General features: G+C 37.8%; 4 protein-coding genes across 7 annotated transcripts; 1 reads left to right on the top strand and 3 right to left on the bottom strand.

Annotated features, from left to right (window-relative positions):
* Positions 1–45,475: 45,475 nt before the first annotated feature.
* LOC149791236 (uncharacterized) lies at positions 45,476–97,529 on the bottom strand. Of its 3 annotated transcripts, XM_089969722.1 has the most exons (11): positions 97,415–97,529; positions 92,145–92,217; positions 91,474–91,683; positions 90,019–90,140; positions 59,056–59,203; positions 56,114–56,242; positions 55,318–55,506; positions 54,778–54,900; positions 53,259–53,390; positions 47,614–47,698; positions 45,476–46,820 (listed from the first exon to the last, which is right to left on the bottom strand). In XM_089969722.1, exons 3-11 carry the CDS (start codon positions 91,655–91,657, stop codon positions 46,301–46,303), a joined length of 1,632 nt encoding a protein of 543 aa, XP_089825848.1. In that variant the 5' UTR covers positions 91,658–91,683; positions 92,145–92,217; positions 97,415–97,529; the 3' UTR covers positions 45,476–46,300. The 3 variants fall into 3 exon arrangements, with proteins under 3 accessions (XP_089825848.1, XP_089825847.1, XP_089825849.1); XM_089969721.1 differs by lacking the exons at positions 92,145–92,217; positions 97,415–97,529 and adding an exon at positions 92,253–92,376; XM_089969723.1 differs by lacking the exons at positions 92,145–92,217; positions 97,415–97,529 and adding an exon at positions 92,253–92,376 and having other exon boundaries at positions 54,778–54,816.
* Positions 97,530–114,997: 17,468 nt separating this feature from the next.
* Positions 114,998–208,523, top strand: LOC149791235 (uncharacterized). Its single transcript, XM_089969720.1, has 3 exons — positions 114,998–115,737; positions 200,311–200,381; positions 206,766–208,523. Exons 1-3 carry the CDS (start codon positions 115,600–115,602, stop codon positions 206,866–206,868), a joined length of 312 nt encoding a protein of 103 aa, XP_089825846.1. The 5' UTR covers positions 114,998–115,599; the 3' UTR covers positions 206,869–208,523.
* Positions 195,843–227,339, bottom strand: LOC149791234 (uncharacterized). Its single transcript, XM_089969719.1, has 12 exons — positions 226,981–227,339; positions 224,126–224,315; positions 222,446–222,567; positions 217,373–217,520; positions 213,183–213,313; positions 212,367–212,555; positions 211,778–211,900; positions 207,610–207,715; positions 205,644–205,772; positions 204,845–205,033; positions 204,261–204,383; positions 195,843–196,489 (listed from the first exon to the last, which is right to left on the bottom strand). The coding sequence occupies exons 7-12, from the start codon at positions 211,820–211,822 to the stop codon at positions 196,356–196,358; spliced, it is 726 nt and encodes a 241-aa protein (XP_089825845.1). The 5' UTR covers positions 211,823–211,900; positions 212,367–212,555; positions 213,183–213,313; positions 217,373–217,520; positions 222,446–222,567; positions 224,126–224,315; positions 226,981–227,339; the 3' UTR covers positions 195,843–196,355.
* An 18,803-nt stretch (positions 227,340–246,142) lies between these two features.
* LOC149791233 (uncharacterized) lies at positions 246,143–271,414 on the bottom strand. Of its 2 annotated transcripts, none has more exons than XM_089969717.1 (9): positions 271,343–271,414; positions 267,412–267,600; positions 267,081–267,202; positions 261,543–261,690; positions 257,305–257,433; positions 256,499–256,687; positions 250,513–250,587; positions 247,893–247,974; positions 246,143–247,018 (listed from the first exon to the last, which is right to left on the bottom strand). In XM_089969717.1, exons 2-9 carry the CDS (start codon positions 267,521–267,523, stop codon positions 246,568–246,570), a joined length of 1,308 nt encoding a protein of 435 aa, XP_089825843.1. In that variant the 5' UTR covers positions 267,524–267,600; positions 271,343–271,414; the 3' UTR covers positions 246,143–246,567. The 2 variants fall into 2 exon arrangements, with proteins under 2 accessions (XP_089825843.1, XP_089825842.1); XM_089969716.1 differs by lacking the exon at positions 271,343–271,414 and adding an exon at positions 271,173–271,320.
* Between the last annotated feature and the right edge of the window lie 16,944 nt (positions 271,415–288,358).

The following is a 288,358-nucleotide window of genomic DNA, read 5'->3' as shown; positions in this document are numbered from 1 at the left end:
AGTAGAAAGGATTTTTTTCGGCAGCTCCGTTGAAGGCTGTATTCTCGACGATACCAACGATCAAACGTTTGGGTAACTGTCCTTGGAACAGATGATCTTCGATCATGGATCGCTGTCCCTTGGGAATGGTGAAGGTTTTCACTTCCACGCGTCGTATGGGATACTTGGCAGTCGTTCTACTCAACGTCTGACTGATGTCGTTTCCCACTTTAGGTAACACTTCCACACGGCGTACGTAGAGTCTGGCTTCTAGGATTTTGGTTTTGTAACCGTCACTATCAGCCATCAAATGTAAAGCGGCACTGTTACGATTCAGTCTCAGGCGGACATCCACCCCGTTCAGCAAATACTTTTCTTGCAACCACATGTCCAAATGCAAACGATCCATCAGTTCTAAACTTGTGTCGGCTCCAGTGATTCTCTTTCTTCGTTCTACAAATCCATCATTGTTGTCTTTCTTTTCATCAGTTTCCAATATTTCAAACTTGGTAGGTTCGTCAGCTTCCCATACCACACAGGCATTGAGATGAGTGTTCTTGGCATCTATTCCGTACGTCAAGAGATTTTCCAGGTAGGCACGATAAGGGTTAGTATCCGTGCTGCTACTGACCAGTTTGTTATTCAAGTACAAGTCCACTCCACTGAACAAGGAATGCATGAAATTGTTGACGGGAGCTACTGCTTCATCGTCTATAGCACTTCCAGTCTTATCTAGAATTTTGACTTTCAGGTACAAGTAACTGCTATTCAGATCGATGTAATCTTCGGGCTGTCCTTTGATTTCAAACTCGATGGGAGCGGAATCGGTCAGTGAGGAGACGGGGTGAAATTCCACCCACTGGGTATCTTGCATCGTCATCATCGTGGGGGGCTTGGCAAACAGATCCAGTTCCGTCTTGGAACAAGCGCAAGATTCTCGGTGCATCATTTTTTTGTCTCTTTTTTCTCAATAATCGAAAACGTCTAAGTCTCGAACGGTTCTTCTTTTCTTGGCCTTTCTCGCTTGAAGTCTGGTGAAAGGGTGTTTTCTTCGTCGTCTCTTTCTGCCTTGTCCTTGCTGAATGCCTGACTCGGTAGCGTGCAGGGCATTTATAGGTGTTTCTCGTTGGCCTAAAATGTCTTTGCCCGTTTGCAGCAAGACATTTTTGCCTGCCCTCATGAACGCTTCTTTAGGGTTTTGTTTGTCGATCATGACATTTTGGAGAAATTCTTTGCCTTGCGTCAGTGCCGCATCTTTCAAGGCGTGCAATCCGCGTGTCACCATCGGTTTCAACACCGGGGCCACCGAACGAAAGGCCGATTTTAACATGTCTCCTAAACCGTGTCCTCGCTGTCGAGCAACCCCTCGGTACACTGGATACATGACTTAAGAGTCGTGAGAGAACCGTTTTCGAAAATGGAGTTTCACCGTGACTTTCCCTTTGGTGAATGGAATATTTTGTCCCAGATCTCCTTTTATAGCAATGTTGACCGTGTCCAAATACGACTTACTGACAGGCAAATAGTGAGGATGGACAAATTCGCGGTGGACGTGGTAAGTGTTTCCACCTTCCTCGTCAGCGTTCGTGACAGAATCTACTTTGAAAGGAATGACACGCAGTAACGGTACGGAGGTGTGTCCCACCACGTTGTACTCCACCACATCGGAATACACGAACATCAAATTCAGTCCTTGGTTCAGTTCTACCGGGGCACGAAATAACTTGCTAAAAGACTCGTTGTCGTAAACGATGGGTAATTCGTTTTTCTTCAGCATGGCCTTTCTCATGTCCATGTCTCCGCCCAACATGTCAAACAATTCAGGACAAAATAAAATGGACATGAATTTACTTCGTCCAAATTTCATCAAGAAGCGACGAGCTGCTTTGTAGTACTCCATGGTGACACTTTTGTTGACATGCTCCAAAGCTTTCAGAAACACGACATTAAACCTGGAGGCTATGGTGCTGACCAAATGTTGACCACTAAAATAATAGCCTGGGGGAATGAACAAGTGATAGGTGGTGTACTTTTGTGTACGGGTTTTCTTGTCATATTTGACATTGCTATCCATCCACTGTTGCATTTGCTCGTCATGAACTTCCACATCAAAAAAATTTTGATTGGGAAGGACATTGAGGACTTGGGTCGGGTGAATCATTTCTACTAAAGCCACTTCCCAATGGGCTTCGTGATCTAAGGGGATGGCCTGAGGTAATTTGGCCGTGTAACAGCACAACGTGTTCTTGGGAAACACCTCCATGGAACTGTCACTGGGTAAAGTTAAGTAAAATTGGCTTTGGTGATTCATAATTCCAGAGTTCTGTGGCTGTCCGAGGGGTTACTGGACGTCAGAGGCGTGTCTCCGTCTAAAATGGGGTTCTGGTTGTGATTGAAGTGGTGACTGGCACTGGCACTGGACACAAGGTTCCCGGGGTTCCCGTTCGAGGTGAATTTCAGGGAGGGATTAGGAAGCAGGTAACCGATGCAACTGCTCAATAAAATGGTCCACAATTGTTTGTCTCCTTGTTGCAAACTCAAATTGGCGATGGCTGCCCCGATGACACAATACACCACGAAGATTTGGCAGAAAAAGACGATTTGCGTTTTAGGCACACGTTCTCCACACCACACCCACAAGGGTTGTTTTTGTAAATCTTGCACAGAAGAACTAGGGGAAGGAGGAGTGGTCGACGTAGCTGCGTCTGCTGTGTGAAAAGGCATGATGGTCACTTCTTTTTATAGTCGATGACTTGCGAAGCGTCGATCCAAGAATCAAAACTGGGCGGATATCCTTTCCAACGTACTTTGACTTCTTTGACACGTCGTTTGCCCACTTTACGGGTTCTGCGTTCTAGAATGCTTTCGATGTCGTACACGTCGTCTTCTTTTTTGGTCACACGTTGTAACTCGGGCAAATAAAACGTTCCTTTGAGCACTTGTCCGTTCATGTCTTCCAATTTATAGACGGCAGGATGACGGCCATGCACTCGTCCAGTGACGCGAAACAATTCGGTCGTCCAGTTAGGTAAGTAACCTTTGTCGAAAGTGCGTTTGGTTTTGCCAATGCGCACCCAATCTCCTACGGCCAACTCTCCACTTTTCTTGGGGACAGCCCTCGTCGGGGACATACCAAACAGGCGCTCAAACACCAACACTTCGTTCTCGGGAGTCACGTCTTGCGGGGCACGTCCGATGTTTCGATGGTAAGATTGGTTGTACGCTTGCACCAGGTGCGGTAAGATGTCGATGTACTTCAGAGTGTGGTGATGCGTAAAATATTTCCACATGCCTTCTTTCAAAGTGCGTTGAAAACGTTCCACGATGCTGGCTTTGGTTTCGGGATTCTCGGTGGTAAAAAAATGAATGTCACGTTTCTTTAATTCTTTTTGGAAAGCTTGGTTCAGAAATTCGGTACCTTTGTCCGTTTGCCATCGAAGAGGGTGACGACCGCTTTGTTTCAACACTCGTTGCAGGGCTCGCACTAACTCGCTGCTCGATTTGGAAGTCAAGGGCACGACCCAGGCAAATTTGGAAAAGACGTCGATGACACAAAACAAATATTTGTAGCCACGATTGTAGCTGGCCAAATGAGAGACATCGGCTAAATCGGCTTGCCATTGATGATCGATGCCTTCCACTCGGGTGCGACTTCTGGCAAACTTGCGTCGAATGGGTTTGTGTAAAGTGTAGGTAGCTTGTTCTTGTAACCATCGTTGCACTTGAGGTAAACGGAGACTTTTCAGTCGAGTTTTGGCAGCACGATACAATTTTTGAACTCCTGCGTAACCTGCAGGATGCGAGGGATCGTAGTAAATGCTGGCTGAGACTTTTTTCCATTTTTTGTGTTGGTTGGTGTGTTAATAAGACACCCACTCTTGGAGGATGCTACTCTTTTTCTCGTGGAGTATTTTCTTGGATTGCAATGCTTTGCGTGTGCGGCCAGCAATAGGCGTCGAAGAGGAGAAGGATGTCTGAGCGGGGGATATCGGTTCTTGTTTCACTTCTGTCTTCACTTCTGTCTTCACTTTCTTTTTCTCTTGTGAGGAAGAAGGGGTGGCCATCATCTTTTTAATCCATCCAATTCTGGAGGTAGGTGGTGTTGTTAACTTGCGTACTTTTTCTGGTGGAGTTTGAAACCCTTCCTCTTCTTCTCCTTTTTCTGTCTTGGTCACGGGTACTGGTGGTACTGGTACTGGTACTGGTCATGGTGCTGGACGTTTCATCAAGGTCTTAAAATCTTTCAGAGTGGGTAGAGCTGTTTCGTCTAAAGCTTTCTGGTGAAAGAGTTGCAGTCGTTGCAAGAGTTGACCGTACTTTTGCGATTTTTCTGTTTCGGACAAATCTTGGCGATCCATCAAGGACTGCAATTCGTGTTGTAACTGGGACATCTCGCTCAAATGGGGATTGGGAGGTAAATGCGGGGTGCGTTGTTCTTGCCACCGATGGTATTCCATCCATCGTTTGTAAGGCACAAAAGATAGTTTTCGTCCTTCCATGGGGTTGTCAGGGGTCGATTCTGAGATCTTGGGACTTCCGAGGGCCTTTTTATCTTGCTCCCACCAGTCCTCCCAACATGGTTCCCAAGACTCCTTTCAGTATGGGGCCTAACAAGAGAGGTAAAATACCTCCACGTTGCACTAACATCTTCTTGTTTTGACGAATGGGAATTTTCTTTCGAACCATTTGGCGAAGAACGTGACGATGTTTGCTTAAGCATTGTTTCTGGTGTTTGGACAAAGGGATCGTGCCTTTCAAAACGTTCAAACAACATTCGCACACGGTATCGATGACCTCTTTGGAGGCCGTTTGAATGAGTTTTTTTCGTAGGGGTGGATAAGCTTTGGACAGGACAGATAACATGTCCCCATGTTTGGCTAAACGTGGTGGCAGTCCTTTCATTTCCTTTCCTTGGAGTTTTCTGGAGGGTGACATCTTTGAGTCTTCAGGAGCACCGAAAAAACACTGATACCCGACTTGGTCACAGGCCTTTTTTATACTGGAACGCGTCGCCACTGATTGTCTTGACGTCGTATCAGTTTGAGGACAGGCATGACACGTCGTGCAGGGGTACGCAACGGACTAAATCGAGCCAGTTCTTGCTTGGACAAATCCAGTAAACTTTGTAACATGCCCGATCTTTCTTGAACTTTGATTTTGGGAGAAGGTACTTTGTGAGCAGCAGCCACTGCCACTAAATTGGAAGGTCCTGCCACTGGGGAAGTTCTTTTGGGGGTCATCAACGGAGAAGTTCTTGGTGTGATCAACGTCTCCAAGTACTCTTCAGTTCTGGGTGTCATTAACGGAGAAGTGGACAAACGTGAAGCTGCCGGAGACGCAGTCACCGCCGTGGCAGGTCGTGGTTTGCGAGTGTAAGGTTGCGTCCTGGCCGAAGTGCCTCTCTTGCGACTAGTTTTCTGTGGAGTTTTCTTTTTCTGGGGGCTTCTTTTCATTTTCCGGGGTGGTGTCTGGTCAGAGGAGGGTCCTGCCTCTGGAGAAGTTCTCCTTGGGGACCTGGTCTTTTTCTTCTTGGGGCTTCGTTGGACTTTTGTCTTGGGTATAACTTTGGGGGCATTAGGATCCCATCTTAAGAGTGAGCGAATGATGACCCCTCCTAGAGTACCGCTCCCTCCAGGTTTCAAAATGATTTGTTTTTTGGTTTGAGTGTCGATGCGGGGATCGGCCAGTTGGATCAAAGCGACTTTGTTTCGATCGAAAAAGCGTTTGGTTTGATGAGGAATCTGAATGATTCCTTGGAGTAATTGACGTGCCGTCACCGTGAACCATCGTAAGACTTCTTTGAGACTAGCTTCTAAGACACGAGCTCGTGTTTGTGGATCTTTTTCTCGACTGATGCCATACAAGGCACGAATCAATTTGACGGGAAGATGCGACTGAAGGGACGTCATGTTCGCACTGAGAGTGAGACAGACGAAAAAGGTCTGAGGTTTTTATAGATTTTTTTATGGGGAGTGAAATGAAGTCGAGGACGGAGACGTGTACAGGACAGGCCCTCCGTCTTGGCACCAGTGGTGAAACAAGTGGGTACGAAATCGCAAATCCTCGGGAGTCGTAGGTTTCAAATCGACGAGTAAATAGGCGTGTGGAGTTTGAGTGGCATCGTCGTACGCCTGAGTCAGCCAAGGCGTTCCTAACTGTTTGGCTAACACTTGCACTTGCGATTTATCTCGAGGGCTTTTAAACAAGACCACGTAATGCGCATTGAGACTGATGGTGCGATGGGCTTTACTTTGTTGAAACAAATTTTGGGTGATGTAAACGACACTGGCATTACGGTGATGCCCTTTGCGCGTGAACCACAGTTTAATTTCTTCTTCGTCTTCTCCTAACATGTCGTCGAAAATGACCAAATGGGTTTGACGGGAGTCAGAGACGATGCCGTCGTCTTCTTTAGGAATGCCTTCCACAAACACGATGGAATCGCCTTGACGTTCTCGCAAGAGGCTGTACGCCGATTGCCACTCTTTGTAACACCACACGATTCGTTGAGGGGGTCGATCGATCAAATGATGTTTATGTTCGATCAAACGTTTGACAAATTCGGTTTTGCCTGAACCGCTAGGTCCAGCAATGAGCATGTTAAAGGGATGGCGAAGATACAAAGCCTCCCAACTGGCACGATCTAAGTGTTCGTCGATGACTTTGACAGTAGAGGAAGAGGGAGCAGAGACAGCAGAGGTAGCCATGGTGTGAGAAATGTCACTTGTGACACGAAAAAACAAACAAGACAAGAGTTTATATACTTTTTCAGAACACGTTTATTGAATGTTTCAAACATGAATACGAAAGACAAAAATGCATAAAAGCCAAAGGCTTAAGTACAAGAATACAAGGCACATGATAACCATGAACGTGGAATAAACACAAGTGTCTGTACAACATGTTTTGGGTAAAGTTCTAACCAGTTCTATAGTAGGGGTAAGGTCACACAAGTGTCCTCCCGAAAGGGTCTTTCAGGCCTGTCCACGACAGTCCTGTCCTGGGTGACGGGGTTCTTCTGGCACCGTCACTAACACAGGTTGAAAAGTAACTTTTTCCTTGAATAACTCTCGTGCATACTGGGCCACCTCTTGTGTCCAAGCCTCAAAACCCTGGTCTCGGTGATGTCCAACATTTGACTCCTAACCAATCTGGTTTCTTCTTCGTCAACGACATGGTAAGTTACTTCAATGAACAATGAACTATCGATCTTGCCTAGGGTTCCTTTTCATATACAGACCAATACCGACGTGACCGTACGGTAAGGTGAAATGATCGGGAAGTCGCACTCGCTTCTGGTATACAATTTGATAGACTTTTTCCAAGGGTCGACTGACGATGTGGTGAGTGGGTAAACGTACAATCTTGTTCGGTTGATAGGTGGTCACTTTAAAGTTTCCATCCTCTCCCGATTGCAAGGCTTCTTTCAATACCCCAAAGTTGACCACTCGACTGGTACGATGATTCAGAGTCAGTCCTTTCACTTTGCACGTCGTGTGCACTTCTCCTTGTTTGTCCCGGTATTCGTAGCCGTAATTTTTGGGACCACCACTGACGAAACTTAGAATCTTGTCGTCGGGATGCTCGTCTGTCCAGGCTCCTAAACGGTCTCCTTCGATGTCAGGGTGCTGTTGACTCGGGTGATGGATGTAAATGCAACTGTCCGTGTCAAAGTACAGGACGCGTTCTTCTAACAGTTCTAAAACTTCGTACAATTTTAAGCGAGCATGAGCTGGCACGTAAGCCGCAATGATGACATTTCCAAAAGGGTCGTCTTGTACAAGGTCCAGATCTTCTTCGTAATTGACCAAGATCAAATCCTCTCGAACGACGTCCACGTGTTTCATGTATTTGGTTTTGTCGTGAATCATCTGGAAGTAGCGGGAAGGTTCTGTCAAATATTCCGTCTTGGGTAAACAAGGTCGTTGTGCCATTTTACCCCACAAGCAATTTAACATCACTTTGGCAAACGATCGCCTGCCTTCGTTTTTTTCGATGTGGTCTAAAGAGATGCCTTCTTGTGCGTAGTATTTCTCTTTGAATTGTATTTGGTCTTCGGGAGTGTGACACCAGGAAGGATAGTCGCTGGCTTCTTGTTTCAGTTTCAAAAAGGCATCCACGTAGTCGGCGAAAATGCCTTTCTGAGTAGGGTCACCCTTGTGGTACTGTTGTGTCTTGGGAAAGTGGCAAATTTCGTACACTTCTAACAGTTGGTATCCCATGTCCTGAGCTTTGAACAATTCCACGCTGACCCAGGTTCCCGTCAAGGCACGTTCTTCCTGGCTGTGATGGCAAGGTTGGTCCTGGTTGCACGTTTCGGCACAAGTACGGCACAAGGGAAACATCAGTTTGCCTTGACAATGGTGAGGTAAGACGGGATGGTATAGGTTCGTGGGAGGCAAAACTTTACACTTGATCAAGCCTTCGTATTGTCGAATGTTTTTCAGGTCGATGTGTTCCGTGAACAATTGCGGGTGCCCTACAGGAAAGCGACAATATTTGCACACGTAGGGATACAGCGAACACACGTCCAAGTATTTGATTTCTTCTCCTTTCTCTTCGTCGGCTTGGTACAGCAAACAGGTGGCATTGGTCCTTCCTCCGTACAAACTATCCCTCGGGTTCAGCGGGTCCATGAACTGGTAACTTTCCACGAGGCGTTTAAACTCGGGATCGGTTTTCAAACGGTGATCGTACTCGTGTTCCCACATTTCCACCACTTGGTATCCTTCCTGTTCTAACTTTAGGCGTCGCTGACAAGTGTCCTGGTACAAGTCTTCCATGGTTCGTTGCAAAAAACTGATTTTTAGTGTCACGGTCAGGGTAACAGACGGGACATCCGTGAAATAAGCAACCGTTAAACTCGTACACAATCTTGGGGTTTTCTAAGTCTCAGCCATCTACCGAATACGTTCCGATGGTCTTTTCGCCTCCTCCGTTGCGGGCATGCTGAATCCATTTGTCTTCCTTGTCGCACAAGTAATGTAACCAACGTAGGGCTTTGACCGAGTATTGACGCTTGACATAGTGGGTCGTTTGAGGACTGATGACAGCCACGGTGTTTTCAGGCATGAATCGTTGGCGGTACACTAAGGAACACGCTTTGGCAATGGTGCAAGCTTCTTTCAAAGGATCGACCCCTCCGTGTTCCATGAACAGTTCTCGAAATTTTCCACAGCAACGCCGTAAAAGGTCCACGTCGGAAGGACAATACTTTAACATTTCTTCCTGAAAGTCGAAAGGGTCCGAGGCGTGAGCCTGGTGCCAAGCGTGGAAAGCTTCTCGTTGTTCGGTACGCATGTTGTCTGGGTCGTAATAGTGAGCCTCATACAAATGGGGTAGAACGGCGTGTTGATTGGCTTCCGTATTGAAAAAGTGTGGAAAGTACCGTTTAGCCATTTCTGTCATTCCAAACGTTTTAGGCATTCGGCTCAAAGGCATGGCCAAGTAACTCATCGAATCTTTAAACTGTACTTGTCCCACTTGCATGAAAATGATTTTGGCTCCGTTCAAAATCACTTTAGGACGTTCGGTGCCATGTTCCGTATAGTACCTCAAAAGAAACTGTCCATCGTATCCGGAGAAATTGTGAGCCATCACCGTGGCATGACGATGACAATCTCCGTAACGTTCGATGTCCTCTTGGCTCCACGTCTTGTCGATGGGGTCTAAGACCCATTGGGCAAAATCGGCTAACGTGTTTGGTCCTCGAAAGATTTTTTCACGTCCTCCAGGAATCTTGCTGCAGTGAGGGCAATGACTGAAGATAGGTTCTTGAATGCACTTCTCGCACGCTCGATGAGCCACGCAGAAATTAGGAATGTGAATGCCAGTCTGTTGCATGCATTCGAAATCGAAAAAGATGAAATTGCCTTTCTTCTTGTGACCGTCCTCTTTCTCTGGTGGGGGTTGGTATTTTTGCACGTAACATTGGTGTTCCAAGTCCACGATGTGGTGACAAATGTGACATTTTTTCTTTCCTCGACATACGTGTGCCTTGGCATTGTTGGTACGTATGCCTTGTCTACACGTAGGGCACAATCTCAGGAGTTGACAAGCACATTTCTTCTGTGAACCTTGTGTTTTCAAATGTTGTTGGTAACAGGTAGGGCTGACAAACGTGCGCAGACAAGTCGAACAAGGCACTGGTTCTTCGCTCAGACAGGGTGGAGAGACCAAACATCCTGGGCATTTCCATCCACAATGCTTGTGTTGCTCTCGATTATTATAACCATAGTCACATTTCTCACAGTAATATCTGTATCCCAGGAATCCGGTGATACTGGTAATGGTATCGAAATGGTCATCGTGATGACAAAGGTGAATGTATTTTCCGTCCTTAAAGTCTTGGCCTCGAAACAACAGAGACCCGCGCATTTCTTGAGGGTGCACTTTCAAGGTGTAGCGTGGAGCTAGGACATCTTGCAATTTTTGCATCTCAGGAGTGCCACAGGATGTGTCTTTGCACAGGCCAGCTTGTTGCAACAGGAGTTCTGCTTCATTTCGTTGTTTGGCTCGGTCGGATTGTTGAATAGTGTTCCAGGTTCTTTTCCATTCTACCGTGTCGTTCTTATTGGCATAGGTTCGTCCCACCACGATGGCCCTGGCTAAACACATCTGGTCTTGAGGGTTGTTAATTCGGACGAGACTCTTTTTGGTGTTGCGAAGGTCGTCCACCAATAACATCTTTTTGCGTCCTGTCCCTTGAGGAGGAGAGACGTGGGCCATTTTCAGTGTGGCTTTACCATCGGTGATGTCAAACTGGTCATTAGATTGTTGTACGTGTTGTATCTTGTCCATGACTTTGGAAGGGGTGAGTTCTGCGGGTCTGCAAAACTCGATCCAAACAGGGGATTTCAAACCGTCGTGATCTATGGATAGTGTCAAGCGATCGTCTTCTTTGGCTTGACATTGTCGCTTGAGTGCGGTGAGCAAAGAATCCCACATCTCGGTGATAAACCCTTCTGCTTTCTCCAAGGGTACGTCGGCCTTGAAATCTTTAAACTTCACCGTGTAGGTGTAAGCCGTGGTTCTAAATTTTCTAGAGGAGCGCTTTTCCGTCTCTCGAATGGAATAGTACTTTTCAGGGTTGACTAAGGGTGGTGAACTTGGTTTAGAGGGTTCGGATTCTGGTTCACTCATGTCCTCTTCAAAATCACTGGCATGAATTTGTGCCAAGATTTCAGCCCTGGTACGAGGCGATAGATCACGTTTCTGCCTCTTACTTTCTTCTTCTTCTTTCTTCTCGAATGAATGGGATCGTTTCATCTTGAGTGAAAAACGTCAAATGACTCAAGTTTAAACACGATAGACTAATTTATAGTCTTGGCAAACCAGCGTATATAAAAAGGGTGTGTGTCTTGTCCTTTCACTATTCATTTCACTCTCAAGCTGAGCACAACGATGGAAGAGACTACCCAGATGGAACGTTTCGTCAGAGCTTTGCGAGGGGTCATTAGAAAATTCTCTTCAGACCAGCCGACAGACTACTCTCCTTCCTTTCGAGATAAAAGTCAAGATGCTTGCTATATCTGTCAGAAGAAAGGGCATTGGTCTTCAGAGTGTCCAGACCGTCAAAAAAGAACAAAAACAGGGGCTAAAAAAGACAAAAGTCAAGATACCTGTTATTATTGTAAAGAAAAAGGACATTGGTCTCCAGATTGCCCAAAAAAGAAACAAGAGGAGTCAGAAGAAAAGAAGGATTCTTCAAAAGAAGAGAGGGATTCTTCGGAAGAAGAGAGGGATTCTTCAGAGGAAGAAGAGGAAGAAAGAAGACAATTCTATTTAAAAGAGGCAAAGAAACAGGAGAAGAAAAGAAGAAGGGAAGAAAATGAGGAAAAAACGGTGAAGAAATTCAGAAAACAGAGAGACTAAATAATGAAAAAGAAGAAGTGTACGAACTTTTTAAAGTGTTCTGTGGTGAATTGTGAATTGGATTGAAAAAAATGGATAAAAGAATACATGAATGATATAAGGTAAGTGTCTTTGAGTTTTGATTTTAAAATAAGAAGCTACACTCACGCACTCATACACAGACACGTACTATAAGGGTAAAATGGGTGGGTTTATTTTTGAGTTATTGGCAAATTGAAATTGTATTTCTTTTCGAGAAATATGGCTGGCCCTGAAAAGGGCCTTTTTCTTTATGGTGTAGGAGTGAGTTTAACCAATCAACTTTAACTGCCTTAAGCCTTTGCCACGGCCAAGGCCTACTTCTGATGATTGGGTTGAAATCACTAAGGGTGGTACGACAGGCTTAGTCACAGGGTTGGCGTGTTTAGCTCGGGAAGGTCGTATTCTCTTCGGTCGTGATAAAGAAGTCTGATACATTTGTTTCAGACTTCTTAACTCCGCTAAAATGTCCAACAGTACCGTAGCCGTTTGATTTTCACCCTCTTGTTTCTTTGCTGCTACTTCTTCTTGCTGTTGTTGCTGTTGTTTTTTTTTCTTACCTCTTCTTGTTGCTGTTGCTGTTGCTGTAGGAGAAAAGCTTGTTCCGCTTCCTGTTGTCGTTGCATAAATTTCTCCAATTCTTCTTTCTGTCTCTGTCTAAAATTCTCCACTTGCGGTAATGAAGAAGGTAACGAAGGTTCCGGAACAAATTCTTGCGAGGTAAGAAAATCCACAAAATCCCAATGTACCTCTTCTGAAAGTAAGTCCGGGTTCCCTTGGGCAGTCTCCCCTGCTGGTGCACCCCAATGGATCGTTTTCTGAGTTTCCGTCATGTTGAATCACTGTCGCATAGATTGACTGCACACAAGCGCTAGCGAATCTATATAGACCAACTGACGTCACAGACTACTCTCTTCCGATTGGATGTGGGCTGACTGAATTTTGTAACGCGTGTTCGGATTGGTGAATGAACTCAATCCGTTTCAATCCTGCCTCTACCTATAAATAAGCGCAGTTCAGTGCATTGATTCACCTGTTCTCGTCGCTTCAAGATGTGGACCGATGTGCAATCTTCTACGCTTGTGTCTTCAATGATGTTCCGGACGGACATACCCATGTATGTCCGATCCAAGTGGGCCGTTGTCCACAGGACAAACACCAGCCTGTGGATACGTAGGATCTACGTAGAAAGACAAGGATGCCTGAAAAGAGTGCTGATTTACGGACCAACAGTGAGACGTAGCCTAAGGACAAGAAGAAGACCAATGCGGTACCATTTATGTTAATGAATACATTAACATAAACCCAAAGGCCCTTTTCAGGGCCAGCCATATTTCTCGAAAAGAGATAGCCTTTCCATTGCCTACCCCTTTTTTTAAATTTAAATTTAAATTTAAATTTAAAAAAACTTTAAAAAAAAAAAAAAAAAAAAAAATCCCAAAAGCCCAAACTCTATTCCCCATGTTAATTTCCCTTGTCCCTAGACAGACCCAAACTCTATGTTAAATTCCCATTGTCCCTAGAGTTGCCCACGATTTTTCCCCATGTTAAATTTCCCTTGACGCTAGAGTTGCCCAAGGGGTCTTGTAATGCTAATTCCCATTGACGGTAAAGTGGCCCACTTAACTACTGGTAGGTCTTCAATCAATGGATGAGAGGAAACAACCCGCATCTTTTTGTACATCTACAACAACGTGACGACTATTGTATATAGTTTGAATATAGTTCTCAACAGCGGCGGTTGTGCATACACGAAGGCGAATTTTATTGGCATTTGTAGAAAAATTGTGAACAAATCTAAATGTTTATGTGAAATCTACACCAGCCACGTATCTAGCTTTCATCATATAAACAAAGTGCACCAAGTCTAGAAGAGATAGAGGCCAATGTGGTGTATTGCATCGGAAAGCCTCTGCTCAACTACCAGTATCCTTTCGTCCCCCGACACGGGACGCAGCCTACGGCAAACAGTTAACCTCTACTTAGTCCCCTCTTACGACACGTAGTGAGGACACGTTAGACCAAATATACAACCCTGGAGCCGCAGGGGGGGGGGGGGGGCGTGACGAATGTAGTTTACAGAAAACGTTTTATATTTCCATTCTGGTCTATGCCGGGGTAAAACACCTCTTTTCCATCTTATAGAGAGACATTTGAAAATGCATTCCTTAAACGACTCTTCAGCTTCACTGCTTGAAAAAATAAATTAAATATGTGCAATAGCATACTTCCCTTGTCCTCTGGGTCATTTCTGAACGATGTTGTTTCCTTCACTCCGTTTGTGGAATTCTTTTGAAGGTTTTGATGGAAGTTATATGGTTATTGAAGATGCTAACAAGTTCTTATTTTCTTGCATGGCCATTTGGAAAATTGTTTGAAAAAGGTACATACGGGATATATGAAGGTTGAATTCGTTGCATTTTCACTACCTATCCCGACCGAGTATACCACCTGTGTATCCCTGACACTTCAAAAGTGACCGCTTGTTGGTCTCCGTGGATGGTGGGGAACACCGATGAAATAACAAAACAAAATAATGGAAAATCATAAAAAAGGCAATACAAGAGAACGAAAACATGTTTCAGACTCTGTCGATGAGCCATGTGGCTTGGAATTTTTTCCTTGGTTTATAGTTGAAAAGACTATTTGGATTAGTCGGCCAACTCAAAAGCGTTAAAAACTTACATCAGGTGCTCTGCTTTGGAGTGCGAACATAAAGCACATACTGAGAACATCCAAAAAATTAAGACCTTACATGACACTCCAGTAACGTGTTTCGCACACACATCACTTAATACATATAAAGGCGTCATTCGTTGCCGTGACTTAGTTGGAGTCAGCGACAATGAAATCCTCGAAGGGATGAAAAATGAAGGTGTCACTGCAGTCCGTCGAATTCGTATCAATTCGTATTATACTCACCTTTAACAAACCGACAGTACCTAAAGTAGTCAAGGTTGTGTTTTTACAGGTAAAGGCTGAGATATACATACCAAATCCCCTTCGATACTTCAAATGTCAGAAATATGGCCACCATACAGACTGGTACTCAAGAAGCCAATTATGTGGCTGACGCGGAGACCTTTCTCATCGGGAATCCGAATGCAGAGCCACTCCGCTTTGCTGATGACCTTCACAACAGTTATCACTTTTTAATCTCCCTTACAAATATTAACTCTACAATTGATGACGCAATTCCACAATTAAATATTAAGAAGGCCGACTGGGCTAAATTTGAAACACTCTGTCAAACTGTTGAATGAGGAAACATTTTTCAACGTTAATGAACCTATTCAGGATTTTACTTCTATTTTAATCAAGATTGCAGAAGAATGCACTCCCAAGTCCTCAACGAGCTGTTAAAGAATCCCCAAACCTTTGTTCACTAAGGAATGCAAGGAAGCCATTAGACAACGTCGAGAAGCATTGCAAACATTTAACAATCGTCCTACGCCCGAAAACTTTGGTATATATCGTATTGTCTGGCCAAAGCTCGCAGCACAATCAAAGAAAGTAAACGTGCATCATGGAAGAAATATGTTTCTTCTTTAAACTCTCGCTCCTCTATTAAGAAAATTAGGAATACTATACGCAAAATAAACAGATAGAGAAAAAAACGCATCTCTGCGACATTTGAAACTGAACAATAACAATTTAATTCAAAACGTCACATATCACATCTTCCTGCTGACAGTTTCTCTAAACATTCTTCATCATCTAATTATTCAAAACCTTGCGAAGATTACAAACTCAAAAGGTCATGTTTAAAATTCACATCCAACAACTCGGAAAGTTATATCCAACTGTTCTAACTACTGGAGCTTATGGAGGCTATTGGAGCTTATGTAATCTTTATAAAAGACCCATGATACATCCGCTGGGCCGGACGAAAAACATTAAAAGTTTTTGAAGCACCTCCAGAATCATCTTTTTTTATGGATTACTGGTAATGTACCTAACATTTGGAAGAAAAGCAGATGCAATACCAGTTCCCAAACTAGGTAAAACTTGAAACCGTTAGTAGTGGCACAATTTTGAATCTACAACTACAGCAAAATGTAAACTACTAACGGTTTCAAGTTATCGAAATAAGAAAAGGTATTTATGTATTTATGTCAGTTACAAAGACACAGCGATGCACTTAATCTCACTCAGGACGGAAACACAGTTTTGGGGTATTATCTTCGACTGAAAACTGACTTTTATTCCACACCTAAAGAACTTGAAAGCTAAATGCTTAAACTCTCTATATCTACTTAAAGTAGTAGCGCACACTGACTGGGGTGCTGATAGAAACGTCATCCTTAATTTATATAGAACGTTTATTCGCTCCAAACTGGACTATGTTGCGTTGATTATGGTTCAGCCAGAAGTTTAATTTATAGACATTTACAACTTGGAAACAATGTGACTTTGATCAAGGGAAATGTTGAAAGATAACACGTATTTCAGTCTGGCTGATGAATTCGATATCCGCGATGTTATGATAATACATCGTTACTCTAGCATATAACAATACCAGATGCCAACAACGGCATGCTAGTAGCAAAGGGAGATACTATATGGTCCATGGGACTTCTATTTTAAAACTTGGTGTTTGTGCTATAGAGTATATGAGAATTTAACATGGGTGGGATACTCTAGAGTCAATGGAAATTTAGCATAGGAATATCGCGTATTCAGGTCAGCCCCTTACAATAATGTTCCGCCCGACTGAGATCAATACATTGCAACAGTGTTGCCTTTGTTTCCCCAGTGTCAAGTATCGTGACGTCACACCTGTTCAATTCCACTTGACCCAATGCAGTCCCAATTTAATGTCGTAATACATTCCTATTTTAATTTCCCATTGCCCTAGAGAATTCCACCTATGTTAAACTCCCATAGACCCGATAGTGCAAACACCCATATAATACAATGAAGTCCCATATACTCCATTGTATCCCCCTTCACTACTCATGTTGTTGACAAGAACAGCTTCTCTACAGTTTCCAACTGGTTGTCTTCTGTAGAAGCACAGACGGTAGATTATGGTTTCCGATTATTGACTCCAGTGAAAAGTCGATAAAAACGACAACGGCGCCAGCACAAGGGATTACTAACAGGACGACATAGTTATATCCTTTATATCGGTGGACCAATTTGATTTTCTGCACCTTTATATCTGTTCAACTTGGGGTCCTAAAAACAAATTGCTTTACGTTTTGTAAATGTAGAATGTAAATAGAGCTGCAACAATTTTAGAAACACAATAACGAATGAACAAAGATATAGTTAAGGAAATGCATATACTCGTACTGTAATCAGAAATTATATTGTACAAATAAAGAAACATATTTTGACGTTATATAGATATATACTAAGATATGAGCTCAAAGGAAAGAAATAACATTAAATACATTGCTACAAAAAGAACTTAATTATCAAACAAAATGCTGGAAAGATCGGAAGGTTAACTAAAAGGGAACATCCACATCAAAGAGAACTTTTTTTCTGCCAATATGGATACACATATATCTAAATAAAAAAAAAATGTATATTCTTTCACTGACGGAACCTCAAGTGTTGTTGTGGTAGGTAGATGTTAGAGTAAACGTGTAGGGAACATGTCTGTGTGACAGAAACTCCGCAGGGGCCATGTGGATAAAATTCCTTGAGACCCCTGCATTTTCAGAGTTTCCAGGATATACGTTTAACCATTTAAATGTAAAGCAATTTTCTGTTGGTTGTTACCCGTTCAACTTATTTGTTGGGTTGGAAGAGCACCCGCCCCGTCTATACCTGTACGTATATTTGCTACACGCATGTATTTAGGCTAAATACTAAGTAACAATACAATCCTACCGGATTTGACGGAGAAATATGGATGGCAATTTTTTCGATCACTAAAAGACGATAAATATATCAAAACGACATAAGCTCTCTTAAGTGTTATTACAGCTTCCCCAATTGTCGTTGAAATGTAAATATAATAAATAGATTACTATTTGTGAGAAAGCTATCTATATATGTAACATATCAGATAAACTGGTTTTACCGTTAAATGTACTTTTCACATTAACACACAAAAAGCTGAAACTAATGTTTTCTGTGCTTTATGATTGAATTAATTATATAACATTTTCCGACAACAACATGCATTCCACAAAACACGATATAAAGTGAAATTAAATATAGATCATTCTCGTAAAACTACGAGAGACAAAGGAAAATATGTGCAAATGAATTCGAAGGAAGTATTGCATGAGCATATTACAAGCATATTACAGTATTTCAGTCGTTTAGCATTTTCACAATCGCTCAAATATAATTAGTGAATAGGGGCACTTTCGCGTCAAGGGGAATTAGCATTACAGACCCCACCCCTGGGCAACTTTAGCGTCAAGGGAAATTTAACATGGGAAAAAAATCATGGGCAACTTTAGCGTCAAGGGAAATTGAACATGGAAAAAATCATGGGCAACTTTAGCGTCAAGGGGAATTGAACATGGGAAGAAAACATGGGCAACTCTAGCGTCAAGGGAAATTGAACATGGAAAAAATCATGGGTCACTCTAGCCTCAAGGGGAATTGAAAATGGAACAGGGTCGGGACCCTGTTTTAATAGGGTCCCGACCTGATGGGTCTATGGAAAGGGAACAGGCGAGAATTGAAACAGGGAGGGGTCTCTATTTTTTTTATACAAAAATAAAAAAATAAAAAAAGGGTAGGCAATGGAAAGTCATTCTCTTTTCGAGACCTATGAGTGGCCCTGAATAGGGCCTTTGGATTTATGTTAATATACATAAAGGGCATCTGTGGCATCTTCTTGTCATCAAGCTGCGTCTTACTGCAGGGCCATAAATCAGAGTCCTCTTGATGCATCCTTGTCTTTCCAGACACACTCTTCGTATCCACAGACTGGTGTCTGACTTGTGGACAACTGTCCACTTGGATCGGACATGCATTAGCATGTCCGTCCTGAACATCATTGAAGAAACAAGGGTGGATGATTCGACTGTGGTCCACATCTTGAGGCAACGAGAACAGGTGAATCAATGCAGTGAACTGCGCTTATTTATAGGTAGAGGAAGGATTGAAACGGATTGAGTTCATTGACCAATCCAAACACGCGTTACAAAATTCAGTCAGCTCGCATCCAATCCGAAGAGAACAGTCTGTGACGTCATGTGGTCTATATAGATTCGCTAGCGCCTGTGTGTAGTCAATCTATGCGACGGTTATTCAACATGACGGAAACTCAGAAAACGATCCATTGGGGTGCACCAGCAGTGGAGACCACCCAAAGGAACCCGGACTTAGTTTCAGAAGAGGTAAATTGGGATTTTGTGAATTTTCTTACCTCGCAAGAATTTGTTCCGGAACCTTCGTCACCTTCTTCATTACCGGACGTGGAGAATTTTAGACAGAGACAGAAAGAAGAATTGGAGAAATTTATACAACGACAAAAGGAAGCGGAACAAGATTTCCTCCTACAGCAAAAGCAGCAAGAAGAAGAGGTAAGAAAAAAACAACAACAAGAAGAATTAGCAGCAAAGAAACAAGAGGGTGAAAATCAAACGGTCACGGTACTGTTGGACATTTTAGCGGAGTTAAGAAGTCTGAAACAAATGTATCAGACTTCTTTATTACGACCGAAGAGAATACGACCTTCCCGAGCTAAACACGCCAACCCTGTGACTAAGCCTACCGTACCACCCTTAGTGATTTCAACCAAGTCATCATCATCATCAACAGTACGTAGTCCAGAAGTAGGCCTTGGCCGTGGCAAAGGCTTAAGGCAGTTAAAGTTGATTGCTTAAACTCACCCCTACACCAAAAAAGGCCCTTTTCAGGGCCACCCACGTCTCTCGAAAAGAGATAGACTTTCAATTGCCAATAACTGAAAAAAAAAAAAAATAAAGAACCATTTTACCCCTGTAGTACGTGTCTGTGTATGAGTGCGTGAGTGTACGTTCTTATTTTAAAATCAAAACCCAAAGACACTTACCTTCTTATACCTAATTTATTCTTTTATCAATATTTACAATCCAATTCACAATTCACAATTCACAACAGAGCACTTTAAAAAGTTCGTACACTCCTGCTGTCTCATTGTTTAGTCTCTCTGTTTTTTAAATTTCTTCACCGTCACATTCTTTTCTTCCTCTTCCTCCTCACTTTCTTCCCTTCTTCTTTTCTTCTCCTGTTTATTTTTATTTACCTGGCTGCTTTCTTTTCCTCTGAAGATTCACTCTCTTCTTCTGAAGAATCCCTCTTTTCTTCTGACTCCCCTTGTTTCTTTTTTGGGCAATCTGGAGACCAATGTCCTTTTTCTTGACAATAATAACAGGTATCTTGACTTTTGTCATTTTTAGCCCCTGTTTTTTTTTTTTTTTGACGGTCTGGACACTCTGAAGACCAATGCCCTTTCTTCTGACAGATATAGCATGTATCTTGACTTTTATCTCGAAAGGAAGGAAAGTAGTCCGTCGGCTGGTCTGAAGAGAATTTTCTAATGACCCCTCGCAAAGCTCTGATGAAACGTTCGATTTGGCTAGTCTCTTCCATCATTGTGCTCGGTTTGAGAGTGAAATGAATAGTGAAAGGACAAGACACACACCCTTTTATATACGCTGGTCTGCCATGACTATAAGTTAGTCCATGCTGCTTAAACTTGAGTCATTTGACGTTTTTCACTCAAGATGAAACGATCCAATTCATTTGAGGAGAAAGAAGAAGAAAGTAAGAGGCAGAAACGTGATCTATCGCCTCGTACCAGAGCTGAAGTCTTGGCACAAATTCATGCCAGTGATTTTGAAGAGGACATGAGTGAACCAGAATCCGAACCCTCTAAACAAAATTCACCACCCTTAGTCAACCCTGACAAATACTATTCCATTCGAGAGACCGAAAAGCGCTCCTCTAGAAAATTTAGAACCACGGCTTACAAATACAAAGTGAAGTTTAAAGATTTCAAGGCTGAAGTACCGTTAGAGAAAGCAGAAGGGTTCATCACCGGGGTGTGGGATTCTTTGCTCACCACACTCAAGCGACAATGTCAACCCAAAGAAGACGATCGCTTGAGACTTTCCATACAACACGACGGTTTGAAATCCCCTGTTTGGATCGAGTTTAGCTTCCCTACTTAATTGACTACTTCCAAAGGCATGGACAAGATTCAACACGACAACAAATCCAATGACCAGTTTGACATCACCGATGGAAAAGCCACACTGGACATGACCCACGTCTCTCCTCCTCAAGGGACTGGCCGCAAAAAAGTCTTATTGGTGAACGACCTTCGCAGCACCAAAAAGAGTCTCGTCCGAATTCACAACCCTCAAGACCAGATGTGTTTAGCCAGGGCCATCGTGGTGGGACGAACCTATGTCAACAAGAACGACACGGTAGAATGGAAAAGAGCCTGGAAAACTATTCAACAATCCGACCGAGCCAAACAACGAAACGAAGCAGAACTCCTGTTACGACAAGCTGGCTTACCCAAAGACAAACCCTGTGGCATTCCTGAAATGCAAAAATTGCAAGATGCCCTAGCTCCACGCTACACCTTGAAAGTGCATCCTCAAGAAATGCGTGGGCCTCTGTTGTTTCGAGGGAAAGACTTTAAGGACGGAAAATACATTCACGTCTATCATCACGATGACCATTTCGATACTATTACCACTGTCACTGGATTCCTGGGATACAGTTATTACTGTGATAAATGTGACTATGGCTATAACAAGCATTGTGGATCGAAATGCTCAGGATGTTTGGCCTCTCCACGCTATCAAAGCGAAGGACAAAAACCAGTGCATTGTTTCACTTGCCTGCGCACGTTTGTCAGCACTGCCTGTTACCAACAGCATCTGAAGACGCAAGGTTCACAGAAGAAATGCGCTTGTCAACTGCTGAGATTGTGCCCCACGTGTGGACAAGGCCTATGTACCAATAGTGCCAAGGGACACGTATGTTCAGGAAAGAAAAAATGTCACATTTGTCACGACATCGTGGACTTGGAACACGAATGCTACGTGCAAAAATACCAGCCCCCACCAGAGAAAGAGGATGGACACAAGAAGAAAGGCAATTTCATCTTTTTCGATTTCGAATGCATGCAAGAGACCGGCATTCACATTCCTAATTTATGCGTGGCTCATCGAGCGTGCGAGAAGTGCATTCAAGAACCTATCTTCAGTCATTGCCCTCACTGCAGCAAGATTCCTGGAGGGCGTGAAAAAATCTTTCGAGGACCGAACACGCTAGCCGATTTCGCCCGATGGGTCTTAGACTCCATCGACAAGACGTGGAGCCAAGAGGACATCGAACGTTACGGAGATTGTCATCGTCATGCCACGATGATGGCTCACAATTTCTCCGGATACGATGGACAGTTTCTTTTGAGGTACTATACGGAACATGGCACCGAACGTCCTAAAGTCACTTTGAACGGAGCCAAAATCATTTTCATGCAAGTGGGACAAGTGCAGTTTAAAGATTCGATGAGATACTTAGCTATGCCTTTGAGTCGAATGCCTAAAACGTTTGGAATGACAGAAATGGCTAAACGGTACTTTCCACACTTTTTCAATACGGAAGCCAATCAACACGCCGTTCTACCCCATTTGCCTGAGGCTCACTATTACGACCCCGACAACATGCGTACCGAACAACGAGAAGCTTTCTACGCTTGGTACCAGGCTCACGCCTCCGACCCTTTCGACTTTCAGGAAGAAATGCTAAAGTATTGTCGTTCCGACGTGGACATTTTAGGGCGATGCTGTGGAAAATTTCGAGAACTGTTCATGGAACACGGAGGGGTCGATACTTTGAAAGAAACTTGCACCATTGCCAAAGCGTGTTCCTTAGTGTACCGGCAACGATTCATGCCTGAAAAGACCGTGGCTGTCATCAGTCCTCAAACGACCAACTATGTCAAGCATCAATACTCGGTCAAAGCCCTACGCTGATTACATTACTTGTGCGATAAGGAAGACAAATGGATTCAGCATGCCCGCAACGGAGGAGGTGAAAAGACCATCGGAACGCATTCGGTCGATGGCTGGGACTCAGAAAACCCCAAGGTCGTGTACGAGTTTAACGGTTGCTTATTTCACGGATGTCCCGTCTGTTACCCTGACCACGACACTAAAAATCAGTTTTTACAATGAACCATGGAAGACTTGCACCAGGCCACTTGTCAGCGACGCCTAAAGTTAGAACAGGAAGGATACCAAGTGGTGGAAATGTGGGAACACGAATACGATCACCGTTTGAAAACCGATCCCGAATTTAAACGCGTCGTGGAAAACTACCAGTTCATGGACCCGCTGAACCCGAGGGATAGTTTGTACGGAGGAAGGACCAATGCCACCTGTTTGCTGTACCAAGCCGACGAAGAGAAAGGAGAAGAAATCAAATACTTGGACGTGTGTTCGCTGTATCCCTGCATGTGCAAATATTGTTGCTTTCCTGTAGGCACCCACACTTGTTCACGGAACACAACGACCTGAAAAACATTCGACAATACGAAGGCTTGATCAAGTGTAAAGTTTTGCCTCCCAAGGACTTGTACCATCCCGTCTTACCTCACCATTGTCAAGGCAAACTGATGTTTCCTTTGTGCCGTACTTGTGAAGAAACGTGCAACCAAGATCAGCCTTGTCAGCACACCGAGGAAGAACGGACTTTGATGGGAACCTGGGTCAGCGTAGAATTGTTCAAAGCTCTGGACATGGGATACGAACTGTTAGAAGTGTACGAAATTTGTCACTTTCCCAAGACACAACAATATCACAAGGGTGACCCCACTCAAAATGGCATTTTTGCCGACTACGTGGATGCCTTTTTGCTACTGAAGCAAGAAGCCAGCGGCTGTCCTTCCTGGTGTCACACTCCCGAAGACCAAATAAAATTCAAAGAGAAATACTATGAACAAGAAGGTATTCCTTTAGACCACATCGAGAAAGACGAAGGCAGGCGATCGTTTGTCAAAGTGATGTTAAATTGCTTGTGGGGTAAAATGGCACAACGACCGTGTTTACCCAAGACGGAATATTTGACAGAACCTTCCCGCCACTTCCAGATGATTCACGACAAAACCAAATTCATGAAACACGTGGAAGTCGTTCGCGAGGATTTGATCTTGGTCAATTACGAAGAAGATCTGGACTTTGTAGAAGACGAGCCTTTTGGACATGTCATCATTGCAGCTTACGTGACAGCCCATGCTCGCTTAAAATTGTACGAAGCTTTAGAACTGTTAGGGGAACGCGTCATGTACTTTGACAAGGACAGTTGCATTTACATCCATCACCCGAGTCAACAGCACCATGACATCGAAGGAGATAGTTTAGGAGCCTGGACAGACGATGATCCCGACGACAAGATTCTAAGTTTCGTCAGTGGCGGTCCAAAAAATTACGGCTACGAATACCGGGACAAACAAGGAGAAGTGCACACGAAGTGTAAAGTGAAAGGATTGACTCTGAATTATCGTACCAGTCGAGTGGTGACCTTTGGGGTATTGAAAGAAGCCTTGCAATCTGGAGAGGATGAACACTTTAAAGTGACCACCTATCAACCCAACAAAATTGTACGTTTACCCACTCACCACATCGTCAGTCGACCCTTGGAAAAAGTCTATCAAATCGTGTACCAGAAGCGAGTGCGACTTCCCAATCATTTCACCTTACCGTATGGACACGTCGGTATTGGTCTGTATATAAAAAGGAACCCTAGGCAAGATCGATAGTTCATTGTGACTACCAAGACCAAGCGAACAAGATGAATACTTTCAGAGAAACACAAAACAAGTTTAGAAAGGCACAATTCAAGTGTGGGGCTTCTGAAGTGGAATGCGATTGTGAGCCTTGCGATGGGAACGACGCTGTAAAGGTGGATGTTCACCTTCACGTCTACCCCCCTACGGATGTCATCCAGTTCTGAGCAAACTCCTGTCCATGTCACCCAACCCTCATCGAAACGAACCTGTGAAAGACGAATATTCGTTTGCTGTGCGTTTGTCGGAATACTGCGACTTTGAAAATCGTCTTCAATCGTTCAAAGGAAAATGGCCTAAGTATCTGGGAGGACCGACCCCCGAAGAATTAGAAAGAGCCGGATTGTTCTACTTGGGCGAAGGAGATAAAGTCAAGTGCTTCAGTTGCGGTGTGTCACTTCACCACTGGGAACCACAATATTCGGCCTACGTAGAACATGATCGATGGTCACCGAATTGTCATTACTTACCCTTAGTGGGACCGAGACATTGAAGTAACTTACCATAATCTGTTTATGGATACTTTACAAGAGAACATTCGTGCTTTGCCTGCGGAGTTGAGAAAATGCATTTACCGAGAGCTGGTCAAAATGCAAGTCAAAAGTAAAGAACATTTGCATCCGTTACGTCACCGGTGTTTGAACCACTGGTACCTGAATGATATAAAAGGACTGATTCAGTTGAAAGTGTTCCATTGGACAGACATTGATCAACGATCCCCTAGTTTTAAAAAGGATTGGTTTGCTATGGATGATTCTATCTACTACATTGTAAACTTACTGCATCGAATTCCAGAGGAAGAGTTAACGAATTACCAACATCTTTTATGCAATGTCAACTTAGTGAAAGAGGAAACTTCTGAACGAATTGTAATGTGTAAATTAGTGATGAAACGATTTAAATTCGACACTGAAGTAAAACCATGTCTGTGCAAACGGTACATTTCTTGTGTCAGACAAAAGAGGACTTAGTATGACCTATTCATGGATACTTTACAAGAGAACATTCGTGCTTTGCCTGTGGAGTTGAGAGAACGCATTTACCGAGAGCTGGTCAAAATACAAGTCAAACGTAAAGAACAGTTGCATCCGTTACGTCACCAGATCTTTAACCACTGGTACCTGAATGGTATAAGAGAACTGATTCGTCAGAAATTGTTTCAGTGGTCAGACCTTGTTCAATACTTCCAGGGCCCCGATGATTCACGTGTTGATCATTTTGGTTACTTCGAGATTCACCTAGTACAACGCATTGAGGAAGACAAGTTAAAGGATTACAAACATGTTTTACGTGGAATCTACTTAGCGGAAGAGGAAACTTCTAAACAAACTCTGACGTTTAGGTTACAGTATGCAACATTTAGATTCCCCACTGGAGAACGAAGATGTCTGGCTAGAAAGTACGTGTATTGCATCCGAAAAAAAGAGAATATAAAAACAGGCTTATATGCCACGATTTATGTCATATGTAATTGAACAGATTCCGTGGAAGGAACTCAATGACCATATTCAAACCGTGGATCATTACCATCAATTATTACAAGAACTGTATCCAATCAATTTGGGACGACGCATAGTGTGTGTCTTAGTGACTTGTTTTCTGGGATTTCCTTTACCAGCCGATTCCTTGTGGACTCTTTACGAACAGTATTTACCACCCCATTCAACATGAAAGCAGTGCCTTTAAATGTTCACGAGAGACTCCTTTTGCTCAAAGCCTTACGTTTTCATCTGGATACTTATCGACCTCTATGGGAAAAAAAGATTCGTCAACTGTTAGCTAGTACCCAAGACGTGTATGACGATGTGTGTGTAGCTTGTGACTTACACCCCCATTGGACAGATGTCCTTGCCTGGAAAACATGGGATTTTGAGGCTTGCACCCAAGAAGTGGCCCACTATGCTCGAGAGTTGTGATCCTTCCTTTCAACGTCCAAAGAAAAAAGTTACTTTTCAACCTGTGTTAGTAACAGTACCAGAAGAACCCGTCACCCAGGACAGGACTGTCGTGGACAGGCCTGAAAGACCCTTCCGGGAGGACACTTATGTGACCTTACCCAATATAGAACTGGCCAGAACATTACCCAAAACATGTTGTACAGACACTTGTGTTTATTCCACGTTGATGGTTATTATGTGCCTGTTATCGTTGTACTTAAGCCTTTGGCATTTATGTATTTTTGTCTTTCGTGTTCATGTTTAAAACATTCAATAAACTTGTCCTGAAAAAAGTATACAAACTCTTGTCTGGTCTGTTTTCGTGTCACAAGTGACATTCCTAACACTATGGCTACCTCTGCTGTCTCTGCTCCCTCTTCCTCCACTGTCAAAGTCATCGACGAACACTTAGATCGTGCCAGTTGGGAGGCTTTGTGTCTTAGCCATCCCTTTAACATGCTCATTGCTGGACCTAGCGGTTCAGGCAAAACCGAATTCGTCAAACGTTTGATCGAACATAAACATCATTTGATCGATCGACCACCTCAGCGGATCGTGTGGTGTTACAAAGAGTGGCAATCGGCGTACAGCCTCCTGCGAGAAAGTCCAGGCGATTCCATCGTGTTTGTGGAAGGCATTCCTAAAGAAGACGACGGCATCGTCTCTGACTCCCGTCAAACCCATTTGGTCATTTTCGACGACATGTTAGGAGAAGACGAAGAAGAAATTAAACTGTGGTTCACGCGCAAAGGGCATCATCGTAATGCCAGTGTCGTTTACATCACCCAAAATTTGTTTCAACAAAGTAAAGCCCATCGCACCATCAGTCTCAATGCGCATTACGTGGTCTTGTTTAAAAGCCCTCGAGATAAATCGCAAGTGCAAGTCTTAGCCAAACAGTTAGGAACGCCTTGGCTGACTCAGGCGTACGACGATGCCACTCAAACTCCACACGCCTATTTACTCGTCGATTTGAAACCTACGACCGCCGATGATTTGCGATTTCGTACCCACTTGTTTCACCACTGGGGCCAAGACGGAGGGCCTGTCCTGTACACGTCTCCGTCCTCGACTTAACTTCACTCCACATAAAAATCTATAAAAACCTCAGACACTTCTCGTCTGTCTCACACACATTTTGAACATGATGTCCCTTCAGTCGCATCTTCCCGTCAAATTGATTAGTGCCTTGTATGGCATCAGTCGAGAAAAAAATCCACAAACACGAGCTCGTGTCTTAGATGCCAGTCTCAAAGAAGTCTTACGATGGTTCACGGTGACAGCACGTCAATTACTACAAGGGATCTTTCAGATTCCTCATCAAACCAAACGCTTTTTCAATCGAAACAAAGTCGCCTTGACCCAACTGGCCGATCCCCGCATCGACACTCAAGCCAAAAAACAAATCATTTTGAAACCTGGAGGGAGCGGTACCCTAGGAGGGGTCATCATTCGCTCTCTCTTAAGATGGGATCCTAATGCCCCCAAACTTCTCCCCAAGAAAAAAGTCAAACGAAGCTCCAAAAAGAAGAAAAAGACCAGGTCCCCAAGGAGAACTTCTCCAGTGGCGGGACCCTCCTCTTACCAGACACCACCCCGGAAAAAGAAAAGAAGCCCCCAGATAAAAGAAACAGATAAAAAGTCGCCAGAAAAAGAAAAGTCCACAAAAAACTAGTCGCAAGAGAGGCACTTCGGCCAGGACGCAACCTTACACTCGCAAGCCACGACCTGCCACGGCGGTGACTGCGTCTCCGGCATCCTCACGCTCATCCACTTCTCCGTTGATGACACCAATAACTGAAGAGTACTTGGAGACGTTGATCACACAAAGAACTTCTCCGTTGATGACTCCAAGAACTTCCCCAGTGGTAGGACCCTCCAATTTAGTGACAGTGGCCGCTGCTCACAAAGTACCATCTCCCAAAATCAAAGTCCAAGAAAGATCTGGCATGTTACGAAGTTTACTGGATTTGTCCAAGCAAGAACTGGCTCGATTTAGTCCGTTGCGTACCCCTGCACGACGTGTCATGCCTGTCCTGAAGTTGATACGACGTAAAGACAATCAGTGGCGACGCGTTCCAGTATAAAAAAGGTGTGTGACCAAGTCGGGGTATCAGTGTTTTTGGTGCTGAAGACTCAAAGATGTCACCCTCCAGAAAACATCCCTCTTCTAAACAACCCCAAGGAAAGAAAAGAAAAGGACTGCCTCCTCGTTTAGTCAAACATGGGGACATGTTATCTGTCCTGTCCAAAGCTTCTCCACCTCTACGAAAAAAACTCATTCAATCAGCCTCCAAAGAGGTCATCGATACCGTGTGCGAATGCTGTTTGAACGTCTTGAAAGGCACGATCCCTTTGTCCAAACACCAGAAACAATGCTTAGGCAAACATCGTCACGTTCTTCGCCAAATGGTTCAAAAGAAAATTCCCATTCGTCAAAAGAAGAAGATGTTGGTCCAACGTGGAGGCATTTTACCCCTCTTATAAGGCCCCTTACTGAAAGGAGTCATGGGAATCATGTTGGGAGGACTGGTGGGAGCAAGATGAAAAGGCCCTCTGAAGTCCCAAGATCTCAGAATCGACCCCTGACAACCCCATGGAAGGACGAAAACTAGCTTTTGTGCCTTACAAACGATGGATGGAATACCATCGTTGGCAAGAACAATGCACCCCGCATTTACCTCCCAATCCCAATATGAGCGAGATGTCCCAGTTACAACACGAAGTGCAGTCCTTGATGGATCGCCAAGATTTGTCCGAAACAGAAAAATCGCAAAAGCACGGTCAACTCTTGCAACGACTGCAACTCTTTCACCAGAAAGCTTTAGACGAAACAGTTCTTCCCACTCTGAAAGATTTTAAGACCTTGATGAAAAGTCCAGCACCATCATCACTACCACCACCACCACTACTACCATCCCCAGGGGTCACCAGAGATGCTACCCCACGAAGACCTGAGGAAGAAGAGATGCGAAAAGTGTTTCAATCACCGTCAGCAGCTCCCATTTCGAGTAAGATTGCAGCATCCTTGTTGACCCCTGAAAGCTTGGGTTAAAAAGATGATGTCCACTCATCCTTCGACAGAAGTGAAAAAGAAAGAAGGGAAAGAAGAAAGAATGGAAACCAGAAATGAAAAAAGAAAAGAAGACCAAAGCCATTCCATTGCCACCTCCACTACCACTACCTTCGACTTCTACTCCCGTAGCCCATCGGACACGTAAATCCGTTTCTAAACCACCCTTTCGACCCACCCAAAGTAGCATCACCGAAGAGTGGGTGAGTTATTAACACACAAACAAACACAAGAAATGGAAAAAGTCTTAGGCAGCATTTACAACGATCGCTCCCATCCTGCAGGTCAGGCAGGAGTTCAAAAATTGTATCGTGCTGCCAAAACTCGACTGAAAAGTCTCCGTTTACCTCAAGTGCAACGATGGTTACAAGAACAAGCTACCTACACTTTACACAAACCCATTCGACGCAAGTTTTCCAAAAGTCGCACCTGAGTGGAAGGCATCGATCATCAATGGCAAGCCGATTTAGCCGATGTCTCTCATTTGGCCAGCTACAATCGTGGCTACAAATATTTGTTTTGTGTCATCGACGTCTTTTCCAAACTTGCCTGGGTCGTGCCCTTGACTTCCAAATCCAGCATCGAGTTAGTGCGAGCCCTGCAACGAGTGTTGAAACAAAGCGGTCGTCACCCTCTTCGATGGCAAACGGACAAAGGTACCGAATTTCTGAACCAAGCTTTCCAAAAAGAATTAAAGAAACGTGACATTCATTTTTTTACCACCGAGAATCCTGAAACCAAAGCCAGCATCGTGGAACGTTTTCAGCGCACTTTGAAAGAACGCATGTGGAAATATTTTACGCATCACCACACTCTGAAGTACATCGACATCTTATTTCACCTGGTGCAAGCGTACAACCAATCTTACCATCAAAGCATTGGACGTGCCCCGCAAGAAGTGACTCCCGACAACGAAGTGCTGGTGTTTGAGCGTCTGTTTGGTACGTCCCCGACGAGGGCTGTCCCCAAGAAAAGTGGAGTGTTGGCCGTAGGAGATTGGGTGCGCATTGGCAAAACCAAACGCACTTTCGACAAAGGTTACTTGCCTAACTGGACGACCGAATTGTTTCGTGTCACTGAACGAGTGCATGGCCGTCATCCTGCCGTCTATAAATTGGAAGACATGAACGGAGAAGTGCTCAAAGGAACGTTTTATTTGCTGGAGTTACAACGTGTCACCAAACAAGAAGACGACGTGTACAACATCGAAAGCATTCTCGAATGCAGAACCCGTAAAGTGGGCAAACGACGTGTCAAAGAAGTCAAAGTACGTTGGAAAGGATATCCACCCAGTTTTGATTCTTGGATCGACGCTTCGCAAGTCATCGACTATAAAAAGAAGTAACCATCATGCCCTTTCACACAGACGCAGCTACGTCGACCACTCCTTCACCTAGTTCTTCTCTGCAAGATTTACAAAAACAACCCTTGTGGGTGTGGTGTGGAGAACGTGTGCCTAAAACGCAAATCATCTTTTTCTGCCAAATCTTCGTGGTGTATTGTGTCATCGGGGCAGCCATTGCCAATTTGAGTTTGCAACAAGGAGACAAACAATTGTGGACCATTTTATTGAGCAGTTGCATCGGTTACCTGCTTCCCAATCCCTCCCTGAAATTATCCTCGAACGGGAACCTTGTGTCCAGTGCCAGTGCCAGTGCCAGTGCCAGTCACCACTCCAACCACAACCAGAACCCCATTTTGAGCGGAGACACGCCTCTGACGTCCAGTAACCCCTCGGACAGCCACAGAACTCTGGAATTATGAGTCACCAAAACCAATTTTATTTAACCATACCCAGTGACAGTTCCATGGAGGTGTTTCCCCACAACACGTTGTGCTGTTACACGGCCAAATTACCTCAGGCCATCCCATTAGATCACGAAGCCCATTGGGAAGTGGCTTTGGTGGAAATGATTTACCCAACACAAATCAAAAACATCAATGAAACTCAAAACACTTTTGACGTCGAAATTCTGGACCCAACAGTGCAGCAAACCATGACGAACACTCCTCAACATAAATCATTTCTTGCGAAGACCCCAATACCCCGTAGCAGCAGTGACACTTCTCCTCCTTTTTACCTTTATCACTTTAAAATTAACTCAGGCCATTATTTTAGTGGTCAACATCTGGTGGAGGCCATCGCTGACCAATTCAATGTAACATTTGACAAAGTTCTGACCGGACTAAGAAAACGTGTCACCATTGAGTATCACAAACTGTCTCATCGTCTACTCATCAAATTTGAAAGTGAGGAAAAAAGTATACGTATTAAATTTTGCCCTGAATTGTATGACATTTTGGGTGGAGACCTCAATATGGTCACGGATAAGCAAACCAAAAAGATTCACATGGCAGACATTGAGAACAACGGGCATTTTGCAAGGTATTTTCTTTTCCCGGTAGAACTGAACCAGGGACTGAATTTGATGTGTGTGTACTCCGATGTGGTGGAGTACAATGTGCTGGGACACACCTCCGTGCTGTTACTGCGTGTGATTCCTTTGAAAGTGTATTCTGCCACGGTCACTGACGAGGAAGGTAGAAACACTTATTACGTCCACAGCGAATTTGTACATCCTCATTATTTGCCTGTCAGCAAGTCGTATTTGGACACGGTCAACATTGCTATAAAAGGAGATTTGGGACAAAATATTCCATTCACCAAAGGGAAAGTCACGGTGAAACTCCACTTTCGAAAACGGTTCTCTCACGACTCGTAAGTCATGTATCCAGTGTACCGAGGGGTTGCTCGACAGCGAGGACACGGTTTAGGAGATATGCTAAAATCGGCCTTTCGTTCGGTGGCTCCGGTGTTGAAACCGATGGTGACACGCGGATTGCACGCCTTGAAAGATGCGGCATTGACACAAGGCAAAGAATTTCTCCAAAATGTCATCATCGATAAACAAAACCCCAAAGAAGCCTTCATGAGGGCAGGCAAAAATGTCTTGCTGCAAACGGTCTAAGACCTTTCGGGTCGACGAGAAACACCTATAAATGCCCTGCACGCTACCGAGTCAAGCATTCAGCAAGGACAAGGCGGAAAGAGACGACGAAGAAAACACCCTTTCACCAGACTTCACACGTCTAAAGCTAGAAAGACTAAGAAAAGAAGAACCGTTCGAGACTTAGATATTGAGAAAGAGAAAAAAATGATGCACCGAGAGTCATGCGCCTGTTCCAAGTCGGAACTGGATCTGTTTGCCATGCCCCCCACCATGATGACGATGCAAGAATCCCAGTGGGTGGAATTTCATCCCGTCTCCTCTTTGACGGATTCCGCTCCCATCGAGTTTGAAATCAACGGACAGCCCGAAGATTACATCGATCTGAACAGCAGTTACTTGTACTTGAAAGTCAAAGTTCTAGATAAGGGAGGAGATTCTATAAGCGGCGAAGAGAAAGTAGCTCCCGTCAACAATTTCATGCATTCCTTGTTCAGCTCAGTGGACTTGTACTTGAATAACAAACTGGTCAGTAGCAGCATGGATACTTACCCTTACCGCGCCTACCTGGAAAATCTCTTGACGTACGGAATAGATGCCATGAACACCCATCTCAATGCTTGCGTGCTATGGGAACCTGACGAAGCCGGCGATTTTGATAAAACAGGTATTAGTGATGACCCCAAAAACAAAGCAGACACCAATGAGGGATTTGTTGAACGAAGAAACAAAATATTAAATGGAAAGAGTTTAGAATTGATGGATCGTTTGCATTTGGACATGTGGTTGCAAGAGAAATATTTGCTGAACGGTGTAAATGTTCGCTTGAGACTGAATCGTAGCAGTACTTCTTTCCATTTGTTGGCTGATGCTGATGCTACTACTGGTGGCAATCCTAAAAGCAAAATCGAGGGCGTCAAACTCTACGTACGACGCGTGGAAGTGTTACCTAAAGTGGGAAATGACATCAGTAACACTTTGAGCAGAACGACCGCCAAGTATCCCATACGACGCGTGGAAGTGAAAACGTTCACCATTCCCGCTGACCATCATTCCATGATCGAAGATCATCTGTTTCAAGGACAGTTACCCAAGCCTTTAATCCTTGGTATGTTCAAGAATTCAGCCTTCAACAGAGCCTTCAGTGAAAATCCTTTTAAGTTTAAACACTTTAAGGTGAAGAAAATCGAAGTCAGTCGCGATGGCAAGACCTTGTGTACCAGACCTTTCGAACCGGACTTTATCCAGAACAATTACTTGAGATCGTACTTGTCCCTGTACGAAGCCACCGGTCAGTTGGGGACCAACACCAGTCGCGGCATTACGTAGGAAGATTACGCAGGAGGCTATGCTTTGTGGGCTTTCGATTTCACTCCAGACCAAGGCAGCGACGAGGGACATTTCCACCCTATAAAATCTGGCCAGATTCGTGTGGAACTTCAGTTTGCAGAACCAGTGGACAAGACAGTGAACGTCATCCTGTATGCAGAATTCGATAATACCATAGAAATCAACAGTTTGAGAGAAGTCATTCTCGACTATTAGAAGCTATGGAAGACTGTTATCCCTCTTTACCTAGTGGAGAAACTTTGGAGATGGAATGTGAGGAGACCTTGGAAAAAGAATCTCAGGACAAAGACGACGAAGTTATGATGAAGTCAAGATGGCCAGAACAAGGAGCGCATTTAGTCTCCTGTTTTGCCAAACACTTGGTCGAAAAAATGACGGAATTGATCAAGAAAGATTGCTATGGATGTCTAAACGATCATCCCAGTCAAATTCAACACGATAAATGCCTGATGCTGAGTCAAGAAGAAAAATTGGACGAATATCTGGACGAAGCTTGGAGTCTCATCTCGGACGGAGTCGTGTTGCATCAGTGGTATAAAGACTTGCGTGAACATTCTTGTCCACCATTAACCACTCAAGAGATCCATCGTATCGAAGCTCTCCTGAATCAGTGTGGGGAAACGAAATGAAGAAACGGTTATTTGTCGGACATTTTCAAGCAAAAAGTCAGGATCGAATTGATGACTTATTATTACCTGTGAAGAAGAAGAAAACCACACAAATCAATGGATACCTGGGAACTTTATTACCTTTTGAACCACAGTTCGTACACGGCTTCTTGGAATCCTGTCGTCTGTGCTAAAGATGAACTCCCTCATCGCAAACCTCAACACCATCTAGCTTATGTGATCAACAAGGACGACAGTCATCTCCCAGGAACCCACTGGGTAGCCGTCTACTTTCCTCAAGAAGGATGTGTGGAATATTTCGATTCGTACGGATTACCCCTTTTGGAAGACGATATCATTGACTTTATGAGAAGAAATGCTCAGACTACCCGATTCAATAATGTGAAATTACAAGGCACAGATTCTTTGGTGTATGGACAATATTGTGTGTATTTTCTGCATCATCGCAGCCTGGGCTATTCCTAAGAACATTTAGTGACTCATTTTGATCCTCATTCTTCTTCTAGAAACGATGTGAAAGTCTGTGACTATTATGCTTATATTTTGTCTCAAGCTAGGAAACGTAGTGTCCATCAATGGCCTAATGACTTCCAACAGTGGAAATCACAATTTCATTCACAACGTTGTCAGCCCTGTTTAAAGTAGAGTGTGAATTGAAAAAAATGTTTGAGATTTGAAAAAAAAAAATGTTTGTTATTATATTGTTGGATTATTGTTAAAAATGTTAGAGTTGTTTGTTAGTGTTAAGTGATTTTGAATAAAAAAATGTGTTTTGAAAAAATGCCTTTGTCTTTTGTTTGGCTATAGGTATCCTGATTCATGCTCTTTGACTTCTTACTATCCCTCTCATGACACTCATTGAACGTTCCGGCTCGAAAACCGTGTAGGGATGTTTTCCTTCGCGTCCGCGCTTTGACTTTAAAGCCGGGGTAGCCTCCAGTCTAACCATCCATTGTCGACTCATCCTCCTACGAAGATGTGCTCCAAACTAGCTAAGCTAAACGAAGCCTACGTGAATATGCATAGGGTCAGACACAGCCTGATACCGAACGCTGAAGAGATAGAGAATATGAGAATGTTAAAAGTCACTGAAGACCTGATAGAAGAGCTCTTCAGAGAAGAAGTGAACAGGGAGAAAGAAGAATGGACAGAGAAGTACAGACTTCAGAGACAGCAGCAACAGCAACAACAGCAGCAGCAGCAGCCGCAGCAGCAGCAACCTGAACCTGACAGAGGCTTTGTCGATTGTCGTATCGACACCAAAGAGTTCTTCTTCTCTTTCCGAAGAAGCAGACCTATCGTCAGAAAGTCTATCCTCAGAGGACTTCGCATTCTTAGAAACTAAAAGATCGCCCTAGCTTCAACCTCGCACACAAAAAAACAGCCCTTTTCAGGGCTACCGAATACTCTAGAAAAGAAATAACAATCGATTTGCCAATGTGTGTATGTAGAGTAGTGTGAATATAAACACTGACTCTTTTGTGATGTGAGTGTATGTGTTTGTGTGGATAGTAGATCATGATCATGGTTTTTTTTGCTGTTTGACGTGCGTGGAGAGTAGATTTGGGGTTTGATTGGATTGCTTTGCGTATGTGAATAGTATATTAAAGTGATTGATGAAAATTTTTAAATTAGTAATGGGTAGTATAAAAAAGTGAGTGAGTGTTTCTTTTAGGTCCGCGCCTTGTTTGGTCATGATCTAGATAATATCAATTTTGTTTTAGGGGATGTTTTCCTTCACGTCCGCGCTTTTAGTATAAATTGAAACTCGCTTGGCAATCTAGCTACCCTGTTCATTCGTTAACAAGACAATGAATACCAGAATAAGCAAACTTCTTGAACTCCAGATACATCTGGAATATGTCAGGAGCCTGTTAAATGAACTGGCCGCGGAGGCCATAGTAGAAGAGGAAAGAATAAAGAAGGAAGAGGAGGAGAGAAGACAGAGGGAAGAGGAGGAAAAGAAAATAGGCGAGAGGATGGTTTACAAGATACCAGAGACAGAGGATTGGGGTGCTGAAGCCAATCAGTCTCCCTCTGCGCTCTCAAGAAAAAATGTAAAAGGAGACTGGGGAAGAAGATATGTGTGTGTGGTGCCAGGCCTGGAAGGTGCCATCATTAACCAGGTGTCACTGTAGTTAAAAAAAACAAACAGCCCTTTTCAGGGCTTCCCAATACTCTAGAAAAGAAATAGTAATTGATTTGCCAATGTGTGTATGTAGAGTAGTGTAAATATAAACACTGACTCTTTTTCCTAGTGTGAGTGTATTAGTTTATGTATATGATTGTGTGTTAATAAGCGCTAGCATAGGTTAGTGTGGATAATAGATTATTGGGATTTGATTTTAATGATTTGGGTGTGTAGATGGTAGATTTTGGGTTAGTGTATTGTTGGTTAGCGTATGTGAATAGTAGATCATATGAAATGAGAAAAGTAGGGGATGTTTTCCTTCACGTCCGCGCGTTTTAGGCAATGCTCTAGGTAAGATCAATTTTGTTTTAGGGGATGTTTTCCATCACGTCCGCGCTGTAACTATAAGAACCCACAAAGTTCGTCGTTCGCACCATTCTAAGGAATAAAAAAAAGAAGATGGAAGTGTCCCAACTGTTTAATGATTTAAGGCATGTTTATGTTTGGATGGTGGATGGTGAATATGGAGTTGAAAGGATTGAATGAGATTGGAGGTTAAGAACCTGTGTGCACTACGTGAACGAACTAAAATTAGCCAGGGAGATGATAGAAGGATTAATTGAAGAAGAAGTGAAGAGACTGAGAGGGCTAAAAAATCGCCCTTATGTCAGAGTGGGGACATTAAAAAAGGCCCTGGAGAAGGTAGAAGAAGTAAGAAGGGTTTTGGAAGAGATAGAAAAAAGGTCAGAGTGGCCCTTTGTCAAAAGGAGTGTAGAAATATTGAAAAAAGGGGAAGAAAAGATGAGAAAGGTGATAGATGAAGTGGAGAAAATAAAGGACAGGTGGGCAAACGATAGAAAAGAAGAAGAAAATAGAAAGAAAAAGTAAGAACTAGAGAAACTGAACGGTAACTGTATAAAAATCCAACAGAAGTTCCGAGCCATGGGTCACCCGGACTGGATACCGGAAAATGAAAAGAAGAAGAAGAAAGGAATGATGGAAAAAATAAGAGGATGGATAAAGAAGTGGAGGAGTTAGAAGAAGAAGAAGAAGAAACCCAAAGACCCTTTTCAGGGCCACTCATAGGTCTCGAAAAGAGATTGACTTTCAATTGCCTACCCTTTTTTTATTTTTGTATTTTTGTTATAAAAAATATAGAGACCCCTCCCTGTTTCAATTTTCGCCTGTTCCCTTTCCATAGACCCATCAGGTCGGGACCCTATTAAAATAGGGTCCCGACCCTGTTCCATTTTCAATTCCCCTTGAGGCTAAAGTGACCCATGATTTTTTCCATGTTCAATTTCCCTTGACGCTAGAGTTGCCCATGATTTTTTCCCATGTTCAATTCCCCTTGACGCTAAAGTTGCCCATGATTTTTTCCATGTTCAATTTCCCTTGACGCTAAAGTTGCCCATGATTTTTTCCCATGTTAAATTTCCCTTGACGCTAAATTTGCCCGTGGGTGTGTGTCTGTAATGCCAATTCCCCTTGACGCTGAAGTGCCCCTATTCACTACTAATATAATATATGCATTCAGAATCACATTGATCTGCATAAAACTGCAGTTCTATTTCGTTAATTAATTAATTAAAGAACTGATCACGTTCAACATTGACTTGATTAAAATATACAAACAAAAACTAATCAATTAATGCTACTGAAATGATATGTTCCGAAGAAGGCGAATGTTTGTGGTTGATTATGTCAAATATTTCAACCAACATCCCGATAAAAAGGTATCGAAACAAGGCTGCAAAATAGTGTGCTGACAAAGTGTAACATGTATTTACATCGCACATCTCTCCCATATACAATTGTATATCTGTGAAACTCAAATCGTTATGAGATTAACACTAACTATAAGTATTTTAATGTGATTATATTTGCTCCGAGGCGATATATAAACTGACATTAATTCCAGTCATGTCAGGTATCGATCGAATAATTCGTTCTTTCAAAGCGGCAGACACATTCGTGGCTGTATCATGCAGAAGAATGGGAGCTAAACGTCATTCTCTAGCTCACGCCATGGCAGACTAACCAGTGCTCTATATACAGTTATCTTCTCTTGTAATACGTGTTAACGTGCTATATGGTATAACGGTGCCAATTGCGCAAGTCCAGGTGGGCGGAGCTTAAGGTGTATGGAACATTGTATTCAGAATTAAAGAACAACACTAGCTGTGATTGGTGCATTATGTAAGAGTTGTACTTTCTGTTTGGCTTTAAAAAATGTTGAGCCTCTTGGCAACATGTGAGTTTGCGTTAATTTCTATCTAGATCATATTTTGTATTTTTTATGATTTTTTTAAAATATGGTACACATGGCTGAAAATGTGCTTGTTGTGACTAGATAACTCTTACCCCTGTCTAGTTCCAGTAGAGTTATCTCTCTTAAATGCAATGGAGTACCTGGTTATGTCATTGTCAAATTGACAATCTAGCATTGTTCTATATGACAGTGTGTGACATGTATGCCCAAGTAGGACAGAAAGTATATTTATTTCACAAAACATTAGCATTGAGGTATATGGAAAAACAATTGGTACCGTGATACCTAAAGGAAAGAATAGCCTCACAGTGTATCCATAGAAACGCATACATGTGGGCGGCATTTATGAAATATACTAGTTTGATGTAGGAAAACAAATGTGTACTGAACAGTTTTGGTCAAATATTGAAAGTTCTTTAAGAATAAAATGTATGAAATCTTCAGAAAATAGCACAAGTTGGCTTTGGATGGGGACGTTTGATAACTATAGCTATGATAGATATAGGCTTGTGTTACCTGATGCCTTTATGTATGTGCTGTTACCTCCTAGATTGGAATGCATGCAACAAAATAAGTTATGTAAACATAATATAATTGATTTTGGCCAAATATTGGCTATTTTACCTGCAAAAGATGAAAAATCATGTGTACAAAAACAGCTATCTTGTTCTTGTAAGGCATGCCATAAACCAGGATAGAGAACACTCTAAGTACACTTGTAGATATATCACTTGTACCATGTGGGATGTTCTGGCATGAATAATTTTTAGGTAATTTATTAAGGATATGGTATTTCTTCCCACTTTGATTTGAATTGTCCTGCTCTAATTGTTCTTTTTTTTTACACTTTCCTGCTTTGAAATTGTTCATGTAGTTAGTTCAGTTCTCTTGCATTCCCTTTTGTTGAAGTTTTGTTGAAGTAGCAGTGAATACCAACAAACAAGAACAGTTTCCTTAAGTCAGCATTTCCCATTGGCACTTGTATAAGCCCAATTATAATCTACTATTGACTTTCAATTAATCCTATTTCTTTGTGTCAAGCTGCTCTTGTGGAATTTCCATGTTTGGTCCAACATTACAGAATGATAACCATTTTAGTCACACAGTGCGTATTCATTCCATTCAAATCCACACTGTTCTTGAAACTTTGCATCTCATCGCAAGAATCCAAATTGGCATGAGATGATATCTGCATGGTTATGGAAGGCTGCACTCTACATGCTGGCATTGTAGAAAATATGAACTATGTGATATGAAAGAGCTGCGTCATCTTAGAAATTAAAATTACATGACTCTTGAGGTCTCCACTAAATATAGGAGTCTAAATGTTAGGTTCTCACTTTATCAGTAATGTATTTAGAGATAATTTAATTGCAATGAAGTTAATACAGGTTGTTGATGAACTCATCTATATTACATGGATACTGTATTAGAGGTTACCACACCTTATGTATATCATTCAGTTATCTCCCTTACACTAGTCATAACATTTCAAGGAAATAAAATCTCACATGTTCAGTAACTGGTTATGAAAATAAAGAGAAGATTTGTGAAGTATTATATTAGCCCTCTATCTTGATGCAAATGTAAGTAGAAGCAATTTAATAATTTCTCACAGTAAAGTTTACAAGTTTGAAAACTGATAAGGTATGTTCTGTTTGGATCTGAGATAAGTTTCTCTCTATCTTATGCCAATTATTATTAAATTCTTATGTAGAAGAAATATACTTCATATGTATCTATATTATCTAAATTATTCACCCTTTCATATTAGATGGAAATGAACACAACTTCACTTGAAATTTGGGTACCTGTAAGGGATGTTATAGCACAGTTGCCATTGGGCCGTCCTTGGACCTGTTGGGCCCTGCCCCATATATTTGTCCAAGGTAAGGTCATCAAACTTTCACTTCTCATTTTCAGCATTGCTGATTTTGCCTCCTTTAATTCCTTTATCATAAGCTACCTCTCCCTTTTAGATAAACACTTTCCTCCTGTTTTTAACTCCATTTGATGTGCTATACTTAGTGTTTATATTTGGCATTTTTCTGTATTTTATTCCCCTACGTTCACCCCCCAATCCAACATAACCACTTAGAAGCTGTGATTTACTATATTTGGTGACTGATTGGCTTATTGAAACAATTTTATTCACATTACAAAGGAGGAAAGCTTACTATTTGTGTTACAAAGAGGATGGGTGGGTGGACCTTTGTGTGAGGACTGGTGGTTAGTGACTTATTGTATCTGCAGATAGTGTAATGTGGTCAAAGCTTATACTTTATAATAAGATTGGGTCATGTCCACCTGTCTCTGATGTTAAGTTCTGCATCTACCAAACAAATATAAATTCCTTTCTTTTAGGTGAATTGTACATTTTGAAATAGGACAGGTACATACTATTTGGTACATTGACCTTTGACCTAGTTATTACATAATATGACATAATGTGATTTATCCCATATCACCTATGTGAAGTTCAATAAGTGCTGATAGGAATAAGATATAAGTCATAGTTGAAAGAATTCATTTTATTTCAAAAGATGATTTTGATGTTGAAGCAAAAGTATGAAAACAATAGTTCAAACAGCTCAATGACATTTCTATACACATTCATATAAGACATAGGTTAGTACCTCATCAAATTGTTTTTCACAAGTGAGACTAAGTATATTTGTTACTTATACAGTCCCGAACTATTTCACAAATTATTGGAAAAATTAAGGTTTGCTATAGGTATAACGGTACCAATTGCGCAAGTCCAGGTGGGCGGAGCTTAAGGTGTATGGAACATTGTATTCAGAATTAAAGAACAACACTAGCTGTGATTGGTGCATTATGTAAGAGTTGTACTTTCTGTTTGGCTTAAAAAAATGTTGAGCCTCTTGGCAACATGTGAGTTTGCGTTAATTTCTATCTAGATCATATTTTGTATTTTTTATGATTTTTTTAAAATATGGTACACATGGCTGAAATGTGCTTGTTGTGACTAGATAACTCTTACCCCTGTCTAGTTCCAGTAGAGTTATCTCTCTTAAATGCAATGGAGTACCTGGTTATGTCATTGTCAAATTGACAATCTAGCATTGTTCTATATGACAGTGTGTGACATGCATGCCCAAGTAGGACAGAAAGTATATTTATTTCACAAAACATTAGCATTGAGGTATATGGAAAAACAATTGGTACCGTGATACCATATCAACTGAGCAACCGCTGATCCCATGATCTGCTACCTTATCACACTCTTAACATGGAATGATCGAGATGAGTTTGTTTGATATATTATGGATTATGCCTTACCGTAAACATTCGATATTATGGATTGAACATTTAGATTGCAGTGAACATATATCCAGACCTACATTATGTTATATTCAATGATATACACATTTCCTTTGTATGTCCATCAGGTGTTGATATATCTATCTTCAGCGTGGTCGGTTATTAAGACATGTGTAATTTCAATATGTCATTACAAGATGTATTTTTTAATTGATTTATTGGGATATGTCGTCTTCATTTTCTTACTTAATCTTGAGAATTGCTCCGGTGGCCTAGTGGCAAGAGCGTCCGCCGCTTCGGATGTGGGAGGTGGCGGATTCGAACACTAACCGAGTCAGACAAAAGACCTATACAAATGATACTAGCAGCTGTTTCGCTAGGCGCTAAGTACTAAGAGGTTACTGTTAGGACTTGTTGGCCTGGTGTCAGGAAAATGTGAATGGGTGAGACATCATGCTACATATCTGCAGCATGATGCCCCAGTGCCTGGCATCACTTTAAACTGCCACACTGCAGACATCGCAGCGATATGTCTGAAAAATTGTAAAAGACTATATAAACCGAAATCACACACACTTAACCTTGAGTCCATTGTATTACCCCCTCGCAATTAGTCTTTGAAAGAGAGGTAACTCCTCAGGTCAAACTCAGTTTTGGTATACAATAGTTTTGGACGCTATTGTTTTATTTGGAAGGGAAATATTGTCTAACACCCAATTGTATGATCGTGCATGGAACGTCCATACCTTACATGGTGTGCCTGGCACAGAACAAACATAAATGACCAAGTAAATTCGTATGTAAGACAAAATACAAGGAAGCAAATGGGATGATTAATATTTTACATTTTAAAGAGATTTAAATAAAAACCAAGAAAACAAATATAATACTACATATTAGTACTGTATTTAATGTGTAGCAGTTCTTTGCTTGAAAAATGTATTTTCAAAATAAAAATAAAAAACGTATATAGAATCTGAGACATACACGACAAAACTAATTCATGAACGCACACAATGATCAAAATTAAATTACAATTACGAGCAATCCCATTTCCATCAATAAATAAGTTTTGAGAGGGTTCCAGATTTATACATGACCCTATCTCTCTTTAACTGGATGGATTGTTGGATTGGTAGGTTGGCAGATAGGCCGGTGGATAGTTAAATACATGGGTAGTTACTTGTCTCAGTTATGATTATGTTCCATATAAATGTTTACATATATGCTAGCTCCACATATTGACGGTCAGAGACTAATGTGTTCTGCAAAAGATTTGTGTCCGTCTTGTGTTAGGTCTACACATTAAATACAGTACTAAATCAAAAATACATGCTGGATGTCAATTTAATTGATGACAAATTGGGCAACTATGGATTATCGTTGTTACCCAGGTGTCATATATCCCATACTTGTATCCCTTAAGTAATCCCTATTATGAACACAAATATTTAAGAAAAAACAATTAATGTAGTTATGCTTTACATGATATTTGATCAATATCTGTTCCACAAGAGACATTTAAATAGATAACAAGATTTACAATAGGGTAATTGATTTCATTCCAAGAGACCTATACGTATGAATCAAAGTGTCTTGGCCAATTTTCTAACAGTTACAAATTGTCCGTCCCCGAAAAATCATAAATCCACCTATTGAATTCAAGAAGCTATAAAACAAACATAGCAAATCACGATGCGGAAGCAATTGCATATAAATGGGATAGCAAACATAAGGAAATACAAATTTAGTAGTAACTAGATGTCTCCACAATATGCAGCAAGAATATACAGATACTTACATTTATTGATATGTACATAAATATAAATGGTATAACGTAATACTTGCTCAATTCATAAATGCTACAATCTTATAAATCTCTTGACATAAACTAGTAAAGAGCATGTGATATTGGGCGAAGCGATTTATCGATGAAATTAAATAGATATACGGAAATGGAAATTTCTCAGGAGTATTTTGATGGTAACATTTAATTTCTTTAAATTAATTTTTTTTTGAAATGCCAGTAAATTAAGTTTGCTTCGGCCCTAGAAACGCCCATAGCGTCTATTATATTCTACAGCAGCATATACATAAAGGAGTTAAGTTTCAGTAAAATCCTAAGCATAGATCAAACACAAAATCTGAAAAACCAGTAGTATATACTCTGTAGGTGTGGTGCCCATAACCCATTTATGTGATTTTTCTTTACAAATACAAAGGTGTTCTTATAACATCCTTGATAATGTAGACTTAGATGTATCAGGTGGCAGTCTATATGCTATCAGCTAGTCAATTATGATTTTTCTCGTTAAGAAACATAAAAATGAAAGAAGAAAAACAAAACGTGACCGACTTACTTCAATTCAGTTTCATATATCTTCTTGACGGATTTTCAATAATAAGCCTCAATGGCATTTTCAATGTCAAACTCTAGAGCAGGGCAACAGCGCATGTCATATTTCATAATTGCTTTAAATATGGAAACATGATTTCAAAATTAATTCGTAAAAATGTATTCAAATCTCCAAATGTCAAGGACAAAAGAAATAAAACGGAATTGTCACGAACCTGATAGTTACACTTATGAATCGTCACAAGAATATAACAAAAGGTTTAAAAAATAAATAGAATAGATTCGCTAACAATGAATAAATGATACAAATCGATTATATGCAACTTCAAGCCAAATCCACGTTAAAAAGAAATATAATTGCATAAACTTTAAGGCATACCTTAAACATAGAAATTGTGATGTGTTATATGCCACAGATTGCACAATTTCATTAAATCTGAATGATTACTGAAGATGATTAAGCTATTGAGCACCTCGAACAGTGTTCATTGCTTGACCTACTAAATTCAAAATAAAACAAGTCAGGGAAAATGTTTCGTTATGTGAATATATAAATAAGCTGTATAAAGAAACTTAATTAGCAACACAATATAGGTACTGCAATTATATATATATAGTTATGTGAATATATAAATAAGCTGTATAAAGAAACTTAATTAGCAACACAATATAGGTACTGCAATTATATATATATATATATATATATATATATATATATATATATATATATATATATATATATAGAGAGAGAGAGAGAGAGAGAGAGAGAGAGATAGATGGATATATATATATAGAGAGAGATAGATGGATATATATATATATATATATATATATATATATATATATATATATATATATATATATATATGTAGATAGATATATAGATGTGTTTGTATGTGTGTGTTTGTATTTATCGGATTCATTTCTCTATCTATATAAAACATGTTAAAATGTTTAGATTCATATGCAACATTTAGTAGTGACCCACTAGGATGTGATCACGTCTTTAAGACGAGGTAAAAGCTTGAACAAATATTGGTAATTATGTCCTTGAATAAGTGAAAAGTAACAATAAAAAAAAACGCTTGGGGAAGCTTGCCGAGCCTGTCTTACCTATCTGATCACTTTGTATTATTTACTTTGCCTAGTGTAGGTTTGTTGCTAACATTTGCAATAAACGGTATCGACACGCCAACAAATATGATCTAGAAACGCATACCTATTGAAAGATAAGATGTCTTTCTTCACAAATATACCCATAACCGAAGACGAAGTTTCCTGAGATAGAAACATTGTAGGGGATTATCGGAAGCATTTTAGAAACAAATATAACCGTTTTAACCATATATATTCGATTAAACAAGTGTATATTTATTTTGCGAGAATTATTCCATTTGATATTCTTACTTGGAGTATGTAAACATTTTGTGATTAAAATGTGTCATCCAAAATGATAATTTATTATCGTAGTGCTATTTTGTTTTGCATAATATTTATTTTTCCCCTTTGGTTTAGTCCTGTATATTCTCATTTCGTAATACCATTTATTATTCGGCTGCCTTTCTGAATCAGTTGGTGTATCAGCAATAATAATTAATTTGATCTGCGATCAAAGTGAGTTTTGGATTCTTTAAACTTTGTGTTATCCACAATGAGACTAGCCACTTTGATGGTCTCTTTACTAGCTACTTTGTCGGGTAGAAATTTGTCGCATCATATACATTTTCCTCGAATTGATGATGCATCTCGAAATTCTCTTGGAAGGTGTCATAATACGCATTGTCTAAAGCCTGCGCATTCTCTTGGTCATATGTGTCTATCTCATGCACTATATTTCTTTGGTATTGAAGATCGAGATGGTCATACATTCCATCATTAGTTTTCTTTAGCCTCACATGGTCATAACAATTCGCTTGGACTGCTTGTCTCTGATTGTTTTGTGAAAATGCAAACTCATATGTTCCATCTCCACTGTTGAAATTGGCTGCATCATACCGGTTCCCCGTCACAGCAGAAAAAGGTGCATTATTTTCTTTAACAGTGTCGTGCTCAGAAGAATTATGACCTTGATCGCTTTCTTTGTGTTGATTTAGTGTTTCTTTATCATGTTCATAGTACGTTTGACGGCTTTCTGCGTTATGTGGGACAGCTTCACTAGTCGTCTGATTTGGGGCTTCCACATGGATAGTTGCCTTCTCTTTACGCCTGAAAATAGGAATTATAACCTATCTGATTAGTAGGCCTATTAAAACTAAAATAAACTATGTATGTGTTGATTCAATTAATAGTTTTAATGTCTTTAAAGGTGTTCATTAACATGTATTTATTAAAAACCTTTGATTAAAGGAAAATGTAATTATTATATCTGTTGTGTGTTTTATAATACACTGCTGTCGAAATAAATATGGAATGTATGTGTTATCTCCTTTCATTGTGTCATTTTTAATACGATTGTGAAACTTCGGCTTGTGGCTAACTACCTGTTTCATGAACCGTGAAAATGCATTAATTATTTTAATATAACGACACTAGGACTGCACTAGTACGTTGTAAACCCGTTGATGACTGCAACTGTATCATTCAGCGATATTCAAAACCTCCTGTCTGGCAGTGTAGTAATTGTGTTGGTATATACTACTCCCTTCCTCAAGGTTAATGACTTTCGTCTACTTGAGTATTATATGTTCACAGTACAGTTTGCATGCGAAAATTATACTCTTTTGTACAATGTGTTCGATATCTACTTGAAGCTGACCCATTCATCAAAATTGGGTAAAAGCAGCTTATATATAGGATCCTGCAGTAACAGTTTTATTACAATTCGGCAAATACACAGGCATTGTAAACCTTTTTGTCGGAAAGATTTTGTGTCGATATGGAGTATTTCAGAACTATGTTTCCTTATCTGATGAAAGAATCACCATCGGTATAAGCAAATACAATTTCTATTTTGAATCTATCGTATTCGTTAAGTCAATGTAAGTATGTATATTGTTACCTTCTGCAACACACAATAATCAGAGCAGTAACCACTGAAATCGATGCCAGTGCAGCCAATCCTACAGGCAGTACAAATGTTGATACTAGAGAACAAAGAAGTAATAAAGTATTAGTTTACAGCCAGTATATGGTACACACCGCTCCACTTACTATTCACACGTTACATCATAATCCTAGCCTACATCAACTAATAATCAAATAAGTAACAGCTCTTGATAAATACCATCTGACTGTCCGTCTCAAAATTGTATAGCTTATTTATATGATTTACATAAACGAATTGTAATACTATTCTGAAAATATGCCATCATATTAGATGAATTAATCTGCAAGAGAAGAGTATTTAAAACCGTTAAATATCAGCAACTCAGTACGTTTTACTATCGGAGAATCAGTCCATCTTATCGCACACAGTTGATATATATGTTATGTTATTTTCTGCCATGAAATAGTGTGTGCGTATGTGTGTGTGAGAGAGAGAGAGAGAGAGAGAGAGAGAGAGAGAGACAGAGATAGATATTATGTTTTATTAATGTAGCTTCGATAATTTAAGTCATATCGTTACGATGTCTGCATTATGGCATGCTATTTTGATGTCAAGCACTCGGGTATCATAACGCAGAGGTATAGTATTATCTCCCACCCGGTCACATTATCCTGACACGAGGACGACTAGTCTTAATACTAAACTCGTAATGCAGAGAGCCAATCGTATGATTCGGCCGTGATTCAAACCCACGCCCTCCCGCATCCGATGCGGACGTTCTAACCACTTTACAGCACCGATGCGGTACATATATTTTTAACCTTTCTGTAAAGAGAAACACCTAACCCAGTTTTGTTAGATTTCATTGTAGCTTATTCAGGATATAAGTCTATAATATATAAACGATATGCAACTGAAAGTTTGCAAAATTGTTAAGATGGTATATCTCTCAGTATAGAAGCATACACGTGCCAGTTCGTCTCTTCAGTGTGGGATGCCTGGCAGTAGCGAGTTAGCTTTCAAAATTGCTATGCTAATATTTCAAAATTACTAGAAAAATCGTCACGGGAAGCTAGTAACTTTGAAGTATGTCAGCTAGAGGAAAAGAGAACGATATAACATCTATACAGTATTTAATACGGTTTTACTAATAAGTGATTATTTATTTCATAGAATAATCTTTCTCACATATTTTATAAGCAATGAGTATAGAACATACATGTATTTGTATAGTCATTGTTCAATTTCGCTTATGTCTCCATTCATCCAACCTGCATTGGTTTCCTTTGTAAACTGCAGCAACCATGATAATTACGTTGAAGAGCAGATGTGCCATGCTCCAGAAGTTAGACAGTGATGGAATTTGACACATCAAATCCACCACATTGTGAAGTAGGGTAAATGTAATCAAAATCGATATAATCATTTTTGGCAATTATGTAGTACATTTAAGAAAGTCATGTACAGAGTCGATATGTATATGTAATGTACATTAAGATTGTTGTTAATATTAGTAGTAATAGCCGTCCAAGCAGTTCATTTCGATTACTACTTAAAAGAAGAAGATCGTGGTGTGGAGTTTAAGAGTTTAAGTGAACAGTTTACGTGAACAGTTTAAGAGAACTGTTTAAGTGAAGAGTTTAAGCAGTAAATTAAACAATATGCATACATATCTACGTTTTCTACTTTGACAAGAAGTTCTTGTTATAGCCGTCTAACACAATTTCCCTGGTGTAATAATGGTTCTCTATATGCAAGTAAATTTGATTTTCAATACAACATTTTTGTCCACCTGATCGCTTTTGTTCTTTTGAGGAATGTGTCAACGGATAATAATTACAGCCTTACTTTGTAATATCACAAGTATTTCACTGATTGTATTAAGTTATAGATCATCCATGAGAGTCTTGTGAGGGGCTATCACAAATTATTCCATTTAATACTGATTATATGTGCAATATGCAATATGTTCCGAATGTGAGATTGTTAAATTTATAACAAAAGCCTGAAACTATAAATAAGTATAGTGTGGTGATATTGATGCCAGGTAAGATAATAATTATCAAGCGAGAGAAAAAAAATTATTCCAATTTGTTTAATTGAATACGTTTTCTACAATTTGATTGAATGCTATTTGTTACGTGATATCGATCTGGATTTTTACATATCGATAGATTCTGCGGACTATGTTTGGTCATAGTTTCCAGATCATTTGATGAGAAGTTGTACTTTTATCAATGTTTTACACACTAAAATTAACAACAACAGGCACCTACCCACTCCTGATTTTTCCGATCAAAATTAAAAAACCAAAAATTAAAATCAAGCTATAGAAGTTCGCACAGTATAATTCCAAAGACGTCCATGCGCTCCAACCCTCGCCCACTTTGCCGAAGAAGGCATGTGGGAGGCTTTACAATCCAATCTTCAGAAGATACTGCATTTCGCTTTGACACCATGTTCAATCAGCTGTTATTAAAGTCAGGGTCATATGTTATTTCACACAATTTAGACACTACTTTGCTTTTGAAAGATAGGAATGAATAGAAAGTAACAACATCGAATGCTAAAAAAAAAAAAGAAAAAAACACATGCCATATGCTAGCTTAGTTTTAGAAAAAAGAACAGCTCGGTTGATGTAGTCCCAGCCATTATTATATATATGAAAATAATGATCATAACAATATATCACTGGCATGACAAACTATCATAATCTATCGTATATTACCGTATAAATAATCGACAACTCTTGCCTAGCAAATATCGGGGTATGTATTCTCTTACATTTAAGAGACTAATATATCAAAACTTCGATTTGGATGAAAGTTAATGGCTTACTTATGAAATCTGCAGATCGGATAACAGAACGGAAGTAAATTGGAATTATAAGGATTAAAAATGATCATGGTTAGGTATTTCCTGACGTGGAATTTTTTACATAATCATTCACGTAATAATTATTTTTCATTTTGTCCAATATAACTGCTAACGAATGATCTGAAAAGCGTATTTAACCTAAATTATATGTTTATTCGCAGACCAAATATATTATAGTAACCTATATTAACAAAGATTTTCCGATTCACATCAAACCTACTTATTACCGTTAAAAGTAATGGACAAACGGTTTATATCCGCCCTTACTCACCGACAATACTAACAATTAGATAATTTCCTTTAGTATGATATGCTGTTTTATATTGTCAGATAAATATTATATTCATAATATAATATGTTGTATTATCATCTGTGTAAAGTCCGTCCTTTTTGATAACTGCAATTTGTTAAACAACTGCTGAAGAAACGATTTAAAGAACTGCCCATCAGGTTCTTACCTCTCTTTCATGTTAAGAATCGTAGAAAAATGTTGTTGTATGCCAGCTTGCATCTCACTGAGTTCAATTAGTATTATTAGCAATAGAACCTCAGCATATCACCATCGCACATTGCTAAATTTACCTTTCTGAGAATAGTTAATGATATTATTTTTACTTCATTGATTTTGCTGCATCTGACACATTAGATAACGATATATTACTTCTTAGTCATGTATTTTATAATCACTTTCATAGCCTTACTATGGGTCAAGTCCTACTTAGTCAATAGGACACAAACTGTGCTAGATTTTGTTGACTAGATCCAGTCCAATATATATAGCTGACCGCAGCTATGCGTGCCCTACATCTTGAAACATACGCTTTCTCTCGATACCCACATTATATTTGTTCCCAATGTTAAAATGAATAGTTACTGGTAAGATTCTTTTGATAACCAAGGCACATATATCTTACATGCTAGGAAACTGCTTTGATTTAAGAGCGCTTTTAAAACTCAATTATCACACTACAAGAACAGACTTAAGGACTTAGTAATGCGTATATCTTTATTCATTGTGAGCATGTTTTTATTTTGTAATTTCATGGTGTTTGTTTGCTTTTATGTGTCATCTAATATCGTCAAGTGCTTAGAGCTTCTAAAGATTATACACTGTACTACGTCAACATCGTTATTATTATTATTATTATTACAGAGTACTTTTACCCTTATTGCCTTCTAAAACACACATAATTTAGTGAACCCTAAATAATGTTTTGTTGCAGGGGTACTAAAGATACATTGTCTATATAATATGATACCTGACATACAAAAACATGGACTATATTTAACATCTTCTGAAAGAATTTGGCTCAAAATCGAAAACACATACAAGCAAAATACTGTTGTCGTTATACCAATATATGGCATAGTTAACTTTAACTTGCCACTAGATATCAATGCCATTGTGTGGATGCGTTCTTAACCCTGAAATACAAATAATGTGACTTGCACAATGTTGATGGGCAAACATTCCTATCAAACTGTATATATTCCTATACTAAAATTATATATATATATATGTAATAGCCCGAAATTAAATTAAAAACCAACGACTTCCCTTGTTAAAATGTCCGTACACATGCAGCCTAATAAATCTGTTGCAACTATTGTAAATGTGCTTGGAGAACAATATGTCTGTAAAATGAAAAGTTTTGAAAACTACCCAATAGCTGAAGAATGTTGCTGAAGTCCATAAACACTAAAATGAATAGATGCTGAGTGTGTGTATTCATAAATACGTAATTATCTGTCAACTGATAAATTAGAGACAATATTTTATCCACATGTTAAGAAGAACGAATTATGCATTATTTAGTATTGCATGAAGTGTACTGAGGTAAATTGAGTTCCAATTAAATACATTAAGATTTTTGCATTCTCCCAATTTTCATACCGGAATTGTTGTTTTGTAACGTGTTTTGTTAACTTCGCTTCAAAAGTTTATATTGCAAACCTTTCGTCCGTTTTATGTTTCGCATTCTTTCTATGAAAGCGTAAAATGTCCCCCTTTTGTATCTTGACTATACAAATACACCTGAGCATGTCGTCGGATATCTAAATTTTCTCGTATAATGTTTCCTAATACTTTCTGAAGAATATCGATGTGTCGCTTTTGATACATTCAGGTGCATATACAAAATATATTATTTTTTATATAGCAATATGCAATGACCTTAATGGTTTGGAATGCATTTTTTCATTATCAGTCGTGTGGTTTATACTAATAATACTATTAATAATACTAATAATGTTTAATTTATGAATCACCATCACCTTTGACGCATTCACCCTATCATCGGATTAAGAAGACAATATGTATCCATCCACCTCGGGCCAAACGTTTCATCAGATGATGGGATGGTTCCAGCTAGGATCCAACGAGTAAAGCAGTTACATTCCTCGTGTGCTAATATGGGATGATATCTTTACTCTGCAGCGGCGACTTATTATATGTTTTAACATGGCTGAGCACCAGGTTGAGCTGTTTTAAACGATGTTGATATGTGATTTGCTTGCTTCGATGTTCATTACGGGGTTTGAACACGTAGTAATTACATCTTCACAAAGCAAACTGCAGAAATAATCCTTCTCCAAGGACATACCACTTCAGTATGATCAGGCATATACAAAAGTGGGATTCGAACCCGAATAATACCATCGTATAAGAATGAATTAATGAATATATATATATATATATATATATATATATATATATATATATATATATATATATATATATATATATATATATATATATATATATATATATATATTATTACCTGATCCGGATACAAATGATGTAATTGTTGGCTGAGGTGTTGTAGGTGTCCACATAGTTTTTGCTGGCCCTGATGAAATCATTTCTTCTGCCCGATCCTTCATCTTTGATGTACAGTTCTCCATAGTCTCCCCTGTGGCAGATCAAATTCAAAACTAATTTGTTTGCATGTGATGCAACTGAATTGTATGAATCAAGTGAATACATTCTGCGAGAAATTTGCATTATGGACGATATGGTTTCAAATATTGCAAGCGTAGTATGTTGTATGCAGGATTTTGTAGATGCAGGTTGTATGTCGTTATAGAATGTAAGAGTTAGAGATAAACCAGCGCTTTTCTGGGGAGTGTGAACCTTATATATCTCAGCAGTGTGTAAATTAGTCAGATTTGAATAAGTTCTAATTTATATTTGCAAATGCTTGAATTGACCTCGTGTAAAGATTGAAATTATGACATATACGGAACGCATGTCTGCCTGAGAAAGGGAAATGGTTTGATAATCAACGGCATATTGCATACAGTGAGTATTACTAAACATGCTAGTTGTTAGCGCATGTTATGCATTTATCTAGGGCGGTTTGCTGCTGTAAATAAACAAAATAATTCATTGCTATCTATCATCATTGCATGTCTAGTAAGGGTCTATATAAACTGTTGTCACGCCAAATGGTTAACATATATCTTTCATTACAAGTTTTATTATTCATTTCAGAGAACATTATAGCGTTGTGCATGTGCCGTGCATTATTCACATATGCACGATAGCTATTCACTAGAGACAATATAAACTACAGCTGGACAAGATATGTTATGCCCCGTATCTATTTATAATTGAAAAGGACGTTCTCAGTGGTCGGGTGAAAAGAAAGTTCTCATTGGTCGGGTGCGTAGTAAACTCTAAGGCTTTCTTGAATAATAGGATCGTGTTACAGTTTCTGTTAATTATGAAATATATCAGCAACAAGATTTAGAAAATATGTACCATAAATGAACATTTCTTTCACATTCAGCAAATACACGTTACATAAATAATTGATGTTAGTAATTGAACTAGATAGGGAATTTTGTATCACTTGCATTTTAGTGTCACCCAGCATGCATTATTCACGCATAATAGTAGGTAACGGTCATGTCCGCTGCACATTATCCACTTTTGACTGAAAATATATTAAGCTAGATGTTTCCATCTGAGCATAAGTATAAACAATGCTTGATTTAATTGTTTTCGGTCTCAGTAAATAGAAACTGTAAAGACAGCACAAATCCCTCGTAGACCACGAAAGTCGTGTAAACCGTGCACTTGTGATAAAATAGGTTAAACAACCTTTCCCAGGGTTCTTCTTCGTCTTATTGTTGTTGTTGTTCTTCTTCGTAGAGACACACAATACGAATTCGCATAGCAAAAACCTTTGTCATTTTACTTTGTCGAAAGTGAGTTCATTAAGTAGCGTCATATAGGTATTCTATTTTCATCTCTCTAACGAAACGTGACTGATTCAGGTTTCCATGTGTACTTACCAGACATACACGCTACGGTTTTCTTCATTGACTTCCTCGCTGAATCGATAAATTCCAGTTTTATTCCATCATTACTCTTTTTCAAGAAGCCTTCATATAAAAGTGTTCCTATTTTTGTCCTACCTAAACAACAAAAATGTATGTTCATCCCAAGTTTGTATAAGTTTCCTTATGATCTAAAAAAATGTTGAACATGTCCATATAACGAATTGCTTTACTTTTATGTAATGAATCCAATATCTTTAACCGAAGATAACTTTATATTCTGAAATAAGTATCTGTAATATTTCATCCTCTGCCAAAGTACGCCATTACATTGGGCAAGGCAATTGCCATAATGCACCTCATTGAAACTCTAATTACTTCAGTACATAAGTAAAATACTAAATAATGCTTAAGTCGTTCTTCTTATCATTTGGCGAATACATTCTTTATAATTTATCAGATGTGATATTATATCATAATTACAAGTTGTTGTTTTATATATGTTAATGTAAGATTACTATTCTTGTCATATAATGAGAGAAAGTGTATACCCACACTCTGAGCAATTCCGAATGACGAGATCTCGTACAACACTAGTCCACCACGGTCCAGAAATGTTTGGAAATATAAACTGTGTTGCGTCTCCAATAAAAGTTGTAGGTCTCTTGCCTGTCTCTGCACAATCTTTGATTGAATGAACCCATTGCTTTTTCTCTTTACTCTCCTCAAGATGAAGAGTTTGACCTACACTTTGAAATTTGAAGGCAATGCGTTGAGTGGAAGGAAGATTGCGGGTTCCATAACATAAAGTCATGTATATTGAGGATGCTTCATTAGTCTGATAGATACAATTCTCTGTCTCACCAATATCCACCAATTGTGATATAATTGATGTAGCATATTTTTTCCTGATGCATGGTTTTGATCGTATATAAAATAAATATTGATACTGTTTAGTCTAATTTCAGGATTTTCAAATCAGTAGTCGTCATTCACTCAATATTTTTTCTCCTGATATTTTAAATAGTGTGATAGTTTTGGCTCCAAGGCGCAATGCAAGTTTGAAAATCTACAGCAGATTTTGTCAAAACGAACAATATAGTGTGATCATTATTAAAACAAAATTGTTTAAAATCTGAAAAAGTATGTACTATCATCGTCAAAAAAGATTATTAGGAACAACAAACTTGCATACATTGATTTTTGTTAATTATACTCCATGAATACAATTGACGCCGCACAATAACGTGTGAAACACTAGATGAAAGAGACGACATCAAGATAAAAATGTATCTTCTCTACTACCATCGCAAATTAACTCGTATGTAACTTCATTATGCGGGAAACTTACCAGTTTGAGCTTGGCATAGATGTTTATAGCTTTGTATGCAGTTCACTGCAGACATTTGATATTCTTTGTCATTTTTAACTATCAAGCAGCCACTGCCAGTGCCTTTGATATCACTTGATGATAAGGAAACTACAAATATATGGATAAATATCATCGATATTATTAGTAGTAGTATTGTCAGTTTTATTATTTCACATGTACATTTAGTATTGTTATCGATAGCAGTGTGCTACCAAGATACATAAATTTAGTTCAGATATTTAGCAGAATGGAAAAAAACAATTTAAATACACCCCATTAAGTTAAGAAAACTACAACTATGTATGAGTGTACTAGATCACTGCCATCTCACCTTTGTCTGCGTGGGTTCGAGTATTGAATTCGGCCAACGTTGGTTTGCGAGAAAGCTTGCTAGTAGCTTCTCATGGGTCGGTGGTTCTATCCGGTTTTCCAGGGTTCTTTTTCCACCATTAATACTGCTCGCCATGTATAACCTATTGTGCGCTGAAAAATGGCGTTAAACGCCACAACAACAACAATTAGCATTCATATATACATCTCTTTCCATATCTCTCTCTTTCACACAGACATTCATACACAAACACAGGCACACTCAAACAGACACAAACAATTTTATTTAGTTATCGTTAGATATGGTTTCTAGTTGTTAGAGCCTCCGCTTAGGGTGCGGGAGGTCGCGTGCTCGAAAACCGGCCAAGTCAAACAAGGAGTTATAAAAATGGTACTAGCACTTGGCTCGCTTGGCGTTCATCATATGTAGTTTAGTGGTTTTTATTACTCGTTTAGGCTCTTACAAAACGTAACAAGACAAAAGTGAAGACAACAAGCTTTCATCCTTTATCGCTGCTCATTGGTCTGTGGTTGAGACGTATATATATATATATATATATATATATATATATATATATATATATATATATATATATATATATATATATATACATATATATATACATATATACATATATATATACATATATACATATATATATACATATATACATATATATATACATATATACATATATATATACATATATACATATATATATACATATATACATATATATATACATATATACATATATATATACATATATACATATATATATATACACATATATACATATATACATATATACATATATACATATATATATACATATATACATATATATATATACATATATACATATATACATATATACATATACACATATATATATACATATATACATATATACATATATACATACATATATATATACATATATACATATATACATATATACACATATACATATATACACATATACATATATACACATATACATATATACACATATACACATATTCACATATACACATATTCACATATACATATATACACATATACACATATTCACATATACATATATACACATATACACATATTCACATATACATATATACACATATAGACATATACACATATACATATATACATACACATATACATACACATGTACACACACATACATGTACACACACATACATGTACACACACATACATATACACACATATATATACACACATATCTATCTATCTATCTATCTATCTATCTATCTATCTATCTACATGAATTAATATTTATGACATGACTTGTACCGAGCTATGTTTTTTTTTGGTTGAAATTATATTTAGAAATGATCTCGGCGAAATAAATGATTGCTACGTATTGTTCTTATTTAATTACTGACATGGTAAATTATGTGGTATTACAAAATTGTGTGGTAAAAATAAGGATAATTAAACGATTGAGTGAATATTTATCAAAGAATAAAGACGAAAGTTTGAATAAATATGGGCTCCTCAAAAACATAAGAAAGAAAGCTGTGAAATTGGATTGAAACGCACACTATCTTATGATGTAAGACATTTTTTAAAATAATGAACCAGCAGATGTAATCAAGAACCCCAATGATATGTTAAGAATGAAAAGGAGTGATTTAAAAAAAGGCAACATCGAGTAGAATTTATAAAGCAAACTCAAACAGTGTATGCCGTTTCCGAAAAGTAATTTCAGTTTTATAGCCAAATGGAAACGAGATATAAAAATATAATTACAAAGGGGTAAACCTCACTTCACTAGAAATATTTTTAGTGTCTATTGTGCATGACTGTTTTTCACTCCTTCGTTTTTTAACTGGTGATAACAGTGCATCCATTACTGCGATTCGATTATATAAGAATAATAAGTACCCTAAGGAAAGTTATGCTGGCAAATTTTAAAAGAAGAAATAAAAAATAAGTTTTAAACACACGCACAGCCATGACAAATTTAGTTTACTGAATACTTCCATTCAAACACTATTTGAAAATTAATCAATGCGATGATGAACATTTCTTATCCAATGAAAGTAATACTATCTAAACTGTGAACATTTACTATGTATATGATACCTTCAAACAATTTTTTGAAATGGTAAGTGCTTTATTCAGGATAACATAATAGTACCCTTTATGTGGGCCCTAATTCTTCCGTTCCAAATGTTGGTAAAACACAATGTGCTGATCACTGCCGAAAGTATATATATGTATATAACATATACGTATCATCAAATGCGAGTTCAACGATCAATGTAAAGTCGGTCACCGTCATGAAATTTTGTATTCAACTATTGAAACGAGAATCAGACTGTTATTCATTTCACCGTCAAATACAATGACACTGGACTCATCTCTGCAACCCTAAAATACAGTACTGGCTGAAAGACGAACACCTCCACTCGCTATCTCTGTATGTATGTTTATATATATATATATATATATATATATATATATATATATATATATATATATATATATATATATATATATATATATATATATAATTTGCTTATTTCTTCAGCAAGGCAATAATATTTTCAACCCTACTTACCTTTCTTATAAACTGATACATCTCTGAGATTTAAATCTCCACAAAGCATTCCATTCTCACAATGGATTGGTGACTTACAGCTCCTATTGATGAGTATAGTGTCTGTGGCGGAATCGATCCTTGTATCAATGCAATAGCAAACGTCATCCTGCAATACATCATAACACATCAAGTACTCTGTTTTAAACGTTAATATAATAACGCATATGCATGTCTTATTAGAAGACTTTGAACATTGTAAATACAAGTGATACTTCGCAAGTGGATGATGTATCAAGATGTACCTTCTAAATAGCAAATTAATGTATTCTTAATGTATACTGCAAACAATGAGGAATATTTTACGAAACGGATACGACAGGCATACTAAAATTCGTGCTAAATATTTATTCTCACCTCAAACAATATTCAAGACATAATGATCGCAATTTTAAAAAGCTAATATTTCAATAATCGGAAAGGTAACAAGCACGTCTAAAGTAGACTCTGAGTTGTATTCAATGACAAATCAAGTCCTATAGAACATGTATGTTAAAGACGTATTAAAACCATTTCATATGCAAAGTATCGGACACATAACTATTTCTCGCGTTCCTGAAAGAGTATGATCGTTTTATCCAGCGTGGACCACCAATGCGAAATAGTTTCATCCTACCTCACACGTGATCTGTTTTTGACTCATGACATATTTCGTCTACTGTGAGTATGATACACAAAATTTGGGCAAACCGTCCCGATTTTCCTCATAATTTTAAAATTATTCCACAATAATCAAGATAAATATTACTTTCAACAAATGCACGTACTGATGCAAGCCGGGACAATCCGATGCAAACCGGGGCTTCAATCAAGTTTTTCGTAAACAGGCGGTTTTGCAATGTTGGAACTTGCCACATGTACTGCATAGTATGTATGTACAATTTCGAGTCGATAAAACCGTTGATTTATTTTCAAAAGTTTTATTTTCGTTAATCTTTCTGAAGTCTGATCAGTTCTATGCCAAAGTTAAGTTAACATGTTAAGCTCTATTGTTAGACATGGAAAATAAAAAAAAAACATTTCTCATTTACAATACACAATTTTACTTTAAGCGTCATTTTACTTTCCGAAATGCAAGACAAAATATATTGTTTACCATTGCATACACCGATGCATACCAAGAATTCCATTGATACCAATTCCTTTATAGTTGATGGTAAATATCTTGCAAACAGAAAAGCGCAAGGTCATTTATTTGCCTGCGACATTTGATTCTTTTCGTATTCAATGTTATTGAAACACAACATCACGCCTTATCGGTTCTAGTATATAGATCATTTTCAGATACTATTTGTAGCTGGACAAAGCTATCCCATCGCCGCATCCGGTATGGTCATGCACATTTGACGTAAGGCAACTCGAGTGACCTACACTTTTTACATGAATATAACATTTGTCATTACAGATCGCCGCATATATTATTATATAGTAATATGCCAGCCCACAATTATAAGAGTTGAACTGTACTTTTTCGAAGCGTCTCTTTAAAAATATTGATTTATGTTTCTGCAGAATGACTCATTTTACCACCAGAACCCACTTATGACAGCATGGTACAGAATAATCCAAAAATAAACAAGTTAAATTGTGTGTGTGTGTGTGTGTGTGTGTGTGTGTGTGATTTGGAACGTAGCATTAAGATGTTTGTCAGTCATATCGCTACGATGTCTGTAGTGTGACAGTTTATAGTGCTGTCTAGCACAGGGGCATCATGCCGCAGACATGTGTCATGCAGTTCCAACCAGTCACATTATCCTGGCACCAGGTTGACTAGTCATAACACTTATCTCTTAATGCTGAGCGCCGAGCGAGGCATCTGTTAGTACCATTTTTTTAAGTCTTTGGTATGACTTTACCAGGATCGAACCCACAATCCTCTCGCATGCGAGGCGGACGTTCTAACCACTATACAACCCGAGCTGTCAACATGTCTAATTAGCAGCAAACAATGAACACCAAAGGCGGCACATCAACATTTAGCATATTCCTCCAAGATTTGTTAATAAATTAAATGGGAATGAATGTGAATCCCAAAACTGCTTATCATACATTGGTTTGGATAAGGAATTTACTCTCTCTCTCTCTATCTCTCTCTTTCTCTTCCGTTTGCTAACTCCTTGAACAAATATGGATAATAATGATGAGTTAACTCATCTTGCGATACATTTGCAACAGTACTATTAATTATGTGTAAATCGTGTGGCTTCTTGCATTCAGCTTGGGATCTGATTACGTTGACATTGATAATGCTGTGTTTACCTGTATGCATCCATCCACTATGAAATTAATCATTTGCAAAAAGAGATGTGTAAGTCCGTATGTTTTCAAGAGTATATAGTCTTGAAGAGTCATCTCAATACACGTAGATTTGAACAAATTGTAATTCTGGTCACATATTAAAGTCGTCCACCCATCCCATTCTTTTCAAAAATGGATCATCCAAGTTTGTAAGTCTTATCCATGACCACAGACAGGGTGGAACAAATTACGGGATACCACAACGATCAGGGGGTCCACCGTTGTTTCAATGTGTGATTCATTGTGGCCTACGGGATACTTTTTCTTAGGGCTCACAGATCCTATTCTAGCATCGCTGATGCTTTATGTGTTCATATATACTTTTCTAGTTGAGGAAGATTACTGAAATATTCTTTTATGATTTTTTTGAACACACTATTTCTGTGAAGGGTGTAAAGATATAACAACTATACAAATTATTTTGAAACTTTCTTCACAAACATACACTATGTTAACGACAATTGCATACAACGTTGCCCTTGGAATAGAAAAACCCAAATTCGACTTCCTGAAAGAGGTCTATATACCTTGAGATCATGACTTTGAAATGAACTGTACTCGGTCAATCGAGTTTACTGTATACATGGTGCCTCCAGCTTATAAATATACTAACAGTAAATGCAAGAAACATGTGTGATACTGCCAAAGGGATGTTAAAGTAATGCGTGCACTGAAAAGCTTTGCTTGACAGGTGTTAGAAATCGACCAGTTGAAATGGGTTTCAAGAACCTGCTTTACTCTGTGGGGTATAATAGAACCAATTCCATTTTAAATGAAAGGTAAATATAATGTCAACGAATCTCGCGACCTCGCTATTTGTCCTCTAACTGGTAGCAGCTGGGAAGGCGAACCCACCTCTTTGTAGGAACGTCCAAACGTCGAAAATAAGCCTTCCTACAAATGAACGAAAAAAGAAAAGCGTCGACAGATTTTAAAAAGCATCGACACTTTACTGAGAGAGTCTTAATAGAATTTCTAATTAATATTACTTTATTGTCGTTGGTGATTTTTTTTCTTGTTCATTATGCACGTTGTTTACGCAATTACGTCAACTTGAGGTGGCGCCTTCCCTGCTTCTATTAATTAAAAAAATTATTGTTATAACAAAAAAGTTCACTCTGATGAATGTCATACAGCAATAATAGCACGAGAACGATTAGAAGCAATTAAGAAATTTCTTCCTGTTAGAGAGACTCATTTAGAGAAAACTTACGAACAAACCAACAATCCCAAGTTGAGTACTAGAAAGACACTAAAAAAATATTTAAACCCGTCACTACAGCTACTGAAAAAGCTTCAGCGGCTGCTGAAAAAACTATATGGGGAGATATTAAGGAGGACGAGGAGGAGAGGAAATAGGGTATTTGCCCAGTATTAAAACAATCCGTAGAACAAACAGCAAAAATAGCAGGAAGAACTAAACAGCCAAAGAAGATTTTACGAGATCTTCCAACTTATATAGCTACGGCTCAACCTCCACCCTTCGATGAAGAAATACTTGAAGGTATTGGAAAACTTCGTACTGAAGTGGCTGACGTGAAAGAAAAAAAAACTTGCACATAAACAAAACCAGTAAAAGAAAACCTAGAATCGATTGCAAGATTTGAGGAAGGTTTTGTCGAAGATATTAGAAATACTAAAAGAGAAAAAGTACCCGAAACAATTATTTGGTATAGATAATAAATCTGATATTTTAAAACCCGGTTATGAAAAAACAAACGAAGAAAATTGTATTAAGTGGGTATATCGTATATATTACAACAAAAAAATAAGCTAGAGGTCCAGAATACAAAAATCTTGATAAAGAAGTAAAAAGACTTTATAGAGAGAAAATAAAACAACTAGAACAACAACAACAACTCTCATAGAAAGAGCCTTCATATGAGCTTCCTCCACCTTTGCAACAAATAGAACAACAACAATCTTCTTCACCGCAGCAAAAGTTGATGTCGGAACTTAAAGGGTGTGAAAAGATACTTAAAAAAAGAAGAAAGATCACCCTTAAGACTATTTAAGAAAACAACAGAAGAAGGAGCAAGCGGAAGTGGTTTGGGAAATAATCGTGATTGTCCTGATAATATACTCAATGACGTGTCGCGGTTAGAAGTTCTCATAGGGTGAAAACGTGCCGGAAATAATTCACCAGAAATAATTAATGAAGCAGCTGATATTTGTCAACGGCGGCATCATGGATATAGGTGTTTACCGCGAACTTATTTATGAGCTCGTTGATGATTAGTCACCGCGATTAGATAATTGATAAATAACATAAGATGATCATACACAATAATTATCGTAGACCTGTACCGGTCAGAGTAGTAAACTCACGACTACCAGTCTACGGAGCAATTTACGGAAATGGACTTGATGATGTTATTCAGGGATTATTTAGAAGGATGTCCCCAAAAGCAGCACCTGTTGCAAAACAATTATCGATGAAAGCTATCGATGCTGTTCGTGTAAAAGCTCCTGGTGCAATTATCAATGTTGCTGGCAAGGCGTTCTCGGCGATCAAAGATAGACTAGCACGAGTAATACGACGAAAACGACAACCAGTAAAATTACCAAGTACTGAAGTGATGACCGCAGATGTCAGTAAAATAATAAATCAAGCTGCAAATCAAAAACTAGCAGAACTAGCAGATCATGGACTCGGTGAATCGGAAACCATTATCTCAAGTTTAATATCCGAAAGTGGAATTTCCCGAATGCGGTAATCAACGTGTTAAACGAAAAATAATTACAATAAAATGTTCAGGCGCATGTCCGACACAGTATTTGACATGGAAGCACCTGTTCTTAAAGATGAGTCTGTACGCGATTATCAGTTTTATTATAATGACGCACGATTACCAGATTAAGGTGGAAGAATTGAACTGCAAGTTCATGACACAAGTGTATACTTTTACCCGCTGAAGCTTTTATTGAGGTAGAAGATACAATAGTAAAAACGAATAATGATGATTATGAAGATGTAGTAAAAGTTGGTTTTGTCAACAATAGTATTATGGCACTGTTTGATAACGCCACATACATGATTGATGGAAAAAATATTGAATCGATTCAGAAAGATGTCGACGTTGCTACAACAATAACAGGATTAGCAAGATATTCTGATGATTATAGAAGATCATCAGGTCACAAGATGATGTTTGTAAAAGACAATTCTGATGACCCCGATGATAGTCCGAATAATATATGACGACCGAAAAAACACTGCCGCTGATGCTGATGCTGATTTCGCGCCATTGGTTCATGGTTCTAATCCAGATTTTAACTTGGGATTTGCAACGCGTAAAAATATGTTGCTACGCACCAAGAGTTTTTCATGTACAATTCCACAATCGCATAGTTTTGGATTTTGTAGGAAAGTTAGAAAGGTTATCTTTGGAGCTAGACACACAGTTGTGTTTGTAAGAAAAGGTGATGATAACGATGCTCTGTGGAGACCTGCTGGTGATGCTGGTAAAGTAGTATTAACAAAAGTTACCTTGTGAATGCCAGTAATGACTCCAACGATCGCAGAAGAACAAAAATTACTTTATTTCATGGACACTGGTGGTAAATCCCTGTTGTCATGGTTGACAACAAGCACGGATAGTATACAAACTGACGTTAACGGTCGGTTTACATGGCATATAGCATCACACCAAGGTGTTTCTGCACCGCGGCATATTTGCGTTTCAGAACCACAATCGTATAAATAATCAAGAACGTACTCATATGATATTTGACCAACTAGGTATCACAGCTATTTCTTTACGGATAAATGGACAACAATGACGAACAGAGAATATACAACTTAATTATGGACAAAATCATATAGGACGTGTATTTCATCGTTGAATGTCATTCATGGGACGTGATCAAAATGTGGATACCGGTTTGCAAATATCACAACATGATTTCAGAACTTTGTATCGTATCTATTATTTTTCGCTGGAACATCTTTATCTATCAAAACAATCTGTCGTTGCTATACATCTTAAAGCAACATTAAATACAGGTGGTGTTAATTATAAAGCAATCGCGGTCATACTCAGCGATAAATCCAGGTCACTTGAAGGTGGTAGCGTCGAATGAGAGTCATTGATGAACCAGTGGACAATCTTTAATCGTGCTATTTAGAAATAGATATTTATCATAAAATGTCGTACAGTCATATTAATGTCACCTTGACTCCCGGTCAGGTAAAGAAATTACAATAAAAAAACGCCAACAAATGCGGAACAAAATAACTAAAGCAAGATCAGATTTCTAGTGGCGGCCCAAACAAATTATCGTTGACAAATAATCCGATTAAACATCTCAATAAAGCCATATAATCAAAAACCGGAGTTCAATTTCATCTTTCTTTGAGGGCCCTCAAACACATGGTTAAAACTGGTGTCATTTTTCCACTTCTCGCGGCCATTCCGGCATTAATAGCTGCTGCTGCTCCAGCCATAGCAAAAGCAGCCGCGTTAGGTGCTGTTGGAACCGCTGCTGGAATGGCTCTAAAGAAAGCAGCAGGAAAGGGAGGGATACAAACAAAAAGGGACGCGGCCTAAGATTACCAGGATCTCGTTGGGGAAGAGGTCTGAGGCTTCCAGGAACAATCCGTTAGACGTTCCAGCATCAAACTTTGATTTACTTAATGCTGCTAAACAACTCAAAATATCTGCCTCTAGATGTGTTTTTATGCGAGATCAAAATTGCCGAAACAACCGAATGAACTCGAAACGGGTATTATTAATCTTGACTCGAATTCAGGATCCGGTACTCATTGGATATCATACGCAATTGATCCACGTGGAATCGTTTATTTTGATTCGTACGGGTTAGCTGCAACCGTTGAATGTATCAAGTATGTTGGGCCACTGCATACAAAAGTTTGGTATTCAACGCTACCAACACAAACAATGACAGATCTACCAATATGCGACCGTGAAGCAATTAATAAGCTTAACGCCATGTCAAAATCATCGAAACCGCCACATAAAGTTGTGTATGATTATACAAGTAACCGCTTCTTTGCGCGCAAGGTGTTTTAAACAGATCAAGGATCTTATATAATGGTTGAAATTTACGGAAGATCTTCCTCTACAAGTAAAAACAGTAAGAAAATATCCGATGACATCGATTTGTCAAAATACGCGACTAAAGATGAACTCGCTGATATTATGAATCTTGCAGGAGTTGACCCAGATGAGGTTGTTATTTTTCAGGGTCGATATGGTAAACTAAAAACCAGCAATATCAAATGGAATGACATAGTCCGAAGAGTACTCGGTGTGGTCACGAATAACATCCCACATTCCTGCGTTTACTGACAGCGGCAAAATCAGGGATTCAAGTATGTCGTTTGCAACCATCAGAGATGAAATTGCACGAAGCGTTGCTAATCGTTTGAAAAAAACCGGTGACACAATGATGGGAGAACTCAGTATGAACGGGAATAAGATAATATTGTTGAAGGATACAACATCCGACGAAGACGCAGCAACGAAAAAATACGTAGACACCAACTATAACACCGTAGATGGTAAATTATCCACGTTGCGGGCCGAGTATGACATTCACGTAAACGCGTTCACAAATCTCCGTAGAAATTTTAAAAAACTTAACGAAACGGCAGATGAATTGTTTGGTGATCCGTTGACCGTTGACGCAAAACTATCTGATATCAAAACTAACATCGTCACGATCAAACGAACACTCGAAGACATCGTAGCTGGGATTCCTGAGATCGTTCACAAAATCAGTTTGATTAAAATTTCACCTGGAATAACTCCCGGGCATATTACCAACATCGTATGCACGGTATCATCTAGATTTGCAACATGGTCAAAGCAGAATAAAACTATTAAATATACCGCAACAGTCACTGTCGTGTACAGGCTATATGTGTTCAGTGCTGCAAAATTCGAGATATTTGCAACGTATCCATGGCGTCATTCCACCGATAGATTTTGTGGGTTTGTGTCTGTTGTATTAAACAAGGGAACCGAAGAAACATTTATTCTGGAAGCAGCTGATAAGAAATTAAACGCAATATCTTACTGGTGGTGTTTGGAATTTGTATCTGATTTTGAGTTTTCGTGTTAAGGAAACAGATAATTGGATTATCAATGATAAATATGATCGTGTCCACAATAATAAAAAGCTGTCATACTGAGTAGAAATTCCAAACCAGGAGCGCTGACTGGTATTGACCAACCGTATTATGCGCGAGTGTATGTTAGAGCGAGGATGTTAGAAAAATGTATTCCGAAGATCATCATTTGGGATGAAATATGTACAGTACCGTTAGAATCATTTAAAACATTTCTTGATTGGTTATTAACAAGAAATACTGCTGCGATAATGTGTGGCGATCACGGTCAGCCACCACCTCTTGTTGGACCACCTCCACATAATTGGTTAAAAAAATTATTTGATTATTACGAAGAAATAAATGATGATCATAGAGCAATTGACGAAGAATCACAACAGTTAATAAAATTAATCAGACTACAGCCGAATACAATTCAATGTGAAGTAATGCGTGGAATAATTCCAGAATCACCCATGACCAACTTTCCGCAGACGTCGAAACCGAATGATCTGATAGTTGCAAGTGGAAAAAATAGTTCGTGTTACACTTCAACGGGAATTGTTTCACTTACATAAAGAACATTTTTCAACATTGCCGGTTACGTTATGTTATCGACCAGCTGATACACGGCGGCAGAATATTAATGTTGATATACCGGGGCTGACCGAGAAACAGAATTTAATATTAAATGATATTATCACAGTTGATATCAACGTTGTTGAAGACGCATTATCGTTGAACAAATCTCCGTGGACACTAGGATATGCAATGACAATTCACTCATCTCAGGAATTAACTATTTCTGATACAGTTGTTTGGATGATAGATGATCGTATCGAGTGGTCAAACGTAGTTCATCTCTCAGCGTCTCGAGTCAGAAGAATATCTAAGTTGCAGAGAATTGTCTTGGACAAGTCAGTGAGTAGTGATGACAATGATATAATAAGAAAAAATTAGCTGATTATAAACAATCTGATCAAAAGAATAATCGCGAATTTGATCTCGACGTTGAATTTATCAAAGCTCTGAAACAACAACAGAATAATCACTGTGAAAGTTGTAATTGTGTGATGTTATGGAGATATTCGAGTAATAATCCAAGACAATTTACCGTAGATAGAAATGATAGTAGTCACGGTCATACACGATAAAATACCATGTTGACCTGTCTTGAGTGTAATCGACGTAGAGGAGCTAGTTAAGTGATCGCGGTGGTAATTGCGTATCCTCAGGAATTACTTGTAATTGTTCACGTGTAAATCCACGCTGAGGAGCTGTTAAATCCAGCCTGTAGATTGCAGGTCTACCTGAGGATCTTGCCACGGTGGATATCTTATGCTTGGTAACACTCCAAATAGGATCAGTGTTTCTTTTTTTGCAATCTTCAAGTTCACCAGGTTCATATAAATACCTTAAAGTGGTATTACATAATACTAGTTGCGTTAACAAATCATGTCGTTTTACGGGCATATTTGTTTGTGTGATTGCATTAATAGATTTCATGTTGGTCGTTCGTGTTACTTCATTATTTATCGCAGTTATCACACTTGGTAATCTTTCAACCCATTCACGAGATATCTTGTCCTGAATAAATTCCTTCGCGCATTGATATCCGAAAAACCGCTCAGCGAGTGTTCGATTAAATCGTTCAAGAATTGCCTGATCACGATGGATAATGGTATGTCCTCGTCGTATGTTGACATTATATTGCTCCATCAACGATGATACTGGACCAAGAAATTCCTTGCCACGATCAGCCTGTAGCAGTTGTGGCCATTGCAAGGGTCTTCGTTGATAAATTCGTTTAAACGCAGAATCTACTTCAGCAGCTGTCTTTGTCAATAATGGTTCTGTTTCCTTATATCTACTTGCAACGTCAACGACGGTTAGCGCGTATTCGTATGTTTTTCTACGTACAGTATCATGTGGTTAAAACAAAATATCAGCTTGATGAACTTTATTGGGGTCGCTGATATCGAAATACGCGTACTGAATTTGTTTCGGTGGTGATAGGTAAATTTGCCCTATTGCCTAATTAGATAATCATTTTTAAGCGGTAACGCGTGTAATTTTTGCTGCATCGGCGAGTTTACTAATTGCTGCGTTACCTTTCTGATATCCTCTTCGGGAATAATAAATCGATTCCATTTATAATTAATTTCTAGCACCTAGCGCTAATTTTCCTTTCATCGCTGATCTTATTAATCAATTAGCTAATGATTGTCTTTTGTTTTCATTTTTTAAACAATTTAACGCATGAATTAATTTCATATCTGTAATATATCTGTCTTGTAGATTTTTGCATTTATATCCAACATCATGAACATGACACACTTTATCAATCGCCTGGGTTTGATTGATCCTGATTGTCAAGTCTGACAACAAGTCAAGTACCAGGACCTCAATAATTATATCCTGGTAGATATTTTTCTCCTTGGTATTTAGCCCACGGAGTTCCTGGGAAATATGACACTAATGTAGCAATATCACCACTAATTTGTATTGGTAAAATTTTTTTTTTTTCCTGTTACTTACTGCACATCTTCCACCATATGATATTCGCGCATTTTTTGCTGTAACCGTGGATAGATCATTAGTTGGGGTTTTAGTTCTACAGCGTAAACAATATAGATTCAAGTATTTATATAATATGGATATAATTGATTTCGCAGCGACTCGAAAACAAGAGCCAGTTAAACACCATCCTACCTTGCCAAATTCGATCAGAATGACAATAATATGACCATCTGGATCGGGTAAGACACAGTTATTACTTAATCTTATATTGAGATGTTTGAAATGGGATAAGTTGTATTTAGTAGCACTATCAGTTGATGATCAACGATGCTACGATGTGCCTAAAGATCTTAATGAAAACGCGCGACTACTGGATGAGATGTCATTAAATTTATAACCGATATCGATGTAGCACCATCTGTTGATGATCTAGATGGATTTATTAAATACTTAGTTGTATACGATGATGTGACGCTAGACAAACAATCAAATCCAGCTAGAATATTTTCTCGAGGTAAACATAGAAACACTGATGTGAAATATGTTATTCATCGATACATACATATTCCGAAAGTAATCAGGGATAACTGTAATGTTTTAGATGTGTTTAATGGAGTTGATACATACACGTTGCGAAATATTCATCAAACTTGGTGTAGCGTAGATATGGATATAATTAAATTTAGAAATTTCTTTTTACAAGCGCAGGCGACTCCGCATGATTTATAACAATACATTTATATGATCCTAGATCCCGATATCGTGAAGGTCTTGATAAGATATTTGAATAATTAGTAGCAGCAGGGAAGGCGTGACCTCAAGTTGACGTAATTGCGTAAACAACGTGCATAAAAACTAGAAAATAAAGTAATATTAAATAAAAATTCCATAGAGACTCTCAGTAAAGTGTCGAAGCTTTTTCAACCTGTCTACACTTTTCTTTTTTTCGATCATTTGTAGGAAGGCTTTTTTTCGACGTTTGGACATTCCTACCAAAAGGTGGGTTCTCCTTCCCTGCTGCTCCGGTGGTATACATTTAAAAACGAGGTGGCTAATATTAGCAAAATATTGATGATGGGAGTTGCTATGTATATATATGATTTTTGTAACTCTTGGTCAATTATTTCATCTATTTTATGTGTTGATGCGTTTGCATTCATCTTTAGTCAATAGATTAGGTAGTTAAGTGTGTACACGTTTATACAATTCTTGGTTATTATATTCAGAGTGAAGGTTGCTTATGATCTATAAATATTTGTTGACGTAGGTGTTTACGACGATTCGTAAAGATATTAATAATAAACCTTGTTTACTAGTTGTGGTTTTCTCCCGACTGAAATATTTATGTATGTTGTATAACCCGAATAATTTAGTTCCTGGGACTGGTAACTCGGGAAATATTTCAAATGACTAAACTCTGGTGAAACACCTTCATAGTACAGTACCTGATAACAGTACCAACTACAGTTCCATATGATGGGTTTGCACTCTTTCTGGTGAATATTACACTATGTATTGTTGTAGCTACACATATAAAATTAAGTTCTGCTTTGTCCATAGTTAACAATGTACAACGACGCTTGTTGTCAGATTTGGCTCCGCGTATAATTTGCCAATCAGTATTCCGCTCATATCTGTTCTATCCATGCTTTCTTGATTTTGCAGCCAGACATTTTTGTGGCCTAAATGAAATTATTACTGTCAGTGATGTCAATATCGCCGTATCAAGCATGAATCTCAATAATACTGTAGGAATCAAACAGCGTTTATGGTTTGCACAGCAGTCGCAATATTTTTTATTAAAATGACAACCAAACCAAACCGGAATAATAGGATGAATATTTTTTTTGTGAACTCATATGATTTAATCTAGGCAATTCCATTTAAAGCAATGTGATTTCACTGCTTCTATGAAAGCTAGCAGAAAGTACCATATCGATAGACATTGCATCATCGCGGTTACAGTTGGTGTTCCAGAGACCTCCATTTTGCTAATATTAGCCACCTCGTGTTTCAATGTACACCACCAGTTAGAGGAAAAATAATGAGGTCATTCGAGATTTTAATGAAATATTTCCAGAGTTACCCGTCCCACTGTGTTATCTTCTAGCGGATACGCGGTAACCAACGTCGTTGAGTTAGTTCACTGGTTTGCTAGCGAATACATGCTGGTGGTAATTGTGTATTTTCAGAATTATTTGTAATTGCTCCCGGACAAATTCACGCCTGGATACCGCCGAATGTAGACTGTAAATTTCAGACCGCCACGTATATTTTACCACCCTGAAAATAGCATGTGTAGTTACACTCCAGCTAGGATCCATCCTTTTTGCCAAGTTAAGACATTAATGTTGTTTCTTCTGACTATATGGAAGTATAAACTGTAATTTGCCGAATTACACAGCAAATAACGCCCAAAAGGCATTATGTGAGCTGGATGAGTCAGTAACTGGTAGTTTATACGACGATAAAGTCAGAAAATAAAATTAAGCTCTTTTAATTACAATTATTTATAATTGTATCTATTTGTTATTTGTTATTTTAGTTTCTTTAAAATATATTTCCAATCAGTTTTAGAACCTGTTTAAGCGCGTTAAGTCTTTGTTGCGGAGCCTGCAACGTAGCTATTTATAGAACAGGGAATACTCCATTTTCAACGTAATAGCTCTTTCAATATCAAACAAAACATTATGCCAATGGTATGCGATCTAAGGTTTTGAACATTCCACAGCATGGTCTTAATATTGCATCTAAATTGGGCTATGTAATCTAAGTACATGTTCAATATTTAAAGCAAAGGATTGAGTTGTTTTGTTTGACATAGGAATGACTCCTGGATCTGATGTTTACATGAGATCATTGTGACTTGACAAACGTTATTGTTAAGACTCAGAGTAACCAGTTGTCTAGTCTTAACATCTTTTTTGTGCTGATTAAAAGTTTAGGTTACCTACAGAGGATACTTACAAATGAAATTAAGGATATCGGTTAATGGTTATATTAATGGGAGTTCAATAATCAAAAAGTGCAAGACATCGACACTATAAGTTACGAAGGGGGTGGTGTGGTTGTGTAGCGGATCTCTCACCCACCCCAATTTGATCCAATTGTTTTAATGTTAGTCTTTGGACCCCCACCCCTACCAATCCCTATATCCATTTACTTATAGATTTACTTTAATTTGTAACCAGCTGCAGTCAAAATGCTGTAGTCCCAATGAGCAGCGGGGGGGCGAATCCGACATTTTGTCCAATCGTCATTTGGCTTAATTGATACCTTCTGCACTCAGCGGATCCGGTGTCGTCAGCGTCCGGTAAAAAAAAGACGACGTCGTCGTCGGGGGATCGTCCAATCGTCATTTGGTTTAATTAATACCTTCTGCGCGCCGATCCCAGCGTCGTCAGCGTCCGGTAAACACAGCGACGACCGCGTCGATGTCATCGCCCCCCCCTGCTGCTAAGTGGTTACTTCCAATTTAACCGAATATTTGGTCATGTCCGATACGATATCGTGTCCGAGGGTCATGTAAATTTATCGTTACAAATCCATGTGGGGTCGACTGAGCATGACTAAAAAAGTTTCGAAAAACATTAAAGTCCATGTCACCGCCGCACCATGTCTGCCAAATATTTCGTAGCGTGTGTGTATCAACGCCGTTGAATACAGCAAGAATATTACAGTTGTCTCTGATTACTTTTGGAATCTGAGTGTATCGTTGAGTGACATATATCACGTCAGTGTTTTTATGCCTGCCTCTGGAAGATATCCTAGCTGGGTTTTTTTGATTGTCTAACATAACATCATCGTACACGACTAAATTGTTAACGTCGCCATCAATATCATCGATACCCGGTGCATCATTGATATCCGTAATAAACTCAATAACATTTTTTTTAGCAATCGCTGATGCATTCTCGTTGAAATCTTTTAACACCTCGTAGCATCGTTGATCATCTACGCTAGGAGCAACCAAATACAACTTATCCCACTTCATCCATCTCATTATTAAATTGAGTAACAATTGCGTCTTGCCGGATCCAGATGGTCCGATGATAATCATCCGGATCGAGTTTGGTAACGCTGCAACATGCTTAACTGGTTCTCTTGTTTTAGTCGCTGAAAAGTCAATTATATTCATGTCTCTATACATAAATTATGGATCTATATTGTGTGAAGTGTAGAGTGCGTACTGGCACAAATGATATGACAATCGTTACAACAAGAAATAATAGATCGACGCTTACTGGTAGGTGTGTACAATGCGGTATAAAGAAATTTAGATTTATTTCTATTAGACCCGGAGATGTTTTAAAAAAAAGCGAGGAGGTGATATTGCAGCCAAGTTATCAAAACTCCCCGGAACCCCGTGGCCAAAGTATCCAGGAGAAAAGCACCTCCCAGGATATAGCTACTGTGGCCCCGGAACACGATTAGATATCAGACTCGATGATCAAAATCAGCCCAAACCCGGTGAGTATCCAATAAACGCTATCGATAAGGCGTGTCATGCTCATGATGTTGCTTACAAAAGTAGCGATTTGCAACAGCGTCATATCGCGGACGTAAAATTAATTCACGCGTTAAATGCTATTCCTGATAAATCCGTCAAAGAAAAATTGGCCTCATGGTTGGTAAAATCGGCTATGAAAGGTAAATTAATGATTGGAAGCGGGGCTTCTCGCGCTGGTAATTGAATACGCTAGCGTTTATAATAACAACATGGAATCCATCTATTATTCTCCGAGAGGATACTGGAAAGGGAAGGCCGCAATTGGTAAGCTTGCAAGCGCTGCAAAGGTAACAAAGGCCACTGCGGCTAATTGGTTATCCAAACAGGCTATATGGCAAATCTATCTACCACCGCCTAAACAAATCAACTTTTCGCGCTTTGATGTCATCGTACCTAATGAAGTTCATCAGGCTGATATACTATTTCTGCCGCATGACAAAGGTTACAAATACGCGCTAACCGTAGTTGATGTTGCGAGTCGATACAAACAAGCGGAGCCGTTGAAAACAAAGTCAGCAACTGAAGTGGCCAATGCGTTTGAGCGGATTTATCGAAGAGGTCCTCTGCGCTGGCCAAATCTATTACAAGTTGATCCTGGTAGTGAATTTCGCGGCGCTGTTTTATCAACGCTGAAACATCATAGCGTCGCCGTACGACGAGGTCATACTGCGCTACATCGTGATCAGGCAATTGTTGAACGATTCAATCGGACTCTTGCTGAACGGTTATTTGGGTATCAATACGCGAAGGAATTCATCCAAGAAAAACGATCTCGTGAATGGGTCAAAAGGTTGCCAGGCGTAATTGCAGCGTTAAATAACGAGATTACCCGAGCAATCAACATGAAGCCCAGCGACGCGATTAAATACGAGTATATACCCGGAAGATCAAAAATAGATAGCGTTTCCAAGCCGATTCTCGGCGATGTTACCGTGAGATATCTATATGAACCAGGAGAGCTTGAAGGCGGTAAAAAAAGAGCTACTGATCCTATCTGGAGTGTTACCACACATAACATATCAACGATAACACGATCAACTGGTAGACCACCGATCTATAGACTGGATTCAACTGCCCCACAGCGAGGGTTTACACGCGAGCAACTACAAGTGATACCTGACGATACTCAATTACCCCCGCGTGGTCTTAACTAGCGCCGTTGCGTCTATTGCACTCAAGACAGGTCAATCTCACATTGTTTTTGACATGACCAAGACTGTTATCGATCCTGTCCACGGTAAATTGGCGAGCGTCTTTATCCGAATAGCGCCAACTCATTATACAATTACAACTCGCGCAGTGATTATTCTGTTGTTGTCGTAACGCAATTATTAATTCGGCATCAATATCAAAACGCCGCTGTTTTCTTTATCATGTTGGCGGTAACCCGAGAGTTTTCTATCAATGACGCTTGCATCGATGATGTCGTTGTCGTTGGTGACTCCGTCACTGACTCCGTCAATAACAATTCTTCGAAGCTGATTTATCCTCCGTACTCGGGACACTGCAAGATAGACTAGATTCGACCATTCGATGCGATTATCAACCATCCAAACAATTGTGTCCGTGATGGTTAGTCCCTGCGAGGAATGTATTGTTGTTGCGTATCCTAGCGTCCACGGGGATTTATCAGCACGTAGCGCGTCCTCGACGACGCTGATATCAACGAGCACAATATCATTCAGCACGAGAATTTGTTTTTCTGTCCGGCCTGGAATTTAAACTTCAATGTTCTGCCGCCGTGTATCCGCGGATCTATAACATAACGGCACTGGACGCGTTGGAAACTTTTCCTTATGCAACGTAAACAACTTCCGCTGAAGTGTGTCTCTGACTATCTTTCTACTCGCTACAATCAAATCGTTTGGTCTCCATGTTTCCCAGAATTCATTTAACGGCGTTTCCGGAATCACTTCGCGGATTATTTCACACTGAATTCTATCCGGCTGTAATCTGATTAATTTTTTAACCTCGCGCAGTTGTTCATCAAGTGCACGGTAATCAGTATCGGTTTCTTCATAATAGTCCACAAAACCCTTTAACCAATCATGTGGGCCCTCGTCGACAAATGGTGGTGGTTGACCATGGTCGCCACACATGATCACCGCTGTATTCGCGAGCAGCAACCAATCAAGAAACATTTGTAAAACATCTAACGAAACAGTACATATTTCATCCCAGATGATAACCTCAGGAATAAATTTTTCCCCCATTCGATCAGGAGTCCACTCACCGCCGCTGTATCGAAAAAAGCTGTGATAAGTAATGGCGTCAACATTTCGGTGTTTTATCTCTCGCGCTAGTCTATGGGTCGGTGTAAGCACGATTATACTTGCCCGCGTTCGAAATAATTCAATTGCCCGAGTCGTCTTTCCTGACCCGCCACAGCCGCTTAAATAAACTGTTTTGTGTCTACAAATTGGATCAGAACACGGTGGTGCATTAGACCATTCTGACAATTTATCACCGCGCAGGTAATTGTTTTCAACGGTGACATCTGCTGACGGGGAATAATCGCGTCGTATTTCATTTTTAATTCTCCATGTACCCCAACTCTCGTCCGGACTAGTAAACCCGGCTACGTTTTCCTTGTACTTTACGTCAATATAAAATGAATCAACGGCTACTCTAACCGCGGTGTCGCGAAATCTATTTATCATCGAGAATAAATTGATAGCGGCGTAACCCAGCATAGACGCCCTCAAATGCGGGTATGCTGGGCTGTCTCCATCGCTGTAGGTAACAACTGTACCCAACCTTGTTCCATTGGACAAGAAAGCTGTTTCGCAGTTCACGTATCTATTTTTTGCCACTGCGTCCTTGATTACGAAATCATATTCTGCGTCATCTATAATCAGCCGTGAGCAATATCGTTTGTAGTCGCAGTTTTTTCCACCTTGTGTGAACTTACCGATTATTTTTCTACCGAGATCTTTTGCCTCGCGGTTTCGTTGGTTGAATATCCTCCTGGACCATTCGACGATATATTCCTCGTCGGCATCGATGTGTTTTCTGGACTCGTCAATTATGCTATCTAGACGCTCCGGTTCTGGTAACCAGACTTCAGTCTGCGCTCGGTATGATATAATCGCGTCACTGACAATGAACGAAACTAGCATTTTACAATCAATCATATACCGTAGCAGCGCTATTGGCAGCCACTTCTTTTCAGTCATGTGTCTACCGATCCAAATATAGCAACAGCGATGAAGTCCTGCCGCGAACTCAAATAATACTATGCGAGCGAATCCGGTTAAATCAAAATCAGGCAGTGGTCCATTAATAGCAACACGAGTCATTTCATGTCTGGGGTGTCCAAATCGTTTGAAATACTCAGCGGCGGATCCATACCCGAGAAAACTCGCTGGATAACAGGCAACCATATCAACGGAAATCATAGCGTCGCGGTTGTATTTAGTGTTCCATAGTCCACCGTGATAGTATTCCAAACAACTGGATTGTACATCCGGTAGAAATTCCTTGCGTGTTGGACTCCACGCATTTTTCCTTGCTGCAACATGAGCCGCAACCGATGGAATCGTAAAACAATTTGTTAGCAGTTGTTCATCATGTTCCTCAAATTCCATGGCGGTTTTTTTCATCTTGTTGTGAAACGCTTCAGTGCGATATAATTCACTGTTTGGTCTTACAAACTGATCAAAGGTATCCGCATCGTTTTCAGCGCTGCGAAGTAACCACACTGATACAGGGTCGTTTTTACACAAACAAGCAATAGCATCAAATAGTTTCCTCTCCGCGAGAAAACTATCCTGTATAAATTCTTCGGGTATATACTTTACTGTTCTATCCCGTGGAAATATTGTGATCGCGGGCGTCCATGCGTGTTCGTTATGATCAATAATTTTGATTGGGGCCCCATTTGATTTGTACTTTGATTCGTATAATACTTCACCGGTTATCGTTGTAACGGTTATTGGAAATCTCAACGACGTTTCTAATCTCGCTATGTCGCTGATGGTTGCTCCACGCTCTTTTACGGTTAGTTCCCACTGGTTGATTTTGCTACGTCGTAAATCAGTCAATTTGTTTCCTCGACATGCATTTGTAAAATGCTCTATTATTCGTTCTGCTACACAATTTATCCCCGTTGACTGTTTCATTGGTTTCAGTTTTCCGATATCAGGTTTCTTATTTAACGGGTATATTCCATAAACAACTGCTGTTTCAGGATACGCTCGTTCATAGTATGGTTTGTCAATTCCGGTTAACAACCCCGGCTTGGAGTCGCGGCTAACAATGACTGTTTTCTTGTCGCTGAGAACTGGTTCAAATTTATCACGTATGATCCAATCACCTGATTCCACCCGGACAATGAATTTTACTCTGAAGAAATACTCGCTGGAGCCAAGTTGTGATATTATCGTTGCTGCGCGGTTGTCGTTCATGGTAGCATCAACAACGCCATCAATTCGAAATGTTGACCAACTATGAGATGCACCATCACGCTTGAATTCATTGATACAATCGCGTATTTTACTCAACAGGGTTCTATCGTTTATTAACGCTTTTGGTGCGTCCTTGAGGACTCTATCGAGATTGAACTTAATATTTTTCCAGGGCTTAATTGCTGCTAATCTCTCGAACTCATCCATATAATTAAAACAAGTATTTAAATGAAAGAATATAGTATAATGAATAAATGTAAATGGTTGATGATTGGGTCGACAACCCCGTGCAATAAATCATGTAGAGGTGAATTCTGCGGGTATCATTTACAAAGCGTTCGTAATGGTTCTCTTGGCCCCCTCCCGTGCTTGGTTTGCCACGTTGGTGTAAGAGGAAAATCGCAGTTGTGTATTAATTGTGGCGGAAAGCGATACAGGGAACTAAAACGCTATTATGACAAGCGAATTAAAAACGCTGTCATTGACCCCACCGCTGACTCCGTCATCAAAACCCCCCAAGACTACGTTGAAAGATTTATAATTAAACCAAATAATAAATTAGACAAGTAGTATTATTATATAAATGGACCAAGAGTTCAGACCTCACCCTGTGCTCGCTAATTACGAGGCATCTCGCGACGGCATTGTCAGAAACCGCAGAGTGAAGAAGCCGGTTGGTACCGTAAATAATCAGGGGTATTTGATGTTTGGTGCCGGAAAGAAGAAGTACTATGTTCATAGGGCGGTATTTGAGGTATTCAACGGATTAATCGAGAATGGACTTGTGATTGATCATATTAATAATAATAAGACTGATAATTCTCTTATAAACTTGCAAGCTATCTTGCAAAGTCAGAATACCAAAAAAGGCGAAACTGGTAAATACCCAAAGAAAGCAAAACCCATAAAGTCATTTGATACAACAACTCACGAGGAAAAAATATTTCAGTCGATGAATGAGGCAGAAAAATATTTTGACATTTGTATCGCCTCAATACGATTTGTTGCAGAAGGAATACAGAATTCAGCGATCTCAAAAAAGACCGGACGCAAAATTCGATTTTCATATGTAAATAAGGCCACCGGCGCCTATGGCGCTGACGAATTGTCTGTAATACCTCTTTTATGTTTAAATACTATCAATAGTAATAAATAACACACCGCGCGGGTTCATTTTGTAAAATAATTTTTGTTTTATTTAAAAACAAGATGTTTTATAAGAATAATGAATATCGAAGACATCAATAATATATTAGCCGAGATTTCAAAATTAAAAAATCAAGGAATTGAATTATCTGATGGTCTTGACAGCGAAAAAATATTATCCGATTATGAGATTATTAACGAACAATCGAAACGGGGGCGTTTTACCCTGGCCCGCGAGTACTTTTTTATAAAACGATTACAACATACGATTAATGAAAACTTGTACCACAATGACGCAAATGCATTCATTGGACTATTCACTGCCGTTGAAATAATACGAAAAAAACTCGGACGTGTTTATGAACGACGCCGGGAGATTTCTAGTAAGATCAAAAACATTAGAAGGATTATAGACGAAAACTCCGTGGAGCCCCCGATGGTACACTCGGCGGGAAATTAGAAATTGCGGAGCAATTTGCAATAATGGTAGGCGAATCACTTACTACTCGGCTAGCCAGAGAGCGGCTAGCGGCGCTTAAAAAGTTCATACCGTTACGAGACAGGGTTCGAGAACAACTTCAAACGCGGCAGCAACTACAAACTGATTTTACCGTTGGAAGCGAACAACTCTTCGCTCCGATAACGAGTGCAACCAAAGACGTGAAAACAGCGATATACGGGGATATTCCCGACGAAGAAAGAAAGAAAAAGGCGTCACTGCTTGGCGTACTTGAAAACATAGCGGCTCAGACCGAACAAACAAAAAGGTCTTTGAGGCAACCACCACTCGCTATAATGGACCCACAAGAACCTTATGTTACAATGGCCGACGAAGAAGAACTAGGTGCTACCGCAAGAGAACCAGAAGAAGAAATACCGGAAGAAATACCGGAAGAAAAAGAGAAAAGGGGGAATATACCCCGTAATGTACTCAAGAAGAGCACAATAGATCAAATTAGAGGCTTCAGCAGCAGGGAAGAATTAGTTGATTTTACTGCCTCTAATTTTGCTAAGAGCATACGAGATAAGGAGCATATCAATAGCGATTACGAGAAAAATATAAAGACGTTAAAGGATTGGACAAGAATAGTGTATTTAGCGAGTAAACACGAGAATGCATTACCACATCGTGGTGATACCGATTACGACGCATTCCACAAGGAAGTTGAAAAAAGGGTAAAACTAAAAAAAGGAAAAGGACACTCTGTTGGTAAAGAATCCTACGGCGTTACCTGTCCTAACAGTGTTCTCAGTGATATATCACGGCTAGAGGTACTAATCGGAGGAAAACGAGCCGGAAATAACTCTCCGGAAATAATCAATGAGGCCGCTGATATTTGCAAGCGGTTATTTACGGGCGGTATCATGGACATTAGTGCGTATCGAACGCTCATAGACGAGTTAGTGGATGATTAAAAAAATTATAAAATTGTCGTTTTTTTTAATTTTTGGTCGTTTTTGGTCGTTTTTGGTCGTTTTCTTGTCGTTTTTGGTCGTTTTTGGTCCTTTTTTTGTCGTTTTTGGTCGGTTTTTACGGGTGAAAACCCCAGGAAATCATTTAGAGAAAATCGATGTTTTTGCTGAAAAAATCGAAAAAAACGACTATAGGCAACAAAAAACGACCAAAAATGACCAAAAATCAAGAAAAAACCAGAAAAAAACCGGATTTTGATCGAGGGCAAAAACCCAAGGAAATTTTGACAAAATTTATTCCGGTTTTCCACACGGCGGTGGGAAAGGGGGGGGGGTCAATCACTAATTGAAAAACCGGTGTTTTTATAATAAAGATGATCATACACTACAACCACGATAAACCAGTACTCGTCTACGTGGTAAACTCGCGATTGCCTGTTTACCGCGTGTACTATGGAGATGGTCTCGGTAGCACCATTGCGGGGTTATTTACAAGAATGGCTCCAAAAGTAGCGCCGTTAGCCAAACAATTAGGAATGAAGGCTATTGATGTTATTCGTGATAAGGGAATCAGCGCTATTGGAGATGTTGCCGGAAAGGCGCTTTCAGCCGCGCGGGACAAACTAATGTCGTTGGTGAAATCCAGGGGATTTTCAAAAAGAAAACAGATGCCATCAACTACGGTGATGCCTGCAAATGTCAGTAAAGTAATAAATAACGCCGTGGAAGAAAAACTAGAGTCGTTGGCGGCTCAGTCATCCACCAACGCGCCCATGAACACAATAGTGGGGGGGTGGTCTTAAACAGAATTCAAAGAATTTACGACGAAAAAATCGCAATTGAAAACATCAACATGATAAATAATAAAATGTTTGCGCGAACCGCTGATCCCGCGTTTGATATAGATGCCCCAGTGCGCAGGGACGATTCTGTCCGCGATTATCAATTTTATTCCTATCAACCACCACAAGCCGACCTACGATCGCGAATTGAACTTCAAGTCCAAGATACCAGTAAATATTTTTTGCCGTGTGAAGCGTTTATCGAAATTGAGGGAGAACTCGTGACAAATGCTGCCGATAATGCACCATACGCAGATGACAATCGTGTTCGAGTTGGTTTCGTCAACAACGGTTTCATGGCGTTATTTGAGAGTGCCAGATATCTTATTGACGGGCGAGAAATTGAATCAATAGAACGCGAGGTTGATGTTGCAACAACGATAATTGGGTTACCGAGATACTCGGATGATTATACAAGATCGGCGGGCCCATCTATGATGTTCGCAAAGGACTCGACCGATAACGCTGATCATCTTCAGTACGTTAACGTGCTGACGAAGGAAAATACCGCAGCTGACCAGGCTGAAGCAGCCAATCCAGATCGCAGAGCAAAACCAGGCGCTGATTTCACTGTTATAAAAAGTCTTAACGATAATTACAATATGGGATTCGCAGCACGAGTAGAGATGTTGCAAAGACCACGCCGAAAGTTTTCATGCGCGATTCCACTCCATCACATATTTGGATTCTGCAGAAATGTCAGAAAAGTTATCTATGGGGCTAAGCATACAATCGCGCTAACGCGAAGGGGCGATGATAACAATGCAATATGGCGTGCTGCTGGCGTTGCTGCCGGTAAAGTCGTTTTAACTAAAATGGCATTGTGGATGCCGGTGCTGACTCCATCAGTTACCACGGAGCACGATTGTTATCATTTATGGAACAGGGGGGAAAATCGTTGTTGAGTTGGCTAGCGGTAACAACTGATGCTAAAGAGGATAACGTCGCCGATACGTTTACATGGCACTTGGCATCAAAACAGGGTGTTTCAGCCCCGCGTCATATATTTGTTGCGTTACAGAATAGGGAACGATTGGGTAATCAAGAACGCAGCCATATGATATTTGATCAATTAGGAGTCAGGGATGTTTCGCTGAGAATAAACGGACAACAGGAACCATCCGAGGATATACAGCTTAATTACGGCGACAACCATGTCGCACGTGTGTACCATCGATTGCTGTCATATATGGGTCGTGATCAAAACGTCGACACTGGTTTGCAAATATCACAACTTGATTTTAAAAAGCTGTATCCGATTTATTATTTTTCGTTGGAACATCTTGATTTAACGAGACAATCCGTCGTTGATATACACTTTAGAGCTCGTATAGCCCCGGGTGGTGTTAATTATAGAGCGGTTGCTGTCATTCTCAGCGATAAATCAATGCTGTTGGAAGGTGTTGGTGGACGAATGAGAATCGTTGATGCGCCAGTAGAAAACATGTAATTGAAAGCACAAACGCGTTTACAATAAATGTCGTATAGTGTCGTCAGTGTAGAGTTGACTGATGGTCAAGTCAAGAAATTACGATCAAAGTCGGCTAAACAATGCGGAACCACAATAACGCTGAAGCCGTCACAGATGGCAGGTGGTAATCATAAGATATCGTTGACGGCGCGTCAAATAAAACATTTCAATAATGCGATGAAGAATAAAAAGGGTGTTCAAATAGATTTTTCAGCCGCAGCGATTAAAAACATGGAAAAGACCGGTGGGATATTTCCGCTGTTAGCTGCGATTCCAGCGTTGATTGCCGCGGCCGCACCAGCAGTGGCTAAGGCGGCGGCGTTAGGAGCCGTTGGTACCGCGGCGGGGATGGCATTGAAGAAGGCAACCGGGAAAGGCTATAAAAAAAAAACGATCCGTGGCCGGAAAGGGTCTAAGACTACCGGGAACCCCGTATTCATGGTACTCGGGAAAGGGTCTAAGACTACCGGGAACCCCGTATTCATGGTACTCGGGAAAGGGTCTAAGACTACCGGGAACCGTTTAATGACTCCTATGTCTAATTTTGATTTAATAGACGCCGCCGACTCGTTAGCGATAAAAAACTTCAGAGGTGTTTTTATGAGGGATCAATTACCGGCGGCACCAAGGAATATTGAAACCGGCATAATTAACCTCGATGGGTCCTCCGGAGCGGGAACTCATTGGGTTGCATACGCGATTGATCCGCGTGCGATCGTCTATTTTGATTCATACGGGTTAGCTCCGCCGACCGAGTTTATGCGGTATATCCGGGCGTGTTCAGCCCGGGTTTTTTATTCCACGCTGCCAACACAGCAGTTAAGCGACCCGCCGATATGCGGCCGTGAGGTATTGAACGTACCCGCGGCGATTTCATCATCGCGGAAACCACCTCATGTGGTTGTAAACGAATACACTAGTGGGGTCGTAGAGGCCCGGCGGGTTAATTAGAAACGCCGTTTTTTTTTACAATAACGATGATTGATATTTGGGGACGACCGGTTTCGGCGCTGAAAAAATCCACGGAAACACCCGCCACCGATGACATAAAAAAACTAATCGAGGATGAAATCGCTGATACGTTGAATTTAACCAGTGTTGACCCAGGTGAAATAGTCGTATTTCAGGACCGCCAGGGTAAATTGAAATCCAGTAATGTGTCGCTGGATGACGTTTTAATACGACAGCGTGACGCCGCCGAGGGCACTATCGCGTTGTATACCGGCGACGGACGACTTAAACCGGGTGAACATATATCGGCGGTAACATTAGTCAAAGACGGTTTTATAAGGTTGGATAAATCGGTGACGGAACTTGACGCGCAGGTGAAAAAATCTGCCACCGAGGTGAAAAAATCTATCACCGATATACAACTCACTACCGCTAGTTTTTTCGGGACCCCGACGGTAACCGAACCGAATCTTGCAACAATAAAAAATACTATTTCGGAGTTTACAGCGCTGTCGGGCCAATTTTACACGTTACGAAAAAATGTTAACAGGATCGATGACAACTTTGATAAATTTTTTGGTAAAAAAAATACCAAGCTGGATGAGATTACAACAACTATAAATGATATCACTGCGTATGGACAGGAAATAGGAACAATCAAACTTGATGTTGCAACGAACAGAAATGGTGTAGTAGTACATGAGCGGGAAATAGAAATAATCGGCGCTAATGTTGCAACGATCATAAATAATGTAGACTCGCATGGACGGAAAATAGAAACAATTAAAACTGATGTTACAACGATCATAAATAATGTAGACTCGCATACACAAGAAATAAGAACAATCAAAACTGATATTGAAGCGAACAAAAAGGGTGTAGACGCGCATACACAGGAAATAGGAACAATCAAAACTGATATTGAAGCGAACAAAAAAAATATAGACGCGTATTGGCGGGGAATAGGAATAATCAAAACTGATGTTGCAGCGAACAAAAAAGGTATAGACGTGCATACATATGAAATAGGAACAATCAAACTTGATGTTGCAGCGAACAAAAAAAGTATGACCGAGAATACACGGGAAATAGAAACAATCAAACTTGATGTTGCAGCGAGCAAGAATAATATGGACGCGAATTTGCTGAGAATAGAAATAATTAGAACTGATGTTGAAGCGATTAAAGACGGACTACCGAGAGTAGCAGAGCAATTCGAAAAAATAAAAACCCCTCATGAGAACATCATCAACACAGTATACACAATTCGGCATGGATCATTCGATTGGACTCCTACACAGAATACAGTAAATATTACCGCAACTGTTAAGGGCATTTATCGATTGACACTGGTTTCAATGATGCAGTTTAATATATTATCGTCGAGTTCATCCGGGTTTAACAATACAATATCAACAATTATAGACAGGAACGCAACTGAACAGTTTACAATTTATGCCGTTGATGGAAATTTAGCCGGGGCAAACATCACATGGTATGTGGAATTTGTAGCGAATCTAATTAATTAAAAACACTAGCTCTTTTAAAATAAAAATGACCACCAGGGTAATTGAATCAGAGGTATCACCGACGTCACATCAATATCGATTCGATACCGCAAAAGAATTCGCCGCGAACTTGAAAACGCTTTCCGAACAATACCGCGCAAAAATAAAAAAATACCGCCGAAAAATAACCGCCATCGACGCGGTCGTGTACTCGGTGTCGGGTATAGTAGCCGGTACCGGTGTTATTTTATCCACGGTGACCACGATAGCCCCGATCGCTGTTCCAATCGCTATCTCCGCGATGACAACAATTGCTGGAGTCGCCAACGCAATCACTAAAAAGATATCATCGTGTTTTCAGAAAAAACTCGACGAGTATACAGTAAAACATCAAATAGTATCCGACGCGTACTCGAAATTATCCGGGTTGATCTTGTTGTCGATTGATAATTTGTTCATATCCGATGTTGAATTCTCCACGATGGTCCAGTTGTATAGCTCCGCGATGTCAAAAATCGATGATTTTCAACTGGAAGCCGGAACCACTTCAATGGGCTCTGGTTGTTGAAATTAGACACTAAAAAAACAACGAATAATAATAATGTCGCTGAACCCCGAAGGGTTTCAGTTGCTTCAACGGATCGCGGAGAACACCACTCCGGTACAAACAAATATGATATCGATAACGTCAACAAAACCCGAATTCAGTGTGAACTTCCCATCACCGGTTCCAGTGAAGGAAATAGCGCTGGCAAAATTGCGAATATATCACAGTTGGCCTAATATCCGAGCGGACGCATTTAACGGACAACAACCTAATAACTCGCTGGTTTTTGCATGGACAAATAAACCCGATGGGGCCCCAGACTGGAAGGAGGTTACAATACCAACTGGGTCATACCAAATAGAACAAATCAATAAAGAATTTCAACGCAGGATAAAATCGATCACAGGAAAAGAGTCAAAAATCGCTATTACGGTTCATGAACCGACGTTATCGTCGACGATTGAAATAAGCACACCGGGGTATATGGTTGATATTTATAACAGTTCAATAAGAACCATACTAGGATGGCCTAAGAATCCACCTCATGAAATCCCCGCGGACTTGCACACGAATGCGCAATCGTATCATGAGATTACCCCCCGGTATCGACCTGATTGGTCTATTATAAAAGGCGCGTTATTACCCAGCAAGTTTATATTTCGAGACAGGAATACATGCAATGGGAGTTTCCGTATAAGAAAACTCCTAAATTGTTCGCGTCGACCACAGTTGGTTTAAATGATATCACTGATGGGTTTGCCGAGATTAATCGTATTTACCAATCACAACTAGAACAGCTACGGAAAACAAAAGCACAAAAACACGCTGAGGTGTTAAATCAACTTATATCAGACATGGAATATATCAATGAACGAATCGTTAAAACAATATACGATAGCAGCGATGATAATAAACAAAAATTCCTAACCGAGTATAATATCACAGAAGCCAATTTACCCGATTTCAAGTTTCCAGGATACAACGCACCAGAACTAAGAAAGTCTCTTAATGATTTTCTGGCCCCATCAACTATCCTCAGACACGATAACGGAGAGGATGGTAGGCATATTGCCCCGTACAACGTAAATATCGCATCGGTGATAGCAATCAATCTAGTGTGTGATGTTATCGAAGGGAGTTACCAGGTGGATACCAATCAATCAAATCAAGCTCAACAGGGATATATCCTTTATTCATTTTCACCAACAGCCCCTCCGGGATTTTTAATCGTTGAGAGTCCAATTAATCCGGTCTATATGCGATGCCATAATCGGTTTTTAACGAGAATTAATTTTAGACTTACCGATCAGTCAAATAACCTAATTGATCTACAAGAGGAGGAGTTAGTGATCACTCTCTTTGTAAGATCATAGCAGCAGGGGGGGGGGGGGCGATGACATCGACGCGGTCGTCGCTGTGTTTACCGGACGCTGACGACGCTGGGATCGGCGCGCAGAAGGTATTAATTAAACCAAATGACGATTGGACGATCCCCCGACGACGACGTCGTCTTTTTTTTTTACCGGGCGCTGACGACACCGGATCCGCTGAGTGCAGAAGGTATCAATTAAGCCAAATGACGATTGGACAAAATGTCGGATTCGCCCCCCCCCCCCCCCCCCCGCTGCTCAATGTTCTTGGCATATTTTGAGTTAGTCAGCTTTCCTTTTTCGAATCTAATCAAAGAATTATTATTTATTCCTAAAACCTGCAAAGATGTGTTATTTGATTATGTCTAATCAATGTATTCAGTTCTCCAAATAATAAATAACACCACCGCTTTTATTTCCTTTTAAAAGCCTGCATTGACTATGCCTTTCACGCCAGTGTTTACGTTAGTTACTTTGCACTGGACTCCCTTTGTATAGATTTTGATAAAGGAGTTCTCAGTACAGTTTTTTACATTAATTAACTCAATTTAGTCTGATTCCAAGACTATGTTCTGACCAATCGAAATATCCCCTTCATTTATCAACTGATGCAACTGCAATTATGCTAGAATAAATACCTGACAAGCACTGAAATGGCTTAGCCTGGATATGGTTCATCGCGATTGCTTCGACGGATTTCATAACAACTTCACGCTCGACTTCGTATTTTAACGAGGCTTTTAAATTTGTTTTAGTCTTGCAGTCCATTCGCGAGATCTGTCTTTCAACAGTAAGCCTTGGGCGTACTAATGTACAACAATCTAACGTGTTTCCTGATCACGATACATTGCGGCGTCATAATGTGATGGCTCAAACGGAACAACTATGTACACATGTGTTTGAATTTGCCAGTGACATCAGTGACACACCATCATGCGAAAATCTTGATGATGTTATTAATATTATTGTAGTTTACGACGATATCATGCATGATAAACGAACACATCCAACCAGAATATGTTCAAAATCTGACACAAAACATAGATGTAGGTTACGTTACAAAGCCGTACATTCAAATCCCCAATGTGATCAAAAACACGATATTGTATTGGTCTGGCTATAATCTATGGTTGAGCAACCCGTCTGCACTAAAATGCACATCAAACACTCTAATACCTAGCGAGTGCGCGACCCATATATTTTTTGCACCTCCGAATCGGAGCGTACTGTGCCTTATTTTAACGCTGTAATATGTTGTCGTGGGTCATTGGTACCTTTTTGATACAGGTTTTGTTTAAAACGGGTTGGATAGTAACCGACCAAGAGGTCGGTCCCACTTTTGTCACCGTGTCAATCATACCGTTCATGCGTCTGAGACGGATAGAAAAATGGGATGTGCGCTTTTTTAAAAGTAAAACTTTAGTCAGTTTTACAAGGCCCAGATTCTAGAAACGGACCCTTAAAAAGCCCACGTAGGACGGTCCTAAAATAGGTCGATTCCCCCACCCACCCACCCACCCACACAAACACTGCTGCTAGGTATACTTAGAAGAACATAAATCAGTAAATGAATTTCATAATTTTGAACGGGCCCAACAATCCATTCAGAGATCTAAGACATATATATGTGTGTGTGTGTGTGTGTGTGTGTGTGTGTGTGTCAAATTTGATCATCATACACGCAATCGAAATTCACTAAATCATTTATACTTTCTGAACAAGATTTGTATTATCTGACCAAAGCTTCCTCTTTCTTAAATGATTTTAAGGTCAATGATTTTTAATGTACCCTACATGTGTATTTTAGCTTTAGAATCCGTCTAAACCTTGATACACATATTATAATAAATCTTATGTCATGAATAGTACCTGTAAACCGATATGCCCCTGTAATCCACAAAGTGAATAGCACACCCCTGGTCGGTTTGCTGTTCTTCCAATGCTGTAGTGGGCAGATACGTAGGATTCTATTTCACCTAGTGGAACACAAGCTGAAAAATAAAATATTTGTTATATCTATTCGGTTGATTTTCTGTTCAGGAAACAATCTCAATCGACAAAATAGGCAATGTCCACCTTGTTTTTTATATAATGTGATAGAATATGTGCATGCGGCATTCGTCTTTTTAGACACGTTAGTTCTTGATGGATTAATATTGTGATTTTTACTAGCATATGTATGGTTTGTGTATATACCGAAATTAAAAATTAGATTGAAAGCGCATTCCAGAACTTCAGGTAAGATAAAAGTATATGCTGTTACACACCCTATTATATGGGAGGTTACGTATGCTACTGAAAACTAATCTACATGATAAGCTTTTAAAAATCACTTTAAAATGTTGGTCTCCTTACTATACACTAGCCTCCCGGACCGAACTATCCACGGACGAGATGAGTCGCGTCTATTTCTATGCATTTCGGTGCCCTTAGACTGCTTAAAACTTTTTTTTAGGATAGGCTAGACTTAGATAACATAGAAAACTATATTGTTCCATCCATTTTAATTACTAGAAAGTGCACCAGAAAATACAAGCTTTCCAGGAACCCTTAAAACTAAATTCACAAATGATTCGAAAAAGTTAATGCAACCCAAGTATTATGCTTTTAGGGGCGTGTGCTATATTATATGTCCCACCACTTGCTAACATATTATAAGTATCATCAAACACCGTGCATGTTTATATACATTCATTTCTTTGATTAAAGATCGTACTATCTCGTTATTTGCACAAAGAGAAAGCTTCCCAATAAGATAAAACCACGATATATGAGATATTGCAATCAATAATGCATACAACATAGAAGTCTTAGAGTAATTTAACTCAGAAAGCATACGATTCGATAGTTGGTATAAACAAATCTTACATAAATTCGAATATGTATTAGAGCTCATGACCAGTTTAGATGACTCAACGCGGAAGTAAGACATATTGACTATATTATTATTATACCACCCTACAGATTTTAAAAATATAAAGCATCAAGGATATACCATATGCACAAAACAGGCATTTCACGAATTGATTTATAAGTCGTATACTGATTGTCGCCAAGGTGTTCCATACGATTACAACATTTCTATGTAAATTAAATATATTTCAAATTGACACTGTCCATCCTCAGATGCAAAACCGTATTTTAGAGTTAGATTTTAATAGAGGACATTATTAGATATACTGAAGACGAATGTAATACAAATCTTTAGCTGATATTGAAAAGTTTGTTCCTTGATTAAATGGACACAAGGTCAACAAATACTCAGTACTTGACATGATGGCCTCTTTTATAAAATGGTTCATTCTAGTTAAAATAGCATCTTACCTATGAATACAAAATGTTCATATGACTGGAAGTAGCCAACCCAAGCTTCTCCTTTCAACGCGATTTCGTCTTTCACTGCCATTGTTTCTAAATCTATATTAGGGACTGCAAAGGTCAAATTGCGGCTGCAATTATAACAATGTTGCGATGCCGTCTCCCAACGGAATGGGTTTGGGGACTCCATAACTTCAAATAGTGAGTGAACTTCATCTGTAATATATATAATGACAAACTAATACTTATCTTTACTCATTTTTATGGCGCATTACTCTGTCCTAGCAGCTATTGTACATGAGTGTGTCCTCATAGAACCCACGTATGAAGTAGGGTATTTTTTCTTTCTCAATATTGATTCAATACAATTACTAGATCTGAATAGTATGTGATCCACGAAGAATGCGTGGCGTGCGTCCATTGAAATGATGTTATTTGTAACTTTAAAGTTTGTACAAACTGCAAAGAAAAACATAGAAATTTGTTTACTGGTACTGTCTCTTGCACGTGAATTATAGTAATACAAAAGCTCACTAAAATGATGGCCAGTGCCCCAAAAAACATAGTGGCCCAAAAAAAAAAAAGACAAACACACACACACACACACACACACACACACACACACAGAGCTAGAAGACAACAGTGGGATAAATTGATAGATATTTAACAACTTTTACCATCGACGCACTGAGGTAGCCTTCATCAACATGGTGTTGTGATCCATATTTACAACTTACAATCACTCTGTACCTGTGAAAGATGAAATTGTATATGTTAATACGTACCATTCAAAAGAACACTAATTATGATGTATAATAATTCCATGTTCCTTTTTGACGTCCTATATTTTGTACCAAACGACTGCCATAACCCTATGTACTTAACAGCAGTGCATATGTATGTCGTACTATTCTGAACAGTTACCGGTAGTACTTACATGTATCCTTTCCGGTTGTGCTATTGCGCATATTTAAACAGGAACAAATTACCGCATAATTGTATGGTGTTCTCTTCTGTGTTATAAGTAGAAATGTATATCATTACGATGTAAAGCTTGCCCTTTTATATGTGACATTCATTAGCCACTTTCCGATGAGGATTGTGTTCATGAAAATGTTGTAAATAGTTTCATATGTTCATGCTCAGATTTGCTCCTGAGAATAATGATACAAATCATGATATTGTTAGTGTTGACGAAGATGATGGTGATGAGGACGATAATAAATGCGACGACGCAGATGATTACGAAAAAAAGTAAATGACATACCTCAAAATGCCCGATATATATTAACCAAAGTTATCATTTCTCTTTACAAAGTTGATAATAATAGCTAAATACAGATCGAATGTAAGTATGGCTGTGTTTGTATGTATCTTTATATATGTATGTCGTGAACGCACTGCCACCAGGTGGTGGTCATGAACAACTAGATCCAGATACGGAAACTAGATTCAAGTGAGTCGTCAAATAAAGTATTATTATTTGCGTGTGAGATATTGGCCCAACGAATATTAGTATTATCGTAATTCACTGCCTTATTTCTCTGAATGTTTCTATTAATATGTACAAATTTAACGTTTTTCCTAGTTTTGACCCATTAATGCTCATGTAGAAATTACATTAGGAGCTCTTATCTCAGCGCATCAAAAGATTGCAATGTTTCGCTCGCCTTTAATTAATGACATGGGGAAGTACAACGAAATTATCTGAAGAAAATAAGGGTAAATCAACAAGTGGGTGGATCTTTTGAAACGAATCTAGAGACAACTACTATCGATATGTTACACTATTTACACCGGTAATACCGCAATCTGGATTTTCTATATAAAAAAATTATCCAAATTTTCAGTCATGCCCTACTCAAGTAGTCTGCCCCTATATTCTCAACCCCTCTTATTGCCTCTACACGGAAGCGATATGGTTGTAGTGTCAGCGCCCAACGCATCAATCGAGCGTTAGCAACCTTGGCCTTGTTTAAATACAATAGGGGTTGGTGATCAGTTTCGAGAACAAACTCTCTCCCAAAAAGATTTGCATGATACTTCCCAATTCCCCACACTACGGCCAAGCACTCTTTTTCAATAACTGAATAGTTTTTCTCCCTGGGTAGCAATTTTCTACTCGAGTAAGCTACGGGTAACTTATTGTTATCTTGCTCTTGCAGCAAAACTGCTCCCAACCCAGTTTCAGAGGCATCTGTTCTTAAAATGAAGGGTTTGCTAATATCTGGCAATATTAATATAGGTGCACTGATGAGTTTTTCTTTCAGCGTGCGAAAAGCTATATCCTGTGGTGGTCCCCACTCTGCTTTATTGTTGTCGAATGATTGCCGTACAAACGACATTCAAGACTCCTTTTTCTACTTTATCGCTCCTGTCTCTTGATGTACAACTTAAGCATGTTAGTATGGAATGTCTTTAAATTGCCGTCTATGTCAATTTTGTAGTCCATGTCATTCTTGACCTCCTTAACTTCGTAGGGACCTTTCCACTGGACTAGTAATTTATGTGTGCTGGTAGGAAGAAGCAATAAAACCTGATCTCCTGCAAGAAATTTCCTATTTCTCGCTCTGCGGTTATAATACTTGGCATATCTACGTCCCGATTTCATTAATTCGTCGCGTGCCATCTGGCATGTACTTTCCAGTTTCCCTCGCAGATCTAGCACGTACTGGTATGTAGTTTTTATTTCCTCGCTCGCGACGTCACCTGTCCACAGTTCGCGTAGAATCCACATCGGGCCTCGAACTGTTCTTCCGTACAGCAATTCGAAGGGTGAAAACCCTAAACTTTCCTGCGGTACTTCACGGTACGCGAACAGAACTGCGTTCAAATAACGGCCCCAGTCTTGAGGACGTTCCGCGCACATCTTTCGTAGCATAATTTTAAGGGATCCATTAAATTCGTCTACCAGTCCATTGCACATCGGATGGTATAGGGTAGTGTTTAGCTGTTTGATTGATAACAGTCTACTTGTTTCACCCATGAGGTCGGAGGAGAATTGGGCACCACAATCCGTAAGGATTTCTTCTGTCACCCCTATCCTACTGAAGATGTCAACCAATGCTTCAGCCACCCTTTCTGTTTCAATAGTTGGTAACGCTACAGCTTCAGGGTATCTGGTTGCGTAATCCACAAGAGTAAGAATATACCGGTTCTTCCTTTCGGTAACTGGTTGTATTGGGCCTACAATATCCACCGCTACTCTTTTAAACGGTGTATCTATTAATGCCATCTGTCCCAAGGGTACCCTTGTAACCCTTCCCTTGCATACGGTTTTCTGGCATACGTCACAAGACCTACAGAACCTTGTGACATCGCCATTAACACCAGGCCAGTAGAATTCAGCGACTACTCTACTGGTGGTCTTCTCCTTACCTAGGTGTTCTGCCATGCTAGACTCATGGGCCACCCTAAGTATTTGGAATCTGTATCTCTGGGGTACGACCACTTGCCAATACCTCTTACCCTCCGGAGTGATAAACTCCCTATGACTTAGCCCGTTCCTACGAACGAATCTCTAGCTGCCCCCACCCTTGCAGTGTCTAATTGCGCCGGACGCGATTTTCTCAATGACAACCTTGATGGATTCGTCACGTTCTTGTTCTCGTTTGAATTCATCACGCGAAATTCCGGAGATCGATTCAGGGACTATTAATTTCTGAATCGCGGTTTTCTCTCGCCTGGTTGGCGCTCGCGTTTCGACTGCCTGGGCCAAAGGTATCCTGAAATCTGCCATGGTTGGAAGACGGGAACCTTCAACATTACCGATCGTCAGATCGTAAATGGGTTTTCCATACAAAGGTTATCTACAGTTCCGGTTAAGAAAGGTGTTTGTACCGTGATCCTTGCTACGGGGATGCGACCGATCGTTTGATCGAGTAGCATGCATGGGGACTCCCACACGAACATTTGGTTATCATGCACGAGACTGCGTTTGATCACTACAGCCGTGCAACCAGTGTCACGTAATGCTACGATTTCTCGACCGTTCACGAAACCTCTCGCGGTTGGTACTCGCGCTTCGGGAAAAAGACACGTACCAAGTGTATGAATACCTGGTTCTACCTGCACCATATTACCAGATACACTTTTATTCTGTATAGCCACGGCTACCTTATGCGTAAATCCCTTTCTTTTAGGACATTTTACTTGAATATGACCCCATTCCTTACACAAGAAACATTGTACACCCTGACGACCTGTGCTCCTAACTGACCTACTTGCCTCAGCTGATTTCACCTCAGCTGATTTCACAAGCTCCCTAGGCATCGGTCTCTCAGCTCCCCTTTCCCATTATATCCTTTCCTTTTCGGCCTGTTTTTCTAGTTCTATCTTTTCCCTTTCGAACTGTTTTTCTAATTCTGCCCGCCTTTCCTCTGTTTCCCTTTTTTCTCTTTCAAGTTGTTTGGTCATTTCCATCTCCTTTACCTTTCCATCCCTCTCCCGGGCTTGTTCTTCCCTTTATAATTCCCTCACCCTAACCCTTTCATCCCTCTCGCTGGCTTGTTCTTCCTTAATAAATTCCTTAAACTTTCTCCCTCATACCCAAGTTCTTTGCCTAAGGCGACCAAGTCTTTAAGTGATGACATGATTAATAGTAACAAAAAAAAAATAATTTACCAAAAGAAACTATTTTCTAGTGAAGGCAACCCAAAATAAAAATGAAGTATTTATACTAGACCCACAGACCTAGAACTACTAAACAAAATAAACACCTACTTGATTGTCTTCTCAAGAAGGTCACACACGAATATAAACAATGAGAGTTTACTTTCACAAACACTGATGACGGTTCACTTAATCCAAATATCCCACTTCTGACACCATTGTCGCAGAATTGTAACCGAGTGGGTTTTTGGACGAAATGAACAAGCCAAACACAATGTAAGAAAGATGGAAATTTATGAATGAGTTATAAATGATAAATATATGATGTAAAAATACAATTGAAAATAAACAAAACAAATATTGAATAAAATGAAGTGCAGATCCAAGAACTCTCATGAGCTGCACATACCCCTTAGACAGTATGTTGTTCAACAAGAACAAAATTATAAAGATTCAAAAATAGTCTTTGAAACAACTTAAGATTCACAATAATCTTTGACACAACTAAAGATTCAAAATAATCTTTGACACACCTAAAGATTCACAATAATCTTTGACACAACTAAAGATTCACAATAATCTTTGACACAACTAAAGATTCACAATAATCTTTGACACAACTAAAGATTCACAATAATCTTTGACACAACTAAAGATTCACAATAATCTTATCACGACTAAGATTCACAATAATCTTATCACGACTAAGATTCACAATAATCTTATCACGACTAAGATTCACAATAATCTTATCACGACTAAGATTCACAATAATCTTATCACGACTAAGATTCACAATAATCTTATCACGACTAAGATTGACAATAATCTTATCACGACTAAGATTCACAATAATCTTATCACAACAGACAGCGTTGTTCTGGAAGCTCCTGATGACTCCAAGAAACTTTAGACTGCTTCGTACAGCTTCGGACCGCTCTAGTTATATTCACAATAACATTTCATATACATTCACGGCTACAGACACGGTCAGCTACCATAATAGTCAGCTACTATAACGGTCAGATAATAACACAGTCAGAATCATCTTCCAATACAGAAACAGCTTCCAACACAGACACAGCTACTGCCAACACAGACACAGCTGCCAACACAGACGCACAGACGCAGCTACAGATTCACAGACGCAGCTACAGATTCACATACGCAGCTATAATAAGAATCCAAATGGGACATAGTAGTTTATGCATCATTTCTATATATATGATAGTACCTTTAAAAATCTGCGTTGTAATAAACATTATTACGCGATAACACAGTACAAACCGAATAAGCTTCACCTATCAAATAAATAGAATGTAAATTTAATACTTACCCCTATGGGTGGAGAATAAGGAGAGTGTATACTCCTTGACGTGATCCAAAAAATGACCAGTGTGATTTTTCGGGATTCGTCTTACTTAAATCCATAGGAGAGTGAGTACAAGTCGGGGTAGAATACCTGTGCACCTCATGTTAGTCATGATACCCGACACAAGTAATCTGTGGCTAGGTAAATGTTAATACAGTCGCTTACCTGGAAAAACACATTCACCCTATATAACGTTGTACGCATGTACAACGAGAAATAGTCTAATTGTTTTCAGGCAAAACCAAGTTATTTCTTTGCCTAAGTCTGTGACAGATCTAAAACTTAAAAATAACTAACAAATATGCTGAATCAGTCAAAGATACCGAAGCTACAATAAAACATGTTGATAGGTTAGAACAAAACACTTTGTTTACTTCATGTCAGTTTTGTTGAGAGCGCGTTAAGGATGGACAAAACTCCGTGGACACTAGGATATGCTATAACAATTATTTCGTCACAAGGGTTAACTATTTCTGAAACAAACTTTGTTGTTGTTGTTGTGGGGTTTAACGCCATTTTGCAGCACACGATAGGCTATACATGGCGGCCAGTATTAATGGTGGAGGAAGAACCCGAGAAAACCCCGGAAAGAACCACCGACCCACGAGAAGCTAGTGGCAAGCTTTCTCACATACCCACGTTGGCTGAATCTTAGACTCGAACCGCCGCAGACAGAGGTGAGATGGCAGTGATCCGTAACGAAGAGCGCTTTAGACCACTCGGCCACTCGGGGCCCCTCTAAACAAATTTTTGGATTGCTGATGATCTTATCGAATGGTCAGATTTGGTTTATCTAGAAGTGTCTCGAGTCAGAATAATATTTAAGCTGCGGAGGGTTACCATTTTCACAGAAAATACTATTCGAACTCAGGAAATCATTGCTGGCAATTGCGATGATGTAGTAAGAACAAAACATAGTTACAAACAGTGTGATAAAAAGCGTGACTTTGATCAAGATGCTAAATTTATCATGACATTAAAGGAACGACAAAATAGTCTTTGTGCGAGCCCTAACACAATAATGTTGTGGCAATATTCAAATTATAATCTCAGACAGTTTACCGTAGATATACTTAATAGCAGTCTTGGTCACACACGCGAAAATATAATTCTGACTTGTCTGGAATGTAATCTACATAGAGTAGCCAGTTCACAAAAATGAATGCCGTGGCAAGTAGGTGTCTTTAGGAATGACTTGTACGTATTCACATGAAAATCAACATTGAGGAGCATTTTAACCTAATCTGTAATTTGCAGGTCTACTCGTAGATGTAACACCGTTGCAAATTGTATTCGTCTTCACACTCCAAATATGAACAGTCACTCGTTTTTACCACCTTCAAGCTCACCTGGTTGATATAAATATATAACAGCCACACTACCTAGTACTTGTTGTTTTGAAAAGTTATGCAGTTGTATTGTTAAATGTTTGTGTATGTGGTGTGTGTGTGTGTATGTGTGTGTGTGTGCGTGTGTGTGTGTGTGTGTGTGTGACTGCAATGATAGGTTTTATAAAAATTTCAAAAGTAATTTCATTTGTTAACGCAGTTATCACACTTGGTAGTATGGCAATGCATTCACGATATCGCTTGTCTTTCTGAATTATTTCCGTCGCATATTCATATCCAAGAAACCGCTCAGTTGTGTTTAAATCGTTCAACAATTGCATGATCAAGACGAATTGCGGTATGTCTTCGTCTGGTTGTGACGTTAGGTATGTTTCATCAGAGATTATACTGCACCAATAAATTCCTTGCCAGGATCAACCAATTATAGAAGTTATAGTTCCCCAGGTTGATAAATTCTTTCAAACGCATATGCAACGTCAGCCTTTCTTTAAATTGTGGTTCTGTTTCTTTATATCTACTTGTAACCTTAACGAGAGTTAATTCATATTTGTATGTACGCAATTTACGCAATTGACACCTGCCAATTTTAACGGCATCGTGTGGTAAAAACAAAATATCTGCTTGATGAACTTCATCTGGAGTGCTGACAGCAAAATGTGAGTACTCAATTTGTGTAGGTGGTGGCAGTTAAATTGGCCATATTTCCTGTCGTAATTACCAAATATCAGCAAAACTACGTGTAAAATGCGCTGCATCACCAAGTTTACTAATCGCTGCTCTAACTTTCCAATATCATATGGGGCTATAATATATCGAACCCATTATACTAATAATCGGTTGATTACTTACCGGCCCCTAATACTAGTTTACCTTGCATCGCTGATTTTACTAGATAGCTTGCAAATTTTTGTCTTATATATTTTTATATAATGAAATTTAACGAGTGAGTCAATTTCACATCTGCAGTATGTCTTTTTTGTAGATTTAGATTTTTATACACTACATCATGAAAGTGACATGCTTGGTCAACATCATTTATTGGACACTCTCCAGGTCTTGCCTGATCTTATTTATCATGTCAAATATCTAGTCGGGTTCCAGAACCACAATAATTATATCCAGGAAGAGGTATTTCTCTAGGGTTTAACCCCATTTTTCAACACAAAATAGGCTATACATGGCGGCCAGTATAACTGGTGGAGGAAGAACACTAGAAAACCCTGGGAACAACCACCGACCCATGAGAAGGGACTGGCAGGCTTACCCACGCACAGCAGCAGGGGGGGGCGAATCGGACATTTTGTCCAATCGTTATTTTGCTTAATTATTACTTTCTGCACTCAACGATCTAGTGTCGTCAGCGCCTGGTAAAAAAAAAACGACGTCGTCGTCGTTGTCATCGTCGAGGGGCCAAATCGACAATTGTCCGGACGTCATTTGGTTTAATTAATACCTTCTGCGCGCCGATCCCCAGCGTCGTCAGCGTCCGGTAAGCACAGCGACGACCGCGTCGATGTCATCGCCCCCCCTGCTGCTATGATCTTACAAACAGAGTGATCACTAACTCCTCCTCTTGCAGATCAATTAGGTTATTTGACTGATCGGTAAGTCTGAAATTAATTCTCGTTAAAAACCGATTATGGCATCGCATATAGACCGGATTAATCGGACTCTCAACGATTAAAAACCCCGGAGGGGCTGTTGGTGAAAATGAATAAAGGATATACCCCTGTTGGGCCTGATTTGATTGCTTGGTATCCACCTGGTAACTTCCTTCGATAGCGTCACACACTAGATTAATCGCTATCACCGATGCAATATTTACGTTGTATGGAGCAATATGCCTACCACCATCTCCGTTATCGTATCTGAGGATAGTTGATGGGGGGGGGGGCGTCCGCGGGTGGATTCTTAGGCCATCCTAGTATGGTTCTTATTGAACTGTTATAAATATCAACCATATACCCCGGTGTGCTTATTTCAATCGTCGACGATAACGTCGGTTCATGAACCGTAATAGCGATTTTTGATTCCTTTCCTGTGATCGATTTTATCCTGCGTTGAAATTCCTTATTGATTTGTTCTATTTGGTATGACCCAGTTGGTATTGTAACCTCCTCCCAGTCTGGGGTCCCATCGGGTTTATTTGTCCGTGCAAAAACCAGCGAGTTATTAGGTTGTTGTCCGTTAAATGCTTCCGCTCGGATATTAGGCCAACTGTGATATATTCGCAATTTTGCCAGCGCTATTTCCTTCACTGGAACCGGCGATGGGAAGTTCACACTGAATTCGGGTTTCGTTGACGTTATCGATATCATATTTGTTTGTACCGGAGTGGTGTTCTCCGCGATCCGTTGAAGCAACTGAAACCCTTCGGGGTTCAGCGACATTATTATTATTCGTTGTTTTTAGTGTCTAATTTCAACAACCAGGTGGTTCCGGCTTCCAGTTGAAAATCCTCGATTTTTGACATCGCGGAGCTATACAACTGGACCATCGTGGAGAATTCAACATCGGATACGAACAAATTATCAATCGATAATGAGATCAACCCGGATAATTTCGAGTACGCGTCGGATACTATTTGATGTTTTACTGTATACTCGTTGAGTTTTTTCTGAAAACACGATGATATCTTCCTAGTGATTGCGTTGGCGACTCCAGCAATTGTTGTCATCGCGGAGATAGCGATTGGAACAGCGATCGGGGCTATCGTGGTCACCGTGGATAAAATAACACCGGCGCCAGCTACTATACCCGACACCGAGTACACGACCGCGTCGATGGTGGTTATTTTTCTGCGGTATTTTTTTATTTTTGCGCGGTATTGTTCGGAAAGCGTTTTCAAATTCGCGGAGAATTCTTTTGCGGTATCGAATCGATATTGATGTGACGTCGGTGATACCTCTGATTCAATTACCCTGGTGGTCATTTTTATTTTAAAAGAGCTAGTGTTTTTAATTAATTAGATTCGCTACAAATTCCACATACCATGTGATGTTTGTCCTAAATAGACTGCTATCAACGGCCTTAATTATAAACCGTTCAATTGTATCCTTGTCAATGATTGTTGACACTGTATTGTTAAACCCAGATGAACTCGACGATGATATACTAAACTGCATCGCCGAAATCAATGTAAATCGATAAATGCCCTTAACAGTTGCGGTGATATCTACTGTATTCTGTGTAGGAGTCCAATCGAATGATCCATGCCGAATTGTGTATACTGTGTTGATGATGTTCTCATGAGGGATTTTTATTTTTTTGAATTGCTCTGCTACTCTCGGTAGTCCGTCTTTAATCGCTTCAACATCAGTTCTGATTGTTCCTATTTCCTGTGTATGCCCGTCTATACTTTTTTTGTTCGCTGCAACCCTAGTAACGAGTATATCTATTTCCTGTATATGCGCGTCCACATCTTTTTTGTTCGCTGCAACCTTAGTAATGACTGTATCTATTTCCTGTGTATGCGCGTCTATATTCCTTTTGTTCGCTGCAACCTTAGTAATGATTGTTTCTATTTCCCCTGTATGCGCGTCCACATCTTTTTTGTTCGCTGCAACCTTAGTAATGATTGTTTCTATTTCCCCTGTATGCGCGTCCACATCTTTTTTGTTCGCTGCAACATCAGTTTTGACTGTTTCTATTTCCCCTGTATGCGCGTCTATATTCCTTTTGTTCGCTGCAACATCAGTTTTGATTGTTTCTATTTCCCCTGTATGCGCGTCTATATTTCTTTTGTTCGCTGCAACATCAGTTTTGACTGTTTCTATTCTCCATCCATGCGCGTCTATATTATTCTTGTTCGCCACAATATCAGTTTTGATCGTTCCTATTCTCTGTTCATGCACGTCTATACTTTTTTTGTTCGCTACAATATCAGTTTTGATCGTTCCTATTTCCCCTCCATACGCGTCTATATTCCTCTTGTTCGCTGCAACATCAGTTTTGATCGTTCCTATTTCCCCTGTATGCGCGTCTATATTTCTTTTGTTCGCTGCAACATCAGTTTTGATCGTTCCTATTTCCCCTCCATACGCGTCTATATTCCTCTTGTTCGTTGCAACATCATCTTTGACTGTTTTTATTTCCTGTCCATTCGCGTCTATATTCCTCTTGTTCGCTGCAACATCATCTTTGACTGTTTTTATTTCCTGTCCATACGCAGTGATATCATTTATAGTTGTTGTAATCTCATCCAGCTTGGTATTTTTTTTACCAAAGAATTTATCAAAGTTGTTATCGATCCTGTTAACATTTTTTCGTAACGTGTAAAATTGGCCCGACAGCGTTGTAAACTCCGAAATAGTAGTTTTTATCCCCGCAAGATTCGGTTCGGTTACCGTCGGGGTCCCGAAAAAACTAGCGGTAGTGAGCTGTATATCGGTGATAGATTTTTTCACCTGCGCGTCAAGTTCGGTCACCGATTTATCCAACCTTGTAAAACCGTCTCGGATTAATGTTATCGTCGATAGATGTTCACCCGGTTTGAGTCGTCCGTCGCCGGTATACAACGCGATAGTGTCTTCGGCGACATCACGCTGTCGTATTAAAACGTCATCCAGCGACACATTACTGGATTTCAATTTACCCTGGCGGTCTTGAAATACAACTATTTCACCTGGGTCAACACTGGTTAAATTCAACGTATCAGCGATTTCATCCTCGATTAGTTTTTTTATGTCATCGGTGGCGGGTGTTTCCGTGGGCTTTTTCAGCGCCGAAACCGGTCGTCCCCAAATATCAATCATCGTTATTGTAAAAAAAAACGGCGTTTCTAATTAACCCGCCGGGCCTCTACGACCCCACTAGTGTATTCGTTTACAACCACATGAGGTGGTTTTCGCGATGATGAAATCGCCGCGAGTACGTTCAATACCTCACGGCCGCATATCGGCGGGTCGCTTAACTGCTGTGTTGGCAGCGTGGAATAAAAAACCCGGGCTGAACACGCCCGGGCTGAACACGTCCGGATATACCGCATAAACTCGTTCGGCGGGGCTAACCCGTATGAATCAAAATAGACGATCGCACGCGGATCAATCGCGTACGCAACCCAATGAGTTCCCGCTCCGGAGGACCCATCGAGGTTAATTATGCCGGTTTCAATATTCCTTGGTGCCGCCGGTAATTGATCCCTCATAAAAACACCCCTGAAGTTTTTTATCGCTAGCGCGTTTGCGGCGTCTATTAAATCAAAATTGGACATTGGAGTCATTGACTCCCGAGTTAATAAACGGTCCCGGGTAGTCTTAGACCCTTTCCCGAGTACCATGAATACGGGGTTCCCGGTAGTCTTAGACCCTTTCCGGCCACGGGTCGTTTTTTTTTGTAGCCTTTCCCGGTTGCCTTCTTCAATGCCATTCCCGCCGCGGTTCCAACGGCCCCTAACGCCGCCGCCTTAGCCACTGCTGGTGCGGCCGCGGCAATCAACGCTGGAATCGCAGCTAACAGCGGAAATATCCCACCGGTCTTTTCCATGTCTTTGATCGCTGCGGCCGAGAAATCTATTTGAACACCCTTTTTATTCTTCATCGCATTATTGAAATGTTTTATTTGACGCGCCGTCAACGATATCTTATGATTACCACCTGCTATCTGTGACGGCTTCAGCGTTATTGTGGTCCCGCATTGTTTAGCCGACTTTGATCGTAATTTCTTGACTTGACCATCAGTCAACTCTACACTGACGACATTATACGACATTTTATTGTAAACGCGTTTGTGCTTTCAATTACATGTTTTCCACTGGTGCATCAATGATTCTCATTCGTCCACCAACACCTTCCAACAGCATTGATTTATCGCTGAGAATGACAGCAACCGCTCTATATTCGGCAATACCACCAGGACGTTGCACACGAGCTCGGAAGTGTATATCAACGACGGATTGTCTCGTTAAATCGAGATGTTCCAACGAAAAATAATAAATCGGATACAGGTTTTTAAAATCAAGTTGTGATATTTGCAAACCAGTGTCGACGTTTTGATCACGACCCATATATGACAGCAATCGATGATATACACGTGCGATATGGTTGTCACCGTAATTGAGTTGTATATCCTCGGATGGTTCCTGCTGTCCGTTTATTCTCAACGAGACCTCATTGACACCGATTTGATCAAATATCATATGGCTGCGTTCTTGGGAGCCTAATCGCGCCTTATTCTGTAGCGCTACAAATATATGACGCGGGGCTGAAACACCCTGTTTGGATGCCAGGTGCCATGTAAATATACCATCCATATTATCCTCTTTAGCATCAGTGGCTACTGTAAGCCAACTCAACAGTGATTTACCACCTGTCTCCATGAATGAGAGTAATCGTTGTTCTGCGGTGATTGATGGGGTCATTACTGGCATCCACAATACTATATTCTTTATATTGACCTTACCGTCGGCAACACCAGCATCATGCCAGATTGCATCATTATCATTGCCCTTTCGCACGAGTACTACTGTATGCTTAGCCCCATAGATGACTTTTCTGACGTTTCTGCAGAATCCGAATATATGATGCAGTGGAATCGCGCATGAAAACTGTCGGCGTTGTCCTTGCAACATCCCTACTCGTGTTGCAAACCCTAGATTGTAATTAGTAATAACATTTATGACATCAAAATTCCCAGCTGGTCTTACATACCCGGCCGGTGCTGGATCAACCGCGGTGGCATGTGTTGCCTTTACCCTAGAAAACTGATTGTGTTCAGCGTTATCGGTAGTATCCTTCGCAAACATCATAGACGGACCAGCCGACCTTGTATAATCATCTGAGTATCTCGCTAGCCCGATTATCGTCGTTGCAACATCAACATCGCGTTCTATTGATTCAATTTCTCGCCCGTCAATGAGATATTTTGCGCTCTCAAATAACGCCATTACGCCGTTGTTGACAAAACCAACTCGGATAGCTGGGTTGTTGTCGTATGGTGCATTATCGGCAGCATTTGTCACGAGTTCCCCCTCAATTTCGATAAACGCTTCACATGGCAGAAAGTATCTACTGGTATCTTGGACTTGAAGTTCAATTCGCGATCGTAGATTCGGTTGCGTTGCATAATAAGAATAATATTGATAATCACGGACAGAATCATCCCTGCGCACTGGGGCATCCATATCAAACGCGGGATCAGCGGTACGCTCAAACATTCTATTATTTATCATGTTGATGTTTTCAATTGCGATTTTTTCGTCGTAAATTCTATGAATTTAAACCACTTCCCGCTATCGCGTTCATGAGCGCGTTGGTTGCCGCATCGGCGGATGGCGAAGTCGCCAACGACGGAGTCGTCGCCAACGACTCTAATTTTTCTTCCACGGCGTTATTTATTACTTTACTGACATTTGCAGGCATCACTGTCGTTGATGGCATTACCGGTGGTTTCTGTTTTTTTCTCCTGGATTTCACCAACGACATTAGTTTGTCTCGCGCGGCAGAAAACGCCCTTCCGGCAACATCTCCAATGGCACTAATACCCTTATCACGAATAACATCAATAGCCTTCATTCCTAATTGTTTGGCTAACGGCGCTACTTTTGGAGCCATTCTTGTAAATAACCCCGCAATGGTGCTACCGAGACCATCTCCATAGTACGCGCGGTAAACAGGCAATCGCGAGTTTACCACGTAGACGAGTACTGGTTTATCATGGTTGTAGTGTATGATCATCCTTATTAAAAACACCAGTTTTCCAATTAATCATCCACGAGTTCGTCTATGAGCGTTCGATATGCATTAATGTCCATAATACCGCCTGCAAATAACCGCTTGCAAATATCAGCGGCCTCATTGATTATTTCCGTAGAGTTATTTCCGGCTCGTTTTCCTCCAATTAATACCTCTAGCCGTGATATATCACTGAGAACACTGTTAGGACAAGCGTTTTCAACTAGACCACTACCACTTGGATACCCCTCTCCGCTTGTTTTTTTAGAACCAGCTTTTTTTTGACGTTTTTCTTTTCGCTGTTCTTGTTGTTGTATATCATAATCATCAATTCCTTTTTTAAATTCTTTATATCCCAATTCTTTTGTATCCAAGCGATCAACCCCTTTATTCGTTTTATACAACCAATTAACCCAGTCATCTCGTTTTATATTACTGTTTTTATACTCGTCTTTTAAAAAGTCTTTTCTTGAATGATAGCTTTGAGCGGCAAAATTACCAAAAACCCTATAATCGTCGATTTTCAGTAATTGAGGTCGTTTTATTTGTGCTATAGCCCCTTCAGTGAGTTTATCTATAAAGGGGACTCCTTTTTGAGTGGAAATTTTTTGAAGTTCACCAACATCACCCTGTTCAGAATCATCAATATCAGCTAATCGTTCATACTCTCGTTGGGTTTTTATATCACTGGAAAGTTGTTTTATCCGTTGCTGTGTTTGTTCTGTCTCTGCTGCTATCTTTTCAAGTACAGGAAGAAGAGGCGCCTCTTTCCGTTCGCCCTCCTTAGGAATATCCCCGTATATTGCTCGTTCTGTTGCAGCTGTAACATCCTTAGTCGCTTTAGTTACCGGGGCAAACAGTTGTTCGCTTCCAACAGTAAAATCGGTTTGTAGTTGCTGCCGCGTTTGAAGTTGTTCTCGGACCCTGTCTCGTAACGGTATGAACTTTTTAAGCGCCGCTAGCCGCTCTCTGGCTAGCCGAGTAGTGAGTGATTCGCCTACCATTATTGCAATTGCGAAGCAATTTCTAATTTCTCGCCGGAGGCTCCGTCTATAATCCTTCTAATGTTTTTGATCTTACTAGAAATCTCCCGGCGTCGTTCATAAACACGTCCAAGTTTTTTTCGTATTATTTCAACGGCGGTAAATAGTCCAATGAATGCATTTGCGTCATTGTGGTACAAGTTTTCATTGATCGTATGTTGTAATCGTTTTATAAAAAAATACTCGCGGGCCAGGGTAAAACGTCCCCGTTTCGACTGTTCGTTAATAATCTCATAATCGGATAATATTTTTTCACTGTCGAGACCATCAGATAATTCAATTCCTTGATTTTTTAATTTTGAAATCTCGGCTAATATATTATTGATGTCTTCGATATTCATTATTCTTATAAAACATCTTGTTTTTAAATAAAAAAAAATGAAAAACCCGTGTATCAATTCCGAGGTGTTCATACTTTGTTTTCTTCCGAAGCAGACAATAACGTTTCACACTGTCATGGTGACTTCGTCACTCGCTAATTTCTGTTATATATGAAAATCGAATTCTATACCCGGTCTTTTTTGAGATCGCTGTTTGATATACTCGTTCTGCAACAAATTGTATTGAGGCTCTACAAATATCGAAATATTTTCCTGCCTCATTCATCGACTGAAATATTTTTTCCTCGTGAGTTGTTGTATCAAATGATTTTACGCTTTTTGCTTTTTTTGAGCATTTACCAGTTTGGCCTTTTTTACTATTTTCACTCTGAGAGATGGCTTGCAAGTTTGTAAGAGAATTATCAGTCTTATTATTATTAATATGATCAATAACAAACCCATTCTCGATTAATCCGTTAAATGCTTCAAATACCACCCTATGAACATAATACTTCTTCTTTCCGGCACCAAACATCAAGTATCCGTGATTATTTTTCCATCCAACCGGCTTCTTCAGTCTACGATTTCTAACAATGCCGTCGCGAGACGCCTCGTAATTGACGAGCAGGGGATGCGGCTGAAATTCTCGGTCCATTTGTATAATAATACTACTTGTCTAATTTATTATTTGGTTTAATTATAAATCTTTCAACGTAGTCCTGGGGGGTTTTGATGACGAAGTCTGCGGTGGGGTCAATGACGGCGTTTTTAATTCGCTTGTCATAATAGCGTTTTAGTTCCCTGTATCGCTTTCCGCCACAATTGATACACAACTGCGATTTTCCTCTTACACCGACGTGACAAACCAAGCACGGGAGGGGGCCAAGAGAACCATTACGAACGCTTTGTAAATGGTACCCGCAGAATTCACCTCTACATGATTTATTGCACGGGGTTGTCGACCCAATCATCAACCATTTGCAGTGATTCATTATACTATATTCTTTCATTTAAATACTTGTTTTAATTATATGGATGAGTTCGAGAGATTAGCAGCAATTAAGCCCTGGAAAAATATTAAGTTCAATCTTGATAGAGTCCTCAAGGACGCACCAAAAGCGTTAATAAACGATAGAACCCTGTTGAGTAAAATACGCGATTGTATCGATGAATTCAAGCGTGATGGTGCATCTCATAGTTGGTCAACATTTCGAATTGATGGCATCGTTGATGCTGCCATGAACAACAACCGCGCAGCAACGATAATATCACAACTTGACGGTAAAAAGTATTTCTTCAGAGTAAAATTCATTGTCCGGGTGGAATCAGGTGATTGGATCATACGTGATAAATTTGAACCAGTTCTCAGCGATAAGAAAACAGTCATTGTTAGCCGCGACTCCAAGCCGGGGCTGTTAATCGGAATTGACAGACCATACTATGAACGAGCGTATCCTGAAACAGCAGTTGTTTATGGAATATACCCGTTAAATAAGAAACCTGATATCGGAAAACTGAAACCAATGAAACAGTCAACGGGGATAAATTGTGTAGCAGAACGAGTAATAGAGCATTTTACAAATGCATGTCGAGGAAACAAATTGACTGATTTACGACGTAGCAAAATCAACCAGTGGGAGGAGACAGTGCGCGAGCGTGGAGCAACCATCAGCGACATAGCGAGATTAGAAACATCGCTGAGATTTCCAATAACCATTACAACGATAACCGGTGAAGTATTATACGAATCGAAGTACAAATCGAAGGGAGCCCCAATCAAAATTATTGATCATAACGAACACGCATGGACGCCCGCGATCACAATATTTCCACGGGATAGAACAGTAAAGTATATCCCGGGGGAATTCCTGGAAGAGAACGGTTTTCTCGCGGAGAGGAAACTATTTGATGCTATTGCCTACTTGTGTAAAAACGACCCTGTATCAGTGTGGTTACTTCGCAGCGCTGATACTTTTGATCAGTTTGTAAGACCAAACGGTGAATTATACCGCACTGAAGCATTTCACAGCAGGATGAAAAAAACCGCCATAGAATTTGAGGAGCATGATGAACAACTGCTAACAAATTGTTTTACGATTCCATCGGTTGCGGCTCATGTTGCAGCGAGGAAAAATGCGTGGAGCCCAACGCGCAAGGAATTTCTACCGGATGTACAATCCAGTTGTTTGGAGTATTATCACGGTGGACTATGGAACACTGAATACAACCGCGACGCTATGATTTCCGTTGATATGGTTGCCTGTTATCCAGCGAGTTTTCTCGGGTATGGATCCGCCGCTGAGTATTTCAAACGATTTGGACACCCCAGTCATGAAATGACTCGTGTTGCTATTAATGGACCACTGCCTGATTTTGATTTAACCGGATTCGCTCGCATAGTATCATTTGAATTCGCGGCAGGGCTCCATCGCTGTTGCTATATTTGGATCGGTAGACACATGGCTGAAAAGAAGTGGCTGCCAATAGCGCTGCTACGGTATATGATTGATTGTAGCATGCTAGTTTCGTTGATTGTCAGTGACGCGATTATATCATACCGGGCGCAGACTGAAGTCTGGTTACCAGAACCAGAGCGTCTAGATAGCATAATTGACGAATCCAGAAAACACATCGATGCCGACGAGGAATATATCGTCGAATGGTCCAGGAGGATATTTAACCAACGAAACCACGAGGCAAAAGATCTCGGTAGAAGAATAATCGGTAAGTTCACACAAGGTGGAAAAAACTACGACTACAAACGATATTGCTCACGGCTGATTATAGATGACGCAGAATATGATTTCGTAATCAAGGACGCAGTGGCAAAAAATAGATACGTGAACTGCGAAACAGCTTTCTTGTCCAATGGAACGAGGTTGGGTACAGTTGTTACCTACAGCGATGGAGACAGCCCGGCGTATCCACATTTGAGGGCGTCTATGCTGGGTTATGCCGCTATCAATTTATTCTCGATGATAAATAGATTCCCCGATACCGCGGTTAGAGTAGCCGTTGATTCATTTTATATTGACGTAACGTATAAGGAAAACGTAGCCGAGTTTACTAGTCCGGACGAGAGTTGGGGTACATGGAGAATTAAAAATGAAATACGACGCGATTATTCCCCGTCAGCAGATGTCACCGTTGAGAACAACTACTTACGCGGTGATAAATTGTCAGAATGGTCTAATGCACCACCGTGTTCTGATCCAATTTGTAGACACAAAACAGTTTATTTAAGCGGCTGTGGCGGGTCGGGAAAGACGACTCGGGCAATTGAATTATTTCGAACGCGGGCAAGTATGATCGTGCTTACACCGACCCATAGACTAGCGCGAGAAATAAAACAACGAAATGTTGACGCCGTTACTTATCACAGCTTTTTTCGATACAGCGGCGGTGAGTGGACTCCTGATCGAATGGGGGAAAATTTATTCCTGGGGTTATCATTTGGGATGAGATATGTACTGTTTCGTTAGATGTTTTACAAATGTTTCTTGATTGGTTGCTGCTCGCGAATACAGCGGTAATCATGTGTGGCGACCATGGTCAACCACCACCATTTGTCGGCGAGGGTCCACATGATTGGTTAAAGGGGTTTGTGGACTATTATGAAGAAACCGATACTGATTACCGAGCACTTGATGAACAACTGCGCGAGGTTAAAAAACTAATCAGATTACAGCCGGATAGAGTTCAGTGTGAAATAATCCGCGAGGTGATTCCGGAAACGCCGCTAAATGAATTCTGGGAAACATGGAGACCAAACGATTTGATTGTAGCGAGTAGAAAGATAGTCAGAGACACACTTCAGCGGAAGTTGTTTACGTTGCATAAGGAAAAGTTTCCAACGCGTCCAGTGCCGTTATGTTATAGACCCTAGGACACACGGCGGCAGAACATTGAAGTTGAAATTCCAGCCCCGACAGCGTCGGGGACAAAAAAACAAATTCTCGTGCTGAATGATATCGTGCTCGTTGATATCGGTGTCGTCGAGGACGCGCTACGTGCTGATAAATCCCCGTGGACGCTAGGATACGCAACAACAATACATTCCTCGCAGGGACTAACCATCACGGACACAATTGTTTGGATAGTTGATAATCGCATCGAATGGTCGAATCTAGTCTATCTTGCAGTGTCCAGAGTACGAAGGATAAATCAGCTTCGAAGAATTGTTGTTGACGGAGTCACTGACGAAGCCGGCGACAAAGTCACCATCGATGCAAGCGTCATTGATAGAAAACTCTCGGGTTACCGCCAACAGGATAAAAAAAAACAGCGGCGTTTTGATATTGATGCCGAATTAATAATCTCGCTACGACAACAACAGAATAATCACTGCGCGAGTTGTAATTGTGTAATGCGCTGGCGTTATTCGGATAAAGACGCTCGCCAATTTACCGTGGACAGGATCGATAACAGTCTCGGTCATGTCAAAAACAATGTGAGGTTGACCTGTCTTGAGTGCAATAGACGCAACGGCGCTAGTTAAGACCACGTGGGGGTAATTGAGTATCGTTAGGTATCACTTGTAGTTGCTCGCGTGTAAATCCGCGCTGAGGAGCAGTTGAATCCAGTCTATAGATCGGTGGTCTACCAGTTGATCGTGTTATCGTTGATATGTTATGTGTGGTAACACTCCAAATAGGATCAGTAGCTCTTTTTTTACCGCCTTCAAGCTCTCCTGGTTCATACAGATATCTCACGGTAACATCGCCGAGAATCGGCTTGGAAACGCTATCTATTTTTGATCTTCCGGGTATATACTCGTATTTAATCGCGTCGTTGGGCTTCATGTTGATTGCTCGGGTAATCTCGTTATTTAACGCTGCAATTACGCCTGGCAACCTTTTGACCCATTCACGAGATCGTTTTTCTTGGATGAATTCCTTCGCGTATTGATATCCAAATAATCGTTCAGCGAGAGTCCGATTGAATCGTTCAACAATTGCCTGATCACGATGTAGCGCAGTATGACCTCGTCGTACCGCGACGCTATGATGTTTCAGCGTTGATAAAACAGCGCCGCGAAATTCACTACCAGGATCAACTTGTAATAGATTTGGCCAGCGCAGAGGACCTCTTCGATAAATTCTTTCAAACGCAGCGGCTACTTCAGTTGCTGACTTTGTTTTTAACGGCTCCGCTTGTTTGTATCGACTCGCAACATCAACTACGGTTAGCGCGTATTTGTAACCGTTGTCATGCGGCAAAAATAGTATATCAGCCTGATGAACTTCATTAGGTACGCTGACATCAAAGCGCGAGAAGTTGATTTGTTTAGGCGGTGGTAGATAGATTTGCCATATAGCCTGTTTGGATAACCAATTAGCCGCAGTGGTCTTTGTTACCTTTGCAGCGCTTGCAAGCTTACCAATTGCGGCCTTCCCCTTCCAGTATCCTCTCGGAGAATAATAGATGGATTCCATGTTGTTATTATAAACGCTATCGTTTTCAATTACCAGCGCCAGAAGCTCCGCTTCCAATCATTAATTTACCTTTCATAGCCGATTTTACCAACCATGAGGCCAATTTTTCTTTGACGGATTTATCAGGAATAGCATTTAATGCGTGAATTAATTTTACATCCGCGATATGACGCTGTTGCAGATCGCTACTTTTGTAAGCAACATCATGAGCATGACACGCCTTATCGATAGCGTTTATTGGATACTCACCGGGTTTGGGCTGATTTTGATCATCGAGTCTAATATCTAATCGTGTTCCGGGGCCACAGTAGTTATATCCTGGGAGGTGTTTTTCTCCTGGATACTTAGCCCACGGTGTTCCGGGGAGTTTTGCCAATTTGGCTGCGATGTCACCTCCTCGCTTTTTTTTAAAACATCTCCGGGTCTAATAGAAATAAATCTAAATTTCTTTGTACCGCATTGTACACACTTGCCAGTAAGAGCCGATCTGTTATTTCTTGTTGTAACGGTTGTCATATCATTTGTGCCAGTACGTACTCTACACTTCACACAATATAGATCCATAATTTATGTATAGAGATATGAATATAATTGATTTTTCGGCGACTAAAACAAGAGAACCAGTTAAGCATGTTGCAGCGTTACCAAACTCGATCCGAATGATTATCATCGGACCATCTGGATCCGGCAAGACGCAATTGTTACTCAATTTAATAATGAGATGGATGAAGTGGGATAAGTTGTATTTGGTTGCTCCTAGCGTAGATGATCAACGATGCTACGAGGTGTTGAAAGATTTCAACGAGAATGCATCAGCGATCGCTAAAAAAAATGTTATTGAGTTTATTACGGATATCAATGATGCACCGGGTATTGATGATATTGATGGCGACGTTAACAATCTAGTCGTGTACGATGATGTTATGTTAGACAATCAAAAAAACCCAGCTAGGATATTTTCCAGAGGCAGGCATAAAAACACTGACATGATATATGTCACTCAACGATACACTCAGATTCCAAAAGTAATTAGAGACAACTGTAATATTCTTGCTGTGTTCAACGGCGTTGATACACACACGCTACGAAATATTTGGCAGACATGGTGCGGCGGTGACATGGACTTTAATGTTTTTCGAAACTTTTTTAGTCATGCTCAGTCGACCCCACATGGATTCGTAACGATAAATTTACATGATCCTCGGACACGATATCGTATCGGACTTGACCAAATATTCGGTTAGTTGTAAATAATTTTCATTGTAAATAACCACTTAGCAGCAGGGGGGGCGATGACATCGACGCGGTCGTCGCTGTGCTTACCGGACGCTGACGACGCTGGGGATCGACGCGCAGAAGGTATTAATTAAACCAAATGACGTCCGGACAATTGTCGATTTGGCCCCTCGACGATGACAACGACGACGACGTCGTTTTTTTTTTACCAGGCGCTGACGACACTAGATCGTTGAGTGCAGAAAGTAATAATTAAGCAAAATAACGATTGGACAAAATGTCCGATTCGCCCCCCCTGCTGCTCGCACATATGATTCCCAGTGCATAAAATATACTATTGACTCGAATATACATTAGTATATCTTTCTATCACAATGCAAAACGTCTATAAATACAATCTACATAGCTGACAGTCTTCATGATTAAGTGCGAAAAAAAATAAAACCATAACATTTATTTGTATGATAAAATATTTTGAATGCATTTGACCGGTTCGTATCAAGTAACGTATTACAGCAAGTAATGACTGACACTAAGACAGTACCGTGTAATGAATTTAACCAAGTACTGACTGACTCTAATAGAGAATCATACAATGTATTACAACAAGTACTGACTGACAAGAAGAGAGTACCATGTAATGTACTACTGCAAGCACTGAATGACACTATATGAAGATCTGCTCACTACTGTAAAGAAACGCAAATTAAGTTGGTATGTCACGTGTCGCGCTATTCTCATATATCCCAGTACTACAGGCCACAATAAGAGGAATGAGAACAACAAGGCAGACATAATAAGAGATGGGAATATAAAATCAAAGAGGGGATGTACATCATATTGTTGTTATGATGAAATGATTTAACATGCAGATACAAAGTTCATGTGCGCTCATGTAATATGTATTAGTGTATTCGTGCTTAACCGTGTGGCATGTGTTTCACGGCACATTCGTTATATTTTAAATGTTATGATGGTCGATGGTGACTTGGCTACATGACGTCAGGAGTGTAATCGCATTGAGGAGCAAAGTTTCTGGGACAACGGGATTATAAAATAAATACAAGAGGCTCTCAAAAGCTCTCTTTCAGCAGTCATGAGGGGATGGACCATTCGTGGTAGATATTTGATTATTCGACGAGCAGATTGTGACAGGAAATGCATCGTGATCGTTGAATGGATGCCACAAAATACAAATGTTCCATTATTGAATCAAGATCAATATGACTATCAGGTAAATCAACAGTCAAATGTCGCTTTATGGATGAAACTTCTAATAGTCTTATATTTTATCCCCGTAGGAGATACAATCATACTTTGTTGATAATTATTTATCAATTTGGTACATATATCGTTCATGGCGATAGTTCCATGTATACATAATATTACTTAAGAGCATCCATATATTGTTCTAGTTTGATCATGTGTTGAAGTTGCATTCACTGGTGTGCCCAATTTAGGAAAGATATCAATTAGTTGCAACAACTGTTGAACTCAGTGTGCATCTGTGTGGTAAACATATTTGTTCTTGCACTTTATGCTCAAGAATATGGTGTAAGATTCATTCAAGTTTCACTTCCATTAGAGAGTAACAATTCCTTACGAAATTGTTTTAAACAACTTATATAGGTGCAATCCTTAACCGGCTATAAGCTGTTACGTTTAGTACATCTGAGCGCTAGTGCAATTGAATTACTCATGCTATATATATAAATCTCAAACCATCTAACTAAAATGATTTGTATTTGTCATTGTAATGTTGGAATACAATTTATCGTATGCTAATACTTGATGATCAAATGAGAATCATTACGACACAGATTGTCTAACATAACTTGGATAAAATCCTGATGAATCGTGTTAATTTCGCTCAGCAACGCGTCGATACATGTGGCAACACAATCATTCCCTCAAAAGGGCACCAACGGCTTGGACAGCAACCGGTTGGGGTGAATGACCTTTTAAGCAAAACCACGTGGAACATGTTCCTGTGACTTTATTCTTGATGATCAATATCAGGAACGTTTTCAGCGCCGGGTATCGGGATCAACTTTGACTCAAATTCAGCTTAAATCAGACGGATTGGTCGATGATTGAATGTATTATTCTAAACGATTGAAATAATGTATGGTTTAGTGCGACCGCGTCGGGGTGCTAAAGGAGAGGTGCAGTGGGCGATAGGAATATCGCCTCAACCAAGTGGCGTTTGGATATTAGCAGCCGACAAATACATATGACCGTTAATTCTTACTAGGACCCTGAAGTTGAACGACGGAAATAATGCACTTGGACAACTGCATCCTCAATCTCGTCGATGTTGAGCACATCACTATGGCACACGTAGACGATTTCGTCGTTCATTTTGCCCTTACTATAATCATTAAGCTACAAAGCAAGTAAGAGTATGCTTGAAAATTTTGAACCACTTAAGGATTAGAGACATCAGGTGGAACAGAGATACACGTAATAATACCATTTCTGAAATAAATTCGGCAAAGTTCACTTGTACTTTAAGGTCCTAGCGAGATTCGACAATAGGTTTCGAATTTTCTAAGGGACATCTATTATTGGCAGATAAAATGTTATTAAATTTGATTTTATATTAAACAAAATACGCATTTTGTTTTTATGGTGTACAAATCGGTGGCTAGTAAGTGAGAATTAGCAGAATACTAACAGATCTACAAAGAAATTGTTCCTGAATATCAACTGTATGAATCCGCGAATTAAATATATATGACCTGTGAATGTTTACCACAGTGTTCTAAACCCCTTTCCATTATGTAAATGTACTGAGTAGTCTTTGATAACTTCTGTTCGTAAAATGATCAAAGCAGAGGTTCTTAGCGCTGATATGTGATCGAATATGTCATCGGGATAGTGTTTAAGACTGTATTGACTTTGAAAATCTACTTGGTCCAATTCGGTGTAAATCCGTTTTCAATCGTTCGTATAATTTTAGAAATCCTAACACGATCCCCTACTCGCAATGTCCTTCAATAGTGGAGGCCTAGGTGTCTGAACGCATCTGCTACAGCATCGCTGCATTTTGTCGGTGTTAAAGCACTATGCTCGCTTGATTAATATTCATTTTAATTTGATTGCTATTTTATATTCTGTACAAAGCCCATGCAATACGTATTATGTTCCTTGTTGGGACACTTGCAGTAAAGTGTTTCCACATTTTCGTGTCAGCGTTCATTTAAATCTCTCGACAACCACATATTTACCTTGAGTCTGCTTCGAGTACTTATGCACTCCTCGCGAGAAGATCTTTCGCGAAAAGTGTCATTCTTCGAATGTTTTATTGTATGAATCCCGGCCGTTTTCCACCAAGAGTTTATCCGGTTTAATCACCATTAACTCAAACACTTTCATGCTGGCTGGTTTCATTTAGAGATGAATACTCTATGACGTTCACCAATTATTTATATCCGTTATTTTCCTTCTAGAACTGCCTCATGTCTGCAAGATCATCGATGTTAATATAATCGACTACTAAGATTCGCTCTGTGCCCTATGGAGCATTTGGTAATCATCCACAGTCACGGGTGCTTACTTTATCGCACATGGCATAAACGATGATTTATTATTAGCTTGTTCCGTGCAGTTCGCTTTGTTGATAACCAATATTCCGCGATTTGTAAGTTGTTCACCAGCGATTTTACAACACAGGCATTATATTTATTTCATTTTTCTTGCTCTGCTACAGTTTACCTAACATTGGTTGTAGGCATTGTATTGAATTATACGCAAGCCCTATTCTACCAGCAAGCTGGCCACCGCCATATGTGTACTCACGTGCTTGGTTTCCCATGGCAGTGCACATGAGTCACAATATTCTGTATTATTTGAGTCCCAGTCGTGATAAAACGCAGACCAATTATTTTCCTGATCTAACATACATGTTTTCGATTTTGATGACATTACACTGTAATGCAAGTTACTTGACAATGTTCGACATGGTAATAGATCCTTGGAAAATATGATATCTCATCCTGGGAAACCCGAAAAGCACTTTTTCGAAATCAGCATTGCGTAGCAGCGTAAGTTACCAGGAATACAAATCCTCGGCAGCTGTTTTTCTTCCCTTTACGTCCTCGACTGTTGGTACCTGTGCCAAATATTTGTTCAGTAAACAAGTTAGCATCCTGCCAGCTGCACCAGCCAACAATAGAGAGAGCCGAATAATAAAACCAACCTGTTTGTTTGCCTGCATCGCCGATATGTGTAATGTGATACCAGTAAAAGCCTCACTATGTTTCGTAATTGTATTATGATGCTGCGCAATGGCTATGATGATATCGTTTCTATCAAACATTTTCTTCAAAAATTGCATTATGACTGGGCATCCTCGTTTATCCGCGAAAACCACATAAGCTCGTTGATCTTTACTCAGCGCAAGTTCTTTTCTGCTGATATGATACTTTTACTGTATTATTCTGGTTAGATAAGCTAATCCCTCACATGAAGAATGTACTACGTTCGCAAAATCTTAGAACCACTTTTCTGATGGCTCTTAAAATCTAATCCTTGCTTTGCACCGTTAGATTTTCACGGGCTGCTAGCAACCCAAGTTGTTGCGATGGTCGCTCTAGATGATCTGCCGAAACAGTATCCCGCTGTCACACGATAAGTCGCTTGTATCGGACATTTATGCGGGACCTCTGCGAATTATAGCGATCCTAGCCTTAGTAAACTTTTGGCGCCAGTTACGTTAGCAATGGTCAGATCGTGGCATAAAACCCTCCTTGTTTCTCTATTTGAGAGTGAGACATTTTAATGTTCAGTCCAGTGCGTGTTTTTCTAGCCGAATATAGCATATTATCCTGCTTCCATGTTAGATTACCTTTTTCAGGATCATCACTGGTTGCATTATTATTCAATACAAAAATATGAGTTTAATCAACAATCAAATATGAGCGAAAATTAATAATGCATAAATATTTAGGGTGAAATTTGTAATAGTCTTGGTGATAAAATCATACGTTGTTTATAATATTTAGAAACAATATCAGTGACTTGTATCAACTTTTGAACTCAGGTCAAAATAATTGTGTTAAATACATTGTTTGACTTTATGCGCACGAGTGTAGTGTCATATACATTTATCACTCCTGTGAATTGTAAATGAATGTGTCATTTACAGAATTGCTTTGAATTTCTTCTCTCGATACAATTTAAACCCGGCTTCATTATTTTACAACATTTACACCTGACAAACAGTGTAATTAAAATACTCATGTTGCGTCGGGAGGAGAGAATAAATTCAATCAATGCTCTTAATATCCACGCACTGAAATCTGTATTATTCAAGTTAACTAGGGCCTAAAATCCAACAAGCATGATATACACATGAAACTTTGGCGGTACAGTATGCCTTTCTTGTACTTTTCACGATGGATACAACGTTTATATTTCTTACAACTTACCATAGCCTCTTTTCTGATAAGGTAGATTTTCCAGAGAACACTGATGACAAGTACACTCGTTAATGACACGACAACAGCAAGGACAAGGGTAATGTTTACAGTCGATTCTGACAAAGTTAATATAGATAACACCAGTTAAATTGGCATTTGAGTATAGTAATAATTATGGTAATACTACTACTACTCATAATAATAATACTAATAATAATGAGGACTTTGTATGTAAAGCGACTAATTTTTAGAAGCTTTAATCGCTATACACCATTGGAAAACACTTATATTGATATTATTAAATAAAACACAACATGAAATTAGAAAACAGATAACGTGCTGAAACTATTTAACACCGTATTAGGTCCTTTAGTCTGTTCATGCAATCGAAATAGATGTGTTTTATGAAATCACTCTGTGTGTGTGTGTGTGTGTGTGTGTGTGTGTGTAATTCAGTTGGCTATATATTCGTTCTACACTGATTAGCCCTGGTTTCAAAAGAACGTTGTTAATATGACATTTTCATAGCGGTAATAATTAAAATACAAGTGTCAGAAGAGGAGTGTATGTATATTGATGGTGTGTACACATAGGCAGGTCGGATTGGTATGTTGGACTGGAGACCGTGAGTAAAACTTGGCACAGAGAACACATTTTGTGTATGATTATACATCGAATGGATATAAAGTGCAGGTACATAGTAGGGGTACGTGTGCTCTGATTGTGGGACTCTAACGATGATCCGAGCAGCTGTGCTTTAAATGGTGTGAAGTTTCTTGAGTAGATATTGAGATGAACAAGATACAATTGACATTAGTCAAGCCTAGAAAGTACTAAGGAACACTAAAGCTTTCTGATGCATCAGCTGAAAGATAAATGCGAATGGAGCAGATGCGTCTCAGCTCAAGGTAATCAGCCTTGTATATGTTCATGTTATGTTGGTGCAATGAGAGAATAATGTCGAGAAGATCTCGAATTTAATGCCAGTGTTTCGGATATTCATTGTTTGATGCAAAGGATGTGAATGAGAAATTATTAACTTTGTAATCAGAATGGGTTCAGTTTTATCATTATTGATATTGAGCTTGTCTAATGTCATCCATGATGTCACATATTTAATTTATTTCTCTACACCTTGGAAGGTAGCTTCAACTTCAGTTGAATGGCTAGATTTGAATATTTGGGTGTGATCATCGTACAATTAATTATACATTGGATGATGATCTATAACAATTGAGACGGCCTGATAGTCTAGCACGAAGAGAACATGTCCAATAACAGACCCATTTGGAACACCAAAATATAAACGACTGGGCTAGAATGCATTTTATTTATGAACAAACTGGGCGATAGTTCTTCAAATTGTTCTGGTCGAGTGTTGGTTTCATCAGCAGAAGTTTTACAGTGGCAGTCTCCCTGGATGAGAGAGAGGTGTTAATTGCATCAGTTCGTGAAGGCATACTGGATGCAAGCACTCAAGCAGCAGTGAAGTCGGGATCGGATAAAGTGCACATAACTTTGGTGTACTCTTTATCACGATTGTAAGTACTAAATCCACGCAGAGAGGTTTAAATGCTGCTAACGGTTACTGCTGAAATTCTGTATCGCAAGTGTAATGTGACGACTAGTCAATTTAAATTTTGTCGCCAAGCTTTTTTTTCATGGTTTGTACTTTGTCAAGGAAGAAATCTGCAAACAGGCCCATATCGACTGTAGAGAAGGAGGTTGCAAATGGTGTAATACGTTCCTTGACATTAGCTTGTTAGTACTCTCGAAGAGCTCATTGCAGTTGGAAAGTTTTGTAATCTTGGCACTGTAGTGGGATGATTTCGCAGCATGGATTATATTTATGACATTGTTCTTAGCGGCTTCATAGATTTGCTCATGAATAGTGTCGGTTCTAATGCCAAAATCTCTCAGCTGTGAGAAGCTGGTCCCTAACACTGCTATCTCACGGAGATTACGTATTGTATTGATACTGTACACTTTGTTGCTGGTGCATGTTTGTCAAACAATGCACTCAGGCAGTTATCAAGTTGGTTTACTGTAAGAAGTAATTATGTTGTTAGGTTTGCTTCGATGTCATGCATTAGTTTGGTTCACCTTATCATTCGGAGGTTTCTCTTAGAAGCAAATCAAGGTGGTGTGTTAGGGACTGACTTGTTACGATGGTACACAGTGTAGAGATGATCTGATGCAAGTTCGTGGGACTCCAGGTAGGTCTGTAGAATGTTATCATCAGGTATATGAAAAATCCAGTCTAACATGTGCCCAAACTATAATAATAAACCATAGCTACATGTAGACACCTGCTTACATTAGGGGCGTCAGGCGATAATGTATCTTGTGTTTAGGTACATTGGTATATATAGACCTATAATTCAAACGATAAGAAACGTTATGCAAGCCATGGGCTTTTCCGGTATAGATTTGGTCTAGTGCACCATTGGAATATGTGGGTAATGCGCGTTGGACATATACTCTTTTTATGCAGACACACTAATTCACAACTGCCCAGTAATTGATATGTTATGCTGTAATCCATACAAATTAAATCTCAACGAGTATTAATGTGGGACTGTCATTGCCACATTACTGATTCCAATCGCTCAGTTTTGAAATTGGTAAGGTGCTGGTAAAGCATAAGTAATTTATCAAGATTCAGAGAGTAACGAGTGGGGCGATACTTGCTAGATTGTGAATAAAGTTTCCCTCAGTGCCAGCAATACTTATAGCTATCAGTTTCTCTCCACTTTTAAAACTTATATTTGTCAATGTAGTCTTCACGCGCATCATGATGTGTTATGTATATCTGTATTTCTTTAAACCTTGGTACAAAATGTTATTTTATTTTGTTATTTATATTCATGGTTGTAATTGGTACGTGTTATCCTTAGTTCTCTTTTGCCTACATATGGTCTGACAATAGCGTACAATTACATACGATCTCTAAATAGAGGATTACATATATGTTGATGACTACTAAAAATAATCGTAATAGTAAGACTTAATTGCAACTTTGGATTCATTTATCAATGCCTGGTGGGGATTTTATGGTACTAGGATAATTCAGTAATTTTCCATTGTTTGGGCTACGTCAAATGAATTGGCAAATGAGTAATAAGATGCATCATAAGGGTTATATTGAGAAATAGTTTAGATGAGGATGTAATTGAACAACATGTTTCATTTCAATTTTGGATTCAATCTCCTCTTGTAAGTCCACAAACGTGTTTAATGGTGTACTTGGGCATTGTTGGAAAGGAAAAAGTATGTGCACGGTCTGTCCAGTGGAATTAGAAAGTGTTCATTATTAGAACTAAACTATTATTTTAAAACTGTTGTGTATTATACAAATTATATCTGAAAGACGCCATTTTAACAATGCCACGATTATTGGAGGACCAGTACATTTTCAGTTTTGAATTTATTCAGACCTTTTCTTTAGGTGGGGCTTTCATTGAAGTTTATTTTGATTAATTAAATTCATTTCATTATAACTTCCACTCACATTTTAATGTATAGCTGTGTCAGCTGAATGATTTAAGATTTACAAAACTATTTGGCGTCGCTTCTGTCCGTTTCTAACTTGATGAAATAGAGTCGTAACATGCGGAAATATAATTTCCTACAGTGAGCATGAATCGAAACAAGAAAAGTTAAATCACAAACTCATCACTTTTTTCAGATGTCGAGGAGATTTAAGCAAGGATGAAAAGCAAGTGATGTCTCCTGTTATATGTGAACTTCTATGCGATGTCAAACTCCAGATATGAACTATAGCGTTTTTTGTTCCTCTATCAACTTATTAAGGCTCGTATAAATATCTGCGTAAAGGGCTTACATAACCGCCATATACAGGTTCAATATGACCAGTTAATGTTGAGGTACACACTAGTCATAGTTATATATCTGATTGCTCAACGGTTTTCATTGTGGTCTGCGCAATCGCAGGAAGTTTTGCTACCCATTCACGTGATCGTGCACATTTTCCCCAATAATAGCAGTGCTTTTGAGCATCTATTGCGAATGTTAATGTCCAAATTTAATCGTTCTGAGACGTTTCAATCGTTCACCGCTAGATTGGTCGATATTAATTTCAAAATATCCATGGCGATGTTAAGTCAATTACGCTTCGCCAACCCGCCTACTTTTCGGAGAAATGTTTGACCTGGATTAACCTGCAAAACATTGGTCCATCTTTTTTTCCACGAGTGTATAGGGACCCGAGTGAACTTGCCTCCTTGGTTGCTCTTTTGTATGTCAATTATAAAGCTTTTCCCTATAGACTGACTATACCGACAACGTTCATCGCCTAGAAGTATATGCGATAATCAGGCGCTTGCACTTGAGGTTGTTTGCTAGTGTCGTATGAAAGAAACAAAATATCAAATTGTGAATAAATCTCCTACAAAGCCTGTCGCGCAAGCGGATCTTAGTCAACTTATTGATTATTGGCTAATCGCTATTGTGCCCTTCCAATAACAAATGGGAATATAATGCACTGATTCCGTCAATACAATTCAAGCATTTAAATAACTTGTTTCAAGTTTTAGTATGTCAATACCAGTGTTACCTGAATTATATTGTCAGACACTCTAATGTCCCACTAAATAATGTGTCATCATTGATGCTCTTATTAAGTCGCTCTCGCAGCCATCTTCTTCCCAGGGTGAATTGATGATATGTTTCCTGAGCGAGCGAGAGATCGATACTATAACAAATGGCGTCTATTCCGTTGTTTAAATTCTCGCGCGATATCTGATAAAAACTATAATAATAATAACAATAATAATAATAATAAGAAGAAGAAGAAGAAGAAGAAGAAGAAAAGACTTTGTATAGCGCCTAATCTTTAGAAGCTCTAAGCACTTTGCAACATTAGACAACACCTAGCAGCAGGGGGGGCGAATCGGACATTTTGTCCAATCGTTATTTTGCTTAATTATTACTTTCTGCACTCAACGATCTAGTGTCGTCAGCGCCTGGTAAAAAAAAAAAACGACGACGTCGTTGGGGGATCGTCGCGTCGTCATTTGGTTTAATTAACACCTTCTGCGCGTCGATCCCCAGCGTCGTCAGCGTCCGGTAAGCACGTCGACGACCGCGTCGATGTCATTGCCCCCCCTGCTGCTAAGTGGTTATTTACAATGAAAATTATTTACAACTAACCGAATATTTGGTCAAGTCCGATACGATATCGTGTCCGAGGATCATGTAAATTTATCGTTACGAATCCATGTGGGGTCGACTGAGCATGACTAAAAAAGTTTCGAAAAACATTAAAGTCCATGTCACCGCCGCACCATGTCTGCCAAATATTTCGTAGCGTGTGTGTATCAACGCCGTTGAACACAGCAAGAATATTACAGTTGTCTCTAATTAGTTTTGGAATCTGAGTGTATCGTTGAGTGACATATATCACGTCAGTGTTTTTATGCCTGCCTCTGGAAAATATCCTAGCTGGGTTTTTTTGATTGTCTAACATAACATCATCGTACACGACTAGATTGTTAACGTCGCCATCAATAGCATCAATACCCGGTGCATCATTGATATCCGTAATAAACTCAATAACATTTTTTTTAGCGATCGCTGATGCATTCTCGTTGAAATCTTTCAACACCTCGTAGCATCGTTGATCATCTACGCTAGGAGCAACCAAATACAACTTATCCCACTTCATCCATCTCATTATTAAATTGAGTAACAATTGCATCTTGCCGGATCCAGATGGTCCGATGATAATCATCCGGATCGAGTTTGGTAACGCTGCAACATGCTTAACTGGTTCTCTTGTTTTAGTCGCCGAAAAATCAATTATATTCATATCTCTATACATAAATTATGGATCTATATTGTGTGAAGTGTAGAGTACGTACTGGCACAAATGATATGACAACCGTTACGACAAGAAATAACAGATCGGCGCTTACTGGCAAGTGTGTACAATGCGGTACAAAGAAATTTAGATTTATTTCTATTAGACCCGGAGATGTTTTAAAAAAAAGCGAGGAGGTGACATCGCAGCCAAATTGGCAAAACTCCCCGGAACACCGTGGGCAAAGTATCCAGGAGAAAAACACCTCCCAGGATATAACTACTGTGGCCCCGGAACACGATTAGATATTAGACTCGATGATCAAAATCAGCCCAAACCCGGTGAGTATCCAATAAACGCTATCGATAAGGCGTGTCATGCTCATGATGTTGCTTACAAAAGTAGCGATCTGCAACAGCGTCATATCGCGGATGTAAAATTAATTCACGCATTAAATGCTATTCCTGATAAATCCGTCAAAGAAAAATTAGCCTCATGGTTGGTAAAATCGGCTATGAAAGGTAAATTAATGATTGGAAGCGGAGCTTCTCGCGCTGGTAATTGAAAACGATAGCGTTTATAATAACAACATGGAATCCATCTATTATTCTCCGAGAGGATACTGGAAGGGGAAGGCCGCAATTGGTAAGCTTGCAAGCGCTGCAAAGGTAACAAAGGCCACTGCGGCTAATTGGTTATCCAAACAGGCTATATGGCAAATCTATCTACCACCGCCTAAACAAATCAACTTCTCGCGCTTTGATGTCAGCGTACCTAATGAAGTTCATCAGGCTGATATACTATTTTTGCCGCATGACAACGGTTACAAATACGCGCTAACCGTAGTTGATGTTGCGAGTCGATACAAACAAGCGGAACCGTTGAAAACAAAGTCAGCAACTGAAGTAGCCGATGCGTTTGAGCGGATTTATCGAAGAGGTCCTCTGCGCTGGCTAAATCTATTACAAGTTGATCCTGGTAGTGAATTTCGCGGCGCTGTTTTATCAACGCTGAAACATCATAGCGTCGCGATACGACGAGGTCATACTGCGCTACATCGTGATCAGGCAATTGTTGAACGATTCAATCGGACTCTCGCTGAACGGTTATTTGGATATCAATACGCGAAGGAATTCATCCAAGAAAAACGATCTCGTGAATGGGTTAAAAGGTTGCCAGGTGTAATTGCAGCGTTAAATAACGAGATTACCCGAGTAATCAACATGAAGCCCAGCGACGCGATTAAATACGAGTATATACCCGGAAAATTAAAAGTAAATAGCGTTTCTAAGCCGATTCTTGGCGATGTCACTGTTAGATATCTATATGAACCAGGAGAGCTTGAAGGCGGTAAAAAAAGGGCTACCGATCATATTTGGAGTGTTACCACACATAACATATCAACGATAACACGATCAACTGGTAGACCACCGATCTATAGACTGGATTCAACTGCTCCTCAGCGCGGATTTACACGCGAGCAACTACAAGTGATACCTAACGATACTCAATTACCCCCGCGTGGTCTTAACTAGCGCCGTTGCGTCTATTACACTCAAGACAGGTCAACCTCACATTGGTTTTGACATGACCGAGACTGTTATCGATCCTGTCCACGGTAAATTGGTGAGCGTCTTTATCCGAATAACGCCAGCGCATTACACAATTACAACTCGCGCAGTGATTATTCTGTTGTTGTCGTAACGCAATTATTAATTCGGCATCAATATCAAAACGCCGCTGTTTTTTTTTATCCTGTTGGCGGTAACCCGAGAGTTTTCTATCAATGACGCTTGCATCGATGGCGACTCCGTCAGTGACTCCGTCGGTGACTCCGTCAATAACAATTCTTCGAAGCTGATTTATCCTTCGTACTCTGGACACTGCAAGATAGACTAGATTTGACCATTCGATGCGATTATCAACCATCCAAACAATTGTGTCCGTGATGGTTAGTCCCTGCGAGGAATGTATTGTCGTTGCGTATCCTAGCGTCCACGGGGATTTATCAGCACGTAGCGCGTCCTCGACGACGCTGATATCAACGAGCACGATATCATTCAGCACGAGAATTTGTTTTTTTGTCCCTGACGCTGTCGGGCCTGGGATTTCAACTTCAATGTTCTGCCGCCGTGTGTCCGCGGGTCTATAACATAACGGCACTGGGCGCGTTGGAAACTTTTCCTTATGCAACGCAAACAACTTCCGCTGAAGTGTGTCTCTGACTATCTTTCTACTCGCTACAATCAAATCGTTTGGTCTCCATGTTCCCCAGAATTCATTTAACGGCGTTTCCGGAATCACCTCGCGAATTATTTCACACTGAATTCTATCCGGCTGTAATCTGATTAATTTTTTAACCCCGCGCAGTTGTTCATCAAGTGCTCGGTAATCAGTATCGGTTTCTTCATAATAGTCCACAAAACCCCTTAACCAATCATGTGGACCCTCGCCGACAAATGGTGGTGGTTGGCCATGGTCCCCACACATGATTACCGCTGTATTCGCGCGCAGCAACCACTCAAGAAACATTTGTAAAGTATCTAACGAAACAGTACATATCTCATCCCAGATGATAATGTCGGGAATAAATTTTTCACCCATTCGATCAGGAGTCCACTCACCGCCGCTGTATCGAAAGAAGCTGTGATAAGTAACGGCGTCAACATTTCGTTGTTTTATCTCTCGCGCTAGTCTATGGGTCGGTGTAAGCACGATTATACTTGCCCGCGTACGAAATAATTCAATTGCCCGAGTCGTCTTTCCTGACCCGCCACAGCCGCTTAAATAAACCGTCTTGTGTCTACAAATTGGATCAGAACACGATGGTGCATTAGACCATTCTGACAATTTATCACCGCGTAAGTAGTTGTTCTCAACGGTGACATCTGCTGACGGGGAATAATCGCGTCGTATTTCATTTTTAATTCTCCATGTACCCCAACTCTCGTCCGGACTAGTAAACTCGGCTACGTTTTCCTTATACGTTACGTCAATATAAAATGAATCAACGGCTACTCTAACCGCGGTGTTAGGAAATCTATTTATCATCGAGAATAAATTGATAGCGGCGTAACCCAGCATAGACGCCCTCAAATGCGGGTATGCCGGGCTGTCTCCATCGCTGTAGGTAACAACTCTACCCAACTTTGTTCCATTGGACAAGAAAGCTGTTTCGCAGTTCACGTATCTATTTTTCGCCACTGCGTCCTTGATTACGAAATCATATTCTGCATCATCTATAATCAGCCGTGAGCAATATCGTTTGTAGTCGCAGTTTTTTCCACCTTGTGTGAACTTACCAATTATTCTTCTACCGAGATCTTTTGCCTCGTGGTTTCGTTGGTTAAATATTCTCCTGGACCATTCGATGATATATTCCTCGTCGGCATCAATGTTTTTTCTGGACTCGTCAATTATACTATCTAGACGCTCCGGTTCTGGTAACCAGACTTCAGTCTGCGCCCGATATGATATAATTGCGTCACTGACAATCAACGAAACAAGCATTTTACAATCAATCATATACCGTAGCAGCGCTATTGGCAGCCACTTCTTTTCAGTCATGTGTCTACCGATCCAAATATAACAACAGCGATGAAGTCCTGCTGCGAATTCAAATGATACTATGCGAGCGAATCCGGTTAAATCAAAATCAGGCAGTGGTCCATTAATAGCAACACGAGTCATTTCATGTCTGGGGTGTCCAAATCGTTTGAAATACTCAGCGGCGGATCCATACCCGAGAAAACTCGCTGGATAACAGGCAACCATATCAACGGAAATCATAGCGTCGCGGTTGTATTCAGTGTTCCATAGTCCACCGTGATAGTATTCCAAACAACTGGATTGTACATCCGGTAGAAATTCCTTGCGCGTTGGGCTCCACGCATTTTTCCTCGCTGCAACATGAGCTGCAACCGATGGAATCGTGAAACAATTTGTTAGCAGTTGTTCATCATGCTCTTCAAATTCCATGGCGGTTTTTTTCATCTTGTTGTGAAATGCTTCAGTGCGATATAATTCACCGTTTGGTCTTACAAACTGATCAAAGGTATCAGCGCTGCGAAGTAACCACACTGATACAGGGTCGTTTTTACACAAATAAGCAATAGCATCAAATAGTTTCCTCTCCGCGAGAAAACCATCCCGGGAGAATTCTTCTCCCAAAAATTCCCCCGGGATATACTTTACCGTTCTATCCCGTGGAAACACTGTGATCGCGGGCGTCCATGCGTGTTCGTTATGATCAATAATTTTGATTGGGGCTCCCTTCGATTTGTACTTTGATTCGTGTAATACTTCACCGGTTATCGTTGTAACGGTTATTGGAAATCTCAGCGATGTTTCTAATCTCGCTATGTCGCTGATGGTTGCTCCTCGCTCGCGCACTGTCTCCTCCCACTGGTTGATTTTGCTACGTCGTAAATCAGTCAATTTGTTTCCTCGACATGCATTTGTAAAATGCTCTATTATTCGTTCTGCTACACAATTTATCCCCGTTGACTGTTTCATCGGCGCTAGTTTTCCGATATCAGGTTTCTTATTTAACGGGTATATTCCATAGACAACTGCTGTTTCAGGATACGCTCGTTCATAGTATGGTCTGTCAATTCCGGTTAACAACCCCGGCTTGGAGTCGCGGCTAACAATGACTGTTTTCTTGTCGCTGAGAACTGGTTCAAATTTATCACGTATGATCCAATCACCTGATTCCACCCGGACAATGAATTTTACTCTGAAGAAATACTTTTTACCGTCAAGTTGTGATATTATCGTTGCTGCGCGGTTGTCGTTCATGGTAGCATCAACAACGCCATCAATTCGAAATGTTGACCAACTATGAGATGCACCATCACGCTTGAATTCATCGATACAATCGCGTATTTTACTCAACAGGGTTCTATCGTTTATTAACGCTTTTGGTGCGTCCTTGAGGACTCTATCGAGATTGAACTTAATATTTTTCCGGGGCTTAATTGCTGCTAATCTCTCGAACTCATCCATATAATTAAAACAAGTATTTAAATAAAAGAATATAGTATAATGAATCACTGCAAATGGTTGATGATTGGGTCGACAACCCCGTGCAATAAATCATGTAGAGGTGAATTCTGCGGGTATCATTTACAAAGCGTTCGTAATGGTTCTCTTGGCCCCCTCCCGTGCTTGGTTTGTCACGTCGGTGTAAGAGGAAAATCGCAGTTGTGTATCAATTGTGGCGGAAAGCGATACAGGGAACTAAAACGCTATTATGACAAGCGAATTAAAAACGCCGTCATTGACCCTACCGCCGACTTCGTCATCAAAACCCCCCAGGACTACGTTGAAAGATTCATAATTAAACCAAATAATAAATTAGACAAGTAGTATTATTATACAAATGGACCGAGAATTTCAGTCGCATCCCCTGCTCGTCAATTACGAGGCGTCTCGCGACGGCATTGTTAGAAATCGTAGACTGAAGAAGCCGGTTGGTACCGTAAATAATCAGGGGTATTTGACATTTGGTTCCGGAAAGAAGAAGTATTATGTTCATAGGATGGTATTTGAAGTATTTAACGGATTAATCGAGAATGGGCTTGTGATTGATCATATTAATAATAATAAGACTGATAATTCTCTTACAAACCTGCAAGCCATCTCTCAGAGTCAGAATGTCAAAAAAGGCCAAACTGGTAAATACTCAAACAAAGCAAAACCCGTAAAGTCATTTGATACAACAACTCACGAAGAAAAAATATTTCAGTCGATGAATGAAGCCAGTAGATACTTTGACATTTGTGGAGCCTCGATACGATTTGTTGCAGAAGGAATACAGAATTCAGCGATCTCAAAAAAGACCGGGCATAGAATTCGATTTTCATATATAACAGAAATCAGCGAGTGATGAAGTCACCGGCGCCTATGGCGCTGACGAGGTCACGTCTAACGAATTATTAAACACCTTCGGAATTGATACACGGGGTTTCATTTTTTTTTATTTAAAAACAAGATGTTCTATAAGAATAATGAATATCGAAGACATCAATAATATATTAGCCGAGATTTCAAAATTAAAAAATCAAGGAATTGAATTATCTGATGGTCTCGACAGTGAAAAAATATTATCCGATTATGAAATTATTAACGAACAATCAAAACGGGGGCGTTTTACCCTGGCCCGCGAGTATTTTTTTATAAAACGATTACAACATACGATCAATGAAAACTTGTACCACAATGACGCAAATGCATTCATTGGACTATTTACTGCCGTTGAAATAATACGAAAAAAACTCGGACGTGTTTATGAACGACGCCGGGAGATTTCTAGCAAGATCAAAAACATTAGAAGGATTATAGACGAAAACTCCGTGGAGCCCCCGATGGTACACTCGGCGGGAAATTAGAAATTGCTTCGCAATTGCAATAATGGTAGGCGAATCACTTACTACTCGGCTAGCCAGAGAGCGGCTAGCGGCGCTTAAAAAGTTCATACCGTTACGAGACAGGGTCCGAGAACAACTTCAAACGCGGCAGCAACTACAAACCGATTTTACTGTTGGAAGCGAACAACTGTTTGCCCCGGTAACTAAAGCGACTAGGGATGTTACAGCGGCAACAGAACGGGCAATATATGGAGATATTCCTAAGGAAGGCGAACGGAAAGAGGCGCCTCTTCTTCCTGTACTTGAAAAGATAGCAGCAGAGACAGAACAAACACAGCAACGGATAAAACAACTTTCCAGTGATATAAAAACCCAACGAGAGTATGAACGATTAGCTGATATTGATGTTGGTGAATCTCAAAAAATTTCCACTCAAAGAGGGATTTCCTTTATGGATAAACTCACTGAAGGGGCTATAGAGGAAATAAAACGACCTCAATTACTGAAATCCGACGATTATAGGGTTTTTGGTAATTTTGCCGCTCAAAGCTATCATTCAAGAAAAGACTTTTTAAAAGACGAGTATAAAAACAGTAATATAAAACGAGATGACTGGGTTAATTGGTTGTATAAAACGAATAAAGGGGTTGATCGCTTGGATACAAAAGAATTGGGATATAAAGAATTTAAAAAAGGAATTGATGATTATGATATACAACAACAACAAGAACAGCGAAAAGAAAAACGTCCAAAAAAAGCTGGTTCTAAAAAAACAAGCGGAGAGGGGTATCCAAGTAGTAGTGGTCTAGTTGAAAACGCTTGTCCTAACAGTGTTCTCAGTGATATATCACGGCTAGAGGTACTAATCGGAGGAAAACGAGCCGGAAATAACTCTCCGGAAATAATCAATGAGGCCGCTGATATTTGCAAGCGGTTATTTGCAGGCGGTATCATGGACATTAATGCATATCGAACGCTCATAGACGAACTCGTGGATGATTAAAAAAATTGTCAGTTTTTTGGTCGATTTTGGCAATTTTTTGAGGGCAAAAACCCCAGGAAATCATTTAGAGAAAATCGATGTTTTTGCTGAAAAATCGAAAAAAAACGACTATAGGCAACAAAAAATGACCAAAAATGACTAGAAATCAAGAAAAAACCGGAAAAAAACCGGATTTTTATCGAGGGCAAAAACCCCAGGAAATTTTGATAAAATTTATTCCGGTTTTCCACAGGAGGAAATGTCAGAATAATTATCTACAAGAACTATGACAGTTCTCCCATCGATGGAAACTGGTCAGAGTAAAAAATGTTTTACAAAACTAACCCGCCACACATGTCAACCGTTTGCAAAATTATATAATATTGTAAATCCGCGTCAATTTTGACCGTTTTTGAGGGCAAAAACCCCAGGAAATCATTTAGAGAAAATCGATGTTTTTGCTGAAAAATCGAAAAAAAACGACTATAGGCAACAAAAAACGACCAAAAATGACCAAAAATCAGGAAAAAACCGGAAAAAAACCGGATTTTTATCGAGGGCAAAAACCCCAGGAAATTTTCATAAAATTTATTCCGGTTTTCCACACGGCGGTGGGGGAGGGGTGATGATCACAATCACTAATTGAAAAACCGGTGTTTTTATAATAAAGATGATTATACATTACAACCACGATAAACCAGTACTCGTCTACGTGGTAAACTCGCGATTGCCTGTTTACCGCGCGTACTATGGAGATGGTCTCGGTAGCACCATTGCGGGGTTATTTACAAGAATGGCTCCAAAAGTAGCGCCGTTAGCCAAACAATTAGGAATGAAGGCTATTGATGTTATTCGTGATAAGGGTATTAGTGCTATTGGAGATGTTGCCGGAAAGGCGCTTTCTGCTGCAAAGGACAAACTAATGTCGTTGGTGAGGAGAAAAAAACAGAAACCACCGGTGATGCCATCAACGACAGTGATGCCTGCGAATGTCAGTAAAGTAATAAATAACGCCGTGGAAGAAAAACTAGCGTCGTTGGTAAACAATAATCAAGATGACATCGCAAACATAATAGCGGGAAGTGGTTTAAAACGACGACGATGATTTAGATGCATCAGCGTATTATTAAATAAAATGTTTAAACGAACAGCTGACCCGGCGTTTGATATGGACGCACCAGTGCACAAGGATGATTCTGTCCGTAATTATCAATTTTATTCCTATTATGCAGTACAACCCGACATACGATCGCGAATTGAACTTCAAGTCCATGATACCAGTAAATATTTTTTACCGTGTGAAGCGTTTATTGAAATCGAAGGAGAACTTGTAACAGAGGCCGATACTCCTGCTGTACCAGCACCGTATCCAGATGGTACCAAAGTTGGCTTAGTCAATAACGGCGTAATGGCGCTATTTGAGAGCGCAAAATATCTCATTGACGGGCGAGAGATCGAGTCTATAGAACGCGATGTTGATGTTGCTACAACAATAATCGGGCTAGCAAGATATTCCGACGATTATACAAGATCAGCGGGTCCATCTATGATGTTTGCAAAGGATACTAAAAACACTGCTGGAAACTCGCAATTTGTGGTAAGACGACCAAGAAATAATGCTAATAACGCTGATGCTGATGTTGAGAATATGATTATAAACAACGATCCTAATTTTAACATCGGAGCTGCAACACGCATATCAATGTTAACAGGGGCGCGTAGATCTTTCTCATGCGCGATTCCACTGCATCATATATTTGGATTTTGTAGGAACGTGCGAAAAGTTATCTACGGAGCAAAGCATACCGTGGTGCTTGTGCGAAAAGGTGATGATAGAAATGCAATTTGGAGAATTCCAGCGGATCTTGCAAATCCAAATAATGACCCTGGTAAAGTCGTTTTAACTAAAATGTCATTGTGGATGCCAGTAATGACTCCATCCATTACCACAGAGGCACGATTGCTATCCTTTATGGAGCAGGGAGGAAAATCATTACTAAGTTGGCTAACAACAACAACAGATACTAAGCAATCAAATATCAATGGTATATTCACATGGAACCTGGCATCACAACAAGGCATTTCGGCTCCGCGTCATATATTTGTTGCGTTGCAGGATATGACGAGAGTTGATAATCAGTTATTCAGCCATATGATATTTGATCGATTAGGCGTTACTGACGTCTCGCTGAGAATAAACGGCCAGCAGGAACCATCTGAGGATATACAACTTAATTACGGTCAAAACCATGTCGCACGTGTGTACCATCGGTTGCTGTCATATATGAGTCGTGATCAAAACGTCGACACTGGTTTGCAAATATCACAACATGATTTCAAAGAACTATATCCGATCTATTACTTTTCGCTGGAACATCTTGATTTAACAAGACAGTCCGTCGTTGATATACACTTCCGAGCTAATGTAACTCGCGGCGCTATTGCTAATTATAGAGCTATTGCTGTCATCCTCAGCGATAAATCAATGCTGCTAGAAGGTGTTGGCGGACGAATGAGAATCGTTGATGCGCCAGTGGAAAACATGTAATTGAAAGCACAAAACGCGTTTACAATAAAATGTCGTATAGTGTCGTCAGTGTAGAGTTGACTGATGGTCAAGTCAAGAAATTACGATCAAAGTCGGCTAAACAATGCGGAACCACAATAACGCTGAAGCCGTCACAGATGGCAGGTGGTAATCATAAGATATCGTTGACGGCGCGTCAAATAAAACATTTCAATAATGCGATGAAGAATAGAAAGGGTGTTCAAATAGATTTCTCGGCCGCAGCGATTAAAAACATGGAAAAGACCGGTGGGATATTTCCGCTGTTAGCCGCAATTCCAGCGTTGATTGCCGCGGCGGCCCCAGCAGTGGCTAAGGCGGCTGCGTTGGGGGCCGTTGGTACCGCGGCGGGAATGGCACTGAAAAAGGCAACCGGGAAAGGCTATAAAAAAAACGACCCGTAGCCGGAAAGGGTCTAAGACTACCGGGAACCCCGTATTCATGGTACTCGGGAAAGGGTCTAAGACTACCGGGGACCGTTTATTAACGCAGGAGTCAATGACTCCCATGTCTAATTTTGATTTAATAGACGCCGCAAACGCGTTAGCGATAAAAAACTTCAGAGGTGTTTTTATGAGGGATCAATTACCGGCGGCACCAAGGAATATTGAAACCGGCATAATTAACCTGGATGGGTCCTCCGGAGCGGGAACTCATTGGGTTGCGTACGCGATTGATCCGCGTGCGATCGTCTATTTTGATTCATACGGGTTAGCCCCGCCAAACGAGTTCATGCGGTATATCCGGGCGTGTTCAGCCCGGGTTTTTTATTCCACGCTGCCAACACAACAATTAAGTGACCCACCGATATGCGGCCGTGAAGTATTGAACGTACTCGCGGCGATTTCATCATCGCGAAAACCACCTCATGTGGTTGTAAACGAATACACTAGTGGGGTCGTAGAGGCCCGGCGGGTTAATTAAAAACACCGTTTTTTTTTACAATAACGATGATTGATATTTGGGGACGACCTATTTCGGCGCTGAAAGGATCCACGGAAACGCCCGCCACCGATGACATAAAAAAACTAATCGAGGATGAAATCGCTGATACGTTAAACTTAACCAGTGTTGACCCAGGTGAAATAGTTGTATTTCAAGACCGCCAGGGTAAATTGAAATCCAGTAATGTGTCGCTGGATGACGTTTTAACACGACGGCGTGATGCCGCCGAGGACACTATCGCGCTGTATACCAGCGACGGACGACTCAAGCCGGGTGAACATCTGTCGACGATAACATTAGTCAAAGACGGTTTTATAAGGTTGAATAGATCGGTGACCGAACTTGACGCGCAGGTGAAAAAATCTGTCACCGAGGTGAAAAAATCTGTCACCGATATACAACTCACTACCGCTAGTTTTTTCGGGACCCCGACGGTAACCGAACCGAATCTTGCAACAATAAAAAATACTATTTCGGAGTTTACAACGCTGTCGGGCCAATTTTACACGTTACGAAAAAATGTTAACAGGATCGATGACAACTTTGATAAATTCTTTGGTAAAAAAAATACCAAGCTGGATGAAATCACAACAACTATAAATGATATCACTGCGTATGGACGGGAAATAAAAACAATCAAAATTGATGTTGCAGCGAACAAAGGGAGTGTAGACGTGCATGAACGGGAAATAGAAATAATCGGCGCTAATGTTGCAACGATCATAAATAATGTAGACTCGCATACAGGGGAAATAGGAACGATCAAAACTGATATTGTAGCGAACAAAAGGAATATAGACGCGCATACACAGGACATAATGACAATCAGAGCTGATATTGAAGCGAACAAAAAGGGTGTAGACGTGTATAGAGGGGAAATAGGAACGATCAAAACTGATGTTGCAACGAGCAAAAGAAATATAGACGTGTATGGACAGGAAATAAAAACAATCAAAACTGATGTTGCAGCGAACAAAAGGAATATAGACGCGCATACAGGGGAAATAGAAACAATCGAACTTGATGTTGCAGCGAACAAAAGAAATATAGACGCGCATACAGGGGAAATAGAAACGATCAAAACTGATATTGTAGCGAATAAAAAAGGTATAGACGTGCATGAACAGAGAATAGGAACGATCAAAACTGATATTGTGGCGAACAAGAATAATATAGACGCGCATGAATGGAGAATAGAAACAGTCAAAACTGATGTTGCAGCGAACAAAAAAGATGTGGACGCGCATACACGGGAAATAGATACACTCATTACTAAGGTTGCAGCGAACAAAAAAGATGTGGACGCGCATACACGGGAAATAGATACACTCATTACTAAGGTTGCAGCGAACAAAAAAAATGTGGACGCGCATATACAGGAAATAGATATACTCATTACTAGGGTTGCAGCGAACAAGAATAATATAGACGCGAATTTGCGGAGAATAGAAATAATCGGAACTGATGTTGAAGCAATTAAAGACGGACTACCGAGAATAGCAGAGCAATTCGAAAAAATAAAAATCCCTCATGAGAACATCATCAACACAGTATACACAATTCGGCATGGATCATTCGATTGGACTCCTACACAGAATACAGTAAATACTACCGCAACTGTTAAGGGCATTTATCGATTGACACTGGTTTCAATGATGCAGTTTAATATATTATCGTCGAGTTCATCCGGGTTTAACAATACAATATCAACAATTATAGACAAGAACGCAACTGAACAGTTTACAATTTATGCCGTTGATGGAAATTTAGCCCGGGCAAACATCACATGGTATGTGGAATTTGTAGCGAATCTAAGTAATTAAAAACACTAGCTCTTTTAGAATAAAATGACCACCAGGGTAATTGAATCAGAGGTATCACCGACGTCACATCAATATCGATTCGATACCGCAAAAGAATTCTCCGCGAATTTGAAAACGCTTTCCGAACAATACCGCGCAAAAATAAAAAAATACCGCAGAAAAATAACCACCATCGACGCGGTCGTGTACTCGGTGTCGGGTATAGTAGCTGGCGCCGGTGTTATTTTATCCACGGTGACCACGATAGCCCCGATCGCTGTTCCAATCGCTATCTCCGCGATGACAACAATTGCTGGAGTCGCCAACGCAATCACTAGGAAGATATCATCGTGTTTTCAGAAAAAACTCAACGAGTATACAGTAAAACATCAAATAGTATCCGACGCGTACTCGAAATTATCCGGGTTGATCTCATTATCGATTGATAATTTGTTCGTATCCGATGTTGAATTCTCCACGATGGTCCAGTTGTATAGCTCCGCGATGTCAAAAATCGAGGATTTTCAACTGGAAGCCGGAACCACCTGGTTGTTGAAATTAGACACTAAAAACAACGAATAATAATAATGTCGCTGAACCCCGAAGGGTTTCAGTTGCTTCAACGGATCGCGGAGAACACCACTCCGGTACAAACAAATATGATATCGATAACGTCAACAAAACCCGAATTCAGTGTGAACTTCCCATCGCCGGTTCCAGTGAAGGAAATAGCGCTGGCAAAATTGCGAATATATCACAGTTGGCCTAATATCCGAGCGGAAGCATTTAACGGACAACAACCTAATAACTCGCTGGTTTTTGCACGGACAAATAAACCCGATGGGACCCCAGACTGGGAGGAGGTTACAATACCAACTGGGTCATACCAAATAGAACAAATCAATAAAGAATTTCAACGCAGGATAAAATCGATCACAGGAAAGGAATCAAAAATCGCTATTACGGTTCATGAACCGACGTTATCGTCGACGATTGAAATAAGCACACCGGGGTATATGGTTGATATTTATAACAGTTCAATAAGAACCATACTAGGATGGCCTAAGAATCCACCCGCGGACGCCCCCCCATCAACTATCCTCAGATACGATAACGGAGATGGTGGTAGGCATATTGCTCCATACAACGTAAATATTGCATCGGTGATAGCGATTAATCTAGTGTGCGATGTTATCGAAGGGAGTTACCAGGTGGATACCAAGCAATCAAATCAGGCCCAACAGGGGTATATCCTTTATTCATTTTCACCAACAGCCCCTCCGGGATTTTTAATCGTTGAGAGTCCGATTAATCCGGTCTATATGCGATGCCATAATCGGTTTTTAACGAGAATTAATTTCAGACTTACCGATCAGTCAAATAACCTAATTGACCTACAAGAGGAGGAGTTAGTGATCACTCTGTTTGTAAGATCATAGCAGCAGGGGGGGCGATGACATCGACGCGGTCGTCGCTGTGCTTACCGGACGCTGACGACGCTGGGGATCGGCGCGCAGAAGGTATTAATTAAACCAAATGACGTCCGGATGATCCCCTCGACGACGACGTCGTTTTTTTTTTACCAGGCGCTGACGACACCGGATCCGCTGAGTGCAGAAAGTATTAATTAAGCCAAATGACGATTGGACAAAATGTCCGATTCGCCCCCCCTGCTGCTCACCTATAAGACAAAAAACGTATACTAACATTATAACAAAAACAAACACAACGAAATTAGAAAAACATTATATAAAAAATGCTTAGAATATATCAGGCAGGAAACATTATAAGGTCTTTAAGTTTGTTCTTGCAGTCGAAATAAGTGAGTTTTGAGAGCACTCTTGAATGTGACCACTATGTCTTTGTGTGTAAGTTTAGTGGGTAATTCATTTCACGTCCCTGAGCCCTGGTATGCCGAATAACGCTGTCCATATGACTTTGTTTTCATAGTGGGAATAATGAGTATACAATTGTCAAAAGAGGAGCTCAGGTATCTTGCTAGTGTGTACAAATTTGTGAAGTGAGATAAGTATGTTGGACTAGAGTCCGACAGTGAAACGTAGCACAGAGAACAAATTTTGTGTTTAATTCTGGATCGAATGGATAGCCAGTGTAGAATACAGAGCAGCGGGGAGGTGTACTGTGATCGTGGTACTCTAAGTATGATCTGAGCAGCTGTGTTTTTGAAATTTCTGGAGTAGATATTGAGATAAACTAGACGGAATTGAGTTACAATAGTCCAGTCTTGAAAGTACTAATGAACACACGAGTGTTTTAGTGGCATCAACTGAAATATATTTGCGAATTGAGCTGATGCGTCTCAGCTCAAGATATGCAGCCTTGCATATGTTCATGACACATTGGTGCAATGTGAGAGTACTGTCCAGAGTAACACCTAGGTTTCATACTGATTGTATGAATTTAATCTTAGCTTTGCTGATATTTATTGTTTGAAGTAATGGATGTGGATGAGAAAGTATTTATGTTGTACTCAGAATGGCCTAGTATTATTATCATTCGTCTGAATAATGTTACATTTCATCCATGATTTCACATCAGAAATACACCTCTCTACACCTTGTATGGCAATATCAATTTCAGAAAGGTGACTAGATTTGTATATTTGGGTGTCATCAGCGTACAAATGGTGAGACACTGAAAGGTGATTTATGCCACTTGAGAGCAACTGAGCGTACAAAATGAAGAGAACAGATCCAAGAACAGACCCCTGTAGAACGCAACAACATGGATCAACTGGGCTGGAGTGTATTACATTTGAAGATACAATATATCTCATGTTGACCATGTAGGACTTGAACCACAATAAGGCTGCATCATGCATGCCAAATACGTGCTGGAGACGGTGAAGTAATATAGCATGGTGTATTGTGTCAAATGCTGCAGACAAATCAAAAAAGATGGGGACTGTAATCTTTCCGCTATCCAATGCGGAGATGATGTCATTAACTACTTTTACAAGAGTAGTTTCAGTAATGTGGCAAGAGCGATGTGCAGATTGTACATTGCTAAAAAGACTGTTTGAATTCAGATGAGATACAAGCTGGGATAGAACAACCTTTTCTAAGATTTTTTATATGAATGGTAGATTAGAAACTGGGCGGTAGTTCTTTAAATCGTTATGGTCAATTGTTGGTTTCTTCAGCAGAGGCTTTACACTGGCAGTTTTGAAAATGGATAGGAATACCCCGGATGAGAGAGATGGACATTAATAACATCAGTTAGTGACGGAACCACTGGATCTAAGCGCTCAAGCAGCAGTGATGCTGCAATTAGATCACGTTCACATGACTTTGGTGCACTATTCATCACAATTGTGCGTACGAAATCCATAGAGACCGGTTTAAATACTGGGAACCGTTGCAACTCAAATGTTGTGTCCTCATTGTATGGTGACGACGTATCAATTAAAATTGTGGTGGCAAACATATCTCTAACAGTTTGTACTTTGTCATGGAAGAACTTTGCAAACATGTCCGGAAGTCGACTGGAGAGAAAGTAGTTGGAAGTGTTGTTGATTTGTTCCTTGATATTAGCTTGTTATTAATCTCGAATAGCTCTTTGCAGCTGGGAATTTCCATTATCTTAGTAGTGTAATGGGCTGATTTTGCTGCATGGACTATATTTGTGACATTCTTCTTAGCGACTTCATAGATTTGCTTATGAATAGCGAGTCTGATGGAAAGCCAGAGCCTCTCAGCTTTACAGCGGTCTCTTTTAGCAGTGCGAAGCTGGTCCCTAACACAGCTAAACCATGGAGAACACTTTTAAATTGACACTCTGCACTTGGTAGCTGAGGAATGTTTGTCAAGTAATGAACGCAGACAGTTATCGAGTTGTTATGCGGTAGAAGGTAAGCAGCTTGGATGTCGTGCATTAGTTTGCTCATATTTATCATACGGAGGTTTCACTTAGTAGCAGATAAAGGTGGATATGTCAAGATGGCACATAACGCAGACGTGATCTGATGCAAGGTCACGGGATACCAGGGAGGACCGTAGAATGTTAGAATCAGGTCTATGAATAATCCAGTCTAAAATGTGACCATGTTTATGGGAGGGTTGGTTAACTGACTGTTTGAGGTTGAAAACATTAATGGAATCTATGGGTCTTGATGTATTTGAGTTTCCGGGACAGTCAAAATGAAAGTTGAAATCTCCAAGAATAATCAGGTTCCCACCTATCGAATTTCCATAGTCAAGGAGATTCGGAAACTGCTCCGAAGAGAGAGAGAGAGAGTGAGCCAGCTTGTTTTTCTACTAGGAGGATGGCGGTATAGGTATAAAAAATGGATCGACCTTTGATCCAGTGTGAGTCTGGTTTATACTAGTTGAAACAATGTGTGGTCGACATTGAATGTTGTGGTGTGGTTAAGACGTTTTATTATGGAGTTCTTTGTGATGACCGCAATTCCACCTCCGCAAGAATTACGGGGTAACGACTTGATTGAGTAAACGGTGGGTGTTAGATCCGCACAGTTGGGCTCATCAGCTGATTTTTAGCCATGTTTCTGTCAATAAAAACATGTCAACGTTCTGGTCGTTGATAACATTAACTGTTTATGTGCGCTTTACCGGTGATACTACTGACTGGGCATTGAATAATGGAATGCGCATATTTTTTGGATAGTTGACACAACAGTTGACAATTTTTTAGGGATTTGAATTACGTTATCTAAATTAACGGTCAGAAAGTGTTTTAATGGTTGTGCCGAAATAATAGAGATAACAGGAATTCTTCGTCCTGTTCTACACCGGACAGCTTTGAAACAACGTTTCTTTTTTCGCTTCTGTTTATATTTAGGTAATGATGAATGTAGTACCAGTACGTTTAGTCTAAAGCACAAAGTAGTGTGCCGAGCCAAGGAGTGATCATTTAATGCAATTAATGAGGGTCAATCGTATCGTAAACGGGTTGACTGGCGGGTATCACGTGATGGTGGTTTCTTCAAAAACATTGGCACAGGACAGCTAAGAAAAAGTCTAAATATGCTCGTTTCAAAAACAAGGAGATGAATAAACACATACGAATTTAACAGCTACTTCCAACCGATTAAGCGATAGCGGCCATCTTGTTACATGTTAAATCTAATCGAATGCCCCGTCGACTCCCATGGCCACATTAATTATACCGCAGTAAACAATTATCTCTATTGTATATTTCCAGTGGTGTTCATGGTAAATCCCACAAACCTGATGTGATATCACAGCCGTAGCTAATTTAATTTCCGGTTGCAGTTTTATAGCTGTATATCCTTTTAGCCCGGGACCATGATAGTCAATATTGTAAAGTCCTTCTAGACTACCACCAAAACAATAACACACGAAGACGTTGATATTTTCGACGTCACAGTTGATGACACGCTTCCAATCGAGCAGATCGGTGAGGGAATTAATACTCGCTTGGTGTAAAACTGTTGTATTGAAGCGACAATCTACCCCAACAATTTATTTCTTCATCGCGACCTACATGTAAACTACAATGTTTTCTGTCTGACACAACGGTACACGTAGATTCCCAAAGGGATCATTAGGTGAACTCAGCACTCTTAGACATCTTTATACCTCACGTCTTTCAGGCGGCATGGGTTCTGAAAATAGCTTCCAAAACTTAATTTAACATGCGAAAGCAGGAAAATCGGGTTTGTAACCATGTCGATGTCGGGTTAAAGCTCTGTAAGATATATTCGACGAGATTAATTAAGTGAGCGCATTGAGCCGATAACTACAGTCTGTTTGGCGACGACGGCCGCTCTGTCCCGCCGTAAGTGTTTCAGATTTGGGCCGACGTATTATGCTCTGTGCAAACAGGTGTATCGCGCACAATGTCAGATATGTTTACATTTTCTTCTGGATAAGATCGTCAAAATCCTTTGCATTTCTCCATCTTTCCTATAAAACACTGCTGATAGATACAACTCTCAGTCAAAAAATTTATTTTACTTCGGTGACAATTGGGGATTTGATAATGACTGACAACGAACAGTGCGAAACTAGTGTCTAACTAACCTGAGCGATTTCGACTCTAATGAGATTTTTTCAAAGCCAAATACAAAACATAGATAAGACAGACAACTAAAACGGAAAAGGTCATGTTTGCAAAACTTGGCATGTCTGTTTCTACAGGAAATAAACCTTTCAGCTTTGTTATATTTAAACCGGTTTATTTCAGCTTGTTGCTATATTTGGAAAATATTTGTAATATCCTAGAAAGTGATGAATCATAATGACATTTGCTCTTTCACGTAAATGTGTGAAAGCACAAATTATATCCCGGATCTCTCATTGGTATAGTAGATATAGGGTATCAAGCGAATGTAGAGAATTGTTTAAAAGAAAATCTGTCAGCTGCAAAAAGATAATTTTATTTGTGCATGGTTGTCTTTTTCTATTCTTCTTGGTTTAAACTGCTTTAGTTCAATGTTCTAAGGTGGCATATCCAGTAAGATTCATCTTCTGCCCTGGTTTGGGAACTCTAGTTGGGATTGTGAGGAATTACAATGAGTATTGCTCATTGAAAGTGTGGCATGGGGAGAAGAAGTGTTCTGCAACCTGGCTTCTATACAGCTTTTTTGCCATCTAATCAGATCTATGAAGGGTGATCCTTTTGTGTAGTTTTCAGTTTATCCGACTTACTGAAGGCTACAGATCTTATATTTGATGAGATAAATCAAATTCACTGTCTTGCTCGTTTTGTTTGGACCATGTATGTTTAGTTATGGTCCAAACAACGTGAAATACAAATCGTATTATTATTATGATTATTATTATTATTCTTAGTAATAGTAGTGGTAGTAGTAGTAGTATTATAACATTTGAACATGTTCGGATTATATCATGCCGAAGCAAGAGGAGTAATGATCCTTGTCCAAGGACATACCACTACAGCGTGTTCAGGCTGATAGGATAGTAGGATTCGAACCCGAAATATACTATCGTTAAGAATTTTCCTGTATATATATATATATATATATATATATATATATATATATATATATATATATATATATATATATATATATATTGATTTATTTTCATGTATATATATATATATATACCTATCGGATGCAAATGATGTAGTTATTGCTTTAGATGGTAAACGGGTCAACGTAGCCTTTGCTGGATCTGGTGAAGTTAATGTAGGTGACGTACCCTTCTTCTCTGATGTAGTGTTCTTCATATTCTCTCCTACAGCAATACAAATCATATCGAACCAATTTGTATATATGCAGTATATGAAATGTATGAATCATGTGAATACATTTTATGAGAAGTCTACATTATTTGGGATTTATAAGCGTATTCTTATCTATACAGGAATTTCGTGCTTGAGGTTGCATCACGCTATATATTTGTGTGGAAGATTGTAAGATATACCAGTAATTATATGGGGAGTGTGAAACATATATAACTCTGAGTTGTGTATATTATGTAATTTGACTAAGTTTTACCTTATACTTGTCCATGTTTGAAGTGATCTTACGTGAAGAGTATTATTCGTAAATGCACCGATAACATGTCTGCTTGCACAAGTGTTATATGCTTGTAATCAACAGCATATTGTGAATATTTAGTGTTTGCTGCACAGGTTATTTTGTTTTTAGTGCATGCTATTTCTTTACAATTTCTTGTACAGTTTGGTGCAGCATCAAATCGCATACTTGTGTTATTTTTGGGGGTAGGGCATTTGTTAGTGCAAGTCTAGTAAGGATGTATATAAATTGTTGCAAAGCAAAGATATCAGGTAAAACCCCTAAATGGTCAACATTTACATTCTATTAAAACTGTTATTATTCGCTGTAGACAAAGTTTAAATGGTGTACATATCTCGTGCATTACTGGTATGTGCACGATGGCTTGTTCACGAAAGCACGAGGTACAATATATAATACTTGAACTGGAAACTCCAAGATTGACTAGATGTATACCGTATCGTTTTAATTGCAAAGGAGGTTCCCAGATGATCAAATGATATGGCTTTCGCGATTAAAATGACAATCATATACTCTATGTTAATTATGAACCGAATAAAAGTAGTTTAGAAAATATGTACCATAAATTAACTTATCTTGCACATTCAACAAATACACGTTATGGCTTTATGATGCACTGAGGACCTCAGTTGCATGACAAAATCCGCACGTGGATAGGCTAGGAGTTTCTAGTCACTTGTACTTTATTTTCATCCAGCATGCATGATGTACGCATAACACTAGCTAACACTCATTTACACTGGTCATCGTCCCCTTTTGACTGAATGGATATTAGGCTAGGTCTCTCCATCTGAGTACACATATAAACGGTGCTTTATTTTATTTATCTTTGGTCTCAGTAAATAGAAACTGTACAGGTACAGCACGAAAAAGATGTAATTGTCATACAATGGGTTATAAATGTTATTATATTTTGAAAAACTTGATTTGCTGTTGTAACGACCAGTTTATGTATCACTTTGAAAATAAAACTAGAAGTATGCATTTTGGGTCATTTGTTATGTGCCACTAGTTACAAGCAATTTATGTGCAGCATTCAATGTACCTTGGTAAAATAATAATGTGTGTTGAAAAACAATAACAAACCCTAAGATATCCTTCGTCAGAAACACACGAGTCATCGATTTCTTTATTTCATGCTGACCCGAGTTATCACGAAATCGATATCTCGTGTGTTTCCGACATTATGAAATCGTTAGCGAGGGTGACATTCCTGCAACTAACATTTTCACAAGAATGAATATATTATCCATCTATACTTCTATTGAAGATGACTTCTATTGATGTTCTGTGAGCGATACCAACCAGTGTATTGTTTATCTTGTTGAAACGAAACATTTGTTTCAGATTTCATGATGACGAAATTTATAAAACTGGCAGACAAAATAGATCTTACACAAGACAAAAAAAGAAAAAAGGAAAAAAGGTTATGTTTGCAATACTTCACAAGGCTCTTTCTGCAGGAATTAAACCTGGTAAGTCGAGATACAAAGTGAGACATTTCATACGTGCATGGGATAATGCGAAAAATTAAAAGAACTAAACCATTGTAAAATGTACACTTGAAAACGAAGTTAATCTTGTTCATTTGTGGTTTGTTGGTTTCGACGTTTTTGACGGCATGTTTCGTTGTTATATATAAGGATGCATACACTTAGTTTTTGCGCAGAAATTGTGTTTGAGATCTTTGAATTGGTTCCTTAGTATGATTGTCAGGTAGATATCCTCAAAATGTACATCACTAAGCACATTTACCACACAGTAGCCACATTACAGATGAATACATGCTAGGGTAAAATTAATGTGTAATTAAGAACAGAAGTATCCTGTACCGGTGCCTTGCCCTGGAAAACACGATCATACAAATACATGAATGTGAAAAAAGTTATATTGTTGAACTGTAAAGTACAGCGAAGAGGAAAACAACTTTCAATAGATTATAGGCGAAACACATGCATTCACATTTTCACAAAAACAAATATTTAGAATTAAGAATGATAATACATGAGGGATTATATTTTGTGATATTGAAAATGATCTCTATGTGTGACTCATATCTTCTATTAATTGGTGATCGGCGATATATATATATATATATATATATATATATATATATATATATATGGCTTTTTAAGAACATGCAATGTTTTTTCCACAAATATAAAATCTCATTCAAAAGATTAATTTTCATAATTTTGAAGCCTAATAGATGATGACGTTATACCATAACTTTCATTATTCGTACTGATGGATATTTAATTTATACTGTTTGCTTACGTTTGTGTTCACTTTTATGTTCTCAACGTAATGTTTACTTAGCTAGATTTGGTCCATGATTGTAATAGTTAAATATAAACTGTATGTAACGTTTGAGTTCTAGAACAGTCATGTCTTCAGTTAGAATAGTATTTTCAATAAGAATTCTTCATATAATTGACGAAGTCGATCAAGTGAAAATATGTATCAAAGGGGATTAGGAAAGCAAATTATTTAATCTGGTTTAGATTAACCGGAGTATGCAGTTGTGTTGTTGAAATCAGATGTAGTTTAAGAGGAATTATTTATTTTAAATATTTTGGGAAATTAAAAAAGCGCTCATTGACTCTTCGATTTGTACCCACTACCTCGGTTAATTGCGTGTTCTTTCATAATCACATAATTGTGTTATATCTGGATATTTAATGATTTTAGAACACAGGCTGAATGTTCTATAATTTTGGATATCTCAAGGGAAATTCCGGGTCATTTCGAATCCAATTTACAAAATCTGTAAATGTCTTTCGAAGTTTATTTGAATTTTAGAGAAATAAACAAAGGGCTGATTCGAATTCAATTACTGGTCTCACATTTCTGTTACATATGTTTATGCCTTGGAATCATAACGTTATCCTGTGTATGTAATCAAGACATTCATTCCAACATGTTCAATTAGTGACCATTATCTTATTTGTGGTACACGAATCAAGTTCTAGAAAACCGTAAAATGAAACAACATATTTATTTTCATCAAGAAATGCACTATGCCTGATAACTACATCGAAATACAACTGAAGCGAACGGTGTATTGTTTTATTTTTCTCAAATTCACCTCACAGTTTGTTTTATATTTTTCAGTCTTGATAATTGTAGAGATGGAGAATAAATGTTTTACCACAACGTGGCCCAGAGTTGAAAAATGAATCGTGTTTGGTAAACTATATCACCCGCCACGTAACTAGTCAGGAAAGATATATCTGACTCCTCATAACTGTATAGGAAGGATAGAAATCTCAATCTCGATTAATAATATACCTTATTTTTAACAACTAAGACAATGTGTTCCCCAATATACCTGGAGAGGAGTGGATTTAATCCATACATATAACATAGCTAGCACAATCAATTCGAGTCATACAATCAGACTGGATGGATTAATAAAGTCAATATATTAGTCTATACATCACATGTCTACATAATATAAATATATTTAATGGTCGCAATGTGTAGACTAAAACGAATTAAAACATAATTATCCACAAAACACGTAGTCTAATATATTTCAGAAATATATATATTAAGATGAGACCTACATGGCATCTACACCAATCTCTTTTCCATCTTGAAAATTCCGAATAAAAATACACAGGTTGCATGGAAGGAGTATTGACAAGGAACCTATTTCCTAACTACTTAAAACCATCAAACAACGCTTTCTACACAACTGGGAGAGTGAACATAATCAAAACCTTAATGAGCATCGAAGCAGTTAATACGATACATATCATTATAATCGTCCAAACAGTGTTGGGGAAGGACATCATCAGTTTTTTTTTTTTTTTTTTTTTTTTTTTTTTTTTTTTTTTTTTTTTATAGAGAAGGACTGTAAGCCAAATTTACGCGCGTAGGCAAGTATAATATTTCCACTCTTCATAAATGTCTTTCAAGAATTAAAAAATGAAGTGCGCTCGTGTGCAATGCATTTTTTTTCAATTTATTAATCACAATCTCACTCCACAGATGATGATGGTTTAACTATATGATTAATTATTTGCTCAGATTTATCGCTCCATATGTTGCAAATTTGTGTCGGAAAAGATAAATAGCGTGTATTCAGAAAATTATAACAAAACGCCTTTGTAATTATGGAATATACAGACTATCTCCGTACCGATATATAATGCATTCAATATCACACACTGTTTATTATCAGATCAAAATTAATTCTTTACAGGTAGTTAGAAAACTAAACAGCGAAATAACATGCCAGCAATGACGAAACAATCACCACAATTATTCAATTAGGCAATTTTTAATATTCTGTTTGCACATGGTTTGGTGAGTAATAATATAAACGATGGATACATTTTAATGGTAATTAGTTAAAAACAAAATTAAATGTAGAACAATTAGAAGAAGAAAAAAAATCCCGGTTTCCATATGCATTCCTTTCGATTTTGTGCGCATTATACATTTACGACATCAAGTTATATTCCCATTCGATAAGTATAGTACCAATACAACGTTATCAGGATCTTGTAGAATGTTATGTGCAATATGTTATTATTTTGAAAACATTAATTATCAATAAGTTTAGACCAACAACAACTCCATCAAAATAAACTCATCACAGTTGTATAATTTAACAATATGATAATTGTACAAACATGGCATTAATAATGTATTCATCATCAGTCTGACGTGTCACCATTTGTATTAGTGGCGAAAAATAGCAATACTAAAAAATAAAACGTTATCTAGCATACATCACCATAATTAATGTTAACCCCACTGATAGAACTACAGAACATATTGTGATTTGTTGACAATTTTTATTCAGCACCGAGACGTATATACATACCAAGTTCGCCTGGTCCAGAAAACTTGGAAACAATGAAATGTTAAACTCAACGATCAAGAATAAGATTAAATCTCCCTACACGGATTTTCATTAAGGCAAACTCTCTCTATATCTATGTTTGGACTCATTCAACATAATCGTATGCAACATTAGCTCCACATGTAATGGCTGTTAAGTATCCATTCTGGTCTTGGCCCGATGATATGTACGCTGCTTTGGAGGTGGAGATAATACAATGTGTCTCTGGTATTCTTCTGATTTCAGTGCTGAGCGCCACGGATATAGTGTTATATCTCTCTTCCTCAACTTCGTCTGTTATACGACTTATATATATATATATATATATATATATATATATATATATATATATATATATATATATATATATATATATATATATATATATATATATATATATATATATATCGGTATTTGTGCCTATACATTCCAGTGAATAAATTTATATTTTCTCCAAAGATCTCCAAATATCTTGTCTTTATCAATAATCTATTAGAAACAAATATTAAATAGGAGGACAATATGAAATATAAAAAAAACGAGCGCTTTGAAAGATGCCTGGGCTAGCTTAAAGAATGCGTTGTTCTACCCTATGAAGCAAAATTAAACCGATAGTAACTTAGAGGTCATATTCTAGAAACTTAATAGCATTTTACAAGTTTTATACAAGTGAAACTCTGGATCAACAAAATAGTTTCAGTCTAGTTATAGAGTAAATAAACTTGGTGTTATCACACTGCAATGGGTTGTGTCAGGAAGATAATCTGGTTTTGAGCAGTTCTCATTAGTAGAGTACTATCAAATTCCTTTAATTTCGCTGACCATTTTATGTGGAAACCTCAATAAACAGTCTCATCTAGGTATATGATGGAGGTCAGCACTAAAAAGACCAGGTACTTGACCAACAACCCGAGTGGCATCTAAAAGAAACTAAGAGTGAATGTACCGAAGCTGAGTACATTGATGATATTCAAAAACATAGGTGCTAAGACCTAAAATGAAGATTCAAAACCTTAAGTTAGTTCTAGGATTGTACAGACAGCAAATGCACCAAGTAGGTTGAAGCCTGTTTCACAGGACATCAACATTAGACATGGGTCTAAGATCAAAAGTGTGCGTTCTATCGTCATGTTCGTATTCCTGTGCGCATGTGGGACATGGACTTTGGCAGCAAACTAGACGAAATAGTTCAAGTTTCAGATATGCGATGTTACCGAATGATCCTGAAAATCTCATACTCAGCCGCGTATATCATGATTAATGTTGCATTAGATACCAGTGTGTAAATAGGGTTTGCAACGTCCTAAATGACTGTGGAGAACAGGGTGTTATGGAGAGAGAGAGAGAGAGAGAGAGAGAGAGAGAGAGTATCACAATGACATGAGCATTACATCTGCTGCCAGAAAGGTTACATAAGAAATGAATGAAATAAATACAATTTTAAACATGCTAAAAAACGACATACGTCATGCCATCTAATATAATATAATTTGGTTCAAGTTAGCTTGTTATTAATGCACATACAAATTTAATTTAAAAACACATTACATGCTTTAAAGGACGAGGAGTGTTCGAATTCTTATACTTCAGTTAGATTATTCTTGTCGGACGCGGATTTACGCACGTATGTGATTATAATAATAATTGTTGTTCGCATGAAATGAATTAAAGCGGAAGGAAGAAAGTTCACGTGAGTGCATGTAATGTGTATTAATATGTTCATGCTTAACTGTGGGGCGCGTACGTCACGGTACAGTCATGGTATTTTAGCTGTTTTAGCTGTTTTGATGGGGAATCATATAAATCGGTGCGATGTCGTGTTGTTGACCATTCTACGAGCAGTGTAACCGGAAAGTCATCGTGTCCTTCAAATGTACGCCACAAGATACACATGTTCCATTATTGAATCAAGATTATTCAATATCACAATATGTGTTAAATCAGCAATCAAATATCGCTTTATGGGGGAAAATTAATAATACACAAATCTTGTGGTTGAAACTTCTAATATTCTTCTTACCTATATCACCGTTGGTGATATAACCATATGTTGTTTACAATGTTTATCAGCTATGTACATTTGTCATCCATGGTAATATATACATATATTAATTATGTTAGTTTATAACTTCCATACGTTGGTCTCGTCGGATTACTTGTTGATGTTATACACAATGATTTGTCAAATATAGGAACAATATCAGTGACTTGTATTAACTGTTGAACTCAGGTCAAATCATTATCTTAAATCAATTGTGGGATTTTATGTGCACGAGTGTTCTGTCAGATACAGTTATCAACCGAGTACATTGTAAATGAACATCTCATTTACTGAACTGCTTTGAATGTCTTATCTAGATACAACTGAAAACCGGCTTCAATATTTAACTATGGCCTAAAAGTCAAAAAGCATGATATACGTGTCAAATATGGCCTACACGTCAACAATCATGATATACATGTGAACCTCTGGCGGTACAGCCTTCCTTTCCTGTACTTTGTATGATAGATAAAACGTTTATGTTTCTTAATCTTACCATAACATCTTCCTGATCAAGTAGATATTCAAGAGTACACTGACGACAAGTATGCTTGTTGATGACACGACAACGGCAAGGACAAGGATAATAATACAGTCGATTCTGAACAAGTTAATATAAATAACATCAGTAAAATTGGCAGTTGAGCATCACAATAATGATAATAATAATAATAATAATAATAATAATAATATGCTGACTTTGTATATCGTTTGATATTTAGAAGCTCTTAGAGCTATACTTCATTGAACAACGCCTATATAGTGATCTGATTAAAAACAACACACCATGAAATTAAAAAACGGGCTGAAAATATATAAGGTAAAAATACATTATTAGGTCTTTAATTACATTCTTGCAATCGAAATAGGTGAGTTTTAAGAGCGCTCTTGAATTAAATCACTGTGTCTTTGTGTATACGTTCAGTGGGCTGTATGTTTGTTCCACATTGCTGGGCCCTGGTATGCAAAAGAACTTTGTTCATATGAATATCTTCATTTTCGTAGTAGGAATATTGAGAATACAAGTGTCAAAAGACGAATGTAAGTATCGTGCAGGTTTATACACATGGATGAGGTCGTATATATATTTTGGACTGGAGCCCGTGAGTGAAACGTTGGACTGAGAACACCTTTTATGTATGATTATGATTCCAATGGATATAAAGTGTGGGGTGCAGAGCAGGGGACGTGTGCTCTGATAGTTGTACTCTAAGGATGTTTAGAGCAGCTGTCTTTTAAATTTTGTGAAGGTTCTTGAGTAGATATTGAGATGAACCGGATACAATTGAGTTACAATAGTCCAGCAATGACATTACTATGAAATACAAATGGTTTTAGTGGCATCAACTGAAAGATATATGGAAACAGAGCTGCTGCGTCTCAGCTCAAGAGAAGCAGCCTTGCATATGTTCATGACATGTTGGTGCAATGTGAGAATACTGTCCAAAGTAACACGTAGGTTTCATACTGATTGTATGCATTTAATGTTGGTGTTGCTGATATATATTGTTTGAGGTAAAGGATGTAAATGAGAATGTCTTTGTGCTGTAATCGGAATGGCCTCAGGTTTGCCATCATTTATCTGCAGTTTTGTCATGTCATCCATGATTTGATAGAGTTAATCCACCTATCTACACCTTGGATGGTAGCATCAACTTCAGTTGGGTAGCTATATTTGTAACTTTGGTTGTGATCAGCGTACAGTTATTGAGATATTGGATAATGATCTATGACACTTGAGAGCGACTGAGTGTACAGAATGAAGAGAACAGGTCCAAGAGCAGACCCCTCTGGAACACCACAACATACATCAACTGGGTTGGAGTGTATTCCATTTGCAGATACAATTTGTGTCATGTTGACCAAGTAGGACTTCAACCACAGTAAGGCTGTATCGTGAATGCCAAATACATGCTGGAGACGGTGAAGTAATAGGTCATGGTCTATTGTGTCAAATGCTGCAGAGAAATCAAGGAGGGTAAGGACTGTAATCTTTCCACTATCCAATGCAGATATAATGTCATTTACTACTTTTAAAAGAGTAGTTACAGTACTGTGGCAAGGGCGATATGCATATTGTACATTGCTAACGAGACTGTTTGAATTTAGATGAGATACAAGCTGGGATAGAACAACCTTTTCTAATATTTTTTATATGAATGGTCGATTACAAACTGGGCGGTAGTTCTTCAAATCGTCATGCTGGTTTCTTCAGCAGAGGCTATACAATGGCAGTTTCCCCACATGAGAGAGAGAGAGTTGTTAATAACACAAGTTAATGAAGGCAATATTGGATCCAAGCACTCAATCAACAGTGATGTCGGAATAGGATAATGTTGACTTTGGTGTACTCTTCATCACGATTGCACGTTCTAAATCCATAGAGAGAGGTTCAAATGCTGCTAATGGTTACTGTTGCAATTCTGTATCACCAATGTTAGGTGACGAAGGGCAAATTTAAATTTTGTTGTCAAGCTTATCTCTAATGGTATGTACTTTGTCAAGCAATTAATTTGCAAACAGGTCAGGATGATCGACTGAAGAGAAGTAAGTCGGTAATGGTGTGCATACGTTCCTTGACATTAGCGTGTTAGTAATCTCTAAGAGATCTTAGCAGCTGGAACTTTCCGTAATATTAGCACTGTAGTGGGCTGATTTCGCTGCATGGACTATGTCCATGCCATTGTTCATAGCGGCTTTATAGATTTGCTCATGTATAGAGTGTCGGTTAGAATGCCAAAGCATCTCAGCTTTACGGCGGTCTATTGTAGAAGTGAGAAGCTGGTCCCTAGCACTGTTATACCACGGATAGTACTTTTTATTGATACTCTGCACTTTGTTGCTGGGGTATGTTTGTCAAGCAATGAATGCAGGCAGCTATCAAGTTGTTATACTGTAGGAAGTAACTAAGTTGTTAGGTTTGCTTGGATGTCATGCATTGGTTGGGTTCAATTTATCATACGGAGGTTTCTCTTAGTAGCACATACAGGTGGAGGGTAAGGGACTGATATGTAATTATGGCATACAATGCAGAGGTGATCTAATGCAATTTCGTGGGACACCACGGAGGTCTGAAGAATGTTATCATCAGGTATATGAAGAATCCAGTCTAACATGTGATCAAAATATAACAAGAAACCAGAACTACATTTCGACACTTGCTTACAATCGGGGCATCATGTGATACTGTATATCATGTAAGAACATTAATAGTAAGACTTAATTACAACTTTGGATTAATTTCTCAATGATTTATTGGGTTTGGAGGATAATATGAGAATTCAGTAATTTCCCATGGGTTGGACTACGTCAAATAAATTGGCTAAAGAATATTAAGATGCGTCATGTGGATCATATTGAGAAATATAGCTGTACTAGTGCTGATAAGGATGTAATTGAACAATCTGATTTAATCCGATTTTGGATTCGTTCTCATGTTGTACTGGGACTTTTTTCAGTGGATGTAGAAAATGCTCATAATTTTAACTATACTGTTATTCTAAAACTTTTGTGAATTATATGGGGATTCATGTGATACTGTATCTGACGTAAGAACCTTAATAGTTGACAATTGAAACTTGGATTAATTTCTCAATGGCTGATTGGGTTTGGACGATCATAGAACAATTCAATAATTTCTTATGGGTTGGGGTACGTCAAATAAATTGGCAAAGGAATAGTATGATGCGTCATGAGGGTTATATTGAGAACTATAGCTGTACAAGTTTAGATGGGGGTGTAATTTAACAATCTGATTCATTCCGATTTTGGATTAATTCTCTGTTTTGTGCAGTACTTCTAAGCCCAAAAACGTGCTTTTGTTGAACTTGGACTTTATTCGAGAAGCAAAACATTTGTTTGGACTGTTCAGTGGAAGTAGAAAGTGCTCATTATTTTGACTATAATATTATCCTAAAACTATTGCGAATTATACTATTATTGGCTGACCAGTACATTTTCAATTTTTAATGTATTCAGACCTTTTAAATAGGTTGGACTTTCAATGAAGTTTATCTTGATTTTTTGGATTCAGTTCACAATACTGTAAGTGCCTAATGTATTTTAATTTATAACTGTGACAGCTGAATTGTTTACGTTTAACAAAATATGTTAGTTTTGCTTCTTGTTATTTCTTATTTGATGAAAATAGAGTCGTAACATGCGGAAATAAAATTTCCTGCACTGAGCACAAATGCAATCATTTAAGAACGTCAACGATTGCATATTCATTTATTAGCTTGTTATCGACAAAAAACAAAATTCCCATCACGCGGATTCAGTTGCCACGGATTTATTTTATAAAAAAGCAAATTCTTGCCAAATCTTGATATACTTCCTGTGTAAGCGCTAACTAAATATTCACGCGGACACATAGCAAAAGAGAGTGAACTTGTTCATTGGAAAATTAGAAAAGAAAAGATCTATATATTTGCTATAGATGATGCACCAGAAAATTATTCTTGCAACGTTAAACTTGCTGCGGTATCAATGCATTCACCGGTAAAAGACCTAATAGTGATTCACAACCCTTTTGTTTGTGAATAGTAGAGGGGTTTTGTACGAAAACAATAACCTGTTTATAATTTCACTGTTGAGATAATATACCCACATAACATCCTCAGAGGTTTGAGCGAAACCAGATACGTTAAATCACAAACGTATTGCTGTTTGCTTTGATGTCGAGGTTATTCAAGCTTGGATCCAGCGAGGATGAAAAGCATATGATGTGACCGGTTACATGTGAACATATATGCGTTGTCGAACTCCATATATGATCAGTAGTTCTTTTTTTTTTCCTCTTCAAGGTCTTAAGGCGCATATTAATATCTGAGTAAAGGGCTTACATACCTGCCCAATATAGGTTCAAGAAGACCAGTCAATGGGGCAACACACGCGGGACATACTTATGTTTTCGATTGATCAGCGGTTTTAATTTTGGTCAACGCAGTCGCAGGAAGTCTTGCTACCAATTTTCGTGATCGTGCACATTTCCGAGAGTGCTTGCACTCCTTGTCAGCATTTTCTGTGCATTTTAATGTTAAAAACAAAACGTTCTGCGGCGGTTCAATCGTTCGCTGCTGGATTGGTTAACATTAATTCCATCATGTTCATGGCGATTTTAAGCCAATTACATTTAGTTAACCCGCTTACTTCTCGTCGAAATGTTTGACCTGGATCAACCTGCTAAACAATACGGCGAACTTTATATTCCATATGCATCCGAATGAAATTGCCACCTCAGTCTCTCTATCGCATGTCAATTATACAGCTTTTTTTCTATAGACTGGTTCTATCGACAATGTTCAGAGCGTAGTTCTATGTGAGAGGATGAGGCGCTAGCACATTTGGTTTGTATGCAGGTGTTGTAAGAAAGAAACAAAATATCAACTTGTGAATAAATCTACTTCGAAGCCTGTCGCGCCAGCCGATCTCTGGCAACTTTTTAATAATTGGCTGATCGCACTTGTACGCTTTGGGTCAACGCAGTCGCAGGATGTCTTGGTACTAATTCACGTGATCGTGCCCATTTCCCAAAGTGCTTGCACACCTTGTCAGCATGTGCTGTGCATTTTAATGTCCAAAACTAATAGTTCTGTGACGGTTCAATCGTTCCCCTCTGGATTGGTCGACATTAACTTCATGATGATTTTATGCAAATTACGTTTAGTCAACCCGCTTACTTCTTGGCGAAAAGTTTGACCTGAATCATCCTGCAAAACAATACGGCCAACTTTATATTCCAACTTTATGATTTTGCCACATCCGTCGCTCTAATGTGTGTAAATTATATAACTTCTTCCTATAGACTGCCTATATCGACAACGTTCGGCGCGTAGTTCTGTGTTCGAGGATGAGGCGCTAGCACCTTGGGTTTGTATGCAGGTGTTGTATGAAAGAAACAAAATTGCAACTTGTGAATCATCTGCTACAATGCTTGTCGCTCCAGCCGTTCTCGGGCAACTTTTTGATCATTGGCTGATCGCTTTTGTACCCTTCCAATAACCTCTGAGACTATAAAGCACTGATTCCGTATTGACAATGCAAGCATTTAAATTATTTTATTCAAATGTTAGCATGTCAATGCTGGTGTTACCTTAATTGCATTGTCAGACACTTTACTGTCCAACTAAATACTGTTCAGTCATTGCGTCTGTAATTAAGTCGCTCTCGCAACCAGCTTTCCTTTCCCGGTGAACTGGTGACATTTTCGAGTCAGTCATGTTTCGTGAGCGAGCGATCGTTACTGTAATAATCGGCTTCTATTCCGTTGTCTCAGTGCTAAAGATGACTGCCAAAAACTACTATCTAATCGAATGTCCCGTCGAGTCCCATGGTCACAGTAATTATACGCCAGTACATTCTTCTCTCTCTTGTATTTTCCCAGCGGAGTCCATGGTAAATCAAACACAAATGATTTGATATTAGAGCCGTAGATAATATAATTTCCGGCCGCAGTTTTGTAGCTGGCCGACATAAATGTAAATCCTTGTAGCCACCTACGATGCATAACGCCCTTTGTTTCGCGCGAAGTTTTTTTCGAGGTGACTACAATCTCGTGTACGGTTTAGTAGTAGTCATTACATCGCCGACAATGTAAAATTACTTGAAGGCTAGTAATCCAATAAGACAACATATTAACCACTGACAATGAGTTCAACATAGTTGACTATTCAGAGAAAAAGCACCCACATAGGTAAATTATCATAGGACCGAGCCAAAAAGTATTCGCGAAGTATTCACAAGTTTTGATAAAACGTTACTTAAAATTGTGATTTTAATGCTCAAATGGAACAAGTTTTATATGGTAGAGCCCACTGCTGATGATCGTCAATATTATAATGTCCTTCGAGACTACAACGAGGCTGCCAAGAAAATAACACACCAAGACGTTGCTAATTTCATCATAACATTTGATGACACGCTGCCCATCGAGTAGATAGGTGGGGAATGAATAATCGTTTGGTGTAAGACGATGTTGAATTGATGCGACAATCTAACCCAGCAATTTATTTCCTCATCGCGACATACATTTAACATACAACGTTTTATATCTGACCCAACGGTACAAGTAGATTCCCAAAGTGATCATAGTCAACGCTGATATATTAGTTGTACTCAACGGGTTGGACTCAACACTCTCAGACATATTTATACCTCATGGTGTTCAGGGTTCTGAAAATAGTTTCAAAAGTTTTATTTAACATGCGAAGGTAGGAATAATGGGTTGCGACCATGTCGATGTCGGGTTCAAGCTCTGTAAGATGTATTCGACGAGATTAGTTATGAGAGCGCGTTGAGCCGATAAATGCATTATTTTCGGCGACAACGGCCGCTCTGTCCCGCTGTGCGTTTATCAGACTTTTTTTTGGGGGGACGTATTGCGCTCTGTCACAACATGTGTATAATGCGCAACGTCAGATAGTTTTCTATTTCTGTCTGGATAAGATCGTCAAAATCCTTTGCATTTCTATACTTTTCCTCTAGAAACCTGCTGGTAGATAAAACTATCAGTCACTATTTCAATTTACCTTGAGAACTATTGGAGATTTGATAATGCCTCACCATATCTTCGGATAATTTATCCTCAGTTTACAAAGTCCTCGTTGACGTATCCTAGCTATCTCTTTAAATTTATATTTAATATGTTTCACATTTACATATAGTTTGTATTCATTTGTTATAATACTGTGATTTCTTGAAAAGCAAAACACGCAGCGTCTTGAATTGAATATTGGGAAGCGCGATGCTAATAATGTCATGAAGAGAGCGGCTAACGCAGGAGCACTTGGAAATATTACAACGATATTTGCTAACTAGTGAAGTCTAACATTGATATCATTCCCGTTCAAACTCCCGCGAAAATAAGATTTTCTGTTATCGTTGGTTAAACCCACGAAACAACTTATTGAAATCTCACATATCAAAAATTGAATTTCAACGAGGTAAACATATTTTCATAAGACGATATTTCCAAGATCAAAATCATTGTCAATGAGCCAACTCTAAGTTCGGCCATTGGAATAACCACGGCGAGGTATGCATAGATATTGTGGCATTTTCGATCCAGACCATGACTCTGCGTGGACCCGGCGAAGCCGACATGTTAACTTTAGACAGTACTCAATAACGCGATGGGCGTCATGCGACCGCATGCACCGTTAGCAGTACATCGACGATCGGGGTAAATCTTACAGGTGGTGCCATTCCTGGTACTTACAGATATGCGCGGAGTGCTGCGTATTTGGGAAATATCCGGAAATGTGTCTCCAGACGATCTGTTTACTGAGGCAGGAACGTAGCTGATATATATGCGATCCCACAATACTATTTAGTCTAATATGCAATTTACACTAACAGATCAAGTTTGAAATCTACTTAATTTACGCAGAGGAAATGTTGGCAATTGAGCAACAGTGAATAAATTTACCACCAGGAAGAAATAGCATTGGCAATTAATTGCTACCTTATTTGAATAAATATCTCGACCATTTATCGATATACTGTTACAACGGTACTAGTTGTACTAGTTGTACATTCATGAGTGTCTGTGTACAACGCGTAATGCCGAAATTGGCTAGGCCATTTGTCCAGGGTTTTATGTTTTGTGCAGTTTTCTCAGTGGTACGTGAATGTGGTTTTTCGTTCCTAAAAGGCAGAGGCGGTTATAATTTTTCAAGATGTTGGTCTGGTCGATATTCTTGGCTTGAGCAAGTTGGCTAGCATATTTTATGCGGTTAAATATAGATGAATTAGATTAGTTTCTTAAAATTTTTGTAATCAGACCACTAACAGTCTACCATTGTCGCTGTCAAGTACCGAATAAAAGGATGCAGATGTCAGCAAAATAATATATGCAGTTGCAACAACTGAAATAAATAATTTGGTACGAGACCAACTTTGGCGCGGTAACAACAAAAATATAACCCATACTCTTAGTTTGGGAGGTGGTGTGAGACTGGCACAGGCCGCTATCAGTCCAAGTTGGTAAGTCACCGCTCATTTAATCAATTGCAATTCTAGCATTCTAGTAATATAATATGTTAAAATTTGCATCAGATCATACATTTGACATGAAATCTCCTGCGCTTAAAGATGAAGCCGTTCGCGATTATTAAAATTATTCATACGACGCACGTGTGCCAAACAAACAAGGACGTTTAAAACTACAAGATCGAAATACAAGCAGATATGTTATGCAAGCAGAGACATTTGTATAATTCGAGGGTACACTTGCAAAAGCTGATAGAACTCCTCATGGTCCTTCCGATTCAAGCAATTTAGGACCACATCACTGTATTCGGAAGCCATTGATAGCGCTGCTATTACGCAAATGAATGCAGCGTCGTGTTGGCCAATCTGGTGATAAACGGACACTCTATTACCCAAGACTATTTTGCATGTCCTGATTTAATGATATATGCTTAGAAGAAGATGACCGTCTTCAACACCTGTAGATAGATCAACAAAGCCTTAAATAATCAAGAACAGCGAGACCATAGTAAATAAATGACCCACAATACCAATCTAGATAATAATGTAACCTTTACTGGATAATACTAACTTTTGGGTCAAAGAGAATTTCATGTAAGCTTTTCCTAGAGGTAATATCACGAAGTTATTAATTGCTGTTGATGATATCTTTGAAATCTTCGTGGCTGTTATTTGGTGTGTAACGAAGGCAGATATAGGCAGTTGGGAAGATATTTTGTCCAGACTTTCCTTCGTATTTACCCTCCCCATATGCACATTGCACAGTGCACAACCCCATATAGGTTACGTGGAAGAGAACTTAAACCTAGTCATACACGGTGGGCACATATCGAAGAATATGACAGGACACATTGTTGAACAAAGCGCGTTGGTTCTCTATGTGGAACCATTTGCGTAGAGTCCTTAAAAATCTCATGTATTCATATTACAGCCTTTTCAATTTTTGTAATGTGTAGATGTCAGTACACCTCAGTGGACGCTTTTACAGTTTCATTAATCTAGTTACGGTGTATGCTGGGAAAGATTTATCTCGGATCGCGAATATTTCTATTATAACTCGATGTATAATAATTTTCGGCTGGAGGGGAAATACATTGTTTTCATCTAAGCATTTACTGTCCTAGTACATACTCTGCCATTTTTAAAGTGCAAAAGGGAACAAATACTTCTGAAGTTATTATAATGCATTATACGTAAATAGTTCTTTATAAACTGTGAGTTGCAGGTGAATTTGCTGTGTCAAATGACAAAAGTGAGATATTTGACACATGGACTTGGAGAATGCTAGTATTCAAGCCCCACAAATATACAACTATACCATATCGAACCATAATATTGATCCCATCGGTGCAATATGTACATAGGAAACAGATGTAAATATGTGGTTTGCTTGTTTCTTTGTCCAAGGCACACTATTGCTTTATGGTCAGGATGATACCCAAATTATTGCATAGCGCTTAACTTTACCCACTGATCGCTTCGGAAAATAAATGAGGTGCAATTAATGTTTATCTTAATTACTTTTTGCTATTGATTATCAATGTTCAACTGATAATATAATTTGGGAGGTTTATTTCACTTCCGAGTAGATATATTTGATGATAATGACGCTATGTTACTTTGGACTATATATACCGGATGACAAAGACGCTATCGTTGTTCCAGGTGTTGTAGAGGACATCACGGTACTTGCTGTTTCTCTTGAAATAGTCGATGTTTCCGCGCCTTTTTTTTCTGGTGTAAAGGCCTCATTATATTTTCCTATTGCATAAAAAAACATCAAATCGAATTAAAATTGTGTACATTGAATGCAGTTGAATGGTATTAGGAAAGTAAATAATTGCTTCCTAAATATTTAGTTCTATCTATTTAGCTTGAAAGCCTTTAAGTATAGTATAGCTCTGTAGTGATAAAAAGAGTTAGAGGGACAACGTTTGGGTTTTCATGTAATGACTCCTATTACATTCTTAGTCTCAAAATGATGAAACGTTTGAAAATACATACATAAATACATGTATATATATATATATATATATATATATATATATATATATATATATATATATATATATATATATATATATATATATATTCTTAATCCACTTCCTGGAGCGTGTCTTAAAACTAAAATTAATGAAACCGCAATTGGTACAAGAATGACCCATTCGTATGCTTTTAGGTTTATGGGAAAACTGGAGGGTCAGCTTTTAGCATAGGTTGTACTTACACCGTATCAGTTGGTACGCTTTAACTTTAATATATAAATGAAGTGGCTACATGGAAGAGAAAGTTTGGATGATTTCATATCAAAGGCAAACAACTTCCATCCCTCAACAAATTTCAAAGCCGAAGTCTTTACCTGAAACCACGTCTTCCTGGACACAACAACCAGACTGATAGAAAACAATCTCCATACAGACATATAATCGAAACCAACGAACAAATACCATTATATCCTACCAAGCAACTGTCATCAACGCATATGATAGAGACATGGACATTTCCTTCCACAGTGACTATATAAAACTAAGCATACAAGGTCCTAACAAAACGTGCAAAATAGAGAATGTCTCTTATCTCATTACATGTAAAATATGTTCTTCCAGTATGTCAAAGAACCTGATAGCAACAAATAAAGACCAACCTTCATAGATATGATTGCATGGCAAATAAGCTGTACAGAAGCCAGGTGGCATAACACTTCTCCCCTAACCACACTTTCATTGACATAGCACGTATTGCAATTGCTCATAACCCCAATTGGAGTTCCCAAACCAGAAAAGGAAAGGAATCTTACTGGATACACCGAATTGGAACATTGAAACAAATTCATTTTAAAGCAAGAAGACTACAAAACGAGAACCATTAACAAATACAATTATATTTTGCAGCCGACATATTTGCTTATAAATAATTCTCTAAAAGTCCTCAATATCATGTAACTACTATAACAATGAAATATCCGGGATATAATTTGCGCTCACATTAATTTAGATAAAATAACAGACGTCTTTCTGGCTCATGAATTTCTAGGTCAATACAAACGTCTTCTAGTATCCGCTACAAGCTGAAATAAACTAGCTGAAACATAATAAAGTTGAAATGTTTAATTCCTGTAGAAATAACCATGTACATTTTCGCAAACATTACGTTTTTATGTTATATTTGTTTGTCTTGTCTATGTTTGGTATTTACCATTGAAAAAGACACATTAGAAATTCGAGTTTATTGAATATATATAATCAATCCCTGACATACGTCCTCCTTGCTGGATCCAATGCACTTGAAAGGATTGTCAGTTATATATATATATATATATATATATATATATATATATATATATATATATATATATATAGATAGATAGATAGATAGATAGATAGATAGATAGATATAATGCTACCGAAATTAACCTTGTTTACTACCTACACACATGTGACGGAACACAATTGCTGCAAATATTGTTAAAATGACATTGGGAACAAATTGAATTTTGCAAAGCAAAATTTATCCAAACTACCCAGTCCATAAGTTCTAACCTGCAATGATCTTGAGTGTGGGTATTTATAATGGTATTAATTGTTATGTTGCTCAATTCAGGAATTTGCCATGATCTAGTGCCATCATAGGTGCTTATCACTTATCATGATTCAGAGAGTGAAGAGTGGTTGATATCAAATAAAGGTTTCCGCCTTTTATACGTACTCAGTTGTTCTAGTCAATTGTTTACAAAAACAATCAAATCGAGCGAGGTTTCTCGCGACTTTCAATATAGTCTTGAAATGCATCATCATACAAAGACACGTTGGGCAATTTTATAAATCTTTCCTTTTGTTTTAAGTACGGTTTCAAATGTAATTATCATATCATGCGCATTACAAGATCGCGGGCGCTGATACATCATCAATGTACCACAACCACTGTACTATTTCGCTAGATGTGATTAGTTGATAATTGCTGGATAATATTATAGAATAAGAAATCTGTATATCGTATGAAAGCTGTCTTTACCTTTCTCCGGTTTTTATTTGAACTAAATTGCAGACATGACATTGAAGAAAAACATATTCCGAAAATGTCGATGTTATACTTTACTCTTCAAATTGTAATTGAGGATCAATACCAGTTATCAAGATATTCTTTGCTAACACGAACATTTAAAAGCAAGAAGAATGAAATAAAATATAAAAAAACAAGCAAAGGGATGCCAAATCCAAAATTGTTATTTTATGATGCGATTGACCAAAGAACGTATCCTACATGAACATGTTTATCCCCCACTTCAGTTACCGTTACTACACGTCGAGTTATCAACACAGTAGCCGCAAACCGGGATAAATCTTTTTTCAGCATGATTTGTCTCTCAATCAAAGGATAAAGCAACCAATCAGGTGTACCAACTCTCCCACATTGAAATTAATGCAAAATATTAGAATAGCTGGTGTAAATGAACGGCATTTACTAATATGTATGTGTCATTATTCTATGACAAAAAGATACTCATTGGATACGGTGTATATTACCTGAGAGCTAGCATGACGTTTATCGATCGGATCTAACTTGAGATAGGTTATGTAAGCTAGTTTCACAGAGTACATGATGGATCTCGCATATCGATTATGTGATCTTTTAAATCTCAAGGAGGATTCAAGATCTGTTAGATTCTCTTTGTCTTTATGTCTTCAGGAATGCCAGCAAGGACGGAGTCGATCTCTAAAATTGTATAGCCCGACTGACCAAAGAACGAATCCTAATGGAAAAAGTTTATCCACCTGATAAACTGCTGACCATTAATTTGTGTCCAAGGTATAATAACCCTAGTTCGGACCCGATTTTCCTACAGCAGGATCAGCACCCTGACCAAGCAAAAGATACAATAAAAAATGAGAACATCCCCCACGCTGATTCTAATTAGAAACATCAAACATTGTTTGATCAGAAAGAATAGCTTCTTATGAAGACTAGCCCTAAATATTGTCAGTGAGTCAATGGATAATTTTGATTACATCACGTGTACGATTATGTGGCGGTGCAGTCCAATGTTCTATGCTGCCCATGATGGGTTGTTGTGCGCAGAAAAAGTGCATTTTGAAAGATGAATGAAAAACGCAAATTACATTGGAAACACTTGAATGGATCCTTTAGATTGCATCGTGTGAGACATATCAACGTACACACACACACACACACACACACACACATATATATATATATATATATATATATATATATATGTGTGTGTGTATATATATATATATATATATATATATATATATATATATATATATATATATATATATATATATATATTTATATAAACTGTCTCGCCTCAATATATTTATTTTGCAATGGACGAGTTTACAGTTGATTCTTACTACTCGTACTCGACGTAGTACATTAAATATGAGTGACCATGTCTAATTTGTTATACTCTTATCAAAGATAAATGGGTTCACGAATTATCGATTTGCTGTCCCCCCCATAGATTCTTTTTCAGACTTATACGTATCACTTGCATTAATTATGAATGGCTCACAAGAGTCAGTATTGATCTAGCAAGCAAACATGGTCAATCTAGTACGATCAAGGCGTATTATATTACATTTACGTGATATGAACGAAATAACGATTTACTAGTTGATCCTGCGGAAATTGTATTTGTAGAAATATCCGTGTTTTCATATTTTGCACCTAAAAATAATGCATATAAACCCCAAAACATTTCTAGACTAGTTTCAACAATACTGCATGGAATAAGGTCATGATGGTCTTTGAGCTAACGATTATTGCCCCGCTGACATGTTTTCCGTCGACAATGTCGCGTGCTGCCCTGCCAGTGTTCTTGGACGTGGTTGATGGCTGTCTGTTGTTGAACGTGTAGGTCATCCATACATGAATATAAGAATGTATCAATCAGGATTATCGTTGAAATTGAATTGAATGGATTTGCAGGTATCAAAAGTTTTGAAGGAATTATCACATATAAGCCACACAACCAAATATGGCTTCCCGAGGCATGACAAGGTGCAAATATTATGGAAGTTTCAGACGCTAGGGACTTAGGGCGAAGAACCATAGGTAAACTGACCACAAGTGTATATGGGCTCTGCAAACCTTGAATACCACGCTTGTTGTAACACGAGGCTGAACGTTTCTCATCAAGGATAATATTTGTGTTGGTAAATTTATTTCGCAAGCCTCATTTAACACTAAAGTGATAGCCGGTCATATAATGTCCTACAGCGAACAAGAATCTACACAACAACATCATTGGTCGCATATAAAAAATGAACTTGGTATCGATGAGTAAAAGACTTTCCGCCACTGTCGATAGAATAGCCATGGCTTTATTTTATTTTGATAAAGATCTTTAACCAGATCAATACAAACTTACTGTGTTAGCCCTACCTGAATATGCATGCCAAGAAATAACAACCACGCCAAGAGAAAATTCCCATACGGTCCTTGGAGTTTTAAGACAAAAACAATCATATTTCCGAATATATTTCTTAGTATAAAAGCACGCAAAACAATTTCATAATCATGCTACAATATCCTTGCCTTAACCGATAAGTTGATTTAGCATTGCGTCACAAACATGGTCATCTAAGCGGTGGAGGGGTGTATAGTAAAGCATTACTGGTTATTGATCTGTATATAAATTGTACTGATATGTTAATGCCCACACATAACTTCGTTACCGACATGAGAAAAAACAGCCAGGTTAAATCACAAACTTATCACAGGTTCTATAGATAATGAGATTACTCCAGCTTGGATCCAGTAGGATGAGAAACAAGTACTCCTCAAGTGATCAAGAGACGAAATCTTTCCTGAGACAACGGCGACATTTATGAATATTTGGGCATGACTGAGAACCAGGCCGTGATGAGTTACTAGGTGTAGAGAATCATAAATTTATTTAATTTGAGATGTGACCAAGGACGGAGTGGAGAAATGCATGTGGTGATCCCATGATCATATTGGTCAAACGTTTCCGCCACGTACTCACCCTGTGATTTAATCATGGATTCTCGAAAACTAATTCGTGATAAGCTTCATTAACAATTATTTTAACTTCACCATGCAAAATTTCCAAATTAACTTCTCGCGTCGATGCGTTGAATAACCGGTTTTCATCGTCAACATATCCATGTAAAAATATCGGGAAGGATTGATGGCGAACCATTTAAGATACATATCGAAATTGATGTAACAATAAAACAATCATTGCAAACTGTATTACGTCGAAATGTTGTGGGATTAGCCCAATAGTGATTATATTGTATTTACGTATGATCGTAATACTAACAAACAAAGTCGTCTACGTGGTTTCGTTGTCCCAACACGTCTCGAGTGTAACCGACGTAGGGGTGGAGGCCTACCGCCACATGACCCGCGTGTGTGGTAACAGCGTATCCGCTGGTATCAATTGTAGCTCCACAAATCCATGTTCAGACACTAACGCCCGATGCTCGGGCTCTTCAGCGTAATACATCGCCGGTGCATTGCTGTGACGGGCAGCATGTGAAATTGTAAGCGTTGTCGAAGTCCAGATATGATCATTAACTATACTTTTTGCACTTCTACTTCTCCAAGCTCATACAAATATATGATAAAAGAGTATGCAGGGCCTCGCAAGATCGGTTCATGGCGACCATTTATAGTGGCGACGCGCTCTGCTTTTAGCATTTGTTTTTCTATTACCTACCAGGGTTTCATGACTATCATCCGTGTGATTTCATTGTTCAACGCGAAAGCAGGAAGTCTTCCTACGCATTCGCTTGAAAGGGCACTGTCCTCGGAATGCATGCAATCCGCATTAAAATTCCTTGTGATGTCCAAGTAATCGTTTTGCGAGTGTACACCGTTCAAAGATAGCATGATTGCGATAAATTTTAATATGTATTCGTATAATTATAAACCCGTTATATTTCATCTGCCGGTTACGACTCAGAAAGTCTTCTCGTGGATGAAGTTACAAAAGATTTGGACAACTTAATGGTCCCTGCACGTATATGTGTTTGCAACTTCAGTGGCTGTTTTGATGAAAACAGTTAAACCTCTTAATACCGATCGTTGGCAACACTTTTTTTATGTCAACATGAGCGACACCCGCTAAATTAGTGATCGCTTTGACGCCCTTCCGATATAAACCGGGCCTATACTAATCGGGTTCCAGTATGATAATGCTAACACTTTAAAAAATATCCAACCAATAATTTTGCCCTCATAGCGGCTGTTATTTCAGTTGTCCTAGCAGTTGGATTACCTGCTCTGATGAATTGATATTTTGCGCGTCAATCACCAAGAGTTTGCACCTCAGGGTAAATTTTCTAGTGCAAGAGAACATTACAATACAATTTAGCATCTATTTAGTTGTCTGGGTTTTCGTCCGATCGTGAACGTTCGCCAGGATCCCATCGAATAAACTATCTAGATTACCTGGGCAGAACAGGTGATTAAGGTTCATCCAAGCTGGGCTAGTTTTATGTGAGCTGTAAACCACCCACACACGCACATCGGATACACGCTGACCCAAGTACCAGCCGAAGCAAAAACTGGCATCACAACATAGTTACAGGCAGTAAAACCGTCAGCGAGAAAGCTCGCAAGGCTATGTGTTTCCACGGCGTGTTAGATAATACTCTTCGTCAGAATTGTCATTTAGAAATCCTCATGCGCGCCTGCAACAAATCGAATGAGGTAATCAGCGAATTAAATGTAGTTTGTCAGTGGTTGTACACACTATGAATTCAGCCCCTGGAGTCATTACTTGACATCATAATAACAAATACAATCCGAGCACGACCGCGATGGTATCAGTGTCTACGACGAGACCGGAATTTGATCTTATATTTCCCTAGTGCAGCTCCGTGTGTGTTATAGTTGGTCTACAATTCTAACGGCACCATTGGGTGGTTTCTCACCTAATAATTGAACTTTTGTAAATATAGTGCAGTTGAGCGGTATTAGTTAAATTAATAAGTGCCTGCTAAATAGGTAGTTATGTCTATTTTCGCTTGAAAGATTGTAAGTGTGCTTTGCTAATAAACGGTTTATATCATATAAAAATGCATGAATTGCTTATTTGTTCAGGCAGTATGTCTATTGTGAAAAGAAGACTTATAGGGGATAAGATTGTTTTTTATTCATGTGTTATGATTCTTATTAATTGAGAGTCTGGTAAATGTTATATAATTCAAAAAATATCGTATATATATATATATATATATATATATATATATATATATATATATATATATATATATATACCAAGAAATGGAAATTCAAAATGTATTGATAACCGACGATTACCTACGTTCACATGTGACCTACTAACATTTTTGCAAATATGATTAATATGACCATAGAACAAATTGAATTTCCCAATTGAAAAGTTATTCAAACTGCCCATTAAATGGGGAAATGTTGCTGAAGCCCATAAACAGTAAATTGCAATGATGTTGAGTGTGGGTATTCAAAGTCGTATTATTTAATATGTGGATTTGTTCAGGAACTGGCCAAGATCTAGTGCCAAAATGAGTGTTATCCTTTATTATGAATGAAGAGTTGGGATATATACTGTTTTGTGGGAATATCAAACTACTGTAGTTAATATACTTGTATGCTTATCAGCAGTTGAACTGTGCCCACACTCCCACATTGAAATTAATTAGGAATATTATAATATCAGGTTTACATGACAGACAGCTTTTACTCGGTCTGTGTCATTCTCCAATGACAATGAAAATGATCAATGTATATAGGATATATTACCCAACAGCTGGCCTCATGTTTCTCGATTGGGTCTACCTTGAAATACAGTGGAATAGAGCTTATTAGTTAGGTTCACAAAGTATATGATGAATCTCGCATGTCGTTTAAGTGTTCCTTTAAATATCAAGTTGAAATCAATATTTATCAGATTATGTCTGTCTTTAAATCTTCAGATGAAGAAGCAATGGTGGGGTAGGTCTACAAAAAATGTATTGTACAGTCCGACTGGAAACGATGTATCCTACTGATAATATGTTTACCGTTAATATTCGTCCAAGATAAAATAACACTAACCGTTACCAAATCCGCCCTGTCCAATAAAATAATAAAATAATAATATTGTTGAACATACCACACACCGAAATTAATTATGAACATTACATACGTATAATCGGAAAGAATAATTTCAAATGGATTCTCCTGGAGAATATCACATAATACGGTCAGCAGAGAGTCAATGAATATTGTTGGTTACATGCTATGTACGACGGGGTGCCTGTATTATTCCTTGTAACCCATGCTTAGTTCGTGTGCGTGGAAAAGCTCCTTTCTACAAGCTTCTGGCGGGAATATATTTTGTGGGTTTAATGAAAGGTCACATTTCAAACGCATTCTAGACTTTAGGTGTCGAAGCGTCTCGTAGTTGGCACGATGATCATCAAAATAACCAACGTGTTCGCAGAGCCAGTTATGAGGAGATTCTACAGCAATCAGAGGTTGTTAACCTTGATCCAAACACATAATCACACAGCTCATTTAGGTGCTCAGCCATCTCAAAACATAAATAACGTCACCTCAAGCACAGTAAATATTCCATCCCATATTATCACACGAGAATATACTTGTTTCACTTCCTCCTTGGATTCCAGCTGAAACCACCCCATCAGCTATAGAAACTTTAGGTTTGGGGGCTGGTGAATACATGTTTTACGCTAAATCCGATCCTAAGGCAATGCTCCAACGTTGAAGGTGATTCGTCCATTGAACATTCAGTATGCTAACATTAAATAAAACAATACGCATATGCTGCTAAAACAGACTTTAAAGCCTACAACATAATAGGACAATTTTGTATCAAGGTTCACGCATTCACAAACAGACATCTGATGTTAGATATGTTGATATTACCTTAAGTGACTATGTGTATTCTGATCGCACGCAAGAATTACTAACGACCAGTAATGCAATTATTATTATTATTATTATTATTATTATTATTTTTATTATTATTATTACTATTATTATTATTACCGCCTCCGATGCGGGAGGTGGTGGGTTCAATCCCCTGCTGAGTCATACCAGAGACTTAAAAAATGGTGCTAAAAGCTGCATCGCTCGGCTTTCAGCACTAAGGGTTTAGTGTTAGGTCTGATCGGCCTGGTGTCAGGAAAATGTGGCTGGTTGGGACATCAACATCACATCACTTGTTATTATTATTATTATTATTATTATTATTCATATAAACCACACGATCAATAATGACATATGACATTTCGACCCATCAAGATCAATAACATATTCGATATATGTAACTGAGTGTACGAAAAGCATTGACAACAATATTAAACATCGACCCGTGTATATTATTCAGAAAATTTTAGAGTACATTACGAGAATAGTTAGATATAAACTGCAATGTTCAGGTATATTTGTCTATTCGATAGACAAAAGTGAAAGATTTGATACTTGCTTTGGGAGAATGTGATACATGAAAAGAACTAAAGCATTGTAGTAGATACAGTTGAAAAGATGTTAGTCTTGCGAATATGTGGTTAGCTTGTTTCAATCTTATTTGACGGCGTTTGAACATGTCAAGATTATTTCATGCCAAAGCACCTGGAGTAAAGATACTTGTCGTAGGACATACCGTTTCAAATATGCCAGGCTGATCTGATTGTATGGTTCGAACCCGTATTATACTATCGTATAAGAATGAGTGAATGAATGAATCTATATATATATATATATATATATATATATATATATATATATATATATATATATATATATATATATATATATACATACATATATATATATATATATATATATATATATATATATATATATATATATATATATATATATATATATATATATATATATATATATATGATCTAGCTTTTGCGTTAGATGTTTTATGGATGGACATAGTCTTTGCTGGATTTGACCAAGTAGTTTTAGGTTACTTACCCTTTTTCTTTGATATAGAGTTCCCCATGTTATATCATGCTGCAGAAACAAACACAGATCGAACTAATTTGTCTGCATACAATACAACTGAACTATATGAATCAAGTGCATGCATTCCATGAGAAATCTGCATCATGTGGGAGTTTATTTCTTCAGTTTGCATCTTGCTATATATTGTGGATGATTTCGAGATATACAAGTTATGCTAATTTGAATAATTTATATTATATATGTTACCAATGCTTGAAATGACCTTTAATATACAGATAACATGAATGCCTGCGCAAGTGGAATCTGCTTGTCATCAACGGCATATGGTGAACAAACAATACGTGTTTTCTACACAGGTTAGTGTGTTTTTAGTGCATGCTGTTTCTTTAGTACATCTTGTGCAGTTTGATTCAGCATCTATAAGTAGCAAATGGGGGGCACTTTACCGTCAATGGGAATTAGCATTACAGAGACCCCTGGGTCAGATTAGCGTCAAGGGAAATTTAACATGGAGAAAAATCGTGGGTCAGATTAGCGTCAAGGGAAATTAACATGGAGAAAAATCGTGGGACGGTTTAGCGTCAAAGGAATTTAAACAGGGTGGGACTTTATAGCGTCAAGGGAAATTGAACATGGGATTTTTTTTTTTTTTAAATTTTTTTAAAAAAGGGGTAGGCAATGGAAAGGCTATCTCTTTTCGAGAAATATGGCTGGCCCTGAAAAGGGCCTTTGGGTTTATGTTAATATTAATATTAACATAGATGGCGTCTGTCACATCTTCTTCTTCTTCTTCTTAAACTCCTTCTAACTGCCGGTCCATACACAAGTACCCTATTGAGACATCCTTGTCTTTCTATGTAAACTCTCCTCATCCATTGACTAGTATCTGTCCTATCAACAACAGTCCACTTGGACCTGACATACATGAGCATGTCCGTCCTAAACATCATGGAAGACACAAGGGTGGATGACTCAACTGTGGTCCACATCTTGAAGCGACGAGAATAGGTGAATCAATGCAGTGAACTGCGCTTATTTATAGGTACAGGAAGGATTGAAACAGATTGAATTCATTCACCAATCCGAACACGCGTTACAAAATTCAGTCAGCTCGCATCCAATCCGAAGAGAGCAGTCTGTGACGTCACGTGGTCTATATAGATTCGTTAGCGCTTGTGTGCAGTCAATCTATGCGACAGTGATTCAACATGACGGAAACTCAGAAAACGATCCATTGGGGTGCACCAGCAGGGGAGACTGCCCAAGGGAACCCGGACTTACTTTCAGAAGAGGTACATTGGGATTTTGTGGATTTTCTTACCTCGCAAGAATTTGTTCCGGAACCTTCGTTACCTTCTTCATTACCGCAAATGGAGAATTTTAGACAGAGACAGAAAGAAGAATTGGAGAAATTTATGCAACGACAAAAGGAAGCGGAACAAGCTTTTCTCCTACAGCAACAGCAACAAGAAGAGGTAAGAAAGAAACAACAGCAACAACAGCAAGAAGAAGTAGCAGCAAAGAAACAAGAGGGTGAAAATCAAACGGCTACGGTACTGTTGGACATTTTAGCGGAGTTAAGAAGTCTGAAACAAATGTATCAGACTTCTTTATCACGACCGAAGAGAATACGACCTTCCCAAGCTAAACACGCCAACCCTGTGACTAAGCCTGTCCTACCACCCTTAGTGATTTCAACCCAATCATCAGAAGTAGGCCTTGGCCGTGGCAAAGGCTTAAGGCAGTTAAAGTTGATTGGTTAAACTCACTCCTACACCATAAAGAACAAAGGCCCTTTTCAGGGCCACCCACATTTCTCGAAAAGAAATACAATTTTAATTTGCCAATAACTCAAAAATAAACCCCACCCATTTTATCCTTATAGTACGTGTCTGTGTATGAGTGCTTGAGTGTAACTTCTTATTTTAAAATCAAAACTCAAAGACACTTACCTTATATCATTCATGTATTCTTTTATCCATTTTTTACAATCCAATTCACAATTCACCACAGAACACTTTAAAAAGTTCGTACACTTCTTCTTTCTCATTATTTAGTCTCTCTGTTTTTTGAATTTCTTCACCGTTTTTTCCTCATTTTCTTCCCTTCTTCTTTTCTTCTCCTGTTTCTTTGCCTCTTTTAAATAGAATTGTCTTCTTTCTTCCTCTTCTTCCTCTGAAGAATCCCTCTCTCCTTTCGAAGAATCCCTCTCTTCTTCTGAAGAATCCTTCTTTTCTTCTGACTCCTCTTGTTTCTTTTTTGGGCAATCTGGAGACCAATGTCCTTTTTCTTTACAATAATAACAGGTATCTTGACTTTTGTCTTTTTTAGCCCCTGTTTTTTTTCTTTTTTGACGGTCTGGACACTCTGAAGACCAATGCCCTTTCTTCTGACAGTTATAGCAAGTATCTTGACTTTTATGTCGAAAGGAAGGAGAGTAGTCCGTCGGCTGGTCTGAAGAGAATTTTCTAATGACCCCTCGCAAAGCTCTGGCGAAACGTTCCATCTGGGTAGTCTCTTCCATCGTTGTGCTCGGCTTGAGAGTGAAATGAATAGTGAAAGGACAAGACACACACCCTTTTTATATACGCTGGTTTGCCAAGACTATAAATTAGTCTATGGTGTTTAAACTTGAGTCATTTGACGTTTTGCACTCAAGATGAAACGATCCTATTCATTCGAGAAGAAAGAAGAAGAAGAAGAAAGTAAGAGGCAGAAACGTGATCTATCGCCTCGTACCAGGGCTGAAATCTTGGCACAAATTCATGCCAGTGATTTTGAAGAGGACATGAGTGAACCAGAATCCGAACCCTCTAAACCAAGTTCACCACCCTTAGTCAACCCTGAAAAGTACTATTCCATTCGAGAGACGGAAAAGCGCTCCTCTAGAAAATTTAGAACCACGGCTTACACCTACACGGTGAAGTTTAAAGATTTCAAGGCCGACGTACCCTTGGAGAAAGCAGAAGGGTTTATCACCGAGATGTGGGATTCTTTGCTTACCGCACTCAAGCGACAATGTCAAACCAAAGAAGACGATCGCTTGACACTATCCATAGATTACGACGGTTTGAAATCCCCTGTTTGGATCGAGTTTAGCAGACCCGCAGAACTGACCCCTTCCAAAGTCATGGACAAGATACAACAGGTGCAACAATCTAATGACCAGTTTGACATCACCGATGGTAAAGCCACACTGAAAATGGCCCACGTCTCTCCTCCTCAAGGGACAGGACGCAAAAAGATGTTATTGGTGGACGACCTTCGCAACACCAAAAAGAGTCTCGTCCGAATTAACAACCCTCAAGACTAGATGTGTTTAGCCCGTGCCATCGTGGTGGGACGAACCTATGCCAACAAGAACGACACGGTAGATTGGAAAAGAACCTGGAACACTATTCAACAATTAGACCGAGCCAAACAACGAAATGAAGCAGAACTCCTGTTACAACAAGCCGGACTGTCCAAAGACACACCCTGTGGCATTCCTGAGATGCAAAAATTGCAAGATGCCCTAGCTCCACGCTACACCTTGAAAGTGCACCCTCAAGAAATGCGTGGAACTCTGTTGTTTCGAGGCCAAGATTTTAAGGACGGAAAATACATTCATGTCTATCATCACGATGACCATTTCGATACCATTACCAGTATCACTGGATTCCTGGGATACAGTTATTATTGTGAGAAATGTGACTATGGTTATAAGAATCGAGAGCAACACAAGCATTGTGGAATGAAATGCCCACGATGTTTGGCCTCTCCACCCTGTCTGAGCGAAGAACCAGTGCCTTGTTCGACTTGTTTGCGCACGTTTGTCAGTCCTACCTGTTACCAACAACATCTGAAGACGCAAGGTTCACAGCAGAAATGTGCTTGTCAACTCTTGAGATTGTGCCCAACGTGTAGACAATCCATACGTACCAATAGTACCAAGGCACACGTATGTTCAGGAAAAAAAAAATGTCACATTTGTCACCGCATCGTGGACTTGGAACACCAATGCTACGTGCAAAATACCAACCCCCACTAGAGAAAGAGGACGGTCACAAGAAGAAAGGCAATTTCATCTTTTTCGATTTCGAATGCATGCAAGAGACCGGCATTCACATTCCTAATTTCTGCGTGGCTCATCGAGCGTGCGAGAAGTGCATTCAAGAACCTATCTTCAGTCATTGCCCTCACTGCAGCAAGATTCCCGGAAGGCGTGAAAAAATCTTTCGGGGACAAAACACGTTAGCCGATTTTGCCCAATGGGTCTTAGACCCCATCGACAAGACGTGGAGCCAAGAGGACATCGAACGTTACGGAGATTGTCATCGTCATGCCACGGTGATGGCTCACAATTTCTCCGGATACGATGGACAGTTTCTTCTCAGATACTATACGGAACAAGGCACCGAACGTCCTAAAGTCACTTTGAACGGAGCCAAAATCATTTTCATGCAAGTGGGACAAGTACAGTTTAAAGATTCGATGAGTTACTTGGCCATGCCTTTGAGTCGAATGCCTAAAACGTTTGGAATGACAGAAATGGCTAAAGGGTACTTTCTACACTTATTCAATACGGAAGCCAATCAACACGCCGTTCTACCCCATTTACCTGAGGCTCACTATTACGACCCCGACAACATGCGTACCGAACAACGAGAAGCTTTCTACGCTTGGTACCAGGCTCATGCCTCTGACCCCTTCGACTTTCAGGAAGAAATGTTAAAGTATTGTCGTTCCGACGTGGACATTTTACGACGTTGCTGTGGAAAATTTCGAGAACTGTTCATGGAACACGGAGGGGTCGATCCTTTGAAAGAAGCTTGCACCATTGCCAAAGCGTGTTCCTTAGTGTACCGCCAACGATTCATGCCTGAAAACACCGTGGCTGTCATCAGTCCTCAAACGACCCACTATGTCAAGCGTCAATACTCGGTCAAAGCCCTACGTTGGTTACATTACTTGTGCGACAAGGAAGACAAATGGATTCAGCATGCCCGCAACGGAGGAGGCGAAAAGACCATCGGAACGTATTCGGTAGATGGCTGGGACTTAGAAAACCCCAAGATCGTGTACGAGTTTAACGGTTGCTTATTTCACGGATGTCCCGTCTGTTACCCTGACCGTGACACTAAAAATCAGTTTTTGCAACGAACCATGGAAGACTTGTACCATGACACTTGTCAGCGACGCCTAAAGTTAGAACAGCAAGGATACCAAGTGGTGGAAATGTGGGAACACGAGTACGATCACCGTTTGAAAACCGATCCCGAGTTTAAACGCCTCGTGGAAAGTTACCAGTTCATGGACCCGCTGAACCCGAGGGATAGTTTGTACGGAGGAAGGACCAATGCCACCTGTTTGCTGTACCAAGCCGACGAAGAGAAAGGAGAAGAAATCAAATACTTGGACGTGTGTTCGCTGTATCCCTACGTGTGCAAATATTGTCGCTTTCCTGTAGGGCACCCGCAATTGTTCACGGAACACATCGACCTGAAAAACATTCGACAATACGAAGGCTTGATCAAGTGTAAAGTTTTGCCTCCCACGAACCTATACCATCCCGTCTTACCTCACCATTGTCAAGGCAAAATGATGTTTCCCTTGTGCCGTACTTGTGCCGAAACGTGCAACCAGGACCAACCTTGCCATCACAGCCACGAAGAACGTGCCTTGACGGGAACCTGGGTCAGCGTGGAATTGTTCAAAGCTCTGGACATGGGATACCAACTGTTAGAAGTGTACGAAATTTGCCACTTTCCCAAGACACAACAATACCACAAGGGTGACCCTACTCAGAAAGGCATTTTCGCCGACTACGTGGATGCCTTTTTGAAACTGAAGCAAGAAGCCAGCGGCTATCCTTCCTGGTGTCACACTCCCGAAGACCAAATACAATTCAAAGAGAAATACTACGCACAAGAAGGCATCTCTTTAGACCACATCGAAAAAAACGAAGGCAGGCGATCGTTTGCCAAAGTGATGTTAAATTGCTTGTGGGATAAAATGGCACAACGACCGTGTTTACCCAAGACGGAATATTTGACAGAACCTTCCCGCTACTTCCAGATGATTCACGACAAAACCAAATACATGAAACACGTGGACGTCGTTCGAGAGGATTTGATCTTGGTCAATTACGAAGAAGATCTGGACTTTGTACAAGACGACCCTTTTGGAAATGTCATCATTGCGGCTTACGTGACAGCTCATGCTCGCTTAAAATTGTACGAAGCTTTAGAACTGTTAGAAGAACGCGTCCTGTACTTTGACACGAACAGTTGCATTTACATCCATCACCCGATTCAACAGCACCCTGACATCGAAGGAGACTGTTTAGGAGCCTGGACAGACGAGCATCCCGACGACAAGATTCTAAGTTTCGTCAGTGGTGGTCCCAAAAATTACGGCTACGAATACCGGGACAAACAAGGAGAAGTGCACACGACGTGCAAAGTGAAAGGACTAACTCTGAATCATCGTACCAGTCGAGTGGTCAACTTTGGGGTATTGAAAGAAGCCTTGCAATCGGGAGAGGATGGAAACTTTAAAGTGACCACTTATCAACCGAACAAGATTGTACGTTTACCCACTCACCACATCGTCAGTCGGCCCCTGGAAAAAATCTATCAAATCGTGTACCAGAAGCGAGTGAGACTTCCCAATCACTTTACGTTGCCGTACGGTCACATCGATATTGGTCAGCATATAAAAGGGACAACGTCCAAGACCAATAGTTCATTGTTCAATGAAGTAACTTACCATGTCGTTGACGAAGAAGAAACCAGATTGGTTAGGAGTCAAATGTTGGACATCACCGAGACCAGGGTTTTGAGGCTTGGACACAAGAGGTGGCCCAGTATGCACGAGAGTTATTCAATCAAAAAAGTTACTTTTCAACCTGTGTTAGTGACGGTGCCAGTAGAACCCGTCACCCAGGACAGGACTGTCGTGGACAGGCCTGAAAGACCCTTTCGGGAGGACACTTGTGTGACCTTACCCCCTACTATAGAACTGGTTAGAACTTTACCCAAAACATGTTGTACAGACACTTGTGTTTATTCCACGTTCATGGTTATCATGTGCCTTTTATTCTTGTACTTAAGCCTTTGGCTTTTATGTATTTTTGTCTTTCGTATTCATGTTTGAAAAAAACATTCAATAAACGTGTTCTGAAAAAGTATATAAACTCTTGTCTTGTTTGTTTTCCGTGTCACAAGTGACATTTCTCACACCATGGCTACCTCTACTGTCTCTGCTCCCTCTTCCTCTACTGTCAAAGTCATCGACGAACACTTAGATCGTGCCAGTTGGGAGGCTTTGCATCTTCGCCATCCATTTAACATGCTCATTGCTGGACCTAGCGGTTCAGGCAAAACCGAATTCGTCAAACGTTTGATCGAACATAAACATCATTTGATCGATCGACCGCCTCAGCGCATCGTCTGGTGTTACAAAGAGTGGCAATCGGCGTACAGCCTCTTGCGAGAAAGTCAAGGCGATTCCATCGTGTTTGTGGAAGGCATTCCTAAAGAAGACGACGGCATCGTCTCTGACTCTCGTCAAACCCATTTGGTCAATTTCGACGACATGTTAGGAGAAGACGAAGAAGAAATTAAACTGTGGTTTACGCGCAAAGGGCATCACCGTAACGCCAGTGTCGTTTACATCACCCAAAATTTGTTTCAACAAAGTAAAGCCCATCGCACCATCAGTCTTAATGCGCATTACGTGGTCTTGTTTAAAAGCCCTCGAGATAAATCGCAAGTGCAAGTCTTAGCCAAACAGTTAGGAACGCCTTGGCTGACTCAGGCGTACGACGATGCCACTCAAACTCCACACGCCTATTTACTCGTCGATTTGAAACCTACGACTCCCGAGGATTTGCGATTTCGTACCCACTTGTTTCACCACTGGTGCCAAGACGGAGGGCCTGTCCTGTACACGTCTCCGTCCTCGACTTCATTTCACTCCCCATAAAAAAATCTATAAAAACCTCAGACCCTTTTTCGTCTGTCTCACACAGTGTGAACATGACATCCCTTCAGTCGCATCTTCCCGTCAAATTGATTCGTGCCTTGTATGGCATCAGTCGAGAAAAAGATCCACAAACACGAGGTCGTGTCTTAGAAGCTAGTCTCAAAGAAGTCTTACGATGGTTCACGGTGACGGCACGTCAATTACTCCAAGGAATCATTCAGATTCCTCATCAAACCAAACGCTTTTTCGATCGAAACAAAGTCGCTTTGGTCCAACTGGCCGATCCCCGCATCGACACTCAAACCAAAAAACAAATCATTTTGAAACCTGGAGGGAGCGGTACTCTAGGAGGGGTCATCATTCGCTCACTCTTAAGATGGGATCCTAATGCCCCCAAAGTTATACCCAAGACAAAAGTCCAACGAAGCCCCAAGAAGAAAAAGACCAGGTCCCCAAGTAGAACTTCTCCAGTGGCAGGGCCCTCCTCTGACCAGACACCACCACCCCGGAAAAAGAAAAGAAGCCCCCAGAAAAAGAAACAGAGAAAAAGTCCCGAGAAAAAGAAAAGTCCACAGAAAACTAGTCGCAAGAGAGGCACTTCGACCAGGACGCAACCTTACACTCGCAAACCACGACCTGCCACGGCGGTGACTGCGTCTCCGGCAGCCTCACGTTTGTCCACTTCTCCGTTAATGACACCCAGAACTGAAGAGTACTTGGAGACGTTGATCACACCAAGAACTTCTCCGTTGATGACCCCCAAAAGAACTTCCCCAGTGGCAGGACCTTCCAATTTAGTGGCAGTGGCTGCTGCTCACAAAGTACCTTCTCCCAAAATCAAAGTTCAAGAAAGATCGGGCATGTTACAAGGTTTACTGGATTTGTCCAAGCAAGAACTGGCTCGATTTAGTCCGTTACGTACCCCTGCACGACGTGTCATGCCTGTCCTCAAATTAATACGACGTCAAGACAATCAGTGGCGACGCGTTCCAGTATAAAAAAGGCCTGTGACCAAGTCGGGGTATCAGTGTTTTTTGGTGCTCCTGAAGACTCAAAGATGTCACCCTCCAGAAAACCCCAAGGAAAGAAAAGGAAAGGACTGCCACCACGTTTAGCCAAACATGGGGACATGTTATCTGTCCTGTCCAAAGCTTCTCCACCTCTACGAAAAAAACTCATTCAAACGGCCTCCAAAGAGGTCATCGATACCGTCTGCGAATGTTGTTTGAACGTTTTGAAAGGCACGATCCCTTTGTCCAAACACCAGAAACAATGCTTAGGCAAACATCATCACGTTCTTCGCCAAATGGTTCGAAAGAAAATTCCCATTCGTCAAAACAAGAAGATGTTAGTGCAACGTGGAGGTATTTTACCTCTCTTGTTAGGCCCCATACTGAAAGGAGTCTTGGGAACCATGTTGGGAGGACTGGTGGGAGCAAGATAAAAAGGCCTCGGAAGTTCCAAGATCTCAGAATCGACCCCTGACAACCCCATGGAAGGACGAAAACTAGCTTTAGTGCCTTACAAACGATGGATGGAATACCATCGGTGGCAAGAACAACACACCTCGCATTTACCTCCCAATCCCCATTTGAGCGAGATGTCCCAGTTACAACACGAATTGCAGTCCTTGATGGATCGCCAAGATTTGTCCGAAACAGAAAAATCGCAAAAGTACGGTCAACTCTTGCAACGACTGCAACTCTTTCACCAGAAAGCTTTAGACGAAACAGCTCTACCCACTCTGAAAGATTTTAAGACCTTGATGAAAAGTCCAGCACCATCACCAGTACCAGTACCAGTACCAGTACCACCAGTACCCGTGACCAAGACAGAAAAAGGAGAAGAAGAGGAAGGGTTTCAAACTCCACCAGAAAAAGTACGCAAGTTAACAACACCACCTACCTCCAGAATTGGATGGATTAAAAAGATGATGGCCACCCCTTCTTCCTCACAAGAGAAAAGAAAGTGAAGACAGAAGTGAAGACAGAAGTGAAACAAGAACCGATATCCCCCGCTCAGACATCCTCCTCCTCTTCGACACCTATTGCTGGCCGCACACGCAAAGCATTGCAATCCAAGAAAATACCCCAAGAGAAAAAGAGTAGCATCCTCCAAGAGTGGGTGTCTTATTAACACACCAACCAACACAAAAAAATGGAAAAAGTCTTAGCCAGCATTTACTACGATCCCTCCCATCCTGCAGGTTACGCAGGAGTTCAAAAATTGTATCGTGCTGCCAAAACGCGACTGAAAAGTCTCCGTTTACCTCAAGTGCAACGATGGTTACAAGAACAAGCTACCTACACTTTACACAAACCCATTCGACGCAAGTTTGCCAGAAGTCGCACCCGAGTGGAAGGCATCGATCATCAATGGCAAGCCGATTTAGCCGATGTCTCTCATTTGGCCAGCTACAATCGTGGCTACAAATACTTGTTTTGTGTCATCGACGTCTTTTCCAAATTTGCCTGGGTCGTACCCTTGACTTCCAAATCGAGCAGCGAGTTAGTGCGAGCCCTGCAACGGGTGTTGAAACAAAGCGGTCGTCACCCTCTCCGATGGCAAACGGACAAAGGCACCGAATTTCTGAACCAAGCTTTCCAAAAAGAATTAAAGAAACGTGACATTCATTTTTTTACCACCGAGAATCCCGAAACCAAAGCCAGCATCATGGAACGTTTTCAACGCACTTTGAAAGAACGCATGTGGAAATATTTTACGCATCACCACACTCTGAAGTACATCGACATCTTACCGCACCTGGTGCAAGCGTACAACCAATCTTACAATCGAAGCATCGGACGTGCCCCGCAAGACGTGACTCCCGACAACGAAGTGTTGGTGTTTGAGCGTCTGTTTGGTACGTCCCCGACGAGGGCTGTCCCCGAGAAAAGTGGAATGTTGGCCGTAGGAGATTGGGTGCGCATTGGCAAAACCAAACGCACTTTCGACAAAGGTTACTTACCTAACTGGACGACCGAATTGTTTCGCGTCACTGGACGAGTGCATAGCCGTCATCCTGCCGTCTATAAATTGGAAGACATGAACGGAGAAGTGCTCAAAGGAACGTTTTATTTGCCCGAGTTACAACGTGTCACCAAAAAAGAAGACGACGTGTACGACATCGAAAGCATTCTCGAACGCAGAACCCGTAAAGTGGGCAAACGACGTGTCAAAGAAGTCAAAGTACGTTGGAAAGGATATCCACCCAGTTTTGATTCTTGGATCGACGCTTCGCAAGTCATCGACTATAAAAAGAAGTGACCATCATGCCTTTTCACACAGACGCAGCTACGTCGACCACTCGTCCTTCACCCAGTTCTTCTGTGCAAGATTTACAAAAACAACCTTTGTGGGTGTGGTGTGGAGAACGTGTGCCTAAAACGCAAATCGTCTTTTTCTGCCAAATCTTCGTGGTGTATTGTGTCATCGGGGCAGCCATCGCCAATTTGAGTTTGCAACAAGGAGACAAACAATTGTGGAAGATTTTATTGAGCAGTTGCATCGGTTACCTGCTTCCTAATCCCTCCCTGAAATTCACCTCCAACGGGAACCACGGGAACCTTGTGTCCAGTGCCAGTGCCAGTCACCACTCCAACCACAACCAGAACCCCATTTTGGGCGGAGACACGCCTCTGACGTCCACTAACCCCTCGGACAGCCATGGAACTCTGGAATTATGAGTCACCAAAACCAATTTTACTTAACCTTACCCAGTGACAGTTCCATGGAGGTGTTTCCCAAGAACACGTTGTGCTGTTACACGGCCAAATTACCTCAAGCCATCCCCTTAGATCACGAAGCCCATTGGGAAGTGGCTTTAGTAGAAATGATTCACCCGACCCAAGTCCTCGATGTCCTTCCCAATCAAAATTTTTTTGATGTGGAAGTTCATGACGAACAATTGCAACAGTGGATGGATAGCAATGTTAAATATGACAAGAAAACCCGTACAAAAAAGTACACCACCTATCACTTGTTCATTTCCCCAGGCTATTATTTTAGTGGTCAACATTTGGTCAGCACCATAGCCTCCAGGTTTAATGCCGTGTTTCTGAAAGCTTTGGAGCATATTAACAAAAGTGTCACCATGGAGTACCACAAAACAGCTCGTCGCTTCTTGATGAAATTTGAACGGAGTAAAATCCTGTCCATTTTATTTTGTCCTGAATTGTATGACATGTTGGGCGGAGACATGAACCTGAGAATGAGCATGATGAAGAAAAGCGAATTACCCATCGTTTACGACAACGAGTCTTTTAGCAAGTTATTTCGTGCCCCGGTAGAACTGAACCAAGGACTGAATTTGATGTTTGCGTACTCCGATGTGGTGGAGTATAACGTGGTGGGACACACCTCCGTACCGTTACTGCGTGTCATTCCTTTCAAAGTGGATTCTGCCACGAACACTGACGAGGAAGGTGGAAACACCTACCACGTCCACCGCGAATTTGTACATCCTCACTATTTGCCTGTCAGTAAGTCGTATTTGGACACGGTCAACATTACTATAAAAGGAGATTTGGGACAAAATATTCCATTCACCAAAGGAAAAGTCACGGTGAAACTCCATTTTCGAAAACGGTTTTCTCACGATTCGTAAGTCATGTATCCAGTGTACCGAGGGGTTGCTCGACAGCGAGGACACGGTTTAGGAGATATGTTAAAATCGGCCTTTCGTTCGGTGGCCCCGGTGTTCAAACCAATGGTGACACGCGGATTGCACGCCTTGAAAGATGCGGCACTGACGCAAGGCAAAGAATTTCTCCAAAATGTCATCATCGACAAACAAAACCCTAAAGAAGCCTTCATGAGGGCAGGCAAAAATGTCTTGCTGCAAACGGGCAAAGACATTTTGGGTCACCGAGAAACACCTATAAATGCCCTGCACGCTACCGAGTCAGGCATTCAGCAAGGACAAGGCAGAAAGAGACGACGAAGAAAACACCCTTTCACCAGACTTCAAGCGAGAAAGGCCAAGAAAAGAAGAACCGTTCGAGACTTAGACGTTTTCGATTATTGAGAAAAGAGACAAAAAAATGATGCACCGAGAATCTTGCGCTTGTTCCAAGACGGAACTGGATCTGTTTGCCATGCCCCCCACGATGATGACGATGCAAGAATCCCAGTGGGTGGAATTTCACCCCGTCTCCTCAATGACCGATTCCGCTCCCATCGAGTTTGAAATCAAAGGACAGCCCGAAGATTACATCGATCTGAATAGCAGTTACTTGTACCTGAAAGTCAAAATTCTAGATAAGACTGGAGGTGCTATAGACGATGAAGCAGTAGCTCCCGTCAACAATTTCATGCATTCCTTGTTCAGTGGAGTGGACGTGTACTTGAATAACAAACTGGTCAGCAGCAGCATGGATACTTACCCTTATCGTGACTACCTGGAAAATCTCTTGACGTACGGAATAGATGCCAAGAACACTCATCTCAATGCCTGTGTGGTATGGGAAGCTGACGAACCTACCAAGTTTGAAATATTGGAAACTGATGAAAAGAAAGACAACAATGATGGATTTCTAGAACGAAGAAAGAGAATCACGGGAGCCGACACAAGTTTAGAACCGATGGATCGTTTGCATTTGGACATGTGGTTGCAAGAAAAGTATTTGCTGAACGGGGTGGATGTCCGCCTGAGACTGAATCGTAGCAGTGCCGCTTTCCATTTGATGGCTGATAGTGACGGTTACAAAACCAAAATCCTAGAAGCCAGACTCTACGTGCGCCGTGTGGAAGTGTTACCTAAAGTGGGAAACGACATCAGTCAGACGTTGAGCAGAACGACTGCCAAGTATCCCATACGACGCGTGGAAGTGAAAACCTTCACCATTCCCAAGGGACAGCGATCCATGATCGAAGATCATCTGTTCCAAGGACAGTTACCCAAACGTTTGATCGTTGGTATCGTCGAGAATACAGCTTTCAACGGAGCTGCCGAAAAAAATCCTTTCTACTTTCAATACTTTGGTGTGTCCAAAATCGAAGTCAGTCGCGATGGCAAGACCTTGTGTACCCGACCTTTCGAACCTGACTTTACCAAGAAGAATTACTTGAGATCGTACTTGTCCCTGTACGAAGCCACCGGACAGTTAGGAACCAATACCAGTCACGGTATTACGTACGAGGATTATGCAGGAGGCTACGCTTTGTGGGCTTTCGATTTCACTCCAGACCAAGGCAGCGACGAGGGACATTTCCACCCTATAAAATCCGGCCAGATTCGTGTGGAAATTCAGTTTAAAGACCGAGACCCTGATGAAACGGTGAACGTCATCCTGTATGCAGAATTCGATAATACCATAGAAATCAACAGTTTGAGAGAAGTCATCCTAGATTACTAGAAACCATGGAAGACTTTTATCCCTCTTTACCTAGTGGAGAAACTTTTAGTGTTGGATTATTGTTAAAAAATGTTAGAGTTGTTGTTGTTTAGTGTTAAGTGATTTTTGAATAAAAAATGTTGTGTTTTGAAAAAATTGTTTGATGTTATATTGTTGGATTATTGTTAAAAATGTTAGAGTTGTTGTTTAGTGTTAAGTGATTTTTGAATAAAAAAAGTTGTGTTTTGAAAAAAATGCCTTTGTCTTTTGTTTAGCTATAAGAATGTTGGATTCATGCTCTTTCATTTCTTACTATCCCTCTCATGACACTCACTAAACGTTGCGACTAAAAAACCGTGTGGGGGATGTTTTCCTTCACGTCCGCGCTTTGACTTTAAGAACCGGGTTGTTTCCAGTCTAACCATCCATTGTCGACTCATCCTCCTAAGAAGATGTGCTCCAAACTAGCTAAACTCAACGAAGCCTACGTGAATTTGCATAGGGTCAGACACAGTCTGATACCGAAGCCAGAAGAAATAGAGAATGTGAGAATGTTAAAAATCACTGAAGACCTGATAGAAGAGCTCTTCAGAGAAGAAATTAACAGATTTTGTTTATTGTTTCTTAGCGTATGTGAAGAGTATAGTTAGGGTTCTGTAAGCGCTCACGTACGATTGTGTGGATATTAGATTATGGATTTTGTTTATTGTTTCTTAGCGTATGTGTTTGTGTGTTTGTGTTTGTGTGTTTGTGTTTGTACCCGCTCACGTACGATTGTGTGGATAGTAGATTATGGATTTGTTTATTGTTTCTTAGCGTATGTGTTTGTGTGTTTGTGTTTGTGTGTTTGTGTTTGTACCCGCTCACGTACGATTGTGTGAATATTAGATTATGGGTTTGTTTATTGTTTCTTAGCGTATGTGGAGAGTATAGTTTGGGTTTTGTAACCGCTCACGTACGATTGTGTGGATAGTAGATTATGGATTTTGTTTATTGTTTCTTAGCGTATGTGTTTGTTTGTTTGTGTTTGTGTGTTTGTGTTTGTGTGTTTGTGTTTGTACCCGCTCATTGAGTCATCCACCCTTGTGTCTTCGATGATGTTTAGGACGGACATGCTCATGTATGTCAGGTCCAAGTGGACTGTTGTTGATAGGACAGATACTAGTCAATGGATGAGGAGAGTTTACATAGAAAGACAATGATGTCTCAAGAGGGTACTTGTGTATGGACCGGCAGTTAGAAGGAGTTTAAGAAGAAGAAGAAGAAGATGTGACAGATGCCATCTATGTTAATATTAATATTAACATAAACCCAAAGGCCCTTTTCAGGGCCAGCCATATTTCTCGAAAAGAGATAGCCTTTCCATTGCCTACCCCTTTTTTAAAAAAATTTAAAAAAAAAAATCCCATGTTCAATTTCCCTTGACGCTATAAAGTCCCACCCTGTTTAAATTCCTTTGACGCTAAACCGTCCCACGATTTTTCTCCATGTTAATTTCCCTTGACGCTAATCTGACCCACGATTTTTCTCCATGTTAAATTTCCCTTGACGCTAATCTGACCCAGGGGTCTCTGTAATGCTAATTCCCATTGACGGTAAAGTGCCCCCATTTACTACTTCTATACACAAAATTTCATTGTTATCTGGAGGGGCATTTATTATTGCAGGTCAAGTAAGGGTCTTTATAAATTGTCGTAAAGCCAATATATCAGGTAAAATGCCGAAATGGTCAACATTTCCCTTCTATTAAAACACTTATTATTCACTGTAGACAGTGTTTAAAAGTTGTTTTTTTAGGTACATTATTGTTATATGCACGAAAGCTTGTTCACGAAAGAACCAGTGACAATATACAATACAGAAACTGGAAACTCCAAGATTTAATAAATATCTCCTGTACCTTTTTAATTACAAAGGCGGTTCCCAGAAAGGTGAACTATATGGTATTTTCGAATAAAAGGACAATCTTATAATTTATGTTAATTATGAAATGTGTAAGCAAAAGAGTTTAGAAAATATGTACAATAAATTAACTTCTCTTGCACATTCATCCAATACACGTTATGGCTGTGTAGTTCACCGTTGACATCAATTACAAAAAATGGCAAGTACACTAACTAGAAGATTATTATGACTTGTATTATAGTGTCATCCACAATGCACGGTGCACGCATAACAGTAGCTATCGCTCATATACACTGGATATCGTCCCTTTTTGATGGAATATATATTGGGTTAGGGCTCTCTGTCTGAATATACATGTAAACAATGCTTTAATTTTATTCATCTTTGGCCCCAGTAAATATAAACTGCAAACGGTTCAGCACAAAAATCGTGTAAACCGTGCAATTGTGATACAATGGGCTATAAATGGCCTTCGCAGACTTAATGCTGCAGGTCATATTTGAATGTTGTTGTTGTTGTTGTTGTTGTGGGGTTCAACGCCATATTTCAGCGCACGATAGGCAATGCATGGCGGCCAGTATTAATGGTGGAGGAAGAACCCGGGAAAACCCTGTGAAGAGCCACTGACCCACGAGAAGCTACTCTAAAGCTTTCTCACATACCCACATCAGCCGAATCCGAGTTTCGAACCCACACAGACAGGGGTGAGGTGGCAGGATATTCAAAGTGCCCATTATTTTAACAATACTATTACGCTAAAACTCTTGTGAATTATACGAATGATGTATGAATTCCGCCATTTTGACAACGCCACAATTCTTGACTGGCCAGCACATTTTCAGTTTTGAATTTATTCAGACCTTTTCTTTAGGTTGGAATTTCAATGAAGTTTATCTTGATTATTCGCTTGATAATACTCTCATATTTTAATTTATAACTTTGATGGCTGAATTGTTTACGTTTAAAAAAAAAACATGTTGGTTTTGCTTCGTTTTATTTATTACTTGATGGAAATAGATTCGTAACATGCGGAAATAAAACGTCCTACAGTGAGCACGAATGCAATCATTTAAGAACGTCAACGATTGCATATTCAGCTATTAGCTTGTTATCGACGAAAAACAAAATTCCCATCACGCGGATTCGGTTGCAACAGATTCATGTTTAAAAACAATGGTTTTCAAAAAAAGTAAATTATTGTCAAATCTTGATAAACTTCCTGTGTAAGCGCTGGCTTATACAGAGTGAACTTGTCCTATATATTCATTAGATAATTATAAAAGAAAAAGTAAGATCTATATATTTGTTAAGAATTATGCACCAGAAAATTTCTCTTGCAAAGACTGACTTGATGAGGTATCAATGCTTCCACCGGTAAAAATACATTGTAGTGCTTCACAATATATGTGGTTGTGAATGACAGAGAGGATTGAAGTAAAACAAGAACCGGTTTATAATTTCAATGTTGTGTTAATGTCCACACATAAAATCTTCAGTGGCTTGAGCGAAACCAGAGACGTTAAATCACAAAATTATCACTGTTTGCTCAGATGTCGAGGTGATTCAATTTTGGATCCAGCGGGGATGAAAAGCAAGTGATGTAACCGGTTACATGTGAGCTTCTTTGCCTTGTCGAACTCCAGATAGGATCAGTAGTTGTTTTTGTTCCTCGTCAATGTCTTAAGTCGCATATAAATATCTGAGTAAAGGGCTTACATAACCGCCCGATATAGGTTCTAGATGACCAGTCAATGGGGCGACCCACACTGGTCATATTTATGTTTTCGATTGACCAGCGGTTTTCATTTTGGTCAAAGCAATCGCAGGAAGTCTTGCTACAAATTCACATGATCGTGCTCATTTCCCAGTTTGCTTGCACTTATTGTCCGTGTTTTCTATGCATTTTAATGTCAAACAATAATCGTTCTGCGACGGTTCAATCGTGCCCGCTGGATTTATCGACATTAATTTCAGCATGTACATGTCGATTTTAAGCTGATAACTTTTAGTCAACCCGAATAAGTCTCGGCGAATTGTTTAACCGGAATCAACCTGCAAAACAATACGGCCAACTTTATATTCCACGAGCGTATATGCATCCGAATGATTTTGCCACCTCAGTCGCTCTATTGTATGTCAATTATACAGCTTCTTCATTTAGACTGGCTATATCGACAACAAATTATATCTGGTCGGGCCCACTGCCGATGATCGTCATTATTATAACGTCATTCGGGACCACAACGAGGCTGCCAAGAAAATGGCACACGAATACGTTGCTAATTTCATCGTCACAGTTGATGACACGCTGCCCATCGAGTAAATCAGTGAGGGAATTAATAATTGATTGATGTAAGATGATGCTGTATTGAAGTAACAATCTAACCCATTAATTTACTGTTTCGTCGCCACCTACATATAATATACAACGTTTTCTATCTGACCCAACGGTACACGTAGATTCACAAAGTGATCATAGTCAACGCAAATATGTTATTTGTGCTCAACTGGGTGGACGCAACGCTCTCTGACATATTTATACCACATGGTGTTCATGCGACATGGGTTCTGAACATAGTTTGAAAATTTGATTTAACATGCGAAGGTAGGAATAACGGGTTGTGACCATGTCGACGCCAGGTTCTAGCTGTATAAGATGTATTAGACGAGATTAATTATGAGAGCGCGTTGAGCCGATAAATGCACCATGTTCTGCAACGACGGCCGCTCTGTCCCGCCGTACATTTATCAGATATGGGCCGAGGTCTAGCGCTCCTTCACAACAGGTGTATAATGCGCAATGTCAGATATTTTTCCATTTCTGTCTTGATAAGACCGTCAAAATCCTTTGCATTTCTCTATTTTCCTATAGAACCCTAATAATAGATAAAACTGTCAATCACTATTTAAATTTTACCTTTGAGAACAATTGGGGATTTGATAATGTCTGTCCTTATCTTCGGATAATTTATACTCAGTTTACAAAGTCCTCGTTCACGTATCATATCTATCTCTTAAAATGTATATTTAGCATGTTTCACATTTACATATTTTTATATTGTTTTATAATATTTTGCTTCCAGTAATATTCAAATCCATATAGTTTGTATTCATGTGTTATTATAATGTGATTTCTTTAAAAGTAATAATAAGAGCGTCTTGAATTCAATATTGAGAAGAGCGATGCCAATAATGTCATCAAGAGATTGGCTAACGCAGGTGCACTTGACAACATTACAGCGATACTTACTAACGAGTGAAGTCAAACATAAATCGCAATCTCGTTCGAGAACCGCTAAATTATGATTTTCTGTTATCGATGACTAAACCCGTGAAATAACTTGTTGAAATCTCAGAGCTCGCTCGCAAAATCGAGGCAATCATAACATGAATTTCAACGACGGAAACATATCTTCATAAGACAATATTTCTAAGATAAAAATTATTGTCAAGTAGTCATCGTTATGTTTGGCCATGGAATAACCACGGCGAGGTATACATTGACATTGGTGCATTATCGATCAAGACCGCGACTATGCGTGGCCCCGGCGACGCCGACGTGTTAACTTTAGACAATGCTCAAGAACGCGACGAACATCATACGACCGCATGCGCCGTTAGCATTACATCGACTATCGGGGTAAATCTTAGATGTGGTGCCATTCCTGGCACTTATATAAGTGCGCCGAGCGCTGCCTATCTGGGATATATCCTGAACAGCTTTTCACCAAATGCGCCTCCAGACGATCTGTTGTCTGAGGCAGCTACGCAGCTGGTATATTTGCGATCCCACAATACTATTTGTTCACATATGCGATTTACACTAACAAAGCAGAATTGATATCTACCTAATTTACGCAGAAGAACTGTTGGAAATAGAGCGACGGTTAATAATTTTACCACTAGAGAAGAAATAGGTGTGGCAATTTATTGCTACCTTATTTTAATAAATATCTCGACCGTTTATCGTTGCACTCTTACAATGGTACATTCATGAGTGCCGGTGCACAACGCATACTACGGTAATTGGCTGGGCGATTTGTCCAGGGTGGTAGGTTTTGTGCAGTTCTCTCCGTGGTAAGTGAATGTGGTTTTTCGTTCGCTAAAAAGCAATCGAGGTTATAAAAGTTTAAGATCTTGGGCTGATCGATATTCTTGGCGTGAGCAAGCTGGCTAGCAGATTTTCTGCGGTATGAAATAGCTAATCTAGGTTAGTTTCTTAATATCTTAGCGGCCAGACAACTAACAGTCTACCCGTTGTCACTGCCATGTACCCAGTAAATGTCTGCCGCTGTCAGCAAATTAGCATATGCTGTCGCAGCAACACAAATAAATAATTTGGCATGAGACCAACGTTGGTGCGGTAACAACGACAATATCACCCCTACTTATCGTTTGGGAGGTGGAGTGAGACTGGCACAGCCTGCTAGCAATCCATGTTGGTAAGTCACCGCTAATTTAATCAACTGCAACATTCTATTATTATAATATGTTAAAATATGCATTAGATCATACATTTGACATGGACGCTCCCGTGCTCAAAGACGAAGCCGTTCGCGATTATCAAAAGTAGTCATAAAACGCACGTGTGCCACACAAACGAGGACGTTTAAAACTACAAGATCGAAATGCAAGCAGATATTTTATGCAAGCAGAACCATTTGTTGAAGTCGCTGGTAAGCTTGTAAAAGCTGATAGAACACATAATGGTCCTGCAGATATATGGATCGCTACACTGTATTCGGAACCACTGATAGCGCTGCTATTACGCAAATGAATGCAGCGCCGTGTTGACCAATCTGGACATGAACGGACACTCTATTGCCCAAGAATATTTACTTGTCCTGATTTAATGATATATGCCTAGAATAAGATGACCGTCTTCCACACCTGTAGATAGATCAACAAAGCCTTAAATAATCAGGTACAGCGAGGCCATAGTGAATAAATGACCCGTAACACTAATTTAGATAATAATGTAACATTTACTGGAGAATATTAACATTTGAGTCAACGAGAATTTGATGTAGTTCCCTAGATAAATTATCTCGAAGTTAGTAATTCCCTTTGATGATATCTTTGAAATCTTCGTGGCTGTTATTTGGTGAGTAACGAAGGCAGATATAGGCAGTTGGGAAGGTTGTTTCCAGACATTCCATCGTATTTACCCACCCCGTATGCGCATTGCACAATGCACAATCCCATATAGGTTACGTGGAAGAGGACCGAAACCTGGTCATACACGATCGGCACGCATCCATAAATATGACAGAATACATTGTTTACGAAAGTGCGTTGGTTCTCCATGTGGAACCATTTGCGTAGATTCTTTAAGAATCGTATGTATTCATATTACAGCCTTTACAATTATTTTTTTATGTGCAGATGTCAGCGCACCTCAATGGACCCTTTCATTGTTTCACGAATGCTGGGAAAGATTTATCTCGGGTCGCGAATAATTATATTATACCTCGATGTATATTAATTATAGGCTGGATGGGGAAATAAATTGTTTCCATCGAATCATGTGCTATAGTGATTGTTTCAATATTAATCGTGATTTATGAAAATGTAACAATATACAATATCCTACAAGATAATAAAAGCACTTAAATCAAGATATACGCACGCACAGACTCGCAGCTGATATCAGATAGGTGGGTTTTATTATTAATGCATATATGCACTTTATTTCTAGAAGTAGTGTTAATAACTACAGTACTACAACCATTAGTATCATTATTATTATTATTATTATTATTATTATAAATGCACGGTTAATAATGATAATAGGCATACGGAAACTTTAAGATCAATCCACATTGCTATATAAATACAATATTTCATGTCTGCACTAGAATGTACCAAAAGCTTTGGCAACTATATTAATCATTTATTGTCCCACTAAATACTCTGCCATTTTTAAAGTTTAAAAGGGATTTAACGAATACATACTTCGGAAGATATTACAATGCATTATACGTAAATAGTTGCATATAAGCTGTGATATGCGGGTTAATTAGCGGTGTCAATTGACAAAAGTGAGATATTTGACACATGGTTTTGGAGAATGATATTATTCAAGTCCCACAACTATGCCACATCGAATCATAATCTTGATCCCATCGGTGCAATTTGTACATAGGAAACAGGTGTAAATAAGTGGTTTGCTTGTTTCTGTGCCCAAGGGACACTTTTGCATTATGGTAAGGATGATACCCGAATTACCACATAGCACTTAACTTTACCCACTGATCGCTTCTGAAAATAATTGAGTTGCAATTGATGTTTATCTTAATTATTCATTTTTATTCATGAGCAATGTTCAACTGATGATACAGTTTGGAAGGTTTATTTAGATGTATTGATGACGCTATGTTACTTTGGAATATATATATATACCATACGTCAAACACACTATCTTTGTTATTGGTGTCGTAGAGGACATCAGGGTACTTGCTGTTTCACTTGAAATAGTCGTTGTAGAGGCCTCGTTATATTTACCTACTGCATAAAAAAACATCAAATCGAATTAGCATTTTGTACATTGAATGCAGTTGAATGACACTAGTAAAGTCAACATTTGCTTTCTAAATATGTAGTTCTATATATATCGTTTCAAAGCTTTTAAGTAGGTTCTGCTAATAAACAGTGTATATTATAGATGTGTAGAACTAAGAAGAGTTAGAGGGAACAACTTTGTTTTTTTATGTTATGTTATATTAAATTCTGAGTATCAAAATGTTACATATATATATATATATATATATATATATATATATATATATATATATATATATATATATATATATATATATATATATATATATATATATTTCTAGTCCACATCCCGGAGCGTGTCCTAAAACTCAATAACTTTGAATGCAATGAAAAAATCTACCTCCACATTAATGAAACCGAAATCAGTAACAAAATGACAGATTCGTATACTAATAGTTTCATGGGAAAAGGGGATGGTCAACTTTTAGCATAGGTTGAACATACACCATACCATTTGGTACACTTTAATTTTGATATATAAATGATGTGGCTACATAGAAAGAAAATGTCTGTATGATTTCATATCAACGGCAAACAACTTCCATCCCTCAACAAAATTCAGGGCATAAGTCTTTACCTCATACCAATTAATCATGGACACAAAAAACAAGACTGGTAAAAAACAAACTCCATACAGACATATACTTGAAACCAACCAACAAACACCAGTATCTCCTGCCAAGCATCTGTCATCTAAAATGCTGCATGTGATACAGACCTGGACATTTCTTTCCACAGTGACTATATATAAACTAAACAAATATGGTCCAAACAAAACGTGCAAGAACAGAGAATGTCTCTTATATCATCACATGTAAATTCTGTGCCCTTCAGTATGTCAAAGAACCTGATAGCAACAAATAAAGACCAACCTTCATATATCTGATTGCATGGCAAAGAAGCTGTACAGAAGCCAGGTCGCATAACACTTCTCCCCTAACCACACTTTCATTGACATAACACGTATTGCTTTTGATCATAACCCCAACTGGAGTTCCCAAACCATGAAAGGAATGAAATTTTACTGGATACGCCGAATTAGAACATTGAACCTAATCGGTTTAAAGCAAGAATACTACAAAAAGACAACCATGCGGAAATAGAATTATATTTTGCAGCCGACATACTTACTTTTAAATAATTCTCTAAATTTCCTTAATATCATGTAACTACTATAGTAATGAAGTATCCGTAATATAATTCGCGCTCACATAAATTTACATAAAATAACATAAAATAACAGATGACTCATGAATTTCTGGGTCAATACAAACATTTTACGGTATCCGCAACATGCTGAAATAAACTAGTTGAAACATAATAAAGTTAAAAAATGTAATTCCTGTAGAAATAGCCATGTAAATTTTCACAAAACATTACCGTTTTTCTATTTTGTTTGTTTGTCTTGTCTATGTTTGGTATTTACCTCTGAAAAGAGACTCATTAGATAATCGAGAGCGCTCAGCTCCTGTTTCGATACATAGCTGTCAGTTAGTGCAATTTCATATGACTTATATGGTTATAGTTGTAATTGGACATTTGTATATTCCGTGAATCCAGTATCTTGCGCATAATTTAAAACGATACTAAGAGTAAACAACCCGTGCTTTATGTACAATAGTACGTTGTGGCATAGTGAGTAATTTTTTGTGTGTCACTGTATGGTTAAAAATACGCGTTACATAAGAAATTTATTCAATAGTTTCAACAATGATCCAGAACATTCTAAAATTGTATTGTTTCACAATATTCGCATTGATAATGATGCAGTTGGTATGACCGAAATCATTACATTAGCTCCATGTATATATTCCCTGAGACAAGAACGAGTGTTGCATATAAATCATTCTTCTCATTCGGATTTTGCTTTCTCAGGCAAGATTTAAAATATCACTTGGTCAGTAATATTGGTGTTATCTCTGACAGCAACCCACCATCACCAAACACGGGTAGAAACTTGTCGAAACAACTTTGAAAAGGAAACAGCCTTTAATACATATGTCCCTGTTCCAGCATGTTGTTAAAGTTTATGTTTAAATTTATATGATAAGGAAGAGAAAACGCAGTCGGTCGTCAGCTCTGTGATAATGTTTATACAAGTAAATACATACGTAACGTGCCAATGTTATGTTTCTGCTTAAAAGGCCTTAAACTTTTGTTTTACGAAATAATCAACGTTCACTTCAACAAACATTAACATTTCTGCTCTCATTCTTTTCCTCCCAATCCCCACCCCTTTTCTCATTCTCTCTCTCTATCCTCTTTCTCTCTTATTATTTGTTGTGCACCACACTGAAAAAATACATGCAATGATCCAACATAAAAATGCGTGAAAAGATAAAAAGGTTGAACGATTTATATGGTACCTCGGCTAAGTTTCGAGTCCTTTTGTTACGGCTCCCATCGCCCTGCTAGCACTCACTAATACAGTTATCTACAAAACCAAGCACCCGTTGGTAGCCGAAATGCCTACACAGTCATTAACTCTTCTCAAAATGTGTTTCATTCCAACGTCCTCTTACTTCAACCATATGATACTTATTTTAAACAAAATGCCTTTAAAGTGTTGGTATCAAACAATTTGATATACCAATAATGTTGGTGCATCAAAATATGATCAGCCCATAGCGCATTCAAAATCCAATACCGCCCTTACGTACAAAAGGTAGTATATAGCAAATCGTCTGAATAATACTGCATTTTGACAGATATCGGTCCTACACATAGCCGTGTTCCATGAAAACCAGACATTGTCACATTGTCAGCCGAGAAGTGTCTCATCGAACAGAGATTCTCAGCCATTTTCAACGTGGGCACGAATTAAACCAATTTATCGAATCGTCTGCATCACATGTTCACCCTTCGGTACATATTCTAGTTCAGCAGCTCGTTGCTAATTGTATTATGTGTCTTAATTTTATCTAATGCATGTTTTACGCCTCATATATGCTTAAGTAAAACTGGCGTGCCTGTCTTAATTCCACCTCGAATCAATCTGTGCAAATGTTGATATTCACTAACAGAATTTATTGAACTTACTAGACTAACTACATATGGGTCACTGCTGAAAAATAGCGGAATGAACAGAAATTCCGATGTCTGAATAAAGGGATGCCTCTTTTTAATTCTAAACTGAAATACAAACGTCGTTTAAACCTTCCATATCAATTACTTAAAACACTTTACGTTTCAACAAATAATTTCCTTCCGAACAAACCTTAGATAAATGGAATCAATGTGGCTTTAATACACATATATACATATTGTTTATAATGTTGGGCATTATCAAGAGTAGGCTATTGTTTCTATACTCTCTAAATGAGTGACGAATTTCTACTGAATAATCATTAGCGACCCAAGAAAAAAAGGGAAAATAATAATACATCCCTTTTGTAAACGAAATAAACACGGTACACCATTTCATCGAAATCCGATCTACTGTCCTAGCGAGATGTCTCTTTAATGAATAACGACAAAATACTGGAAAACATATGGAGTGAGAGGGAAAGAGAGAACAAAGTAACCTACAAGAACATTGGTCTACATAACAGTTAGGTGCACACATCAGTCTGTTCATGACACCACTGTTTCAAAGTTGCAATGGCCAGATATTCCTTGGTTAGAAGGAACAAATATACTATACAATTTAATACCTATTTGTTTATCTTCTTTTTTATCAAATCACGTTGATATTATTCTAAACACATTATTTATTTTAAAATATCCACAGTAATATCACCCCATTCGCCTTTCTCTCCCATTATTAGGTACGGCAGCAGACTAATCGACACACAAAGAAACGTATTGATGGGGTGAGAAATAGATACATACCTTTATGGTAAGTCTCTTATACTCCACCCCCACCCCACCCCATCCCACATTTCCCCATCCAAACCCACCCCACCTGAACCCACCCCACCCAACCCCACCTGACCGGACCCGACCCAATCCTACCCCAACCCGTCTCTCTGTTCCTCTCTCTCTCTCTCTCTCTCTCTCTCTCTCTCTCTCTCTTCCTCTCTCTCTCTCCCTCTCTCTCTCTCTCTCTCTCTCTCTCTCTCTCTCTCTCTCTCTCGCTTTGTATCTCCCTCTCAATATGTGGGTCTGTCAGTATAACCGTTGTACCACTGTGCTAGACTGAGGTTGAGGGATGGTAGAGAGGATATCCGAAATTTTAATATGATAAAATATGCATTTAGACCTATATTAAAGTTTTCGTAAACATGAAGCAAGACACACAAACAAACAAATCATTAAAACGAGTATAATACGTGTATTTCTCCTTACATGAACACACAGACACACACACACACACACACACACACACACACACACATATATATATATATATATATATATATATATATATATATATATATATATATATATATATATATATATATATATATATATATATATATATATATTCTTACCTGATTTCCGGTTTCAAAATATTGAGTTTGCTATACTATCAATGGCCAGACTGTTTAATTTTGTTTAGGTTTACCTTCAGCTTAAACCTTTATTTAAATTATGTATTGAAAGTACAAATATTCATATTACTTGAGAAAAGCAACATTTACATTAATTTGCCTTGAATAATGCCATTGTGATGGAACATTTGATTATATTTCCAAATAATGAGGGTACATTCTCAGATTCATGCTCTTGAATTAATTTAGAATATTCTATTAAATCGGACTTGTGATAAAAATATTCGGATACATGTGTCTTTAGTTCACAAAACTGTAATTGCGCTTAAATATTATTGTTGTAAGTTATATATATATATATATATATATATATATATATATATATATATATATATATATATATATATATATATACATATATTATGTGTTAATGTTTACAAAACCTATTGGTTTTCTTTTCTATTACTTGTTTGAGACCATAGATTCGAATTGACATGCACCGTTTAAATCGTCCAGCACCATGCAGGCTTCGTATTTATATCCAGTGTGAAATTTCGAATAACAATGAGGAATTTCCTGCAAGGTGCACATTTGACAACCACAAGGCAGGAATTGAATGATTACAAGACAAAGCTCAATCTTAAATATATTAAAGCATGGATACTCAGCTCACTTCTCTACAGCAGCGAAACATGGACCACCTATGCAAGACATTAGAGGAAACTCAACAGCTTCCACCTGAGATGTCTGCGGCGCATTCTGTACATCCAGCGGCAGGAGAAAGTATCCAACACAGAGGTTCTAGAACTCGCCAACATGAACAACATGTTCTCCATTCTCAGCGAGAGGCGCCGTCGCTGTCTTGGCCATGTCAAGAGAATGGACCAAGGTCGCATTCCCAAGGACCTGTTATATGGGGAGTTAGCAGAATGTGCACGACCAACTGGAAGGCCACATCTGCGATACAAAGATAATTGCAAGAACGATATGGATACGGAAAACATCAATGTCAACGACTGGGAGAGCTGTGCAAAAAACCGTTCCAGCTGGCGTCTAGCTGTCAGGCTTGGATTTTATTACGCAGAGGAAGAGAGAAGAATAAAACAAGCTGAAAATAGAGCTAGAAAGAAGGATAGGCAAAAGCGTACTTTGGAGCTATGCCATCGTCTCCCGTAGACGGACGGATGCCAAGTCAAAGTCTTATATCATTCATTTCACGGCCCTGTATTATACGTATTACTACATGGGATTATGCAAGGGTGACAATAACGCAACATACTCAAAATGCGTTATCTGGATTATAAGATAGTTTTGTTTTGTGTAGTATGCCATTTAACAGAAATTATTCATATATGAAAGCATGATAAAACATAATGCACATATTTTAAAGTTAATTCATTCGGCGAATGCAAATGACATCCTATCACTGTATTTGTCTCTTCTTTAATCTCTTTTTTTACTTCTCCATTATTTCCTCAGCAGGTTCATGATGTACTCGATACAAATTGAACTCTAAAGCATTAACATGTGTTCGCATTCAACACACACACATACACACACACATACACAAACAAACACACGCACACTATGCTTAAATGGTATTGTCTATGAATTGGTAGTTTTGGATTGAGTTGTGATGACCAAGGAGGTGAATCATATTTGTCAAAGCTTTGCTTTGTAACTCATTATACCGACACTTTTTCTCTATTCACAGACTTGGATGCATACATACATACATACATACATACATGCATTCATACATACATACATGCATATATACATACATACATACATACATACATATAAAAATACATACATACATGCATACATACATACATACATACATACATACATACATACATACATACATGCATCCATACATACATCCATACATGCATCCATACATACATACATTCATACATACATACATACATACATACATACATACATACATGCATGCATGCAAACATAAATACATACATACATACTGACAGGCAGAGAGAGAGGGAGATGCTGCTTGTTACTTTTTCAGGTCAAGACCACATCATGGCAGCCGATTTGACTTGCTCATGGTATTCACAAACCAGACTGGTAGACACATTTAACCAAGAAGGGTCGCAGTAATAAAATACGTTATACACTTACATGCGTATATATGCTTTAATCCACGTATGCAAACAAAAAGAAATCAATAAATATGTACCATTTAACGGAAGACCAATAATGCTCTTAAAAGTACTCCCCTAGTACTTTTCGTTCGATAATGTTCTGTAACAATCAGGTCATACTGACTCAAGTAAAGTTAATGTGCTAAAGAAAGGAGCGTGTGTATGACGCAGTTTATTGGACAATAACGGTTATCACTTACATTTAACATTTCCGCCGAGAAATGGAAGGTCACAATGTATTGATAACCGACGACTACCTGCGTCCACACGTGACCTAATAACATTTTTGCAAATATGATGTGACCATAGTACAAATTGAATTTCGCAAATGAAAGCGTATCTAAACTGCCCATTAACTGGGGAAATGTTGCTGAAGCCCATACACACTAAACTGCAATAATGTTGAGTGTGGGTATTCAACGTCGTATTATTTAATATGTGGCCTTGTTTCCGAGTGTTATAATTTATTATGATTCAGGGAGTGAAGACTTGGGTGATATAATGTTTTCTGGGAATATCAAACTACTCTAGTAAATAAGGTTGTATCCGTAGCAAAACAAGGTTTGGGACATGTCTAAGCATTCAGTTGTTCTATAAAATTGCTTACCAGCAATTGAACAGAGATATGTTTCTCCCGAATTACAATTGTTAAGTAGGTCAATGTAGTCTTGATGTGCATGATCAGAAACATACACCATGGGCATTTTTATAAATCGTTCCTTCTGTTTTAAGAAATATGCCTTAAAAGTCATTCATACGTCATACAGATACAAAACTGAGTGTCGATGCATCAGCAATGTTTAATAACTCCTGCGCCAGTTGACTCGTTGTTAGCAACTGATAAATGCTTCATAACATCATATATTACTTATTATGTAGTGGAATATCGTGCTCTGCTTTATATATATATATATATATATATATATATATATATATATATATATATATATATATATATATATGACAACAAGATATAAATTCTCACAGCAGCATTTAAATTCAATTCATTTATGTCATTCGTTGTCAAATAAGAATTCATTTCTTAGCCTCATAAAGCTATTGTATTTTCATCTCTCTTGCTAAACGTGACTGAGACAGTATTCCAGGAGAACCTACCAGACATACACACAACGGACTTCTTCCCTGGTTCATTTCCTGCATGGACAAATTCTAGTCGTATTACGGTACCAGTGTTTTTCAAGAAGCCTTCGTATGAATGTGTTCCATTTGTTGTACAAGCTAGAAAATAAAAATACATATTCAACCAAAATTTGTACAACTGTATGTTATGATGCACATAAATGTGGAACATGTTCATATAACGAGGTTGTGTGTAATTAATCAGACATCTTTTTCAAAGATCGTGTTATACCACTAATAAGAACCAGATAACTAATCCCAAGGCGTTTGAAACATTAACCATTTTTCAACGAATCCCTACAATTGTTATCTTCCATCTCCTTTCGAACCACGGCATTTTAATAGATAATGCATTTGGCCTTATTTACCTGATTGAAGATCAGTTTACCTCAGCTTTCTGCGTGAAACACTAAATAATGATCAAGTCTTTGTTATCAAGTGGCTATTATGTCCTCTCTAATTTCTCATTTGTATCATACCGTAGTTACACATTGTTGTTTTTTATATGTTAATTTAATATGAACAATAGTGTCATGTAATCAGTGAAAACGTATACCCACTATCTGAACAATTCCGAATAACGAGATCGCGTACAACGGAAGTCCACCAGGAACTAGAAGCCTTTGGGAATTTGTAATTTGTTATGTTTCCAATAAATGTTGTAGGTCTCTTGCCAGTCTCTGCACAATCGTTGATTGAATACACCCACTGGTCGTCCTTTTTACTCTCCTCCAGATTCAGATATTGCCCTAAAATATGGAAAATTTGAAAGCAATACGGATGCCATCAGGTGGAAGCATTTTGCGAGCTACATAAATTACAGCTATGCAATTAGTAAATACTTAATTAATTTAATAATTAATGTCTTATGTCTTACAAATATCCACCGATTGTGATATAATGAGAAATAGTTTGTGTGATGCATTTATGGAATAAATTATGGTACAGTTATGTTTAAATTCAAGAGCATCAAATCACTCACCTTCACTCACCCGATGATTTCTTTCCAAAATATTAAAATGTGAATTAAATAATGTCATTGTTTTTCACGTCATTAAGAATAAACGGTATATGTAAAGTTTTATTGGATTAAGAGCAGATTTCGGCTAAATGAACAACAGTATGGGGTTGTTTTTCATACAAAACCAATTACAGATAAAACAAATGTTTACAACTGATCTTAAAAAATATAGTTAGTAGCAAGAAAATTGCTCACATTCATTTTGTTAAATGCTACTGCTCGAATATAATTAACACAATAATAAAATCTAACACGAAAAAGCAGACGAACGAGGTGACATCATGACTGTAATGTATTGCAAATTAAGTCCTTTCAAATTCAGTATGCAGGCAACCTACCATTTTGAGTTTCGCACAGGTGTCGATAGTTTCTACTGCAATTCACTACTGACATTTTGTATGTTTTGCCATTTGTAACTCTCAAGCAACCACTGTCATCGCCTTTCATATCATGTGATGAAATGGTAACTGTAATCAATATATATGCAACTTTATGTGTTATGAACCAAACAACAATATCAGTATTAGCATTAGTACTATCATTATTATTATTATTATTATTATTATTATTATTATTATTATTATAAATGCATTATTTTTAGCAACATGGCACGAAGATAAACGTCTTTGTTGAGCTTTTTTGCAGAAAGGAATATAGCAATATTTAATAAACTAAGTTCGATTCCACGCAAGGATATCTATCTTCACATGATGCTCGACTTATCAATACCAGGAGGTGTTATGGCCTCTAATGTACAAATAACACTGTTCATTTATCAGTATTTATCTCATCTTGTCATGCAATTTCTCATAAAACCAACTTGATAATTTAAAAACACCACCGTCGTCATGAAACATCCTAGGACAACATATGTATAACCTTGTATATGCACTTTTTTATACATATCCTTACCAATTACCTATCTCACATACATACGCACACAGACACACACGTCTTTCTCATTATCAGTAGATACGGTTCCTTAAGCAAATTACTATGTAACAGAGCATATGTAATTGTGATGCACACGAATGACTATTTGGCAGGGCAGTTTGTGTAATTATGCATGAAAACATTTTCCAAACTATAAACAGTTAATGTAGTACACAGTTGCATAGCTCAATGAGATCAGAAGAAGGTCTTCTTTTCTAGATGATTAGGTACTAAAATGAAGCTACCTGAGGCTATTGTTAGTGGCAATTACACCGTCAGTCAGGGATTCCACAGGCCCTTTCCATCCCAGTTTTGATATGTTTTCATTTTTATTGGTTTGTGGGGAAAACTTCAAATGTCACTTAAAACAAATCAAATCAAAACCACCGCACAGGTAACCGCTTACCAACATTCCTAGATAACTTAACCGATGTTATATCGAGTCATACTTGCATGACATCGATAAGAAAACGATTCATTTTTTTTAAGGAATGGTGATTATTATAATCATTGTGTTTTTATTCCAGTGACAGACGAGGCGAACCTACATCGTTCATGAAATGTGATCTGGTACTAACTGTATGCAGTTCTAGTCAAATGACAATACAAATGTCGCAACCTACATGTTAATGACAGCAGATGTCCATTAGTCACGTGATATCAATAATACCCCCATTTCAATGATGTTGTACAAAAATATGAAAGTATTAACTTAAAGTCACTGCTGTTTGTAAAAGAACGAAAGAACATAATTCACGACATATTCTGAGAACGACTTCTAGAAACATGTTGTAGTCGCCTCAGCTCGGATAACGTCGGATTCGTCAATAATGGAGCAAGTGTCAACATTTCTTTTGTATTATCATGTGACCGCCGTGCTGACATGCGCCCACTGTTTGATGACTCTAGCGTTTCAAAACCCTCTACGTTTCAATGGATCATGGTAAATACTTGCAATATGATACGTTTGAACATTGATTCACTTAATATACTTCATATTTACCATTCCCTTATCATTTCCTTCTCATCAAATAACAAAAGTTTAATTGGCATTGTTGGAGCAGTCCAATATCTGCAGAAGGCAGGGTGATACCAATGTTTGGTTAAGAACAAACTCCCCACTGGTTTCGGAAAAACAATTGACCGCTGATTACATGAAATTGCCAGAATGAAATTATAGTGGCCGGTATGAATAGGTGGCCGATGAACGCAAGTGACGGATAGGACAGGTTCAACTGCATATATTTGCATATGTTGAGTTTATAACAAAAAAGTTTTGAACAGAGATATATATTTATATATTTATGAAACACTTCATAAACCACCACATACTTAACATTCTACGTAGCTGAATGCATACTTCATACATACCTATACACATATATACGCACTTGCCAAACTCCCGACCTAACTGCTTATCTATTTGGATGTCATTATTAACTTCCAGATCAGTTGATTGTTGACCTGATGGTTTAAACTGCAAAGTAAGGTTAAATAGTGCTATATGAAAAAGTTATAGTCATTAAAATGTATGTTTTAAATGATTTGTGATTTGTGATTTTGATTTTTAACATAGCTTTAACAATTTTTCAGTCATATCGCTACGATGTCTGCAATGTGGCAGTTTATAGTGATATCTAGCACTGGGACATCATGCCGCAGACATGTAGCATGATGTCCCACCCAGTCACATTATCCTGACACCAGGCCGACCAGTCCTAACACTAACCTCTTAATGCTGAACGCCAAGCGAGGCAGCTCTTAGTACCATTTTTAAGTCTGTGGTATGACTTGGCCGGGGATCGAACCCACGACCTCCCGCATCCGAGGCGGACGCTCTAACCACTAGGCCACCGAAGCGGTGTTTTTTAAATGATAATTAAATTTGCAATGATATGGTAGGACTAAATGAGGGATCAAGAGCAAAGAGAAATGTAAATGTTCTCTGTAAAGAGTAATAAGATCTAACATAAACGGTTATGTTTGTTAAAAAATAATCCAAATAAATAGTGCTGTAGAACACTACCAACACAACTCTTACTTTTTAAGTTGTCGAATATATGGTCTGCGTGGCGTATTGATCTACCTGCTCGTACGTTTTGCATTAGAAATATAAATCGTTCCTCAAATTTGGTATCATGTATCAAATAATGCAAATTAATATGTACTAATTAGTCTGCATGGAAAACGTGACTTCATATTCCTACTCGTTATCTAGTTTGATAAATGATATTATTTTTGCATGAGCTTTATATTTAAATAAAGGAAATTCACCTGCTGATTTATTATGACTTTGCATTTCTGTTTCCTTTATACGTTATTATTGCCAGCTCAATCGCGTGTTGTAAATGTATTGTACACCCACCACCTGCACAGGTAAATTGATCGAGCTTACATGCCGTTTCTATGAGGGCATTGAAGACACAAATAAAATTGTCAGAAGGTGATTTGCATAACGGTTGCTTATTATATTGATTATTATAAGATATATAGGAGCCCGGTTATGAGTGATTCATTCAACGTACTTGTAAAATGTATAAAGTTGTAAATATGTTGAACCAAGCTGCATTGGCTATCTTTTTTCTATTATCATTTTTTATATTTTATTATATTTTCTGTAAAGATTATGTCCGAAGCATTTTATGATAACTTTCTCAATAATTAGGTAAAATGTACACATTGAGGAATACCCAGCCATGATCATTTACTCCATATAATCTTAACGAACTTCCATTATATCATCAGATCAGCATATTACATCATCAAAACATTCACTTTTATGTAGATCGAAATTTTCTTTCATTAGCCAGAAGTTGTCGATTCTTTATACAGTAATAGAGGGTAGAGTGTCATAGCGGGCTAAACCGGCGATAAATGCTGATGAACATTAGTTCAATAAATATAAATTGGTTCATGCTGTTTAAACCAAGGTATTGTTGTCTTAGATATCATTATGCAGGCGTATGGCACGTGTTGTTATAGCGTCCGTTGTTAATTTCTCCGCATTTCGATCTTTCAAAAAAATCGTGTTCATTTTTAGTGAACAGCCTTGCTTGATATATAATATATAACCCTGACCTTGCATAATAGCTGCTTTAATATGTTGTCGATGCGATTTTCCAAAGAATGACCTAGAAGCAGGAAAACAAATGTAGTCCGCATAATTTATCGATGTACTAAAAGTTCCAGATCAGTATCACGTGACCGTTAATATTCAATCACAATGTAGAATACGCGGTCAATTGAGAAAAACATATTTCAATTTAAATTAGATTAAATTATTATAAGTCTATCATCTGATATCTATCACAATAACGTTTGAGGGTGAAGTGCAATGCAAAGATCAATTGTAGGAATTTGTTGATTCCGAGCTTTTGGTAACTGGTGTAGAGGACTCGTTATATTTACCTATTGCATAAAAAAAAATCAAATCGAATTAACATTTTGTACATTGAATGCATTTGAATGGTACTAGTAAAGTCAGTAGCTGCTTGCTAAATATATACTTCTATCTATTTTGCATGAAAGATTTTAAGTTGGTTTTGCTAATAAACAGTGTATATTGTAGATGTATAGTGCCAAGACGAGTTAGAGGGAACAACTTTGTTTTTTATATGTTATGACTCATATTAAATTCTGAGTATCAAAATGTCGACACCTATATATATATATATATATATATATATATATATATATATATATATATATATATATATATATATATATATATATATTCCTAGTCCACTTCCTGGAGCGTGTCCTAAAACTCAATACCGTTGAATTTAATGAAAAGATCTACCTCCATATTAATGAAACCGCAATGGGTACAAACATGACAAATTCGTATGCTAATATTTTTATTGGAAAACGGGAGGGTCAACTTTTAGCATAGGTTGAACTTACACCATACCAGTTGGTACGTTTTAACGTTGATATAAAATGAAGTGGCTACATGGTAGAGAAAGTCTGGATGATTTCATATCATTGGCAAAAAACTTCCATCCCTCAACCAAATTCATGGCAGAAGACTTTACGTCATACGACGTCTTACTGGACACAACATCCAGACTGGTATAAAACAAACTCCATACAGACATATACTCGAAACCAACCAACAATCACTAGTATCTCCTGCCAAGCATCTGTCATCCAAAATGCTGCATGTGATACAGACCTGGACATTTTTTCCACAGTGACTATATATAAACTAAACAACTATGGTCCAAACAAAACGTGCAAAAACAGAGAATGTCTCTTATATCATCACATGTAAATTCTGTGCCCTTCAGTATGTCAAAGAAACTGAAGAGCTACAAAAAGGATCAACCTTCATAGATCTGATTGTATGGCAAAGAAGCTGTACAGAAGCCCGGTCGCATAACACTTCTCCCCTAACCACACTTTCATTGACATAACACGTATTGCAATTGCTCATAACCCCAACTGGAGTTCCCAAACCATGAAAGGAATGGAACCTTACTGGATACGCTGAATTAGAACATTGAAACCAACCGGTTTAATGCAAAAAGACTACAAAAAGACAACCATGCAGAAATACAAATATATTGTGCAGCCGAGAAACATACTTTTAAATAATGCTCTAAATTTCCTTAATAGCATGTAACTACTATAATAATGAAGTATCCGGGATATAATTTGCGCTCACATAAATTTACGGAAAATAACATATGTCGTTTTGGCTCAATGTGACCATGGTACAAATTGAATTTCGCAAATGAAAGGGTATCTCAACTGCCCATTAACTGGGGAAATGTTGCTGAAGCCCATAAACACTAAACTGCAATGATGTTGAGTGTGGGTATTCAAAGTCGTATTATTTAATATGTGGTTTTGTTCAGGAACTGGAAAACATCTAGTGTCAAAATGAGTGTTAGCATTTATTATGATTCAGGGCGTGAAGAGTGGGGTGATATAATATTTTGTGGGAATATCAAACTACTCTAGCAAATAAGGTTGTATCCGTAGCAAAACAAGGTTTCGGACATGTCTAAGCAGAGAGTTGTTCTATAAAATTGCTTACCAGCAATTGAACAGGGATATGTTTCTCCCGACTTACAATTGTTAAGTAGGTCAATGCAGTCTTAATGTGCATGATCAGAAACATACACTATGGGCATTTTTATAAATCTTTCCTTCTGTTTTAAGTAATTTGTTTTAAAAGTAATTCATACGTCATACAGATACAAAACTGAGTGCCGATGCATCAGCAATGTTTAATAACTCCTGCGCCAGTTGACTCGTTGTTAGCAACTGATAACTGCTACATAACATCATATATTATATTAATTATTCTGTAGTCGAATATCGTGCTCTGCTTTATATATATATATATATATATATATATATATATATATATATATATATGAAAACAAGATATACATTTTCACAGCAGCATCTTAATTCAATTTACTTTTGTCATTCGTTGTCAAATATGAATTCATTTCTTAGCCTCATATAGCTATTGTATTTTCATCTCTCTTGCTAAACGTGACTGAGACAGCTTTCCTGGAGAACCTACCAGACATACACACAACGGACTTCTTCCGTGGTTGATTTCCTGCATGGACAAATTCTAGTTGTATTACGCCACCATTGTTTTTCAAGAAGCCTTCAAATGAATGTGTTCCATTTGTTGTACAAGCTAGAAAATAGAAATACATATTCAGCCAAAATTCGTACAACTGTATCTTATGATGCACATAAATGTGGAACATGCACATATAGGTTGTTTAATTGTGTGTAATTAATGAGACATATTTTTCAAAAGATAGTGTTATACCTCTAATAAGAACCAGATAACTAATCCCAAGACGTTTGAAATATTAACGATTTTTCAACGTGTCCCTACAATTGTTATATTCCATCTCCTTCCGAACCACGGCATTTCCATAGATAATGCATTTGGCCTAATTTACCTGATTGAAGATCAGTTTACCTCAGTTTTCTGCGTGAGACACTAAATAATGATCAAGTCTTTGTTATCAAGTGGCTAATATGCCCTCTCTAATTTCTCAGCTGTGTCATACCGTGGTTACACATTGTTGTTTTTTATATGCTAATTTAATATGAACAATAGTGTCATGTAATCAGTGAAAACGTATACCCACTCTCTGAACAATTCCGAATAACGAGATCTCGTACAACGGAAGTCCACCGCCACTTAGGAACGTTTGGGAAATTGTAATTTGTTATGTTTCCAATAAATGTTGTAGGTCTCTTGCCAGTCTCTGCACAATCGTTGATTGAATACACCCACTGGTCCTCCTTTTTACTCTCCTCCAGATCCAGATACTGCCCTAAAATGTGGAAAATTTGAAGGCAATATGGATGCCATCAAGTGAAAGTATTTTGCGAGCTACATAAATTACAGCTATGCAATTAGTAAATACTTCATTAATTTAATAATTAATGTATTATGTCTTACAAATATCCAGCGATTGTGATATAATAAGAAATAGTATGTGTTCGTGATGCATGGATCTGATGCGTTTATGAAATAAATTATGGCACAGTTATGTTTAAATTCAAGAGTTTCAAATCACTCACCTTCATTCACCCGATGATTTGTATCCAAAATATTAAAATGTGAATTAAATAATGTCATTGTTTTTCACGTCATTAAGAATAAACGGTATATGCAAAGTGTTATTTAAATAAGAGCAGATTTCGGCTAAATGAACAACAGTATGGGGTTGTTTTTCATACAAAACCAATTAGAAACAAAACAAATGTTTACAACTCATCTTAAAAAATATAGTTAGTAGCAAGAATATTACTCACACTCATTTTGTTAAATTCTACTGCATGAATATAATTAACGAACTAATACAATCAAACACGAAAAAGCAGATGAACGAGGTGAAATCATGACTGTAATGTGTCGCAAATTAATTCCTTTCAAATTCAGTATGCAGGCAACTTACCATTTTGAGTTTCGCACAGGTGTCGATAGTTTATACTGCAATTTACTACTGACATTTTGTATTTTTTTTGTCTTTTTTAACTCTCAAGCAACCACTGTCATCGTCTTTGATATCATGTGATGAAATAGCAACTGTAATCAATATATATGCAAATTTATGTATTATGAACCAAACAATAGTATCATTATTATTATTAGTACTATTATTATTATTATTATTATTGTTATTATTATTATTATTATAAATGCTTTATTTGTAGCGGCATGGTACGAAGATATTCGTCTTTGTTGAGCTATTCTGCAGAAAGGAAAATAACAATATTTAATAAACTAAGTCCCATTCCATTGGGATATCTATTCTCACATGATGCTTGACGTATCAATACCAAGAGGTGTCACGGCCTATATTGCAGAAATAACACTGTGAATTTATCAGTATTTATCTCGTCTTGTCATGCAATATCTCATAAAACCAATTTGATAATTTAAATACACCCTCGTCAAGTCATGAAACACCCTAGGACAACAGCTGTGTAACCTTGTACATGCACTAGTTTATACATATCCCTACCTATTTCTCTATCTCACACACATACGCACACAGACACGGGCGTCTATGTCATTATCAGTAGATACGGTTCCTTAAGCAAATTACTATGTAACAGAGCATATGTAATTTTGATGCACACGACTGACTATTTGGCAGGGCAATTTGGGTAATTACGCATGAAAACAGTTTTCAAACTCTAAACAGTTAATGTATTAAACAGTTGCATAGCTCAGTGAGATCGGAAGACGGTCGTCTTTTCTAGATGATTAGGTACTAAAAAGAAGCTTCCTGAGGCTAATGCTAGTGGCAATTACACCGTCAGTCAGGGTTTCCGCAGGCCCTTCCCACCCCAGATTTGATATTTCTTCATTTTTATTGGGCTGTAGGGAAAACGTCAAATGTCATTAAAAACAAAACAAATCAAAACCACCGCACAGGTAACCGCTTATCAACATTCCTAGCTATCTTAACCGATGTTACATCCAGTCATACATGCATGACATCAATAGGAAAACGATTCATTTTTTTAAGGAATGGCGAGTATTATAATCATTGTGTTCTAATTCCGGTGACAGACGAGGCGAAGCCACATCGTTCATGAAATATGACCTGCTACTAACTGTTTGCATTTCTAGTCAAATGACAATAAAAATCTCGCAACCTACATGTCAATGACAGCAGATGTCCATTAGTCACGCGATATCAATAATACCCCCATTTCAATGATGTTGTACAAAAATATGAAAGCATTAACTTAAAGTCACATGCTGTTTGTAAAAGAATGAAAGAACATAATTCACGACATTTTCTGAGAACGACTGCTAGAAACATGTTGTAGTCGCCTCAGCTCGGATAACGTCGGATTCGTCAAGAATAGAGCAAGTGTCAACGTTTCTTTTTTTGTTCATGTGACTGCCGTGCTGATATGCGCCCACTCTTTGATGAATCTAGCGTTTCAAAACACTCTACGTTTCACTGGATCATGGTAAGTACATGCAATATGATACGTTTAAACATCGATTCACTTAATATACCTTCATATATAACATTTCCTTCTCATTCCCTTCTCATCAAAGAACAGAAGTTTAATTGGCATTGTTGGAGCAGTCCAATATCTGCAGAAGGCAGGGTGATACCAATGTTTGGTTAAGAAACAACTCCCCACTGGTTTCGGAAAACATATGACCGTCGATTACATGAAATTGCCAGAATGAAATTATAGTGGCCGGTATAAAGAGGTGGCCGATGAACACAAGTGACGGATAGGACAGGTTGAACTGCATATATTTGCATGCTTTGAATTTACAACAAAATAGTTTTGGACAGAGATATATATTTATATATTTGTGAAACATTTCCTAAACCATCACATACTTAACATTCTATTTAGCAGTTTGCATACTTCATACCTACCTATGCACATATATACACACTTGCCAAACTCTCCACCTAACTACGTATCTATTTGCATGTCATTTTTGGCTTCAAGATCGATTCATTGTTGACTTGATGGATGAAAAGTAATGTGAGGTTAAATAGTGCCATATGAAAAAAAGGCATAATCATTAAAATGTATGTTTTAAATGATTATTAAATTTGCAATGATATGGTAGGACTAAATGAGGGATCAGGAGCAAAGGGAAATGTAAATGTTCTTTGTAAAGAGTAACATGATACAACATAAACGGTTATAACGGTACGTATGTTCGTTAAAAAATAATCCCCCCAAAAAAAGATGTTGTAGAACACTACCAACACAACTCTTACTTTAAAGTTGTTTAATACATGGTCTGCGTAGCATATTGATCTACCTGCTCGTACGTTTTGCATTAGAAATATAAATCGTTCCTCAAATTTGGTATCATGTATCAAATACATGCAATCTAATATGTACTAATTAGTCTGCATGGAAAACGTGACTTCATATTCCTTCTCGTTATCTAGTTTGACAATGAGATTATCAATGAGATTATTTTTGCATGAGCTTTATATTTAAATAAAGGAAATTCAAATGTTGATTTATTATGATTTTGCATTTCTATTTCCTTTATAAGTTATTATTGCCAGCTCAATCGCGTGTTGTAGATGTATTGTACACCCACCACCTGCACAGGTAAATTTATCGAGCTTACATGCCGTTTCTGTGAGGGCATTGAAGACCGAAACAAAAATGTCGGAAAGTGATTTGCATAACTGTTGCTTATTATATTGAATATTATAAGATATATAGGAGCCCGGTTATGAGTGCTTCATTCAACGTACTTGTTAAATGTATCAAGTTGTAAATATGTTGAACCAAGCTGCAATGGATATCTTTTTATATTATTATTTTTATATTTTATTATACTTTCTGTAAAGATTATGTCCGAAGCATTTTATAACTTTGTGAGTAATTAGGTAAAATGTACACATCGAGGAATACCAGCCATGATCATTTAATCCATATAATCTTAATGAACTTCCTTTATGTCATCAGATCAGCATATTCCATCAACAAAACATTCACTTTTATGTAGATCGAAATTTTCGTTCATTAGCCAGACGTTGTCGATTCTTTATACAGTAATAGAGGGTAGAGTGTCATAGCGGGCTAAACCGGCGATAAATTGTCATCAACATTAATTCAATAAATATAAATTGGTTGATGCTGTTTAAACCAAAGTATTGTTTTCTTATATAGCATTACGCTGCGGTATGGCACGTGTTGTTATAGCGTCCGTTGTTACTTTCTCCGCATTTCGATCTTTCAAAAAAGTCGTGTTCATTTTTAGTGAACAGCCTTGCCTGATATATAATATAAAACCCTGACCTTACATAATAGCTGCTTAATATGTTCTCGAGGGGACTTTCCAAAGAATGACCTAGAAGTAGGAAAACAAATGTAGTCCGCACAATTTATCGATGTGTTAAAAGTGCCAGATCAGTATCACGTGACCGATAATATTCAATGAAAATGTAGAATACGCGGTCAATTGAGAAAACCTTCAATTATTTCAATTTAAATTAGATTAAATTATTATAAGTGTATTATTTGATATCTATGACAATAACGTTTCATGGTGAAGTGCAAAGATCAATTGTAGCAATTTGTTTTCTGGTAATAGGTCATGCTCACGTTTCATATTGATCTTATTTGTTACGTGATTGCATTATCTGCACCTTTATTATGTATCGTGATAGAAGTTATCTTCAGATGTTTCCGATCATTAAATATTAATTGTCTACGAAGCTCCATGACAAACGTACAATGGTAGGATTATGGTATCCAGCCAGTTCGGACGACCGTGAATGCTTAAACTCTCACAACGTATCCTAGGAGTAGGAGTAATATAAGGTTTTCAAAAGTTATACGATGATATGAGGAACTGGTTAGGACTTGGGATCAATATACTAGTTGCAAAGTTTAAGTGAAGTTATTTAGTGGCTGAGGACTAATATGGATATATGGAATGGGTTCGTGATGTATATTTTTAAATGTACATGTATCGCTGTCATCCTTATGCGGTTATTCACATCATACATCTTTCTCTCTTCCTCTCTCTCTCTCTCTCTCTCTCTCTCTCTCTCTCTCTCTCTCTCTCTCTCTCTAGGGTTATACTTTGTTTCATCAGTAAAGCAATAACATTATCAATCTGATTGACCTTCCTTATAAACTGATATAGTCCTGTTTCCTTGATCTCCACAAAGTATTCCATTTCCACAATGCAAAAATTTCTCACAGCTGCTGTTGAGAGGTTGGTTGTCTAGGGCGGAAAAGTCCCTTTTAGCAATGCAATAGCAAAGACCATCCTGAAATACACCAAGTAAACTTTTATATAACAAAGCAAGTTTATTTATTATTAGAAGAATTTGATCATTGTGGATAAAATGTGACGCTTTGCATGTGGATTATATATTCAAGATGAGGTGCCATGTAAAAATAGAAAATTAATGTACTATTCATTTGCATAGCAAACAACGAGTACTATATCAAGACATACAAACGATAGGAATATTAAAACGTTTGCAAACTATTTATTCCCAGTATAAACAACATTCGAGACATAATGATCTCAATTTAAGAAAGCTGCAATTTAAATAATGAAATGCACAACTTCCTTTAAATATTGAACTCATTTAAACGACATTTGATGTTTAAGCTGATTATTGCAGTCTAAACCTAATTTGTTTAAGATCTGTTTTAAAATATACAAGTAAAAAATATTTAAGATTCACAATACATCACTACTACATGTACCCTGACTTCGTTCAGAAATATAAGAGAAAAAAATCTATTTATTATTCCCATCGCCGATGCATACGAAGGATTCCAGTTATCCAAATTATTTGATATTGTTATGTTAAGATCTTGCAAACATATAATTGGAAATTCGTTCAGGTGTTTGTAAAAGTTGATTTATGTCGTATTTAAGTTTACTGAAGAACATACTGCATCATCAGTTCCGATTTGTACATCTTGGAATTATGAATTGTAAATGATTGAAATCTGCTCAGTCAGTCGAATTCATTGTAAACATAGAGTATCCAGCATATAAATACACTAATGATACATGCAAAAAGCGTGTCTTCTATTTCACACAATATGTTAGAATAATGGGTACACTGACAAACTTTCCCTGCCGTGTGTGAGCAGGCAGACGTTTCGAAAGAGCTTCAATACTAGGCCGGAACCTGCTCTACTCTGTGCACTATAATATAACCAATCCCAATCTAAATTAGCAGCAAATCTGCACGATTTTCGTGAACTCATTTTTGTTCCTTTAACTGGTGGTGTACTACATTTAGTAACATGTAGGGGCTAAAATTAACAAAATATATGATGGAAGTTGTGATGTATAATTATGTAATTTTGTAACTCTTGGTACATGATTTGGTGTACACATATTATGTGCAGTTTCCATTCATGATTATAATCTGTAATCATCTTTCGGTAGTTAATTTTTGTACACGGGTATCACTTTCTTGTCTAAGGTATTGAGAGTGAAGATTGTGTCTGATCTGAAAATTAATGTCGACATTGCTGTTTAGGAACAATGGTAATTATCATAATAATAAGTTATGTTTACTTGTTGTTAGGTATTTTCCCATTAAAGGGTTTAGATAAGTCGCTTTCTTTGAAGAAATAGTTTATTTCACATTGTTTGGATGACCACAATATCGTAAAAAACTGCCTATAATAATAATAATAATAATACCAACAAGAGCCACAGTTGAAAACAAATATTAAAACAAGGATCACATATAAAGCTGAAAAATCTTGACAAATGATCACCATGAATTAAATACTTTATCCTTTTACGTTTCGTTTTAGAATTGGCAAATGATCATCGACTTACTGTGTTTCATGAAATATAATCTGTTCGACGTACTAGATAATATTTGGTGGCTTAGTGGCTTCTCTTGGAGAAATTGTGAATTCAGTGAGTACATTTTATTTAAGAAGCCAATTTTCCATGGCAAGTATAAAATTAAAATTAAAATGAACAAATAATTGTATGGCATATCCATCTGAAAAATGGGAAAGAATGCATTCATGTCATATATATTTATCTCCATTTGTAACGGAGAAGTCTGAAAGTGCTAACATGTAGTAACTACTAGAATATATATATATATATATATATATATATATATATATATATATATATATATATATATATATATATATATATATATAAAATATACATATCAATATATATATAAATCATACATCCATATCGATATATAATGTCAGTTTTAGTTTTTTATGGTTTGATTGGTAGGTTTAGTTTTTTGTTTTCTTACATGCTGTAGTAATATAGTTCTGTTTACAAGAATTTGATATTTTCCAGAAATTAGTTTGGCCTGACAGTTTAATTCCTAAACATCTACTAATATAACTTAGTATGTAAGAGCTGACCTAATCCCCAGCTTTGATTTAGAATCAAGTAAACAACTTTTTATTATTAATTCGCAATGTGGGATTCATAAGAATTAAATCGAGACTGACTGGGAAAAAGTGATTTTAAGCATTTGAATCTTCGATCTGTTTCTAGAAAATGGTCACGTGGCCCTCATACGGGAATTTGTTTTTCGCAGTAGCTATGTTTAATTCCGATATTTTGAGAAATAATCTCAGTTTGGTTTTAAAGCACATGATATCAGGGTTTTCAGTTTGTTGGGACCACATAGAGCTACATTTTGAATTTTATTCAAATTATTTGGTTTCCTAACGATTAATGTTTTTCCTTGGAATATTTAAGTACTCATACATAATTCTTAGACAAAGAAATTTATTGAATTTGTATTCGGAATTCCATCACCGTAATATTATTTTCCATGGCACAACAAAGAACTGTAGATACATCATTGTTACAAAGGCTATAACATACGTCCTCGTCTTCCCATTTCGGAATTTTCCTCGGGACTCTAACTAAAATTCATTGGAACATAATATTACAAGGGCTTCTAATTTTTAATTCTTGTAATATTCTTGGATATATTTTTGGAATTAATTCTTAAAACCGTAAGGTGTTTTTTCCATTTTTAGTTTGGTTTTCTAGGGAAATAAAGTATTTGTTAAATTGTATATATCTTGTGATTACTATCCCTTATTACGTTTACTAAGCAATGACGTGTTAGATGTGGATGACCTACGTGTACGCTTTGTACCTGACCAGAAGTATTTTTTTTTTTATTTTGAAGACAATATAGATCATTGTTTTTAATCAATGAGTATGAGTATAATACTATCATTACTATTACAAGAAGTAACCATGTTTATGTTGGACTGAGAGAAGGACATTGTGTTTACTATGTTCTTGTATTATAATTTTTTAAACAAACCTTCTAGATATAACTAAGAAAATGTCCTATAAACATTTGGATTATTCCTGCATGAATTGTTTCATTAATTAACCTTTTTTTAGAACGTACAAATTGTGACCTGAGATCAGGTAGTGGCCTAAATAATCATATTAGAGGAAATAATATTTTTTGTGCTTTAATATCTGACCAGATACATTTGTATGATTATTATGTCCATTATATCATTTGGGCTGGACTTTTTTAATGCAGGTTACTAAACATAGCATTAAAGTATTATTCTTTTTGAGAAATAATGTGCTCAATAACATATTTCTTAGAAATAAAGACAAATAGTCATAGTAAAATTCAGATAATCTAGACTTATATTATTGTCATTGTGACACGTACTCCTTGTCGTAAGAATTCATTAATGACAGGGCAGATCGATATGATCAGATAAACAATTATGTTGGTAACGAATGACACGCGAGTATGAATTGGGGTCACGTAAACAAAGCGTGTAATTGATTGTGCAATTTTCTTTATATAGTTAAAACTCACTCTTTAATGTTTGATTGGTGTAAGGGTTAAGGTCAAGCTAGGACTGTTTGTGTTCACAGCTAAACTATTGTGAAAGGGAATAGTAAGATTCAGTTAATTATCAAAATAATTGTGAATCATACATTCTTTGTTTGAAACGGAAATGAACACTATATATTGACGATACACAGTCATTTTCCGATATAATGCAATTTTTCTTGAATTAAAAGGAGCCATTGAAGGGAAAATGGTGATTTATGATTACATGTTTGCGGGTATTTATGAGTGGTTAATGATTAGTTCAAACAGTCAGTCCTTCGTGATTTTGTGATTATATTCACGCACTTAAACAATTCATTAATACAAGGACAGTATAATAACATCAACTTTAGGACATAGGATTCCTTCGGAACGTTATATTATTTTAGACTTGTGATAGACCGTTTGTGATTATTTGGGTTTTACTTAATACCATCGTATATTTTTTTTTAAAGTTTAATTTGTATGTGTTAGAGCATTATGTGTGACATTTTGTACATATTGATTGGTTTCCTTTTACTGTTACTTAATTTAGGAACATATAGTCGTAACTAACATACATACACACATACATACAAACAAACATACATACATACATGCATACATACATACATACATAAATACATACATACAAGCATACATACATACATACAGACAGACAGACAGACATACATACATACATACATACATAAATTCATACATACATACATGCATACATACATAATATCATATCGTGAGGGACTATATGTATCCCCTCTTGGTCAATCAACAATGCGTTTAAACTTTTTTCAACGCAAATTAGTTTCTCTTGTTAATGCTCTCGATCCGAATTCAAACTTAAATAAACTAAAAACAATTATGAAAGTTTAGTCACCTACACTAATCATTGAAATGCTATAATTTACTCAGGTTTAAAAGGAAGAAGTCATGACGTAAGGGCATTACTTATTTTAGTTCTCAGTTGAAGACTTCTATTATAATATCGTTGTACATACATTGTACATACTAAAGAGTTTGAATAGCAATGTCAGCGATATTATGTATAAATCGAAGAAATAATATCAAGGAATTTCATATTTTTGAAGGGGCCACACACTTCATTCATTAGTCCATATCTATCTGTCTATGCTGGCATTCCTTCAAGCAATCAAAAATCAATATAATCACATACTCGCTGAAAAAGTGTTTTCTTATCTTACCAAAGCTTCACCTTTATAAATGATTTCATACTTAAAGATCCATACTCCTTAACCATTTGAACTCTATATTTGTCATATATTTTTGGAGTCATCTGAACCTTGATGTACATATTGTAATACATTACATTACATGAATAGCTCATAAAATACCTGTAAACCGATATATCCCTGTATTCCACAAAGGGAATAGCATATCCCTGGTCTGTTTTTTTTTCTTGCAATGCTGTATTTGGTAGATACGTAGGAATATATTGCACTTAGAGGAACACAACCTGGAAACAATGATAATTATATATATATATATATATATATATATATATATATATATATATATATATATATATATATATATATATATATCGGCAATATCCAGCTTGTATAAATAACTATACATGAATCATTCATGTTTAAACACGCTTGTTTTTGAGTGGATTAACACTGATATTATTTTTATTACATGAATTGTATACAGGAGCAAACTAATGGATTGAGTATGTATCAAAGTTTAAATGTTTAATGAAAGCGGTTTCCAGGACTTCAGGTAAGATACAAAATAAGCGGTTGCACACCCTATTATGCAGGGAGGATACGCAGATTGATAAGCAAGAAACTTTGTGATCTGCTTTGGAAGCATCAGTTTACACTGATGGGCTCTCATACGATCCGCTAGCCTCCCCCACCGTGAAAATGACTCAAGCATGAATTGTCACTGTCAGAACGTGAATATGATTTATTTTTTGATGGTTGTATTTTGAAACTATATAGGGACCAGAACTACCCAACGACGCGAGGAATCTCGTGTGTTGCTATGGATATTTTTGACTCTAGAATGCTTAATAAATTCGTATCAAAATAACCAAGATTAAGTCAATAGCGGCAACTAAATTGTTCCATTGATGTATGATGCCAATAAATTGCTGAAATGTTTCGAAAACTATCAAACAATTCTTAAAAATAAATTAACGAACTATTCAGAAAAGTTAATGGAAGACTATATTATACTACATTTTGGGGCGTGTACTACATCAATAAGGGCCACCACCACTAGATACTATAATAAAAGCATTATAAAACACAGAGCAGAGACTAAAACTCGTACCAACATGTTTTGTTGCCTACGAAGAGGAACCGGAATAGTATACGTATGATGGGTTCCAAATAAAGTAAATGTGTTGTCTAAATGCATTTGTGAGATAATGATATTGAAATCAATATCGCATACAACATATCAGTCATAGAGTAATCCATATGAATGTAATTACACACCGTGAAAGCATTGGAGTCAATAGTTGGCTTAATCGTATCTTACATAAATTTAGAAATTTTGTTCGAGCTGATGACCATCGTCTAAGACTTTTTGCTTCAGCTAATGACCATCGTAGACGACTCCATGCGGACGTAAGACACCTCGAATCATATCCCATCCCGTTTGTTGTACAGCCATACCAATTTGTAACACAGAAGGCATAGATTATATAAACATCCATACAACTTAGTAATTTCCAGAATTGATTTATAAGTTATAACCTGATTCTCGCTAGTGGGTCCCAAATGATGTAAACTTGGCTACCTGAGTTAAAACTATCACAAACTGCAATCGTTTATCCTTTGATTGAAGATCGTACTGTTGATTTAGATTTTGCGAGTAGATATTATTAAATATACTAAACATATACATTAATCGAATATAATAAAACTCTTATGTATTCTATTGAAAAAGTTTGTTCCTCGAATAAAATGAAAAACATAGATGGTGAAAAAATGTGAATGCGACTTGACATGATGTTAAGTATTTATTATATATTACCTGCTAATTGTATAGCATCTTACCTATGAAAAGGAAATGTTCATATGTTTGGAAGTAGCCAACCCATGCTTCTTCCTTTAAAGAGATTTTGTCTATTAGCCTCATTGTTGTTAAATTTACAGCAGGGGTGCTCATTTTACAATGGTGTGAGGCTTTCTCCCAGGATGTTCGATTTTCGAAATTGACGACTTCAAAATTTTGAGTGAACTGCATCTGTAATGGAAATGGATAGACATACATACATACATATATATATATATATATATATATATATATATATATATATATATATATATATATATATATATATATATATATATATATATATATATATATATATATATATATATATATATATATATATATATATATTCTACTACTTTGTATACCTCCTCATCTCAACTGTACTTGCGTGGGTTCGAGTCTCTGGCAATGACTAAAAGTGCGTGTGAGGAAGATTGCCAGTAGCTTGAGGTGAAGTCGATGGTTCGATTCATAATTTTGCCAGGTTCCTAATCCAAGACTTATATCGGCCGCCATGTGTAATCAGTCACGTGATTAAAAGTGATATTAAGCCCAAAACAACATATTCAGTAACACGAACAGCAAAGGGAAATCATTAATTTTACAGGGTCAGTTATACACAGAAGCATATGTAAAACAACTATTGAGCTGACTTTTTTATAGATAAAGATTTCATGAATTAAACACACACGTCTACATTACATCCCTTTATTGGAAACAATTGAGAAAACATCTGGGAAAATGAAATGTGTTTATTTATGTGGTTTAATCCTGTTTCGATACATACAAGCGAGGTAGTACAAGCTCATATGAATTATATGGTTATAGTTGTAATTGAACAGTTGCATATTCTGAGAATGCAGTATCTTACCCATGATTTAAAACAATACTAAGAGTGAACAACCCGTGAATTATCTACAATAATTTACCATGGTATAGCGCATTAATAGGATTTTTGACGGATGATCATTGCTCGTTTTGAAAACTTGTAGTGAGTGACTTTGTTGTATAACTGTATGGATCAAAATACACGTTACATGACACATTCATTCAATAGTTTCAACAAGTATCCATAACATGCTAAAATTGTATTGTTTATCAATTTTCTCATTGATAATGATCTAGTTGGTATGACCCAAACGGCTTTGCAGTGCAAATCATTACATTAACTCCATTTATATATTCCATGATACAAGAAATAGTGTTGCATGTAAATCATTCTTCTCATTCAGTTTTTTTATTTTCAGGCAAGATTTAAAATATCACTTGGTCAGTAATCTTGGTGTTATCTCTGATAGCAACCCACCAACACCAACCACGGGTATAAACTTGTCGAAGCTACTTTGAAAAGGAAACAGCATTTGATAGATAAGTCCTCGTTCCAACATGTTGTTGTCAACGTTTACTTTTTAATTTATAAGATATCTCGAAGGAAGAGAAAACGCAGTCTGTCGTCCGCTCTGAGAAAATGTTCATACAAGTAAATATACACGTAACGTGCCAATGTTATTTATCTGCTTAAAAGGCTTTATACTTTTGTTGTACGAAATAATCAACGTTTTCTTCAACAAACATTAGGTTTTCTCTATCTTTCTTTCCCTCCCAAGCCCCACCTCTTTTTTCTTCTCTCTCTCTCTCTCTCTCTCTCTCTCTCTTATTATTTATTTTATATACTTACTAATGTACACCACACTGACAAAATAGGACTCCTTGATCCAACAGAAACATTCGTGAAAAGGTAAAATGAAAATTGTCAGGAGAAAAGGTATGTTCTTCAAGGTGCAACAATTTATATGGTACCTCTCCTAATATTCGAGTCATTGTGATACGGCTCCCATAGTCCTGCTAGCACTCTCTAATCCACTTATCTACTAAACAAAGCATCCGTACATAGCTGACATGCCTAAACAGTCATTAACTCTTCTCAAAATATGTCTCAATCCAACGTCCTCTTAAACCAATTGGTCGAATCGACTTCAACCCATGTTCACCCTTCGGTACATATTCTAGTTTAGCAGCTCATTTATAATTTTAATCTGAGTCTTAATGTTATCTAATGCATGTGTTTATGCCTCAAATCTGCTTAACTAAAACTAGCGTGAATGTCTTAATTCCTTCTCGAATCAATCTGTGCGAATGATGATATTCACTAAGGGAATTTATTGAATTTATTACATCAACTACATACGGAGCACTGCAGAAAAGGAGCGGAATTACGAGTAATAAGGTTGCCTGAATTAAGGGGTGCCTCTTCTTAATTCTAAACTGTTAGGTACGGCAGCAGACTAACCGACCAACAAAGACACGTATGGATGGGATGAGAAATAAAGACATACCTTTATGGCAAGTCTCCCATACTCCACCCCACCCAACCCACCCCATCCCAAATATTCCCCATCCAACCGCACCGCATCTGACACAACCCCACCCAACCCCACCCCATCCCGTCTATCTCTGTCTCTGTCTCTCTCTCTCTCTCTCTGTCTCTCTCTCTCTGTCTCTCTCTCTCTCTCTCTCGCTTTATCTCTCCCTCGCTTTATCTCTCCCTCTCACTATGTGGGTCTGTCAGTATAACAGTTGTACTTCTGTGCTAGACAGAGATTGAGGGATGGTAGAGCGGACATCCGCAATTTGAATAAGATAAAATATTCATTTAGACCCATATTATATATGCGCACGCAACATAAATAAAATATGACAGAGACTACTTGTCTACAAGAGAGGGAGACTTTGATGTATATAATCTAACTTTAAGAAATGGAAGTAGCCTTCATGTATGTGGTGCATTGATCCATATTTACAAATTACAATCGCTCGATCTGTGGAAGATAAATTTATATATGTTAATACGTACCGTTTAAAAGAAGACTAAGTATGATGAACAGTAATCCGTTGGTCATTTTCGTTCCCATATGTTGTGTACCAAACGACTGCTCTGTCTTGTTAATTCAAGTTAGATCTATGTACTTAACAACATTGCACGTATATGTCCTCTTTCTCTGTACATTTACGTATAGTACTTACATGTATCATGTCCGGCTGTGTTATTACTCAGATGTAAACAAGGCCAAAAAAAAAAAAACTCATTACGTTATGGTGATTTCATCCCCGTTGTTACTATAAATATATTTATCATTACGATGTAGGGGTGGCTCTATAGATGTGACGAGGATTAATCACATTCCTTTCAGGATCGTGGTAACCAAAATATATGTATAGATTTCTCAAGTGTTTTCATGCTTTGATGTGCTCATGATTATGATAAAAATGATGATGATAGTGTTGTTGTTGTTGACGATGATGATGATGAAGATGACGGTAACAACAACGACGAAGACGATTATGAAATAGTTAATGATTTACATCAGAATGAATGATATTAATATAGGTTGCTCATTCCCTTTGCAAAGCTGATTATGATGCGTAAATACCTAACGTGTGTGTATGTATGTTTGTATTTGTATGTCTTGGGTCTATCACCAGGTGATGGGGCCCTGAGTGACGAGTGGTCTAAAGCGCTGTCCGTTACGGATCACTGCCATCTCACCTCCGTCTGCGTGGGTTCAAGTCTCGGATTCTGCCAATCTTGGTATGCGAGATAGCTTTTCAGTAGCTTCTCGTGTGTCGATGGTTGTTTCCGGGGTTTTCCTGGATTCTTCCTCCACCATTAATACTGGCAGAAATGTAAAGCCTATCGTGTGCTGAAAAATGGCGTTAAACCCCACAACAACAACAACATCACCAGTTGGTGAGCATGATTGGCCAACTCCAGATACATAAACTAGATTCCGGTGGCCATTGATATAATACTATTCTCTGATTGCGATAGCTTGGCCTAACGAACATTAATAACAGTGTTATTTACTGCCTTATATATTTTCTTTCACTGAATGTTTGCAATAATATGTACAAATTGCATGTTTGTCTGTAGTTCGACCAATTAATATTGCTTTTTAGATATTGTATTTAGGAGTTATACTCTCAGCAAAGTAAGAGACTATTACGTTCTGCTCTTAATTAAGTAATGGCATTGGAAAGTACTACACAATTATTACGAGATAAGATTGATGAAGAATTATGTTAGTGGATCTTCCGAAAAAGGGCGAAGATGAAATTGCGCATTAACGAGAACTGTTCAAATATAAGAAAAGTACGTAAGAAGTTGTCATGGATTCAAACGTACATTATTTGTTAAACGAACATTTAGTCTCCATTGAGCATGATAGTTTGTCACTCCTCCAACTTATATTTGGTAATAGGACCTCATTGTCGCAAATGAAAAATAGCGAAAATACCAACACTTGATCGCGATACGAATCTATTTGACTGCTAAGTAAGCGAAGGATCGTTATGTACCCTACCATTATGCTTGCAAATTATTAAAGTAGAAACAAACAATATTTCAAAAACAACAGCACATCCTCGAATTTATTTTAGCAAGCCTAATAAACATTCTGACATCGATTGAATGAAGTTTGTTTTCTTCCGTCAATTAATTATAAGTTTTCATCAGAAGATAATTTTGACCGGCTTACGGCCATAACTGATTCCATTTGTTACATAGATGACTCACCATAGTCTACGAATCGTGCGGGTATTCTATGATGGAATCAACAAACCTTTAAGATGAAGTTCAACAGGGAAGAAACCTCTAAAGGTCCCTACGACTGTTCACGTCAAAGTCTTTTGTCAAGTCAATAAATATCGCTCCAAGTAGGTATGATAGGTGCATGATCGTTGTGATGCACTAGGTGATTCGGCATAATTATGGTGAGGATTTACAAGTTGCTGACGGCTAATACACGACCTGATGGTTATCGCAGGATTTCTGTGTTGCCCCTTTCACTTGTACAAGTGGACAATGGCTGATACACCTAGTGTCCGCATTGACTGGTACATTCTGGAAATGTTTGTGCCATATGCGAGATTTCAGATGGTTGCTTCCATAAAGTCCTCTCCAGATGCTTTGATATAGAGAGCAGTTCTCGGCTTTATTTTCTCCGCTGATTAGGAAGTGATGTATTGTTTTACATTTCTTGGAGAGTCTATGACTTACCTCACCACATACAGCTTGGAGATGTGAAAGTGTTCTGCTCATCTTTTGTAGCATCTGTCTTTTGTCAGTGAGCGTTGTGTCCAGCGATGGAGATCTTCCTCATTTGTGTGACCCGAAGATTGCACTCAAAGCAACAGAGACTCATAAACGTATATTCATGTCCGACTTTTTGTGCAGGGACGAGTCTTTATGGTCTCACAATTAGACTGGGCCTTCAAATTGCGGTTGCTGTAGGTTGCCATTTTAGTTTCATGAAATGCATTCTTCTGGAAATGTCGTTTTTAGCAGATTTTTCTTCTTCCAGTAACCTCTGCATATGAACACCATTCTCATCAGACCAATGTTCTTGTTAGCAAACCGATAATTACGCATTCTTTTATTGGTTTATTTGTAAAACATGCATCGTCGTAGGTGATAGCTTCATACATCAGTCTTATTTGTTCAATGTCGATTCCTCAGTGTTTGTCTATATATCATTTCAGTTTCCAGTTAGTGACACTATCGTTTCCTTTATATCAGATGTTTAATTCAATGCGCATCATTTTGTAAAACCCAGTATTGGAATTCATGCGCACAATTTTAAGTGTCAGATTTGATCAGTTTTCAATCACATTATAAATTAAAATTTCATTTGTTAGTTTCCTTTTAGTGTGTAGGTTTTGATCTAATTAATGTTATCATCATCAATATGGTTTGAAACGTACACTATATGTTAACCAAACATCAATCGTACACTATATGTTAAATATCATCATCAATATGGTTTTATGCTTAAAATCTAGTATTGAATGGCCACGTTTGATGTGATTATTCGCATGCATCGTTTACCCAGCCTGTGGATGAAAATGATAAGCATAACGCCGGCTGAGAAAGTTGCAATTTTTCCGATGCTGCCGGTCACACTGATATATATATATATATATATATATATATATATATATATATATATATATATATATATATATATATATATATATACTAAACAACTTAAGCTACTCCGTTTTTTATGATGGAGATGGCAAATGCATGTCGTCTTTCAGCGTGAGGCAACTAGTATACGTTTGCACTAAATATGTGCAACGCTTACTTCCATTTTACCGCTTCAGACGGCATCACCCAAGTATGTTATGTATCGCATATTAGGGATATTATATCATTTACACGACCTTTCATTAGGCCCATTCGTAGTTTTAGGTCATGACTAAGAGGCAACATTGACCTCCTAACTTAATTATGTGGTGACGAATCGAACGGGTAGGCATTTTCATTTTTGGAATGTGTTCTAAGCTAAAATCTGTTATATGTCGTGATTAAGAATCCATATCAGCCAGTTCTCATCGCCAGCGTGCTGACCCATTAATCGCCGAAATGTCTTATCAACATATGTCGCATTATCTGTTTGAATACATGATTACATCACTTTTGATCTACAATAACGTCAATCATTATATTTTCATTTGATATTACAATAGGTGCAGATAGCAAATCTTAGCGAAGGCAAAGTTATGACATGATGAGATCCGCTATCAATATCAACCGAACGCATCTCATATACTCATAACCTCAAACTCGTTGTGATGTACAGTCACCATGGTTGTCTCAAACTCTCTATATAATACTTAATGTTCTCTTGTGTGATTTTGATTACCCATTTTGGTGTGATGCTTATCTGAAGGAATAATTTCTTTTTGAAAAACTTGTTTTTGTCTGTCCTTTTGTGAGTTACTAAGATTATATCATCATACGCTATAGAACCGAAGGAAGCAAAGTCCACATATTTATTTTATCTTCCTTAAGTTCAACATTCAACGTATTCCCTAGAATACAAAATTAAAATTTAAAAAAAATCTTACAGTATCGTCAAGTCCAAATGTGTGGAATACTCTTAATGATGTACAATAATATTCTTGAAAACGGAATGTCCTTAAATGAATTTACAACCATCACAAAGTCTTGTTAAAGTCCGAAATTCATCTAGAACCGTGTAAATCCAATGACTAATTTAAATTCAAGTGATACATGAACAATGCTAAAAAGGATTCTAACGGCGGATATTAAGTTCTGCCTTGTGGTTGGCAACTTCGCATCATGCAGGATATTCCTCATTGTTATTCGAAATTTCACACTGGATATAAACCTGAAGTGAGCATGGAGCTGATTTAAACGATGCATACTAATTCGAATTTATGATCTCAAACAAGTAATAGAAAAGCAAAACCAATAGGTTTTGTAAACATTATCACATTATATATATATATATATATATATATATATATATATATATATATATATATATATATATATATACATATATATATATATATATATATATATATATATATATATATATATATATATATATATATATATATATATATATATATATATATATATATATATATATATATTGTTGTTATAGGGTTTAACGCCATTTTTCAGCACACGATAGGCTATACATGGCGGCCAGTATTAATGGTGGAGGCAGAACCTGGAAAACCCCTGAAAGAACCACCGACCCACGAGAAGCTACTGGCAAGATTTCTCACATACCCACATTAGCCGAATCCGAGACTGGAACCCCCGCAGACAGAGGTGAGATGGCAGTGATCCGTAACGGAGAGCGCTTTAGACCACTCGGCCACTCGGGGCCCCTTATATAAATATATATATATATATATATATATATATATATATATATATATATATATATATATATATATATATATATATATATATATATATATATATATATATATAACTTACAACAAGAATATTTAAGCGGTTTTACAGTTTTGTGAACTAAAGACACATGTATCCGAATATTTTTATCACAAGTCCGATTTAATAGAGTAATCCATATGAATTCAACAGAATGAATGTGAGAATGTACCCTGCTCATTTGGAAATATAAACAAATGTTCCATCACAATGGCTTAATTCAAGACAAATTAATGCACTTGTTGCTTTTTTCAAGCAATATGAGTATTTGTATTTTCAATGCATACTTTAAATAAATGTTTAAGCTGAAGGTAAACCTAAACAATATTCAACAGTCTGGACATTGCTATTATAGCAAAATCAATATTTGGAAATCGGAAATTAGGTAAGAATATAAGTCCACATTTATTTTCGACTATATCCATGCTCACAGCTCAACTATGAGGCGAAAACGCAATTTAACATGATTACGTATCCTACATGATTTAAGCAGCAGTGGTTAAGCACATGATTCAATTATCCAAAGCGAATTAACCAGACTCATAAACGTGTTTATTATTCATATTGAAATCAAAGTTTTGGTCACCTGATTAAAAACCGTACATATCATAGATCCTACAGATAAGTTTCAAAAGTGAAACATGGTAAATAAACATACCTATCTACCTACCTCCCTACCTACCAACCTACCTCTATACATACATACATACATAAATACATACATAAATACATACATTCATACATACATGCATACATACGTACATACATACATACATACATACATGCATGCATACATACATACATACATTCATACATACATACATACATACATACATACATACATAAATACATACATATAAATAGTAGTGTATACAGCACCTGTGGATATATTAATACTACTACTACTACTACTACTACTGCTATTACTACTACTACTACTAATAATAATAATAATAATAATAATAATAATTGTTTAAACTGAAGGCAATAATACAAATATTATTATTGGCCTTATCGTATCCGTGGAATTAATTTAACAACACGTCTTATAAAGACTATGGCTTTCGTCATAATTTGTGTGCAGTGTTATTATAATGAATTTTAATAGTTATGTTTATAACAGCCTCCCATGTTATATTTGGATATTCAAAACATCTTTGAAATTCTGCACTTTTATTTGAAAAGTAAACGCCTTTTTCGGCAAAAATAACACACACACACAAACTCATGTGTATAAGTACCAACTTCATGGAAAGCGTGAAAGCCTGTTTCAAATATTCTATTAAGTTTAAGTTCGCGGATGTGAATCATCAAGAATCCATTGAGTTTAACAGGATTAGCTGTATTCTGTTATATATGCAGGTAAACCTTTTTAAATATTTTTAATTTTGGTTGTGTGTATGCCAAAAATAAGGGAAATGTCTGTTAGAAATATGGAAATTGATAATGTCTGTGTTATATCATTAATTGCTCGATCCCCCTTATTTAGTATGTAATTCTTTACAACGAGGGTAAACCCGATAGAGGTCACAATGAGCCCCATTCTTCTAGGAGGTCAGTGGCATGTTCTAACGGGAACTGACCAAGATGAATTGCAAAATATGGAATAATTATCCCACTCTCACAAAACAATGAACTGTTAAAACAACACTATCCACATTTTGCGGCACAGTTGGATTCGGATGTGTATTCAATATATCCACTTATTGGCAGTTGGTTTAGATCAATATACAACACCGCAGTGAGATGAATACGTGTTATTCATCTAGCATGCGTGCATCATGTTACGACAGACATCCTAGTTAATAAGCAATGCGCATTACTGACCCCATATTTCGATTGGTACATTCATTTTTAAAATGTATCAAAGTACTAATATACTTATGCCAAGAAGTAGAGTTACAAATAAATATTATTATCGACGTGTTGTTTCTACAAGTGTGAATAATCATATTTATCACCTGTTTTGTTTGAAAATATGCTTTCAAGTCTTCAAGAAATGCCATTAAAATGTTTTGGACATGTGTTATCCTTGATTATAATTCATAACAAAAATTAAATCCTGATATCATGAAATGTTGTTATAATGTGTAATATCAAGGCTATAATAGAGCGACCCGTATATCGTGGATTTGCATTGATCATGTTCATGATGTGTTATAACATTACAATGAAATATACATTAGTTTTCTATGATATTTTATTAGCTGAATCACACTTATTCATTCGAACAAGTACCACTTATACTGTTTATGTGAACTGAAAAATGTAAAGTGAGTACTTCTGCATTTATTTTGACATCAGGTGTGTAGATTTTATAAACATTATGAGATTGTTTCCTGAATAGGTGGATATTGATGCTAAAGTTTTCCCTGCAGTTTATATCATTAATTTCACGGCCCTGTAGTATACGTGTTACGACCTGGAATTATGCAAAGATGACAATAACGCAATATACTCAAAATGCGTTATCTGGATTATAAAATAGTTTTGTTTTGTGTAGCAAGCCATTTAACATAAATTGTTCATATGTGAAAGCATGATAAAACATAATGCACATATTTTAAAATTAATGCATTCGGCGAATGCAAATGACATCATATCCCTGTATTTGTCTCTTCTTTAATCTATTCTTTTCCTCCATTTTTCTTCCATTAGGTTGATGATGTACTCGATACAAATTGAACTCTAAAGCATTAATATTTGTTTGCGTTCAACACACACACACACACACACGCACACACACGCACATACACTATGCTTAAATTGTATTGTTTATGAATTGGTAATTTTGTATTGAGTTGTGATGACCAAGGAGGCGAATCATATTTTTCAAAGCTTTGCTTCGTAACTCATTATACCGACACTATTTCTCTACTCACAGACTTGGATCAGTGCTGTATATAAATTGTTCTTCTCCAATTAGTGAGCGTTACATAATTCATAAAAATTCAACTGATTGGATTTAAAGTTCCATTGCTGAAACATTAGTCATTTATCTATACATGTTTTATATGAAATATTTATAATGATGTGTTTGTAAAAGAAGATCGCATACTGCTTGGAATAAAACACCTCAAAAAGAGAAAAGAAAGAAATGCCTTGCGCAGCATTAAGAACACTTGCATTCATGTATACATATATACATGCACACATACATGCATACATACATACACGCATACATACATACATACATACTTACATAAATACATTCATGCATATACTTACATACATACATTCATGCATGCATGCATGCATGCATACATCATACATACATACATACATACATACATACATACATACATACATGCATGCATGCATGCATACATCATACATAAATACATACATACATACATACATACATACATACATACATACATACATACATACATACATGTTTACATACATACATACATACATACATACATACATATATACATGCATACATATTTACATACATATATACTTACATACATACATACATACATACATACATACATACATACATACATACATACATACGCTGATAGGCAGAGAGAGATGTAGATGCTGCTTGTTACTTTTTCAGGTCAAGATCACATCATGGCAGCCGATCTGACTTGCTCTTGGTATTCACAAACCAGACTGCTAGACACATTTAACCAAGAAGGGTGGCAGTAATAAAATGCTTTATATATTTACATGCGTATATGTGCTTTAATCCACGTGTGCAAACAAAAAGAAGTCACTGGATATATATGAGGATGAAGGTTTAACAATAAATATGAACTAATTAACGAAAGATCAATACTGCTCCTTATAGTACTCCCCTAGTCCTTTTCGTTCAACAATGTTGTGTAACTAGCACGTCATAGTGACTAAAGTAAAGGAGCGTGTGTATGTCGCAGTTTATTTGACAATAACCGTTATCACTTACATTTATCATTTCCGCAGTGTGTTGTTACTCAGCTTTAAACAAGGAAGAAAAGTAGTTATAACTTTATATGAATTAATCTGTATTAAGCGTATGGATATAGTATTGTCATTCTATGTATGGTCTTGTTCCATCCCTTTCTCGGTATCGTGCATGACGGAGTAGATTAGGATACATGAGCACATGAGAGGAAGGCAACATGCGCAGTTGTTTCAGATAGTAATGTATTAAAACATATACAATCCAACCCAAATCTACATATTTTCTATCCTTTGCGATGTGAAATGATATCATCAGCGAAGTCCGCAACACTAATGATCATAGACTTGGAGAATTGTCCTGTGTCGCATATATAAATTGAATTTATAAAAATTGTGACTCTCAAGATCAAGCGTGAAAATTCCTCATTTCGAATATGTTGACATCTTACAGTCGCGTACAAGCAAATTTACATGAAACCCTAGAGATCAAACTAATCTTTCCGAGATATCAAAGATTGTATAGTTTATATCCATTGCCATTTGTGTACTGGGAATTCCAGGAAAACAAAACACAACTTTCACTAGGATTAGTGTATTATGGTTATTATGCCTAAGTTGAATTATCTGCTGTTTTATGGTTTGCGAAAGTGTGGATGTTTGCCTCACGTTCCCATCTCCTACGAAGTGTAAATGAATAATTATGATTCTCCAAACAGTGTTGGAGGACATCGGAAGCATTGTCAAAGAAGGACCGTCTGCCAAATGTACGTACTTGGCCAACAACATTATCCCAGCACTTCGCAAATATTTAGCAGGCATTTAAGAAACGATATACGCCCTACTGCTATGTTTTTATCGATTGTTTACTCAAAATCTCTCTCCACAAATTACGTATTTAAAGATGATGGGTGAACCAACTGTTTACTCTTATGCTGCGATTTAATGCCTCATATGCTGAACATGTGTGCCGTCAATAGATGAAAAGCGTGAACTAAGCAAGTTAAAACAAAACCTATTTGGATTTATTGATCGGAAAAGAAGTGGACACTACAAGACATTGGAGTTATTCAAGACAAAAACTACCGCAATACAACAATATACAATTGCATGCAAAATCAATCAAGGTTTTTAACATATCTAAATTAATTTGCTACAGCCAATTAGAATGCCACATTGCGAAAGCACGAATCGGCGATCTGCAAAACGTTTAACACAATTATTATACTAAGTTATAAATATAGTCTTAGTACTGTTCAGATATAAAAGCTATAGGCGATGAATACATTAATAATGTTAATTCGGTAAAAATAGCATCAATTGAAGAAATCTTTAGAAATAAAGACATTCTAGTTCCCAAATTCGTTCCTTTTGATTTTGTGGTCATCACTCATTAACGATAGCAGATTATATTCTTCATGCATATCTTTAGTACCAACAAACCGTTTTCAGTATATTGTTAAATTTTCTTTGCAATACGTTATTTTATACGTACCATTAATTAACAATACTCTCAGACCTAAAATTACCAAATAAAAATAAAAAATATCACTATTGTATAATACATAATAAAGATAATTGTTCATAAATGACATCAATAATATAAATTAACACTCCATATCATTTGTCACTATTTGGATTAGGGGCGAGAACTCTTTAATGTATTTTCAAAAGATAATAAACAGAAAAAGGTTATCTAGCATACATAACCATACATGTATTTTACCCCATTAGAAACAATGCAGTCATTAATTAGATTTATTGTCAATTTGTACTCATAAACGATAATTAATATATCAGCATTGCGCTTGACTTTGAAAATGTGGAAAGAATGCAGTATTAAACAAATAGGGCAAGCATCAGGAAAAATTGCACTGTACAAATTCACGTCAAGGAGAAACACACACACACACTCTCACACACATGCACCTACACACAGGAAAAGCGTTTTTTTTTTAGGAAAAGAGCCACACTTTCTTCCTAGTTACAAGTTACTACGACCGATAACATACATACATTTATAGATGCATATATATATATATATATATATATATATATATATATATATATATATATATATATATATATATATATATATATATATATATATTCATGTATGTATTCAGTTGTTGCTCCTTGAATTGTGGAACGAAGTTTAGCTCACTTCCTAACAAAAACTTTTTGTTATAATGCTTCAAACTGTTTTTCTAAAATTAGGTAGGTCTTCAATCGATGGAGAGAGGAAACAACCAACATCTTATTTTACATCTACAACACCGGGAAGACTATCGTATATCGCTTGAATACAGTTGTCGACAGCAGCGGTTGAGCATCAACGAATGAAAATTACTTTGGCATTTGTAGACAAATGTTGAACAAATCTAAACGTTTTTGTCAAATTCACACCAGTCACTGTCTAGCTTTCATCATATAATCAAAATGCACCAAGTCTAGAAGAAGCTGAGGCCAAAGTAGTGTATTGCATCGGAACGCCTCTGCTTATTTACCAGAATCCTTTCGTTCCCCGACACGGGTCGCAATCTACGGCAAACATGTTGCTTCTACTTAGTCGCTTTTAACGACACCTAATGAGAACACGTCGGGCCAATTCTACAATATTGGAGCCGCATGGGGATGGGGGTGGCGTCGCTTATGTAGTTTACATAAAACGGTTTATATTTCCATTTTGGTCCACTCCGGGCTAAACACCATTTTTCCATCTTAAAGACAGACATTTGGAAATGCGTTCCTATAACGACTCTTCAGCCTCACTGCTTGATAAACTAAATTAAAATATGTGCAATAACATACAGTCCTTGTCCTCTGGCTCATGTCTGAGCGATGTGGTTTTCTTTATGTTGTCAAAGTTATTAGTTATAGAACATAGTTTCCATGTAGTTATTCCTTCAGTCAGTTTATGTAATTATTTTGAAGGTTTTGATAGTAGGTATATGGTTATTGAAGATGCTAACACGTTCTTATTTTATGGCATGGTCTCTTTAAAAATTGTTTCAAAAAGGTTAATACGGCATATATGAAGGTTGAATTTGTTGCATTTTCACTGCCTACCCCTACTGAGTGTACCACCTGTATATCCTTGGCACTTGAAAAGTGTCCCCTTGTTGGACTCCGTGGCGGGTGGGGAGCACGGGTGACGAAAAAAAAAAGACAAAAAAAAAAACAAACATGGGAAATTACAAAAAGTCAACGACAGAGAACAAAAACCGTTTCAGCCTCTGACGATGAGCCATGTGACGTGGAATATTGTCCTCGCTTCATGTTCATCCAGTCCAAAGAAGAAACTAAACCACTTGCCGTACTATCACCATTTCTAGTTGACAAGACTATACTTGGATTAGTCAGAAAACCCCAAAAAGCGTTAAAAAAGTTAAATCAAGTGGTCTACTTGTGGACTGAGAACGTAAAGCACATACTGAAAATATCCAAAACGTTATGACCTTTCATGACATTCCAGTAACTTGTTTCGCACACGCATTACTTAATACATCAAAAAGCGTCATTCGTTGCCGTGGCTTAGCAGGAGTCAGCGACAATGAAATCATCGAAGGGATGAAAATTGAGGTATCATTGCTGTCCGTCCAATTCGTATCAAACGAAACAAGAACCTGCCGGACACAAACATCATTATACTCACATTTAACAAACCTACAGTTCCTAAAGCAGTGAAGGTTGGATTTTTACAGGATATCTCTATCTCTCTCTCTCTCTCTCTCTCTCTCTCTCTCTCTCTCTCTATATATATATATATATATATATATATATATATATATACCAAATCCTCTGTTCGATGCTTCAAATGTCAAATACGGCTATGATGAAGACCGATACTCAAAAAAACGCCAAGTATGTGGCCGATGTGATGTCATCATGTTGGTTCTCAAGGTATCTCCGGAGCAACCAACAAAAACGTCACCCCGTACTTCACCCAGAGACATAACCTCACAAATTGTCTGAAGTTCTAACCTTCCTCCATAATCGTCTATTTAAATATATAATGAACAACACCATAATACAATGGAACTGTCGAGGACTTACCGCCAACTACCATGCTATTATTTTCATTTTAAACGAACACAATCCTGCAGTACTATGCCATCGGGAAACGTTCTCGAACGATACGGATAGCATAACACTTAAAACAATACTCCCTGTTTAAAGCCTACTACCTAAATGTTAACAGGGCATCAGTTGGAGTTTATGTTGTTGTGAACAATAAATCCCCTCATAGCGTCTTCCCTGTAAACACAAATATGCAAGCCATTGCTGTAAGCGTCACTCTACATCGAGTGATTACCTTTTAGTCTATTTACTTACCACTAAACACCAACGTAGTACCAAACAATTCAGACAAAGGTGTTCAGCAACTTCCCTCACCATTTGTTTTACTCGCGGATTTTAATGCCCATAACAATTTATAGGGATCAAACCGCATTCCTAACCGAGGCCTCAAAGTAGAAGACTTCATTTCTAAACAATTTGTTCTCCTTCGCTGCTTTTCGACTATGAATGGAAGGTTGCTGATGACCTTCACAGCAGTGATCACTTTCCAATCTCCCTTCAAAGAATTAAGTCTACAATTGATGACGCAATTCTACAATGGAATATTAAGAAGGCTGACTGGTCTAAGCTTGAAACACTTTGTCAAACTATGCTGAATGAGGATACAGTTTTCAACGTTAATGATCCTATTCAGGATTTTAATTCAATTTTAATCGAGATCGCCGAAGAATCCATTCCTATGTCCTCAACGAGCAGTAAAGGAACCCCAAAACCTTGGTTGAATAAGGAATGTAAGGAAGGGATTATTCAACGTCGAGAAGCACTGAAATCATTTAACAATCGTCCGACCCCGAACAACATAGGTATATATCGTATATGCCGGGCCAAAGCTCTCCAAACAATCAAACAAAGTAAACGAGCATCATAGAAGAAATATGTTTTTCCTTTAAACTCTCGTCCCTCTATTAGGAAAGTTTTGGAAACTATACGCAAAAAAGGGAAAGAGAAACCACACATGACTTCGACATCTGAAACTGAACAATAACAATTTTAGTTCAAAACGCGACATAGCAAATATTCTTGCTGACAGTTTCTCTAAAAATTCGTCATCATCTAATTATTCAGAAGCCTTTCGAAGAATAAAACCTCAAAACGTCACGTCTATAATTCACACTCAACAACTTGGAAAATTATAACCAACTGTTCTCACTACTGGAGCTTATTGGAGGTTTTATATAAGGCCCATGATACATCAGCTGGGCCTGACGAAACACATTACCAGTTTTTCAAATACCTTCCATAATCAACTTTAAATCTCTTATAAACATCTTTAATGATTTATGGATTGCTGGTAATGTACCTAACATTTGGAAAAAAGCAACAGTAATACAAGTTCCCAAACCAGGTAAAGCTAGCGCAGGTCCTAACAGCTATCGACCTATTGTACTCACAAGCTGTGTGTGCAAAACAATGGAACGAATGAATTATTCTCGTCTCGTATGGTACCTGGAAACGAATGATTTAATATCTCCTTTCCAAAGTGGCTTTCGACATGTCTGATCATATGGTTAGACTAGAAACATTTGTTTGCGATGCATTTATCAAGAAGGAACATTTAATAGTGGTTTTCTTTAATTGAGAAAATGCCTATGACACGACATGGAAGTACGGGATATTAAATGACCTGCATGATCTGGGTCTAAACGACCGTCTGCCCTCTTTCATATCAAACATTCTCTCAGACAGATAATTTAAAGTACGAGTTGGCTGTACCCTCTCAGATTTGCACGAACAAGAGATGGGTGTGCCCAAGGGCAGTATTTAATATATGACGCCTTTCAGCATCAAAATTAATAGCATCAACAAGTGTTTGACTCCTGGTGTGGATTGCTCGCTATATGCTGATGATTTTCTAATATGTTATCGATCAAAGCACATGCATACAATCGAATGACATCTACAACAAAATGTAAACAAAATTCAAAATTGGGTCACTACCAACGGTTTCAAATTCTCGAAATCAAAAACGGTATGTATTCATTTCTGTCAGATTCGAAGCCACCATGATGAACCTAACCTCACGCTGGACGGAACAGGTATTCCAGGTGTTTAGGAATCAAAGTGTTTATGTATTATCTTCGACAGAACCTGAAAGATAAATGCTTAAAATCTCTAGATCTACTTAAAACTATTTCATTATTGCCGATGAATACGATGTACGCGATGCTATGATAATACATCATTACTCTAGCATATAACAACAGGAGCTGATGCCTGCAACGGCATGCTAGTAGCGAAGGGAGATAGCATAGGGTCCATGGGACTTCTATTTGAAAACTTAGTGTTGGTACTATAGAGTCTATGATAATTTAACATGGGTGGGATACTCTAGAGTCAATTTGGAATTGAACGTGGCGAATATCGCGTATTCACGTCAGCCCCTTACAATAATGTTCCACCCGACTGAGGTCAATCCCTTGAAACATTGTTGCCATTGTTTTACCAGTGTGAAGTACCGTGACGTCACCCTTTTCAATTAAAATTGACCCAATACAGTCCCAATGATATACATTCCCTATGTTAATTTCACATTGCCCTATAGTGTCCAACCTATGTTAAACTCTCATAGACCCGATAGTATAAACATCCATATAATACAACGAAGCCCCCTAGACTATATAGTAACCCCCTTCACTACTCATTTTGTTGACTCCAACAACTTCTCAATTGTTTCCAAATGGTTGTCTTCTGTAGAAGCACAGACGGTAGATTATTTTTTCGGTTTATTGACTCCAGTGAAAAGTGGACAAAAAAGACCACTCGACGGCGCCATCACAAGGGGTTACTAACAAGACGATAGAGTTATATCCTTTATATCGATGGATCAATTTGATGTTCTACACCTTTAGATCTGTTCAACTTGGGGTCCTAAAAACAAATTACTGTACGATGTACTTAAGAAAGAGTCACGCTTGTGTTATTTAGAATGTAAATAGGCTGCAACAATTGTATAAGCACAATAACAAATAAACAAAGATATAGTTATGGAAATGCAAATACTCGTACTGTAATCAGAAATTATATTGTACAAGGAAAGAAACATATTTTGACGTTTTGTTGATATATTGTAAGATATGAGTTCAAACAAAAGAAATAAATTTAACTACATTGCTACGAAGAGTACTTAATTATCATGCAAGATGCTGGAAAGATCGAAAGGTTGACTAAAAAGGCACAACCGCATCTCCGAAAACGTTTTCTATGACAACATAGATAAACGTATATCTAAACAAATAAAAATGTAGATTAATTTATTGACCGAACCTTAAGTGTTGTTGTGGTAGGTGGATGTTAGAGTAAATATGTAGGGAACATGTCTGTGTGACATAAACACCGGAGGTGCCACGTGGATAAAATTCCTTGAGACTCCTGCATTTTCAGAGTTACCTTAGTATACGATTAACATTTAAATCTAAAACAATTGTATGTTAGTTGCGACCCGTTCAACATATTTGATGGGTTGGGAGAGCACCCGCTCCGTTCATACCTGTACGTATATTTGCTAAACGCATCGATTTAGATTAACTACTAAGTACCAACACAATCCTCCAGGATTTGACGGAGAAATAAGGATGGCAAATATTTTCGATGACTAAGAGACGAAAAATGTATCAAAAAGACATAAGCTAGCTTGAGTGTTATTACAATTTCCCCATTTGTCGTTTAAATGTAAATATAATAAATAGTTTACTATTTGACTGAAAGCTACCTGTATATGAAAAATCTCAGATAAACTGGTTTTATCGTTAATTTAACGTTTAAAGTTCACACACAGAACAGCTGAAAGTAATGTTTTCAGTGCTTTATGGTTGATTTAATTATATAACATTTTAAGTCAACATCATGCAATCCTCAAAACAGGATATAAAGCGAAAACAAATATAGACCATTCTCGTAAATCTACCAGAGACAAAGGAAAATATATACAACTTAATTCGAAGGAAGTATTGCAGGATCATATTACATTATTTCAGTCGTTTTGTATGTTCACAATCGCTCAAATGTGATATATGCATACCTAATCGCATTGATCGGCATTAGACTGCAGTTCTATGTGGTTAATTAATTAATTAACGAGCTGATCACTTTCAGCATTGACTTGATTAAAATGTATACAAATACAAACTAACCAATTATGTTCCAAAGAAGGCGAATGTTTGTGGCTGATTATGTGCAATATTTCAGCCAACATCCAATTAAAAAGGTATCGAAACAAGGCTGCACAATTTGTTGCTGACAAAGTGAAATATGTATTTACATCGCATATCTCTCCCATAGACACTTTCATATCTTAGAAACTGAACCCATTAATAAATTAACACTAACTATAAGCATTTTAATGTTATTAGATTTGCTCCAAGATATTGCAAACTGGTACCTCTTAAGTAATCCTCATGAATAACACAACTGTTTAACAAATATAAATTAATGTAATTACGCTTTACATGATATTTGATCATTATGTTTTCCACAAAATACATTTTAATGGACAACGATATTTACAAGAGGGTAATTTATTTCATTCCAATAGTTGTATTGTCAAATCATAAATCAAAGTGTCTGGTTCAATTTTATGCCAGTTACAAATTGTCCGTCCCCGAAAAATCATAAATCTACGTATTAAATTCAACAAGCTATACAACAAATATAGCAAATCACGATGCGGAAGCAAATGCATATAATTGGGATAGCAAACATAAGTAAATAAAAATAAAGTAGTGACTAGATGTCTCAACCATATGATGCAAGAATATACAGATACGTGTATTTATTGATATGTACATAAAACAAAATAATATAACGTGATACTTGCGCAATTCATAAATGATACAATCTTATAAATCTCTTGACATGAACTGGTAAAGAGCATGTGTTATTCGGCGAAGCGATTTAATGATGAAATTGAAATAGATATATGGAAATGGGAATTCTCAGTAGTATTTTGCTGCTAACATTTAATTTGTTCAAATTCAAAATCTTGTTGAGATGCCAATCAGGTAAATTTGCTTTGCCCCTTGAAAATGTTCATAACATATATTATATGCTACAGATGCATAGAAATACAAAAACAATATTAAAATCTTAAGCATAGATTAGAAAAGATCAGACACAACAGTAGTATACATTCTATAGGTGCGGTGCCCATAACAATCTTATGTCATTTTTCTTTACAAATGCAAACGTGCTCTTATAACACATTTAACAACAGAGACTTAGACGTGTCAGGTGGAAGTCTATATGTTATCACTTAGTCAGATATAATGTTGCTCGTGAAGAAAAATAAAAGCGAGAAAAGAAAACAAACGTGACCGATTTACTTTAATTCATGTTCATATATCTTCTTGACTGATTTTCAATAATAAACCTCAGTAGCATTTTCAATATCATACCCTAGAGCAGGGCAATAGCGCACATCTTATGTCATGGTTACCTTAAATATGGAAACATGATTTCAAAGTTAATTCGTAAAAATGGATTCAAATCTCCAAATGTCAAAGAAAATAAATAAAAACGGAATTGTCACGAACCTGATAGTTACACTTATCAATCGTCACAAGAAGATAACAAAAGGTTTAATAAACGCAAAAAAGTATAAGTGCATAAACTTTAAGATAATACTTAAACTTATAAAGTGTGATGTGTTCTGTCCACTTAATTATGTCACATATTGCATTACTAAAGATGATTAAGATATTGAGCACGTCGAAACGAGTTCATTGTTTGACCTACTAAATTCTAAATAAAGCAAGTCATGGAAATAGTATATATATATATATATATATATATATATATATATATATATATATATATATATATATATATATATATATATATATATATATACATTGTGTGTGTGTACTTGTGTTTATCACGCCCATTTATATGTCTATATTAAATATGGTAAAATGTTTAGATGCATATGCAACATTTGGTAGTGATATACTAGAATGTTATCACGCCTTTAAGACGAGCGGAACGCTTCAGTAAATATTGGTAATTACTTCTTTAAATAATTGAAAAGTAGCAATAGTTTAGCTTGCAAACATAAACAAAAAACGCTTGGTGAACATTGCCGATATCTGTCTGTGCTATAAGATAACGTTGTATTAATTACACTGCCTTGTCATGGATGCGTACGGAATGAAAGCTAAGATATGTCTTTGTTCACAAATATACCCATAACCGAAGACGAAGTCTCCGGAGATAGAAACGATGAAGAAGATTATCAGAATCATTTTAGAAATAAATGTAACCGTTTTAACCAAATGTATTAGTTTTAATAAATATCCGTTTATTTGACTAGAGTTGTCACATTTGCTATTCTTACTTGGAGTCTGTACACATTTCGTGGTTAAAATATGTTATCTTATCCGATACAGTGTTTTCCAAATGAATTTTTGTCCTTGTAATCCAATTGTGTTTCGCATAACATATATCTGTTTTCATTTAATTAAGTCCTCTAGAATTATGTTTCCTGATATAATATATTGTTGAGTACCCTTTCAAAATTAAATTGTGTAATTGCATTAATAATAGAATGTAATCTGCGATCAATGTGAGTTTTCATTTTCTTTAAAATTATTGTTATACACAATAAGTCTACCCACTTTGATGGTCCTGTTATTAGTTTGTCAGGTGAAAATGTGCCGCTTCATATACATTTTTAACGAATTGTTGATGCAGCTTGAATGTATCTTAGAAGTTTTCATAATAAGCATTGTCTAAGGCAAAAGCATTTGCTTGGTCATATGTGTCCATCTGATGCAGTGTAATATTTAGGTCTTGGATATCGACATGGTCATACTTTCCATCATCAGTTGTGGGTAATCTCAAATGGTCATAAGAATTCGCTTGGACTGCTTGTCTCGGATTGTTTTCTGAAAATGCAGCATCATATATTCCATCTCCAATATTGAAATTGGCCGTATCATACAGGTTCCCCGTCAAAGCAGAAAAAAGAGCATTATGTTCTTTAAAAGTGTCGTACTCAGAAGAGACATGACCTTGATCGATTTCTTCTTGTTGATTTAATTTGTCATTATCATGTTCATAGTACGTTTGATGGCTTTCTGCGTTACGTGGGACAACAGCTTCAGTAGTCGTCTGTTTCGGAGCTTCCGTGGGGATAGTTGTCTTCCCTTTACGTCTGAAAATAGTAATTATCAACTCTCTGATTGATATGCCTAGTACAACTAAAATAAACTATTTACGTATTGATTCAATAATTTTTTTTTTGATGTCTCTATATGTGTTTATTAACTTATATTTATTAAAAACCGTTGATAAAGCAAAACACAAGCATTTCATTTTTAGCCAAATTTGATAAAATATATCATATTTATTAAGCGAAAATATATTTTATTATATATTGCTGTCTCAATAAATAAGGAAAGGAATTTATACATGTACTGTGACAGTGCATGCATTGTAGGAAAGGTGAAAGACTGTGACTAAACTAATGCTTTAGAAACTAGTTCATGAGTTGAACTGTATCATTCAGCGATGTTTTAAAACTACCGGTCTCGCAGGGTACTATTTTTCCCGATATATACCATTCCCTACCCCTAAATCCAAGAGCGCATTCCAGTCAATGGGTTCTTGAGTAGACTGCATCAGTGAATTTTTGTTCAAAGTCAATTACTGCTGGTAATTTGTCGGGGCAATGTAAAACATTAATTTAGCTCTGTTTCGTCTACTAGATTATTATTTGTTGTACATGTTATAGTTTGCATGCTAAAATCGTACTTTTTATACAATGTGTTCCATATCTACTTGAATGTGATACAGCGTATGAAAGTAGCTTAAATATGCAATCATACAGAAACAGTTCAATTACTATTCGACAAATACATCTGCATTGTAAATTGATTTGCCTGAAAAGCCTATTTTCCACAGCGTAAATGTTGAATTTGGCAGAATTATATTTCCTTAACCGAGGAATGAATTATCAGTGGGATAAGGAAATGCGATTTATATTTCGTATTGATCATATTCGTTAGGCCAATTATGTACATCGTTACCTTTTCCTACACACAATTATTAGAGCAACCACTGCAATCAACACAAGTGCGGTCAATCTTACAGGCAGTAAAACCATCAGTACTGCAAATAAAAGAAAGAACTCATTGTAATAAATGAATATGCCATCATAGTAGGTGGTAATATATATTTATACTGAACATACGGCATCATATTAGGTGAAGTACTCTGCGAGAGTTTAGTATTTAACAGTTTTAAAGATGTGCAAGTCAGTAGGTTTTTTAATCGGAGAAGCCATCGATCTTATCGACAGAGTTGATTCATATGTTACGTTCTTGTTCTGCTAAGAAAGAGTGTGTGTGTTTTATTGTATGTGTCTGTTTGTGTATGTGTGCGTGTGCGTGTTTGTATGTGTGTGTGTGAGAGCAAAAGGGAGAGGCTAATAGTTTTAACATAGCTTTAATTATTTAAGTCATATCGCTACAATGTTTGCATTATGGCAGTCCATAGTGATGTCAATCATTGGGTCATCATGCTGCCTACATGCTGCATCATGTCCCACCCGGTCACATTATCCTGACACCAGGCCGACCAGTTCTAACGCTAGCCTCTTAATGCTGAGAGTCAATCGAGGCAGCCCCAAGGACCATTTGTATAAGTCTTTGGTATAACTTGGCCGGGGTTCAAACCCGTGAACTCCCGCATCCAGGGGCGACGCTCCAAACACTTACGACACCTCTGCGGTACAAAATTATTTAGTGTGTCTGTAAAGATAACCACCTTGTAGACAGTTTCGCTAGGTTTTATTGTGGCTAGATCAGAATATAAGTCTATAAATTACACAAGAAATGCAACTGAAAGATTGCAAAATTGTTAAATATCACATATCTCTTTATATAAGCATGCACGCAACCATTCATCCCTTCTTGCATATATGTGGGTTGTCCGGCAGTAGAGTTAACGTTCTAAATTTGTATGTGTAAATATTTCAAATAACTCAATAAATCGTTGTAGGAAGCTGGCCATCTTGATAAATTATGTCAACTTGAGGAGGGGAGAACGATAGAATATATATGAAGTATTCAGTCCGGCTTTATTAAAAAGTGATTATTTATTTCGTAGCATAATCATTCTCATATTTTGTATAACCAATGATTATAGAACAAACATTTATTGATATAGTCATCGTTCATTTTCGGTTACGTCTCCGTTTATCCAATCTACTCTGGTTCCCTTGCAAGCTCCAATAATCTTGAATAATTACGCTGAAGGTAAGACGTGCTGCTATTCAAAAGTCAGACATGGAATGTATTTTCCCAAGGCTTGTGTGATATGTTGTACAAAGACATATACTGTTCAAAATTATGAGGTACTTAAAATATAATCACAATTGTTATATCCTTGTTTGGAAACTATGTAGTTCGTTTAAGGACCTCTTGTAAAAATTAAGAGAAATGTGAGGACCATCAATGATGTTATCCATTGCAATTCATATCATTGCCACGATAGTTCATTTTAATTACGACTTAGAAGGGCAAGATCACAATATTCTTGGTCAATAGTTTAAGTAGTATATTAAACAGTATGCATACATGAGAAAGAACATCAACTGTTATATTGGTATTATTCATTTCTAAATCAGTCATGAGAGGTTTGTGGGAGCACCATGTATGAAATATCAAATGTATTCCAGTTATTATTGATTACAAGTCTAATATGATAATATTGCGGACACTTTCAGGGCGAGATTGTTTAATTTATATAAAAACATATAAGCGTAACAAATAAATAAGTATAGTGTGATGATACTGATTATTGGTAAAATAATAGTAATCATGCCAGATAATAATTTAAAATATTTCTAATTTTATGAATTAGATGCACATTCCTCAATTTTATTGGATGGAAATTGTCACTTGATATTGATTAATTGTTTTACATTTTTGGAAAAAATATTTGGGTTGATGAAATAAGAACATTTTGTGAATACATCAAATACCCACTGAAAATTTCGACATAAAGTTTAGCTTGCACTGGAAAATTCAGTGTAAACTGTAGGTGTAGTTAAATAACGTTTACATTTCTAGGAAAAAGGTTTGAAAAAAAAATAGCAACTGCTTCACACATTGTTGCATGCACAAGGGTACACATATAAAGTGGCAGAGGTAACAAATAAAGTACATTCCTTATACATTAAATAAACATTAAGATACAATATAATACAATAGTCCAAGATTCGACTTTGATCTAGAATTGATTTAAGCTTAATGAAATAATAGTGAGTATATACAAAAAGACAAAATCCAGCCCCCTACCCAAGGCCGCAAACAAAAACAAGCAAGGGTTACATACAATTACACCATTGGCGTTATTATACACTAAACCGAACTAACTAGGAGGTACAAGTAGCTAGGTCAACGTGTTTGCAGGGCACTTTACTTCAGCCACTGTTCGTATAGGAAAATAAATAGGTTGTAATCAATCTTTATCTTAATTATTTTTATATTCATAAGCAATATTCAAATGCTAATAGACATAGATAGGTTTTGTTACTTAGGACTTTAGATATTGGATGTGATGCCAATATTTTGCTTTTGACTAGATATATTGATGTCGATGACGCTATCGTTGTTCCCAAAATTGTATGTTACATAACGGTACCTGCTGTTTCTTTTGACATTGTCTCTGGTTCCGCTCCTTTGCTAGATGGTGTAGAGGCCTCGTTAACTTTACCTTCTGCAAATGAACATCAAATGGAATAAAAAGTTTGTACATTCATTGCAGTTCAATGATATTAGTTAAGTCAATGATTGCCTGCTAAACAAGTAGCTACATCTATTTTTTGCTTAAACAATTTTAAATGGTTTTTGCTAATAAACAGTGTTTGTTATATACGAAACCCATACATGGTTTATATTTTTAGGCAATACGTCTCTAGTGAAAAGAAGACTTGTTGCTGAAGTCCATAAACACTTAAATGCAATGATTTTGAGGGTGGGTATTTTAATCGTATTCTTTAAAATGTGGCTCAGTTCAGGAATTGACCATAATCTAGTGCCATCATCATTGTAAATCATTTATCATGATTCAGGGAGTGAAGAGTAGGCTGATGTAATGTTTCATGGGGATATCAAACTACTGTATTTAAGACAGTTATGTTCATAGCACACAAATTGTTTCGGCTATATGCACAAACTTAGTTGTTCTATAAAAATGATTAATAGCAATCAAACCGAGATAAGTTTCTCTCGACTTTCAAGCATTAAGTAGTTCAGTGTAGTCTTAAAGTTCATCATCATAAACATACACAATGAGCATTTGTATTAATCAATTCTTCTGTTTCTATTAATGTGTTTCAAAAGTAAATAGTATACCATACGGGTGTCAATATTGATTGTGGATGCATAAGCAATGTTCCACAACTCTTGCACTAGTTGACTAGTTTTCAGCATCTGATAAGTTTTTCATAATTTTGTAGTCATATGAAAACTGTTTTTACCATTCACTGCTTTTTATTTGAACTAAATATCAGACCTGACAGGGAAGAGAAATATATCCCATAAAACGTTGATGTTATATTTTACTTCAAATTGTAATTGAGAATCAATGCCAGTTATGAAGAACATTTAAAAGTAAGCAGAATGAGCAAAGAAGTAAGACACAGGTGCATCCTCCAAAATAAGTATTTTACCATTCAATTGACCAAAGAACAGGAACATATGTATTACCTACGTTACATAATGTTACTACACATTGAGTTATCAAAACAATAACAACAAGCAGGGATAAATCTTTTCCAACAAAGTGTGTCTTTCAATCAACCGACACTACCACATTGAAATTAATTCGAAATATTAAAATATCTGGTGTAAATGAAAGACATCTTCAACTCGGTCTATATCATTCTACAATGACAGTTAAAATGATCATTGGATACAGGGTATATTAACCAACAGCTAGCGTCAAGTTTATCGATCGGGTCAACGTTGAGATGGAGTGGATTTGAGTTTGTTAGCTTCACAGAGAACATGATGGATCTCGCATATCGATTCTGTGTTCTGTTAAATCTCAAGGCAGTATGAATATTTATTATATTATGTACGTCTTTAAATTGTCAGGAGGTGCAGCAATGGTGGAGTACGTTTACCTAAAAAATGTATTGTACAGTCCAACTGGAAACGATGTATCCCGCCGATAAGTTGTTTACCGTTAATATTCTTCCAAGATAACACAACATTAACCGCCACCGAATTTTCAACCGCGCCCCGCCCTATCAAATAATAAAAGAATCAAGTGATGTACATACCACACACCGAAACTAATTATGAGCATTACATACATATGATCGGAAAGAGTATTTTCAAATGGCTTCTCATGGGGAATAGGACAAAATACGGTCAGCAGGCAATCAACGAATAATGTCGGATACATGCCATATACGACGGGGTGCCTGTATTATTCCTTGTCACCCATACCGAATTTGTGTGCTTTAAAACACTTCTTTTTACAATGTGCTAGCGGGAATATATTTTGTGGGTTTAATCAAAGGTCGGATTTTAAACGGATTCTAGACTTTAGGTATCGAAGCGGCTCGTAGTTGGCACGACACTCATCAAAATAATCAACATGTTTGCAGAGCCAATAATTAGGAGATTCCCCAGCAATCAGAGGTTGTTGACCTTGATCCATACACATTATCACACAGCTCAGTTTGGTGCTGAGCCATGTTGAAACATATATAACGTCACCGCAGGCACAGTAAAGATTGAATGTACTAGCTTCACATCCTCCTTGCATACAAGCTGGAGCCATCCCATCAGCTACAGACATTTTAGGCTGGGGGGGGGGGGGCTGGGGAATAAATATTTTACGCTAAATCTGATCCCAAGGCAATGGATCAAGGTGGATGGTGATTCAGGCATTGAATATTTATTAGCTAAAACAATACGCATATGGAGGTAAAATAGACTTTAAAGCCTACAACATAATACGACATTTTTATATCAAGGTTCACGCATACACAAACAGACATTGATTGTAGATAGATGGAGATTACCTTAATTGCCTATGTGCATTCTAATCCAGCGTATAAGTTACTAACGACCAGTAATACAGCCATTGTTATTATTATTTTTATTAGTATTATTATTATTATTATTATTATAAACCACAAGATAAACAATGATACATCACTTTTTGACCTGTAACATATTTGATATATACACCTGAGTGTACGACAAGCTTTGGCATCAGTAGCAGACATCGACGCATGTATATTCTTCAGAAAATGTTATACGAGAATAGTTAGATATAAACTGTAATGTTCAGGTATATTTGTCTATTCGAGAGACAAAAGTGAGAGTTTGATACTTGCTTTGGGAGAATGCAATACATGAAAAGAACTAAAGGATTGCAATATGTACACTTGAAAACGATGATAATCTTGCGAATATGTGGTTAGCTTGTTTCAATCTTATTTGACGGCGTTTGAACATGTCGAGATTATATCATGCCAAAGCACCTGGAGTAAAGATCCTTGTCATACGATATGCAACTTCAACTATGTCAGGGTGATAGGATAGCATGATTCGAACCCGAATTATGCTATCGTATAAGAATGTGTGAATGAATGAATGAATATATATATATATATATATATATATATATATATATATATATATATATAATCTATGTTATGCGTTAGATGTTTTCTGCGTCGACATAGTCTTTGCTGGATCTGATCAAGTACTTTTAGGTGACGTACCTTTCTTCTTTGATATAGAGTTTTCCATTTTCTCTCATGCATTAGAAACAAAAACAAATCGAACTAATTTGTCTGCGTGCAATACAAATGAACTATATGAATCAAGTGCATGCATTCCATGAGAAATCGGCACTAAGTGGGAGTTTCTTCAGTTTGCATCGCATTATATATTGTGGAAGATTTCAAGACATAACAGTTATGCTAATTTGAATAAGTTGTATTATATATTTTACCATGCTTGACATGACCCTGAATATTATAATTCTTAAATGTATTGATAACATGTATGCCTGCGCAAGTGGAATACGCTTGTAACCAACGGCATATGGTAAACACACAATACATGTTTTCTACACAGGTTAGTGCGTTTTAAGTGCATGATATTTATTTAGGATACCTTGTGCAGTTTGATGCAGCATCTAAACACAAAATTGCATTGTTATATGGAGGGGCATTTATTATTGTAGGTCTAGTAATGGTCTGTACACTTTGTTGTAAAGCCAATATATCAGGTAAAATCCCTAAATGGTCAACATCTGCATTCTATTAAAACACTAATTATTCACTGCAAACAAAGTTTAAATGGTTTACTTTATCGTGCATTATTGTATATATGCAATATAGCTTGTTCACGAAAGAACCAGGGGCAATATATAATACAGGAACTGGAAACTCCAAGATTTAATAAATATCTCCCCTACCTTTTGAATTACAAAGTCTGTTCCCAGTGGGGTAAATAATATGGCCTCCTCGAATAAAAGGAAAATCTTATAATTTATGTTAATGATGAAATGTATAAGCAAACGAGTTTAGACAATATGTACCATAAATTAACTTCTCTTGCATATTCAACAAATACACGTTATGGCTTTGTATTTCACCGATGACCTCAGTTACATAAAAGGGCAAGTACAATAGGAGTGTATTATCGCTTGAATTATAGTGTCATCCACAATGCACGGTGCATGCATAGAAGTAGCTAACGCTCATATACACTGGATATCGTCCCCTTTTGATAGAATGGATATTAGGCTGGGTCTCTCTATCTGAGTATAAATATAAACAGTGCTTTAATTGTATTATCTTTGGTCTCAGTAAATATAAACTGTAAAGGTACAGCACAACAATCGTGTAAACCGTGCAATTGTGATACAATGGGCTATAAATGGCATTTGCACACCTAATGATGGAGGTGATATATCAAAGTTGCTGTTGTTGTTGTTGTGGGGTTTAACGCCATATTTCAGCACACGATAGGCTATGCATGGCGGCCAGTATTAATGGTGGAGGAAGAACCCGGGAAAACCTTGTGAAGAACCACCGACCCACGAGAAGCTACTGTCAAGCTTTCTCACATACCCACATTAGCCGAATCCGAATTTCGAACCCACGCAGAAAGAGGTGAAACGGCAGCGATTTAGACCACTCGGCCACTTGGGGCCCCGATACTTGAAAGTCAATCCAAACTGTAACAATCTTTGATCATTACAATCCCACAATTTGCTGTTGTAAAGACTATTATATGTAACACTTTGAAAATAAAACTAAGAGTATTAATTTGGGTCCGTTGTTAGGTGCCACTAGCTACACGCATTTTATTTGCAGCCGTCAAGGTCGTTAAATAATTGTTTATGTTGTAAATTCTAACTCACCATGAAACATACCCCGTCACAAACACACGTGTCATCGATAACGTTAACTCTTTATGACCCGATTGGTCACGAAATCAATGTTACGTGTCGTTCCCACATTGATAAATCGTTTGCCATCGTGACATTGAAATGATAATAGGACAAGCATGAATACGTTATCCATCTATTTTTCCAGTGAGGATCACTTCTAATATTGTCACGTGATCGATACCTACCAGAATGTTATTTACCTAAATAAAACGATACATTTGCTTAAGAGTTAATGAAGTCGAAATATCTACAAATGTCAGACAAAATCACACAAAAGCAAAGTTATATTCAAAGGACTTGATGTGGTATGTTTCTCACAGAAAGCAAAAATAATAATCTCAACAGCCCAAAGGCATTTACAACAACAGCTGTTTATACTAGTCTACTACATCTACTACTACTACTCCTACTACTTTTGCTATTATATACGATAGCGTTTTCTAGAATTTTCAAACAAACGAGATTTTGTGATACTTCTCAAGATTGGTTTCGTGAATAATACATCATGAATAACAATGATTCTACAAATAGGGGTATTGTGTAGGTCGGTTGATGTCCGAAATTGTTTATGAAAACTGATCAATCAGCTAAGATGGATCATCATGGGGCGATACATATTTTTGCCAGACATCATCAGGAAAAGTGCAATTATTTAAATGCATTCTGTACTAGCATCATTATCGTACTGATGTAGAAAGTTCTCTCCCCAGCCTCCTTCTCATCCTTATCTATATTCTTTTTCTTAGTAGTAGCAGAGGCAGTAGTGAGAGCATAATATTGACGCGGTGTATTCAGTTTGATATTATACATAACACGAGGTTGTTTAATTGTGTGTAATTACTCAGGCATCTTTATCAACATATAGTGTCATACCCTCTTATAAGTACCTGATAACTAATCTCAAGACGTTTGAAATATTAATTATTGTTCAACGTATCCCTACAATTGTTATATCTCATCTCCTTCCGAACTACGCCATTTCAATAGGTAATGCATTTGGCCTAATTTACCTGATTGAAGATCAGTTTACTTCAGTTTTCTGCGTGAACCACTAAATAATGATTACGTCTTTGTTATCAAGTGGCTAATATGTCCTCTCTAAATTCTCAGCTGTATCATACCGTAGTTACACATTGTTGTTTTAATATATTAATTTAATATGAACAATAGTGTCACGTAATCAGTAAAAACGTATACCCACTCTCTGAACAATTCCGAATGACGAGATCTCGTACAACGGAAGTCCACCACGACCCAGACACTTTTGGGAATATGAAATGTGTTCTGTTTTCAATAAATGTTGTAGGTCTCTTGCCAGTCTCTGCACAGTCTTTGACTGAATACACCCACTGGTCGTCCGTTATACTCTCCTCCAGATACAGATTGTGCCCTAAAATATGAAAAATTTGAAGGCAATACGGATGCCATCAGGTGGAAGTATTTTGCGAGCTACATAAATTAAATCTATGCAATTAGTAAATACTTCATTAATTTAATAATTGATGTCTTATGTCTTACAAATATCCACCGATTGTGATATAATGAGAAATAGTATGTGTTCGTGATGCATGGATGTGATACGTTTATGAAATAAATTATAGTAAGATTATTCTTAAATTCAAGAGTTTCAAATCACTAATCTTCATTCACCCGATGATTTTTTCCAAAATATTGAAATGTGAATTAAATAATGTCATTGTTTTTTCACGTCGTTAAGAATGAACGGTATATGTAAAGTTGTATTGGAATAGGAGCAGATTTCGGCTAAATGAACAACAGTATGGGGTTGTTTTTCATACAAAACCAGATAGAAACAAAACAAATGTTTACAACTCATCTTAAAAAATATAGTTAGTAGCAAGAAAATTGCTCACACTCATTTTGTTAAATTCTATTGCATGAATATAATTAACGCAATACAATCAAACACGAAGAAGCAGATGAACGAGGTGACATCATAATTTGTCGCAAATTAAATCTTTCGAATTCAGTATGCAGGCAACTTACCATTTCGATGTTCGCACAGGTGTCGATATTTTCTACTGCAATTCACTACTGACATTTTGTATGTTTTGCCCTTTGTAACTCTCAAGCAACCACTGTCATCGCCTTTGATATCATGTGATGAAATGGTAACTGTAATCAATACATATGCAAATGTATGCGTTATGAACCAAACAACATAATCAATATTATTATTAATATTATTATTATTATTATTATTATTATTATTATTATTATTATTATTGTTATTATTATTAATATTATTATTATTATCAATGCATTATTTTAGGAGCATGGAACGAATATATATGTCTTTGTTGAGCTTTTTTGCAGAAAGGAAAATAGCAATATTTAATAAACTAAGTTCCATTCCATGCAAGGATATCTATCTTCACATGATGCTTGACTTATCAATACTAAAAGGTGTTATGGCCTCTAATGTAGAAATAGCACAGTGCATTTATCAGTATTTATCTCGTCTTGTCATGCAATTTCTCATAAAACCAATTTGATAATTTAAAAACACCCACGTCAAGTCATGAAACACCCTAGGACAACAGCTGTATAACCTTGTACATGCACTAGTTTATACATATCCCTACATATTTCCCTATCTCACACACTTACGCACACAGACACACGTCTTTCTCATTATCAGTAGATACTGTTCCTTAAGCGAATTACTATGTAACAGAGCATATGTAATTGTGATGCATACGAATGACTATTTGGCAGGGCAATTTGGGTAATTATGCATGAAAACATTTTTCAAACTATAAACATTTAATGTATTAACTAGTTGCATAGCTCAATGAGATCAGAAGAAGGTCATCTTTTCTAGATGATTAGGTACTAAAAAGAAGCTTCCTGAGGCTACTGTTAGTGGCAATTACACCGTCAGTCAGGGTCTCCACAGGCCCTTCCCACCCCAGTTTGATATTTCTTCATTTTTATTGGGTTGTAGGGAAAACTTAATTGTCATTAAAAAACAAAACAAATCAAAACCAACGCGCAAGTAACCGCTTACCAACATTCATAGCAAATTAAACGATGTTACATCTAGTCATGCATGATATCGATAGGAAAATTATTCATTTTTTTATAGAATGGCGAGGATTTTAATCGTTGTGTTTTTATTCCGGTGACAAACCAAACGAAGCTACATCGTTCGTGAAATATGATCTGGTACTAACTGTATGCATTTCTAGTCAAATGACAACACAAATCTCGCAACCTACATGTTAATGACAGCAGAGTTACATTAGTCACGTGATATCAATAATACCCCCATTCCAAAGGTATTGTACAAAAATATGAGAGTATTAAGTTAAAGTCACATGCTGTTTGTAAAACAACGAAAGCATTTATTTCACGACATATTCTGAGAACAACTGCTTGAAACATGTTGTAGCCGCCTCAGCTAGGATAACGTCAGATTCGCCAAGAATAGAGCATGTGTCAACATTTATTTTGTTTTATCATGTGACTGCCGTGCTGACATGCACCCACTCTTTGGTGAATCTAGCGTTTCAAAAACCTCTACGTTTCAGTGGATCATGGTAAGTACATGCAATATGATACGTTTAAACATCGATTCACTTAATATACCTTCCTATATACCATTCCCTTCTCATCAAAGAACAGAAGTTTAATTGGCATTCTTGGAGCGGTTACTGCTGATGCGCTCAGCTATCTGCAGAAGACATGGTGAAACCAATGTTTGGTCAAGAAAGAACTCCCCACTGGATTCCGAAAACATATGACCACTGATTACATGACATTGCCACAATGAAAGTATAGTGGCTGATATGAAGAGGTGGCCAATGAACTCATGTGACGAATAGGACAGGTTGAACTGCATATATTTGCATGCTTTGAATTTATGACAAAAGAGTTTTGAACAGAGATATATATTTATATATTTGTAAAACATTTCCTAAACCACCACATACCTAACATTCTATGTAGCTGATAGCATACTTCATACCTGCCTATACACATATATAAGCACTTACCAAACTCCCCACCTAACTACTTATCTTTCTGCATGTCATTATTAGCTTCCAGATCGATTGATTGTTGACTTGATGGTTCAACAGCAAAGTGTGGTTAAATAGCGCTATATGAAAAAAGGCATTATCATAACAATTTATGTTATAAATGATAATTAAATTTGCAATGATATGGTAGGACTAAATGAGGGATCCCGATCAAAGGGAAATGTAAATGTTCTTTGTAAAGAGTAATAGGATACAAGATAGACGGTTATACCGGATCGTATGTTCGTTATAAAATAATCCAAACAAATAGTGTTGTAGAACACTACCAACACAACTCTTACTTTTAATTTGTTTAAGACATGGTCCGCGTAACTTATTGATCTACTGCTCGTAAGTTTTGCATTAGAAATATAAATCTTTCCTCAAATTTGGTATCATTTATCAAATACATGCAATTTAATATGTACTAATTAGTCTGCATGGAAAACGTGACTTCATATTCCTACTCGTTATCTAGTTTGATCAATTAGATTATTTTGCATGAGCTTTATATTTAAATAAAGGAAATTCACATGCTGATTTATTGTGATAACATTTATATTTCGTTCATAAGTTTGTATTGCCAGGTCAATCGTGTGTCGTAAATGTCATGTACACCATCCACTTGTACAGGTAAACTGATCGAGCTTACATGACGGTTCTCTGAGGGATTGAAGACCGAAAAAAGTGTCGGAAAGTGATTTGCATACTGGTTGCTTATTATATTGATTATCATAAGATAAATACGAGCCCGGTTATGAATGCTTTATTTAATGTACTTGTTAAATGTATCAAGTTGAAAATATGTTGAACCAAGCTGCAATGGATATATTTTTTCTATTATTATCTTTTATATCTTATTATACTTTCTGTAAAGATTATGTCCGAAGCATTTTATGATAACTTTGTAAGTAATTAGGTAATATTTACACATTGAGAAATACCCAACCATAATCATTTAATCCATATAAAGTTAATGAACTTCCATTATGTCATCAGATCAGCATGTTCCATCGACCACATATTCACCTTTATGTGGATCGAAATTTTATTCAAACGTTGTCGATTCTTTATACATTAATATTGGGTAGAGTGTCATATCGGGCTAAAGCGGCGATACATTGTCATGAACGTTAGTTAAATGAATATAAATTGTTTGATGCTGTTTAAACCGAGGTATAGTTTTCTTATATAGAATTATGCTTGCGTATGGCAATTATTGCTATAGCGTCCGTTGTTGTTACCCTCTCCGCATTTCGATCTTATCAAAACAGTCGTGTTCTTTTTAAGTGAATTACCATCCTTGATAAATAATATATAACCCTGACCTTACATAATATGTTGTCGAGGCGACTTTCCAAAGTATGTCCTAGAAGCAGGAAAACGAAAGTAGTCCGCACAATGTATTGATGTGTTAAAAGTTCCAGATCAGTATCACGTGACCGTTTATATCCAATCAAAATGTAGAACAATTCAGAAAAAACTGGAATTATTTCAATTTAAATTAGCTTAAATTATTATAAGTGTATTATCTGATATCCATTACAGTAACGTTTCATGGTGAAGTGCAAATATCAATTGTAGCAATTTGTTTTCTGCTAATAGATCATGCACTCGTTTCATATTGGTGTTATTAGTAACGTGCTTGCATTGTGTGTGCCTTTATTATGTACCACGATATAATTTGTTTGCTCGCGAGTTGACTTCAAATGTTTCCGATCATTAGAAATTAATTTTCTACGAAGCTCCATGACAAACTTTTAATTTTACTAAACATTTTCAAAGAAATGGTAGGATTGTGGTATGCAGCCGGTCCGGACGACATTGAATGCTTAAACTCTCAGAATATATCCTAGGAGGAGATGAGATAAAGTTTTCAAAAGTTCGATCCAAGAATGGGTAATACCCAGATGTGGGAACTTGTTTGGACTTTGGATCAATTTCCTTGTTGCAAATTTTAAGTGAAGTTGTTGATTGGCTGAGGACTAATTTGGATATATGGGATGAGTTAGTGATGACTATGATAAATATCTTTTGTCTGCAGCCGTTTAGTTGTAAAGTAATTTACATCGGCTATTTTGAAATGTACATGTTATTCACGGCATACATCTCTCTCCCTCTCTGTCTCTCTGTCTCTCTCTCTCCTTATAGAGGTGTACTTTGTTTCATCAGTAAAGCGATAACATTTTCATTCCGATTGACCTTCCACATAAACTGTTATTTTGCTGTAATCTTGATCTCCACAAAGCATTCCATTTCCACAATGCAATGGTTTCTCACAGCTGTTGTTGAAAGGTTGGGTGTCTGGGGCGGAAAAGTCCCATTTAGCAATGCAGTAGCAAAGGCCATCCTGAAATGCACCAATTACACTTTTATATAACAATCATGTTTATTTATTATTAGAAGTCTTTGATCATTGTGAATAAAATGTGATACTTTGCACGTGGATTATATATTCAAGATGAGGTGCCTTGTAAAAATAGAAAATGAAAGTACTATTAATTTGCAAAGCAAACAACGAGTGCTATATTAAGACAAACAAACGATAGGCATATTAAAAAGTTTGCAAACAATTTATTCGCACCTCAAACAGCATTCAAAACATAATGATCTGAATTTAATAAAGTTGCAATTTAATGATACATGCAAAAAGCGTGTCTTCTATTTCACAAAATATGTCAGAATAATGGGTACACTGAAAACCTTTCCCTGTCGTGTGTTAGCATGCAAACGTCTCGAAAGAGCTTCAATACTAGGCCGGAACCTGCTCTACTGAGTGCACTATAATAAAAATGATCTCAATCTAAATTAAAGGCAAATGTGCACGATTTTCGTGAACTCATTACTTTTCCGTTAACTGGTGATGTACAACATTAGGTAACATGTAGGGGCTAAAATTAACAAAATATATATTGGAAGTTGTTGTGTATAATTATGATTATAATCTGTAATCATCGTTCGGTAGTTAGTTTTTGTACACGGGTATAACATTATTGTTTAGTATGAGTGAAGATTGTGTCTGATCTGTAAATAAATACTGACATTGCTGTTTAGGAACATTATTAATTATCTTAATAATAAGTAATGTTTACTTGTTCTTAGGTCTTTTCCCATTATAAGGTTTAGATAAATTGTTTTCTTTGAAGAAATAGTCTATTTCCCATTGTTTGGATGACCACAGAATCGTACAAAAGTGCCTGTAATAATAATAATAATAATAATAATAATAATAATAACAATAACAAGAGCCACCGTTGAAATCAAAATATTAAAACAAGTTTCACATATAAAGCTGACAAGTCTTGACAAATGAACACCATGAATTAAATACTTTATCCTTTTACGTTTCGTTGTAAAATTGGCAAATGATCATCGACTTACTGTGTTTCATGAAATATAATCTTTTCGACATACTCGATACAGTTTGGTGGCTTCTCTTGGAGAAATTGTGAATTCAGTCAGTGAAATCTATTTAACAAGTCAATTTTCCATGGCAAGTATAAAATTAAACTTAAAATGAACACATCATTTTCATGGCATATCCATCTTGAAATTGGGGAAAAAATGCATTCATGTCATATATATTTATCTCCATTTTTAACGGAGAAGTCTGTAAGTGCTAACATGTAGTTAGTACAGGAATATATATATATCAATATATATATATATATATATATATATATATATATATATATATATATATATATATATATATATATATATATATGTATGTATATAATTCAAATATACATATTGATATATATTGTCGGTTTTGCTTTTATATTGTTTGATTGTTAGGTTTAGTTTTTTTTATTTTCTTACATGCTGTAGTAATATAAATCTGTTTACTGGAACTAGACATTTTCCAGAAATTAGTTTGGCCTGACAGTTTTGTTCGTAAACATCTAATAATATAACTTAGTATGTAAGAGCTTTAATTTAGAATCAAGTAAACAAATTTTTATTATTATTTCGGAATGTGGGATCCATAATAATGAAAATGGTCACGTGACCCTCATACGGGAATTTGTTTTGCACAGTAGCTATGTTTAATTCCGATATTTTGAGAAATAATCTGAGTTTAGGTTTTAAAGCACTTGATATCAGGGTTTTCAGTTTGTTGGGACCACATAGAGCTACATTTTGAATTTTATTCAAATTATTTGGTTTCCTAACGATTAATTTTTTTCCGTGGAATATTTAAGTACTCACACATAATTCTTAGACAAAGAAATTTATTGAATTTGTATTCGGAATTCCATCACGATAATAGTATTTTCCATGCCACAGAAAAGAACTGTAGATACATCATTGTTACAATGGCTGTAACATACGTCCTCGCCTTCCCATTTTGGATTTTTCTTCGGGACTCGAACTCAAATTCATTACATTATAATATTCCAAGGGCTTCTAATTTTTAATTCTTGGAATATTCTTGGATATATTTTTGGAATTAATTATTAAATCCTTACGATGTTTTTTTTTCTCCATTTTTAGCTTGGTTTTCTAGTGAAATAAATTATTTGTTAAATTATATCTATCTTGTTGTGATCACCTTTCCCTTGTTATGTTTACTAAGAGCCGAAAGGTAACACTATATATATATATATATATATATATATATATATATATATATATATATATATATATATATATATACACTATATATATACACTATATATACATATTTTCAAAACTAGATTAGAAAAGCAACACCAATACATCCAGAATTTTGACTTAAAATTATTGAGTTCTTTGTCAGGTAGACATTTTACCTGTGGATGACCTACGTGTTCGTTTTATACCTGACTAGAAGCATTTGAATTTTCATTCTGAAGAAAATATAGATCAAAGTGTTTTAATCAATTAGCATGAGTATAATAATATCATTATTATTATTAGAAGTAGCCATGCTTATGTTGGACTGAGAGAAGGACATTGTTGTGTTTTAATATCTGACCAGACACATTTGTATCATTATTATGTCCATTATATCATTTGGGATGGACTTTTTTAATTCAAGTTATTAAACTTAGAATTAACGTATTATTCTTTTTGAGATATAATGTGCTCAATAACATGTTTCTTAGAAATAAAGACAGTCATATTAAAATTCAAATAATCTTGGATTATATTATTGTGATTCACCACACGGTTGCTGGCACATCACTGCGACAATAGTCACCACAGACAAATAAAAACTTCCAGCATTGTATTTATTTTGAAATGTCACAAACTTGTATTCATAATTTTAAATATTTTATACTTATGTTAGAAAGTCTAGGACTAATTTGGATTTAATTAGTAATACAAAAAGGTCTTCTTACTTTTTATTACTCTGTATTTTGAGCAAATAAAATATTTGTTGAATTTTTCAAAGTTTCTTCCTCCACCATTAATACTGGTCGCCATGTATGGCCTATCGTGTGCTGAAACATGGCGTTAAACCCCACAACAACAACAGCAACAACAACAACGTCTTTGTTCTTTAATTTTGCAACTTTGTATATGTTCCTAGAACCTTGAATATTGTCTTAGATTCAGTTATTATCATGTTATTTTAGGTTGGACCACTCCTCAATTTATATAAGGTTTGAGCTTACTTAAGCATCCATAATATAAACATTGTTTCTTGTTTACTAAATTGTTGCATCATCCGGAAACATGTTAGTACTTGTTTGTTGAGTGCAGAGTGGTATGACGAATCAAAATTAAAGAAAGTGAAGTGGACAACGTAGATTAAGTGTCACTCACGCCTTGTCGTAAGAATTAATTCATGGCAAGGCCGATCAATATGATCATATACAACTATGTTGGTAATGAATGACACGCGAATATGAATTGGGGTCACGTAAACAAAGCGTGTAATTTATAGTGCAATATTTCTTTATATAGTTAAAACTCACTATTGAACATTTGATTGGTGTAAAGGTTAAGGTCAAAATAGGACTGTTTGTGTTCACAACCAAATTGTTGTGAAAGGGAATAGTAAGATTCAGATAATTATCGAAATAACTGACAATCATAAATTCTTTATTTGAAACGGAAATAAACACTATATATTGATGATACACATTCATTTCTCGACTATAATGCAATTTTTCTCGAATTAAAAGGAGTCATTGAAAGGAAAATGGTGATTTATGATTACATGTTTGTGGGAATAGATGAGTGGTTAATGATTAGTTCAAACAGTCAGTCCTTCGTGATTATGTGATTATATTCACGCACTTAAACGATTCATTAATACAAGATAGTATAATAGCATCAAATTAAGGACATATGATTCATTCGGAACGTTATATTATTTTAGACTTGTGATGGACCGTTTGTGATTAGTTGGGTTTTACTTAAACAATCGTACGTTTCTTTTAAAGTTTAATTTGTATGTGTTAGAGCATTATATGTGACATTTTGTACATATTGATGGGTTTCCTTTTACTGTTACTTAATTTAGGAACATATAGTCGTAACTAACATACATACACACATACATACATAACAACATACATACATACATACATACATAGATACATACATCCATCCATACATACATACATACATACATACATACATACATACATACATACATACATACATGCATGCATACATACATACATACATACATACATGCATACAAACATGCATACATACATACATACATGCATACATACATACGTACATACATTCATACATACATACAAACATACATACATACATACATATATGCATACATACATACATACATACATACATACATACATACATACATGCATACAAACATACATAAATACATACATACATACATGCATACATACATACATACATACATACTTTCATACATACATACATACGTACATACATACATACATACATACATACATACATACACACACACATACATTCATGCATGCATGCATGCATGCATACATACATACATACGTACATACATTCATACATACATACATACATACATACATACACACACACACATACATTCATGCATGCATGCATGCATACATACATACATACATACATACATACATACATGCATGCATGCATGCATGCATGCATGCATACATGCATACATACATACATACATACATACATACATACATACTGTCATATCGTTAGGGACTATGTGTATCCCATCTTGGTCAGTCAACAATGCGTTTAAACTTTTTCAACGCAAATTAGTTTCTCTTGTTAATGCTCTCGATCCAAATTCAAAATTAAAGAAACTACAAACAATTATGAAAGTTTAATCACCTACACTAATCATTGAAATGCTATAATATACTCAGGTTTAAAAGCAATAAGTCATGACTTTAGGGCATTACTTATTCTAGTTCTCAGTTGAAGACTTCTACAATAATATCATCGTACATACATTGTACATACTAAAGAGTTTTAATAGCAATGTCAGCAATATTATGCATAAATCGAGGAAATAATATCATTGAATTTCATATTTTTGACGGGGCCACACACGTCATTCAGGAGTCCATATATATCTGTCTATGCTGACCTTCCTTGATGCAATCAAAAGTCAATATAATCACATACTCTCTGAAAAAGTGTTGTATTATCTTACCAAAGCTTCACCTTTCTAAATGATTTCATAAAGATCCATACTACTTAAGCATTTGAAACCTATAGTTGTCATATATTTTTGAGGTCATCCGAACATTGATGTACATATTGTAATACATTATATTACATGAATAGTTCATAAAATACCTGTAATGCGATATAACCCTGTAATCCACAAAGGGAATAGCATATGCCTGGTCTGTTTTTTACTCTTCCAATGCTGTAATTGGTAGATACGTAGGAGTATACTACACTTAGAGGAACACAACCTGAAAGCAATAATGTATATATATATATATATATATATATATATATATATATATATATATATATATATATATATATATATAAATCGGCAATATCCAGCTTGTGTAAAGAACTTTACATGAAGCATTCATGCTTAAACACGCTTGTTTTTGAGTGGATTAACACTGAAAGTATTTATTATATCTTACCTGCTAATTGTATAGCATCTTACCTATGAAAAGGAAATGTTCATATGTTTGGAAGTAGCCAACCCATGCTTCTTCCTTTAAAGCGATTTTGTCTATTACCCTCATTGTTGTTAAATTTACAGCAGGGGTGCTCATTTTACAATGGTGTGAGGCTTTCTCCCAGGATGTTCGATTTTCGAAATTGACGACTTCAAATTTTGAGTGAACTGCATCTGTAATGGAAATGGATAGACATACATATATATATATATATATATATATATATATATATATATATATATATATATATATATATATATATATATATATATATATATATATATATATATATATATTCTACTACTTTGTATAGCTCCTCATCTCAACTGTGCTTGCGTGGGTTCGAGTCTCGGGCAATGACTAAAAGTGCGTGTGAGGAAGATTGCCAGTAGCTTGAGGTGGAGTCGATGGTTCGATTCGTAATTTTTCCAGGTTCCTAAGCCAACACTTATATCGGCCGCCATATATAATCAGTCATGTGACGAAAAGTGATATTAAGCCCAAAACAACATTTTCAGTAATAGGAACATTAAAGGCAAATAATTAATTTTACAGGGTCAGTTATACACAGAAGCTTATGTAAATCAACTCTTGAGCTGACGTTTTATTTTTATTTTTTTTTATAAATAAAGATTTCTTGAGTTAAACACATGTCTACATTCCAACCCTTTATTGGAAACAATTGAGAAAACATCTGGGAAAATGTGTTTATTTATGTGGTTAAATCCTATTTCGATACATAGCTGCGAGGTAGTACAAGTTCATATGATTTATATGCTTATAGTTGTAATTGAACAGTTGCATATTCTGTGAATCCAGTATCTTGCCCATAATTTAAAACAATACTAACAGTGAACAACCCGTGCCATGTCTACAATAGTGCATCATGGTATAGCATATTAATGGGATTTTTGACGGTTTATCATTGCTCGTTTTGAAAACTTGTAGTGAGTGACTTTGTTGTGAAACTGTATGGATCAAAATACACGTTACATAAGACATTCATTCAATAGTTTCAACAAGGATCCATAACATGCTAAAATTGTACTGTTTAGCAATTTTCGCATTGATAATGATGAGTTGCTATGACCCAAATTTAATGGAAACAGCTTTGTTGCGAAAATCATTATATTGACTCCATTTATCTATTCCATGATACAAGAAAGAGTGTTTCATATCAATCATTCTTCTCATTCGGATTTCGCTTACTCAGGCAAAATTTAAAATATGGCTTGGTCAGTAATCTTGGTGTTATCTCTGATAGCAACCCACCATCACCAACCACGGGTATAAACTTATCGAAGCTACTTTGAAAAGGAAACAGCATTTGATACATAAGTCCTTGTTCCAACATGTTGTTGTCAAAGTTAATTTTTCAATTTATAAGATATCTCAGAGGAATAGAAAACGCAGTCTGTCGTCCGCTCTGAGATAATGTTCATACAAGTAAATATACACGTAACGTGCCAATGTTATGTACCTGCTTAAAAGGCTTTATACTTTTGTTGTACGAAATAATCAACGTTTACTTTAACAAACCTTAGGGTTTCTCTGTTTTGCTGTCCCTCCCAAGCCCCACCTCTCTCTCTCTCTCTCTCTCTCTCTCTCTCTCTCTCTCTCTCTCTCTCTCTCTCACGTAAAATGGCATTCCTTGAACCAACAGAAAAATTCGTGAAAAGGTAAAACGAAATTGTCAGGAGAAAAGTATGGTCTTCAAGGTGCAACGATTTTTATGGTACCTCTGCTAAGATTCGAGTCCTGGTGTTACTGATCCCATCGCCCTGCTAGCACATCTCCAATCCACTTATCTACTAAACAAAGCACCCGTACGTAGCCGACATGCCGACACAGTCATTAACTCTTCTCAAAATATGTTTCACTCCAACGTCCTCTTAAACCAATTGGTCGAATCGACTTCAACCCATGTTCACCCTTCGGTACATATTCTAGTTTAGCAGCTCATTTATAATTTTAATCCGAGTCTTAATGTTATCTAATGCATGTGTTTATGCCTCAAATCTTCTTCAGTAGAACTGGCGTGAATGTCTCAATTCCATCCCGAATTAATCTGTGCGAATGTTGATATTCACTAACGGAATTTATTGAATTTACTACAACAACTACATATGGATCACTGCAGAAAAGGAGCGGAATTACGAGTAACTTAGTGTTGGCTGCATTAAGGGGTGCATCTTCTTAACTCTAAACTGAATATACAAATGTTGTTTCAACCTTACATATTAATTACCTAAAAAAACTATACGTTTTAACAAATAATTTCCTTCCTTCCAAACCTTAGATAAATGAAACCATTGTGGTTTTAATACGCAACTATACTTATTGATTAAAATGTTGGGCATTATGAAGAGGAGGCTATTGTTTCTATACTCTCTAAATGAATGACAAATTTCTACTGAATGCTCATTAGCGACGTAAGAAAAAAAGGGAAAATATTAATATATCCCTTTGTAGATTAAAGAAACACGTAACACCATCTCATCAAAATCCGATATACTTTCCTAGCGAGATGTCTCTTTAATGAATAACGACAAAATACGGGAAAACATGTTGAATGACAGGGAAAGAGAGAACAAAGTAACCTACAATGACATTGCTTCATATAACGGTTAGGTGTACACATCAGTCTGTTCATGACAATGGCCAGACATTCCTTGGTTAGAAGGAACAAACATACTATACAATGTAATACTTATTTGTTTATCTTCTAATCTTATCAATCACATTGATTAGATTCTAAAAACATTATTTATATTAAAATATCCAAAGTAATATCACCCCATTCGCCGTTCTCTCCCATTATTAGGTACGGCAGCAGACTACTCGACCAACAAAGAAACGTATGGATGGGGTGAGAAATAAATGCATACCTTTATGGCAAGTCTCCCATACTCCACCCCACCCCATCCCACCCCACATTTCCCTATCCAACCCAACACCACCTTACCACACCTGACCGTACCCCACCTGACCCACCCCACCCCACCCCACCCAACCCCAACTCTCTCTCTCTCTCTCTCGCTTTGTCTCTCCCTCACACTATGTAGGTCTGTCAGTATAACAGTTGTACCACTGTGCTAGACAGATGTTGAGGGATGGTAGAGCGGACATCCGAAATTTTAATATGGTAAAATATGCATTTCGACCCATATTAAAGTTTTCTTATACATGAAGCAAGACATAGAAACAAACAAATCATTAAAACGAGTATAATATGTGTATTCTTCATTACACATACACACACACACACACACACACACACACACACATATATATATATATATATATATATATATATATATATATATATATATATATATATATATATTATTTAGATTAAAATAAAATATATTGTGCACTAAAACATGGATATGTATAAGTTCATAATAATCCTTACGCCTCAAATCGGGAATTGTTTTTTAAAGAAACACACACACAGACACACAAACATACCACACACACACACACACATACAAATATATATATATATATATATATATATATATATATATATATATATATATATATATATATATATATATGCGCACGTAACATAAATCAAAATCTGACAAAGACTACTTGTATACAGGAGAGGGAGATTTTGATAGGTATATATTGTAACTTTCAGAAATGGATGTAGCCTCCATGCGTGTGGTGCATCGATCCATATTTACAAATCACAATCACTCGATCGGTGGAAGATAAATTTATATGTGTTAATACGTACCATTTAAAAGAAGACTAAGTATGATGAACAGTAATCCGTTGGTCATTTTCGTTCCCCTATGTTGTGTAGCAAACGACTGCTCTGTCATGTTAATTCATGTTAGGTCTATAAACTTAACAACAGTGCACGTATATGTCATCCTTCTCTGTACATTTACTGATAGTACTTACATGTATCACGTCCGGCTGTGTTATTACTCAGATGTAAACAAGGCAAAAAACCCTCATTACTTTATGGTGCTTTCATCCACGTTGTTACAATATATATATATATATTATTACGACGTAGGGGTGGCTTTATAGATGCTATGACGATTGATCACTTTCCGATCAGGATCGTGGAAACCAAAATACATGTAATATATGTATAGCTTTCTCAAGTGTTTTCATGCTTTGACATGCTCATGAGTGTGATAAAAATAATGATAATATTGTTGTTGTTGTTGACGATGATGATGAAGGTGACGATAACAACAACGACGAAGACGATTATGAAATAGTTCGTTAATGATTTACATCAGAATGCCGCGAATTATATTAATATAGGTTGCTCATTCCCTTTGCAAAGCTGATAATGTTGCGTAAATACCTAACGTATGTATGTATGTTTGTAGTTGTATGTCTTGTATCTATAACCAGGTGCTGGGGCCCCGAGTGGCCGAGTGGTCGAAAGCGCTCTTCATTACGGATCATTGCCATCTCACCTCTGTCTGAGTGGGTTCAAATCTTGGATTCGGCCAATGTGGGTATGTGAGAAAGCTTGCCAGTAGCTTCTCGTGTGTCGATGGTTGTTGATTTCCAGGGCTATTCCTCCACCATTACTACTGGCAGAAATGTATAGCCTATCGTGTGCTGAACAATGACGTTAAACCCCACAACAACAACAACATCACCAGATGGTGGGCATGAGTGACCAACTCCAGATACATCAACTAGATTCCGGTGACCGTTGATATAATATTATTCTCTGGTTGCGATAGTTTGACCTAACGAACATTAATAATAGTGTTATTTACTGCCTTATATATTTTCTTTCACTGAATGTTTGCAAGAATATGTACAAATTGCATGTTTTTATGTAGTTCGACCTATTAATGTTGCTTTTTAGATATAATATTTAGGAGTTATAATCTCAGTAAAGTAAAAGATTGTTATATCATGCTCTTATTTAAATAATGACATTGGAAAGTACTACACACTTATTTCGAGATAAGATGGATGAAGATTCATGTGAGTGGATCTTCCGAAAAAGGGCGAAGAAGAAATTGCGCATTAATAAGAGCTGTTCAAATATAAGAAAAGTACATAAGAAATTGTGATGGGTTGAAAAGTACATTATTTGTTAAATGAACATTTAGTCTCCATTGTGCATGATAGTTTGTCACGCCTCCAACTTATATTTGGAAAAAGGAACTCAATGTAACAAATGAAACACTTGATCGCAATATGAATATATTTGACTGCTATGTAGGCTAAGGATCGTTAAGTATCCTACCATTATGCTTGCAAATTATTAAAGTAAAAACAAACAATATTTCAAAAACACCAGCACATCCTCTAATTTATTTTAGCAAGTATAATAACCATTCTGACATCGATTGAATGAAGCTTGTTTTCTTCGGTCAATTAATTCATAGTTTTCATCAGAAGAGTATTTTGACCGGCTTGCAGCCATAATTAATTCCATTTGTTACATAATGATTTAGATGACTCACCTTAGTCTACGAATCGTGCAGGTATTTTATTATGATTCACAAACCTTGAAGATGAAGTTCAAGAGGGAAGAAAACTCTAAAGGTCCCTACGACTGTCTACGTCAAAGCCTTTTGTCAAGTCAATAAATATCGCTACAAGTAGGCATGATAGGTGCATGATCGTTGTGATGCTCTAGGTGATTCAGCAGAATTATGGTGAGGATTTACAGGTTGCTGACGGCTAGTACGTGGCCTGATGGCTATCGCAGGATTTCTGTTTTGCCACTTCCACTTGAACAAGTGGACTATGGCTGATACGCCCAGTGTCCGCATTGACTGGTACATTCTGGAAATTATTGTGCCATATGCGAGCTTTGTAGATGGTTGCTTCCATAAAGTCCTCTCCAGGTCTTCTACCATAGAAAACAGTTCTTGTTTTTATTTTCTTCCGCTGATTAGCAAGTGATGTATTGTTTTACATTTTTTCGAAGGGCCTATCAAATACCTTACCACATACAGTTTGGAGATGTGAAAGTGTTCTGCTCATATATTGTAGCATCTGTCTTTTGTCAGTGAGCGTTGTGTCCAGCGATGGAGATCTTCCTCATTTGTGTGATCCGAAGATTGCCTTCGAACAAAGTAACAAATACTCATAGACGTATATTTATGTCTCACTTATTGTGAAGGATGAGCCTTTATGGTCTCAAATTCAGACCGGGCAGTCGTATACCTTTTGCTGTAGGCTGCCGTTTTAGTTTCATGAAATGCAGTCTTCTGGAAATGTCGTTTGGAGCTGATTTTTTCTTCTTCCAGTAACCTCTGCATATGAACACCATTCTCATCAGACCAATGTTTTTGTTAGCAAACCGAGGGTTTGGATGCGGCTGAGTACAACGTATCTTTAAAGAATGATACCTTTATTAGAAATCATCAGAGTCCTCGTAAATGTTTTTTATTTTAGTGTTAAGTGCTTAGATAAATGACTCTTTTATTTCACGTTTGAGACATTGGGTTTTCGGAGCACGTTCTTCCTCTCTCGTTATGTGTGTGTATGTCTTTGTGTGTTTGTGTGTGTGTGTGTGTCCGTTTATACGTCCTACTTGTCGATCAAATATTATTCAATTTTGTCCAGATCATAAACTTTTTCATCCTTGGTGAATATTTACATATACATAATTAGATCACCCTTAATGATAATTAAACATTGTTGTATTGGTTTAATTGCTTAACATGCATCGTCGTAGTAGATAGCTTCATACATCAGTCTGATTTGTTCAATGTCCATTCCTCAGTATTTGTTTATATATCGTTTCAGTTTCCAGTTACTGAAACTATCATTTACTTAATATCAGATGTTTAATTTAGTGCGCAACATTTTGTAAAACCCATTATTGGAATTCATGCGCATGATTTTAAGTGTCAGATTTAATCAGTTTTCAATCACATTATACATTAACATTTCATTCGTTAGTTTCCTTTTAGTGTGTATTTTATGATCTAATCAATGCTATCATCATCAATATGGTTTGAAACGTACACTATGTTTTAAAACAATCATCAGTGGTACACTATATGTTAAACATCATCATCAATGTGGTTTTATGCTTTGAATCTAGTACTGAGTGGCCTCGTTTGATGTGATTATTCACAAGTATCGTTTACCCAGCCTGTGGATGAAAATGATAAGCATGAAGCAGGCTGAGAAAGTTGCAATGTTTCCGATGCTGCGGGTCAAACTGATATATATATATATATATATATATATATATATATATATATATATATATATATATATATATATATATATATACTAAACAACTTATGCAACTCCGTTTTATAATGAAGATGGCAAATACATTTCGTCTTTCAGCTTGAGGCAACTAGTATAAAATTTGACAAAATATGTGGAACGCATGCATCCATATACCGCTTCAGACGGCATCACCCAAGTATGTTATGTATTGCATATTAGAGGTAGTATGCCATTTACACAACCTTTCATTAGGCCCATTCGTAGTTTTAGGTCATGACTAAGAGGCAACAGAGACCTCCTCACTTACTTGTGTGGTGACAAATCGAACGGGTAGGCATTTTCATTATCGTAATGTGTTTTAAGCTGGAATATGTTATATGTCGTGATTAAAAATCCATATCAGCCAGTTCTCATCACTAGCGCATTTACCCATCGATCGCGGAAATGTCTTATCCACAGATGTCGCATTATCTGTTTGAATACATGATTACATCACTTTTGATATACAATAACGTCATTCATTATATTTTCATTTGAGATTACAATAGGTGCAGCTAGCAAATCTTAGCTAAGGCAATGTTATGATATATGCTGAGATCCGGTGTCAATATCAACCGAACGCATCAAATATAATCATAACCTCAAACTCCTTGTGATGTACAGTCGCCATGGTTGTCTCAAACTCTCTATATAATACTTAATCTTCTTCTGTGTGATTTTGTATTCCCATTTCGGTGTGATGCTTATCTGAAGGAATGATTTCTTTTTGCAAAGATTGTTTTTGCCTGTCCTTCTGTGAGTTACTAAGATTGTACGATCTTACGCTATATAAACGAATGAAACAAAGTCCAAATATTTATTTTATCATTCTTAAGTTCAACATATAACGTATTCCCTAGAATACAAAATGAAAATTTAAAAAATATAGTATTGTGATTTAAATCCCCAATAATCGTGAACGTTCAACGTCAAGTCGAAATGTGTGGAATACTCTGAATGAAGTACAATATTCTTGAAACGGAATGTCCTTAAATTAATTTACAACCATGACAAAGTCTTGTTAAAGTCCGAAATTCATCTAGAACCGTGTAAATCTAATGATTAATTTAAATTCAAGCTATGCATAAACAATATTAAAAAGGATGCTAACAGCGGATATTAATATACAAATAAATATGGTTTCCTTGTCCTTTAAATACAGAATGTCATCTGACTCATAACACAACACAATGCTGTAGACGGTGACCATATCTAATAGTAAAATTGCATCAGACATTGTCAACACGCACCCAGAACATTATAAGATCCTAATCAGGGCAGTTTCTGGAGTAAACTTCAAATAAAATATTTAAACATTACAATAGTCAGGTGGGTTAGAAAACTACTCTGATCATCGAAAATAAAAGGCAAAGCACACCATCTAGATTAAAGATACACAACAAAGGGGACTGACACTGAAGGTAGATTTTCAAGTTGTATTTTCTAATACTACCCTGACTCCCTATAAAGAGTGCACGATAATTACAGTTTCAAAGATCATGCGAGTTGTACATAAAACAATTACATTTCAAACAGTTGGGGATGTAAACATGAAATAATTTGAATGTACTATTACATTATTTTGTGTAGACACAGTAAATAATTTGAATGTACTATTACATTATTTTGTGTAGACACAGTAAATATATCGTCCTTGTTCCGCCTGCCATTAAAGGAGGAAAATACACGTTCTAGCTGATTCTGGCGTTCTGTATATCAGTAGCTTGTCGTGGCTGAAAGATGTAGAGTTCTCAAGCGCGTACATTTCCCTCTCTATTCCGAACGCAATAATTAATGCATCATTGTTTACGGACGTATAATCACAAATAAAAATAAACTTATCTGGTGATCGGTGAGGAGAGAGTAGATTTTTTGAATTGTTTATTCGTGTACTTTATAGTTTTCCAGAAAAGAAAATTTAATGTAAACCTTCATGTAAATCGGTGTTGATAGAAACGTGTCCCTCAATGGCAGAAGTTGTCTCCGTCAGGCGGATCTTATTCAGAGGGTTTCCATTTTCCATTCACATTGATTCAAAATGAAGTATTCGTTTTCTCGTATTTCCGAATAAAAAAATGAGGGTTAAAGTGGCGTATTGTAATATTCAGCGTAATATTTAGATGACGTTTAAACAGATTCTAACTTTCAAAGAATTGTGTTTTTGTTGGATATTGTATTGGCAATGTAGAGCATTTGAACGGTGAACGGAGTAAATGTGAACAAGTGAAGTCAGCTCTTATCCATCAGATGCAATGAATCAAACATAAAATTAATGATATAGACATTGACTCGTCTTTGATCGTCAATTCAGATATCCTTTACAAATAATACTGAGAATATCAATCTCCAGAAACTTAAAATTGCAAAAAAATGGTTTATTCAACTGGACATTAGATAAAGCAAGCCGTACATGTTACGAGGTCGACTGGCGCAGACAAGTATGTGCCACACATAAGTACAAACCATAGCTGATTTTTCTAGGAAAATGTCTTCAGGTTAATGTTTATTTTGAGTATTTTGATAGAATGCTTGAATGATGATATGCAGGTTCTTGTACTTTGCCTAACGACATTACCAACATAAGTTCAGTGTCATGATAACATTCGCGTTTAAGGAAGAATACAAATAGTATGTGCTCATGCTTTGCCGTGGAAAAAACACGGTGATACATACGAATGTGTTGAATAACTGATGATGTTGAGCGGTATTGTGCACATAAGAAAGCAACTTTCATATGCGAGACACATACATTCACCTTTTTGCAAAACTTACATTTCTAATTGAGATTGATATAAGAGAGAGCGCTTTCATTCTGTGATATTTGCAATGATTTATATAAACATATGTGTTCAAATGATAACTAACATTAAGAGAGAAAAATTGTTTACACATCCTTATATATTCCTGACCAGTTGATTAGCGACATTAAATATGTTTTGATTTAATTTAATTATTGCATTGCCCTTCACAACCAATGACAACACAACATTACCTCATTTCCTGGATCATACGAAATCCAACACTTCCAGCGTCTCTTCCATTTAATATAATTACGATTGAGCTTTGGCTTTCAATCATTTAAGTTCTGACTTGTGGTTGGCAAATGTGCACGTTCGAAATTTCACATTGGATATAAACATGAAGCGGGCATGGAGCTGGATGATTTAAACGATGCATACTAATTCTAAACATTAACACACACACACACACACACACACACACACACACACACACACATATATATATATATATATATATATATATATATATATATATATATATATATATATATATATACACACACAACAAGAATATTTAAGCGGTTTTACAGTTTTGTGAACTAAAGACACAAGTATCCTAATGTCTTTATCACAAGTCCGATTTAATAGAGTATTCCAAATGCATTCAAGAGCATGAATGTGAGAATGTACCCTGCTTATTTGGAAATATAAACAAATGTTCCATCACAATGGCATAGTTCAAGGCAAATTAATGCAAATGTTGCTTTATTCAAATAATATGAAAATTTGTATTTTCAATACATAATTTAAGTAAAGGTTTAAGCTGATGGTAAACCTAAACAAGATTAAACAGTCTGGCCATTGATATTATAGCAAAATCAGTATTTGGAAATCGGAAATTAGGTAAGAATGTAAGTCCACATTTATATCCGACTATATCCATGCTCACAGCTCAACTATGAGGTGAAAACGCAATTTAACCCTACAATAAAAACATGATTACTTATCCTACGTGATTTACGCAGCAGTGGTTAACCACATGATTCAGTTATCCAACGCGAATTAACCATACTCGTAAACGTGTTTATTATTCATATTGAATTGAAAGTTTTGGTCACCTTATTAAAAACCGTACATATCATACATCCTACAGATACTTTTCAAAAGTGAAACATTGAAAATAAACATACATACATACATACATACATACATACATACATACATACATACATACATACATACATATAAATAGTAATGTATACAACACCTGTGAATATAGTAGTAATAATAATAATACTAATAAATGTTTAAACTGAAATTGATAATGTCTGTGTTCTATAATTAATTACTGGATCCCCCGTGTTTAGTATGTAATTGTTTACCACGAGGGTAAACACGATAGAGGTCACAATTAGCACAATTCTTCTAGGGGGTCAGTGGCACGTCTTAACGGGAACTGACCAACATGAATTGCAGTATATGGAATAATTATCCCACTCTCACAAAACAATGAACTGTGAAAATACCGCTATCCCCATTTTGCGGCACAGTTATATTCGAATGTGTATTCAATATATCCACAAATTGGTAGTTTATTTAGATCAATATACAACACCGCAGTGAGATGAATACGTGTTATTCATCTAGCACGCGTGCATCGTGTTACAACATACATCCTTGTTAATGAGCAATATGCATTCCTGACCCTAAATTACAATTGGTACATTTATTTTTAAAATTAAAAATAATGTATCAAAGTACTAATATAGTTATGCCAAGAAGTAGAGCTACAAATACATATTCTTATTGACGTGTTGTTTTTGCAAGTGTGAATAATCTTTTTATAACCTGTTTTGTCTGAAAAAAAGTATGCTTTCAAGTCTTCAAGAAATGCCATTAAAATGTTTTGGGCATTTGTTATCCTTGATTATATTTCATAACAAAAGCTAAATCCTGACATGCTGAAATTTTGTTATAATGTGTAATGTCAACGTTATCATAGAGAGACCCGTATATTGTGGATTTGCATTGTTCATGTTCACGACGTGTCATAACATTACAATGAAATATACATCTAGTTTTCTATGATATTTTATTAGCACAATCACACTTATTCATTCGGACAAGTACCACTTATACTGTTTATGTGAACTAAAAAATGTAAACTAAGTACTTCTGCATTTATTTTGACATCAGGTGTGTAGATTTTATAAACATTCTGGGATTGTTTCCAGAATAGGTGGATACTGATGCTAGGGTTGTCCCTGCTGTTTATATCATTCATTTCACGGCCCTGTATTATACGTGTTACGACCTGGGATTATGCAAAGGTGACAATAAGGCAATATACTCAAAATGCGTTATCTGGATTATAAAATAGTTTTGTTTTATGTAGTAAGCCATTTAACATAAATTGTTCATATGTGAAAGCATGATTAAACATAATGCACACATTTTAAAATTAATGTATCCGGCGAATGCAAATGACATCCTATCCCTGTATTTGTCTATTCTTTAATCTCTTTTTTCTCCATTTTTCTTCTATTAGGTTCATGATGTACTCGATACAAATTGAACTCTAAAGAATTAATATTTGTTTGCATTCAACACACACACACACACACACACACACAAACACACAAACACACACACATACACTATGTTTAAATGGTATTGTTTATGATTTGGTAATTTTGTACTGAGTTGTGATGACCAAGGAGGAGAATCATATTTGTTAAAGCTTTGCTTTGTAACTCATTATACCGACACTATTTCTCTATTCAAAGACTTGGATCAGTGCTGTATATCAAGTGTTCTTCTGCAGTTAGTAAGCGTTACACAAGTCAAAAATTCAACTGATTGAATTTAAAGTTCCAATGCTGAAACATTAGTCATTTACCTCTAAATGCTTTACATGAAAGATTACTATTATGTTGTTGTAAAAGCAGATTGCATACTGCTTGAAATCTAAAACCTCAAAAAGAGAAAAGAAAGAAATGCCTTAGGCAGCATTAAGAATACTTGCATTCATGTATGCATACATAAATACATACATATATACATGCATATGTAAACACACAGACATGCATACATACATACATACATACATACATACATACATACATACATACATACATACATACATACAGACCTACCTACCTACCTACCTACCAACCTACATACATACATACACACATACATACACATACATACATACATAAATACATACATACATACATACATACATACATACGTACATACGTACATACATACATACATACATACATATACTGATAGGCAGAGAGAGAGGGAGATGCTGCTTGTTACATGTTCAGGTCAAGGCCACATCATGGCAGCCGATCAGACTTGGTCATGGTATTCACAATCCAGACTGATATACACATTTAACCAAGAAGGGTCGCAGTTATAAAATGCGTTATACACTTACATGTGTATATGTGCTTTAATCCACGTGTGCAAACAAAAAAACAATCACTGGTTATACATGAGGATCAAGGTTTAACAATAAATATGTACTAATTAACGGAAGACCAATAATGCTCTTAAAAGTACTCCCCTAGTCCTTTTCGTTCAACAATGTTGTGTAACAAGCATGTCATACTGACTCAAGTAAAGTTAATGTGCTAAAGAAAGGAACGTGTGTACGTCGCAGTTTATTGGACAATAACCGTTATCACTTACATTTAACATTTCCGCCGTGTCTTGTTACTCAGCTTTAAACAAGGAAGAAAAGTACTTATAACTTTAAATGAATTAATCTGTATTAAGCGTATCGATATATTATTGTCATTCTATTTATGGTCTTGTTCCATCCTTTTCTCGGTATCGTGCATGACGAAGTAGATCAGGATACATGAACACGTGAGAGGAATGGCAACATACGAAGTTGTTTCATATACAAATGTATTAAAACATATACAATCCATTCCAGAGATACATAGTTTATACCCTGTGTGATGTGGAATGATCTCATCAGCGAAATATGCAGCACTAGTGATGATACACTTGGATAGTTGCCCTGTGTCGCATAAATAAATTGAATTTATAAAGATTATTAAATGCGTGTGACTCTCAAAAGCAAGCGAGAAAGCTCCTCATTTCTAATATGTTGACACCTTACAGTCCCGTACAATCAAATTTACATATATGAAACCTTAGAGATCAAACTAATCTTTCCGAGATATCAAAGACTGTATAGCTTATATCCATTGCCATTTGCGTACTGGGAATTCCAGAGAAAACAAGTTATGGTTATTATGCTTAAGTTGAATTATCTGCTGTTCTATGTTTACCGAAGTGTGGATGCTTGGCTCACGTTCCCTTCTCCCACGAAGAGCATATGAATCATTATGATTCTCCAAACAGTGATGGAGGATATCTAAAGCTTTGTGAAAGAAGGACCGTCTGCCAAATTTACGTATGTGGCCAACAATATTATCCCAGCACTTCGCAAATAATTGGCAGGGATTGAAGAAACGAAAAACGCCCTACTGCTATGTTTTTATCGATTGTTTATTCAAAATCTCTCTCCAAAAATTACGTTTTTAAAGATGATGATGGGTGATCCAACTGCTTACTCTCATGCTGAGATTTAATGCCTCATATGCTGAACATATGTGCCATCATTAGATAAAGAGCGTGAACTGAGCAAGTTAAAACAAAACGCAATTCGATTCATTCACACGAAAAGAAGTGAACACTCTAAGTCATTGGAGTTATTGAAGACACAAACTACCTTAATACAACTACATACAAATGCACGCAAAATCAAGCAAAGTTTTTGTCATATATAAATGAATTTGCTACAGCCAATTAGAATGATACATCGCGAAGGCACGAATTGGCGATCTTCAAAATTTTGAATACAATTATCATACTAAGATATAAACGCAGTCTTAGTACTGTTATGGGAGTAAAGCTATATGCGATGAATACATTAATAATGTTATTTCGGTGAAAATAGCATCAATTGAAGAAATCTTTAGAAATAAAAACATCCTAGTTCCCAAATTCGTTCCTTTTGATTTTGTGGTCATCACTCATTAACGACAGCAGATTATATTCTTCATGCATATCTTTAGTACCAATAACACGTTTTCAGTATATTGTCAAATGTTCTTTGCAATACGTTCTTTTATTCGTACCATTAATTAGCAATACCCTCAGACATAAAATGTACCAAATAAAACTAAAAATACCACTATTGTATAATACATCATAAAGATAATTGTTCATAAATGACATCAATAATATAAATTAACAATCCATATCATTTGTCACTATTTGGATTAGGGGCGAGAACTCTTTGATGTTTTTCTTTCTTCAAAAGATAATAAACATAAAAAGGTTATCTAGCATACATAACCATACATGTATTTTACCCCATTAGTAACATTGCAGTCATTAATTAGATTTATTGTCAATTTGTACTCAGAAACGATAATGAATATATGAGCATTGCGCTTAATACTGAAAATGTGTTAAGAATGCAGTATTAAACTAATAGGGCAAGAATCAGGAAAAATCGCACTGTACAAATTCAGGTCAAGGGGAAACACACACACACACACACACTCACACACACGCACAGACACACAGGAAAAGCGTTTTTTAGGAAATAAGCCAAACATCTTTCCTAGTTACAAGTTACTACGACCGATTGCATACATACATACATACATACATACATACATACATACATACATACATACATACATACATACATACGTCCGTCCGACCGTCCGTCGGTCCGTCCATCCATCCATTGATACATACATACATACATACATACATACATACATACATACACACACACACATATATATATATATATATATATATATATATATATATATATATATATATATATATATATATATGTTATGTGTTCTTGCACACGTAGAAGAGGGGTGCAAGTTATTGTCAGAACGAAAGTGAATGAAAACGATGGTTTGTATTATTAACTTGTTTGACGAGATTGTCAAGAGTAAGATAGAGAGTGAAATGAGAGAAGACCCTAGGTCAGTCGTGCAAATATTACAAAGTAAAGTATATGGGTACATAATTAAAACAAAGACAAACGTTGTGTTTGATGCTGGCCACTTTCGTGACTTTGTATTGGACATAAATGATCATAGTGAACCAAATATTTGCTATGTATTTACAGCATAACATAGCTAGGTGGACAAAGTCTATAGCGTAAGCGTGCTAAGAAATTGGACAATGAGACATAGCATATAATACTGACATTTTTTGAAGCTGCAACCGCCATAAACAGAAATACAGCAAATAGAGCTTGCTTTATTTCTGGCAGCCACAAAAAGGAGGGTGTGGCAAAGAACAAAAGTGTCCACCATCAAAGAAAAGATAAATGGTGATCAAAATTAAACCGATGAATTATGTATTGCCGGGGCAGTTGAGCACCCTCATACTCCCCGCTATTTAGGATATATCCAGCATGTATGGAGGATTGGGAAGAAACTTTAAAACGGAGGCGCGTACTTCCTGAATGCCCTGTTGGTCTTCCGGAGCTGTTAGAGTACCCTCGTACGCTCCTGGAGGTCGAAAAGGCAGGTAGACACAGATTAGTCCGGGTTGAGTGAATGATATCCCAGCAAAGCACGGTCGATGCCTGTGGTTCTAAGTCTGTTAAACCCAGGAGACCTGAAAGAGGAATTAGCACACGGCGGAATGGCGATCTTAGAAAAAGTGATTTAAGGGTTACAAAGCTGAAATCTTTTTACCTAACCTTATGCATTTCTGAAATGCATCTGAAAAGGCCATATTGATTATTTAAACTGATAGAGAGATCACGGTGAAATTGTAAGATGTGAACTCTTTATATAGCGTCCAAGCCAGCTTACACAGTGTATGTCATGCCCTGACCAAGATATTTAATTTAAGGCAAGAGTACAAATTTTTCTATCAACTGCTGGCTTAGTGCAGGTGGCAGACATATACATGGACATATTTTCATATCCATCAGCTAAAACGTATATACATGAACATGAAGAAGCGAAATGTACAACAACCAATGATTTTGAAAAATTAAATTCTTTTCAGAAATAATTATGTTGTATATTATTTTTTGTTTTATATTTATCTATTTTTTTCCTTCCTTTTTTCTATGGATTAAATACATACGTCTCATCAAATCTCATCAAGTGATTGCAATTTTGGAACCAGTGAAAAGTAAGGTGGGGCTAGTGATGAGAAAGGTGGGACAAGTGAATTTTCTGAAACCACTTGTCCTGGACTAGTGGTCAAAACAAATATCTGCTCAGCCCTCAAAATGCATGATTTTTGTGTCATTAGAGGATGGTTTGTTTATGGTTTCAACTAAGGCTCGATTGTTAGTGTGGAAATAGATACATTTATTTGATAAGTGTTCTCCCTAGACCAGAACTGTCAGAACGATGGGGTATAATTCTAGAAGCGCTATATTTTGATATGCCCATGTCTGATCCTAGATGTCTTAGAAATAGTGTGACCCGGATGGCACTGTATCCGACTGAGGGAGAAACATCTGTGTACAAGTCCAACATGTCGGAGGTCAGCCAAATGTCAGGTAATAATAAGGATATCCCGTTACAACCGGTTAAAAAGTTTTGCCAGTCCCTTAAATCTTCCTTTACATCTTTTGTTAATCTAATGTGGCTTTGCGATGCCAATTGTCGGAGACCTCTTGCGTTATAACATTTAGAAGATTATGGTCCATCCAAGCCCCTTCGCTAGATGATCCAGGTTGGGGGATGGCGGCCATTGGAATTGACAATAGTGCCTTCTTTATAGGTCTTTTCACCGCCTCTTGAATTTTGGACCTTGATTGTCTGTCTCTCTTCACTGCCATTTGCAACGCATCCCTGTATGTAAGGGACATTCTGTACCAGTGTATTACTACGTATCAATCGTTGCAAATGAATCCCCCTTATTGTAATGTTATGAACGCCACTGTTCACTGTAGTGGGATGAGGCACAAACTTGGTAATATGGAGAAAGAAAAAATGAAGAAAAGAACCAAATTTGAACGTTATGAAAAGTATGGGTCATTGTTTTAAGGTGCGGAATACAACATCACTAGTATCAACAGAACAATTACAGGTCAATGGGCCTAAACGAGCTTGGAAACACAATACCCATTTACATGGAACGAAGTGTTGGAAGAAGAAAGCATGAATGACTAATCACGTGTCAAGTAGTGAGGTGCGGGACCCATGTACGCCAAGCATGAAACTCGTATCAACCGTAAAACGTAAGGAACCAACTGGTAAACACACATGTCACTGATACGGAATCAAATGTTAAACATACCATCCAGTGATATGGAACCAACTGGTAAACACACAGGCCAGTGATACGGAATCAACTGGTAATCATAAAATCCAGTGGTACGGAACCAACTGGTAAACACACAGGCCAGTGGTATGGAACCAACTGGTAAACAAACAAACAAGCCAGTAATACGGAATCAACTTTGAAGCAGAAGGCTAACATAAAATCCAGAGGTACGGAACCAATTAAAATAACAGGGTCCAACTAAATACTGCTAAGCCCGAGAAAGCCACACAAGACCTCACAAAATCATGTAAAGTCAAATCAAGAAAGCGCTCTTACATTGTCAATCCGATTGATGAACAAACCAACCAAACCGAAAGACCACTTGTCAACACAATTATGCAGAACGAAAGGATCGAAAATTGGGCTACAAAGTTCGAACAATCCTAAACTATTAAAGTATGACATCATCATGTTGAAAATGTTTGTTATTATTCAACAAACTGCTCCTCCGACCGACCATCGATAGAAAATGCAATATTCCTATATCTTACAACGTTTCGTCCATAATCGACACAACATAACAAAGGTACACAAAGACAGAAAAAGCGTATCACAGGGTTCATACCGAATTTAAGAATGACGAATTAGAAGACGTACCCAAACTTTCAAAGACCACAAACATAGATTTTCAAGACCTACGTTCGCTAACATTTACTGTATATGAGAAAACAAAGAATGCAAAACAATATAATATTGTTTAATGATTAAATGAAACTGAACGGGTCGTCAAAAGAAAGAAACCATACAAAACTCTACTACATCTAAATCTAAAATAAATGGACAATTTTATTTGTAATTACGGAAAGAAATTAAAATGTTTGAGTTTATTTCAATTTTCTAATACTTTTAAAGACCCCAGAGTAATCAGCTTCATTTTCCCAAACATTCAAGGCCTTGCAAATGGTACCTCATGCACGAGAAGATGGGAAGTATATATACGTTTAACTTTATGGTTCTCTGATTTAAAGTTGCGTACGACAGAAAGATCGAGCCAGATAATTGTGTCGACTATTCTGCCCCATCCCAATGCATATACATTTTAGAATAGCGCCGAAAATTAAAATCGGGACGCAATAGATCGTCTATTTCTGATTTCAAATAATAGTGCAATACTTTACAGACGGAATGACCCAGTATGAGTGTGACTTAATGTATAATAAAGAAACGTTAGCAGAGTTTGCGGAATGGAAACAAGTTAATGTAAGTAAATACTTAACTTCCAGGACTATTCGACTATGTCCAAATTCCAGGAGATGAGGAAGGTAACTGACAAAGTGAGCCGATAACAACGGAGAGAAAATTTCAACAGAACAAAGGAAACATGTTTGCACCCCATAAGGAAGTTTTCTCAACTGAAGCCGCACTCCTTATCAGAGAGAATCCTCCGCGCGTTGCCGGAGCGAGAGTATTGCGATTGGCTAGGCAGAACACATGATTAAAAGCTTTAAGTATATTGGCCCTTGACAGCGCGTTACCCGACTAATCTGGCGGGAAATTGTAGACCCAATCATACATCCCATAAATGTCCTTAATGAGAATTATGTTCGCATTTGTGGACAAATGTTGAACAAATCTAAACGTTTATGTCCAATTCACACCAGTCACGTATCTAGCTGTTATCATATAATCAAAATGCACCTAGAAGAAGTTGAGGCCAAAGTAATGTATTGTATCGGAACGCCTCTGCTCATCTACCAGGATCCTATCCTCTCCCGACACGGGACGCAACCCACGGCAAACACGTTGCCTCTACTCAGTCGCTTTTACGACACGTAGTGAGGACACCTCGGGCCAATTCTACTATAATGGATCTGCATTGGGGTGGGGTGGGGCTTGGCTGATGTAGTTTACATACAACGATTTATATTTCCATTTTAGTCCACTCCGGGGAAAAATATCTTTATTCCATCTTAAAGACAGACCTTAGGAAATGCATTCCTTTAACGACTCTTCAGCCTCACTGCTTGAAAAACTAAAACAAAATATGTGCAATAACATACAGCCCTTGTCCTCTGGCTCATTTCTGAGCGATTTCGTTTCCTTAATGTTGTCAAAGTGATTTGTTATAGAACAGAGTTTCTATGTATTTCTCTCTTCAGTCAGTTTATGTAATTCTTTTGAAGGTTTTGATGGTAGGTATGTGGTTATTGAAGATGCTAACACGTTCTTATTTTATGGCATGGCCACTTTAAAAAATGTTTGAAAAAGTTAAATACGGGATATATGAAGGTTGAATTGGTTGCATTTTCACCACATACCCCTACTGAGTGTACCACCGGTGTATCCCTGGCACTTGAAAAGTGTCCCCTTGTTGGACTCCGTGGCGGGTGGTAAGCACGGGTGACGAAAAACAAAACAAAAAAAAGCAAACAAACAAACATGGGAAATTTTAAAAACGTCAGCGCAAGAGAACAAAAATCGTTTCAGCCTCTGACGATGAGCCATGTGGCGAGAAGTATTTTCCTCGCTTCATAGTCATCCAGTCCAAATAAGAAACTAAACCACTTGCCGTACTATCACCATGTCTAGTTGACAAGACTATATTTGGATTAGTCGGAAAACCCAAAAAGCGTTAAAAACTTAAATCGGGTGGTCTACTTGT

This window comes from Sinohyriopsis cumingii, chromosome 9, assembly GCF_028554795.1.
Source record: "Sinohyriopsis cumingii isolate HCF-2022 chromosome 9, ASM2855479v2, whole genome shotgun sequence".
Classification (NCBI taxonomy): domain Eukaryota; kingdom Metazoa; phylum Mollusca; class Bivalvia; order Unionida; family Unionidae; genus Sinohyriopsis; species Sinohyriopsis cumingii.
The sequence above is the reverse complement of the archived record's forward strand: the minus strand, read 5'-3'. Positions and strand labels throughout refer to the sequence as shown.

What these genes read in the sequence shown, in the direction of transcription:
- LOC149791234 (XM_089969719.1), bottom strand. Translation starts at nt 211,822, where the DNA reads ATGCAGGAAATCAACCACGGAAGAAGTCCGTTGTGTGTATGTCTG. An exon ending in GTGCGTATATATGTGTATAG is followed by an intron (nt 205,773 to 207,609) that starts GTATGTATGAAG and finishes TATTGATTACAG; the next exon opens with TTACCATTTCATCACATGAT. An exon ending in GTCCGTTGTGTGTATGTCTG is followed by an intron (nt 196,490 to 204,260) that starts GTAGGTTCTCCT and finishes TTTTTTATGCAG; the next exon opens with TAGGTAAATATAACGAGGCC.
- LOC149791236 (XM_089969721.1), bottom strand. Translation starts at nt 92,292, where the DNA reads ATGGAATTATTATACATCATAATTAGTGTTCTTTTGAATG. An exon ending in AATTAGTGTTCTTTTGAATG is followed by an intron (nt 91,684 to 92,252) that starts GTACGTATTAAC and finishes TATATATTACAG; the next exon opens with ATGAAGTTCACTCACTATTT. An exon ending in AACCGTAGCGTGTATGTCTG is followed by an intron (nt 53,391 to 54,777) that starts GTAAGTACACAT and finishes GATCTGCCACAG; the next exon opens with GGGAGACTATGGAGAACTGT.
- LOC149791233 (XM_089969716.1), bottom strand. Translation starts at nt 271,260, where the DNA reads ATGACAGAGCAGTCGTTTGCTACACAACATAGGGGAACGAAAATGACC. An exon ending in AATAACAGTTTATGTGGAAG is followed by an intron (nt 257,434 to 261,542) that starts GTCAATCGGAAT and finishes TATTGATTACAG; the next exon opens with TTACCATTTCATCACATGAT. An exon ending in CCTGTGCGAACATCGAAATG is followed by an intron (nt 256,688 to 257,304) that starts GTAAGTTGCCTG and finishes TTCATATTTTAG; the next exon opens with GGCACAATCTGTATCTGGAG.
- LOC149791235 (XM_089969720.1), top strand. Translation starts at nt 115,600, where the DNA reads ATGAGGGGATGGACCATTCGTGGTAGATATTTGATTATTCGACGAGCA. An exon ending in AAGATCAATATGACTATCAG is followed by an intron (nt 115,738 to 200,310) that starts GTAAATCAACAG and finishes TCCCATTATTAG; the next exon opens with GTACGGCAGCAGACTAATCG. An exon ending in AATAGATACATACCTTTATG is followed by an intron (nt 200,382 to 206,765) that starts GTAAGTCTCTTA and finishes TTTTTATTCCAG; the next exon opens with TGACAGACGAGGCGAACCTA.